Genomic DNA, 288,358 nt, shown 5'->3' on the forward strand with positions numbered 1-288,358 from the left:
AACCCCCAGACATTCGATTGAAGTATACGGTTCCCCTATTTTTTTCATTGATAAAATTTGTGAATGAATAAAAAGAAAGTACCAGATATTTTTGTAGAATGTTATCGAAACTTCGCAATGGAACAGTGTGGAAACTTTTCAAGGATTTATAAATAGCCTCCGCGGCATAAAAAGTCAGTCTCGACTGAGCCTTTGGGCTGAGAGCATTTATTTTGCTCTGTGTGTATTAGCTCTGTTTATTGCGTGGCATTTTGTTGTGTTGTTTTTCGTATTTGGATGTAAATACGTGTGTAACCGTTGAGTTTACGGTGTGGATTGATATTTGCTTAATTGCTGATGATTAATTTAGCAATTGTTAACGGTCTTTCCTGTACACAGTGTAAATTAATGTCCTGTGTTTTTCTCAAGAACTGTGTCGTCCTTTCAAGAAAGTTGGAAGTCGCACCGGATCCGTAACAATATATTTGCATTGATAAAAGATTTCCTAACAACTCCGACACAAGTGTTCAATTTATTTTGCAAACATCTTCATTTAATTTCCTCGTGAAGGCAAATATTCTTAGTAATGGCGTATTTGCCTTTCAATGTCTCGGAGCAAAACTCTGACCTCAATGAAACATATTTCCGATTCAACAATATTCCACATTTTAGGTAATTGACTTCAAGTTAGAAGCTGGAAATCTAGTATTTCAATTAGTTGGAATTCTCACGGACAACGATCGAGAGCACGTCAAATGCAAACGCGTGCATATTTCAGTTTGTTTATTGTCCTAAATTATGCTATTTCAGAATATTTTACGCTTTAATACGCAGTCTTTGAAGTATTCCGTAAGCAATTCATGTTTAGGATCGCAATTTGTAAAATGTATGAGTATTTTCAGTTTAGTCGTCAAAAATGAAACGGAATTGGTTTGCTTATGGCTAAAAGTGTATTTGTATTGTTAAAAAGAAATTAATAATTAAAGAGTTTAGAGTAAGATTAAAAGCAGTTTTTATATTTCGAGGTTTTTTGTGCCACATTGATGTAAAATTTTAAAAACCATTTGTGTTAAACAGCTGAGATCATAGTTTCACTTGATTGTCGCAGGGTAAACACACATCGATCACAGTGGGCAATAGTGGCAAATCAGATTTTTTTTTTCTTCAATTTTTCACAAATAAGAATAAATCAGTTAAACGTATTATTACACGAACTTTATTTTCTCCAATAATTTTCTTCCGATGTGCGACAATTGTCGCCAATAAATGATAGATTTTGACCATAGTTTTTCATTCATTTCGCAAACATTAAATGCAAATGAGTGAAATTTACACTTAGTCGACATATTTCATTTGTGCTTTGAACCATTTAATGGGGTGGTTTTCAAAATTTTAAAAGCATTTTTTTCTCAAAGAGCACACTTAAAAACATAGGATCTGACCATTTTTTAAATAACTTGTTTAAGTTCAATATTTTTAAAAAATTACATAAATCGGTGGGCTTTCATTGTTTAAGCTTTTGCCGATGACATTACAAATGATGAATATGCAATTCAGTGTTGCCATTCACAGAGCAAAATATTAAATTCGCATCTTTACTCACATGTATTGGCAACGATATAGTTGATAGCTAGCGTAGAGCGCAGTTTTAATTCGCTTCTTGATTATCATAACGTGGAAACGCAGTAGAAAGATGCGCCAAAGAGCATCATTTGTGACGTCATCAAGACCACGCCTTGTTTGAAAGATCGGACATTTTAAAAAATTAATCAAAGAATAACTGTTGGGGAAAAATGAAAGTATTTTCTGGGTCCATGTTTTTTTTTTTTTTTTTTTTTTTTTTTTTTTTTGCTTATTCTATCAATTTCAGTGGCAAAAAGACTACTTTTGACTGAAGGAAACAGTCCCATTATGAGCCTCTCACCACCTGAGGGTAATGATTCATGTAAATGTCAGTATAGTTTCATACTTTCTCTATGTAAGTGCAGCATTAGAAAAATTAATCATGATCATCGATTAACTGATAAAATATGACTTTCTGAACATTTAACTTCTCTCTCATTCAGAAAGTCTTTGTCAGTGGTGGCGATTCGGGGGGAGGGGAAACCGCCTTCTACTTTATATGGTTAATTTATTTATTTCATTTTACAATTAAGGAACCAAAACTAGAAATTGTTTTTTTTTTTTTTTTTGAAAAAGCAGAAATGTCAAAATTTTCAGAACATAATTATTTGTTTTACAGTGTGTATAATTTATTACAAGTAATAATTTTTATTTTCGCATTCATTGATCAGATATTGGTAAATCAACTGTTTTACTTAAACAAGTCACATTTGTTTAAATAAATTATTACCATGTGTTTATGACATCTGAAAATATTTCGGGGTAAATAATGTAAGCCTAATTCATATCTAAGTGTACTGTCTGACCACGGATTGTAGGGGAGACCGGGTCTAGTTGATACACTTTTTACTTTGTGATTTTTGTAGTTTTTGTTTTTTGTCGTACTGAAACAAATACAGCATTATGATGCAATATAACTATTTAGCTATCACATTCCATATAAAAAAACCTTCAATGAAAAAGATTTTAGCATAAAAAAAATATTTTCTAAACTTTGCAAGATGTATCAATTTAACCCACCCCGAGTCAAGTTGATACACTAATGGGTCAAGTTGGTACGCATTTCAGTAGAATGGAGAATCATTGGAATAATTAGCAATTCATACATTTAAAAAGAATTTTATTGTTACAAAATTATAAAACAGTAAAAAGTATTTGAATGGGTTGAATTAAGTTTTTAATATTCTTCTAATAAAGTCATAATTTCTTAGCAAATGGTTCCTAAACAGATACATCTAGGGGTTGGAGGCGATGTGAAGTGTGAGGAGAAAAAGATAGCAAAATTATTCCATTGTCTTTACAGAAGTTTAACACTTATATAGACAAGTGGGAATCATGATTGTCTAGCAATAAAAGGCAAGGTTGATGAAGTGTTGACTTTACGTGACTATGAAAGTGTCTAATAAAAGTGAGAAACGATGACCCAGTCATCCAACTGGACCGGTGTGCAGTGCCAATACACCCTTGTGGTCCTTCCTTTATGAAATAGTCTTTAAAGAATACTCTAGGGAAAATAAAAAGTGGCGGGAGAGCATTGCCAATAGCGTTAACAGCAGTTGCAATTGTTACGGTTTGTCCTCGCTCGGCAGAAGTAGCTTTTGCAACTTGACGGACTCCTTTCTCAGCAATAACTTTACCTGGTCGCTGAACTGTCTGCACCCCAGTTTCGTCCGCATTCCACACATCTCTGCTTTGAAATTTGTATTTTTCAAACACTTTTTTCAAGTTTTCAAAAAAGCTCCCAACATTATGCTTATTAAAACTAGTTGCTCGACTTAAGCTTGTCGCTTCTGGCTCTCTTAAAGAAAGAGTGGGGTGTCTTTTTAAAAACTTGTAAAACCACTCTGATGTTGCCATTTTGGCGTTTATCCAGGTATCAGGCATTTCCAATCGATTTGCAAGTCCCAACTCATAAGCCAGTTCTCGAACATTTTTAGGAGTTAATCCATAATAAATTTTAGCACTTGTTAAAATGTATTTACTAAGCTCGTTTTCTAAATCATCATTTAATATTTGACGGTGCTTAGCATATCCCATTTTTACTTCTTTTTCAACAGCGTCAGGTGTTTCAAGCTGTTTTTCCTTTTTATTTTTATATCTGTAAAGTGTCATTTTGTCTATAGAAAATGTTTTTGCTGCTTCCCTGATAGACATCCTTCCATTTTTTATTTCATCATATGCCCTTCCAAACACATCAATAGGTATTTCCCCTCTCTCAGTTTTCTTCTTGTAGTTTCTTGGCATTTCTGAAAATAAAAAACCACATTAAAAACGACTTGTGGGTTGAGTTGATACACGTATCAACTTGACCCAAAAGAAGCGTATCAATTTGACCCAAACGACGCCATTACTTTAAACTTAAATTTATGAGAAACAGGAAGCAGCCGAAATAACGAGTTTAAGTCAATATCCTTACCTGGAAGTGACGAATCCGAAGTACTGTATTTGGTTGATCTACTACCTCACACATTAAATATAAAACAGGTCAAAGTATGAAGCAAAATTTTACTTTTCTCAGTCAAAAACAGTTTTTTCCAAAAAGCACAAAAGGACAAGCAACCTCCTCCTCAGGCACTTGACAGGTTACTGGCTATCGGCCTGCCCCTCCTATACTCTGCTTCCCGCTCCCATACACATTCAAATTTAAAAATTATTGGGATTGTATCAACTTGACCCTGTATCAACTAGACCCGGTCTCCCCTATGAAAAGACAAACATCCGTTTTACAGCCGGAAATGGACGAATCTATTATTTTTTACCCATGTCAGCATTTGCTTAAGCAGAGTCTCATTCAAATGAGCGGAATACGCGCATCAAATTTTTACTTTTCCCCCTCATTGACATAGATTCGTCTTATCTGGACGTTTGAAAATTCCTTGCAATCCGTGGTTGGACTATATCTTCGAGGAAAGTTGTTGTGTTCATAATTCATCAAAATCTTAAGAAAAACGTAAGTTGAATTGTTAGATTTACATCAATTTCAACTTATCTGCTCTCAAAACAAACCCTCACAAAATTATGTACTTTTTACTTTTTTTAATTTTTTTGCTGCCGTTAAAAGCCTCATGACTTTTCGTTGTCGTCTCGCCCCCCCCCCCCCCTCTTATAAGCCCCGCCACTGGTCCTTGTAGGATGTTCTGTGCGGCAAATGTTACGTCTGTTGCGAAGGAAAAGTCCAAAAAAGAAACAAAAACAAGTGAAAAGAACAGAATCCGGTGGATTATAAGTAAACAATAACATTACATGCTCAGCAGCAAAATCATGTAATTAGTTTTATTACTCTTAGTTTAGGAGAATGTTCCTATTGAGTATTACTAGCATTCATTTCTAATGCGAAATATGCTTGAATTTTTTACTTCTGATAGCTGAAGGATTTTTGTAATGCTAAAAACGTTACTAACGTGTGCCAATTACATATATTTAATTCATCAGTTAGTTATGTTACTCCATTTCTTAACTTAGTTCTTTATTTTTATCAACGAATGGTCGTTTTTGACATAAAAAAGATATTGCTTCGACACAAATCCCATTCTCAAACTCAATAGCGATAATGACAAGTACGAAACTACAAGCCTTAGTTCTTTTTCATGAATAAATTATAAATCAAGAAGACAAGAAAACATCTGAAAAGTAAACTGATTATCTCGATGTTGTCATAAAAATGTTTCTCAGAAAAGTTGTATTTAAAGAATCATGAGAAAAATATGCTTCTCATATCTAAGTAATTAATGATCCAATAAGAATAAATGTTTGCAGATGATTATTTCAGTAAGTAAATATGAAATTTCTGTTTATCTTTCCCCATAAAAATCTAATTACTTTTCTGTATCCGATTATGTACGTTATGGGGATTACTTATGCCATGTCAAAATAAATATCCTGAATAAGAGATAAACATTGCCATACAATTAGGGTTATAAAACAAAAAAAAAGAGAATGGAATGTTGAAAAGTCTTACAAATCTGTTACTTTAACTATCGTAATTATGTAAAGTAATACTTAAAAACTTAATATGAATCATAATCCTTTGTGAACGCGTTATGATATATTGTTTCATTTTTGGATAGTTAAAAATAATGATGCAGAGTCCGAGGAAAAATTATCGACTCCGACTCCAACTCTTGAAAATGAAAGCCTTCGACTCCCGACTCCGACTCCACGACTCCGACGCCCTGGTTAAAACCATTTATAAAATGGAGGGAGTGAAGACTTTCTTTCGTGGAGCAAAGACCCTAAGTCACGTTATGAATTTTTAAGCAAAGCGTTGAAGGAAATCAGGTTTCTTTCGCTAGTTTCACACAAAACGTGTCAACCTATCGTCGTTGTTGATTCACGTAACTTTGACGGGTCCTTTCAAAACATAGAGTGAAGAAATATACATAGAGAGGCCCCGTCACGGGTAAAAAGGAGATGAAATTGAAGCCGGAATTATGGGATACAGCGATGCAATGATGGGGGGGGGGGTATGATAACATGATCGCTTCGCGAGAATAGTTTTTACCAATCTCGCAAAGGGACCGTATAAAGTAGCTGGCGGATGAATTTGCATTTTAATTCATGTTTTAATGCAATTTCGAAAACGTGCTTCATAAATAATCTAATTTTAAATTAACATCCAACTAAGATTCAGTAAAGGAATGTTATTTCAAAATGTATCTAAAGATATTTAGCAAGAAGCTAAGGATCTTGGGATACAGCGGTGCAACTTCCGGTTTCAATTCCTTAGTATAGCGGGGCCTATCTATGTAATTTCTTTATTCTATGTTTTAAAAACGCTTTTAAATTGTTGACGTGTATCAAGAACGCCTCCGTTGAAAAGTTTCAAAAGCTCAAATTCCTCGTGTCTATGCTTGCTTAAGTGTAGCGTTGATTTTGGGTTGATTTTTAATTATAGGGCAGATTGTTTGCTATTTTTTGTGCAACTAAAATGAGCTTTGTTAATGGAACAAAAAGAAAAGAACAAGATATTAAAATGTCGTCTGCGAATTGTTGGCAAACGATCGGGAAAATCTCAATGATTCAAAAAAATTTATGCGTTGCAATCTTCTGTTTGTTAATAAAGAAAATTTAATTTTCTTAAATTAAAAGTGATTAATTTAAGCAAGGCTTTTAGAATAAATGTCAATTTCTGCGCTTTGCTTTTGCTAGAATATGTCGATAATTCGGAATTGGCTAGTTTTAACGTGCGTAATTTTATTTTTGTTGGTAATGGTGCTGTGTTGTTTTAACTGGAGTGGGGAGTAGTGAGCCTCTTTTCCTGATTCTATTTTCTAGAAGTAACGGGACTTTTCCATTCGTTATTAGCATTGAAATTCTACTTAAGTCTTAATAATCGAAATGGCGTCAAATATCACAAAAATTGGCGACATTTGGCAAATTTCTCATCAATTTTGACGTCATAAATAAGTCGTCGAAAATTATGCCAACTTGGCGATATTTCTGAAATTTCTAACTGACCCAAAAATCATAACATTGAATGGTGCGTAGCAGGCAAAGTCAACATGCTTGTAAAGTTTCAAGAACTACGGTAATTTTAGGCAAAAATCAATGACATAAATTTAAGTTGTTAGCAATTACTTTAACATTTTCGATTATTTATATTTTCGCAACAATTAAAAGCTCCCCCCCCCCAACCAAAGAGTCAATATAAAAAAGCTTTTATTATATTGACTCTCAGAGGAAATATAATAAAAGCTTTTAGAAAGGCTTTAAAAGTTTTCGATGAATCTTGTCTTTTCAATTCTTTTCAATGGTGTCTTTAACTTCTGCATTTTTTTCTTTTTCTTTTCTTTTTTTTTTTTTTTTTTTTTTGAATAGTACTTACGAACATTTTCTACTTTCTGAGGAAAAAGCAGAAACGTAAAAAATCAACTTCAATGGAGCCTAACACGTTGCTATTTTTAAAATAGAAATTTGTTTTCAGCGGTTTCTGAAGAAGTGCTGTAATTTAAACACATATTTTTACAAAGATTCCTCCTGTATTTCCGCGAAAAATATGTTTAAAAAAAAAAAAAACGCTGTAGGAAAATTGAAAACGTACGGCTGAAAGAAGAACGCTTCCTTTGTTTTCCGTTTATTCTCTTTTTTTTTTTTTTTTTTTTTTTTTTTTTTTTTTTGTCCTAAATATTATAAAACAGAAGTTTTAAAAGATTAAGAATAAAGTTCCGGCACTTTAAAAATTCTTTAACTGTAGTTACTTTTTAGCTTGTTAACGCTTCAAGGACCATAAGCTTTGCGGTATAATAAATGAGCCTATGGTGGTTTCAAAAAAAATAAAAATCGTATCGTTCCACTTATAATCACGTAGGCAGGTGTCAAAAGTGTCATATGAGGTAGTGAGAAGCAAAAGAATATAAATGGACACTTCAAGTGTCGAGTAAACGCGTTAAGTGTCCCTGGCAGACATCGATTTTTTTTCTAAATCATACTGTATATCACAGTGGCACCGACTCCATGGGCCCTCAGGGGGCCCGAGCCCCCTCAAAAATATTTTTGAGGTGGCAGAGCCCCCCCCCCCCCCAAAAAAAAAGAAAGAAAGAAAGAAAATTATTAGTTCTCTTAGGCTTTCTAAACTCATAAATTTATCTTTTATTTTCCTTGTTTGAAAATAGTTTACCTTGTAAAATATATTCAATAATGAGTTAAAACAAATAATTATTACGGTAGTAAGCAGGTTAACTGAAAACGAGTGGTGTGAATAATGATGGGTATACAGTGCAGCAAGCACACTTAGAATTTGTCCCAGTGCGCGAACTTACGGGTTAAGCCGTTAGGCAACGCTGTGGCGAGCTCGTCTAAGCGTTGCTGATCTGAAAAAAGTATATTAGGGCTTGATTTGTATATTAAATGGGAGGCGTAATAGTTTTGAATACTTTTGGGAATTGTATTTAAAAGAAAAACCTTCACAAAATGATGATCCTTCGCTTCCTCGGAATCGACGTATACCATAGAAGTATGAAAACAACGAAGTCAGCTCACACCGCACACTTTCAAAATCTCAAAGGAGTACTACAAGGCACTTTACATTGAGGTTTATGAAATGATGCAATCTAGCATCATTGTGCGGTTTACATCAACTGGACTCCCGCAGATCATTGCAGTTGAACAAGAGTGCTTGCTTTTATTAAACAGAGGTGAAACAATTTTGGAAAAATCAACCGAGTTTTTCAAAAACGACCTGAGAGACTGCGTTTGCACTTGAATATGTTAGCCGATATCACTAATGAAAAAACAACTGATCTTAAAAACATGCATAAATTAAATTACCGTTATACGAAAATATTGTGCGTGTTTGTACTTACTTTTGCCTTTTTTCAAAGCCAAAAAATTTGTGTCAGGCTTCTCGAGTTTTCGGGGCTCTAATGTTGATTATATGACATGTTGGTTATAAGACATGCTAAAAAAGACTTCAAAACTCACTATTTTTCATCTCAAATTTAGAAAATTTCCAGCGGCAAGACCCCCCCTCCCCCGGGCTTGCCCCGCCCCCTTTTTTTTCTTTTAAAGTCTTTGTCTCTGGGAGTGCCCTTCCAATCAAGTCAAGTGTCCTACCTTATATCAATGCCTAGCTACTGCACTGCAAGGCTCCCCATAAAATAGGACAAAACAATTTCTTACTAAGACAAGTGATATGATTTAGTTGAACCAGAAAATTTGTAAACCAATTTTTAGATTGTTTTACTTCGAAAAGGCCATGCCACATACTGTTTGTTTGTTAAGAAGAGGTACTCTTACCATTTTTACTGATTATCTCAAAATTTTGAATTTTGGCACTTAAATACCTTTGCTTCTCGCTGCCTCATATGACCTTTTCTCACTAACTTTTTTTTTCCAAAAAACTGCAGTAGTTACAGCTATGGGATTTATGAAATATCCCACAAGGGTTTTGCTAGAAAAAAAAATGTCTCCAGTTACACTGTCGATTTAAATCGACCATTTTGAAAAGAAAAAATCAGTAAAACACCCGGTGGATGGACACTGTTTCAAAAGCATTTAAACTATTTCAATGATTCTTTTAAATGAATAAGGACGTTTATATTATTTAAACATCTGTTTTGAAAATTTAGCTGCGCGTATTGATTTAAAAAAAAGTATACTACATTGAAAAGTTGCATTTTTACAGATTTTATCTTTTTTTTCACTGTGAAAAAAAAAAACGTTGTTTTTAACTCAACAGAGAAGGAATTCGGAAGTCATTAACAAATTTTGTTGCAATCCTTAGATGCAAACAGCCTACGAGATACAAATTTGAAAAATTTTCAAATTAGCGATTTTTGATATAAGATTACTCGAAAAGCAATTTTTATTTTTTTTAAATCTGAAATTTGTCTCATTTGAACATCTTTTAATTTCAAACAAGCAACTTTACATCAATTCCGCGCTTCTTATAGGAAGATGGTTTTTTTTTAATCCAAAAAGATCTTATTGCCCATGACGTGCAAGTATTTTTTTTTTCAAATTCTGTATACGAATTTCATTAATTAAAATTCTGATATATTCATGCCAAGTAGATACAATATTGCACCTCTTACAGAGTGCCCCCCTAAGAGCATTGATTTACCCCCTCCCGCTCCCCAAAAAAGAAAAATACCCTCAAAAAAAAACCCCTAAAAATTTCAATGGCGCCATTACCCTCCCCCCCCCGTAGGTAGGCACCCCTGCTTATAAGTAACAATTCAAATCTTAATGACTTTTAATAATATTTGTGTTAAGAACCATTTTTGATGACCCAATTGAATTGTCTACTTGTATGACTCTGTCTTGTTGTGGAAGAGAACTAACTGCCTTTAATGACCATCTGATTTCATTATTCATTTAAATTTCTCTATGATCAGGAATTAAATTGCATGGGTGCTTACAGGAGTTCAATTCCTGTACTTTGATGTTCATGTCTCTGACCTTGTCTGAACCGAAATAAAAGGGCTAAGAATATTTTTAAAGCAATGTCTTTCCTTTTTTTTTTTTTTTTTTTGCTAATGGTAAGATTCTGGCGATTCAATAAGATGGAAAATATTATTTAAAAATCATTTTGTATTGGTTATTTTAAACATGTGTTTTATTAAATTTAAAAAAAAGAAAGTATGACAAAGCATAATTATCCAGTCTCAGTTATTAAAGAAAGGGATCCTCAGCCATAACGTCTCAACCCTTCCTTTACGCAACATTTCTGTAGAATGGCTTATTAATAGTAGCATGCTATATTTTAAGCTTTACTGCTACTTCATAAAAATTATATAATAAGAGGCATAAAACCCGAAATGCAAGTTTTTTAATGTCAATGAATGAGATGGCAAACGTGTATCTTTACTTTTGATTATGTGAAAGACTTTTCTGAAATTTATTTTACAGAATTCTGCAACTTAAATCATTTACAACAACAAGTATGTTCGCCTCACCTGGTGGAGGAGTAACAAGTTAGAAACAATGTTTCCTAACGCAAACTTCCAACACGATGTTCAAGGGGCAGTAAATTTTGTTCGTTGTAGCAAGAATTTCGCTGTAACGGAATTCAAGCAATTGTAATGGAAAGTAAAATCGGACTGAACGCTTACTTCACTCAAACTGATAGTTCTTTGCATTGGTATCCGCAGTCATGATACTAAGATTCTGATGTATCATAAACATTTTTAAAAAATATTCTTTATCTTTACTAATAATAAGGCTGAAAGTCTCTCTGTCTGGATGTCTGGACGATGTCTGGATCACTGTGACGCGCATGGCGCCTAGACCGTTCAGCCGATTTTCATGAAATTTGGCACAAAGTTAGTTTGTAGCTGGGGTGTGCACCTCGAAGCGATTTTTCAAAAATTCGATGTGTTTCTTTTTCTATTCCAATTTTAAGAACAAAATAATCATAAGATGGACGAGTAAATTACGAAATTATCATAACGTGAAACCGTAACATGGGCACAAGCCAATTGGCGAGATACGATATTATTATAACGTAGAACCGTAACATGGGTACAAGCCAATTGGGTAGAAAATTCACCATACATTATTTGTAAATATACAGGCGAACCAAAAGACCTTTTAATTTTTCTATTACGGGCAAAGCCGTGCGGGTACCAGTGGTTACTAATAATAAAGCTGAAAGTCTCTCTGTTCGGATCTCTCTCTGTCTGTTAGGATCCCTGTGACGGGCATAGCGCCTAGACTGTGCTGCCGACTTTCATGAAATTTGGCACAAAGTTATTTTGCAGCATGAGGGTGTGCACCTTGAAGCGATTTTTCGAAAATTCGATTTTTTTTCTTTTTCTATTCCAATTTTTAAAAAAAAATTACCGAGCAAATTATCACAACGTGGAATAGTAAATTACGAAATCATCATAACGTGGAACCGTAACATATCGGCAAGCCATTTAACATAGCAAATTAGAGAGAAATTCATCATCCACTATTTGTTAATATACAGGCGAACCAAATGACCTTTTAATTTTCTACTACAGACAAAGCCGTGCGGGTACCACTAGTTAATTTATAAATTGTTTGTATTCAATATTTTTTTCAATAAACTTGAACGTAGGACATAAACATCCCTTAATTTTCCTTAAAGTTTTAAATAAATTTGACACATAAAAGTTCATATATATACATTTAGCATCGCTTTTCGATTGACGAAAACGCTCTCTTCAGCCATAAACCGTATGGCTAAAACGTTCCCGCAGATTCCGAATAAACACTTTAATCATTGATAACCGATGGAGCAGATATAATTAAGGAGGTACGTTTAAACATAATAAACATCTTAACATGGGAATGGTGAGAAATCTAACATAAAATGGTGATTTTATGTGCAGTTTTAGGGTAATAGCATGGAAAGTACCCAATAAACGGATAAAGCAGTTTGAGCGATTTCATGTTACGATCATTCATTGTATTTCTGCGAAGTTTAACAAGAACGAATGCTTTTTCCTCCTATCTGTACATTTTAAATTTTTTACATCGACTGCCAAAAATACAAGCAGAAAATTCCATTTCAAAGTATAACACTATGATAAATACAAAGGGTGTGTGATTGTGAAATAACAACTATGGCATTTGATCTATGCTTTACGCATAAAAATTTCCATTCTTTCAAAAATTTTATCATTTTCATGGGTTAAATACCATTGTTTGGGGTTTTATTATGATTTATACTGTCTGATACAGAGATTCGAATTTATATTTTGACGTGAATTGTACCTGTCTCTCTATTTTTAAAAGAGAGAGAGAGAGAGATAGAATAAAAAACCCGTTTTGCGCGGGGCTGAATGGGAAACAGCCCCGCTAAATTTTTTAATAGTATAGTATGTTTCATGTCATTTTTTCAATAACAATAAAAACTATTTCAATGTTTTTTGATGACGTGAGGATTAAAATAAATATAGATGAAAATGCAGCGAATTCAGAAGCACTAGCACTAAATGCATTTCTGCTTTATTTATTGGCTAAAAAGGGAAGAGAAAATATTTTTCTGAGTCACAGGGTCAGATTATTTCATGGCCGATGGGGTATAGGCTCAGGGAACCTAAATTTGAAGCTCTCTTCTCAGATCTGTAAAGCTAGATTTGTAGTAATTTTATTTTTTACAATAATAAGGTGTAAATAATAAACGTAAAACAAAAATGGCTCCTCAAACGTTTACATGAGGGTGGGAGAACGAAAAAAGTTGTACGCATTACGCAGTATCCTCAAAAATCATAGTCAGACCTAGTTAAGAAATACCGAGTTTTTCTTCTTCAGTGATGTCAAATGTAGAAGGAAGTTTTATTACCTTAACTTTTTCAAGAGACAGACGAAAAACACGATATACGTCGACCCCCGCTGCAACGCGAGTTTTTCACGAGTAGTTAATTTCAGAGCTAACGCGAATTTCTCGCTCGCAACACGAGAATATTTGGCAAAGAATCGTGGTGCTAATTGTCGGCTTCGCCGGCTTTCGACTACTAACTATTGGCTTCGTGGATGTACTTCCACCCTTTTAGCACCACTAACTGCGCAAGTTCCCACATCGCAATAGCCTGAATATCGTTTTGTTAGTGTATAAATAACCTCACTCCACATTTTTCATTTATTCTAAACTAGCTGTACCCTACGCGCGTTGCTGCGCCAACAAAAAAATACATCATTATACTGATTTTCATGACAATCGGTTGAACGGGGCAGAAGTTGCTACTCTGCAGTGCCACCTGGTGGCGAGTGGCTTCAATGAGCATATTATGCACCTTCTCCGTGGAAAAATACATATATATAGCAATTTTCATAATAATCGGTCCAGGTATCAAGTGAAGCCGTGACTATACTCAAATTTTGTACTCACGCAGTTTGCAAGATCAATCAATCGCTAAAAATATCAAATAGAAAAAGTTTTAAATCCCCCCGTTGCATGAAAAGCTATAAAACAATAAAGAAAGAATTTATTTGTTCAAACTCAAGAAAAATGGCAACAGCTAACTTCTTATCAATGAGATCTTTCACGCGAATTAATTTCTGCAGCCGATAATTTTATTTGTATTTATCCAATGGATTGTGACTTAAATTGGAATAAAAAAAGAACTATCGATCGGATTTTTTTTCGAACTGGTCTATAAACATTCCCAGTACCAAAAATAACAAACAGTGAAAGTTTCAGCCAAATCTGCCAGGTAGTTTTTGAGTTCATGGATGACATACAGACAAACATTCATTTTTATATATATAGATATGAAAAGTGATGAAATATTGTGGCACCTATGCACGCTAAAAACGCAAAAGTGTGTCACAATTTAAAGAAAGATAAAGATTTTTGATATGTTTGAGCCTGAATCGAAGGTTGCTCGAAAGTTAGGTATGAGTGTATCTTCCATATATAAACTAAAGTTCAAGAAAAGGCAACCCGGAAAAGTTTAAAACGTTCAACCTTAATATGAAGCTCGCAGAGCAGTATCTAAGCAAAAAGCAAATGGTATGAAATTGGAAGCTTCTCTAGTACTGTGGATTATAGAGACCCTGTAAGAGGGGTGTTACTACAGATGGTAACATTATAAAACGTAAATGTGAAGCAACTGTATTTAAAAATACGACCAAACCTCTTTTTGTGCGGTGAATAGGGACTGCATAAAAAAACCGCCTGAAAGAAGTTCGTTCGTTTTATAAATAACTTCGTCCGTTTTATAAATAACTTCGTCTGTTTTATAAATAACTTCGTCCGTTTTATAAATAACTTCGTCTGTTTTATAAATAAATTTGTCCGTTTCATAAATACTATCGTCAATTGAGTCCCAATCTGATTGAAATTTTCATACACCGCACAAAAAAAGTTCGCATGAAAAAAGTCGCACAAAAAAAATAAAACAGAAAAAGATCGCACGAAAAGAGGTTTGGGTGCATATTAAAATAACGATTCGACAATGCGCAGCATAAACCATTATCTTACATTTTTACTTTCTTCTATATCTAATATATAGAAGAAAGTATTGGATTCGTGCAAATTTTCGAATTTCGAATTTTGACGGATTCGAACGTTTTGAGGTGTGCTGAGTCCATTTCGACTATTTTTGGAAAATGTCTGTCTGTCTGTGTGTGTGTATGTGTGTGTGTGTGTGTGTGTGTGTATGTGTGTCACGTCTGTGTGTGACCAGTTTTTTGTGGCCACTCTACAGCAAAAACTACCGCATGAAATTGAACGAAATTTGGTACACATATGTGCCCCTATGTGAACTTGTGCCCATTGGTTTTTGGCGCGAATTCCTCCAAGGGGGGTGGAGCAATGGGACGTTTTTTTGAGTTACGCGTGCTTGCTATTCCTCAGGAAGTAACCGGCGGAATCAAACAAAATTTGGTTCATATGTTGCCCCTAACAGGAGCAGGTGTTGATTCAATTTTGGTGTCAATAGCTCAAACGGGGGTTGAGTTATAGAACGTTTTTTGTCGTCAATTGTGACTGCAGTATCTCAAGAAATAACGAACGGAATCAAACAAAAATTTTTTGACAAGTAGCCCTTAGTGGGTATAAGAGCTGATTTTATTTTGGTGTCAATAGCTAAAAAGGGGGTAGCGCAATCGCCCGTTCTTTTTTTCCCATTGTGAGTGCCCTATCTCAAGAAGTAATGCTACGTTCTGGTTGAAATTTGGAATATATGTGAATCCATACGTAAACAGGCTTTGGTTCAATTTTGACTCCAATCGCTCCAAGAGGTGTTGATTTTTTTTTTTTTTTTTTTTTTGCGAATAAAATTAGTTTTATTAATGCAACAATAAGAAAGATAAATCGTAATAGATTGTCGTCTGCGTATTTCTCGTGATTTTAATTGTATGGAAATGATCGGAAATATTATCTCAATGATTTAAAATTTTTAACTGTTGCCATCTTATGTTTGTTAATAAATAAAATATTTGTAATTAATTCAAGTAAGGCTTTTAAAGTAACTTTCAATTTTCGCTCTTTGTTTTGTTTTTACAATAATTCAGACATTGGGATGGTCGTCAAGTTTTTGCATGTGTAATTTTGTTTTTGTTAGGAATATTGCTTCCTCGTCAAGCATGGGGAGGGATCAGAAAAAGGAAAAATATAGAAGAAAGTTTCGTGATGGCCACAACATACTAGTTAAGTTATAAATATAACTATTGTATCTACGGTTTATTACTATAATAATGCAACGCTTTATTATTACTACATACCATGCTTTTTTATGTTATGTATCTCCCACTGATCATTGGGTTTGTGCATCGTCACAGTATTTTATGTTGTATAATGCAGCTTCTTTAAACATTCAGCTCTTTATGAAAGAAACGGTAATATATGTATTTAGTTTTAAAAAATATGGCCTGAAAGAGTTGAGGGGTGTTTAAAAATGCCTAAAATAAGTTGAATATTGACTGTATCAGAATGAGCGATATAGAGAAGAAACGCGATAAATAACGAGGGGTTTTACTAAACAAAATTGAAATCCAAGCGCTTTTGGAGCCAAAATGTCGGGCATGGTAGCTTCGTATGCCCAGTTCTAGGTCAGTCAGTTGATTTCAAGTCATTAATTTGCGGCTCCCCCCCCCCTCTCTATGTCTGTGTTTAGGAGACCGGTTTTCCATTTTCCATGCAGGTCACTACTCACAGTAGCAGAGCTCTCCAGAAACGGCACGAGTTAGCTTTATCATATAAAGCTCCTATAAATAGGAATTGAGCTGCTAGACATGTTGATGCTATCACTTGCGCACACAAAAAATAACCTTCTGATGGACGGGGTGGTCATAAGTTTTAACATGGGGGGGGGGGATGCGCCCCCCCCCCCCCTTCCTCCTGTGCGTCCTTTCGCCTTCAAACCTGTGCGACTTTTGTGTGTTTCTTATTTATTTTCCTTCTCCCCCTCAAACGTGTACGCTGTGCAGTTGCGGTTTTTTTTTTTTTTTTTTTGTTCACTCAACATTATTTTATTGTTTTTGTTTCCTTCGTCCTCGCAACGTGCAACTTTTTTTTTTTTTTTGCTTCCGAACGTGTACGGCTTTATTTTTTCATTTCCTTTTGTTCGTTTTTTTGCGCAATCAAACCTGTGTGTCAAGTTTGGCACCCTCTGGACCCATTCCGCCCCGGGCTTTAGGGAAGTTTGAACCTAAGACCCCCGCTGCATCTCTGGTTGCCAGGTGTATTTATTTGGCTTGCACATCTCTCAGAAAACGAAGTAATATAGGAAAAGCAAAAACTGACAGAAAAATAATGTCCTCGGGATTTTTTTATCCTTAAGAAAGCATAAATGAGTCGGACTGTGTTTTATAGTAGTTCTAATGTTAGATTAATAAGCGAGTTACTCCCCCTACACCTTTTTTATGATCATTTTACTGAGCATAGTTTAGGATATCTCTTGAAATTCTGATCACGACGTAGAACATTCATTTTTTTATTCTTTTACTTCACTGGTTTCCTTAAACTCGTAAATTACACCAATAAATAGCGTCTGCAACGAAAAGAGTATTCATTGTCGACAACGCAGGTATTTTTTTTTCTACGCAGTGATTCCGAATTATTACCATTACTACCAAAATTGTTAATTAGCAAAGAAACAGTTAAAATAACTGTTACTTTATACATGGTGTTCCGTTTTAACCTGCAAGACCTTTATTTTCGCAACCGTTAGTCCTAGATGCATACTTCCAATTGCAAAATTGTTCAAAATCAGATGCAGAGTTAAGATATTGAAAGTTCGAATTGAAAATAAAAATTAATCACAAAATACAAAATTTAACTTTTTATACGGGCCCCAGGTCCCCTAATTTATATTCAGAGAAATAATCTCAATTGAAAAATTATTCCAACACAAAAAGTTTGTAATTAGTGCGACCAAAACTCAAGCAGATATTCCAGTTTAAAGTTTTTAAGGGACCATACAGAAGATGATAATGGAACTTATCGCTCTTTCAGAGAATGACAGGTCGTCAAAGTAAGAAAAACAAGGCATTTATATTTTTCATTGCTATTCAAAAAAAAAAAAAAATGTGCAAATGTTATACCGTGATACGCAAAACACACTACAAAACCTCAAATAATTTGAAAAATCACACTCTATGCACACATGTAATTTTAACATCTTGTTAACCACTATATTTTCCCCCAAAAAGTGTTATTGACGGCGATTGAAAATTGGTGTAAGTCACAAAACGCTGCGTTTCATATTTCGGTGAATATTGGTCCTACTAATTTCAAACTTTTTGTGATGGAATTATTTTTTAATGAAGATTATTTCCCTAAACATAAGTTAGGAAACCTGGGGCCAGTATAAAAAGTAAAATTTTGTACTTTTCAACTCATTTTTATTTTCACTTCAAACTTTCAATATCTTAACCCTGCGTCTGATTTTGAACATTTTTGCAATTGAAAGTATGCATCTAGGACAAACGGTTGCGAAAATAAAGGTCTTGCAGGTTAAAAAGGAACACGCTGTATAGTTAAATCGATGAGAGCAAAAACCACTTCAGTCACAAAAATTCGAAAATTCGTTTTTCGTAGAACGCATAGGGACACAAGATGCGTGTTCAGCGCAAAAACCACGACACTCGGATTAGTGGTTCGAAGGATACTGATTTCTTTTGAACGTTCAAAACATTTTGAACGTTTTTGGTACATATTTAGCAACGGTAACTCACTTTTTGTAATATCTTTCCATTGTCGTTGTTAGCCTATATTCCTGAATAATGCGAAGTTTTTTTGAATTCCTGATTTCTTATGATTTCGTAATTTTTTGTAACGATGTATGGTTAAAAATGGTCTATTGAAAAGCTTGATACATTTTTAAATTCCTGAATGTGATTATGGTAAAGCAACCGTTGTTTCTTTTCTGATGAAATCATGAATAAATATAAACTTTGAATATGATGTCTTTAGACTTGGAGAAAAAAGTTAAGTTGAGTGCAAAAACAGCATAAGACCAAATTTCCTTTTAAATTTTCCTGAGCCTGATTTTAATAGAAACTACGTGCGTTTTTCATGACAGCAACACAAATGCATGTTGTGACAGAGGAAAATAAATTGGTTGGTTATTTGCAAATTTGGAGGAGTCAGAAGTAAGGACGTTTTTCCTCTCGCCTAAAAATAATTGAAATTCTTGACTTGAGTAGTTTTTGCACTCACCAATTCAATTGTTACTATATTATTATTATTATAACAAAGCGACAGTTTCAAACTGTCCCAGTCATGAATAAATATAAACTTTGAATGCATGATAACATTTTTCTCCAACTTTTAAGACCAGTTGAGTGCAAGAACAACATAAGTTCAAATTTCATTTTAAATTTTCCTGAGCCCGATTTTAATAGAAACTACGTACGTTTTTCATGACAGCAACACAAATGTATGTTGTGACAGAGGAAAATAAATTGTTTGGTTATTTGAAAATTTGGAGGAGTTAGGATGTTTTTTTCTCTCGCCTGAAAAAAAAAATTGAAATTCTTGACTTAAGTAGTTTTTGCACTCACCAATTCAATTGTTACTATATTATTATTATAACAAAGCGACAGTTTAAAACTGTGAAAAACTCACAACCCCCTCTCACCACCTACCGGTATTGAATAAGTTAACCCTGTTAACAGTTGGAATGTTTTTCCAGTTAGTTAAAATTACACTGTCGGAGATGAAAAAAAGCTCATATCATATGACTCGGATTCTTATTTACATTCCAGTTAACAGCTTGACTGTTCTTCGAGATATTAATAATTACGGCGGATGTCCGGAAAGTAAGTACCGATTTGCCGGAAAACAAAAAAAAAAAATAATAATAATTTGAATTTTGACATTTTGAATTCAAATTATGTATTTCGCAATCACGAGTGTGTGTATGTAGGCGTGTGTGTTTGTGTGGGGGTAAGTGTGTTTGTATGTAGACGGTATGTGTATGTGTGTGTAGGCATGTGTGTTTGTGTCTGTGTGTTGGCATAAGTGTGTGGGTAGTTGTGTGTATGAATGTGTGTGTATGGGGGGTATGTGTATGTGTGTGTATGGGGGGTATGTGTATGTGTGTGTAGGCATATGTGTTTGTGTCTGTGTGGAGGCATGAATGTGTGTACGTGTGCGTGTATGTGTAGGTGTCTGAATGTATATTTATGTGTATGTGTTTGTGTGTGTGTGTTTGTGTATGTGTGCGTAGGTGTCTGTAGGTGTATGTGTGTGTGTAGTTGTGTATGTATGCGCGTGTGTGTAGGACATGGATGCAACCTGGAGACGGCTTTCGGTATAGGTGCAGCATCGTGAGGAGCCGGTCGACGGTGATGTGCGGAGGGTGGCGGTGGGAAAATAAAATGGTAGGACGCCAAAAACAGTCAAATGAAAGCAATAAGCAATTGTGATTGCACAAAAAAATTTTTTTTTTTTAAACAAAATTTAATTTTGCATGAAAAAAACACTTTTGCCGACCCTTGAACATTTCTTTATTCATCGTCACTGTTGTCGAAGTGTGTTCTTTCTAATACAGTGAAACCTGTCTATAACAATTAACCTGTCTGTAACGATATTTCCCTTGGTCCCAGCAAAATTTCAGCATGAATAATCTATATAACGATAACTTGTCTATAATAATATTATTTTAGGTCCCAACAGTGCCGCTTTACAGGTTTTATTGTGCTTCAAGTTCAGCGACAAATCTCAGTCAGAAGATGTGATTATGCTGGTGTCCTTCAAAACTTATTCAAAAATTCGATTGGGAGCTGTTCAATCACTCTCCCTATAAAATACTAATCTCGAACCTTCAGATTTCTATTTGTTTGTTGAGCTTGTAATATGATCTTGCTAGCAATTTTTTTGACAGAGATGACTCTGCCAAAAAACTGGTGTTTAAAAGATGCTGTCATTGCAATTCTAAATTCGTAGGCTTCATTCAGCAAGCCTTTATTTCTAAATTTTATATTCGTGGCCTTCATTCAATAAGCCTTTGTTCGAAAATTTCATATTCGTGACCTTCATTGGCGAAGAAGTCACCTCCGAATTAAAAGGAAAAAGTTTTCGCCTTATCTCTCAAGGTCATCCAATTTTTTTTTAAACAAACGGAAACAGAAAATACAGTGTCTTCTTTGCATAATTCAGCTTCAAATGAACGAGCCCTATAAATTATTATTATTATTTATTTTTTTAAGGTACGGGAGTCGCTATTGTACCTCTTCCTCCCTTCCCCTTCCCCCAAGTTTATTTACTGTGCATAAGGTCAGTTTAGTAAAGATTGCGCAATAAGTGTCGATTGTGAAACCACTTGTGCTCTGCGAAATAATAACTTTACTTCCACTTATCTTAAAACCTCCATCGAACCAAAGCTTTTTATTCAAGAAAATTAGCGAAAATACTGACCGTTCTTGTATCTAAAATTATGAAAGAGTGACATCGAAAATAAGATCGACAAAGTTCTTAATAACATTGAAAGCTTTCCATCTAATTATAGAGATGATAAAGCTAAAACTGAAGCGATTAACAAGTTAATTATTTCTAATATGCCAATTCAAATGCAGGAAGTGAAAACGTTTTCTATTTGCTTTCAATCTAGCCTATAAATCGCATTCTATTTTATTTTCTTATTCTTTTTGAATTTTTGCTTAGCTGGCGGAGCTTTTTTTTTTTTTTTGGTGTGGCCATGACGACGTTTTTAGCTTCCCCCCCCCCCCTTAAATCATTGTAATTATCTCTTAATTTTCCTCCTAGTTAATGATCAATTATGAGTACTAGGAAAACGTTTTATTGCTCTTTCCTGCAACAACTATCGGTGCAGTGAATGAAACTTTAACTCAGACTCTTATGTTTTGTGTTGAGCATTTTTAAACTGGTGAAAGCTCACTCTATATTTCCAAATACAGTAGACCCTCGTTCTACGCGGGGGTTACGTTCCACGGAAATGCCGCGTAAATTGAGGCCTAATAGTAGTGTTAAAATAGAGGTTAGGTTCCGTAGATTAAAAAAATACTTCATTCTATTGATGACTAATTGTATAATAAGTTTAATGTGTACTAATATCAATTTTAATTAGGCTTGCCAGATTTCTGAAATGTTCAACCGGGAAAACCGAATGTCTCTACCTACCCCCCCCCCCCCCTTCCCAGCGTCGCTAGTATTCAAGAGGTTACACACCTGTAGCTGATTTTTGGAGTGTTTTATAGGGTAATTTTTTTTTTCAATGTTATGAAAAAATGGTTACTAATTATGAAATTATGAACTTAAAACAGGGGTAATGAAAAATGACAAAAATCATATAAAATTTGAACACTTCATTTTTTAGATGTAAATTATTTACAATTTATTTTAGTGAAAAAAAGCACTTTGAATGAGGAATAAAAAATTGAACAATATTTACAAAAACTTTTTACTTTACATAGGACTTTTTTAGAATTGTGTTTTGGTTTTAATCTTGTAAAGTCCTCACAAGCTAATCCGGTATTAATTTTACAGGTTAATGTTACAAATGATAACTTAATCATCCAAAATAATCTGTCACGGTTAATTATTTTTAGACCTTTTTGGTCATTTAATCAATTTTTTTTTTCCTGAACGTGAAGTAAACCGGCCGGGACACCGGGATTTTGTCTGAAAACCGGGACGTCTGGCAAAGCCTATAATTTTGATGCACAACATGCATAAAGCAAACATTAATCAATTTCGTGTTCTGTTAATACACAGGAGCTGGCCATGATGTCTTTTGGCAGTCATTAAGAAATTTCCTCTGTAATTATTTGTATTAATGCATCCATGATCACTTACGTCATTTCCATGATAGAATCTTCCTTCACTAACAAATCAGAAAGATCATCTTTATTGTCTAGGAATGGCTCAAAAATTTCAATGTGAGCGTTCTTGGTTTTGTGTCACCGATGTCGGTATCCTCGCTGGTAAAAAGGCCTCCTTTGTCACTCCTAAAAGCTCTTCCTCCAGTGAGTTCTGATCTGTGTGAGTTTAATAACTTTACTTCTGGAAAAAGCTCTGGAACCAATCGCGTAAAATGTCTCCAGTGGCCCAAAGCTCGATTATTAGCATGTCAAAATGTAGCTTATTACGTGTAATCTGCAATCTTTAGGGGTTTGGATTTTGAAAGAGGGGAAAATATTATCTGTTTGCATTATCGCATCTGCGTAAAACCGAAACTCACTCGCGTAAAATAAAAGTGTCAAATCATAAACCGCGCATAATCGAAACCGCGTAAAATAAACCCGCGTAAAACGAGGGTCTACTGTAGTTATTAAATTTTGTTTGACACTTCGTGCTTTCATAACATATTGATTTTCCATTTTATTCATATTTCAGCGCAAAATTTTTTTTATTATTTTTCATAAAGAAGAAAATAGTTTAATGAATTTAGCTAATTTATTTGAACTTCCGTTTCAAAATTCACAAGAAGTTCAATTTATGAAAAATATTGAAAATTTGTTGTATAAATGGTAGTTTAGTAGAACAGGTTCTTTGGCAATAATGAATGATTTTAAAAGCATTGTGTTTAACTTTTATGCCAATTCTTGCATTACAACCTACAAAAATTTTTGAAGTATTTTTTTAAGCTTTAGTTTCTATAAAAATTTATTTTATAGTTACTAAATGTAACTATAAAAACTGCATAACTGTCTTGCCGTTTACCACCAACGACAAATATAAAGAATAATTTGTATGACGAGAACTAAAGAGGGTAGAGGAAAAAAAACCTCTGGTTATTTTTTCAGCATCAATATTGAAACGTAAAGACTTGTGCTTTTTGATTCAAGAAAATTTTAAATTCTAAAATTATTTACCTTAACTTTAACATCTCCAAGTAATTTTATTTTATTATTATATTAAATTTTGTTTTTCATTTATGTATTTATTTTTGATTTTCTTTCATTATTCATTTTTTTCTTTTAACACTTACTTTGTCATTAACACTCCAAAATATTCCTCCAATGTTTTTGAAAAATCCAAATTTGCAATTTCATTCATTAATCTTTTTTTTTTTTTCCGAAAAGCTCTAGAAAGCTTTTAACATAAAAGGTAAATTGAAAAAGTAACGTCATATTAAATAAAATTATATTGGATAAACGTTAATTTATCGAGACGATTCAGGTGTTAAATGAAAAAACTTAATGGCAATATGTGTGGTAAAATATTATGAGTGTATCTAAATCCCTACCGCTTCAAAGTGGGAGTTCCACCTAAATTCATCCACATTTAGAATGTTTTAAAAGGTTTCTTAAGTAGGGAAAGTGCTTTGGTTAAGAAGGTATTACAGTATATATTAGGAAAATACTTTCGCAAAAGTACGAAGAATAAGAATATTATAGCAGGTTAAAGTCTCCTTCTGGGAAATGGTTTAAAAGCTTTTAGTACATTCCAAATACTGTTTCTAAACCTTTAGCGAATCTTATAAAAACTAATGCAAGAAGACATAACTTTTTTTCATGGAATTAATGAAATAAGTGTACATGCTTTAAAATTCCGATATTTTTTAGGACTCCTCAAAGCTAGAACTGTCGTCATAAAAAATTCAAAAGCACTTTGAGGTCCAGCAATGCGTATAAAACAACATTCCGCCTTACGCAGCAGATTAATTGCTCAACGAAAATGTATAAACGTATCCCCGTTTAACCCGCAAAACCTCTATTTTCACAACCATTAGTCCACACTGTAAAAAAAATTCGGAAATGTTTCTGAGTATTATGTGCAGTTGTGGTTCATGAAAGTTTCAAAAACGTTTCTGAGTATTTCGGAATTTTCTTTCTGTAGTTTTCAAAAACGTTTCCGGGTATTTCGGAAACCTCTTTCTATATTTTTCAAAAACGTTTCCGAATACTTCGAAATCCGCTTTCCGAAATTTCCAGAAACGTTTTTCGGTATTACGGAATATTTTTTCTGTAATTTTCAGAAACGTTTTTGAGTATTTCGGAGTTCGCTTTCTGTAATTTAAAAAATTTATCTGAATATTTCGGAATCATCTTTCTGTATTTTTCAAAAACTTTTCCGCGTATTTCGGAATCCTCTTTCCGTAATTTTCAAAAACGTTTCTGAATATTCTGTGCAGCTGTGGTTTATGAAATTTTCAAAAAGGTTTCCGAGTATTTCGGAAAACTTTCTATCGTTTTCAGAAAATTCTTATTAAAATTTTTTTAAAAAATCCTTCCATGGTTTTTTTGATATATATTTGGAAACGTTTTGCCAATTTCGAAAGTATTTTTCAGTCCCTGGCAATCATTTGAATTTCTTGAACTCTTATCATGTTTTCTGCATAAGCACAAATTGCGATAAGTTGTGTTTCTTGTTTCCTAGATGCATATTTCCAATTGCAAAAATGGTAAAAATTCGTTGCAGCGTTAAAGTATTGAAAGTGTGAACCGCGAAAAAGAATATTAGTGAAAAAATGCAAAATCTAACTGTTTTCTCTATTGAAAAATAGTACCGACACAAAAATGCCAATACGGTTGCCTAACGTTTAGCTTGTTGGTAGTGACACAAGCTGTCAGTCACATTAATCATCTACTGTACTACCATGACGCTGAGGTCACATCAAATTTCCTCAATATATTTCCTTATAACAGCGTTATTCCTTTGTTGATCAGTGTGACTTGAGTGGTACTATGATGGCGGCTTAAAATTTAAGATGTTGGTACTGACACAAGTTGATATTTCAGTCACGTTAACTACTGTCCGCCGTTACTCTGAGGTCACATTAAATATCATCATTATATTTCCAATTCGGAGCGTTATTCCTTTGTTGAAACGGGCGTGACTTGAGAGGGGCCCATATGGCTGCTTAACATTCAGGTTGTCGGTACTGACACAAGTTAATATTTCAGTCACGTTAACTACTGTCCACCGTTACTCTGAGGTCACATTAAATATCATCATTACATTTCACTTTCGGAGCGTTATTCCTTTGTTGAAACGGGCGTGACTTGAGAGGGGCCCATATGGCTGCTTAACATTCAGGTTGTCGGTACTGACACAAGTTAATATTTCAGTCACGTTAACTACTGTCCACCGTTACTCTCAGGTCACATCAAATATCATCATTATATTTCACTTTCGGAGCGTTATTCCTTTGTTGAAACGGGCGTGACTTGAGAGGGGCCCATATGGCTGCTTAACATTCAGGTTGTCGGTACTGACACAAGTTAATATTTCAGTCACGTTAACTACTGTCCACCGTTACTCTGAGGTCACATCAAATATCATCATTATATTTCACTTTCGGAGCGTTATTCCTTTGTTGAAACGGACTTGATAGGGGCCAATATGGCTACTTGACCTTCAGGTTGTCAGTACTGACACAAGTTAATATTTCTGTCACTGAGTTACAAACTTGTTTTAAGAATATAAAAATTTTAAAGAGCAAAGCCACCTTATATATGTTAAACACATTATTCTTTAACATTCTGTGCATTTTTTAACTTTTTTTTTCTGGAAAAAAAGCTTTGGAGAGAAGATTAAAATATTCCAATGTGGACAACAGATACACGCTGATAAAAAAAGTATACTTTTAATGCAAATAATTAATACATGCACACACTCATCGATACCGAAAAAAAGTATAGTAAATGAAGAGAACGGTTCTTTCAAGAGTAAAGAAAATTAATGATTTGTTTTATGTCTGAAATCTTAAATCACTACAACGAAAAACAAATGGTAAGTGCAAAAGGATTACAACTTCAGCATGAGAATACCTCAAAGAAAGCAGAAGAACCATTCTACAGAACATAGGCAAAGTACGAAAAAGTTTCTTGATAGAGGCTATACAGCCGTGGGAAAATAAATGGCAGATTTGCAGAAATAAAGCTGACGTACAATAATATAATAAAAATGCAAAAAAAAAAAAGGAAAATGAAAAATTTGCAGTTACTGCCCTTTGCCTGCCCACTGCAGTATAATACGAATTACGTAGTATGGCCACAGAGTATGAATCTTTCGACGCTTTTTGCATGCAAGTGCATCGCTCGTTTCCTTTAAACACTTACAGCAGACGGGGCACCTTGAACAAAAGTTTTCAAGAGAGGAAATTCTCAAATTACCGAAAATATTCCTTCTTTCACCGAACGGTAAAATTTGAACACAGCATGGTGTATATACCACATCTAATAAGAAATATTAGTCATCATTTTTTTTTGAAAATAGCAATAAAACAGTCATAAAATTTGTGGAATATCGGGAAAATGTACTGAATAAGGTGATTTTTGGGAAGTCTCAGTGACCTCCGGTGACCCTTATTCTTCTCGCTTTGCCGATTTATCTATAAAATGCCTAGGAAATGTGTGACAGATGAGTTATTTCATACATTGCTGGCTAGTTTTAGGCACTTTATGCAATGCCTAGGCATTCTACAGAAAGTTGGATTTTAAACTTTTCTGGTAACGTATATACTATTCTATATTTCAAGGGTTCGAAAACTTTTACGATGCGCGGCAGTCTTTAAATATTGCAAATTTCTCACGGCACCCAAGGCTATCACTTAAATGTTCACACATTGACACCGTGGACACTTCATGGCACCCCTTGACTCATCTGCGGCACTTGGGGAGCTCCAGCTATATTTAGTTTTTGCTGAAAGGAACGAACCTTTAGTTCAAATGTAGGCTTGAAAATATTATTGAAACAGTTTAGATTAAAACAAAGAGATGGCAGCACCAACTAATTCATGAGTGATTTAGAATTTTTTTTCCCCTCCCGTCTTCGTCTCATTTTGAGGAATTGGGTTAATCGCACCTTGATGTTAGAGGTAACACATCTTTCTAATTTCTTTTTCGATAAATATTCTCTTTTTTTTTCTTATGCGCAAGGATACATAACAAAGCGTGAAGTTATCAAGAAAAATTTGGCAGATACAATATTCTACTTTTCCTTCTAACCCCTTCCTTCCTTTCAGAATTTAGAATTACGTTTCCGTATCAGTACTATTACAAATGAAAGTTTAAAAAACACAATTTTAACCGCAATTTAATCTGTAATGACATCACGGTGTTGGGATGGTCCAGGGGCTCTCTCCGGAAGTGTTTCGTTCTAGAGAACTGGGGAAAACATAATTATAGGCTGTCTTTGGGGACGTTAGGAGAAGACTTCTGTCACTTCTGTGATTTACTTTTAGACTTATTTTAAAAATTGGAGTCTTTAAAAAGACACGTGACGCAATCTCTGGTGAAGTCACGTTTAGGCGGTCCTCCTTTGGAAATTTTTCGACATTGAACGCGCAATTTTTGGCTATGACTGGTGACGTTTAGGAAGTTGGAAGGATTTGGGGGCCCTCTATGATGGGAATATTTCGTCAGAAAAGTCTGAAAGACGCAATTGTAATATATGTTTGGAGGCGTTTAGAAAACGGATTGATTTGTAGGCTACGCATGAAAATATTTCAACAATTATGACTTCAAAATTTGGCGTTTAGTGGCGTTTGGGAGATGGAAAAAATTCAAGGCTCTCTCTTCGGAAGTTTTTTCAATCTTAAATTCAAAAAAAAATTCAAATGTTTTATTTCTTTGTCGACGTTGAGGGAATGTCCTAGCGTAGCGAAAATAAAATTTAGAGAGCTTTATTCCGGATTTTTTTCAAAATTGAGACCTAAACATGCGACTTTAGGTTTTTGTTTGAGAAAGATAGACTCCCCCTCCCCTTTCCTCTATGCTTCCAACGTTATTTTCTCCCGAAATTTCTTTCGATAAGTCAATTTTAGGTTTTACTTGTATGTGAAGATGAAAGGTTTGAGGATTCTCCCGCTTCGATTTTCCAAAATCGAAATTTAAAGCTATCTGCTGATATTAGAGGGGAGGTGCTCCGGGGGGGGGGGGGGGGACTTCCCTGGAAATTAATCAAAGTTGATATCCTGGAAGCGCAATATTCGGCTGCGTTTAAAGGCATTAAACGTGTAGAAAAATATTCAGGTATCTTCAGCTAAATTTGGAAACTTAAATCATAAAGACACAAATTCATTCCATTTTTGGTAATTCTGTTAGGAAAAGAGTGAGGGCTTCAGAGATTTTTTCCGAAAACGAAGTCCTTAAAACGCATTTTAGGTTCTCTTTGACACTTTGACTATGCTAGAAGAATCGTCAGGGTTGGGGGCGTTCTTCCGAAATTATTGACATCGAAGTTCACAATTATAGATTATATTTTGATTTAATGGGTTGTCTCCCAAGAAAAAGTTTCAAGCTTGAACGCCTAAAAATGTACCTATTTTTAGTCACGTAAAGGGAACGGAGAGTGTTTGGGGACTTGCCCTAAAAATTTTCGACATTAAGGCTCGGACTAGAAAAACAGTATGAGTATTTTTTATGTTAATGTTAGGGGAAGCAGTTGGCGATTCAGGAGTTCTTCTCCCTCCTAAAAACATATTTTAAATCTCACTAAGGCGACGATTAAAATTGATAGGGAAGAAATGTTCCCAGGGCCTGATTATAGCACAGGTCAACTAGGCCTGGGCCTGGGGCCCAATCTTCCGAAGGGGCCTCACATTTCCTAAAGAATTATGCATAATAATTAAAAATAATAACTTATTAATCGCAAAAACCTTCCTTAAAGGAGCATTTTTATTCATTCAGCTATTAGCGAATTTACCATGTCACAACAATGAGGGGCCTGAAGGGATTCATAAATGCACATGGTTAATGATTTACGTGATTCTGGGATAGACAAATAGGCCCCAGAAATGAATTCCAACATTAACCAAACCTGTAACCACCGTATCCCGCTATCCAGCCTCCAGAATATTGTGGGCCTAGGGCCTCACTTTTAGTTCGTCGGGCCCCAGGGCTGGACTAATACTCCGTCAGTCCGTGCCCCTGCACAGAGTAAAAAATTTTAGGGGCGCAAAATTGCCAAATCAAAATGAGAGAAATATTGCGACCGAGCGGCTAGGGGAAAAAAAAGCCTATGTTCTCTGGAAAAAATTCTGGCGCCATCTAGAAATGAAGAGGGCAATCTACGATATCCCCTTATTTATTCTAGAATCATAGTCTGCACATTTTTAGAGTAAAAGGCGTTAGTTCTTGTCTAACTTTAACTAATTACAGAGACTTTAAAATCATTTTAAACGATGGAGAATCATCAGTAGGATCATCACCAGCAGGGGCGCCCCCAACTTAGAATTTTTGGGAGAGGAGAAATTCTCAAATAGCCAAACGGAGCTCCAAATTTTGTCGAATGATAAAATACGGATTTACAAACTTACATCTAGTAAATAGTTACATTTAAGCTTTTAAATATTTCAATTATGTCGATACATTTGCAGAACAGTCAGGCAACATTTGCCGAATTATAAATTTTTTCGGAGATTACAGTGACTTCTCATCGGGGTGCCCCCCGTCAGCAGGAGGGGGAGGAGAGCCGGGTTAACATGTCAGTTTTTCAGAAAACGGGCTGCCAAATTGATTTTAGTAATGTAACGAAGGGAAACCTTTCGCGGCGTTAAAAAATAAATAAATAAATAAACTTTCTTTTGTTCGTTAAAATTCCAGAAGAAAATGCAAGTTTAAAAAAAAAAAATTTTTTTGGTAATCCATCATAAAACATCTAAACCAACTAAGAGCCGCTGAGATGAATGCTTTAAACATTTTTAAACAGGAAAAAAACGCAACTGTAAAAAGATTAATTTTTGCAAGTCGTTAATTTTCGCGAAAATGAAGATAACGGTGATTTCGCGAGCTGAAAAATTCGCAAGTTTTGTATAAACAGAAAGTTTAAAAATCTGACAAAAAAAAAAGATATTTCGCGAGGTTTAAATTTTCGCGATTACGACGTTGTTGCGAAAATCACGAAAATTAAGGCCTTGTGAAAATAAGTGCTTAAAAATCAGTGCATTATAGAAACTCATGGCAAGTCTTAGAATAAAAAAATTATTAATTTATAAATAAACAAGATAGCTTCTGGGGATCGAATGTTTTTTTTTTTTCTGTTTTTCTTATTTTCATTTTTTTCTTACTATGAAAATTCAGAACTAAATGATGGAAAATGTATGAGCCGCCGAAATATGATTTAACAGATGAAAAGTCAAAGTAGAGAGAGAGAGTAAGATTAAAAAACGATTGCAATGAAAAGTTACTACAGAAGTTGTTAAATGGTTGAATTGAAAAAAACGAAGTTATGACTTCAATTTTGAAAAGTTTCCGCGGAAGCGCTTCCGAACCTTCCCACCTCATCATTCAAGATCAAATTTTGTTTAAACGATTTCAGATTCGAAAAATTCCGAGGGGAGAACCACTTAACTCTCCTCATGCTTACATCTCGAAGATCGTGTAAAACTGCAATTTTGAAAATTAAACTTCTGAGAATTTCCATTGGATATTTCTCCAATCCCATTCCTTCTCTTAAGGTAAACAAAGATGACCTACAATTACTTATTTTGGACGAAAAATGTATGGGGATGATCCCAGACTCCATCTCGTTCCCTTACTTTAACAAAGGTTGCCTGCCGACCGAGTGGTGTAGTGGTTAGGCGTTGGCATCATTATTTAGTGGTAGTGGTTAGGCGTTGGCGCCAGAAGACGCAGGTTAAAACCTGGTTCCAATCGGTGGATTTTCAAGATGTAAAAATTAGACAGCGCCCGGGTCATATAATTATGCGGCATGTAAAAGATCCCCCGATTTTTCGTTTGGCTTGAAGTACTCTTGGAAAGATTAAATTCCTAGTTCAGTTTTGCATCGTAAGAGCCCAGGAACCTCTGTCTGATAAGGAAACTGAGTGTCGATATTCTGGTGGCAATGGCATCTGCCGATAGCGGTGCCACATGAAAGAATTGATGCTATATTGCGATATCGCACTAGGTCTACAAAAGGCAAAGCCTCTAACACAGCCCCATTAGAACAAAATAAAAAAAAGACAAAGATTGCTAACAACTGCACGTTTTATTCATTTATTTATTTATTTCTATTCTATTCTAGAGTCACAACTGACTTCAACTGTATTTATGTCGAGGACTGCATACTAAGTGCCTTGCCTCCATTATTTTATATACTGATAGATGGCAGCACCATCACCGGATCGAACAGTTAATGAGAATTTAGAACTAGTCCAAGAGCTAATAGCTACCTGGTACTAGCAGCCCCAGAGGTATCGTTTCACTTGGAGGACATTGAGACCACGAGCATATTTAACGTCGCCCAGTCCCCTTTAATGACGACGGTGGGTCTTCGACCAGCGAGGATCCAACCCGAGTCCCTCCGGCCCCGAGTCCAATGCCTTACCGATCAGGCTACCACGGCCCATTTATTTATTTATTTTGTAACATTTTCCTGTCTAGATCCTTGGATAACCCCTTCTTTCCTTCCCTTTTTTTAAATTTCTTTCAAAGAATCAAAGTTTCGAATTGTTTAAAATTTTGTTTTGAGCCTTCAATTTCGAAAAAATATGAAGTGAAGTCCCCTTAACATTCCTTTTTTTCCTAGTATATCATCAAACCTAAAACAGCGTTTTTAGAACTACAATTTAGGAAATTTTCTAGGGTGAAACCCTTTTACCCCCTATTTATGTTCCAAATATACCCATAAAGCAATGTTTATATTGCCCTTTTTTTTTGGAGCTATCACGAATTGCTTATTGTTTTCACTTGACCGTTGACCGAAGTCCGTCCTTTGATTTTATTTTTTTATGCTTATAATACCGGCGTCCACGTGCCTAGGAATCAAATTATTTATAAACGACCTTCTCGACTGTACACAATCTTTTTCACGCGAAAACAATATCAAAAACACAGCACATCAGATCCAGCATCCAGCCCCTGATGTTCGTTTAAATTTTAATGTCTTGAATTCAAATTATAGTTTCGAGAAAAGCCATTAGTAGAAACAAGAAACCCGACTAGTAGGGTCCTATCGCAATTCGTGATTGCGAAAAACATAACTGATTTCAAGATCACAAAATTTAAACTATTTTATCTATCAATTTATTTTTTTCACATAGAAAAAAGATGAGTAATATGCATGCAACATATAAGTATAATTCTACTAATTCCAGATTCCACATAGATAACACAAGTCTCCTCATTTGTATGCTCATATTCTAGTAAGGACTCCCTCTTAAACAAAACGCTAGATCTGCTCTCTCTCAGTCCGCTGTCTTATGAACGGAGAATTAGCTCTGTAACTGTTTAGCTATTTTTGAAATCAACAGAATTAAATCTGTAAACCGTTTTACAAAATGAAATACTTTTAATGAAAATTATTATTAATATTTACATTAATTATTACCAAGTTATTTTGACACATTTTGTGTGTTTGCTATAAAATTTTAAAAAGAGTATGCATTTATTTATTTGGGGGAGGGAGGTGGGGGTCTTTATACATGCAGTTAAAAAGGGGCGCAATTTTTCACTTTTGCACGGAGCGGTTCAAAAGCTAAAACCGGCCCTGCGGGCCCTGAATGTTCCCCACCGAAGTACCACTTGATTCAATTTTGTCCAAGTTTGGGGTGAAGGGTTAAGTAAATTGGAAAAAAAAGCTACAAAATTTCCTCGAGAAATAATCAAAATTGCAGCGTTAAAAATGCAATTTTAAATAATCTTTGATGACATTAGGTGAAAGCAGGGATTCGAAAATGACTGAGACCTAAACCTGACCTGAACATTTTTTTTTTTAAATTAAACTCCTAAAATAGTTTTAGGCTCTCTTAACACCCGTCAAGGGGGTCATTAACCCCATTTGGATCCGAGTTTTTGCGTAACTTTTTGCCAACACGGTCAAAGTTGCCGCATGACATTTGGGACCCGACTTGCCGTTCCCCCTTTGATCCGGCATTGTATTATCTCCTGCTTAGCTGATGCGTGGAACCAAAACTTATAATTCTCAGAATTATACAGCTTTATTGAAAAATTATTTATTTCATTTAAGGAGGTTTTATGGAGGTAATATCTCCTGTACGATTGATGCACTTTTGAATCCATGATGCACTTATTTTTCTATCTACAGTGAAATAGCAGAAAAGAATTTTTCTTGAAATACGAAACAGGCAAGGCCATGAACAAGAGGAGGTTTTAGGAGTAAAATCCCTCCCATCGGAGAAATTATAATACAACAGGTGGTTCGTGAACCCGAAAATAATATTGTATTGGTGGAGTTTTAACATGCCTGTGTTTCGGATGAAGTCTCACGTTCAAGCGGTTTCAAGCAAATTTTGCTCCTTTCTTATTCATCTGTCTCTCGCACATTCTATACTCTTAGCATGAAAACATTACTTGATGAAAACATAACATGGTGCTTATGCCCGAGCGTCTCAAATACTTTGATGTTTAGTTCCTTTACCATTTGAGCCCGACGAAGAGCTATCCCTCTTCTCTTGTGTTGAGTCCAAAATGCATAGAAGTGAGATCACGCTGTTGTTTGTTGCTATAATATTCACATTACATGGACTAAAATTTACTTCGAGCTTTATTATCGAAAAAGAAAAGCTAGCAACCCAAAAATTAATTACTTGAGAAAATTTTCGTTGATGAAAGTTTGGTAGTGTAAGGTTTACGCAGTAAAAAAAAAACGGGATTAACCATGCAACCTAATTTGCGCTATACGTAAATAAGGATAGTATGAAATCTTAGCAAAAAATTTCTTTTGTAGTAAGTGAGCTTAAAAGTATTTGTGTAGTTAAAAATTACTTTTTGTGTAAAAATTAGAGTAGATGCGTGCATTGAAAAATAGACGCTCCTCATTTTTTTAATATACGCTTTTTACTCCGCACTTATAGCATAATCACAAGAAAATTCTTCAGCAATCAAACGATTAATGTGCGCAGTATATCCTTATCAAGCAGCTAGGCTCGTAGTTCTTTTCAAGAAGACTTAACATAAAGATCTTTCTCATTTTAATGGAAGAAAAAGTTAATTTAATTAATCTGAGACAGTTCCCTGAAAGGTATTTTAAAGATCATTCTTTAATTGACTTCTGATTTAGTGATAGAGCCTTGTGTCGGAAAAATTTCAGTCAAATTTTTGACCCTCTTTGTTCTACAATATCCCATTTTCAAAATTATTTCAAAGTTGATTGAAGCTCAACACAGAATAATCAATGTTTATGTTTTGGTGAATTTGTTTTGCATTCATTTTTTAGTGATAATTTTAGGTCGTAGCAATATTTATAATTCTATGTTTTGCAATTATGTTTTCGTTCTTGTTATAAACTATGGAGCATCAAACTTAAAAAAAAATCTCCCTTTTTTTTTTTTTTTGGTTCTTACTTAATACCAAGCTCTCAAGGGGTTCGCCAACTTCTTTCGGAGTTTAGAATGGGCAAAAGGTTGGGAACCGCAGAATTAAAAAATAGCTTTTTTTTTACTTACGATAAAATTAAAGTTTCTGCAATATATCTTACCCCTTCGCAGATAAATAAAATAAATTAAGCTGGAGAAATTTAACGATGAAAGAACGTTTGAATCGGTCTGGCAAATTTATGCGTCTAAGGTAGTACTTATATTTCTTCTGTAAGGAGGTTTTAAATGAATTTTTGCTTGTCACTACACTGTAGTAGTAGAATGTAGAGGGTATAAAATAGAACAGTATTCTTTTGGTTTACCATTTCCATTTTTAAGGAATTCCTAATTAATTTCCTGAGTGTGATTTTTAATGAATAAACATTAATATGAGCAACGAAAAGACTTTTGTTTCCTTTTCCAGAATACAAAATTGGGTATAATAAAAGGCTTTGTTAAAAGAAAAAATCTAAAATTAGTGCACACTATTGTCATCAAATCGAAGGAAATTAGTTAGGTTTCATAAAACTTTTTAAAAATTTATTTCGTTTAATTTTTTATTTCTGTCTGCTTGTTTATTTATTTATGCTTATTTACTTATTTATCTATGTTTATTTATTTATTACTATTTTTCAAAAGTTCTCGCAGTCACCGGGGATGGAAAATTCTCTGAAATTCTCCCCTTTGGGAAATCCTGGTCACGAAACTGGCAACGGGAATTGGTTGCTCAGCATTTTTTTCCGAAAATATTTTTTTATAAAGTTTAAGTCTCCTTATTCTGACTTAAACTTTAAGGTCAAAAAACGGCAGCCCGTGGAAGATGCCGCTGTTAATACGAGGACTATGCGTATAGGGCCGGGGAAATTTCTCTCGCTAAGCCTAATGTGCAATTTCGGTATGCATGCATAGTTACACATTACATAGTTTACATAACGATGGATAAAATGCTCACTTCAGGTAAAATGAAACCTTTTTTAATTATGTGATTTAAGATATAATTTCAGTCATAACAAAAAATAAATAAAATAATTGATATTTATCAGTAAAAATATAAATGTATGGTAGTTTACTATAGTTAAAATTGTACCTAAATTAAACACTAAAAGCTGATACAAAATATTTAAAAACATTTAAAATGCATCCATTTAAAATTATGAAATGTTTGAAGAAAGTTATAATAATTAATATTTCAAAGACGTATTAAAAAAAATCTCAAAGCACAAAAATCTCAGAGACTGGCATTGTACATTTTACATCTATAGACAGTGTCATGTCTTTTACGGTGCTTAGAGCAAACTACACGTCTCCAATTTTTTTTTTTTTTTTTTTTTTTTTTGCCACCTTTTTCAGCGCACAATTATAGAAAGAAACTCCAATAATTTATAGTTGTTTAACTGTCACCGTCGGAAAGATCCATAGATGGGCCATTCATAACTTTAAATATTTCCTTCTCAGAAAGCTAACGTGATCGTAGCTACACAAATGAATCTTTAAGTAAAACCCATGCTAGAATATCTCCAATCAAATGGAATCGAAACTACAAATAACCACTTCCCTACATGTTTCCCTTTGCAGCTGCTAGAAAGAGTTTATGTTTACATTCACGAAAATCCAATAAGTCACAGACACTTGATGAACCCCATTCTGACGTCAGAGAAAAAAAATGCTAATATGCGAGAGTTATCTTTTGAGTGGAACATGTATAAGTAACGCCATCTGATAGTCAATATTTCGTTCCAAAAGGGCGACTCAAATGAGCGTCAGTCGATCTGCTGAGCAGTATTCACCATAACGCAAGGGATCTGAAGGGCATCTCGCGCGGACGCATATTTGCGTCATTCGTCCCGAACGGGTTAAGAAATCAAATTAAAATAACGTGTCTCAATTTTCACTTGAATGTAACAACGCTATAATTCGTCCCTATTTTCTTTATACAGGGTGTCCCAAAAGGTCGTTTACAAACTTAACATGCTGGTCTGTCATATCATGATGAACAAGATTTACATAGGAACATGTGTTCCCAAACGCAATGCTGGCGCACTACATGCACACAAAGTCAGACACTAACAGATGCACAACATGTCGCATATCTATTACAAAAAGACAGTTTTGCACAACATTTTAATTTTTAAGGAAAGCTTAAAGTAGTTGATAAAATTTCCGTCTTGTCAGCTCTCATAATCACGTTACAACGCCAACGCAGCGATCGGTGAAATCTTGTCCGAATGGATCGTTATTACAACGGTCGGTACTTTGTCGTTGCGACGCGTGTATGACAGCTAAAGGCAGCAAATTTCAACAACAGCAATAAGCCTTCCTTGAAAACTAAAATGTTGCGTAACATCGTCTTTGTGTAATAAATATGCGACATGTTGTGCATCCTTTAGTGTCTGACTTTGTGTATGTAGTGTGTCAGCATTGTATTTTCGAACTTATGTTCCTATGTAAATCTTGTTCATCATGATATGACAGACCAGCATGTTAAGTTTGTAAACGACCTTTTGGGACACCCTGTATTTAACACATTAACGCAAACGAAAAAAAAAAAAAAAGCAAACCAATATTATAAAGAGTTGTATGATACTCATGAGCTGTATGACTAAGGACTTTCGAGAGCATTTCAAATGTCTACAGGGAAGATCAAAGGGTGTATACTCAATGTATGTTATATTGAAAGTGAACAGAAACCATGCCCACACACAGGGAAATACATCGATTTCTTAAAGAGTCAGGTAAGTCATTTTTTCTTACCCCCTAAATGATGGGCCTGGACTTACTTTTTTTTTTCACCTATCACAACATTTAAAAAGTTCAGTTTTTTCTTGAAAGTTTGGAACAAAAGCAATCACTCAAAATGTATAAATTAACGACTGCTTACTTAATACAATAGTATGAATACATCAACCAAAAATTTGCAGGTAATTTTTCTCCTTAGTGGAATTAATTAGATATAAGAGCTTTAGAACAACTATCTCCTTGTATTTTTCTCATTTACTCTTTACTGGAGATTGGAATGGTAGTGGAAAACGGAAACTTTCTGGAAAACACAGATTTTTTTCGCACGAGTTTATATTTCCACACGAGACGAATTGGAAATTGTGAAATTTCATGCACCTTTTTTTTTAATAGCACTTACAGAATAACTTAATTATAGTGACAACTTGCTTATGTGACATCCTTATACGCCTATTAAAAAATCGAGTTAAAAAAAATAATAATAAGTGTTAATGCTCATAAACACGCGTTAGAAGCAAAACCTCTTAAATGTAAAACTTTTTAGATACTTTTAGAATCCCTATAAAAATATAGTATACATACGAAATGGAACTTTAAATGTCAAGAAAAAGGATGTTTTTGATCTGAGGTCAGAGAGGACAAAAACCACATAAAACGTGTTCAAAGAATAAAAGTTTAAAGGTGAGAGAGCCATGGTTAGTGAATTAACTGAAAATTACGAAATTAGAATTCGTAATGAACAATTTGGTCCAATTTTTATCTGATATGAACATGGCACTTTAATTTGCAGTTAATTTTTAATCATTCTGCTACTTGTGAAACAAGTTTATTTGCAGATCATATGATTAATAAATAACGAAACTAGAAGTCATAATGAACAAGATTTTATTCATGTTAGTTACATACATGATGAAAAGAATTTTTTTTTTTTCAAAAATGATGACGATGAAAAAATAAATTAAAAAGTACAAAACAAAAATAGGAGGACAAAACTTGACATTGTATGAAAAGAGAGCCAACGAAAAGAAAAAAAAAATCTATGAACTAAAAACGAAACATAACTCTCTTTAGGTTTGTTGAAATTGTAACGTGTTAATACTTGTAACAACCGCTATAGATTTTGAATAAATTGTAGTAAGTTTGGGTAGTACAGTTGAACAACTTATAGGTGCAGCAGATTCTGAAATTTATTTTTTGACATTAAATTTTGCAAAAGAAGTCAAAAATTTAAAAACTGTACACCTAAAAAAAATTATACTAATTAGTTTGGAAACCTTCGATTGCATTCAAATTTTAAGCAAGAACTAAACCTTTAAAATGAAAGTAAATTTTGTACAAGCTAATATTATTTTTGAAATTAAAAATTTATTTTATATACCTTCTATTCCCGTGTATCTCTACATCGATACTCATAGTAAATAGCGTAAATATAGAATGCACTTACGCTATTAACGCTTACATATCATTTATTTTTACTGCGAAGGTGCGTTTTTTTCATTATTATTATGATTCAGTAAAATTAATTTCTGAAATATTAAGAACTGCATATTTTAGCAAAATACTTTCAACAACTGAAGTTATTTAATGAATCTCGTGAATAGCTCTGCATTGTCTCTTTATAGTAAACTAGGGGGCTCTGCCCCCTGCTCGCTAACGCTCACCAACCCCCGAAGATTGCTTCGCAATCTTATTTGATTCGCACAGATTTAAATCGTCAGTTAAAAAGAAACAGATTAGAAACGCATAATGAGCTCCCTTTGGATCAAAAAGCACCCCTTTTCCGGGTTTCAAAATAACTCGTACCAATTTACAGAGCCGTAAGGGCTAAGGGGCTCCTGAGCATTGCAAAACTGCAGTTTTGTATATTCATGGTCCCAGTAATATAATTATGTTCTTTGGCTTTTGAGGCTTGAATTGAGTTGAGCCTAAGATTTTCCGCTAAACTCGAAACCCTTAAAGCTTATGAATAAGGGAAAGAAACATGCGAATCGAAAAGACGCAACTATGGCAACGCCAAATAAAACATCAATAATTTTAATGGAGATGAGGATTATTCGAACTTAAGATTTTTAACGACTTGTAACTTTTTTCCTTTGGAGATAGAAGCTCAGTTTTTCGACCATAAGTCGAGTTAGATCTGGAGTAAAAAAAAGTCACTCTTTTCATTGGTGTCAAAAAGAAAACTGTGGAACAATTCCTTCGCTTTTTACTGATAGATTTAATGAAGAAAGTAGTGCCTAAATTTTAGCTAAGCCTAAAAAAGTTCGAGCCAAAAACGCAAATAACTCCCGCCGTACTTAAGTTAGCGCATTGAAACAAATTGCGTAGAACGCGGAAAATTCTACCCTTTCCAACAATATATAATATTAATATATTCAAGTAATTTTTCGCCCATTTCATAGGCAATAATAGGCAATTTACGCAAACTTTGAGCTTAAAAAAATAATTACAAAAAACTAATTCGAATTTTAAAAAATAAGACCCCAGGTGCACACCCCCGGAACTCGAAGTAATTTTGTACAAAATTTCTAGGCTGTAGGTGCTATGGGGTCTCCTGGACGCACGTCCGCCGCGGTCTTCCTTCCAGAATTTCTTTGAAACCTTACCTTTTTTTAGTGTGAAAAGAGAAAAAGAGATAAAACCAAAGATTGCGAAGCTATCTTCGGGGGTTGGTGAGCCTTAGCGGCAGGGGGCAGAGCTCCCTAGTAATTATAAAAAGCAACATCTGCTGTTATTGTTCGCTTAACATACTAATGTATGTTTACATACTTATGTTATTTTACAAATAAATGGAAACCTAGTAATTTTTGCTTCACTTCGAAGCTTATAGATACCTTATCTCAGAAAAAAAATCAAAATAAAACGAAACTAGTCATGAAGTAACTTAATATTTAAGAAAAATACGACTTTTTGAAAACGCATCATTTAGAAATTAACGTAGTAAGCATTGGGAGCTACTCTTAGTAATATTTTGGCATTCCGCAAGAAAATGCATTTTATTCTCTGTTAATAATGAATAAACTCACTTGAATCCAACAGTATCAACGGCAAAATATTTTCAAAATTGAGGAATATTTACAAGAAAAATCTTTAACTGCATTGCATACTTTTGCAATACTCACACCTCAAGACAACTACGATCGGTGTTGTGCATATTTAATTGTTTATTTTATTTATAAAAAAGCATATTAAGTAAGAAGATAAAGGCGACTCAATTCTATTAATGATTTTAGAATTTTAAGGAGTAGACGAAAGAGTCAAAGAGAAGGTCATAATGTAACAAAAGTACATCAAACACATTTTTATCGAGTATTAAATACAGGGTTGTTTTAAAATGAATAGCGGGGTTTTAACATGTTATAATATTTATTACACCAAACTTACAGCCACAAGTGATATATCAAATGAAAGAGAAACTCAAACAGTTTCTTGTTGGTTGGCATCAGTGCGCATGCGCGTGGAATGTTTCTGCTGCAATCCGCTAGAAAGCGCTTGTAGCAAAGATGGCGACTAAAGAACAGAAAGCGTTTTGTGTTTTACAGTTTGCAAAGACGGACTCTGCTGTTACTGTGCAACGTGCGTTCCGGATTAAGTTCGGTTGTGATCAACCAGGTGATAACAACATTCGCTGGATTGGCCGTAAGGGACCTAATGACAGGGCTTGTTTCCCATGGCCTCCACGGTCACCCGACCTAACGCCGTGTGATTTCTATCTTTGGGGGTTTATTAAGGACCGTGTGTAAGAACATAGGTAAGTCTGGCCTCCACTGCCAGCCGACCTTCCCGAGTTAAGGAACAGGATTGAAACAGCTGTTGCAGCAATTACTAATGAGACACTCACCAAAGTTTGGTAAAAACTCGCATATCGGCTTGACGTGTGCCGAGTGACGAATGGTGCTCACATTGAACACTTGTAGGCTATTATGTAAAACTGTTTGCGTTTCTCTTTCACTTGATATATCACTTGTGGCTATAAGTTTGGTGTAATAAATATTATAACATGTTAAAACCCCGCTATTAATTTTGAAACACCCTGTATAATATATGAATAAAGAACAGAAAAGTATGTATTTTACTCGTTAGAGAAACGTTTAGCTTGATCTTTATTTCGGTTTAGTAGATTGCAAAGATGACTGTCACTCATTTTGCATGCATACTTGGTTTCTTTTCTTCGAATGTTTTAGAAGAAATATATCATTAAAAGATTCTTGAAGTGTGAATAATGCTGCACTGCACAAAATAACAAGTTTAACAAATAAAAATAATTTGTATGCAGAACTTTTTCCAGCAAATGAAGGATAAAAATGAAATTTCGATATGAAAAAAATGTAATTAATGAACACATTTCAAGCACAAGGAAGTAGAACTGTTTCTCACTGCTTTCATCCCTTTCATTCTGGAAAAGAAATGAAAAGTCATTCTTCAAAAATAGAAACATTTTTGTTTATTTTTGAAGATCAAGAAGAAGTTTCACAGCCACCACAAGTGCACAGAAGAATACAAATCAACAGTATAGCAAATGATGGATAAATTTTTAAAGTACTTACATTTCTTTCAAAAGAACGCATACAATAAATTGCGGGTAACGAAAAGTAATATTGCGAATGCATACATTTTATGTCAATATGGAACATCAGTCAATTTCCATGTCGAAAATTTTATTTATTGTTATGAGAAATGAACAAACAAGAAATCTCTACATTAGAACAAACCTTGATAGGTGAGCGTTGTACATGCAGGTATGTAGCTATAAATTCATAGTTCAAGAAAAAAACTTCTAGACTTAGTATTTGTTAAAGTATTATGTAATAATATCACGGAACTCTTCCCAGCACGTTAAGAAACTGAATTATAAGATTCAACATGGGATTTTTCAACTACACGACGCCTGTAAAAGTTTGGTACAGTAAAATACACAAAGTTCCTTTTTACACCCTAGTGTACATGTGTCTGTTGAATCACTGTAAAAAATTGTGTGCAACCTTACTCCAAAAAATCAGTGGCAGCTTAGCTGCCCTGAGAGAAATGAAGTTTTGAAAAATGAGTACATTAATGCTTTCAAATTTTCATGAAACCTTATTGTTTCAAATATGAGTACCCATGTTTTCAAATAGTGTGCTGAATTATTTCATTCTCAAAAAGGAGTACATGATACTGGGTTTTGAAAATATTCCGTATTCAAAAATGAGCACAAATATCTCAAAAAATGAGCACACGTATTGATTTGAGTGTTTGATGAGTATTTGAATGTTTTAAGTTTGAATACCACGTAGTCGGAGCCATTTTGACTAGCCTTATGTTCAAATTCGAGTACTTTTTCGTCATTTTTGAAATTGTTGTTTTTAGAGTTTGCCTCCACTGCTCTGGGGTAACTCAACTGATATAACTGGTGTAAAGTTACACATCGCTTGTGGAAGGTTACACCACGATAATGTAACTATAGCGTAACGTCTCACTAAAATATGTGTAATTTTACACCTGAATGTTCTGTATGCTTACAGAGAAATTGCTTAAAAGGTTACACATTAGCCAAAAATTAGTTTTCATCTGACTTCCTTGAACGGGTACTCATTTTTAATTGTAGGTAGACTTATACTTCAAACTTTCTATTCGATAGTTTAAAATATCCAGATATTTTAAATGATCAAGCAATAATTTATATCTATACGTTTTAAATTGAAAGTATAAAAACAAATTAGTAGGTTACAATTCTTGAAATGTCCTCTTATACCTGAATATAAAAAACTCATGCTATAAATCCCTTATATTTTGTCTTCCTGACAGCTTTTGCTTTCAGTTATTGCATATTCAATATTTATCAAGTTCACTATTTTTCACCCAACAAATATACACCAATTATTTATTTATTTTAATACACAAATAAGACATATTATTGCACTAAGAGAGGAAATAATGCCCGGTGCCCGAACCCACAATGTATGTCAATGTGTTTTCGTATTGCTAATAAGAATTTACCAGATATCCACCGAAGATGTTCTTTACGCACGCGCTTTGAATTCTACACAAACCAGGGCCGGATTAGTCATAGAGCAGAAGTAGCAAATGCTACGGGCCCCGCGCTATGAATTCCAGAAAAAGACTACTTTCCGCACTTTAATCCGTTTAAAGGTATCTCTATCTTTCTCTTTTTATTTAGATCTAGCTTTTCTAAATACTCAAGCAAATTAAAAATCTAATTTTTTTTCGTTCGATTGCTTCCCAGAAATTTCTCTCAACTGATGTCTTAAAAACGCAATTTTAGTTGATCTTTCTTAGTGGAAGGAGAAAAAGCTCCATTAGGTCAAAAAAGTTTCAAAACTGACCTAAAAATTACTATTTTGGGCAATGTTTTTAGAACGGAGAATTAGATTTCCCCTGGTTTTTTTTTTCTTTTTTTTCAAAACGAAATCAATTTTAAGGTAACTTAAGAAATTTAAAGGAGTTAGGGTCCTAAAACTTTCAGCTATTCAAGGCTTTAAAAAAAGGAAAATTTAGGTTGTTTGATAACAATAGAGGATAGGGGAAGGGGTTTTTTCCTGAAATTGTGTTCAGAACTGAAGTTAATTTTAGACTATCTTTGGGAGGAAAGGCATTGAGGGATCGTCTCATGGTACAGCTGAAAACAAAATTTCAAGCTACGTGGGATTATTAGAAAAAGGGAACTCCCCCAGAAACAATTCTGACGCGGTTTTAGATTATCACTGGAGACGTTTTCAGGGGGGGGGGGGGGATACGGGTTTGCTTCGTAAAATGTTAGAAACTGAATTATTTCAAGACGCAGGCTATCTTTAATTTTAGCTTTAGGTAAAGAGTGGTGGTTTGAAGCCTTTCCCCTCGAATGTTGAGAAGCTGGCAAGTAAATGGGTATTCTCCTTTGGAATTTTTTTGAAATTTTAAAATCGAGATGGTTCAAGGGCTTTCTCCGGAATTTTTCGGGCATTTGGGGTCTAAAAATTTAAGAATTTTTGTTGATAGCCGGAGAAGGAGGATGCTGAAACTCTTAAAACACAAATCCTAAAACCACATTTCAAAGTTCCCCTTGAAGCATCCCCTTGGCGATGTTAGACAAGAGATGGGAAAGGGTTATTACCATCCAGAAATTGTTTGAAAGTAGCTTTCTTCTTGAAGCTTTCGAAATTGGAGTCCTGAAAAGGTAATTATTAGTCATTCTAAATCCTCTTTGGTTACTTAACTTCATGTCAATTTATCACCCTCAAAATACCCACCCCTCTCCCCGCGACACGAGTCCGTAGATCCGGCACTGTAAGCAATAATGAGCAAAATTAAGAGATCATGATAGAAGAAAAGAAAAAGATTCTGAGACTTTACACTTATGTTGAGCGAAATAAATAAATTATTAAGAGAATATTATTTTTTGATGAACTAATATAATTATGTGTAAAAGAAAGACTTTAAATATCGTTTTTAATTTTTTCCTCTGAGTGGGAGGGAACTAAAAAGCTTCCGCGCATGCCCCGAACCTAAACCATTTCTTTTGCATCATCAAAGGTAGCCAAAAATTTTTATTTGAACTTGAAATTCAGAAAAATTCACGAAGAAAATTGTTAAACATAATCGAAAATCCGCTAAAACTGTTTTCTGGAACGTTTTGAAAAATTTCCACGGATGTATTCCCGAGGTCGATCCCGTCCTATAACGTCGTCTAATAAAGTGGCCTACAAGTGCGTATTTTGGACTATAATTTCAAAAAAATTCTGTGGAAGTGTACCCCCTCCATTATTGTTAACGATGGTCTAAAATGTACTTTTTAGATTTCAACTTCGAAAATTTTCCGGTTTGCCTTGGAGAGTGCCTGAACCCCATCCCATACCGAAACGTAACCCGCGATGGCCTACAATCTATCACGTTTTCACAACTTCACTTTCGAGAAATTTCCTGGAGATGGCTTTCGTGAACTCCGCCCCAAAATCACCAAAAAAGGTAAAAAAAAACTTCCCTTTCAAAGAATAAAATTTCGAGATTTTTTGCTTAAAATTGTGTTTTTAGATTAATAATACGTAATAAACTCGAAAATTTTCCAATGGACCTCCTTGAACACTCCTCTTCCCTCTCTCTACAACATCATAAAAGATAATCTACAGTTTTATTTAAGGCTTCAGTTTTAAGAAACTGCCTGGAGAGAGTCGTTGTGAACCCAAATTTTTTCCTTTGATCTTACCATCTTACCGAAGATAGGATGCAATCGCGTTCTTTGACTTCAGTTTCTCCAAATGATGACCTACAAATCTTCTCTTCCTAATATCAGCAGGAGTCGTTATAGAAGTGAGTTTTTAGTATTGAAATATCGAAAATTTTCCGGGGGTAAGACCCCGAACTTTTATATCATCCAAAAATTGCATTTTTTGAATTTAAAGTTTAAAACGTGTAGTAACGGGAAGACAAGGAGCAATATAAGAGGGTCCTAACCGCCGTAAAGCTCTAAAATTATGTCCACATTTATGTATTCATGCGGTTTATAAGTGCACCTCCCATATCCATGAAAAAGAGCTCTATTGTTTACTATATCATGCAAAATCGAGGGCTCCTTGGAAACATTTGCTACGGGCCCCGCGCTGGCTTAAAAAATCAAAAAAAGTGAGTCAAAATAAAGGATCATCGGACTTATTCCCTTCTTGTTAATAGTATTGCCATAGTTTTATCATGTACATAATAGAACTTGTTGTAGTGAAACAAAAAGGGATTGGCCGACATTGATGACGGTCCAAAAATCTTACCTAGGCAAGTTCTTGGAATATTTCCTTGAAAGTATGAATGGAGATTTGTCGGACAAGCGTTGCAAGACGTCTGCCCTGGACGGAGTTGAAAACTGCCGGAAGGACAAGGCACGCACTCGCCCTCCAACTCTCTGGTTCCGCTGGGACATTGAACTGAAAATGAAGAAAAACATTTCAAAAAAAACGAGTTGATGTGTGCATCACATGAGTTCCTTTTACTCCAGTTTTAATATCATTTTCCCATTATTGGATATTTTAATGTGATTCAATAATTTACTCTCACGGTAATTAAATATCACCACCAGTTGCCAAATTGAAAGCAGATTTTTTTAAAAAAAAATCGCCAGATTTGTCGCCAACTTGGTGACAAAACTTGGCGACCAAAAGACTAGCGATATATTGCCAAGTGTCCGCCAAAATATAACACCATTTGAGTATAATACATCGAAATTAACAATGATTTCCCCCAAAAAGGGGCAAAAGACCCCTTTAGAAACACCCGAATGTAACCAAAACGGGAGGTGCACAATTAGATCCCACTAGGAGTCTACTTACCAAATTTCAACTTTCTAGGACATACTTTTCTTGAGTTATGCGACATACATGCGCATATACGCACATACTTACATACACACGGACGTCACGAGAAAAGTCGTTGTAATTAACTTGAGGAATGTCGAAATGGATATTTCGGGTGTTTATACGTATAGGCACTTATCCGGTGGTCGGGTTGAAAAACAACTCAACATTGATTCGGGGGTGAGCAAAAGGGAAATTAGGGCCGAATTTTGAGTGAAAATTTTTTCGCGAATACACTTCTTTTTTGTAAAAGGAAGTGAAAATAGCAAAGTATAGTACTTATACATGAAATATACTGCCAGCTCAGTCGTTCCAGCCGAGGACTGCAGTATTGTGCTTATTAGCACTCATCAGCCCGGCAGAGGAAGGGACTGAGCTGGAGGTAGAAAACCTCTTAAGGAAGCCAAGAGTGCCGAACAAACTGGTAGTTAATATAGAATTGGCACTGACCAGAGGAGTGACCGAAGAAATGGTTCGGTTCAACTAGTTGAACTGAACTATAGTTGAACGCGAAATTTTGTTATGTCAGGGAAATTAAACACTGGACGTTTACACATATTATTCACAAGTTTCGTTACGTATGGATTTTTCCCACTTGTCACTCCCCTCTCTTTCGTTTAACCTGTATGTTTTAGGCGATTTCTAAGTCATACATACTTAAAGTTATTTTAGTTCATAATATTTTTTTAACACCTCCTACGTTATAAAACACGTGTAAAAGGCACAAAATTTCAAATATCACTATGTATTACACTTGACGTATTTTTGTTTTGAATAGTTACCGCATTTATCTGTTCTTTCGTCAGCAGCGTATCCTCGTTCGTGACATGCAAGTCTTATAAAACCTTTACTGAAGGAGTTCTGTAAAAGTTGCAGTTCGAGTTTTGAAATTTCTGATCTGAATTCTTCATCCATCTTTATCGCATCTTTAGTAGTTTTCAAAATAATTTCCAATTGCTTCTCAACTTCAGGCGTTTCGCCGCTAGTTTCGAAGTCTGATGGATTAAATGCAGTCTAAAATTGAAAAAAAAAGACATTGTTATTTTATATAATTTGTAAACGATACCAATAACATGCATAAAATGTCATCCAAAAATTATGCATGAAACAGATTAAGATAGAAATATTTTACTTATATTTTAGAATGAAAAGTATGTATCAAGTGACATGGGTGAAAAGCATGCTCTGTTCCCCTGCAATTGTTAAGTAGAGGCTTGTATTTTTCTCCCCCGCAGTTTGTTCTCCCGAGGGCTTCTACTCATTAAATTTTCGGTCAGATTCTTGCTAGCAGATATCACTATATCGTCGTCTCAAAGCGAGAGTAGGATATCTTACTGTTATTCTTAGGATTAGACATCTTAGGGGCCATTCATTAATTGCGTAAGAGTCCCGAAGGAGAGGAGGTTTTTTTTGGGGGGGGGGATTCAATACGTAATATTCTTACATAATATTTTCCAAGTCTATATTTTATATTAGAATTCACGTGGTCAAGTGGTTTGGCAGGGATACTATTTCATTTGCATCTGGAGCGTAGAAAACGTATTAGGATGAGCTGTTTTTTCCTTGTTTTACAAAGAATGAATAGTGTAAAATATAGTAAAAGAATCGCACTATGTATGGCATGTTTTATTTTAATTAGTAATGCATCATGTACAAAAAATAACTTTTTAGTAACTATTTCTTAACACAAAAAGGTTTACAAATAATTTAATTAATAGTGCATTTAATAACGATTCCAGTAATGTAAGATTCGTTATTTTATTATTTTGAAAAACGAATGGAGGGGGGGGGTGAAAAATCATACGCATCCTTACCAGGCGGTAGGGGAGTCAAAAGTTCCCAAAATCATGCTTACGTAATTAATGAATGACCCCTTACTGCTACTGTGCAGCGAGGATATAAAAGAGAAATATTCGTAGTTACTGCTTTTTACCTGCCCACGGCAGAGTACTAATTTCTTTTGCTGCAATTAAAATTTTCTAACACCTAAACAAAAGATGATTCTGTTACAACCAAATCCAAATGAAGAGGAATGCATACCCCTATGGTCCAAAACACCTGTAAAACATTTTCGTTTTCTTCCTCAGAACAATTTAATGTCAAATTAGTCCTGCAATCAACCAGGTCGCACATCTCCTCGTTGAACGAAATAAGTAGATTTTTTAAATCTTCATACAGGTCAGGCTTTATATCACAGTCCTTGCATAAGGCTTTGAAAGAAATCCAAACTTCAACGGACGTGTTCGGGAGTTGACCTTTAAAAGGAAAATACAGTTTAAAATTAGAAAACATTGTTACGAAGAAAAGGTATCCTTAATTCAATTGCCATGAGAGGATTAGAATTTGTGTAGATTTATATATGAGGCAGTGAGAAGCAAAAGGATGTAAGTGGACTTTTTCAAGTTTTGAATAAAACGCGTTTAAAGATAACATCCTAGGTAGGCTTTCATTATTTTTTTTTCTAAATCATGCTATACAGCAGCACCTACCAGGGCTACTAGTACCATCTCTTGCCCCAAAACAGAAGACAGGTTCACCAAAGGCGGATCCAGAAAATGTTCAAGGAGGGGGCGATTGTTTTTTACTCTTTGCTCCTTAGAACTTCAATTTCTAAAAACTTTCAAAGGAGTGTACTGAATTCCTCACTTACCCTTATGTAATCAAAGGTGTCCTACAGTTGTTTCTTTTAAAAAAATCCATCAAAACATATCCTTAAAACTATCCCGAATGTCATCTAAGATCGTCCAAAATTGAAATTTTGGAATTTTAATTTCGAAAAAATCCTTGTTGAACGTTCCGGCCCCATCCCCAGAGTAATAACAGATTGCGTTTTAAACACTTCAATTCCGGGAAAGAGCTCCCTTTCTTCTAACATCATCGAATATTATGTAAAATTGCGGTTTTTAAACTTTAATATTCAAAATATACATGAAGAAAGTTCCTGTCTCTCGGTTCAAGGGGGGGGGGGGGCATCGCCCCCATCGCCCCTCCCTTGTATCCGTCCTTGAGGTTCACCTACCATGTGTAATGGTTATCTCCAAATTTTTAATTTTGCCACTAGCATACCTTTTGCTTCTCACTGCCCCATATGTGTAGTAAATTTTAGAAATATTGATGGCGCAGCAATGCGAAAATGTCCCTACTAGTGAACTGTAAAAAGAAACCAGGTGTCACTGAACTAGCACTGCGGGAAATGCAAGAATTCGATGTCCTTCACTGCAAAAAAATTTATGTAACCTTACTGCATAAAATCGGTGGCAGCTTTAGCTGCCTCCACTACTCCTGAGTAACTTGGATACTCCTGACTCCTGACTCCACTACTCCTGAGTAACTGATACAACTGGTGTAAAGTTACACATCGCTTGTGGAAGGTTACACCATAGTAATGTAACTACAGTGTAACGTCGCACTCATTTCTAAATAAGATTACACAAGAATTGTATGTATGCTTACAGAGAAACTGCTTGAAAGGTTACAGATTACTAAAAATTAAGCTTTCGTCTGACTTTCTTGAACGATTTATCAACTTCATGCTTTTTAACAACCAATATACACGAATTATTTCAACATACAATATTATTTTATTTTAATACTAGTGGTACCCGCACGGCTTTGCCCGTAATAGAAAATTAAAAGGTCTTTTGGTTCACCTGTATATTTACAAATAATGTATGGTGAATTTTTCCGGCAGTTGGCTTGTACCCATGTTACGGTTCCACGGTATGGTAATTTCGTAATTAACTGGTCCATCTTATGATAATTTTTTTCTTAAAATTGGAATAGAAAAAGAACCACATCGAATTTTCAAAAAATTGCATCGAGGTGCACACCCCCATGCTACAAACTAACTCTGTGCCAAATTTCATGAAAATCGACCGAACGGTCTAGGCGCTATGCGCGTCACAGAGATCCTGACAGACAGAGAGACTTTCAGCTTTATTATTAGTAAAGATAAAAAACAAGAAATTTTTATTGCACTAACAGAGAATATGACCTTAGTGGTATCCGAACACAGAACGTTGATCTCACAGACTCGCAAAGCAAGAGCTTTTACCGTTCGGGTACCTCGATCAGTTTACGTTCCGCTAATAAGAGTTTACCTGCCCTGCGCCGATTCTGATCTTTACGCATGCTCTTTGAATTCTACTGAAACTATAGAGCAAAGTTACTCCAATAATTTGAGTTTTTAAAACAATAATGCTACAACACACTTCAGAATTCGTGTAACGTTACACCCATTAATACTGGTAAACTTACACATTTTTTTACAGTGCTTCCCATTTGATGGGAAGTACGTTTCCCTTCAAATGATGCTGCTTGTAGAATTGTGTAATCACGTAAATAAATTAACAGTCAAATTAAACCCTTTTCACAACCTTTAATCGATCTTGATTTGATAATTTGACGCGGCTAGCTACAACATTTCTTTTCATACAAAGAAACGAAACGTGAGCATAAATAACGTGGTCTCTCAAAAGATCTTTTCGTTTATGCTCTACAGTGAACTCGCGAAAATACAATTTTTTTTTCCGTATTTCGCAATTTATGTTTTCCTTCATGGTCAGAAGCAATCTTATTTCTCAGAAGTTTGCTTGTTTTCCCTGCATTTAACTATCCTGGCAGCAAAACTAGTTTTACAGCTTTCGTTTACTTATTAGAATATTCGCATTTCAGGGGTTTCGCAACAAATTTGGTTCTCAAGTAGGAGACCTTTGCTGACAAATTCTAATACAGAGACCTCACTACTGTTTGACCACGGATTGTATGTAATTTGGCAATCGGTCAAGTAAAGACGATTCCATCTGAATGAATCTGGCAGGGGAGAAGGGGAAATAGCAATGGGATATTGACAAACGTGTTTTATGTCACTAGAGCCCTGTTCATTTATTGCATTCTCTAAAATAAAATGAAGGGAAACAAAAATAGTTATTAATATGGAAACAACAAAAAGAAAATAAAATGTTTTCATTTCGTTCGGGAATGTATAAGCAAAATGGTAAGTTCAAAACTATGCTGTGAATAAATAAATCAATTATATTTTGTAGTGAAAATATAGATCGAATATACTTTAGATTAAAATAATATTGCCGTGAGCAAATTTTCATTTTTGCAAAACTGAGAAAAAATAATAGAAAGGCAAAAGTGCACATCTGTAACAAACCAACTAACATCCCTATAAACTAATAGATACGTCCATTTCCGCCTAAAAACCGGATATTAGCCTTTCCATCTAATCGATGGTCACACAGTAATAAAAGTCATGGTTCTGGAGTAAATGAAACCTTCCAAGAAAACTTAAGATACAGTAATTGAATTTCAAGGACCTTCATCCCGTGGTCAGTTAGTTATTTTTCAATCCTCATATAAATAACAGCCGATGATCGAGTAACCCGCGTATTTCAACAATAAAGCTCGCGCCACGGCATAATAATTTGATAAAATGTTTTCGTTACATTTAACATGAAGGGAAAGGCTTTATCGTGACAAGGCTGAACTCGATCCGGCAACTGAACTGTTTTACTGGTAACACTCATTTTTAAGGGGAATGAAGAAACGAAAAAAGGTCAAAAATGAACGCTACCAACAGGAATTTAGGGTTAAACCACTGGAGTTAGGGTTACAGTTTCAACTTCAGGCAATGACTTCGTTCAAATGGAGAAGCAATTTTTACCAGTCATACCTTGATGGGCGACTTTCTAGTTATGACATACATTTTATGGTTGTATTACCTTTAATTTCAATAAAATTAAAGGTAATATAATAATAATTCAATCATTTTAGTTTAATTTTTATATAATTAAATGACATAAAATTAAATCGAATCTAAGATATTAAAAATTTTTAAAAATCAAATACGACAAAAACTTGCCTGAAACGTTGCGCATATCTTTTAAATAAAAATGGCCTTTAAGCAAAAACTGAATAACATCAAAAGCATTCGATGGTGACTAAAAGCTAGCCAAAAAGAGAGGGTAGGATAAGCCAACTGCTGGCCTCATTACCAACCTTAGATGAAAAGTCGTCAAACCAAATTCAACGGATTCAACTCCAATTAATGAAAACCACGACTTGGAGAAAAGATAGAAATAAATAAATTAAATCTATAAAAAGCACACATAAATAGCATTTTTTGTTAAAAAATAAAATCGTTGGCAACTTCTCCTTTCAGGTAAGAAACAAAATAAAAAAATATCAAAAACAGTCCCCCCCCCCTCTTTTTTTCGTTGCCAGAAATATAGTAGTTAAATTGAGAATTAAATTTCTTTAAATGAGAGTTAAATTTCTTCAGAATGAAAAGAAAATAAAACTCAACAGCCCTTTTTTTTTCAATAATAATATTACTGGTGTTTAGATATGAAGGTTTGTAACTCTCTCGTAGGCATTAAATAGCAATTTTTAATATTATTCATTTTAAATCCAGAAGCACGAGCCTGCACTAAAGTAAAAATGCCATCTACATTGTCTTAAAAACATACGAATCATAAAAAAAAATCATTGATCATGATCATAGACTGGTAAACTTTTAACTGAAATAGAAAAGCACAAAACATAACTTCAAAAAAGGTACGATTTTATGAAAATATTACTAAGTAGAAATTAGAAACTCAAGATCATACCAAGACATTCTGGAAACTTCGATGTATTATAAATTCTCTGAAAATCCCATAATCCATCAGTTCCGTCACACTCTATTCCACGTTGTAAAAGATCTTGGTATTTAGAAGAAAATCCATAACCTTCGTTACATCTTACAGCACAAATTTCCTTGCCTCCGTCGTCAGTGCAATTCAATGCTCCGTTATGTGGCAAAGCTATTGACACACAAGGCTTGACTAAAAACAAAGAAAGAAATTCCTCTGAAATTTCACACATCAAAACTAAATTCTAACGTAAAGGTTGACTTTTGAGTAAAAATATTCAAATTATATTAAATTATGTTAAAAAAAAATTTTAACATATTACGGATCGCTCAAATGAATCTTCCTTTTTTTTTTTTCATTTCATCCACTGGCCCTTAACGAGAATTGCCATATTTTTACATTAATAATATAATAATACACCGCCAGCTCAGTTATTCCACCGAGGACCGCAGTTTCGTGCTTTTCAGCACTCATCAGCCTGGAGTAGGAAGCAAATGAGTTGGGGGCGGAAAACCTCTTAAAGGAGCCAAGAGAACCAAAAAAAAAAAAAAAACTCGTAGCTAATGTAGAATTAGCACACCATACGAGTTAGGTGGGCTACCGGAGGTCAATGGCCGTCCCTCCCACTGAAGAACTACTGTTTTGACATCTCAGTGGGCCTGGTTTTGTTATTGTTTTTTTTTAACTTTGTATTAAGTATACACCCTTTGCCTCTCTCCCCCCGCCCGGGAGAATTCCAAATGACGGACCTGGATACCGTTTTTTATACATATATAATGTTTTAGTGAATTTATTTTCTGTCTTAAACGTTCGTAGCCTTTACTGAAAATTTTCGCGGGAATTTTGATATTAATGTCCATTTACATTTGAGCGGTCCACAATGTGTTACGACACCCAGCTCTGTAAAACCATAGTCAAACGCCCAAACCATCGATCAAAGAATTCAACAACCAAAATCAGGAGGCTTCAATCGGCGATTCCGATGCGTAACTGATCTTCAACTTGAATGAAAAATAAAGCCGTTAAGAACTTGAACAGTCGTATTCCCCAGCAGATTTGAACCTCTCTCAAAATACGCTGACAACCAATTGAAGCCTTCCTTTAACCTATCAAAATGGCTTCATTTTGGGCTTCAAGTGTTTGATGGAGGTTTTTATGATGAAATAAAAGAAATAAAACAGTTAGTTAATGTAAGGTGTGTTAGAAATCCTGTTTCAGTAAATTTTAACTATGAAATTTTTTAAACACATGTTTAACAACTCTTTTCAATAAAGCTTTCTGAAAATCCATTCACCTATTACAGTACGATTTATATATGATTTATAATTCCCCGTTAGCTTCAATGCTAACTTTTTCTAAACTGTTAAAAAAAGGAAACCTTTCAAACTAAAAAATGAAACATGCGAATGAGATGTCTTAACAAATATCATTCGAACAAAATTATTTGTTCCAATCGGACCATTCCTTCAAGAGACAAACGGGAAAACAATCACACCAAGGTCAAACAATCACACGATTCCCCCCCCCCTTCATTTTTTTTTTTGCAAAATATTTCCTTAATTAATTTATGGTAATTTATTATTTATTTTGCTTTTATAAACTTTTCTCAGATATTTAAAACTATTTTTCTTTTCTTTTTTTTAATTAGCTGTTTGTTCAAGTAAGATGACGAAAATTAACTGATACATTACTTTCACAACAGTTACACCTAGTTTAAAACATTTTTCATTCATTCAATTAAAAATTTTGAAAAAAAAAAGAAACATGCAAGCATAACAAAACTGCTTACAAGGCGGAAGTCCATCTTCATCAAGGGCGAGATCATCAACGGTTAATTCATCTTCTTTTTCTTCAAAAACTTCTAAGTTGTATGAACACTCGAAGATTGTTTCCAGCTCCTCATCTGTTGCTTTGCAAGCAATATTATGCTCACCGAAGTTCGTAACAAATTCAGGGTAGCAACTGACTTTGCTTGGTGTGTTTCGCGCTGTCAAGAACGAAGGAACTGGTACCGATATTTCTTTCAAATTTGTGATATTCAGCCTCTGATCAGTACATCCAGGGTTTCCAATAGGTGGAGCCGCTAATGAAAAAATGTATTTTTCTGCAGGTTACGAAAAATGTAAGGTATTTTTAAAACAAAAATCAGAGCAATTAAGTGCATGGAATAAAAAGCAACGTTATAAGCAGTGGCAAATTTGCATGTTTGGAGGTCCATCTCAATACACTATTAACTGCCCCTTGAAGAAAAAAACTACATAAAGTACTTCTCATGAACGTTTTTGAAGCCCTTAGGTCACTATGTCTTGGCGCTCCTCGCAACTGCAATATTTGCTATATGGTAAATCCGCCACTGATTGTAACGTCAAAAAATATTAAACAATTATTATAAATGCAGACACGTGTTTCCCGATTACTGCTAGTATTTCGAACCTCACACAATTTTGCAAAGAAACGGCAGTTGCTTGAATAACACTCAACTTTACCTTCAACACAAGCGTAATTATTAGCTTCACTGTTGAAATCTTAAAAAATAAAAATAAAAAAAAAGCAGATAGAAATTTGATGAAGGGAGATCGGGTGATTGTGATGGTAACGGGACTAAAAAGCAACTTTTCGTTAAAACAACATTTTAACGAAAACCCTACACATTAGGCTGTTGCACTTTGTATCTGCACATCACCAGGTAGAACACTTCACTGTTGCAAAATGGGAATGATGTAGTATGCCAACACTAAATCATTACGAGTATTTACCGCCGCACATATTCGTAAGCATCATGGAGTAAAATATTATCGAAAAATGAAGGTTCAAAACATCGAGTACTACAGTGATTTTTCCACGACCTAACGGAAGTGCGACAACGATCATTACGATTTGAAGTACTTGGGTGTTTTCAGTTCTCTAAATTCAGGTTATTACTCAACGGGAAGTGCATATCTCGTTTGTATATAAAATGGGCAAGAGCTAGATGCTATGGGAAGGAAACTGAATGAAGAACTGATTGGCAAAATTCTATTGTAGTTAGATATTGTTCACTTGTACCATCTGATGAAGCTAAACCTCGTACGTTAGACGGGTAAAAGCAGACTTTTACAGAAAATATTCCAGAAATAGTTGAGACATGAATAACACAGACAGTTCGCAAATACAGTAGCACGTCCTTAATTCGAAAGCCAAAAGTCCTTGACTTCAAGAATCCGAACTACTCCCCTGAAGTTTTAATAAACAGCTCCATAATTGCTAAGGAACGGATTCATTTCGTTAAATAAATAATCATATATACAATGATTTAAGATTGAAACCAAATACATATGTTACAGTGGTGGAGTATTATATTGACTACGCAAAATGGTACGCATCTCACCAAACGGGAAATCGGACTAAATCGGAATGAGAAAAAAATGAAGTTCGACAGAGAAGCAAAAAAAGTTGATTCCCGATGTAAGCATGGAGGATATCAGTTTCTCAGTGAGGAACAGATGAAGTAGTGTATTTTGCAGAAACAGCAAACGCTACTCATTTTCACCTTTTGTTCTGTGATGTAACAATGAGTGTAATTTTTCTCTTTATATTAAAAAAAAGTAAGGTAAAAGAAATTGTGAAAGGAATTCTGTGGCGGGCCTGCGTCCAGGAGACCCTGTGGAGGACTTATTATTTTTGCAGATTCAGTTGAATTTGCATGTAACTTTACTTTATACTTAAAACTTTAGCCACCGAGTGCGTGGCAACAGCAAAACATTTATTTATAAGCGAGTCGCTTTTTCGCTAGATGCGGTCTCCTACTTGCATGCCTGCTGGTGGCAGGATGTACGATGCCTATATTTTTAAATTGTAAATAAAAGAATTTTATTTTATATTCAAGTGTTCTTCATATGTTCTCATGTTCACGGCCAATTGGAGCCGCGATAACCCCTAGCAACTACAGCCTTGAAATTTTGTACAAAATTACTTTGAGCCCCGGTGGTTTGCACCTGGGGTTTGTTTTTTAAATTTCGAATTAGTTTTTCGTAATTATTTTTTTAGCTCAAATTGCCTATTAAAGGGGTGAAAAATTACTTGCACGTATTAATATTATATATCGTTGGAAAGCGTGAAATTTTCCGCGTTCCACGCAATTTGTTTCAATGTTCTAGCTGAATTACGGCGAGAGTTATTCACGTTTTAAGCTCGAATTTTTTAAGGCTTACTAGTTAGAAGTTTAGGCTCTACTTTCTTCATTAAATCCATCAGTAAAAAGTGAAGGAATTGTCCCACAGTTTTCTTTTTGACACCATTGGAAAAAGCGACTTTTTTACTCCAGATCTATCAAGACCAATGGTCGAAAAACTAAGCTTCTATCTCCAAAGAGAGAGAAAAAAGTTACAAGACAATTTAACTCATCTCCATTCAAATTATTGAAGTTTTACTAGGCGTTGCCATAGGTACGTCTTTTAAATTTGTTTGTTCCTTCTTTATTATTCACAAATTTTAAGGGTTTCGATTTTGACGAAAAATCTTAAGCTCAACTTAATTCAAGCCCCGAGCTAAAGAGAAAATATATTACTAGAGACCACGAATATGAAAGCGACTTTTAAAACATACAAAACTCCAGTTCTGCAATGCTCGGGAGCCCCTTAGCCCTTACTACTCTGCAAGTTGGTATACAAGTTATTTTGAAACACGGGGAAAGGGTGCTTTTTGTCCCAAAAGGGAACTGTTGTTTAAAAAAAATCATTTTGCAGCCTTACGTACCGCATTACATGCATATTTAAAAAAATTGATTAAATGGCCTACTTTTTTCCTCAACGGTCTTTTCTTAGTCACTTCCGAAAATCGAACAATTTGAAAATCCTTACTTCCTATGGTCCTCATTAGTTTCAATTTTTGGTGCTCTACTACATTTTCAAAACATTTCCTAAATATTTCATAAACAGTTGCCTCTAAGATAACCGTTTGCAGTTTCAAAAATATTCCCTAAGAAGTCAACACTAGAATAACTATTGCTAATCCCTAAAAATGTACTCCAGAAATAGTCAATACTAGAATAATAACAGTCTAAATATTCTCCAGAAATTAGCACATGCTTACCACTTCCGTTGTCGTCCTGAATTTAGAATTTCAACTCCAAGTAACATTTTACAGGAAGAATCACCTTTCAATAACGAAAAATAGGTGCTGAAGTTTAAAATTTTTGAATTTCATTCACTGCAACCGTAATTGTGGGGTTTTTTTTTTTTTTTTTTTTTTTTGAGCAGTTAATAACGCCTTATTTTAAAATATTACTCAATTCCTTCATGCGATTTGTTTTCTAAGAGCCATATTTTTTCAAGATTTTATTGATTTACTTTTTAATAATGTTTGTGTTTTATACAAAATAACGTAAATGCAGTTTAAAAAAAAGTTAAGTACGCATTTTCCTCACCTTTTTCACAATCAGGAAATTTTGTCACATTCCACTGAGAGTCGAGTGTGCACATGGCAGTAGATAATGCTCTCAAGCTCTTTGGTATTACAAAACCATCATCGCATATAACTCGACAGATTGTTTTTGCCGAAATATGTTCAGCTTCGCTTGAATTGCATCTAACATGCCCGTTTGGTACAATGGGCAATGAAGCACAAGCTATTTCTGTTAACAAAAACGTTTATTATTATTAGCTAAACAATATCAACTAAGCACATAGTTTTACACGTTGATTCATAAAATCATATTGATGAAAAAATCGCTTGCTTCGTTTATACGATTTCAATTAAATTTATCGTTAAAAATGTATCACTAATATGATTTCGGTAATATTTCGTTAATATGATCATGAAGTAGAATTTTTCATTATCTTCTTGAAGATATGTATGTTTGCATTGCTCTCCACATAGTAAAACACAGAGAAATGTGTGAAAGGAATTTACTTCAGTTTTCAAAACTTAGCGTTTTTTACAGTTGAAAACTACAGAGATTTCAATATTTTGGTTGCTGTAAAAGAACTTATTTTTGCTAGCCGTAATTTTAGCAAAAATGAAGCTATTGGAGATTTTGCAAGCTGAAAATTTCGCGATGTCTTTATGATTCCAACTGAAAGTTGATTACAATTCAGAGTTAAAATATTTCGCGAGGCTGAAATTTTCAAGAACATAGCGAAAATTAAAGATTTGCAAAAAAAGAAATGCTTTTATCAGCTTGAGTAAAAACTTTAAGGCCAGTAAAAAAACTGAGAATACGGGAAAATGAAGTTAAAGGGATTTTAATATTGTTGAACTAGTAATCATTTATGTTCGTTTGAAAGAAATAACGCAATATTTAAGTTTTTTAAAGTATGCTTTTTCCAGAAAAGCAGTAGTATATTCAAAGTTAGTATTTTAGCATGAGTAACAACTTTAAGGCCACCAGTATTTTTTAAATACTAAATGTAGATTTACTTTCATAACTATCACAGCAATTAATGAAATTGTGGAAACCCTTCAACTTGCTGTTTTTTCAATAATTCCTTCGAAGTTTTGGTGCTCTTTGTGAAGATGTCGAAAGGTAAGAAGTTAACTGATCGTGAAAGAGGGCAGATTGAAGCTTTTTCTCCAACGGGGATGAGTAGCCGTACTATTGCAAAAAAAATAGGAAGATCAAAGACTGCGGCCAATAATTTATTGAAATTGAAAGACAATTAGATGGTAAAAAAATCCCGGTGGAAGACATAGAACTTTATCCTCGCGTGATGAAAGAAGTGTTTGCAAACTTACATCAACTGGGAAGTACTCAACCAGGAAACTTATTCAGGTGACAGGCTTAAAATGTTTATCAAAAAACGATATATAACAAATTTAGAAGGTGTGAAAGTTCTGCTTACATGGCAAAATTGGATAAGCCACAGTTACTGAATAGGCACAAAATAGAGCATTTGAACTTCAGCCAAAAAGTCATGACCTGGGATAACCAATGGATACAATATTTTTTTTCTGATGAAAAGAAGTGGAACTTGGATGGACCAGATGGATGGAAGTACTATTGGCATGGTTTACGAAGAGAAAAAGAAATATTCTCCAAGCGCCAATTGGGTGGAGGTTCTGTCATGACTTGGGGGTGCTTTTCTTACAATGGTATGGGCTTAATTGCGTTTGTTTCGGGTAAAATGAATTCACAAGCACATCAAAATGTCTTCCCAAGTCATCGTTTACCAAATGCTGAATTTATTTCTGGAGAAAATTGGAAATACCAGCAAGACAATGCACCTACCCATTCGAGTAACAGTACACATAATTCGTTAAAAGTCAACAATGTTGAAACTTTGACATGGCCAGCTAAGTCCCCAAATCTCAACCCAATCGAGTACTTATTTGGCGACTTAGCAAGGAGTGCTTATGCAAATGGGAGACATTTTACTTCATCAATAGAGCTGAAATCTACTATCGAAAATGAATGGTATAAAACAGATCCCAAACTTTGTCAAAAACTAGTTTCATTGATGCAAACAAAAATATTTGAAGTAATTCGAAGAAATGACTCCTGCACAAGATTCTAAATGCTTGTATTTCATTCTTCCTATGCTTTTTTCTATGTTGGCCTTAAAGATTTTACTCAGTTCCTTCAGGCTCAAATATTGATCTGTATTATTTTCGGATGATAAAATAATTACAAATGATTCTTTTGTCGTTTTTTGCTTGTATTTAATGTTAATAATTATCACTCAAATTATGTTTTGATCCCCAGTTAAAGATATGTCCGATTTCTCAAAACAATTTACTGGCCTTAAATTTTTTACTCAGACTGTATTTGTTTAGCAATCTCTACATTTCTGCTAGAAAAAAAGTCTCGCTTTTCCTTTACCTATCACGTTTCAAGAGATATTTGCATAAAATCTGATTTTTGCATCAACTTTTGCAACTTCGAAAAAAGAAAGAATTCTTTTGTAATTTTTGACTTTCGTTATGATTATTTTTTGGAACCTACAGATACATATTTATGATCACACTATCCACATACAACAGATATTTTAAATCACTCCATTGAATACTTTTCTTCTAATTCAAATATTTGCATTGTGCTTAAACGTTTGCGATGCACTATAATTGGATATAGAACAGAGACCCTTAGCGTTTACTTCCAGCATAACTTCTTACTGAACAGACTATAAGAAATTTTTACTTTTTCTTTTTGGGGGTATGAAGTCTTTCTTGTTTAGAATTTATTTTATTCATTTATTATTATTGTTACTTTTCATGTTATTTATTTTATTTTTATTTTTATTTTATTTTATTTATTTTTTTAAGTCTTTTTTTCACACCACACTATTACTGGTTTTGACATTTTGCATATCATCTAACAGGCTGCCGCCCTTTGGAGCTACTGCAAGATTTCAAATGTTTTTTGCACAATTTTGTTTCTGTTTCTGAAATTTTCAAAATGAATCTGTGCAACGAAAGAATCAAAAACATTCTTTCGTCCTTCCTTTAAAAATTCAGAAGAAAAATGTTTATGGCGACATAACTAAGAATATCTCAATTTAATAATCAATAGGTGATGAATAATAAATAAGTTATACAAATATACTTTTCAATAGTCAGTAAATTATATTAATAATCTAAAATACTTGAGAAATCAGCAGAGATACTGAAAAGAACGTTACCTTCACGATCTAATTCTGCAATGTCTGCAGGATTCTGCAAATCAAGTTTGAATGAACATGTGCTCGAAACTCTAAGTTGAGGATCATACGCCGTGCATGATATATTATGCACGTCATAACTGCTTACGTTAGACGGAATGCAGGTGATATCCAGTTTTGCTCCACTTGTAGAATCAAACTCTGGTATCGGAATATCAAATCTTTCCAGATCAGCCTCTAGAATTGTGCGATCTATGCAAGAATCTTGTTTAGGTGTTGGAGGGGTTTTGGCTACAAAAACAAGTAATGAAAGAGATTGTATTTTCTAAAAAAAGTTGCATTTAATGCAAATATTTTACATGCATCTGAGCTACAAGCTTTAGGCATAAACATACAGAATTGCTGAACTGAAAGAAAAATGCATAAGACTTAGACGCCGGGTTTATTTTACGTATATGCAAAGGATTAGCTCTTTAGGTTGTAGATATCATTTTATGTTTCTTTTTGATATGTAATTGAATTTTTTTATGAGTTGCCTCATCTATTTGGCTACGAAAATTTGAAAGTTATAAATTGCTAGCTTTCGCGCATTTCGTACGGTTTGATAGAAAACTTTGTGTGTTATGAGCGAAAAACCTGCTAATAAGATTTGTATTTTTTAAAAGAAATGCTTATATTTTCGTGTGAATATACGTCATACTTTTAGGAAAATCCATAAAACGATTTAAAATAGAAAGCAAACTAATTTCCGAAATTTACAGCTTGTTGCCAACTATATACGACGAAAAGTGATCTCAAAACTTTTGTTTATTCAATTTGTTTCTGGTCTTCTGAAGGGATGAGAAATTTAATTTTTATTGGAAAATGTTAGCTGAAGGCTACTTTTTATGTGACAAAAGTTGCAGCAGAATACTAGTCTCTTATTTCTCGAGAAATTCGTAAAAATGGTAAATTTTGAAATTTCCCAATACTTTTGGTTACATAATATACCTCACTACCATAAATAACACTTTAAAGCAAAGGTTTTTCCAAGTACATAATGGCTATGTAAGGTATACAAATTTTAAATCTTAAAAGATTTTGCTACAACAATTAATTTTCTGTATTGATTTCTACTACTTAAATATCAAAATATTGAAAACAAATAATTTCAAATATACTTACAAACACAAGAAGGATTTATAGTGCTGTTCCAGTGACCATCTAGATGACACATTTTACATGAGAAGGCTAATTGGCTGGTTGTTATGGTATATCCATCGTGACAATCATACCTACAAATACTATTTATTGGCAAAAGTGAGCTTGTCCCAAGTTCGGATGAACAATTCAAAAAACCAAAAGACACAGTTGGTAACGCCTCACATCCTTCCGCTATAAATCAAACCAAAAAAATTAGCAATAACACGTTCACTGGACAAGGAATGCAAACATTTTAAATCATCTGGAATTTATACCCTAAGATGGAAAAAAGTCAATTATTATATGTCGACTCCGACGCACTTTGACGGTGAATTCCAGGGGTATAGCAGGGGAGCTAAACGACAAAAATCAATGGAAAACTGCAAATTATGATAAGAAGATGCCACTTGATAGGAATGTTGTTTATGACTATAAAATGAAATTAAGACCCAGAGGCACTTTCAAAAACCGTTTAAAACCAAGATGGCGGCGTTTTTCAAAATGGCTACCCATATTAGAGTTTTTTTAATATATGTCGTACAAAAGAGATTTTTATATTGAATTATAGGTTTTTCAGGTCACGGATTTCATTTTGTATGTTGAAAATAAGCTAAATGTTCATTTTGGTGCTTTTTTTTAAATATTATTTTATTACTTACAAAACAGATTACGTGCTTTTCAAAGTACCAATATAAAAATAGGAAAAATATTAAATGCAAATATGTACAAAAGTATTAGTACTACGTCGTTAGTCAAACAGTGCTTCATTCTTCGCATTAATTTTAGCATAATAGTGTGCAGGACAGACCAACACTTCTGCAGCTACACTTGTTCTTGCCGATTTTGCAGGTGCACTTTTTGAGCTCAGTGCATGAATCAGAAACATCCGGTAACTCAGACCATTTCAGCTGCCATCCAACCTTATTCACTTGGAGATGGTGCACATATATGTTTGTGAGCTTGTCCCCAAATGTGTCCAGCCTTGAAAGCTCTACGCAATACTTGTTGCTGGCAAACTTTCAAGTGGCCTGTTTTTTTTTTTTTTTTTGTCATAAACCATTTTTTCATTGCATCATTTACAGTGTCGCTATTACTAGTGGAAAAGTACAATAGTACTATAATTTACCTTTCAAAAATGTCAAAAATTTCGCTTGGTATAGAACTTTGAAAATAAAAAAAATAAAAAATGCCACAGTTTCTTCTTTAAGTATCACCCTTGCCTGCCAAGTGGATTTTATGAACTTCCCAGCGAATCTAGGAATGCTGTCACAAAACCTATGAAGGCATGAATTCTTGGTAAAGCCTTTCTTTTCCTTCTCTTTTCCAATAGCTTCATATATGGCAAGCACTGTAATGGATTTGCTGTTGATTCCTGCTCCAAAAGCAATCCAAAGTTTATCTAGACTTAATGTTGACAAGGAAAAAAAGTAAGATATTGCTAAGACTAAGACATCTGCTTCAACAATGCCATGACAATCTTCCTGTAACCGTTTTCTACCATGTTTTGAAGATGCAGTTTCATTCTTGAGCCTGTTTCCTCTGGGCCAGAGCAAGTTATATCAATGAGGGAAGTTTTTGCAGTACTATTTCCTGTAATGTCGTCACCTATAGTCGTTAGAACCTGCACATTTTTTATGGTACTTACAGCTAAGCGTACCTAACAGAGCAAAAACCCTTCTTTGTTATTTGAAATCCTGGCCAATATTTAGGTAAAGTACCGTGTGAAAGCACTTGTCTTCTTATTCCTGCTCCATACTTCTCTCTAGTTTGACTTTTAATCGTTGGTGTAACATATATGTCTCAAATAAAATCAATTCTCTGGCATTGGAAAGTCTCAATATCTTTGCAAACGTAAAGTTTAAATATGTTTTTATAGTAATCAACAAATGTTTTAGAGGTTTGTGGCTTTAAATTATGCACGTCCTTTTTCAATCCGTCTAAAAAGATCTTTATGATGCAGAGATTGAATTACCATCGAGAGTTTAAGATAAGAAAATCTAATAGATTATTCTCAGCAATCTATATTGACCAAGCACACCAACAAAATAATGCAATAGTAAAAGGAGATGGCGGTGCAATAGGATTGATGATGTGATATTAAGCTAAAACATGAAGAAAATAGTCGACTCCATCTTGAGCAGTACCACTCATTTCAAATTAAATGTTTTACTAAGGTTCGAGCTCTTTATAGCACTTTGAAAGAACTTGGAAATCCATTTTTGGAAAATGACCAGAACCTTATCGTGATCGATAGCAGGATTATTTTGAACATTGATGTCAATTCTTTTTTATGTAATTTTTTTTTCATCTTTTGTTGCCGCTGAAAGTCCCATGGCTTTTAGTGTTTTTTTTTTTTTGCCCCTCCCCCTACTCCACTTACAAGCCTCAACCGTTACCACTGTTGTTAGGTACGTTAGCTGCAAGTACCATAACAAATGTACAGGTTCTAACGACTTTCGATGAAGACATTACAGGAAACAGTACTACAAAAACTTCCATCATTGATGTTACTTGCCCTGGCCCAGAAGAAACAAGCTCAAGAATGATAGTGCATCTTCAAGACATGGTAGAAAATCGTATGAGGAATATTGTTGTGTGCATTGTTGATGCAGATGTCTTAGTTTTTGCAATATCTCACTTTTTTTTCCTTGTCAACTTAAGTTTGGATAAACATTGGATTACTTTTGTAACAGGAAACAACAGCAAATGCATTACAGTTCATGCCATATATGAAGCTATTGGAAAAAAGAAGGAAAGGTTTACCCGGATTTCATGCCTTCATAGGTTTTGTGACAGCATTCCTAGCTTTACTGGGAAGTTCAAAAAATCAACTTGGAAGGCATGGATGATATTCAAAGAAGCAACTGTGGCGTTTTTATTTATTTCGCAACCTGAAAGGTACGTAGTAGTACTACTGTACTATTCCACTAGTAATAGCGTAATTGTAAATGAAGCAAGGAAAGAGTTGAATATGACAAAAAATCGGCCACTTGAAAGTTTGCCACCTACAAAGTACTGTGTAGTGCTTTCCAAGCTGAACACATTTTGGGACAAGCTCACAAACATATTATACGTGCACCATCTCCAAGTGAATAGGGTTCGATGGCAGCTGAAATGGTCCGAGTTACTGGAAATTTCTGATTCGTGCACTGAGTTCATTAAGTGCACCTGCAAAATCTGCAAAAACAAGTGTAGCTGCAGAAGTACTGGTCTGTCCTGCACACTACTATGCAAAAATTAATGCGAAGAATGAAGCAGTGTTTGACTAACGACATTGTACTAATATTTTGGTACATATTTGCATTTAATATTTTTCCTATTTTTATATTGGTACTTGGAAAAGCACGTAATCTCTTTTGTAAGTAATAAAATTATACTTAAAAAAAAGAACCAAAATGAAGATTTAGCTTATGTTCAACATAAAAAATGAAATCTGTAACATGAAAAACCTATAATTCGATACAAAAACCTCTTTTGTATGACATATATTAAAAAAACTCTAATATAGGTAGCCATTTTGAAAAACGCTGCCATCTTGGATTTAAACGGTTTTTGAAAATGCCTCTGGGTCTTAATTTTATTTTATAGTCATAAACAACATTCCAACCATGTGGCATCTTCTTATCATAATTTGCAGTTTTCCATCGGTTAGCTCCCCAGCTAGTAACGGAAGGAGAGTTTTTACAAAATAATCGATGCATTTCTGTCTGTGAGCTTATCAAAACACATATTTTTCAAAACCTGATGCATAGACTTTTTTTACACATCATGGTAAATTGCTAAAAAAGCCGAAGCCAAGATTTTTTTGTTAGTAACTTTTTTCTTAAATCAAATTTTTAAAAACGGTAACGGAAGGACCTTTTTGCGACAAAAATGTCCTTCGTTACCGTTTCTAAATTTGATTTTTAAAAAAAGTTACCAACAAAAAATTCTTGGCTTCGACCTTTTTAGCAACTTAACATGATGTGTATAAAAATCTATGCATCAGTTTTTGAAAAATATGTATTTTGATAAGCTCACAGACAGAAATGCATCCTTTTTTTTTTTTTTTTTTTTTGTAAAAAATGTCCTTCCGATACCGCTGGAATTCACCTAATGACAAAACTACGCATTTTTACTCATTTAACTCTTTGAAAAAACTATATGAATTAATTTTCTTACCTGTTATAGTTACATTGTATTTGCAAGATGCTTTCAAACCTAGTTCTTTATCTAATGCTTCGCACACATTGGTATAATTCCCTACTGGTAAAGTATTATTCAAGGAACATTTGACTTTAATTTTGCTCCCTTTCAAGGAGGACTTGAAACGTGGTTGCCTTATTGTAGCCATACTAGTATCTTTGTCAATGAAAAAACTCTGGGAGACACACTCGTTTCTTTTAGGTCTTGGAGGAATAGCTTCTGCAGAGGAAAACAGAATGGATAACGACATTATGTGTTCAATCAATTCATAGGCGATTTGAGAAAATCCTGACTTACTTTTGCAAGATGGTACAGAAGCAGGTTTCCAAGATAGATTCCGATGACATCTTATTGATCGCCTGTTACTTTCTTTCAGGGGAATTGTAAAACCTTCATCGCAAATATATTTGCAGACAGTTTTTGGAGAGTACAGTTCATCAATTTTATTGTCGCATTGAATGACTGCATGAGGAGTAGAAATTGGAGGTGGACAACTTCTTTCTGAAATTAAAAAATCCATCAGCCATATCAATACTAATTACTTAACAAGAAAATGAAGTTCTCTCAAACCTATTAAAATTGGTTCAGATCGTTTCTTGCAGGCTTAAAAGTAAGTGAATAAAATCTGCCTTTTTGGCTTGATGTTTTTCAGAATCTTAAAACAGCAGGGATAACTAATGACATTAAACAGAATAGATCATTAATTAGTGCCAATTTGAATCCTTGTTTAAGCACTAAGCAAATTAAAATCTCCAAAACTGGAAAACATAATAACCGCCCAGATTTATTTATTTATTTATCTTGGTTTGGAGAACGTTCTCAAAAGCAAAAAAATACAATAAATAATTTTTTTCCTCACGTTTTACACCATTTTCAAGCTGAGAAAAACGCATAAAATAAAATTTGGTCGAATCTCACACAATGAAGACAGTTCTTGTAATGAAACTAAATATGAAAATGTATTTAACAATTGAACAAGAAAAATGCAAAAGCAAGTTGTTTAAATGTTAGTGAAAGGAGATTTCTGCTCAAAAATTTTTTTGGTTTCGTTGTTGTTGTTGCTATGAATTTCATAAGTAAATGAAATCCTTGTCCCCTTTGAAGCTATTAAAAGAGGGAATTTTGTCGTTGATCTTTACGTGAGAAAAGGCACAGCATTTTTTTTTTCCACAGAACCTTAGTGGTATAACGGTGGTATAACCTTACGGCTTACGGAACGAAGTTGAAAGATTATTGACAGTGAAGGTTATTTCAACTTGTGTTGGCTGATCTTCGTTTGCGTTGACCAAAATGCTCAGTTCAAATGCGGCAACTACGCATAACTAGATTAACCAGAACAGAAAAATGATTGGTCACGTGACACATTCCGTCCTACAATTAAAATAAAACTGACAAATGAATAAATCAGCTAAGTTCGCAGAGATTTCTTATCGTCTCGCTCTGAAAAATTGTCTTCCTATGTACTGATGTTTAAACAGTTTCATTTGTTAAAGTAGGGGTGAAGAAAGCTGGTTTACGTTGCTGATGACGATTTCTGGCATTGTCCCAATTCAAGAATTTTTCTTTCAACCCAAAAACAAATAAGTTCTTCTAAGGTCAAGCAAATTCTTTCCTGAACCAGATTATATCCTTCAATAAAATGGATAATGTCACCCTGGCATCGAACTTCGGTAATCATTCGACAATGTTGGCTATGGTTATTCTGATCCAAACAAATGGAGATTTTCCAACGGAAGATCCAAAAAAAAAAATTATTTTAAAATAAATGCAGAATTCTACCTCTTATGTTTATCCTATAAGAACAAAATCCTGTTGCGTCCAACTCAGGATCATACGCTGTGCAGTTGTTTTGGTACAGTCCAACGCTCAGTTTTCCAGCATGCGTGCAGTTACCACGGAGGATTCTTTTTGTCCCCCCGTTTTGGAAAACAAACTTTGGTGGCTTCACGTGTAGAATCCCCTTTCTGTTGGCGACTCTATCGATGTCTTTGCAGTCCTTTGGATACACGCGGGGTGAAATCTTTTCTGTAACAAATATAAACCATATTTTTAGCAGCAAAAAAATCAGAATAAGTAATATGCAGGATCCGATAAATTATGGGTGATAAATTCCGGTGACTAAAAAAATTACTTCAACGTGGGTGACGAGCTCTTCTACATCAAGAAATTTTAAAAAGTCATTGTTCAACTGAAATTTTATGAACTCAGAAAAATAGCAATAAAATTTTTTTCCTGGTTTCTAAAAGATTTTATAATTTTTTTCTGACTTTGGCAATGTACACATTATCATGTAGGCATCGTTCAAATGCAGTGGTATATTCAGTAGTCAAGTTAGGCCGAGAGCAACTCATTTTATGTCTGCTTTATATGTTTATTTGTGACACATAAAATCTATCCTATACGCTAAAAATGAGTGAATTTACTGTAGAAAATTTCAGTTCGACAAGGACAGCAGAGATAGAAAAAAAAATTAGTAAATATTGGTTTAGCAGTTTAATGATTTCAGCTATACATACAAAGAAATCGATTAATGTGGAGTTTGATCGCTCATCGTTAGTGAATGAAATTAAAAATAGACACTATATCACCAAAAGTATTAGGACATTTTCAAAGATTCAAATTTTTACTGATTTCTCAAGGATTACCAGACAAAATGCTCTGCAAGGTTTTTCACATAAAAGGTAGGCTCCAGTTGTCATTTTCCAATAAACATTTAATCAACTATTTATTTAAGGGACCAGCAACAAATTGGGAAAACAAAAAAAGGTATTTGACATCATTCATTGTAAGTAGCTGGGGATAAGTCAGAAATAAGTTAAAGCCCCTCTCATCTCGTTTTGTGCACTAGCCGTTTATGCCTTACAGCATACACAGCAATTTTTTTATTTTTTCATTTATTTATTTTTACTTCAAACATTTCACCTACCTTGAACATGAATGTGGTATCTACACGTAGAAGCAACCTCGAATTCATCGTCGTTGGCGTGGCAAAAGTTGTGGTGTACACCTTTGGGCAATCTTTGTCCGTCCAAAGAGCAAGTGGTTTTTAAGTACTTTCCGTCATGGGATATGAATCGGGGGATGTGGTGCGAGGACAGAAGTGCATCTTCTCCCACTTCCACAAATAGAGTTTGATTTCGGCAATCGTCTTTGTGATGTTTTGGATAGATGAATCCTGGAATTGTTTTTGATCCCAATGTCAGTTTTCTTCAGCGACTATTACAGGAACATTATTAGTAATATTATCATTTAATAGTTTAAGAATATTATTGTTCAAATTTCTTATAACCAGGGTCCGAGAAATCCCTGAAGACTAAAAAAAGATACTTTGGTGAGAAGCCATATTACATTTAATTTGCTAGCAAACTCAAAAAAAAAAAAAAAAAAGATTTTCTCTGGCATGTAAAACTTTTCCTTGGCTCCAAAGAATTCATAACTTTTGTCGGTCTCCGCTTATAACAAAATAATAAACCGTGTCATAAATAAATAAAATTAAAATAAGATACATACAAAGGCCCATCCTCATATAAATTATAGCCGATGATAAAGTAACCCGCGTGTTTCAACTATGAAACTCGTGCCACGGCATGATAATTTGATAATGTGTTTTGGTAATGTTTAACATGCAGGGAAAGGTTTTTATTGTGACAAGGCTGAACTCGATCCGGTCGCTTAACTGTGTTGCGTAAGAATCTCCTCCAGCGGAAAGTTACTCCGAAAAGAACACCTAAGCAACTTATTATTACGCGTGAGTGGCAACACTTAAGTAAGGCGCGTAAGACTCACGCACATTTATGTACGACTACGTTGTCGAACGGGCTTCTTTAAGTACGGCAATACGGCATAACAGTACGTTTGACTTTATTTGTGTTCATGTGAATTTGTAAATCATTCATGTACATTTTTGTAAATAAATAGCCTCAATAGTTTTTGCTCCTGGACTTTGAATGTACGACACAACAAACTGTTTTACTGGTAAGACTGTCATTTCACGGAAATGAAGAAATAAAAAAAATCTTCAACAATTTGAATGCTACCTACTGGAGTTTATGGTTAATCCAGTGGTGTTAGGGTTACAATTTCAAATATCAAAATATCACCAAACAGGTAAATGCTTTGTTCAAATGTAAAAGAGTAGAAGCAATTTTCACCCGTCATACCTTGACGGGCGACTTTCTAGTTAAATAATAAAGAGACAAACTGACCTGAAAAAAAAACCTTTTATTTCTACAAAACAAGATTTTTCCTACTGGCCAATAAATCCCAATCAACATCTATGCACTATTCCCAACAGGGTTACTAAATTTTTTATACCAACTGCTCTCTTTGTCTTGGTGACCTCTTTCCAAGACCTCTTTGTCTTAGTGTCGGAGTCAATTTCCCACATATTTCTTGACATGTTCTTTGTCCTGGAACTTCTTCCCACGTAATGCCTTCTTCAAAACACAACTAATTAAAATGGTACTAATTTGGAGCTATAAGGGGGCTGAGGAAGGGCCTCCCCTCCCGCCTTATCCCTCTTATCACCGGTTTCATGAGATAATTGAGCAACGTGAGAACGTGCTTTGTCTTTCTGGAGAATCACACCTTTCCTCTGAGATCCACGATGTTTCTCTCACGGCTGACTTCAACTTCTTCAAAAGTATATCTAGGTTAAATCAGCTGTTAACTGTAAGCTAAGATTCGAGTTTGAAGTGAGGAAAATGAAACCTCAATCGACTGGCCAGAACAATGGCCGTCAGAGTGTCAGACACTGATTCTTAACCATTTTTGAACTGTTCTACGCACTTGTAAAATTTTCCAACGTTCGTAAGACTATCACCGCACATTTAAGTCAATCTAGAGCATAAATTAGTTGGTCAACGTCAGCAATCAAAAAACGAATCACAGAACGTTGTTCAACTAATGTGGAGTTTTCAAGAAGACCCGACATTCAACTTAATTTTAAGGATATATACAGAGCAATGTTGATCAATTAGCTTACTAGAACTCACCCTAGTGTACCAGTTTAAGATCACAAATGTATCAAACTTGTACTACTAACAATCTTTTCATTACACCAATTTGTCTTTTTAAGTATCGAATAACTCTCGTTAAAGCTGGAAACATTTCAGTGACAAATTTTCTTCCCAATCAGTTCCGTCTTAAAAGCAAGTTGACTATGTTAATAATTATCAAACATTAAGTTAATTTGGCAAAGAAACAATCTTACTAAAAATTACCCCCAAGTAGTTTTTTTTTTTTTTCCTAACGCTAGATTTAAGTGCAAAATCTAAAATGACACCGAAAAATACTAAAAAACAATTCTCAAATACAAATTACTCGTGGATTACATTCCAGAGAAAGCAGGAGAATCTTCCATTAAATGAAATTGAATGAGTGTTTTTTCTAAAAATGTTAAGTTTTCTCCCCAAAATGAGAACTGATCTGCAGACATTTTTAAAAATCTGCGACGAACATCGAAGCGTCTTGGTGTTTCCTCACCGAGCAGGAGACTGGGGAAAATCACCCCCTCCTCCTCAGTCTGATTATCCAAATTATATCCAAATTACTGAGGTGGAGACCACTGGTGGTGCCATCTTTCCATGGTTAGTTCAATTATCCATGTTCTGTGTTCGAAATAATGATAGTCGTTTACTAGGAGCTCTTAAACAAATGGTCATCACTTTCGTGACGTTGAAAGGGGCTAATGATCTAAGCATTAACGCTTGGAAAGGCATGGGTTAACAAGTTAAAACAATTTTGTTTTCCATTATGAGCACAACAAAATCGTTTTCTCTTGATAAGTTTTTTTTTTTTTTTTTTTTCACTCATTTTATGAATTTTAAAATATTGTGTGAAAATTTAGTAAATATCAATTTTTAACAGGGACGCTAAAAAAAGGAAAAAGAAGGAAATCTGCTGAAGTTATACTGTCAAATACATGATACATTAAGTGTAATGTGGTAAGAAGAAAATTTTAATTTACATCAACATATACAATCTGACCACAAAATGTATGGAATGGGCAATCGACCAAGTTGAGACGATTCCAACTGAATGAATCTAGCAGGGGAAAAGGGAAAATAGCGATGGGATATTGATGCACGCGTTTTATAGTGTCACTAGTGCTTTCTTAATTTATTGCATTCTCTAAGTTGAAAATGAGGGGAGACGAGCAGAGAATCTGTCAAAACAACAAAGAGAAAAAAGTTTTTACTCGTCTGGAAATGTAAAAACGAGATGTTAAGCTGAAAAATATATTGTAATATACCAATTAATTTTGTCGAAAGAATATAGATCGAATATAGTTTAGGTTTAAAAATATATTGCTGTGAATAAATTGCCATTTTTACAAAAGTGGTCGAAATAATTTAGAGGCAGAAGAACCCATCTGTAACGAACAAACTATAAGAAATGAATATCTCAAAACAAGATCAAAGATTTAATCCCTTAAATTCAGTTTATTTCTTCGTTTAATGTAGAGTCTCTTCGGTTTCCACATTGTGTAACTTCAAATCATAAATGGATACGTCTACATGGCAAACGTTAAATCAAATTTCTAATAAAATAATTTCTGGAAAAACGAGATTTTCATTATGTTAATCTGTGTACAAGACAAATTAATTGCATTCATATGTTTTACATACATTTGCACAACTGCTGTACTCTACTCTAAATAATATTTATATTAAGAGTTGAGTGCATAAATAAAGAGTTTCCCAAGGCACTTCCCAAGCTTTTTTTTTTTTTAATCTTTCCAGATGACAGCTCCTAAACATCCTATCTTCAAAAATTTTCTCTTCTGAATACCTAGTAGATCTCGAAATAATTACAGTAAAACCTGTGAAGTTGACCACCCTTGTAAGTTGACCCCCTGTCTAAATTGACCACTTTTTTCAGGCACGGAATTAGCCCTTATCATATAAATCAACCTCTGTAAGTTGACCACCTGTTTAAGTTGACCACTAAAGTAGGGCACCGCGAGTGGACAACTTACACAGGTTTCACTTACCTGCGTACGCCTCTGTATACAACAATTACTAACATACAACCTATTCTGGGTTGAAAAATGACATTTCTTTCCTGTATAATCGAACAGATGGCAGCACCAGAAGCAGCCAACAACCTTGTTTCGTTCATGCATAGGTAAACAGATGTTAGTGACTACGCTACCGGATCGAAAATGCAATACCGGTATTTGGTGTTTTTAAAAATGTGATACCGAAATACAGGTATTAGGAATTCCCCTCCCCCTCAAAAAAAAAAAAGAAAAATCAGAATAAAATCCTCAAAAACACCATTGTTAAAGCCCTTTATTATTTTTTAAGGAATGCAAATTTGGGGTACTTACGTAAATTTCAGTTTTCAATTGCAATGCTCAGGGCCGTATCCAGAGGGGGGGCCTGACGGGCCCGCCCCCCCCCCCCCCCGAAACCCGAAATGTTTTGTACCGTAAAACAGAAGAAGGTTTTTTTTTTCAAATTCCTATTGTCAGAAAAGGAGAATAACAAAGTTTTTTTTTATTCTTAATTTTGCTACTATTCAAGATTATAATGTTTTGAAGAAATACAGATAAAGCAATTCTATTTCTCATTAGCCGCAAGGCACACTTGAAATTTAGACCTTTAATTAGGACTTCCTGCTCTCTTTCCCAATTCAATTCAGGTTAGTCCAGGGTCAAGGCAGGCCCTTTGTCAGTTTTGGTAAAGTCTGGTTCGGCAGACTTGAAAAGTCTGCCGAACTGACTTCTGTGCACTTTCTCCTCCAGGGGCGTGCACAGAAATATTGGGGCTGTTACAAATACCTTTTTTGGGCTCCCTCCATATTGTTTACCTATATTTTGAACCCTAGGTTTAAAGATATTGGGCCCCCATTTAATTGGGCCCGGACTAACAGGTGTCCCTTCTCCCCTCTGTACACGACACACTGCCCTCCTCCCCCTAAAACTCTTATAAAACTTACACTGTACTGATTTCGAGCCGGGGACTCCCCAAAGGCTGGGCCCCTAGTTTCCAATTAGGCGAGTATCTTGTTACCAAGATGTGCCAAATTCAGCTCCTTGATACATCCTGCGTAAAAAATGCAAAAATCACTATTCTCGCGTTTTTGTAGCATAATTTTCAAGATCATTTTTGTGACTGATATGTTTCATGTCTTGCATTTATTTAATGCCGAATTCAGTATCATGGAAGTTCTTTTGTTATTGCTTGTTTTTTTTTTTTAATTTTTTTTCTTACTTCTACGGCATACTGTTAATACCTTAAGTATGAGAAAAAAAATAACACTTACTCTACTCTTTTTCATTTTCTGCACTACTTGTGATTGAAAAAAAAAGTTTGTTTCGAGAAATATTTCGTTGCATTTATTAACTTAAAACGGGTGTGTTTTACAAAGTTATGAGAGCTTCAAATAATTTCAACTGTTCGAGAGTTTTTGAAAATTATTTAAGTTTTTGAAATTCCTTGAAAAGCTCTTCAATTTTGTATCTCATCAAGAAAATAAAGTATGAATTGTCCAAATGACCAGAATATTACCCTTCCGTTCTTATATTCTGCATGTCTACACTATTTCTTTTAAACTATTTTGTACAATTTTCATACTGTAGGGCAGTTAATGAAAAAAGTGGGGGTACGGGGAGTGATCAAAAACAAACTTCACTAAAAGTCGATATGAGCAGATGACGGGGTGCTTCTCTTTTCTCCTCTCTCGTTTTTCCACTCTGTCCATTAATTTCCATGATTTGTCGAGCAAGCAATTTTTATTTTGTTTGATCTTGATTGGAAAAAGAATGTAAGACTTTTTAAAAACTTTGTTTGCCTATTTTTTTTTTTTTTCATATTTTCGTTGTTTCAATTACCTAATATAAGGCCTCAAAATACAGATTTTTTTTTTTTTTTCAAAAATTTCTCGGGGGGAGAAACTGCCGGACCCCCTGAAATTATGGATGTTCTACATCCGACTTAAAAGGGACACCCTCGTGTTATCCTTACCACTACAAGGTGAATAAGAAAAATAATAAGAAATTAAAATAAAATAACAACAGTCCAAACAGTGGAATCGTTAAAAATCGAGACAAAAAATCTTCTATGTTAACATTTTTATGCGTTTGGTGTGTCTATATATACTATATAGTGTGTGTGTGTGTGTGTGTGTGTTGGGCAATGTGCTAATCCGGGCCCCTCCCGAAAAAAATTTCTGGATACGGCCTTGGCAATGCTAACACATTTCAAGTTCTCAATACGTTTACAGGACAGAAAAGGGGGAAATGAAAAGCTACGGAAAACAATTGCACTACTATCAAAGAAGGAATTATTGCCAATTATTTGATTTGGCGCGTAACAATTTCGTTTTCTCATATAAGTACAAGCGAAGATTCCTCACAAATTACAAAAAAAAAAAAGAAAAAATCCTCTAATTGAAAACCCTAAACAACATACAAAATTCGCAAGCAATACATAAATGAATAGCAAACAAAGTCCACGAGAAATACGAATACACACTCATCGACGCACTATTGCTTTAGTACGGCCCTATTACAGAAAAAAACTGTAGCGTTCAACTTCGGACTGACGTCACAACTCCTCCCTCAAATGGTCTCCGTTTACGAAGTTTTTACTCAGACAGGGCTTGAAGGAGGAGTGATGACATCAGTTCGAAGCTGAATGATTAGTGACGTAAATACGTACTGCAAGATCTCGCAAAACGGGGGAGTCCGGAGTTGGAAATGGTCCTAAAACTTTAAACTTTATCCAATTTCATTAAACACTTCCGTAAATCAAACTAAGTTTGAAATGTCTATGTTGGTTATGGAGAGCCAAAAGTTTGCACTTGTTTGCAATATGAGTAAAGACAGGTCCCGATAAAGAATATCTAGGGCCCTAGGTCAACCACATTTTCGGGGCCCCACGCAGGCAAACATTACACTTTTGGCCATTTTCAAAAACAGTTTTAGCCATTTGGTAGCCCACAAAAAGCAGGGGATCTAGGCTACCTAATTGGCCTATTCAGCCAGACCCTGAGTAGAGAAAAGGGGTCCTCCATGCGTAAAAATTAAACCTTGGCTTAGTGCAATTTTTGCGCATTTTCTCAATAGCTAAACGTACTGAAACTGTAACCTCTTATCTAAATACCAATTCATCTTCAGAAAAATATAATTGTGTTCCTAAAATGGTGAATCCACCGCACACCACATGAGACAACGTTTTCTTGCTCTTCTTGCAGAAATACGAAGAAGGTGATTTGAACTTCAGATGACACCTGTGAAAATATTCGTTGTATGAGCGGCAAAAGTAGGAAAACGTTTGAATGGAAAATCTTTCCGGGAATGGAAATCTTGCGGGATTTTGCTCTCAATCCCTCGGGATTAATCCCGCTAAATATCATGCTGGGGTCGGGATTTCGGGATTGGAAATTCTAAATGCGACAGCCGCAGAAATTTATGATATCATCCCTGAAAATAGACTTTTTTCTGAGATTTTTCACCACACTCTACAACTTACATCCGTTCAACAGTACGTCTTTGTCAAATAACGAAATCATGTTCAAAAAACCAGTAATCCAACGTTATCAAGCACAAAAATTGCAAAATGTTGCAGACACGTGTTCCGGTGTTACAAGGAACACCTTTTTAAACACGTGTCTGCAATATTTTGCAATTTTTGTGCTTTATAACCTTGGATTACTGATTTTTTGAATTGTCAGCACAAAGGTATTTATTCGTAACAAAATCATGTGTTTGGGAATCTAAGTTCGCGAAAGAAGTTTTTAATAATGAAAGAAATTATGGTATATTAATAAACGATTGGAAGCACGAGAAAGTGCTAATGAATTTATATAGAATAAAACCTTCGTCGCCGACCTCTTCGGTGCGGTGGTGTAGTAGAGAGAGACGGCGTCTACCTACTATAGTTGAATTTTACCACACCTTTCTCGACTTAACCTTTTTCCCATTTTTTTAAATTTAAACCATGTATTCCTAATTTTTTTTCAGTTTTTATTATGTTTTACGTTTTTTCTCATTGATTTCTATGACTACACCTTTGCTCTAGTACAAAAAGAAGGAAAAAAAAATTCATTATCCTTAATGCAATCCTTGCAATCACAGAGTTAATGATTAGATCCACCTATCAGGAGCGCCCCGGTGTAAGGTCACGGAAGGTCACCGTGACCTTCAAAAAATTTCTTATTCAGCAAATTTTGTCTGATGGTTCGGCCAGATTTGGAGTTTTATTCTGCAAAACTATCATCATTCGGCGAATTTTGGAGTTCCCATTCGGCAAAATTATCATCATTCGGCAAATGTTGGAGTTCTACCCCGCAAATTGAGAATTTCCCAAAGAATAAAAAATGAATTCGGCGCACCCCTGCCAGCTTCATTAAGATAGACACTCTGAATATATTTTACCCTAAACCTACGCTTACACTCCGGGATAGACGAATCATTCCAATGTGGTGCGTTGCAGACGATGAAACTCTTTGCTTGTTGAGACTTCGGTATTTTGGTGCCGATACCGCATCGGAAGTCACATCGTGTTCCATTTTTGTACTTTGATTTCGAGAGGCCGTCTTTGTTTTCCGAGGGATCACACCGCAGTGTGGAGTCTCTTGGAGACTTTGGCTCCGAACAGTAAGCAGCTGCAAAGATAGTTGAAAGAATTAATGAGAAACAATGATTTAGAACTTTCACCTTACATAGTATTTTAAAGATTTTTTAATTATTTATTTATTTATTTATTTATTTTATTTTTTTGAGCAATCAAGATTGCTTATTGTTCTCATTTGCCTGTCCTTGACGTTACGCTAATTTTATTCCACCTCCCCACCTCCCTCTGTAGCACTCCCGCTCACCTTCCTCCACAGGCGCGGCTCCTCCGATCCTGAGCAATGTCCCCCGAAATCCTCTTCTCCTGATCGGTGGCATCCATGTCCTACACACGGTCATACACATACACACCAATGTGTATACGCAAGTTTATGCACACACAGACCTACACATGCATAAGCACCTACACACACAGAGATCCACACGCCTACGTGTATGCACATGTCTACGCACACACAGGGCTACACATGCATGCGCGCCTACACACACACAACTATACACACGTAACCGCCCAGGAGAAGGGCAGGTTTAGGGGGACAGGAGCAGTTTCTAGAAACAATAACTTCAATGACTAGGGTAATGTCGCAACTCATGATTGCGAAAAACATAATTTGAATTAAAAATATCAGAATTCAAATTAATTTTTTTTTATTTATTTTTTTAAATTTTTTTGGATGCAAGACGACGACATACAGGTACAGGGTGCGATTGAAAAGCAACCAAATTTTTGCTTGAACAACAACTTTAGTAACTTTTTGACGAATGCACTTAATATTCTTCGAAATAACATCCCTTGTGCTTCGATACACCGGCGGTAGCGGTCCTTCCACTGTTCAAAGCATTTTTAAACGCATCTTCCAGGAGGGCATTTAGATTGTCGGTTACACTTTTTTGATTGTCCGCTTTGAACTGGAAACGCCTTTCCTTCAGGTTTCTTTTGATGAGAGGGAACAAAAAGAAGTCCGGGAGAGACATGCCTGGGATTTCAACACTTCACGACCCTTTTGCACACGTGTTTCCTTTTGCTCAGAGGTCAAAACCTTGAGAACCAGTTTCGCGCACACCTTCACATGCTCAATTCTTCGATCACAATTTTATTAACGCTGTAGTAAGTTAGATTTAACTTTTCACTTATCTCCCGGGTGCTTGCCCGACTGTCAAGAATTCACGAACGCTGTCGACTTTTTTGTCAGTTTTTGATGTCGATCGAGGATCTCACTGCGCGTTGTTCGTCTTCGGCGTCCTGACGCCGTCTTTGAACGCCTCGTGCCATTCATAAATTTGTGTCCGGAACATTTCCGAAAATTCCTTAAACAGGCATTGAGTCTAGTTAAAGTTTTTTTTTAGTTTCGCACAAAAATTGATTGCTTAACGCTAAGCAATCTCGTTTGTTGCATTTTCACCACTCGGAAAACGTAACCGTTTGAAAAAAGAACCTTCGCGCGTAGAGCGATATTTACTCAACCGCTACTCGCAGCGCGTTGACTCGTGTAGGGCCTGAAAGAACAAGATCAGACGCACATTTTCTGCCAAAACTCTTTCTTTTTTGACGCCTTTGAAACCACACGACGGTAAAAGTTCGGTTACTTTTCAATCGCACCCTGTATACCTGTATTCAACACAAATTTTGACATAACATCAATTGAGACACTAACAAAAACATAGAGATTTTCTGGTTCTGCAGATTTTTTAACACAATCATGCGGATTATTATTATTTTTAACTTTCAATGTTGATATGGATAAAATAGTAAGTGCACGGTCTAAAGAAAAAGAAGCAAATTAAAGATGCGTATTCAAAACAGAACCTGATAGTGTTACTTCTATTCTAACAGTCAAATGTTATCATTAAAGGAGGTTCATAAGCCAAATTTGCTGATCCTCGTCAATTTTCCTTAGCAATAAATATCATCCTCAACACGTGTTGACATGTTACCACCAAACGAAAATTATCAGCCAAATTTGTAGATCCTCGTTTTCCTTACCAATGAAAATCGTCTACAAGACGTGTTGACATGCTATTACCAAATGAGGTTTACAAGCCAAATTTGTGTTCCGAGGTATTTTTCCTAACTAATGAAAATCGTCCTCAAGGCACGTTGACGATTGTCACAAAGGGCCGACGCGGCATAATATCACCCCTTCATGTTCCTCAAACTACATAGAATATATTTAGTAAGAAAATCAAGCCAACTACACTTGTTCAATCGCTAAAGAACGCACTTTCTGTAACTTAACAACTTTAAATACAAAATAAAACTTACCAACACATGTGAGATCATCATTTGGTGTCCAGTGTCCATTTTTACAGACAGTGAGAGCATTTGAAGTAGATTCCTGCTCAATAAGAAAGCCTGGATAACAGAAAAATTGACAAACGCTTCCATCCGGATACAACTCTTTACCATTGGAATCACAAACTACTGCACCATTTTTTGGTTGTTTAGGTTTCAGGCATGGCAGCTTGGCAACAACAGATTTTGGAGAAGTTTCTATGAGAAGAAAAATCGGAACATTAACTGAATGTGATTGATATCATGCAACCTGACTTTAATTTTCGAAAATACCTACTTTTGCATTGTGGAAACGGTGATGACCAAAAAACTTTTCTCTCATTTCCATCGCAAACAATGGTGCTATCCCCGTGTAGCACAAAACCTGAACGACAGGATAAATGACACTTGCTACCCCAAATCGAACCATTTGTACATTCGAAAGTTCCTCCTTCTGCCATAGGTACATCTTCGCATTTTCTTACTAAAGAGAAACAATGTAAATGAGTACAATATAAAAGGAATAATGATATGGGTGAAGGTAATGTACTGAAATCAAACACATAACTAAAACAGCAGTTAAATATTGCTGAAATCCCATTTCAAATGCTCTAGATCAGTGATACCCAACCTACGGCCCGCGGGTCAGATGTGGCCGACGAAGCCATGTGGTCTGCTGTTACGTTAAATATTACGAATTGACGTACATATTCTGAAACCTTCAAAAAAAACAGGTAGTCTTCATGTGGTATAATGTAAGATTATAGTAAGTTTGAAATCATTTTCTGAAAAACAGATGAAATTTTCGTATCAATAATACAATAAGCATGTGTTCAACAATCATGAACTGCTCATAATATCAACAGTTCTTAGTTTGTTGTTTTTGTTCCTTTTCCGCATTTTTCCATTTATCTATATAAAACGAGCTGATGTGTGCATCACATGACTTCCTTTTACTCCAATTTAATGTCATTTTCTCATTATTGGCAGTCTTAATATGATTCAATAGTTTACTATCTAAATATCACCAACAGTGGCCAAATTAAAACCAGATTTAAAAAAAAAAAAATCGTCAAATTGTCGCCAAGTTGGCGATAAAACTTGGCGACCAAAAGACTGGCGATACATCGCCAAGTGTCCCCCAAATTATCACACCACTTGAGTTTACATCGAAATTAACAAGGCTTTTCCCCCAAAAAGGGGCAAAAGACCCCCTTTAGAGCATCCGAATTCAACCAAAAAAAAAAAAAAAGGTGCACAACTAGACCGTACTAGAAGTCTACGTACCAAATTTCAACTTTCTAGGACATTCCGTTCTTGAGTTATGCGACATACATACACACATACGCACATACAGACGTCACGAGAAAACTCGTTGTAATCAACTCGGGGATCGTCAAAATGGATATTTTTGGTGTCAGTACGTTCCTAGGCACATATCCACGTGTGGTCGGGTTGAAAAAAAAAACTCAACATTCATTTTGGGGTGAGCAAAATGGAAATTAAGGCCGATTTTTGGGTGAAAAATTTTTCGCGAATACAATACTTCCTTTTTTGTAAAAGGAAGTGAAAAGGTGTTTATATTTTAATTTTATGTGCGTTCTGACCTGCGAGATTCATCTTAGTAAGAGGTACGGTCCTCAAGAAAAGAAAAGAGTGGACGCGTCTGCTCCAGAATTAATGTTAATGTGAGTTTTTTCAGAAAAAGAAAAAAAGCTTTTAAAAATCGATTTAAATGACATAAACATGTTTACAAAATCGGATCATTGATCATTAGAATATTAAATCCAACCCCATATTTTTCAGTTTAAAAAATATGTTTCTAGGAGATCTTTTAAAAAAAAATCTAGATAACATGCCCATCTCGTACATATCCTTGTCGTTATTAAACCGTTGCGAGATGTAGCAATGGTTCGGCTCCAAAACTTTGTTAAGGTACCATTCATTTATTAAAGTGAAAAATTTTATAACATTTTATTCGTTTCGTACGTGTTTTTCTTTCGAATTCTCAAGTGTAGAATATTAAAATAATTCAAGCATTGAGCTTCTCATTTTTTTGGCGACATAGCTCCATTTTGACACACTGAAGAATGTAAAGGACAAATATAGCTTTTATGAATAGACATTCAGAATGCATGTTCTCGAAACTTTCTCTCCAATCTTTACGTTAGGTGCACTATGTGTACTCAAGATTGTTAATGAACCAACCTACAAGGTTACCACAAAAGAATGTTCAGATTTTAAATATATATCTATAAATAGCAATAGAACAACAAGCAGAAGAGGTTACAACATAGATAAATGACAGAGATGAACGCAGTACTCTTCAGCAGTGGAAACTTATTCTATGGTCAAAAAAAAAATCCTATGGTCGAAAGACTAAAAAATTTATACTAAAACTAAATGTAGGGTGTCCTGTTCCGAAAAAGCTAACATTCAGGATCATATCCTGCATGTTAGCTTTTTCGGAACAGGACATCCTACATTTGTTTTAGTTTTTTTGTTTAGTAGTTCTTTGGGCTTTCGACCATAGGATGAAGTTTCTACTGCTAAAGAGTACTGGCTTCATCTTGTAATTTATCGATGTTATAACCTTGTCTGCTTAATGTTCTATTGATGTTTATATTTACCTGGCTTATTTGTTTAGTTGATTCGCACATTTTGGGCTTGTGGTTTATGGTATTCTAATTTTTTCCCCTTTAATATGTTTTCTATATATTTTCCAAACTTTTGACCACATTAAAATACTTAATATCAGACGTTAAAAATAAGTGCACAAAGTTTTTATTTTTCTAGTACTAAAAATTCAATGTGTGAGCTTTTTGTAAGGCGACACACATCTACTAATCTGTAATCCCTCGTTCTGATTTCTATTTATGCGGTTCCGTCAAAGCCAGTGTAACAATCACCGGTGCCGAAAGCACTACAAGCACTTCAAAAACGAATTAGTATGGTGTTGGAAATGATTGGCAGATGCATTTTGGCAGAATTACGAATGGTTGACAGAGTGATAATACAAAACATGCGAAATGAACTGGATAAAATTAGAACAGATGATTGTGTTTTGAAAGCCTATTGTATTGAAAATTTGTGCAGTTAAAAAAAAAAAAAGATGCATTTTTACTTCCTTTTAAAAAAAGGAAGTATTGTATTCGCGAAAAAAATTTCACTCAAAAAATGACCTTAATTTCCATTTTACCCACCCCCGAATGAATGTCAAGTTTTCTTTTTTTTTTCGACTTGACCACACGCGTTTAGGTGCCTAAAAACGTATAGACACGCGAAATATCCATTTTGACGATTCCCGAGTTAATTACAACGAGTTTTCTCGTGACGTCGGTATTAACGCATGTATGTGCGGATGTGCGGATGTATGTCGCATAACTCAAGAACGGTATGTCCCAGAAAGTTGAAATTTGGTACGTAGACTCCTAGTGGGGTCTAGTTGTGCACCTCTCCTTTTGGTCGCATTCGGGTGTTTGTAAATGGGTCTTTTGCCCCTTTTTGGGGGGGAAATCATTGTTAATTTCGATGTAAATTTAAGTGGTGTTATAATTTGGCGGAAACTTGCCGATATATCGGCAGTCTTTTGGTCGCCAAGTTTTGTCGGTAACTTGGCGACAAATTTGGCGATTTTTTTTATCTGTTTTGATTTGGCCACTGTTGGTGATATTTAGAGAGTAAACTATTGAATCACATTAAAATTTAAAGTAATGGGGAAGTTACATTAAATTGGAGTAAAAGGAAGTCATGTGATGCACAACATCAGGTCTTTTTTTTTTTTTTTTTTCAAATTTCGGGTTTTAGTATTTAAATAATGCACAACAATTTCGAAAATATCAATTTTTAAAATCGGGTTATTTTTTCGTGTTAAACATGTGTTTACACTGGAATAAAAGTCTCGTCGCTCACCTTGATGAACTGTAAATTTGCATCACCTCTCGCTTGTTTTCAGTTCAACAAAAATTTGCATAATGATTTTACAAAAAAATATGATCAGGACAATATTTGCACAATTATTTTTTCCGAGGTGCAACAAATTGTATGCAAAAAAGATCTTACTGTGCTCAGTGACATCGATTTACTTTTCTGCGCATGCGCGAAACGTCAGAAATGAGTCTCGCAGCAACTTTACAACTCAACAACGAATGATTCTTCTTCTAAAAGCTTTTCGCGCTCTCGAGAGTGTTTGGTTATTTTGAAGAAGTATAAAAGTTGAAAGACATTTTGCAAGTGGTTCCGTTGCATCCCTCCTATCATTAAATATTAAGAATCTTCTGAAAGATAAAGTTTTATACATCTCAAGAGATGCAGGGAGTATGTACTATTATTCTTATACTGCAAAAACAAAACGTGTCAATGAAATATGTTTAGTTCATTGAAAAACGAACTCTGCCAAAAAATATTTTGCGAGCTTTTTAGTGCTCTGGTGAAATAATAAGCAGTTCAGTTTTAAAAACTTTTTAAATATAAATAGCAACGCTAGTTACACAAATTGCAGCTGGCTGCATACACGTGTTTCGGGTTACACACACACGCACGCACAAGGACCTGAATTCATTTATTTTCAATGCAAAATAAGCGATCTAATGGATGAAGGATATTTTTTTCATCCACTGTTAATTTTTTGATTGTTGATTGCCATCAGGAATTAGTGGGTAAAAAATCTGCAAAGAACTGGTGTGAATATGTAAACCGTAATATTTTTGATTTGCTACGACCAACACAATGGCATGTCCACTCTGCAGTGATTTGTATTACGGACCGAGATCTCAACGGTATGTATTAGAGGTGCGACATCGATGGCAAAACATCGATGTTAGAAATTAGAACATCGATGGTATAGATACATCGACCAAAAAATATCGATGTTTCCAAACATCGATCTTTTTATCAATGTATAACATACATTTTTAAATACACTACACTAATTTAAGCAATACAAAAGAATACGTACCGGACTAATATATTGAAAATACTGAACCTCAAATCATGAATATAATTTAATAAGAATAATTTCGCAACATCTTGATACTATAGTAGGACAAAAATTGATAATAAGACAAGCACCTATTAATACAAACTAGTTATAGTAATAAGGAAATATTTTCAAACTAAATGAAACTAAAAGTAAATTTGCATCAAAAAAGAATCTAAGAAAAAATGTATCATAGCACTTACCGTCAGTTGAATGATGAGAAAAAGTTGTGCTAACTATTTTTAAAATACAAAATTAATTCTAACAATTATTTTTAAGAGCAAGAAATATGTGTTGTACTCTTAGTTAATAATTAAACACAAATTGTAAGTAATAGAGAGACGACTTGTCGGGGGAAGTCAATAAGTAACCTGGAATATTGGTGTTGACAGTTTGGAGAGAAAGGAGTTTGTTTACTTTGTCCACGAGAACCGCATTTCTCTTTTCGCAAACTATCCCACCAGTCAGAGAAACATCTCTTTCGGAAGGAACAAAAGTTGCCATAGCTATCAAATACTTCAAAGCAATTTTTAACAACTCTGAATTTTTAAAGTTATAATTTTCACCATAGTAACGTAAAGGATTTTCCTTTAGTTCAAGAACTGGAGCCTTGAAATAGATTGTAAGTTCTGGCACCGGACTACCAGTGTCAGGTTCTTCCAATAGCTTTGACCTCTTCCTTACTCTCTAGTTAATCTTCTATCTTGTAGGCATCTTCTCAAAAATCATCCTCTATACAGAAAAATTGATCTTATAAAATGGGTGCAAAAAAAATGATTTTTTTTTGGGGGGGGGGGCAACTCCATAAGTAAACTGAATTACCTAGCGAGAATTTTGGAGCAAGTTTTATGATAATTTTGAATAAAATGCAAAAACATCGAAAAAACATCGAAACCAAAACATCGATGGTCCAAAAACATCAAAAGTAAAACATGGATGTTAAAAACATCGATGTTTCCAAAACATCGACATCGATGTCGGAATGTATTGGACTAAGTCGTGTGTATTGGACCATCGTATGTATTGGACTAAGATGACCATATGAGTCTCTCTCTCTCTCTGAGTATTACTGGAGTGCAAGGCTGTTAATAGGATAATGACTATTTTTTATATTTTCCTTTTACTGCTAGTTTCAGTATTCCATTTTATTGTATTTTTCATCCATGCCCAATAACCAACCATAGGAAGGGGTTTTTTTTAACAATTTAGTCATAAATTCACACATTTTTCAAAAAAAAAATATGCCATTTCCAGCTTACCTATGAGAGATATTGTGTACTGGCAAGCCGCAAAGTGTCCCTGGCGCTTCCACGCTATTAGTTGAACTGGATATTGTCCTTCTCTTATCCTCAGACCTGGTCGAGGACCTGAAGTCACACCCATGTTAAGTCTTCCGGGTGCTCTGGCTAAGCTTCCAGTACAAGAAAGAAAATACATATAAGTTGATTAAAGTAAAGTTAATTCCTTACGGTATCAATGTGCTATGTAAATTTCGGAACAAAAAAAGGATTGAAGTATTGTCGCCATGAATAACGGAATTTGTCTAACGATCAAATAATTCTTGAAAATGGGCGTTGTATTTCTCCCAATGCATAATTTTCTGCAGTACTAATTACACACCTAATGTGCTGTGCAATTTACTTTTCGTTTTACGACAGTGCAAGACCGATTTTCCATCCCTAATTCTGAATTACATGGTAGGGAAAATAATGCTCAATGATTGCAAAAGTTGCCTGCTGCCTTGACTAGCGATCAGAGAAGTCTGCCTGCTATGGGGAGTTCGCAGGTTTGTATTCCGTCCCGGGCACGGATGCACCTTCCCTCTCCTGTCCTTGTCCTTTCTTTGTGAGAATGTACTGTGAATGGTTGCTTACCCTATAAACAGGTCCTTATGGCATGTATGTGTATACTGTGGATGTTGGACTTTACACCAAATTACGGTACAGTTGGAAAAGTGAAGCACCGCACCCCAAATTGCCGGAGAAGCTGGCACAATACATCAAATATAACAATGCACAAATGTGAATAAATTAAATGTCACCTAATCTCTGAAAGCTTCGGAGAAGATCAACTGACTTGACCAAAAAATTGTTTATTTTATTCCAAGGTAACAGGAGGGACAAAAAAAATTTTTTTTTCCTTAAGACAGAAAAAAAAAATTATTACACATATGAACTAACTTATTAGCGAACGATTTTTTATTTCATTAGTTTTAACTTTTTAATTAGTGGTATTAACTATACACTCTTATTTCAAAACTAATGCGAGAAGGGCTCAAAAGGTATTTCAACCCTCAAACCTCCCCTTATTTGCGCAACCAAATACCGATATTAAAGGGCTTGAGAAGCATCCTCAAGTACATTATAATCGAAATTTAAACCCATATTAATATCAGAACTTGCAGAATTACAGCACTTGAGTTCCGTAAAAGTTTGAAGAAACTGGGCTTTTCTTTCTCTAATCCTCCTTTTAAGTCTGATTACAGTTCCCTCCGCTTTTTTCCCCCTCCCCAAATCTCCCAGAGGAACAAACATGTTCGGTAATCCTTTGAGAGGAAGAAAAATATTCTCGAAAATCCGCTTTCGGCATTTCTGAATAAATATTCTTCCTCTCTAATACATTAAATAAACATCGTCATTCTGAGCAAATAACTGAAGTTTCTGTGAGTGAGAGATAAAAATATTATTTAGCGTTCACATCAAAGGACAAGGTAAAAATTTAAAAATTTATTAAACTTGATTGTTTTTTTTTTTTTTTTGTATAATATTTTAGCAATTTTTCCAGAGTTAAATTCCGTTTGCTACGAGATCTGTTAAAAATTTGGTTACTAGAGACAAAGAACGAAACTGTACATTTATTAGCGTAGGCAATAATCTAAGATTCAGTAGTATCAAGTTCAGTAGCATGATTTATTGAAAATTTAGGTCTTTTAGACATGTTTCTGAGAGTATATTTATATCTATACAATGGACTCTCTTTGCTGGACACTCATGGGACCGAACAAAAGTGTTGAGATTATGTATGGGGGTGTTCACTATAGAGGGAGACTGGATAATGCATATGCACAATCAATTCGCGATACCTCGAATCTAAAGGGACCGACAAAAATCTTCGACTTATCGGAAGTTTTACTTAGAGCTAGTTTCGGTTTTCGACATTTTAATATTAAAAACGATCAAATATTTTAATTAAACATGAAACAGACATATAACAGACAAATTTTGCAGCACTTCAAAGTTATTTTCGCGCAATATGTAGTTTCTCCGTGAAGAGTTCTGAAGACGAAGTTGTCTCTGGTCTTTAACTTCTCTAGCCATCCAGCACTAGCATGGAAATTTTTTATGTTCAGTAATATAGCAAACTTTATTGCTTTCTCACGCAGCAAAGATCCACTTATCGGAATGGCATGGTCTTTTCATAACTTAGGCCTTTGATTAAAGTTACAATCAGCTTTGACAACTTGACAGCTTAAAAGCAGATTCGTAGTCCAGCAACATGTCTAAGTGTAAACTGTACAGTACAACAAAAGAAAAAAAAAGCTAACTCGTTTCCGCAAGTGTAACTCCTTTATCGCACAATAGCTCAACAGGTCTTCTTCTAGGCTTTAGACTTCTAATGTGCAGAAATTGCAAGTGAAGGTGAATGAATTTTTCTCTCATCATTTTCTTCCTTTTTTTCCATTCTTTCAAAATAAATTTCGAGTCATCTTTGAAAAAACTTCGAGTTAAAGGGAGTTAACTTCTTGATATAGAGAATAATTAGCATGGAATTAAAGGGAAAGGAATCGGGACTTGATAAAAACTTCTAGTTATAGTAATATTCGAGTTATCGGACTTCGAGTTATCGCGAATTTATTGTACATGTATTCTATTCATAGACATGGAAACCGGTTCGCTCTCGCTCACATTCTATTGCGTTGGTGAACTATGTTCAGTACTTTGCCCAGTGCAGGGGCGGCATTTCAGCATTTCGTTTGAGGGGTCGAGTTTCTTAAATATGAATTACCTCAGTATGGAACAAAACACATATTGGCTAACAGCAAGTAATCATGATATGGGTTTAGAATTAATAAAAAAAAAATTGTGACAAAATTTATAATTTATTTTATAATATGTTATCATACAAAGTATCTTGATACTACAGTTTTCATCTTTTAATAAAGTTTTGATGCTCGATCTTTAAAATACGAAAGAACAGGAAATCGGGTTACTAATCCATCAATGCCCAATGTCATGCTCTTTTTTCAGTAAGTTTTTTTTTTTCTGTCCCTATTGCACCTCGAAAATAATTCTCTATTTTCCTCAGACACGAAAATGATTTTTTTCTACTAGCTGAACTGATTGGAATAGTTGAAAAATAATTGAAGTAACAAAGTTACGTATGAAAACACACGTTTCACATCTTGCTCGTCAAAATCACCCTGGTAACTTTAAAAATTGTTATGGTCTTCATTTTTCATCATTAAACAGTCTAGTCGCGTCTCTAAACAATTCTTCTTGCTTCATGCTATAAATTCTAGTCATAATTGAAACATTTCATTTTTTGTTTTCAATATCCAATCCAGATAATAGAGAGCTAACAATACAAGAAAATATTTATCATCAAATCTTGTGCTAGTTTTATTAGAAACTGATTCTATTATTTTATACAATATGTTAAATCAATATGCATTTTGGTCACCTCTTCTAAAGTCATTTGAATATTCTTTGCGCTTTTTTAAAAATTATCTTGGAGTAAGAATTTTTTTGAAATGATCCACGCTTGGTTGAAATATACATCTGCGTGAAATTTATTAATTGTAGCTTGAACTGAAGCTTGAACATTCCAAAAATTAAGTTTAGCTGATTGAAGATGTTTTGATAGAGTAAGGCATTGTTCAAAAACTCTCCACAATACAAACAAAGCGAATAAGCATTCAAACGAAGATGTGTTAAAGGACAGTAGCTTTTTCATTATTGAAAGGGTCGTTTTCTAAAATTACTGCTTTGAAATTATCGAGGAGGGTTTTTATGGTATAAAAGACCATCTGGTGTTGTCTCTTGAAGACCCTCTTGTGTCACTTCGAGATTGCATAGTTAAAGAGCCCCCAGGAAAGATATTTGTTGATGTGAGATATTTTTTTCAACAATAGTATGTATTTTTAAGAAGTATAATATGAAATGATACTATGCATTGAGTAGCTGAAATGTGTTTCTGGAAAAAGAAATTGGTGGTGAACACTCATTAAATAGACACACTTAAAATATGAGCGTAACAATGAATGTAAAATTCCAAGGCATTTTCTTGTGAAAATCATGCAGCCACACCACTGCACGGGCCTCATAATCACAATTGCACAGAGCACACAAGAATGAAACATTTAGCCTATATGAGGAAATTACGTCTTTAGTTAAAACTAACCATGATTCTTCATCAGTTTTTCTGTTCTGAAAAGTCCGGTAAAGGATTGATGAATTTCTAATAAATCATTTAAAAAACAGAAAACACTTGTTCATGTTTGGAAACGGGTCAAGTTTCATCAATAATTACGGAGAACCAGTAAGATTCTATTTTCATGAACATTGTTTTGCGATTTACGTAAATTGAAGTTGCCCATTTTTTATCACTCCTCTCAAAAGATTTGGGGGTGCGACCGCCCCCTCTTGACCCCCCTAGGTGCTAACTTTTGGATTGGTGGCTAGTGCAATGTCTAATTCAACTCAGGAGGACCTAAACTCTTGCATTTATTTTTTAATTTAAAAATATTAGGGCAACATTCAATAATAAAATATTACAATAAAGCTATTGGTACAATATCTGGGGAAAAAAAGTTATTTTTAATCTGTTTTTGCATTGTGTATTCTCATGCAAGGTACGTGTTATCGTCCAAGTGAAATGTTTCCGGGTGATTCTCAGCCGCATTTTGCTTTGAAGGTAATCATAATTTAAAGGTCTTGAATGCAACTGATACAATGGTTGGATGCAACTGATACAATGGTTCTTGAAATACATCTTGGTACGTGTTATCGTCCAAGTGAAATGTTTCCGGGTGATTCTCATCCGCATATTGCTTGAAGGTAATCATAATTTAAAGGTCTTAAATGCAACTGACACAATGGTTGGATTCTTGAAATATGCACTGGCAGAAACTTCAGGCTCATATTGCTCAGCTGAAACAGTAATACTTTACTTTTTATGAAACAGTAATATCCAGGAAAATGATTTTTCTTCTTCCTCTCTCCATTTTCTATTTATTACCATTCAATCATTGGGATAAAATCGTGAATGTATTTCAACAAGGTTCGAAAATATCATGATTATTTCGAAAATATCCGATATTTTGATATATATCGGATATTTTGATATATTTCCGGTATTTTCAATTAGCACAAACTCAAGTCTTCAAAATAGTAAATTCGTCCTCAAATCACTGTTTAAGTTCCTAAAATGTTATTACAATATGTAGACTTGAAATTAATGTTTCTTTCACTATTTATTAGCATAAGCTGTTTTACTTCTGATTTTTTCTTCTGTTAGCTACTTTTACAGTTATATGATAATATAATTACAGTTATATGATTTACGAGATAAATAACATGAATTAGTCGGTGCACAGCCATGAGAAATTTTTTTCTGACCATCATTTAATAATTAATTAGGCACTTTTAATATAAATTTAGATTGTTACATTGCTAATAATTTTATGAATATAAAATACAAGTAAAAAGGGAATATTATATTATTTTTTTATATTAATGATGCATTATTATACATCATGAAAATATAGTACATAAGTTTTTGGTTATTTTTAAAAACAAATGAACAATTTTACTATGATAATTATACTTTTTATATTGAAAATACCGTAGTGGAAAAAATACATACCAAAAATATCGAAATATCATAATATTTTCAAAATAAATATTGGATATATGTCACGATATATATTGACTGATATATATCGGCGAACCCTGTATTTCAAGCTTCCCAATTTAATCAATAGGAATTTCCGAGTACCGATTGTGAACATGTTCAGTATATAAAAAGATTATAATTGAACAGGGTTAAAAAACACCGATCATATTATAGGGTGTTCATATTATAGTGTGTTCAGATTAGAGAGGTTAGACAATGTTATGTCTATGGTGTTTCGCCGGAACCATCAAAATGTGTTCAGAGTTCAGAATATCGCGGTGTTCACATTAAAGAGTTCAGATAGAGGGAGTCCACTGTACACAGGGTGTTCCGTTTTAACCTGCAAGACCTTTATTTTCGCAACCGTTTGTCCTAGATGTATACTTACAACTGCAAAAATGTTCAAAATCAGTTGCAGGGTTAAGATATTGAAAGTTTGAAGTGAAAATTAAAAGAAGTCAAAAAATACAAAATTTAACTTTTTATACGGGGCCCAGGTCCCCTAACTTATATTTAGGGAAATAATCTCCATTGAAAACTAATTCCAACACAAAGAGGTTGAAATAAGTACGATCCATATTCACCGAGATATGAAACGCAGCGTTTTGTGACTTACATCACTCTTCAATCGCCGTCAATAACTTTTGGGGGAAATTATAGTGGTTAACAAATGTTCAAAATTATATGTGCGCAAAGAGTAGTTTTTCAAATTGTTCGAGGTTTTGCAGTGCGTTTTTGCGTATCACGGCATAACATTTGCATTGGTTTTTGAATAGCAATAAAAACTTCGTTTTCTTACTTTGACGACCTGTCATTCTTCTGAAAGGGCGATTAGTTCCGATCTTATCTTCTGTATGATCGCTTAAACCTTAAAACTGCAATATCTCCCTGAGTTTTGGTCGCACAAATGTCAAATTTTTTTGTCTCAGTAATAGTTTTCAATGTAGATTATTTCTCGAAATATTTGTTAGAGGACCTAGGGCCCGTATAAAAAGTTAAATTTTGTATTTTTCGACTCGTTTTTATTTTTGCTTCAAACTTTCAATATCTTATATATATATATATATATATATATATATATATATATAACTCTGCATCTGATTTAGAACAATTTTGCAAGTTGAAGTATACATCTAGAACTAACGGTTGCGAAATTAAAGGTCTTGCAGGTTAAAACTGAACACCCTGTACATAAATGGATGTTAATTTGTGTGTGTGTGTGTTTATATGTGCCTTTTGGAATTAGAGAATTTCTGTTCTACGAATGGAAAGGAATCGCAGTAATTCATACGGTAAAAAAAAAAAAAAGAATGTCGTTTTTTTAAGAATTCATTTAGTTGCAGAAGTAATCCGAAGTCAAAATTAATGTTGCTATTGTAAGACGTCGTTTGAGTTCCCTTCGAACAACTGGAAAAATTCCTTTCCGCCATTCTCCGTAAAATCCACTATACAATGTATTTCGGCGTCACACTGCATCAACTGTTCCGAAGCTGCTATTATTGGCGAATAGAAAATGTTATCCACGCTTTGTCAGAAACACAGACTACTATCACATACATCAAGTTTTAAAAATGTTTCGGGAGAAAAAAAATTACCGAGGGCATATGGAAATAGCTGGTACCGGAACTTCCACGCTGTTTTCACCCCGAGGAGCAATCAGGGTTAGATTCGACGAGCATTGCAGACAACCTCTGCTCGCGGGGGTGGAGGCGATGGAATTTTCGTCTAAAAAAAGAACAAAGAAAGAATGCAGAAATGAAAGAGCAGTTTTAAGAATGTTTTCCACATCATTTGGTGCAGAAGTTATAAATATACAATTCTTAATTTATACAGCTGTCTCTTCAGTTTTCCAGAAAGTAAAATGGTTACTTGTTAAGGATCTGTAAAAACAGATAATTAAATCGTTATTAGAAGATCCAATCCACCTAAGATGATTCAAGGACTAAAGATTGCTTATCGTTCGCACACAGATTAACCTCGTAATCCTTTTCGGCTCAGTCAATTTGATATCAGATCGAATCAATTGTACGTGAAGCTCTCGTGGCTGGTCGAAAACGATGAAGTTCGATCGATACAAGAATCGCCCAGTGTGTGTGTGTGTGAGTGTGATCAATTATTTCAATAACTGTCACATTACTTATTTTGTCTTTCTAAAACATTTCCATCTAATCTTAACATACTACAGTCGAATCTCGATAACTCGAAGCTTATAACTCGAACATTCCCTTACCTCAAAGTTTTCATTGTATCCTAAACTCGAGACCGTTGTGGAAACTTCCCATAACTCGAACGTTTTAGCCGGTCCCTTGGGACTTCGAGTTATTGAGAGTTGACGGTAATTCCAAGCTTTTTTAGTTTTTTTTTTAATTGGTATTCTAATATCATATGCAATTGAATTCTATGAAGTTTTAATTTTTATTTCTTTATTATTTCATTTACATTTCGAAAAGATTAACACACACGGAAAATCCCAAAACCTTTCACATTCATCGTTATCTTTAAAAGCGTTGGTCAGTCCGTAAAGAGACATGATAGAAACTTGTAAATAAACTGCACAAATAGATTCTATGCATTTATTTAAGGTATTAGAATAGTGGTGCCCAATATACGACTCGTTGACCAAATGCGACTCGCGAAGTTGATTGATGTAACCCGTACTGTAGTTCAATGCTAAAAATCGAAAACTAGGATTAGTAAAATTTGTTATACAGTTTGAAGCAAGCCAAATATTCAGAAATTGTTTTTTTAACTAGTTGCCAACATTGCATTAATAAAATAAGTATCAGATTACGATAACAACAATTCTTGGTTCTTTTCCTCTTCCATATTTTCCTATGTTGCTTGGAAAACTTTTAAATATTTTAAAATTTTGTATTCGTTCTGACTCGTGATAAATACAGGGTGGTTATAATTAAAGTTACCCTGTTCAGACCCCTCTAGTGACCGTTCTACACAACGGATTTCGATGAAATTCAGAATATAGATTATATAGACCATGGGGAGCAAGGCTATGAAATAAAAAAAATTAGTTCAAAAATCGAAGATAGGGGGCGCTCTACACACCGATAAGGATATTATCAGGGGGCCTACAGCTTGGCCCCCGCGATCACCGGATCTGAATCCATGCGACTTTTGGCTGTGTGGCTTCCTGAAAGATCAGGTCTGTGGTGAAAGGATACGGACGGTGCCTGAATTGAAGGACAACATAAGGCGTCATGTTAATGCTATTGTTAGAGAAACCCTTCGTGCAACTGTGGCTCACGCTATAAGACGTTTTGAACATGTGATTGAATTACATGGAATGAACATCGAACAAATTCTGGAAATAAAATCGATTTTGTGAACATTCTCTGTTTTATTTGATTCACGCGTTCTTTTCTAACCTGGTGGTTGAACTTTTTTTTTTATTGCATATAATCCTGTTCCCCATGGCCTATATAATCTATATTCCTAGTTCTATCGAAATCCGATGTGTAGAGCGGTCACTAGAGGGGTCTGAACAGGGTAACTTTAACTATAACCACCCTGTATTTTAATATGAGTTGCGGTCCTCTGAGTAAAAAAGGTTGGGCACCACGACCACGGCATTAGGAGCACCTATTTTCATAAACTAGTCCTAGCTCAATGTTTCTTCTACAGTGACCAGAAGGTCTTGTGGGTAATAATAAATTATTTAGAAAATTTTTACCAATTTCTTACAATATAGGATTTTTGAGAATTTAATGTATCTTAGTATTTGAGTCAAATCATATTGACTCGTCTCTGTTTCTTTAGTACTGTACTGACGTGGGAAGGTAAAGCATTGTGCCAGTAAAAACCATCTTTTGAGACATTTAAAAAACGTTTTGGGTTTTTGACGTTTTTCCCTGATTTGTTTTCAGAGAAAAGCCAAATAAGAAAGCTTATACAATAAAAATAAAGTACAATAGATGTCAAAAAGGCGAAAAAAATTACAGAAACTGCCCTTTACTTTCCTTCGGCAGTGTAACACTTAGTCACATAATATTTGTAGGCTAGAAGTAATTACTGAAAAGGTTCGGGAAACTCGCGATACCCTTTAAAATTTTTAAGGGACCCAAAAATGATCGAAAGACAGCGATTAAAAACTACAAAATCTGGTTTTAAACACATTTTTTTAAAAAAAAAGCACACTTTATGTCTAATTTTTAAAAAAATAGGAAGAATTTCAAAATGTGAAGATACATTTGGACAAATTTAAACAAATCTGGTCCACAGAAGCACTTCCAGTATTTTCCCCAGCTTTATAACTACGTACTTTAACAACATTTAATTAATTCATTGAAGCGATAAAGCTGCAGCGCTGTTTGAAGTAATAAAATATAGAATATGGAAATACTGTCCATATGCCAGCTGATCGTGTTTTATTACGTTTTCTTGCTAAAGAAATGTAAAAGGGTGCTTAAAAAACGTATTGTTGCAAAGTCTATCAATATTAATTTTTTTGTGATTAATTTGTTGTAATCTAGCTAAATTTGGTTTAATCTTTCATCTAAAATTGTCTTAGTAACGTAACCTGTAAATAGTTTCATGTAATGTACATACAACTCCCAAACATTCGGCTGAAGTATACGGTCCCCTCATTTCTGAATGATAAAATTTGTGAATGGAAGGAAATGAGAAAGTGATAGAACGGTGTAGGATTTTCTGAAATATTTGAGAGGCTCTCTTTCGATGTTTATAAATAGCCGTGACGAGTGATAAAAAGTCAGTCTCGACTGAGCCTTTGCGCTGAGAGTGTATTAGCTCTGATTTACGAAGCCCTTTTTGCGCTGTGTTTTTGTGCATTTTGATGTGAATACGTGTGTTACCGTTGAGTTTACGGTGTTAATCGATATTTGCCTAATTGCTACGGTTAATTTAGCAATTGTTAACGATATTTCTTGTAAATAGTTGTAAATAAATCTCCAGTGTTTTTCTCAAGAACTGTGTCGTCATTTGAAGAAAGTTTGAAGTTGTTTACGAACTCTTAACAGTATAATAGAAAGCACATTTTCGCAAGCAAGATGCTAAACATTCCATAGAACTAAAACATGAGAATAATTTCCTATACAACAATTTTTAATAAACAGACTAGTTTTTCAAAACCCCACAGAACATACACAGGGTAATTCAAAAATAATGGTGAAATTTCAAATTTGTGTAATTCTAAGTATAAAAAAGTAAATTTGACCGGCTGGTGGCGTGATGGTTAGGCGCTGGCCTTCTACGCCTGTGGACCCGGGTTCTGGCCTGCCTGAGGTGGCCAGTCGGTAGATTTTCGAGATGCAGAAAATCATCAGCGCCCATGTCGTATGATTATGTGGCATGTAAAAGACCCCTAGGATATTCGTTTGGCTTAGAATTCCCTACGCAAAATTAAAAATTCCTAGTTCAATTTTGCATCAAAAGAGAGCCCAGGTGCCTCCATTTGGTGGAAACTGGGCGTCAAAAAACCACTGTGTCATGCATCAGCGCCTTAATGGTGACACATGAAAGACTGATTCATTATTGGGGGGGGGGGCGCACTAGAGCTGGTTATGGCCCAGACTCCTCTTGTGGTGGATCTGTTATACAGCCTCATTGGAAAAAAAAAAGTATAAAAGACAACAAACACAATTTTTTACACACTTAAATCATTCTAAAGAATTTCCATGTGTCCTCCTCCTGACGCCTGAAAGATATGACACATGTCCTTCAGTTCCTACTATTGGGGACAGGAGTTTATAAACACAGCATCTTTTCCACATCTCAACAGGGAAAAACACATGGTGTTAGGTCAGGTGCCCTGGAAGGGGTCCATCATGAAGTGCTGAATCACCTTTTCTTTGTTCATTTTTACAGATATACCTAGAGTCAATTGAAACTTTAGATCTCGTTCTTTCATTCAAGTTGCAAGAGAGAGCTATAGGTTCAATATTCCCAACTTGGTATCCTTATGAAATCCCACAATCGTTTTTGAATCACCCTGTACGAGAGGGAACCCAAAAGAAACCGGACTAATGGTGCGATGCCAATCCTAGATGTAGTATAGTGTTCTGCAGCTAGATAGCTCAAGTAGAGACCTTTACAAAACAGCTGTGCAAGTGGCATCAGTGTAGTTGATAACATCTGATCGAAGTGCTGGTTTTCTCAGGTGTTGTTGCTTTCCTTCTGCGAACTCATTGTGGCAGATTTGAAAGAACAAACTGTAAGCTTGGAATTTTACTTTCTGCTTGAAAAGTTGGCAACGGAATTGCTTACCAAATGCTTCAATAAGCTTTCAAGAACGATGCTATAAGCCGTACACAAGTTTTCGAGTGGTTTGGGCGCTTTAAACGTGATAGCATGAGTGTTAAAGATCATGCTCGTTCTGAGCGCCTTTCAACGTCTAGAAATGATCAAAACGTTGAAAAAATCTGCCAAAAAATCAGAGTCATCGTTTTACGATTGATGAAATTTTAGAAGAAAAAAGAGCAAGTTGGAGCTCGCGCGGGAAATCGGAAGAATGGTTCCTTCACCATGATAACGCTCCCGTGCACTCAACCTTCACTATCAACCGTTATTTGGCCTCTCAGGGGTGGCCAGTCGTTCCTCGACCCCCGTATTCGCCAGACCTCGCCCCCTGTGATCTTTTTCTGTTCCCAAGGATGAAAAAAAAATCTGAAAGTGAAGCGTTTTGATGATGTAGATGCTGTAAAAATTGTTTCGCAACGGGTACTGGACATGATCAAAGTTAAAGAGTTCCAGGGAAGCTCCTAACAGTGGAAAAAAAGAATTAACAAGTGCATTGCATCTAAGGGGGAACACTTTAAAGGAGCCTAAAGAAAATTTGTGAATAAACTAATATATAAATACTTTTGAACCAAAATCCGGTTATTTTTGGGTCCCCCCTCGTACATAATCATGCAAGCAAATTAAACACTTTGTTGAATGTGTTTGACGTGCAATTTGAAAATTATTTATTATTTGAAACCGTGTTTTTAATCCCATGACGTCACCTTTAAAAAGAGCGTGTTTTAAAGGTGAGCCTTGCAGGTGAAACAAAGTGACTGATGCGCAAAGCTGCACGTAATCCACTCCAAAACCATGTCGATCCCTTCTGATTGTCCACTATTTTCAGGACCTAAATTTAGCTAGAATTATTACCTTTATGACGCACTGGAATGAGTACCCTCTTCGGAGAGTGCAAAGCTATCCAAGATGCGTTCAAGATGGGATGCAGTTGATTGATGTCGCTGATTTCTTTTAAGCCCAATGAAGCTCCTTGGGGGAAGTTTAAGCTTCTCAAATGAAATTTCGATCCACGCTGCCTCGGGGATTCCAAAACTGCAATGTCTGAGTTCTTGGAAGACGCATCGTTTGAAGGAGCATCATTGGCTGCACCACGGAAATTTGATATTCCATCACGTCTGCGATTTCCATGTCGAGCACGGTGAGGTCGTTGGTCTAAAATAAATAAATAAACGATGTGTTGGATTTCTTTGTACTAACACAATTTATGTCCGCTTTTATTTACAATAAAGATAAATTATGTACATACTAACCACGGACTGTATGGAATTGGCAAACGTCCAGTTAAGACGCGTCTATCTGAATGAGGAGGAAAAGTAAAAATTTGATGCGCGTGTTTCGTTCATTTGATTGAGACTCTGCTTTATTTAGAGGACAACATACATCTACAAAAGCTGACATCCCTAAAACTAATAGATGTGTCCATTTCCGCCTGTAAACCGGATGTTTGCCTTTCCGTACAATCCGTGGTCAGGCAGAACCTCAAAGCCAGACTTACGCAAGTCACACTACCATTACTTTGCATTGCAGAATAACGTAAAAACATTTGTTGGGTGCATATAAAATTTGGGAGTTGCGCTCATAAAAACACTGGTAAATAATTATGAAGGATATATTTTTTATGGAATTGCGTTGCTATGACTCAAAATGGAATAAGATTCTACAGACAATGCAGTAACAACCTGATAATCACCAGTTTCGGACATATAAATAATTTTTAAATAAATTTAAAAAATCAATATTGCGACATTCCAAAAAATTTCTAATCGTAAGCAAAAATTTGCCGATTAAGTTGACACAAGGCTTCTAAATTTTCCATTTTTTAATGAAACTTCTTGAAATTCTATCAAATAGTGTGTCTACTATTATTAAACACACTCAAAAGATTTAATTTCAATACTTCAATAATTTAATTTTTTTAAATTTTATAATTAATATATATATATATATATATATGTTTTGAAACAAAGTACGCGTCTTAATTTTGCATTTGCACCCTAAATTGCAATTTAAAATTATTTTTAAACTTGTACGAACATTCTGTTGAGAATCTTTTATCTTTTTTTTTTTTCGCTTTAAAATATTTCAAATCGAAAAAAATACAACATTACTCTATTTTTTGTAAAAAACGATCCCGTTTAGTACAAAAATGTCTTTGGAAAACGAAGACAATGAAAAAAAATGAAAAAGTGCTCCCAACAAAGTGTTTCAGACATTCATATATGGCTACATTTCAATTTCCAGAAAGGTAGTGTTAAAATTGCAACGCACACCTCAATGTCAGCAAGTGTTTTCTTACGTAATATTAGCTTTTGAGAAAAAAGGGATTTTCAGTTTTACTGTAAAAAACTAACTGAAAAGTAAAACTGCTTGCGTATGTTTGCAAACGTTATAAAATGATAAACTTCAAAAAGTTTTAGTTCATAACAAGACAAAATTTTCATTATTTTGGACACTATTCTTGAAGAAAATTGTAATTTATCATGCCATTTTTGAAAAATCTAATTTTCTATTTTCAAACAATTGATTTGATATTTATGACAAAAACTTTATTTAATTCTAAAAAAATGATCACAACATATGTTTATTATTCTTAATTATTTAAAAAGGTTTTTAATATTTTTAATGCAAACAAAGTCAGGAAATGTAAACAAAAATTACGTGCTCATTTTCAAAAATGGGCATAATTAGCCAATTTTGCACAAATTGACAAAATTGTTTTGACAAATTGCTCAGCAGAATTCTCTTATTTAAATATGTAAAAATCCAAAAACCGATATTTTGATCGATTTTCGCGATTTTGAAAGCCCTGTTTCATCTTAAGTGAATTTTTTTAGGCCACAGTGACCTCCCAACGGGGAGCTCCCGTTCCCTTCATATTTGTTTGCTTTTTAATATAACTATCAACTTGGGAAATTCCTTTCCCTTTGCATGTTTGAATCCATTACTGCATACAACTATAAAAAAAAAAAGCATAGAACGACGAATTTGATCAAAAACAAAGGTAAGAGTTACTCACCCGACGGCAAAAAATAGCTTCTCGTATCTTCATTGAACTCCATGACATTCGATGTGGCTCTAATAAATCCATCCGTCTCCGGTGGGTACTGCCTTGACAGAGGAACTAAAAGCCTTACTTCTGCCTGACTACGGACACGAGACGGACGGACATTGCCTTGACCAACACGACCGTACACAATAGGTATTATAGAACCTTGGATACCAACTCTGTCTTTTGATGAAGTGTCGCTGCTGTCAATAGCACTTGGTTCTCGAACGGGCTCCTTTGTTCTAGAAGATGAGGAGGCATTGTTGTGTAGGCTAAAAGCAAAACGTAAATGAATTATTATTTAGTACTTTTGCCATCTATTATGAAGTATTGGCACTCTCTTTTATAATGAAGTTTTTAAAAAAGCAAAGGATTAACGTTTCTTGAATGGAACTCAATATGCACTGGAATCACTTATGAACGCGAATGCACACTTAACTACTAAGAATCAACTTGAATGTCTCCTCAAATGGAACATAGAATGCTATGCTAGAATAACAATGCCCCCCAAAGAGGGGCAGCGGTGTGCATAGGATTAATACCGGAAAAAGGAGATGCTTAAATGTATCACAAAATTAAAACTTGTTATGCTAAAACAATAATACGGTCAAAAGAGCGCCTAGTCAGCACAGTAAAGTACTGACCTAACTTTATTTTTAGTAATTTTATCTCTAATATGATAATACTAGCAAAAATACCCGGCGTTGCCTGGGTCAGTAATGATTGTGAGAAACAACGCTACTTTCTTCCGTTTTCTGTTTTAACGAAAAGAACTCAAAACACACCGCTTTGATGAGATTCAAAATCGAGCTTCTTCCTTACCCATACAAGTAAAATAGCAATAAGTATAAAGAACGAACGAATGTTCATTTAGAAACGAAAGCACGAATCGAAGCATATAAAAATTTGAAGAATTTCCAAAATATGAATTAACAAAAACAAAGATCACTTTAAAAAAACGTGCGCTTTATTTAATTAAATAGCACACACACACAAAAAGAAAAAAAAAGAAAAAAAGCTCTCTACTATGTTTCCTTAAGTGTGCAAAAAGTAGAGTTCCCAAATGTTTAAATGAGTTTAAACTCAAGTTTACTCTGGAGAAGCCTTGATTCAAAATTTTCATTATTACTTTTAATATTTCTGTTGTATAGCAACGAATTTTCGTAACAATGGGTTTTTTTATATTCAATCATTTAATGGGGAAATTACATGACATTTACTGTTTTCCATCATAACGTTTTTAAACTAAATTTTTTAGAAATAAATTATAGCCTAAGTTGCTACCTATGGAGACAAAATGGTTAAAATCGGTCCAGTAATTTTGAAGATTACTCCGGACATACATACAGAAGTAGCTATTTATGTATAAAGATTAATGTTATTAAACTTATATTATTCAATACATCAATAAAACAGTAATCTAAATGACAAGATAGTACACTTTTAGTAAGATGTTTTTTTTTATTGATACTTTATATGCAGAACATAAAAAGCAGAGAAATAATAACATCAAAATAAGTCACTCAATTTTAACTATTGCCCAAATCATGACTATTAAATAACTAATTCGCATCTTCCGGTTAATTTTTAACACAAACGAATTTGTGTATTCTATCAGAATAATAGAAATTTGAAGTGAAATCTAGGATTAATATGAGTAGAAAAATGAAAAAAAGGAAATACTCATAATAAACCAGAACCTCGTTATAAAAGCTATACATTGCAAAAATTATTTTTCTTAAGGTTTCAGAACAGCAACTTACTCTTAGCAATTCTTTCTAGACCGATCACCGTATTTGCCAGTGTATCTCCGGTTACTAACAATGTCATTGATTTTTTTTTCGGAATATTTGACAATTACGTAGTTCAAGTGGATTTATATTCAACTGAGTTCTTAACGTGGAAAACACATTTCATGTTATCTATTTCTAGCCTTCTTCGAGTTTTGTTCGGGAACCATTTAAAATTGTTTTAATTATCAAATGCATGCATTGGAAAACATAAATGAAGACTCAATGGGGTCGTGTCCAAAATTTTAAAAGTATTTTTTTTTTCTGAAAAAGCATGCTTAAAAACATAGGATCTAACCATTTTTTAATTAATTTAGTTAAGTTTATTATTTTTTAAAAAATACTTAAATCGGTGCGCTTTCATTGTTTACATTTCTTGCCGATGACATCACAAATGATGAAATACCATTCTGTGTTGCCATTCACAGAGCAAATATTTGATTTGCATCTTTATTCACATCTTTACTCACGTGTATTGGCAACGACAGGGTTGATAGCAAGCGTAGAGCACAATTTTAGTTCGTTTATTGCTTATCATAACGTAGAAACGCGGTACAAAGATGCGCCATAGAGCATCACTTGTGACGTCATCAAGACCACGCCTTGTTTGAAAAATCGGACATTTTATAAAATTAATTAAAAAATAATTGTTGGGAAAATAAAGGAATTTTCTGGGTCCATGTTTTTTTTTTTTTTTTTTGCTTATAATATCAATTTTAGTGACTAAAAGTACTACTTTTGACTGAAGGAAACAACCCCTTTAGATTATGTACAAAAGTACACATATTGCTCTTTTGTACATTTAATAAAGTCAATTTTCCAGTTTTTGTCCTTTTCGCTAATTGCTTCATATTTCGCTTCACCAGATTGTTCCAGTTTTTACCGCTACTATTAAAAAAACTACTATTTTGCCGGGAAAATTACCATTACTCGTTGCAAAACGAAACATACAAACTTAACTTTTCAAGCGAAAAAACATTAGTATCTTAGAACTGCAATAATTTATTAACTACCGATTTTTTTTATTGCTTTGAAAAACAATTCGAAACGGAAGTGGTATTCTTAAAAACCCACTCTATATGATAAGTTCATAAAACCAGAAAAATATTTTGATTTCATGTCTTAAAGTAGAGCACTTTGTTAGGTGAAGAATGATAACGACTAGCATGAGTGTTCGCGATAAACTGAATAAATGCCAAGAAAAATTGAAGAGTCAAAAGTGGAAGCACTTGTAGCTTGATGGACGATCAAAGTAAAGTACCAGCATCCTGATTTTTTATTATAAAAATAGCCATTATTAATGGTAATTATGTCATCCGACCAAGCTGTTTTATATTCAAACTAGCGTGCCTGCACGGCTTTGCCCGTAGTAGAAAATTCAAAGGTCATTTGGTTCGCCTGTGGGTCATTCCATGCGAAATCAGCTAAATTCGCAAAAAAGTGGTGGCCGCATGGTAACAGATTTTTATGAAATTTGGTATACAGGTTCCTTTTGTGCCTATATAAAAATATCCAAAATATTTTTGCTTAAAATTTTTTATTTAAATAGTTACATTCGATTGAAAATTGGTCAAATTGAACAGCATTCTCATAAATGCTAAATGTTGCACTTTTGAAGGCTTGTATCTTGTTAACTATTTAATGAAAACATAAAAGTTATATGTTTTTGCAATCTATGGAGTAGGGTAATCAATCTGATATCAGTAAAATTTTCAAAGTTATTATAGTTAACTTTTAACCGAGTCTCAAAAACTGAAAATATTTCAATTTTCTCATAATTAAGCATTTTATTTTTTATTCTCAATCTTTAAGGAATGCATTAGCTTTGATGAAATTAATACCCAATAATGTGCTAAGTATCATAAAAGAAATACCTTACTTTTGAAGTTGTATTTAAACTCATTTGTCTTCAAAATCAGTTTTAAACTTAGTGACATTTTGTAAAATGATGATTTTCCCCTTCACGTACACACAAAAATTCAAATGAGGGAAAATTCAGACAACTTTAAAATTTTTCAAGAATATTGAGCTATGTTTCTACTATTTGCTTGAAGAAACTCTAAATTGGTTTTTGATTTCCAAACGTAAAAGAAAATTCAGAAAAATAGCATTTTCTTTCTGTTTTATGGGTCAATCCATACAGGTTCGACGGATGGTTGCGCTCGACCATTTTTGATTTTTTTGAAATTCATATCCCTAAAAGCTGCATATGAAAGATGTTTAAAACCTCTTTTATTTTTTCTCTCAACTTTGATTTTTTGGAGGCCATCAAAAGTGATTTTCGTAGTCAAAAATGGGACTTTTAGACCTTTGCATTTTGGCCAAAATCTATTTGAATTACATTTATGACAGTTATTTTAACGCTTTGATGTTAAAGTGCATAAGTTGATAGTCTTACATGCTGAGTTACGTAGCTGTACGTTTATAATTAAAATAATGGCAACAGGTTAGTTCAAGACCAAATGTAAAAATTTTACTCATTTCAAAGGGGGATAACTCACGTAGGGGACGGAAACACAGAATGAAATACGGCAAAAACTAATCACTGGAACCATGCTAAAAAGAATGTGTAACTGTTGCTGTGTGTTTGTGTACCCTTTATAGATTATAGCCCCTCAAAATTCGGAAAAATGACAAAAATGACATTTTTAGACCCCTATAAACCAAAAGGGGATTGAATTAAAAATAAAACTTCCGGGCCAATTGAATATTCCATTCAAGTACTATACATGTTATACATATTGTTTTGTGTATTTGGTTTGTAAAAAAGATACAGGTCTTTGAAATTAAGCAATTTCGCTAGTCAATTCACACACTAAAACAGAAATAAAAAGTGTAAAAACTTCATGGCACCTTCTTAAATTACGTATATTGTGCCCTATATAATACATTATACTGAAAAAACATATTGTAATTTTCAAAATAATTATTTTAATTTGATAACTTAGAAATATTTGGACATGAATGAGAAGTTTATACTGTGTGGAACCTGTATGGATTGACCCTTATGTGAAATAACGAGAATTCAAGGAACTTGATAAACGACTAAATGATACAAAAGCAAGTAAAATTGACATTTATTTCAATTTAAAAAAATGTACATTTCAGCATGTACTTCATAAACATGCTTTTGAGAAAATGAAACACGAAAAAAATGGTTAGTTTTGCTAAACTTACAAAATAAAAAGAAATAACTAATGAAATTTTACCTTCGTTCAAGTTACTCTAGTAACAAAAATACGCTGATACCAATGATTAAAATTTAGTAGCATCTAAAAGACACTTCGATATATTATGTAAAAAAAAAATGAGCAAATTTAAAGCATTCCCTCATTTTCAAAAAAAAAACATCTAAAATAGAGGAAAAAATGAAATTTTTGGAAATTTTCGATTTTTTTAAGTACAATTTCGTCATCAAGAAATTCATAAACAGTTACTAAATTAGAGCAGATAGTTACTTATAGATGGTTTTTCAATCTGAATCATTTTTACTGTTATTTTTTCATTAAAAGAGCAGGAAGAGTGATTTAAAATCTGAAGTAAATTGGCAAAATTTCAATCTTTGTTAATATCTCAGATTCAAAAAAAGATCCGAGTAAATTTTACTTTGCTCTTTCTCAATAGAGATTTGTTTATAGAATGCGGAAATATTTATTTTTTAAGTGTACGTTTATAACTTATGGAGTTATTGAGTCACAAACTGGCAGCAATGAACTCTGAAAATTTAGGCTTAGCGTAAGCATCAACTTCTAATTTCAATAACAAAGCTACAAACAGTTTTTAAACTTCCATACTTTGCATTTCCTCATAGATATGCATGGTTTACCTAAATAAAAATTTTCATTGAAATCTGTGACATGTCAGCCACAGCTGATTTGCTCATTTCGCATGGAATGACCCCTGTATATTTACAAATATTGGATGATGAATTTCTCGCTCATTTGCTATGTTCATTGCTCGCCCATGTTACGGTTCCACGTATGATAATTTCGTAATATACTCGTCCGCGTTGTGATAATTTGCTCGGAAAAATTTTCTTAAAATTGGAATGAAAAAAGGACAAAATCGAATTTTTAAAAAACCTCTTCGAAGTGCACACTTCCATGCTATAAACTACTTCGGGCCGATTTTCATGAAATTTGGCACAGAACGGTCTAGGCGCTATGTGCGTCACAGAGATCCTGACAGAGATCCAGACAGAGAGATTTTCAACTTTATTATTAGTAAAGAATATTAAGGGAGTCAGAGTACTTCGTATACACGTAATGTTAAATTGATAACTTTACGTACCTTTTTCTCAAAAAGTTTTAATGATAGAAACATAAAATGTTCACCATATTTTCAAGAGGTTTTCCGAGAGTCGACTAAAGTGAAATTTTGAGGCAACTCTGATAATTTTTAATTTATTAAATTTTTACCAACAGCCCTTTAAGTGAAAAAAAAAACCTTTTTCATCAAAAAAACTACGGTTTAAAAAAAAGTGTGAGACGTAAAGCAAAATTTATCACTTAATTATAATAATGAGAATTTTAATAAAATGTGGTGAAAATTTCAAATTTAAAACTAAAGCTGAAGATGAGTTCTCTATTCAAAACACTGCTCACTTGTTCTGATCTCATATCATGTGCACCTTCTGCTATAAGGAAATTTCTATACTGAATTTTTCAGGAAGGTAAAAACAGAAAAATTACTATAGAACATTTGATCTAAATTGGATACTATTTTACAAAGATATTATTTTTCATCATCTATGATTAGTAAAACATATACACATCGTCAGTATGGTCAGGACATTTAATAAATGCTACATTTAATAGATGTTAGGACAGGGTGGCGATAGGAACTGGAAAAAAAAAGTTCCCTGACTTTTCCCTGATTTCCCTGATTAAGTTCACCAAATTTCCCTGATTTACGCTACCAATGATAATGGTTTCCTTTTTTTGCCCTACCTGAAAAGGCTTGCATATTAGTGTGCAGTGTTTAAAAGGGTTTAAACTGCTAATTAAAAATGTATTTTGAAAAGATGCTCCTTTTTTTTTGGTAAAAATAGTATATTAAATTATCGACAAAGAAATATTGTAGGAAATCTAAAAGAAATACTTCCAGGAACCAGTTAACATAAAAATTCTAAAAAATTATTAAAACCGCTCTTAAAGACATATCTAATCATGATAAAACTAAAAAAAATAAATGGAAGTAATCTTGAACTGAATTTTCAAGCAGTATAATTATTACTGCAAGAATAACAAGTGTTAGTTTATGTAAAGAAGTAGTGTAGTTTTACTTACGTAAATAGTATTGCCGTGTGGAGGTGAACGGCAACATCTGCAGAAAATAGTTTTCAAGATATTTGAAGAAATGTGAGGTGGACTCAGTACTAACAATAGGAAAATGTTGGAATTGGACGTTTATTTTCGCGCCTCTTTTTCAGCGGAAACCAAATAAGCGAGTATGTACAATAAAGATAACGTACAATAGATGACAAAAATGCAAAAAAAGGTAAAATGTACAGTTACTGTCCTTTACCTGCACTCGGAAGAATAGACATATTTATGTTTTAAAAATTGAAATCTTTCAACAACCAGTCATATTGAGCTATTCTCTAATGAAGAACTTTATTTTTAATGATTGAATACAGCATTTTAACTACTAAAAATAATAAAAATATTTACTTATGTACACAACTCAATTTCAAATGATTTCATTAGCTGTCGAAAAAAAATCTTAGACTACTTTAGTAACAAAACACCTTGAAATGCAAAAACAATTACTAATTTCAAAATGCATATGTATATGGTTTTAAAATTAAAGACTGGGGGGGAAAAAAAACCTTCGTGTAATCTGAAGTGACAGCAAATAATACCATGCCAAAAAAATAAATAAGTTTAAGTCAAAATTCAATTTTAGCAATTAAATTAAAAACTCCAAGTGATTACTTTTAAGATTTCTTCAGCATTAATTTACAAAACAAAGATTTTTTCTTGCACTTGTGATAACAGTATGCTAATTACTTCAAGACAATGAGTAAAGGCAAGGGACTAAAGTCATTAATGACGACTTCTTCTTTGCCTGTAGGGTTGTTTATTTTACGTAGCATGGAATGCATGGAACGAAAATTGAAGCTAGGTAAAACAAACAACTTTACATACACAGAAGCAATCTTAGGAAGCTCATCCTAAGATTGAATACTTTGACGTTAAAGAAAAAAAGATACACAAATATGCGGCACTGTATAATCGCACCTCATTAATTTTACTTTTTTAAAACAAACAATTGGTGGAAAATTCGTAGGGAATCAAAGTGCTTCATTTTGCAAGGAAAAAAATCTTTTTTTTTCTTCATTCGATCAATTTTCCCTGAATTTTTGTTATTTTTTTCACAATTCCCTGATATTTCCCTGATTTTTCCCTGAGTGATCAAGTTCCCTGACTTTTCCCTGATCTCCCTGTATTAGGAAAATGTCTGTTTAAGAAGCTGAAAAAGTTAAAATCAGTATTGAACGAATGTTATTAACGGAACTAGCAAGACAAAAAAAAAAACTCTTAACTGAATCAAAGACAAAAAAAAAAAAAATCATCCTCCCAAATTGGTCAAGAAATTCAACAAATAACAATCTTACTGAGAATTTGGGGCTGGTGCGCAGTGTTCCCAGATATACGTTACATAATGAAAAAAAAAAGTATCCAAGGGGTGCAAAAAGGTGGGAATTGGGGGAAAGGTCAAACCTAACTTTCGGTTTTAAAACACATCACCAATCGTAGTTGATATATATCTGTAAGAACTACTGAAACTAATATACTCCCCCCTCCCTTTATCCATCCCAGGAGAAAATTCAGGTCGACCCACTGAATTATCCATTTAAGCAAAGTTTCAATTTTTGGCAAGACGAAATCAAACAGAAATCAAAAGAAAATAAAAGAAAAATCTGTAAAAGCAATTTAAAACTTGAGCAGGGGGAAAAATAACAGGTGCAAATTAGTGAACATACATACATATATTTTTCTGTGTTTACATATTCTGAATGTTTTTAGCATAAATGTGATTCCTTTCAAACTAATATACAAAAGCATCGCTAGACACACAAAGATACATTCTAGATGTAAATTGGATTCATGTTTACTTACTTCCACAAGTTTTCGGAACTGCACACTTCAAACGATATCCTCAGATAAACTGAAATTGCTGAAAAGAATATTGAAATTAGTTTCTCCTTGTGAATCTTTAATAGACAGACATATTTTGCAACTAATATTTTTAAATGTATAAATACAGATTTTACTTAGTATGTCATAATTTATTCACGAATCTTTTGTTAGGTTTAAGTTAGAAACACTGTTTGCGAGACTTTCTGAAATACTTGTTCCAATTATTATAAATATTATGATTTAGTAGGGTAACTGGTTAGTTATGGGGATAGTTAAGATTTTTCTTTCTTTTTTTTTTTTTTTTAAATTTGGATTTTTGTTGAACTGTGGTGTTGCAATTCTAGTTCATGGAAAAAATAATTTTCGTGGTGTTAGAAATTTGAAGTTGCACATTTGTAGCCTTAGAATTTTCATTATAGATAAAGTGGAATACAATGGTTTGACAAGTTATAGTCATACTCGCTTAGTTATGGGCATACTAAAAACTAGTAATGGTCATGTTAGCTAAAGTCAATTATTTTCAGCGACAAAAAGTCAAATTTAAAGTACATTTTCAAACAACATTAAAATTTAAAAAAAATGAATAACTGACAAATCATTTTTGAACAGGGCTGTGGAGTCGGAGTTGGACAAATTTTGGGGTAAAAAAGCCGAAATCGAGGCTTCTAAAATTTTCGAGGTCCGAGTCTGTCTTTCTTCCTCCGATTCCGCAGCCCTGCTTTTGAAAGGCCTGTTTGAAGAATAATAAAAAAAAACTAAAATAGAAATATTCTACTGCTACATTTTTTATTTATCGTGTGCCAAATTTAGCATTTATTTTACAATCAATTCTTAACTATTATTTTAAGTAAGAATGACCAATAGATGAGTTGTGGTCACGTGACCACAGTTAAAATATTAATTTTTAATTGACCAGTTATGGGCACATTAGCCTGAAAGGATCTTAAATACCTAAAATAATGGACAGAAAAAAGGTTGAGAAACGAGTACGTAGCAATAAAATTGCGATCTGGTTAAAAAAAAAAAAAAAAAAACAGCGATGTCTGATCCTTAAAGAAACCCTTAAAAACCCTAAATACAAAGAATATTCACCATTTGTGACTATAAGCATTAAAATAATAAATAACATGCTTAATAAAAACTTGTGTTTGGGAAAAATGTGGTGGGAGTGTTCTTAAAAAATGCTATTTTGAGAATTCACATTTGGTGTTCCTGGAATATCCATTAAATCCTTAATACTGACAATGCAAGACTAACCTATCCGCTACTACTCAGGTGAGCATTTTCATATCATATATAGTTAATAGAATATTGGGACAGAATTATTATGATGCTCTAACCAAGTTATAATAGAATTCGGTTCCGCCAGCTAATGGCAATGTGCGCAAACAGTTGAAAAATGTGCAGAGTAACAATTTAGACTTTTTTTAAAATGAAGACTATTTTTGAAAACATTATGAATAGATTAGGACATGGGCTCCCGAACTAGGAGAGGCGAAGAGTGCCGCGAAGTGTCCATGGTGTCAATATATATGTATAATGAAGATGAGGCTGCGGTGGCCGAGCGGCATTGCTCCTGCTTGAAAACGGACAGGCGCGGGTTCGAATCCCGCCTACTGCTCTGGGTTTTTTTCTGATTTCCATGTATTGTAATAAATATGAATCTTGTTATCTGTCCTATGTGCTTGAACGAAAGTCGAACTTCCACCTAAATGGGGCTCGGTCAAACGGAAGCCGTTTATAGCAGCCTCAAAAACGGATTAACGCACTTTCGTTATCTATCACCTTGGATGCTCCAAGGGGCATCAGAAACAACAACATAACAAAGATATACTAGGGTGCTGCGAAAAAGTTCTAATTTATCAAAGGGTGCCATGAAAAGAAAAAGTTTGGGAATCCCTGGATGATTAGCGTATTTCATTTACATATTTAAAGACTTGCATCTTTGAAAAACATATCTAAAGTTATTAAAAACTTTTTTTTTACAATATAGTACAACAGAGAAATAAAATTATTTAGCAAACTAACGCATTAGTTCACTTTGTTAAGCTTTCAAATAAACAAACCCTACCATCATTTAGGTTAACTGCCCCCTCCCTCCCCTCCCCGAATTTCAGAAACATAATGAAAAAATTTTTTTTCGAATGTTTTTTTTTCTGTATAAAGTGAATTGAAAACAAACACTCCCCCACCTCCCCAGTAACTTTTTGAAATGGCGGGCAAATACTGTAGTTGGAAAAAATGTTTGGGGGAACTCTTTTTGAGGTTTAGGGGAGCGGGAGCTCGCCAAGAGAAAAGGTGATTTTTAAGCTAATTTGCATTACATTAGGATTACTTTAAATCCCCCCCTTCTCCTCTGTAAAATTTCAGCTGGACTTCGACGACAGAAAATTACCGCTTTTTTTCAAATCGAAAAAGTCTCTAAGGGAAGACATCTCCAAAATTTAAATGCCTTCCGACGTTTGAAAACAGAATCTTAGGTTCGGAGATGTTTTCCAACAAATACAAAAAAAAAATGTATGTTGATGTGCCTAAAACTTATCTCAAAAACTAAAAACCATGACCCTCACGGTTGAAAATGTTTGAGAGTCAAAACTACCATTCAACTTCTGAACATCACAACTAACAATAATAGAAAGGAAACTATTAAAATAATTGCTTAATCTCTCAGCAAAATATTTAAATTTCGACTCTTATTTTTTTAAGCGTCTGAGAGCCGCATTGAGAAGACACTATTTTTGATAAATCACGCTTTTCCGTTCTACAAATACTGTATCGTCTGAAGTTCACGTTGCCATTGCAAATTAAATAAAAATTCCTGAAAAACTTGATCGATGTTCCATGAAACGTAACCTCACACGAAGGAACACAAATTGGCTTTCCGTGACTTTTCTTCTTTTTCATTGAAAATGATATAAACATCTTTTATGTTGTCATGATAAATCGTAAAAGCCTAACATATAAATTGTAATTCATCATTTTAATTCAACTCATGGAAAGAGAAACTGCAATTATCTTCATAAAGCCAACCATTTCAAAAAAAGATGTCGCGATTTTTTTATCCGAATATGATGTAGATGAAAAAGATCTTACAGTTTTTGTTCTTCTGTCTCGTAACAAATTTTACTTGTTTCCCCCTCCTACACGAAGGGGGGGGGGAGATAAATGTAAGTATAAAACTTACTCTAATATCATAATACAAGTGTTCCCAATTTTTTTCGATTCACAGCACCTTTTGAAGAAGGAGAATTTTCTAACGAAACCCCTTTGAAACCATGAAACCTTTGAGGCACCCCGGGGTGCCGCGGCAACCACTTTGGGAACTGTAGTACATATTTAGCTAGTGCGATATACATCGATAGATATAGAATATACATAGATCTAAATATACCTGGATACAGGCCAATAGAGAGACATAAAGATATACCTATTGATTGACTTAAATATTGATGAAAGAGAGAGAGAAGGAGAAAAAGAAAAGGAAAAAGAATGTAGATTTATGTATAGAAATAGACAGAGATAGAGCGACAGGTAGGTAATTGTAATGCTGTAAACAGATATACTGCTGTAAACAGATCAACATTAAATTTAATAGGTAATTAGGTACATGAAATACACCGCCAGCTCAGTCATTTCCAGCCGAGGACTGCAGTCCTCGGCTGGAAATGACTGAGCTGGCGGTGTATTTCATGTATTTCTGCTTTAGCCCTGGCTATTGGGCGGTAATTTACCGAAGGTAATTAAATAGTTTAGAAGTTTGGATGAATATTATAAGCTAGTTACCTAGCCATTAGTAAACTTAATATTAAAGCAATAAAACTTTAAAATTGTTTTTAATGTAATGATTTTCCCCCATTTTCTTTATTTCTTTCCATCAGCACTGAAAATTTGCAATTGCTTGTATCTTCAAGCTATATTTCGAACTTTTTTTATTAGGCCTACAGTTTATAGTTCAATCAAAGAACAGTTATACAAGTGAATTATTAATTGGTGTATTAACGGTTTTGATTCCATGGAATTCATAATTTCAAACAATTTTTAATCAAAAAATATACATTCTTCGGGGGGTTTTTCCGCCATAATAAAAGAAAACTTTTAGTTCAAACGAATATCCACTATGAGTAAATTTAGATTCTAAACATCACCAGTTTTAAATGTAAAATTATTTTAGTGCAGCGTGTTCTCCGTTTAACCTTTAAGATCTCTATTTTCTGAACAGTTCGTCCTAGATACAGCTTATAACTGCAAAAATGTCCAAAATGAGGTGCAGACTAGAGATATTGGAAGTTTGAAGCGATAAAATGATTTAGTAAAAAAATACGAAATATATAACGTTTGATATAGCCTCTCGCCTATCAAAAGTTACATTAAGGAAAATCACGAGTATAAAAAGACAATAATAACGAAAATAACCGACAATAGTACGAGCAATTTTCGCCGAGAGATGAAACGCTGAATTTTTAACTTACACCCGTTTACATTCCCTATTTTCAGGGGCAGCGGTTTTATATATTTGCTTTTCTTTCCTCAAGTTGCAGCAACTTTTGTACTTTTGTCTTTTACGTATCAGAGGGTAGCATTTCCCTTTATTTTCCAATAGCAATAAAAGGAAAAATATATACTGTTCTTTTTTATTTTTTAAAAATCATTTACTGCAATCCTTGTTTTTTCTGGTAGGAGGATATATTTTCCTCTCATTTTCAGCATGGTCCTTTAGAATTTTGAACTTTATATTATCTACTTGAATTTTGGTTTAAAATGTGCCTTTTTTTTCCATTTTTAAAATTATTTTCTGTTGCTTGTGTTTTTCTCTAAATGTAACTTTAAGGATCTAGGGGCTATATAATCAGTTAGATTTTTTTATTTTTCCAATATTTTCTTTTTCACTTCATACATTCAATATCTTAACTCTACATCTTATTTTGACAACTTTTGCAATTTTAAGAATGAATCTGTGACTAACGGTTACAAAAATAGTGGTCTTACAGATTGAACTGGGACACGCTATATATATTAGATTATAAAACACACTACAAACCGTTTACGTAAGAAAATAAGTTTTCTAATTTAAAATTAACGCAAAATCTCTTCCCTTCAGTTCAAGTTTACTTTTGAATTATCTATTACTTTTGACCAAAAAGTGAAATGTACAAGAAGTATTCATTTTGGTAAGTCTAATTTTTACTACTTTAAAAGTATTTAATTTAAAAGAACCCTCAAGGTAATCTTCATACACAAGTTCAAATAAAGTCTAAAGAAAACAAACTACAATGAGTTTAGAAAAAAAAATTTCACCTTCAGCCAGAAACAAGAGGAGACTGCAAAGTTTCTCATTTTACTCGGATTATAAACGTGAAACTACCGCCTTCCAAACCACTGGGTGCCGGTAAGCATAATGAAATGAGTCACTGAATATTTCCATACTTAAAAAGAAACCACAAAGATATAGTTTTCGGAAGGCATGTTTTGATTCCTTTTGAATTACTTTAGTACATACAAAAAAATTGGGGAAGAAAAAATTATACGTAAATATTGCCTTATAATATTATCGGTTTGTAATGGTGCGAATAAATATTATTAGTTCTTGCTCAAAAACTAAGCGTGGGCAACTTATCTGTCGTTAAGATTTTCTTTGTTGACAAGTGTGTCGCAATCTACCTTCAAAGTTTTATGCGAGAGAAGCAGGAAAAAGTTTGTTTGTTTTTTTGTTTTTTTTGCTCCACCAGTCCAAGGTGTTTCATTTACATAAACACTAGGGTGATTCAAAAATACATGTTAAAAAAAAGTTTTTCCTAGATACCAGGACACCCCTCAATATTTTTAGACCTGTGGATAGCAATATACTGGAAGAATTTCAGTTTCCTATTTCAACTGAAAGAGGGTGCTCAACCCCCTCCCCCAAACTTCATACGTATGGGGAGGGGGGTTAAAAAATACATCGAACTGAAAAAACAATGCTACATATTATAATATACACGAGTAATATGCACATACATTGCAATAAAATACTTATTTATAAAAAAAAAAAAAAGAAACAGCTGGGAAAATTAAATGTTTCTAAATTTGTGACATTTTCTATTCTACTGCTAATCTTCTTTATCTTTACTAATAATAACGCTGAAAGTCTCTCTGTCCAGAGGATGTCTGTAGGATGTCTGGATCTCTGTGACGCGCATAGCGCCTAGACCGTTCGGCTGATTTTCATGAAATTTGGCACAAAGTTAGTTTGTAGCATGGGGGTGTGCACCTCGAAGCGATGTTTCGAAAATTCGATGTGGTTCTTTTCTTATTCCAATTTTAAGAACGAAAATATCATAGGATGGACGAGTAAATTACGAAATTATCATAACGTGGAACCGTAACAGGGGCACAAGTCAATTGGCGAGATACGAAATTATCATAACGTGGAACTGTAACATGGGTACAAGGCAATTGGCGAGAAAATTCACCATATATTATTTGTAAATATACAGGCGAACCAAAAGACCTTTTAATTTTTCTATTACAGGCACAGCCGTGCGGGTACCACTAGTGTTAAATAAAGGGGTCATTGAGCAACCTCTTAAAATTTGAGTAAGAAGCTAAAACTTTTACAGCATAATACTATTAGTAAGTCGAAAAAAAAAATAGAGGGTGTCCTGGACTCCAGCTGAAAAAAGGTTTTTTTGAACCACCCTAAGAAACACGTTATCACCACTCTCGAAATCTGTATTCAAATATCAATCGAAACTTGTATGTCAGCTCTTCCAAGATATAGATCAAAACTTTTGCACATAATACAGCGAAAATTTAACACCGCAAAACATTTTCTTTCTCCATATCACTGAAAGATTCATCACGAACAACAACTTCCATTTAAATTCCAAGATACTTTATATCATCATCCAGAACGGAAAAAAAGAAATGGCCATTGAAGCAAAGGTTTTATGAATAACGTAAAAACGTTCTATCGATCCTTTCGCAAGAAAAGAAGATTAACCACGTAATGGTCGCTCCCCCACGTGAAAGAAACCAAAAAATCTCTGTACGTAAATGTTTATGGAACCCTTTTTGCGACGAAAAGAAATCGAGAAAGACTATCGGCGAAAACGATAATAGCTTCTTCACACCTTTCATTAGAGAAAGTTAGACGAAATAGGAAAAGAAAGAGAGGAAATAGTTTCATTCCACTCTTTGCATCATAAATTTGGAGCTGTCAAACTCTGTATGAAACGAGTCACTAAATATTCAGAAAGAAAATAAGCTTCACCTGCCGTCTTGATTAAAGTTGTAGTTTCTTTTTGAGGCTAGAATTTATCATGCGCTGACAGTCCAAGAAATATTGTAATATTGTTCATAATTTCAAGCCTTCTTTGAGCAAAATGGTTAATAAAAAATACCAGCACTTGAAAATAAACTTTAATTAAATTAAAACTTATAATTTCAAATTATTTTTACAAATCTGTATTTGTTAACCAGAGTGTATTAATTTCTCATATTTTTCAAAGATACATGATTTTTCAAATTTTTCATCGGTTAAAGATAATAAGAAAAAAAAAACAGTAGAGGTTGAAATTTGTTTAAAACTTTAAAAAATGTTATTAATTTCTTTCTAGTACGTCAAAGCAAAAACAAATATTTTTAGGTGTATCTTCGATTTTGTATTTTTAGACATCGTTATTAGTGACTAAGCAATCAAAATAAAATTTGTAATTAGTTGTTTAAAAAAGACCATATCTTCAAATAGGTCGTTTTTTTTTATTTATATCAATGTAAACAATTCTGAAATGCTATAGAAATGCGAGAACTATTCCTAATACATACTTTGTTAACTTGGACGCACCCAAAGACTGATATCTTCTGCACAAACATGTTTAACTCGCGTGGTGTGTTTTAGTAATCCTAAATGTTTCTACAATTCTTTTATTAGAAATAAATAATTTTTGCACTGGCTTCAGTTAATAGAGTCAAAATAATTTGAAAGAAGTTCAGCAGCAGCCAGGATCAACACAAAAACTAAAATCAGCCTACGTTATATGTTTTAACGTAAAATGCTTATTTTATACCATAGATTTTTACGTAGTAAGGTGTAGGTTTCTAATATTAACAGTTGAAAATCTAATGTGTGCTTAAAGGAGAGACTTTACACCGTCTGAGCTTTTTAAATGAAAGACTAAAAGAGCAAAAACAGTATTTATTATTCGTGTTAGAAATGACAGCTGAAATCTGTACAATAATAATTTACTGACGACAACACAAAGAAACCTATTAGCTGATCAAAGGAAGAATGCTTTTAACATAGCAGCAACTTAAATTGTAAGTTTCGAAGCAAACTGCTTATGTTATTCGGTGACTCATCTAATTAGTAAGGTGTAGGTTTCTAACAATAATAGTTCAAAATTTTATGTGTGCAAAAAGGAGAGACTTTACACCTAAATGAGTTTCTTAAACCTCAAGAAGCGAAAACAGTAGAAATTATTCTTGTTGCAAATGAAAGCTGAAAACTGTTAAATAATAATTTACTGAAGATTACACAAAGAAGTCCATTAGTAGATCAAAGGAAGAACATTATTAGCATACCAGCAGTTTAAATTGTAAGTTTCAAAGTAAAATGCTTATGTCATATGATGGCTTTTCCAATTAGTAAGTTGTTGTAAGTTTCTAACACTATCAGTTCAAAATCTGAAGTGTGCAAAAATCAGAGACTTTACACCTTCTGAGCTTTTTAAGTCAAAGACTCAAGAAGCAAAAACAGTAGATATTATTCTTGTTGCAAGTGAAAGCTGAAAACTGAAATAATAATTTACTGAAGATAACACAAAGAAGCCCATTAGCAGATCAAAAGAAGGATATTATTAGCATAACAGCAACTCGTCAAGTAATTAGTGGGAATACACACTCATTCATTAAAACATTTCACATACTTCCCATTTAACCTAAAAGCTTAATGATTGTAATGATGTATCCACCAGGACTTAACAGCATGGTATCTGTGAAACTCCACCCAATACTTTTTCATTTGCGAAGGGAAGATCAAAAACAAAAAGAACTGCAACAATATATATTAATCATTCATTGTTAGCTTAAAGGCTGCACTTCACAATAATAAATGCTTTGTAAAAGGCTCGTAGAATGGCTATTAATGCACTCAAAATTGCTCTTTTTACACTAAACAGATATTCCCGATTCCTCTTAATATCAGTTGCTTTCCATGCTGTTTTTAAACGAGTATGCAAATAACGCTTTTGGTGAAGAAATGACAAGAAGTTTTTTTCAAGGTAAGTCACCCAAATTTCGTGAAATCTAAAGATTCTTCGAATAAATACAAAATGATGTTTAAATATCTTCAAAAGAGTATTAAAATATACGTTTATGGAAAACGTTAGCAAAAATTACTTTCGATTATTTATTTATTTATTTATTTTGAAACGCAAAACTTGATCACTTCATACTTTTACTGTTCAGCAACTTAAACCCCAACTTTTTTTTTTTTTAATGTTCCAAAATATCCTCATTCTTATTATACATTTCTTTCTTTGCTAAAAAACTTATTTTTACTAATTTATTTTTTTTTCTTTTTCATTTAAAAATGAAATTATAACTGTTGACGGTTGTACAAAACCAGTGCTGTAAATCTTGTTTTTATTTTTATTATATTGAGAAAATAATTTCTTACAAAATAATAGAGCGTTTTCGTTAAATTTCGAATACCAGAAGCTAACAAAAACATCGAAATTCTCTAAATTTCAAAGTACTAAATTCAATATTCAACATATTTTGTACGTCAAAAAATATGAATTAGATTTTTTTCTTCATTTAATAGACACACTACTTTTCCCCTCATTTAAATAACCTACTGAAACAAAAATCATCAGAATATACAAATAAAATCAAATTTTATTGAATATATAGATTTCATGAGAAATGTGTTGATAAAACCAGGGCCGAATTTAGCTCCATGGCAGATTTTAAGGGCAGATTTCCCTAGGCAGATTTTAAGTCTGCCGCCCTCTCCCCCCTAAAAGAAGCAAAAACTCAAAAACACGCAAAAAAGTGTTCCCGAAATTTAAACTGTTAAGTTTATGAAGAAATGATGACGTTTCACATTCAGAGGCGCTCCGATGGGAGGTCACAGCGATCTCCCCAAAAACTCCTCATGTTCACAAAAAATATTTATAATGTAAAAACGAAAATAAACGTCAATCACTTAAGAAACCAGTACTGATTAAACTTAAGTATAGCACCAAAAATCTTAGGTCAACTCCAATCTTGTTGAAACTTCTGAATAAACGCAACGACACTTTCTGAAATCGACAGCAGATTTTCGTCTTCACTTACGCTGATCAATTACCATGATTGAAAAACATTAGATTTTCATAAGATGTGTGAAAGTAATTGTTATTAAATGACAAGAAAAAATTGTCTCTGTGAAAAATGAATGAATGCTAATATTTTACTTTCAAGAATTAAAAAAAAAATCATTTAAAAATGTGTGGTTAAAGCAAAATTTGCCGCTCTAGGCACCTGCCTACTCTGCCTATTGGGAGATTGGGCCCTGGTTAAACTCCGCCCCGAGAAACAAAAGTCTGGATACGGCCCTGATCCCAATCATAAAAAAAAGTCATTCTCCGATAATGATATATTAGGGTTTTAAAAAAATTAAACGACTTTATTGTTTTAATTTCCTTAAATTCATTTTTTACACCAATTCAAATGTGTCTACGTTCATGAAAAAATCCTCCAACAGAGATCGCTAGCTTTAAGTAATTTGTTTGGTTTTCATTAACGGGATACGGCAATGACAGTCAAAAATAAAAGGGGAAAAAACTTGGACATAGTAATAAGAACCATAATCAAGAGAATTACTCCGTCTTTAAACTCTCAAAAAATTAATCTCCTCTAACAAAAACAAAATCAAACATTCAAAATTTCCCTTGCTAATGAATAACAAACGGCCCGAAATCGTTCAATTAAATCAAGACGGTTAAACAACATCGTAGCTCCACGAAACGCTATAAAGCTTTACCAATACCACCACATTAAAGACACTGACACGAAATAACAGGGTGGCCATTATTGCCGTCTTGAAAGCGTGTAATTAAGGTCGTCAGACGGGCGTTCTACCCTACCGCTCGGTCACCCCCCTACTCACCCAAGAAGCCACCCAGTCGAGATTCGAACAGCTTCTTGAAGACAAATGAGATCCTAGAAGAGCAAATAGTGGACAAGGATCCATCTTCATGCCCGATGTTTATTGGATAAATGATTAATCATTTCGCGAGAGGGTTTCTGTACCGTGGATAACAGGTCATACTGGGAGAATCGCGGAGTTAGAGATCGTGATAGAAACAGCACATTAAATTTTATTTGTTCTGTTGAATAATACTTCGTTGTGATATATGTTAAATTTAATGCTTTCCTCAAATGTTGAGTGGAGGTAAGATTTGCTTTGGGAAAAAAATTGCTTGGGGGTAAAAATTGCTCCCAAGCTCTTAAGGTACAGTGAAGCACCGTTTATACCTTTCTCTTTTATACGTTTTTTATCAATTATACGTTTTTAAAATTGGTTTCTACAAAGTCTAATACACATTAACATATACCTATTATACGGTTCTTCGTTTGTACGCTTTTTTCATATAGTCCCTTCAAAAATGTATAAACGGTGCTTCACTGTATCCATTTTCGCGAGCCGCAATTTTCGCGAAAATGGAGACATCAGTGATTTTGCTAGGTGAAAATTTCAGTAATTTAGAATGAACAAAATCGAAAGTTGAAAAATCAACCGCGGAGAAATATTTCGCGAGGTTAAAATTCTATCTGCTCACGAAAATCATGGAAAAATTAAGTCTCGCGAAAATTAGTACTTTTACAATTCATTAAATTATTTTTCAATTCCTATATGAAATTCGATGTCAATGAATGAAGTTGTCCTAATTTAGTTCTAATATTCAAAAGGTGCATGAAAATTTTCCGCATGCATTCCGATACACCAAGACTTACGCCATTGAAATACACATTATGCGCTATATTTCAATGGCATATATCTGAAAAAACTAAACCCCCCGCTATCGGATCCGGCGCCAAATACCAAGTTTCAATTTTTCTCAAAAAAAAAAAAGTCCGTACCACTCCCTTGTTACTGTTTCTCTCAGATACGTGCGCCCGTTGGAGGGTTAACAGCATTTGTAGACAGCCGTTCAAGGAAGACAGTTGTCGTTGTAGCCAGTTGTCAAGGAAGGTCCAATTTACGAAATGATGAAACAACTATTGATTTTAAAAAAAAATAATAATTTGAATTTTGACATCTTGAACTCAAATTATGTTTTTCGCAATCACATGTTTTTTTGCGTGTGTGCAGGCACGTGTGTGTATGTGTGTGAGTGTGTATTGGTTTCTGTGTGCAGCGTGTATGTGGGTATGTGTGTGAGTGTGTGTTTGTGTCTGTATGCAGGCGTGTGTATGTGTAGGTGTGTGTTTGTGTGCAGGCGTGTGTGTGTAGGTGTGTGTTTGTGTGCAGGCGTGTGTGTGTATGTGTAGGCGTGTGTTTGTGTCTGTGTGCAGGCATGAGTTTGTTTGTGTATATGTGTGAGTGTGTGTGTGTGTAGGCATGCGTGTGTGTATGTATGCGTGTAGGATATGGACGCAACCTGGAGACGGTTTTCGCTAGAGCAGCAGCATCGTGAGGCCGGTCGACGGTGGTGCTGGTAGAGGGAGGCGGTGGGAAAATAAAATCATAGCGCGTCAAAAACCGTCAAATAAGAACAATAAGCAATCGTGATTGCTCAAAAAAAAGTTAAAAAGTTCGTTGTAATTTTGGAAAAATCTCAACTGATGTTGGCAAACGCCTCCAAATTTTAAAGCAATGCCCCGGGTAATTAGTTTTACAATTTTGTTTCATCTTGTTCGTTGCATTTGTATCAGTAATACATAGTATTAACCCAATTTCGAAAGTTACCACACCGAAAAAGCTGTTTAAAATCTGCCTCTCGTAATTATTATTTTCTAAAAAGGAATTCATTGAGAATATTCTGTTAAGTTTCGTTAGCAGTTTATTTCGTTTCTGAGTTAATCAGATTTGTGAGGAAGAAGGGAACATTTTATTAGCACCGATTCCAAATCTAAGCAGCTCTGGTTTTGTCGCTCTTTTACTTTTGCTTTTCAAACTTGAAACGCAACGTAAAACTCAATTACTTGCCTTAATACCTTACCTCGGATTCATTAGTGTTTCATGCAAAAAGAAACAAAATTTCACTATTCATTTACGTAACAGAGTATGGCTTTTAAGTAAGATAAGCTATTCTGAGGGGCTGTAGGTTGGGGAAGTGAAGGTATAAAATCGCCGAAGAATGTATAGGGAATCGCTATCTCATTTTAACTGTTAAACACTAACTGGAAAGTAAAAATCCTGTACTAACTTACTAGAGGATAAACACATCTGTTCAATGGTATTCAACAATGCACCAGCTTTTTAAGTTGTATACGTATAACGGGGGCACATACAGTCACCAACTGGCAATTAATTCCCCATCGAACAAGTTAAGCTATTTTCGTAGATTTAGTAGTGTGAAAGAACTGCATGTATAGTTTATTTCCCAATAATAACAATGTGATAGCTATTACGTCTAATGTATCTCCTTTTATCACATTTTGTGCAATATATTCAGTAATAAAAATGTAATGGTGGTAAAGGGTGCTGTTTCATGTCTAGGGGGCTCTAACTATATTAAAAACCTATTTAAATTGTCGTAAGTTTTATGCCCTCTAATTAGGAAAATGTTAGGTTTATAAGTACAGAATCCTACTTTACGGAAATTCAGTTATCGCGGTAGTAAAGTCTAGAACGGATTAACCGCGATAAACGAGGGTTGACTGTATATGTATATACATACACTTAAACGTAGAAATAAAATTAAATGAAAAATTAAACAAGTCGTAGTAAATTCTCTAGAGCATAAACCAGATGTTGTAACTTATGCTGTACTAATACTGATAATTTAGAAGTCAAAAACTCGTTAGTTCCAGAAATCTAAATTGTTGTTACGTAAAATACAAATGGCAAAAGAAATCGAGGTATGGAAAATTTGCATGATATGTTGTGTCACCGTTAAAAAAAAATTGTATTTTTCTCCAATTGACTGAAAAAATTGCAATACAATTGTAACATTCAAACTAACGTTTCATGATCCTTTTTTTTCTGCGCTAAGTTAGATTGAGAAAATAACTGCACGAGCCAACTTTGACTTGAAAAATACAGGAGCGGAGCAAGCCTGGTTTATTTTGATTCTCAGAATGAGGATTTTTTTTATTGATAAAAATGCGTTTAAAAATGTTAAAAACCTTCTAGATTTTATTTATAAGCACAAATCTTTATTTTTCCCCTCATTAAAATAATAATAAATATTTAGGGTCTGAGAATTCTAAATTTTTGTGAACAGGAATTGTTATTTTTGTTTTCCTCTTAAACTATTACTTTAATTAAATTTTTAAAAAAAAAACTGAGTTGTGTTTTCCACCAATTTACTAAAGCCAACAGTTTACTGATTATGACCGTATTACCAATTGTAGCATTCTACTGATCATGATTTTGTTACTGCACCAGTATATTTTTAATCATTCTTATCTTTAATCAAGACCGTTATTGAAAAATATGTTGTTTCTAAAATGTTAACTAACCTTTAATCCTTTTGTAATTAATTCTATTTATCATTTATATTTTTGAAAGTATCATCATTTTCCCTTCAAAATTGTACTTAAAATAAATCGTTTATATGTTTTTCTTGAAATTGCAATCAACCTGAAATATGTACACAAAATGTTGATTTTGTTGGTGCTACTGTATTTTGTCAAAATTTCAATCAAGTCAGCTGTTGTTCCGGGTTTCTTAGTTGAATGGCGTTGGAAAGTCACTCCACATCTCCCACCAAAACCGAGAAGGTCTTGTTACCACTCGGGGGAGAAGTGGAGGAGTTGTCTTCAGTTGTCTCAGAATGAGGCTCGTGAATGCTTATAATTTAATGAGAAGAGTCATTCCGTTTTTTGTAATGTTTTAAGATAGTAAAATCTAAAAAGAATTTTTTTTTTCTTCATGAGTTTGTCTGAACTAGAAAACCACAGCAGCGGATCAGGCTTAGTTTGTACTAGTTTTCAGGAATCAGTCCAAAAAAAGCTGGTAAGTATGTGGACTCCCTTCCACCCTTCAATTGGAGAGGAGCATCAAATTTTGGCTGGAGCTGGAAACCATTTTGACTTGATCTGGCCCTGTGTGGACCGTCCAAAACTGGAGATCAATCTCACAAATATTACAGAGAATTAAAATCAACTGCCAAACATATGCAACTAAACAGACAAAAGAGAAAAGAAAATGAGCCAAGTGCGGGGAAGAAACTAAAGAGTGAAAGTGAAAGCGAAAAAATTGAATGAAATAAATAAAAGTGGCATGCATTTTTTAAACATTTTTCGAACTGCTTGAGCATCTGTTATTTGACGTATCACTTCTTTTCCTGAGTGGGAAGAGATGAGAGAATGACAAACAGTTGATCAAAATGAAGTGCCAAGCTCAAGTATTAGGGAACAAAAACCCAGTGGCGGATAGTAAGAGTGAACAAAGATACACTCTTATTTCGAGAGAAAAAAAATAACGGGTGGAGAAAAGACATTTTATGGCCATTGTCTTTACAAGAACTGAGATAGTAACAGATACAATAATTTTACAAGCAGTTAGGGAACCGTATAATAACAAGTATTTCGCTAGAAAGTTTGGAAAGAGAAATAAATAAATCTCGAATTTCCAATGAAGCCACAAAATTCGTTAATTCGAAAATTGCTTAAAAAAATTAGATACATTTTAGTCTATTGCCCTAATTTTTCCTTAGGGAAAAAAATTACAAATGTTCATTTACTATTAGTCATTAGAAATCGTATCTTTGAAAAATGAGTTTCTTCACTTTTATACTAAAAGATAAGATTTAATGCAATACCCTTTCGTAAACAAAAACGTATTTTGAAAACACGGAGACGCACCCAGGTTGTCCGAAAAGCAATCGACACATTTTAAAAATCCATAGAATAGCAACAAATTACAATGAATATGCGGTTTGCGCCATAATATTTCACAAGCTCAAGAAATTTTCATGAAATTGTAAAGTAAAATAATAAAAGTTGGGAAAAAAAGTAATTCTAAGTAATCACTGTATCGTACCATAAAGAAAAGCAAACGTCATGTGAGGTTTCTTATCATTTTATTAAACAGAAAGTAATACCTTTCATAGCCGTATTCAATGTGTGTACCGTTTAGGGACATAGGATGAACTTGATGAGTACTATCGTTTAGATGTGGTTCGAGCAACATTCGGTGCACACATTGAGCTCTAATGATGAAAGGTGTTGCTTTCTGTTTAATAAAATGAGTAAACACCTCACATGACGGTTTTTTTTTTTTTTTTTCGTACTGTGACGCTACAGCTGTCACAGGAGTTACTTATAATTTCATTTTTTGAGCAATCACGATTGCTAATTGTTTTCATTTGACCGTCCTTGATGCTGTGGTTCCTTTTTCAGCTTGGACTAGGGGCCTCTGCAGCACCACCGCCCATCGGCTTCTGCAGGCGCACCTCCTCTGGTCCTGACTAAAGCCCTGAATTGTAGCTTAAGTAGCGGCACGTCCGCCATCTTGGGGCCAACCGATGCTTTCTTCTGTGTCTGCTATGGTAGAGTAGCGTGTTTTGCTACTTGAATGTGGTGTTTCTTGATTGCGGATTAACATGGAGTTAATAAGAAACCCCAATCAAGAAGCAAAACACGTTACTTCACTCACTATAGCAGACATAGAAGAAAGCATTGGTTGGCCCCAAGATGGCGGACGTGTCGCCACCTAAGCGACGATTCAGGGTTTTGGTCTTGACCATTGTCCCCCGGAATCCGGGGGCGTGCATGTCCTACACACACGCGTGCCTTTACACGCATACACACTGACACACACACACCCGCCTTAACACATACACTCAAGCCTACGTGCATACACGCAAATCTACGCACACACACAAGCCTAGCCTACACATGCACGCACGCACGCCTACACAAACACACAACTATACACACGTCACCCAGGAGGAGGGGCAGGCTTGAGGGGACCGAAGCCATTTCTAGAAACAATAAGCTCCAATGAGTAATGTCCTGCCGAAACTCGTGATTGCGAAAAACATAATTTGAATTCAAATTTTTTTTCTGTTTTCTTTCTTTTTTCCTTTTTTTTATTTTTTTATTATTTATTTTAACAATATCATAAAAAATTCTTGAACCTGTGCAGCATTATGGCGCATTCATTCGACAATTTGTTGCTTCTCCATGAACTTTTAAAATATGTCAAGGACTTTTCGGACACCCAGTACTTTTCTTGCTCGCAACAATCCCCACATCATTTCTTATACCATACAATGGATTATAAACTATTACCTCAACATATCTTCTCCAAAGAAATATAGTTTAAAGTGCTGAGCATCAGAACTCCTCTATCGACCCAGGATGAAAGATTCTAAACTTCCCTTGAAAGATTCTTTTCTCATACTATCCATTAAAGATAACCATTAGTAAATTACTAGAAGCTAACTAATGACTAAGAGAATGTAGACTGATGAGTAAGTAGTTCATCGAACATCAATGTTCGTCGATAATGATCGCACTTTAATGGAACAGAACTTTCCCCTTTCACGGCTGCGAACTGCATTTTACAGCATAATGGTGCACTTAAAGGCAGCGTTTCGCTGTCTGATCTGAATGTGATTTGAGGAACATCAATTTCCTTGCTCATCCCAATGCAATTTAAATATCTTTCTGTCTCTCTGTATGAATTGAACTTTATCAACGCTGCCTTGAAAATCAAATTCTTGATCTGCCTTTTATATATGTAATAATTTATGTTGCTCCATCAAAAGCTAAAAACTGTTGTATCCGTTATACCCTTTAGAAAATAAAAATTTGGTTTTTCGTTCTTTGGAAACGGCTTGTTTTCATTGGCAGTAACTCTTAAATCTTTGATTTTTTTTTTGAAACATTTTAAAACATGCTCTCTGCTTTTAAACTTCTGTTCAAATCATGAGAAGAATACTTAAATCATAGTTTAATTTAGAGATGGTTTATGGTTAAACAATCATTTAGAAACACCGAGATTGTTAAAGCCCGATGCTGGAAAATTATTTGTCGTTTTTTCTGTTAAGAAAAAAAGACATTTTTCCATCAAATGTCCCAAAACATTGAAAAAAAATGAAAATGCCTTACTATTTAAGTAGTATGTAGTAAAACTTATTCGTCAAAGAATTAAAAGAAGTAGGAGTTTTCAATCGCACTAAACTATTTAAAAAAAAGCATACATTTGTACACTCCAAATATATATATATACATATATCTATATATTTGTTTTCCAATTAAAAGTGATTTAATAGCATCTTCAGTGAGCATTTGCTTGGTTATCGGCAACTAAAGAATTTCAATTTGTTCTTATAGTATTTTAGACGACTAACATGGTTATGTTGCTAAATGGCAACACAATGCGTTAAAAAATATCTTACGTTGTCTGTTGGAAAATAAGGTCTATATTCGTGTTCTTAAGGCTCTGTTTTGTAACTGAACTGTATTGCAACATGTTGTACTGAACAAACTTTGGCATCAGCTTTCTTAGAAGTGATTTTTAAAAGTTTATCCTAACCAAATTCGGACACAATGCTGTAACAGAAGAACTTCTTTTGAAATCGTCTGATGATTAAAAAAAAAAATATCCGAACCAAGAGAAACAAAGCTCTAAAACATAACTAATAATTAAACAAGAAAAACCCTGTTAAGAACTGTCTCATACGCACGACGACGTATTTCATGCCATTATAAAAGTATTTCAAACTTTTTAAAAAAGTAAAGAATCATTCTAACACATTTCTTACGTTTTTCCCAACCATTATTATTGCAGAAGAAAAATATTTGAAACAAAAATAATTTCTTACAAAGACGCAAACATAACCAAGGGAAACCGCATTCTGCAGGAGCTGTCACGGCAAATGTGTTAATTATAGAGTCACTAATTGCCGATTGAGCCTCAATTGTAGAGCAAGCCGAGACTTTGAGCATAAATTTCAAGAGGTTTGAGGCATCATTATCACGTTTTTGAAGGCAATTAGCGCTCTCCGAAGGATGATTTACAAGAGGAAGTTTCAACTTGTTCGTGATTAGTTTGATAAAAGGGTGACAAAGGTGTTTCTTTGAAAAAGTAATAGTTTTCTCTTATGGCATGCACACAAAATACATTTTTTAAATAATAGTTTTTTTAATAATTAAAGATGTTTTATTTTTTTCAATGTGTCGTAAAATGCGTCTCCCTTTTAATTAAATCTGCAATTTCAGGCGAATTTCACAATCTAAAACTGTAATTTATATCAATTTTCAAGAAACCTCGGGCCAAAACCTTTCTTGTCTTCAGTCTATTAAAGCCCTAGATCGTAGCTTAAGTAGCTACACGTCCGCCATCTTGGGGCTAAATGCTGCTTTCCTCCTATGTCTGCTATCATCAAGTAGCGTGTTTTGCTTCCTAATTGTGGTTCTCCTTTATTGTAGATTAACATGAAGTTAATAAGAAACCACAATCAAGAAGCAAAGCACGCTACTTCACCAAAGCAAACATAGCATCATTTAGCCCCAAGATGGCGGACGTGCCGCTACTTTTTCTACGGTTCAGGGCTTCAGTGTCTATATGTAACCCAAAATTCAAGAACATCTTTTTATGACGAATAAGATTCAAACTTTAAAAAGACTTTCAAAAGAAACCCTTATACCATCATGAATATAAGTTATATTTTTACGAAAATCCATAACATAATTCTACATAGTATGCAAATTTATTTCTGAAACTTATCGCGTATACCCAGGTAATTTCGATGAAAGATGATCAAAAATCTTTTTTTTTTTTCTGCATTTAAAATTTGTTGCAGGTCCCCTAGATGAATGGATGACTTTATCTTCATTGGAACATGAACGCTGGTATACTTTTTATGTGATGAAAGTTACAGAACAGTTGGGCTCTTATTTCTCGAAAAATCCATAAAAATGAATTTTTCAAAGTGTCCCAATACGTTTGGCTCTTGTTTACCCAATATGTGTCTCAGTAGACGGAAGTGATCAGCTATGAAGCTTTTATATCTGTCATTACGTCAAAAACAAGTTGAATTAAAACTGATTACCTTGGTGCAAAGATTCTTGGTTTTAAATCCTTCAGAAATCACTAAAAAAAGTTGAAAATTCATTTTCAAAGATTTCGCTTTATGTTTAGAATTATGCTCAAATTTGCGTCTATGAAACCAATTTCATGGACATTTTAATAAATATGTTACATAATGAATTAGTTTTTATGTATTGGAACTGCATCTTTCTCGTTTCAAGTTCATGCAGGTTCGCCCCGAATTTAAATTTTCTGGATGTCGGAAATTCTCAATTTGAAGAAGGGAACTCTACATTTTGCCGAGTGGAACTCCAAATTTCGCCGAATGACGATAATTTTGCCAAATATTTATAATGTCACCGAATAAATTTGCCGCCGGATAAGGACATTTTTGGAAGGTCACAGCGACGTTCCATCGGGGCTCTCCTGAGGAGTGCATGTAATAACGCAAATGAATCTATTATTTCAAAAAAGGCGTGTCAAATAAATTTCCAAAGGACTTACGCCCTTTCTGAAATAATCGATTCAAATGAAGTTTGGATTATTAATAGTAATACGAATAACATTTACTTCAAAAAATAAAACAGTGCAAGTCTTGTGACAAAAACACTTTCGCGTATCAGAATCATGCATCGAGTAATTGAGGACCGTTCTTCTCTTAAAATGTAGCTTGTTGCAACTCCTTTCCTTCAATATCCTGTGGAACATTGGTTGAAGATGTCTTGTAAGAATGACACGGAAAAAAAAATTTCTTCAGATTTCTAAACATAAAACAAGCAAAAAGTGCCGCTGTCTCTTTATAAAAGAACGTTTTAATTGTAACATTTATCAGACTAAATGGATTCAAAAACGATTTTCAACGTACAATTTCGACTGCACAATTTAAATCTGCTTTTAATCGTTGTTGTTGTTTGAATCAGTTAGTGTAAGGCAGGGGCGTGCACGGGGAGGGGGGAAAGGATATTTGTTGGCCCAGGCGCCGAGTCTGAAGGGGGTCCGATATTTTTAAAATGAGGGGTGAAATATTTGTAGGGACGTAGGAGTAAATAATATGGAGGGTGCCCGCAAAAGTCAGTTGTGACGGGCCCCTAAATTTCTGTGCACGCCCTGCTGTCAAATATTGTCTATGTCAGTGATGCTCAACTTTTTTTAATCAGCCTGTACCTCGTATCAAAATGATTCTCATGGACAGAACACACAAATCATCAACATATTTGTAAGTTTTCCAAACAAAATAAATCATGAAAAAGGAAAGAAAATTGCAAATTAAGAATTATTATCTTTATTACTTAATGCGTATGTTATTAATTGCATCTGTGTTTCAGAAAGTAATTTCTGACAATTTGCCTCCGAATTTGTGACATTAGCTTAAAGTGGTTTCATAGTGAATTTCAAGCAGGCCAGCTTGGTGGGCCATATGTGGTCCGCGAGCTGTAGGTTGGGCACCGCTGATCTATGGCAGCTCAGCTGGGATTTTACCTTCACAGTCAAGGAAGTTTTTGAACTTAACATACGTTACAATTCAGAAAAAATAGTAAATTAAAGGCAGTTTAGTTTTTCCAAAAAATAATTCCTGGCCCGAGATACAGCTCACCAAAAATTAAAACCTGGATACCATTTATCACTTGCAATTTTCTGCAACAGTTTACGTGACCATCCTTATTATCAAATGCCTGACCGTACTCTGATAAATTTTGAAACAAACGTTATTTTTGCTCAACCTGAGATCTAGATCACCTTCAAGCCTTATTTAAATACTTGCTATCTTATAAAATCTACAATTACCGCATCCAAAAATGTATGACATCATAAATATTCATAGACAAACCAAAAATCTCCTCCCATACGATTAAATGAAGAAACTTAAAAACTAAAATGCGTGCAGAAAAGACTGTCAAAACGTCGGAAGAAAATTAATGAGAATATCAAGGTATGATTAAAACGCAGATTTGAATCAAAATAGCAAAATTATATGACGTAATAGGTATATGAAAACTAATTATAAAAATTATATCGCAAAAGAGTATGACCTTTTGCATAGTAATTCATCTTAATCCTATTGTCTTACAATTCTCAAGGTTGAACATAAGACTATGCCATTACAACGGATTAGTTACGTTCAATATTACACGTTTCTTTTTTCAATACGAAATTGTAATCCTAATTTCCACGTTTTTTCAGAATGAATTTGCGACACTAAATGTTTTAGTAAATGTTTTGCGAATGGTAAGTTTTGTTCAAAGTTGATTCAGAAGAAACGTCAAAAAAAAAAAAAAAGTGAAATTTAAACCAAAATGTAGTGCAATTAACTAGTTGCGTTGCACCAGGATCGTCATTTTGGGGGTCAAGAGAGATAGTTTCACCTCTCTGTCTTTGAGAAATTAATTTATTTCTTAATACAGTAAAACCCCTCCTAACGGACACTCCTCTTATCCGGGCAATTTTTAATTCCCCGAGGTAAATAACATTATTAAACCCCTGTCCTGCGAACACTCTTCTATTGCGGACAATAAAATTCGCCCCGTTAGTGTCCACATTAGAGGAATTTCACTGTATATTGTAGCCGTAGGCAACTGTAAGTTATCTGAGCTTGGGACTACCACTAAGATATCCAACTGTTACTCTGAGACAGGGCCGTGCACGGAAAGGGGGGACGAGTTTGAAGGGGGTCCATAATTTTAAAAATAAGGGGGAAATATATGTAGGGACGTAGGGGTAAACAATATGGAGGGGACCCCGTGGTGATCAGCAGTCATTTCGATTCTTTTTTTCATCATTTTTACGTTTTTTCGCATTCATGAAGGAAGAAGAGCGTTTTATTTTAGACTTTTGTTCATGCCTCATATTTTTCACTTATTTTTTTCCTTTTTGTAAGAATTTTAATGAATTTTTTATCTCTGGTTTCAGTTTTATTTGATGTTTTGTATTTCCTACTATTTATTGCCCAATTGACTTGCGTCTCACTTTCTATGATAATTTCCCGCTCAACAGTGTACTTCCTGTGCTACTACATCTCAGCTACATTGTGACGTCACTTCAAGATATGCACAATGCATTTCTGTGTAACAGCTTGTTAAATCTTTTACAGAGTGTATGTTGTGTTCAGGAGATTCTCCGTTGGGAAGTCATTGTGACCTCCCAAAAATAACTTATTTAGCTATTTTTTTCTGACAATTCGCAAATTTCTAAACAGAATTGTAAAATTGCATTTCAAAAAAACGTAGACATAAACTATGCTATGCTCATATTTTATCTTCGATAAAATTCGGAGTTCCATTCGGCAAATAAAACTCTACCCCTTTTTAAAAATTTTAGTTCGCCCCAGATTATGTTTCAAAAATCGTGAAATGTTTTGGAAAACTTTTCACGAAGTTTTAAAAAGCACATTTTGGAGTTGACGCCAAGCCTCGTTAGCGGGACAAAATTAAAAGTGGCAGGTTTAGAAAATACAAACACATTCCAATCTTAACTTGGCACTATAGACTGAGGCGCATTCATACCCAATTTTGCTTCTTCGAATAGCAAGCAATCCAAGGGAGCAGTTCTTGTCACTGTTAAAATAACATACAAGCGTTCGAAATTTCCGACGCTGTAACCTAATTTCAAATTTGCAATTCAGTCTGGCAGCCGATTGATTCTAATTATATGTTCGGTTATTTCCTTTTCGTTCTTGAGCGATATATGTACATGTAACTTGAAAAAGACTTTCACACACGAATTATATAAATTAAACAGAGGTTAATGTTCCCTCTATAAAAACTTTTTTTTTAAAAATGTCCGAATAAGGGGTGCTTTTCAATTTAATTCTAGGTTCTCAGTTCGAAATATTAGAAATTTCAACAGTCACAAACTCACAGATTATAAGTTAAAAAATATTTTACAGTAAAATATTAAATTAGAAAGTAGTCCAGAGCTGAACAAGTCAACTTGACCTTTTTTTTTCCAATGCCTCTATGTAGTTGCACTTGTATGAAACCTCTAAAATGTGAGAAAAAAAATCCTTGGGGATTTCTGCTTCAGCATGTAGGATTTTTTCGTACACTATGGCCTTTTAGCTCACTTTCCTGTAAGTTTTTTTTTTTTTTTTTTTTTTTAAAAAGAAGGTTTCATACATCGTTGAAAAATCTCTGAAAACAAAACAAAAAATTCATCAGAGTTGTATAAGTACACTGAAAAATCCTCATATGTATAGTAGCGAATTCACAGATGGAGTAACGCTTGCGTCATCAACAATGAAACTCACGCCATAGCTTGATCATTTGATAATATTTTCTGGTAATGCTTGACATGCAGGGAAATGCTTTATTTTGACGAGGCTGAACTGGATCCGGTAGCTTAACTTTTTTACTGGTAAGACTGTCATTTCAAAATGACACAGTGAATTCAATGAAGAAACGAAAAAGTGGTCAACAATGAGCGCTATCTATTGGAGTTCAGGGTTAATCCACTGGAGTTAATATTGAAATTTCAACCGTCGAAATATCACCAAACAAGCAATTGCTTCGTTCAAATGTAGAAGCAATTTTCACCCGTCATACCTTGACGGGCGATTTTCTAGTATAAAATAAGTAAGGTTTTGAAATGGAGAAATGTGTGTTGGTTTGGTGAGATATCGCCTCAATTCTTCCCCAAGACTAATAACTTCTAGACCATAACCAAACTGTCTTTTTAGGGGCTCAAATAAATAAATTATTAGAGCAAACGACAGCTTGAAACATTTTTTTTTTTTTTTTGGCTCTAAAGTCAGTGAATGCTGTGTTCACTATATATCGGTGTTATAGAGGTATTTCTCTGCGTGGTAAGTGGCATTTTTGTGAGCTGCTAAAGCTTCCTATTGTATTTCAGAGGAACTGTGTAACAGGATCCTTGGGAGTAAGTACTTTGGAAGAGTTTGAATTTACTGAAGCATTAATCTTTACGTAACAGTTAGGAAAAGTATATGTCATATTGTTTGAAAAACTAATACCATTCCACATACTTGCATATCCTCCCCCCCCCCCCCCCCCCCCCCCGAGATTTTATCTCCATTTTTTTTTTTTCACTTTTTTGAGGGCTTTTTTTTAAATTGGATTTGTTGTAAAATGTATATTTTAAATTATGTGTAGTCCAAACCAAGTGAGGGACATATTTTCAGCCTAAACCAACTGAACGAGATTTCAACAAATCGTATTTGTGATACGGGAAAGTAGGCTCGTTTAACTCTGGACTAACTTTGTTTATACGCTTTTAAGTGTCTTATCTTTCCATTTCTAGATCACACGAGCATCAAACTTACATAATTAAATTGGTATTTCTTACCTTCAAAATTTATTAGCTGCTAACAATTGTGAAAAAAGGAGCGAGAAGATTTTAAAACGGTCTAAACATAAATCTTTCTTCATTAAGAGGGATTTCAAGTTGAATATCAAAAAAGAGTCGCAATCAAAATAATTTATGGACTCGTTTTACTGCCCCAAGTGAAACAACTATCGTTTGCATACCTATTGAGCTATGTAAAGGCTAGAATTAACACATAAATGTTTTCGCCCCGCCCTTAGGCAAACAGTAGGATTCTGCACAATGACCAAAATGCGACGTTGAATTTATTTGAGGTTGCGTGGGTAGTCAATGTAAAATCGCACAAGCTAAAAGATGCAGTGAACACATATTTCGTCTTCGCAGAGAATGGGACTTTATGTTGTTATTTATTTATTTTTTTGTATTCTCCTAAGATTTTTTATGGAACTCTAAAAGAACGCTAAAAAAAGGGGGAAATAAACTAAAAACTTTGGAAGTTTGCAATCCTGGGATTAAGGATCATTGTCTTGAACCACTTAACGCATTTGGGCCACTCCGCGGATAACGGTCATTTTGTCTCGCACGTGACGCCTCATACATTTCATTAAAAATAATTCTTTAAAATATTAATGAACAAATTGTTTCTGCTTAACAAATTACAAACTTATGTGTGATTTCTCAAGCAAAAAAATTTCATCATTAATAATATTAATATGTATAATAATATATAACGAAAAGTAATATTATTACTTTTCGTAGAAATATATGGACCGTCACATGTGGGACAAAGGATTTACTTTTTTGTGGAATGGCCCATTCAGGACCGTATGTAAGGAAGTATTTTATAGGGTTCAAACCCCCTCCGAAATTTTTCATCCAAAGAAATACTTTTCATTATTTATTTTATTTATTTATTTACATTTTGGTGACAAAAATAATATTGTTGTTATTATTATTATTTCAATTTTATTTGTGAAATGAAATTAGTATGACTAAAACATTGTACAAACTCATTGTGGGTTTATGGTAGTTATTGAGAAATTCATTTATTATGTAATAATACGGCGCTTTGTAAGAACATCCCCTCCCTTCTTTAGATAATCTATTGTAACGAAAATCAATAGAATACACATGAAACTAAATTTGATACACCATGTAAATGTTTCAAAAAATGTGTTTGGTATACCCCCCTCCGAAGCAAAAGTCTGGATACGGCCCTAGGCCCATTTTCCCGTTAAAGTGGTCCTCATATGAGGATTTTTTAAAAAATATGAATTTTAATGGGTCATCCCGTGGTTTTAATCTGGTCATAAAAAAAGAAAAAATAACGATTTTCTGAAAACACAAAGAAAGTTTAACTAATTTGTGTTAGGAAAAACTGATTTAAGCTGCTCATTTTAAGAAATCTTTGATTTTTGACAGAGAGCTTTGAATTTCTTTTGAGTTCTTTCAAACTTCATTAGAGTGCGTTCGGATTTTTGACGTTCCAGATTTTTAACATTCGGATTTTCAAAGTTCTACCGCACCTACTTTTATAGCTACACTCTTCAATCCCAATGACAAAAACCAGGCAAAGCTAAGGACGACCATTAAAGTAAAATCGTACTGCAACTAAAACCAGCAAACAGAATATTTCTTTTACAAAACAAAAGAGAAAAAGCACACGCCAGAAAAGTTCATGTCAAACTTGAAATCATGAACAAGGTTCCGTAAGGTTAACTGATAGCATCACAAACTTTTCGTCAGGGCAAGTCACTTATGTTCCTGTCGACGATGCACCATCACCCGGGTCAAGTGTCACCCATTTTCAACACACCTTGCATTTAACCATCCCACGCGAATGATTAATAGGGAAGCGCCCACAAAATTTTGCCATCTGTTGCAACTCAAGAAGTAAAAGCAAAAATTGAGTGATGAACAGCCCCTTTCCTAGCAAATACTCCTTTCACGTAAATTAGACAATCTTGAACAATTTAATATATGTAATTATGCTATTAAGTTAACTTTAAGCTTCAGGTTTTTTTGGCAATGCTCTCAAAAAAGAAAATGATTGCTTTTTGACCGGACAAGCAGTTTGGATAATTTTAAACAAGTACAGCTCCGTGTTACAGAAGATATCTTTCAAATAAAAGCAATTTATTGAACTGAAACTTTTCATGCGAGGGCTTTGAAATTCAGATGGGCAAACTTTTATGTGACAGAAGTCAGACAAAAGTTCATTAAATATTCGAAGCATTATTCCAGTTGTGGATATGATACGAAAATAATTAAAACTTTATTTACAGCATTCTTGTATTGCAAAGTTATGATCACATCACAACCTTCACTACAGCACTTTGTAACTGCTGGTTATAGATGGAAAATAAAATAATGTACCTTTCTTGATGTTCTGATATGTTTTGGTAAACATTTTAATTCCAAAATTTCAGTTTGAATGAAAATCTATATTACACCATAATTACAATACTGCTGATTGCTCATCACAAAATACTGGTTTCTTTTTGCTAACGTAAAAGTGCGTAGTTTCAAAAATTTGTGTGTCATTTATTTACTTTTTGCTTCATTTTCACCTAATTTTTAACCTATAAGATCGCCTAATCGCCTTGTTGTTTTTTTAATCAATGTTGAATATCTTCGTACCTTGCAACAAGATGGTTCGCATTTTCGAAACAAAATATTTAAAAAAACCTTCCCCGGCAGCATAAAATTCTCTTAATAGGGGGAAAAAAGAGAAAAATAGTGAAAATATTATCTTCTCCATCTGCTGTCTACGCTTGAATTGTCATTAGCATGTGTTCTTAATTCTTACGTCAGATGCCAGCAAACCACAGCCATCTTAACACAAGGCCTGCGCGCTCATTCAACATGGCCGCCTGTGAAGGCGGTTTGTTTACATCTCATAATAGCTCTACCGTGAATAAAAATTTAAGATTTTTTTAAAAATCCATTGAGAAAGTAAATGGTTTTCACATGACGTACTCTGATACATATCTCAATTAAAATTTTATATCGTTTAAGATTTAATATCAACACAAATAGTTCTTAAATAGTAAATTAAATTATACTGTATGCATATGACACATTATACATTATATTACGCAACATATACAGATAAGAAAGGAAAAAGAAAATTTATTCGTGTGGATATGAAGAAAATACTCTTGAAAATAAAATCCTAATGTAAAAGAAAGTACGAAATAAATTTTGCTTAAATTGTAAAATGAGTTAAGATAAACGGGAAGTGCATATTTGTTATTCATAATCTAATAATCATTTTTCCCGCGAATGATTAACAGTAGTATTGATATTCTTTCTTATAAATGTAAACAAATGAAACAATAATATAAAACCTATATTTACATAGACATTTTTCTAACTGTTAAAAATAAAAAAACAACATACATTTTTGAGAAATGAATCGCTATAATACCCAATAATAATTACAAAGCATCTAAACAACTGAAACAAAACAAACAATTGATATATAATGACAATACTGATGCATATATTTCAGAGCAAAAAATGTATAGATTTATCATGAAGTTTTACTGGGAATCTATTTATTGTGAGTTAACTTCTTTATTTTTCTTTTATATATATATATCTACTTTTTCATTACTACTTCTCTTTTTTTTTTTTTTTTTTTTGAAAAGTTAATCAACAGTGTGGTGTTCCCATATAAGGTATACTCGATACACCGTATACTCTCAAACATTTTTTAGACATATAGCGTATACCCTCAAGCTTCATAAATTTTCATATTATGCATTTGATCACATACACAAATTGTGCGTAATGGATTACTGGGAGTAAACCCTCAGAAAAATTGATGGGAACATCACTGTACAACAGTATTTTAAAAATCGTTTGCATTACATTTCGCAAAATCAAGAAAATGTTGTGAGACCAAACTTGTAATGATCATGTACCAGATTTCTAATGCATGGCTCGCCAATATTTGTTAAAAGTTTTAATTAACTTTCATTTGATACGAATTCCTCCTAAAAATTTTCCACATTTTGAAATATATTTATACAAATAGAAGGTGCTTTAAAAGTTAAAACAGTTGGTCCTTTTGAAGAGCCGCGGTCTAATGTATCTTAAACTGCACTCTTCAGGTAATTTATGTAAAAAGTTCCTTGAAACATTAGTTACAAGAAACTAATCATTGCTTAAATTGAAGGCAAAAAAGCTTAATCACTAAAATCGAAAGTAATAAAAATATATAGCATGAAAAAAACCATACATAAAAATGTGTACCTTACAGTAATAGAAGCTGCTTTAAAATATAAAACAGTTGGGTCTTTTTAAAATGCCGCTATCTATTGTATCTACTAAACCGCACTCTTCAGACAATTCATGCTGAAGTTCCTTGAAACAATATTTACAAAATATAATTATTACCCATAGTGGGGCCAAAAAACCTTCGTCACTAATATCGAAAGTAATGAAAATGTATAGCATGAAAAAAACCACACATAAAAATTTGTACCTTACAGGGAAAAAATCATTAAAAAATTATTTAACAAGTATTTACTTTTTATTATCGATTCTACTAAAAAAAATAAGTATTGATAATCAGACTTACCTTCTTAAAAACATGTTTTGGTCAAAAAATGTAGCTTCCAAGCATATTTGGAAATCTTCAACATTTAATACGTTAAACTTTCACTACTAAAGTATCCCAACGGATTCTGCAGCGTTAAACACAATAATACAAAGAAAGAAAAAAAGAACATCATTCCAAGTCTCCATTAACAGACTGCTGATAACGTAAACTGAACATTCACACATACTTATCGAATAATTATTACTTTGCTAACTAATACAAGAGTTGTTTTGCAACGATCAGCTAGTCCACGAACGCTGTTTGAACAAAAGGGAATTTACCGCTCATCGCCTCTACGAGGTCACGTGACATCGATTGCGCAATACAGCACGTAGGCCTGATATATAGAAGGCTGTGAGCAAACAGATAAACAATGGTAACAATGGCGATTATTTTTGTAGCAACAAGCGTAGCTTTGATGTCTATGCTGTGCCACCTCTTAAATTAAAGCACCAATATTCAATCATCTACTGAATAATTATTGAAAAGTTATTCCCCCCCCCCCAAAAAAAAAAATGTTTAAGAAGCCTTTTGACAGCAGAACTAAACACGAATCAGGTCTTAACCCCTAAATCCTCCCCCCCCCCTTAAAGTTTTTTCTTTTGCTTCAAATCCGGTTCAAATCATAGGGAAAATCATAGTTTAATTTAGGTGTGGTATATGGCTAAATAACCACTTGGCAACATCGGACTTTAACTGAAAAATCAACAAATACATTTACCATCAAATGTCTCAAAATATTGATAAAAATTGTAAAAATGCCTTACTAACAACAAAACTGTTGTAACAAAACTTTATTCGGCATAGAATTAAAAGATTTTCATGCGCACTAAACTTTTTTAAAAAGTCCTACACTGTAAAAAAAATTCGGAAACGTTTCTGAGTATATCGTGCAGCTGCGGTTCATGAAATTTTCAAAAACGTTTCTGAGTATTTCGGAATTCTCTATCTATAATGTCCGGAAACGTGTCTGAGTATTTCGGAATCCTCTTTCTGTAATGTCCAGAAACGTGTCTGAGTATTTCGGAATCCTCTTTCTATAATTTCCAGAAATGTTTCTGAGTATTTTGGAATCCTCTTTCTGTAATTTTCAGAAACGTTTCTGAGTATTTCGGAATCCTCTTTCCGTAATTTCCAGAAATGTTTCTGAGTATTCTGTGCAGCTGTGGTTCATGAAAGTTTCGAAAACGTTTCCGAGTATTTCGGAATTCTCCAAACAATTTTCAAAAACGTTTCTGAGAATTTCGGAATCCTTTTTCCGTGATTTTTTCTAAAAAATAATTCTTTACTATAGTATTGCATGCCATATCAGTTTCAATTCTTTCATATCTAAGAGCAATGAAACAAGCAATTTTAGAAACATTCGTGGATTTTTTTTTTCTGAATTTCTAATGACAAATAGCATGGTTAACAGCATAACATATGCACAGTTATAAATTTTTGAAAATTTATGAAACAATATAGTAGTTTCATTCATAATCACAAAATTGTCGGGAGAGGGAAGGGGAGTACTTTCTCAAAAGTGGGATTGTTTGTTAAACAATATTAAACTTCAGTTTTTCTCTCAATACTTTCAAAACAAAATTATCAACATATTGTATTTTTAATGCAGAACTTAAAAACATATCTTGTATCAAACTTGAGCTTTTATTTTCGGATAAAATTTGACAGAACTTACCTACACTTTGCGTTCCGAAATTCGTTCACGTCAAGTCAATTTCTTTGACGAACATAGTGTACCGAAAAGTACCAACAGAGAAATTGATGAATTTAAATATGACACCAAAGTCCCCCTGCTGGAACCATTCGGGTTTATTCTTCTGTTCTTGCCCTTTTCCAGTTTATCACAAATATAGATACTTAATCAAAATAGGTTACTGATTTTATTTTTAGAGTGTGCGCAAAATGCATTATATATTTTATTTATTAAAACATTGAACTCTATTACATGATTATTCCATTTCATATATACGAGAGTCCCCCCCCCCACACCACAAGAGTGATGGTGCATCCATAAAATGATATAAAGCGCCCCCCACCTTAAAAAAAGCAACCCCTTGAAAATGTCAATGGCAGTCTCTCACCATATGTGCATTGCATATTAATAACATAGTATTTAAAAACTGATCACTTTTAAAACGATGACATGAAATAATATTACTTTTTATTTCAGCATGTAAATGCAGCTGTTCCATTTTTGCCACTGACTCATTCCTCCTGACTGTCCTACATTAAACTAGTATATCCACGAAGGAAATGTTATTTTCGGAACTAATGTCAAGGAATTTTTTTTATTGTTAACCACATTTAACAAAATGAATAAGCAGATGAATTAATTTCATAACTATGTTCTTACTAATAGATAACATGGTCATTTTCTAATGGTATAAATATTTTTAAATGAATGAATAAATTATAATAAAAAAAGATAAATTATACCGGCACATTTTTTGTGAAGCATATTACAATACTAGAAAATATTTGCATTACCATATTTCTAATGAATTAAACAATTGATTTTTTTTCTTTTTGAACCAAAATGTATGTACATCCAAGTATTTCGAAATAACTTTTCTGTGATTACTTCTCAAATATAAATCTTACTTCTTTTGCGTAATTAATCAGTTTCAGTTGGTTACAACAAATAGTACACCGCGCATATAGGTATGTAGGATAACTTTAAATTAATTCGATAAACCCAAAAACAGTTACAATTGGAGCCTCATCAAATGCAAATCAACAAAAATATAAATGTATATAACAACATGTTTTAAAATATTCATTAATACTTACAAGTGAACATGAGCGGAAGAAAATCTAAGTACCTCCATTACAACTGAATAAGTAATCCAAAGGGTTTCGTTTCATTAAGTATAAACACGGGTGTTGAAACTATTCACGCTTGAACACACAATATATATCTAATTATGGTCGCATTGGAAATTGTAAAGAAGCAAATGGTTATTAACTAACTTAATAGCTGCGTACATCGTCTAAAAAATCAAGGGCAATCCAAAATGCAAGGGCGTAAAATTAGTTTCGACACATTTTACTACTCTCTAGACATGAAATAACAAGGGATCCAATGCTAAACAATTGCTGACTGCAGCAACCATTGATAAGAAAAAAAGAAGTTCTCGTTATTTCCGACTCATTGGCGCCTGTGTTGGAAGGATGAAATAGGTTTCGAAGCGTTGCGTCATCACTTCCGCTTCTAGATATCTTGAAATAACAAAAAGCTTTCTGAATATTGAGGAGTTCGCTATTGGATGAAGGATTCCTACTATTTCGGAAACGTTTCCGATATATCCAGAAACGTTTCCGAAATTTGTTACAGTGTACAGTTGAGATTGCGGGAAAAAAAATCGTTTTTTGCTTTCCATCAAATTGCTACACTAACAAGTTAAAAATTGATTGGTTAGCATCTTCAGTGAGTATTTTCTTGGTTATTGGTAATAACAGAGCTTCAGTTTGTTGTTGCCAAATGGCAACACGATGCATTTAAGGAATGAAACACGCGACTGTACCACACCAACGATATCTTCCTTAACATCAACTGACAACATCAAGTCCAGAATCATACAAAAAGTTGATGCCTACCACCTACTTATATCACTCCAGAGATATCCACAGGAAATCCTTATTTAAGTGTGGGGCGGTGAATAGACACTAAAGATAACGACTTGGAAAATGGCAAAAAAAGGTTTATAGCTCTAATCTCGGTAGATTCGAAGATAGTTCTTCTCTTGAAAAACACGCCCCGAGACTAATTAGCCATATAGACTATTGAAGAGGCTAAAGAGACGGTGTTTAGAAATGGGTATAAAAATAAAACATCTGGGGTCAAGGAACTTATTGAAACATTTCTCTAAAAAAAGGAACATGAGTGTGGGTAGATAGATTACCAGATGGAAAACGAAAGTCATTTGTGTGGGACGAAACAAAAGGAAATGTTACTTTCACGCTGTAATCGGTTATGGTATTTGTAAATTCTTTACATTCGTTCACGCAGAAAAACATTAAAAGCACTACAAGTATTTTAAAGACAATCTCATCAATTAGGGAAGGTCTAGAAGTAGAAATTTCCCCCTCATGGTGCAAAACACACAATTTTTGTTAACATCCCGCTCAGGCGTCGCGATGGAAGGTCACTGTGCCCTTCCAAAAAATTCCTTTTTCGACTTTTGTCTGGTAATTCTGTAAAATTACCATTATTCGGCTAATTTTGGACTTCTATTCGGCAAAATTATCATCGGCCAAGTTTTTTTTTCTTTTGGCAAAATTATTATCATTGTCATAATTTAGAGTTCCATTCGGCAAAACTATCATCATTCGGCAATTTTTGGAGTTCCAGTTGGCAAATTGAGAATTTCTCCCTTCCCAAAAATTTAAGTTCGGAGCGCCCCTCTAACTGAGTTCCGCTTATCCGAAATTCCGGTAAATCCGAACATATTTCAATTTCGAAAATCATACCTTAAAATATCATTTGAAAATATTTAAATTAAAACTTTAAAAAAATACTTTTTCAGCACGCATAACTTTGTATAGATTGAAAAGGGTAAAACAAGCATTCAAAACTCACATTAAAATTTTTTAAACCGGTTAAAAGAAAACGATTTAGAATTGTTTCACCCAAGCAATCTGAGAAATGAGTCAGATTCTTCTTTTGAAGTGATGTAACTCTAGTCGAAGAAGCAATATTATGTGTATCAATCTTATAAACGTAACTTCTGTTGATATTGCATATTTTTACTCCGCTCTATAATGTGTCTCAGTGCTATAATTCTAGCGCATTTACAACAACCAAGATATATTTCCAAGAGCATTTGAAGTCAAGGTAGATTCATAACCACATTCGAATTATCACAGATGCCCCGAACTTAAATTTTTGGGAGGGGGTGGAGTTTTTAATTTCTGAATGAAACTCCGAATTTTGTAGCAAGATAAAATCTGAAAGTTAGATACCATCGTCTAATGAGAGGAGAAAAAGTCACAATTATTTTTTAAATGGAATTTTGCCTGTCCCCAAATTTACAGGATAAGAAAAATTTCTGGGATGTCACAGCGACCTCCCATCGAGGCTCACAACTTAAATTTAAAAAGAAATCGTCATCGCAAAGCAAATGGAATTTTTAAAAAATACGAAAATGGTTGGAAACAATGCACGATTTTTTTCCCCGAAGAGGAAAAAAATAGGACTTCCAGATTAAAATAAAAAACGACCAGTTTACATTTTCTGACACAATGCTCACGAAGCTGCAAATGCAAGGCCAATTTTTCTTTCTCATTCGACGCACGCACTGTGAAAAAAAAAGATAACTTTCGACATTGTTTCTTCCTTTATCTCAACGTAGGCGTTTGTGGTCACAGGCCATCGAGATAGATTCCGTAGCGTATGTCGACGATGAATGACATGCTGCTCGTAAAATTTGTTTTTCACTCAAATCCGTACCCAATTTGATGCATGACTGTGGTCAATCGAGATCAAAAGTTGAACATGTGACGGAAAACGATTGCCAAAATAGGCTAGCTCAATTGAATCAATGAGTCCTTAATGAAATCATCACCTGGGTTTTATTTACCAAAGGAGATTACTGGCTTTCGGATTCATCAATTCCATTCAAGTATTGATTTTCAACCTCACATACGGGCAATTGCAATTCTAGGAACAATATTTAAACAACTGCTTTTGCTCAGCAAAAGACAGGGGACCCTTGGTAGTTTGAATTTTTAAATTGTTCGGATTTTCAAAAATAGTCAAGAAATCACCGTTTTGGAAATTGTTATGCCATTTAACACGTTGACTACCACGGCAATTTCCCAAAATCGGGCCTAAAATGACAATTTGATTGCATCACAGTGTACAAGTACGAGAAACGTCCCAGAAAAGAACGCAATCTACGAGTTATTTCTTAGTTGGCAGTCAACGTGTTAATAAAATAAAGTAGTTATAATACAAGATGCATGTACATAACATGCACGTGTAATTGCATTTTTAACAAAAATTTACTTTCATTGTGTAATGAGCAATGAAAAATATTTTCAGTGCTTTATTTATTCTGTAAGGAAGAATTAAACAAAGAAAATTGAATAAACTTCTGAAAAATACACGTCTTTCTTTTTTTTCTCTCTCTCGTTTCACTAAAAATGTTCACTATACCCGCGGGTCGATGTACCGTCCCTCCTATACGCCCTCAAGCCTAAACACTTTTTTTTTGCGCGCACAAACCTGTGCGACTTCACTTCGTTTTTTTTTTTTTTCTTATCTTTAAAACTCCTAAACCTGTGTACCATCGGTTTTTTTCCCTCTCTTTTTCATTCCTTTTTTTTTTTTTTTTTTTTTTTGTGTGTGTGTGTGCCCTTAGGAGGCCAAGGTTGGCGCCCTTTTGCGTGTCCATGTCCACCCAAGGTTTCCCTGTCGAACTTTATTTTTTGCTTTCTCCTGTTTCTCATGAAGTGAAATCCGTACCCTTTTCCATAGTACAGTAAAACCTCATTTATCCGGCCCCCGTATATCCGAATCTCTGGTTACTCCGGATCAAATTTGTAGAGTTTACAAAAAGTTTTATGCTCATATAAATAATAAATTAAAATTTTGCCAGCTGAACTATAAGTGTGTTAATTAAGCGCGCATTTTCAGGGGCCATATAGCGGTCTGATATCTTTGCTTTTTTCCGTAAATTGTAGACGTTTTTGTTAGATATTTTTATTTATTTAAGCAAAAATTTTCCTTTTACTTTTAAGTGCAATAACGGGGATAAATACATATTTAATGCTTTTGGCTTCAGTAATTACCATAGTCGGTGTTCTTCTGAGTAGAGCAATGTATTCCCATTTCATTTTCAGCACGGTCCCTTAGAATTTTAAAATTGAATACCACATTGAATTTTGTTATTAAATGCTTTTTTTTATTACATGCTAGTGGTTTTCCAAAATGTAACTTCAGGAATCCGGGAGCCATATAAAAAGTGTTAGATTTCGTATTTTTTCAACATTATTATTTCTTTTTCTCCAACCTTTTCATATCTTTACTCTGCATCTTATTCTGACTAGTTTTGAAGTTGGAAGTACGCATCTTGGACCAACGGATGCGAAAATAGAGGTCTTTGTGGGTTAAACGGATACACCAAAGATCCCCATATGGAGGGGAAGTGGGGCTCAAGCCCCCCCCCCCCCCGAAATTAGTACTTCCTTTTTCTTTGCAAAATATACAAACATTTCTTCTCCAGCCATTAATGAATCATTTATTAAAAATGTCAAACTTTAATAACTCTAATTTGTACTGAAATCGGTTTCTATGGGTAAAATATCAGAGCCCCTCCTTAAAATTTTGCATATGGGCGCCTATGGGGTACACGCAGTATAATATACTGAATATCAGTTTGAAAATTCCAGGCACCAAGCAAAAATAAGTTCTTTGTATACCTGTGTAATCTATAAGTGACTGTGTAATCTGTAAGTGTAACATATATTTATCATTAATTCTAGAAACATACTCTACAGACTCAAGTCCATTCCATGTCATATGAACAACGAAAACATTATCGTTGAAAATCGAGCATTCTGGAAATTAAAAAATGTGCCTCATCAATACGAGACACTGTACCTTCAAGCAAAGTTATTCGATCTTAACGAACACTTTTAAGCGATAACATCGAAGAAAATTTAATTGGTGTTATTTCAATAGAAAACTATAGTTTAATGAAGTGAGAAAAGTTTATTTTAATATCAGATGAAAACACCCTTAGGGCTAAAGTAAGAAGGAAACGGTTGTTTATAATGAAGCAATAAATCCTTAAACAGTGAAATGATAATGAATCGTCCAACTTTTACAAGATAATGATTTCAAAAGAAATTAGCAGAGTTTCGAATATATTCAGGATAATACATTCGAAATTCAGCGATACAATTATACGGGTTAATTTGCCATCTGTATTTGAAGCTAGAAAAGGTAATATATTTTCATTAGCTAGTTTCCAACTGTTTGTATTACAGTAGCCTCTCTTATTTCACGCTTGTCAGAACACAAGAGGCAACAAAAAAGCGAGATGTCTCCCAAAGTGCTATATAACCGAGGTCACAAAGAAGAAGAAGATTACAAAAAACGTGAATTTATTTCTGAAAAAAATTACGTTTCTGCAATCAAGAATTACAGACAGGTCCATGTTTTTTAAAGCTTAAGTTTTATATTCCAGGAGAGAAATTACTCCTTGCCATCTTTTAATGAAGAGAAATTGGTTTTTAAGGAATGAAATAAAACATAAAAACAGTGAACACCATGCTAAAGATCAATTCTGCCACGGACAGGTAAAGAGCAGTAACTACAAATTTTTCACTTTTTATTAACACGCTTTTATTAGTTTCACCTGTATGTATGTATGCATGTATGTATGTATGTATGTATCTTGTAACGGAATCTTGCAGCTCAAATTTCGCCCACTTCCTGCGATCGGATTCTTTTGAAATTTGGCCCGCGACCTCAGACCCGATGACAATGCAATATTCTATAATCAAATTAATTAATTAACTCTTTTAATTGTGAGTTTCCTCCAATTTTAATCAAATTTTGGCATAAATCCAACAATGTAAAAAAGGAAAAATTAAAAAAAATACATTAAAAAATACTCGATTTTCTACTATATAAGACCTTCTAATCATGAGAAAGAAGATGGTCGGAAAAGTAAAGATGTGTGTCCAATACAATTATTTAACATAATTATTTTTTAAAAATTAAAATCCTTCTTATGTAATATTTTTAAGATTCCAAATGCTCATTCGCTATTTTCTACAAGGTAAAATTTTTATTAAAAGTTTTAAGAGTGAAAATATGCTTGACTCAATTTTAGAGACGTATTTTCAGTTTTCAATACGTGAAATACGCTTGAAAAGGTGTTAAAAATGAAAAGCTAAAAGGAAATTATCCAAGATACAGGGTGTTTATAGTCTCGCACTGATTTAGGAAATTTAAAAAAAAACTTCCGATTCAAACATAATGGGGTTGCATCCAACAGTCAAAAGTAGCACTTTTAGTCACTGAAGTTGATAGAATGAGCAAAAAAATAACATGGACGAGGAAAAACTTGTATTCTCAAAACGTTTAATTTTCAATTAATTTTTTTAACTGTCCGATTTTGAAAATAAGGCGTGGTCTTTATGACGTCACAAGGGATGAACTTTGGCGCGCTATTCCATTGACTCGCTGAATGCTTACGCTTACTGTCTACCACGTTTCCAGATTATGATAATTCAAAAGCGAATTAGACATTACTCTCTACGCTTGATATCAACCACATCGTTGCCAGTACATGTGAGTAACGAAGCGAATTGAATATTGCGCTCTGCGCTAATGGCATCAGTGAATGGCATTTCCTCATTTGTGATGTCATGCGCAGATGCGTAAAAAGGGAAATTGAATCTGCGCACCGATTAAAATAACTGTTGAAAAATATTAAACTTGATCAAATTATTTTTTAGATGGTCAGATCCTATGTTTTGAAACATGCTCTTTCAGAAAACATGACAGTATTCGAAGTGCAACAATATGTAAATTACCTAGGTGGCGTAGTTGTTTTTCCACGTATATAAGCATGGACTCTAGAGTTGGAAAAGTGCTCAGTTGATTTGATGGTCAAATTGACGAAAGGTCGGGTCAAATGTATAAGTTAGATTAATTTATAAGCTCAGTGAGCGTATTTTTATTTTTGAATGTAACATAAACCAATTTAATTTTTTTTTTTTTTTTTTTTTTTTGTCGTGTCCAATTTACTTGTCCATCTTAAGATAATTTTGCTCCGGCAAACATTCTTAAAATTGAAATAGAAAAAGAACAAAATCGAATTTTGAAAAATCGCTTCGAGGTGCACACCCCCATGCTACAAACTAACTTGGTGCCAAATTTCCTGAAAATCGGCCGAACGGTCTTGGCGCTATGCGCGTCACAAACATCCTACAGACATCCATACATCCTCCGGACAGAGAGACTTTCAGCTTTATTATTAGTAAAGAAGATAATGATTTTTTAAAAATTAAAATTCTTCATATGTAATATTTTTAAGATTCCAAATGCTCATTTGCTATTTTCTACAAGGTAAATATTTTATTAAAAGTTTTAAGAGTGAAAATATGCTTGACTCAATTTTAGAGACGTATTCTCAGTTTTCAATACGTGAAATACGCTTGAAAGGGTGTTAAAAATGAAAAGCTAAAAGGAAATTATCCAAGATACAGGGTGTTTATAGTCTCGCACTGATTTAGAAAATTTTAAAAAAAAAAACTTCAGATCCAAACATAATGTTGTTGCATCCAACAGTCAAAAGTAGCACTTTTAGTCACTGAAGTTGATAGAATGAGCAAAAAAATAACATGGACGAAGAAAAACTTGTATTCTCAAACCGTTTAATTTTTAATTAATTTTTTTAACTGTCCAATTTTGAAAATAAGGCGTGGTCTTTATGACGTCACAAGGAATGAACTTTGACGCGCTATTCCATTGGATCGCTGAATGCTTACGCTTACTGTCTACCACGTTTCCAGATTATGATAATTCAAAAGCGAATTAGACATTACTCTCTACGCTTGATATCAACCACATCGTTGCCAGTACATGTGAGTAACGAAGCGAATTGAATATTGCGCTCTGCGCTTGATATCAACCACATCGTTGCCAGTACATGTGAGTAACGAAGCGAATTGAATATTGCGCTCTGCGCTAATGGCATCAGTGAATGGCATTTCCTCATTTGTGATGCCATGTGCAGAAGCGTAAAAAGGGAAGTTGAATCTGCGCACCGATTAAAATAACTGTTAAAAAATATTAAAATCGGTCAAATTATTTTTTAAATGGTCAGATCCTATGTTTTAAAGCATGCTCTTTCAGAAGAAATACCGTTTAAAATTTCGAAAACGACCCCATTCCTTTTTTTCGAGCAATCACGATTGCTTATTGCTTTCACTTGACTGTTTTTGGCGTCCTATCATTTTATTTTCCCACCGCCACCCTTCGCATCATCACCGTCGACCAGCTCCTCACAATGGTGCTCCTATAGTGAAAACCGTCTCCAATTTGCATCCATGTCCTACACACACGCGCATACATACACAACTACACACACGCGCATACATACACAACTACACACACGCGCATACATACACAACTACACACACGCGCATACATACACAACTACACACACGCGCATACATACACAACTACACACAAATACATACACAAACACACACACACAAATACATACACAAACACATACACACACAAACACATACACACACTCAAACACATAGATACACAGCCACAAACACACATGCCTACATGCACACACACACTCGTGATTGCGAAAAACATAATTTGAATTCCAGATGTCAAAATTCAAATTAATTTTTAATTTTTTTTTTTTTTTTTTTACTTTGATCCGTATATCAAAAAAAAATTTTCACACCATTAATACATTTCTACGTGTACACGTGCACCTTTCGTAGTTCTGAGAAAATTTAGACGATTTTTAAAAGAGCGTTCGGCACTAGAGCAGCCTTAATTTACTTTCTCGAGGGTGAGGCTTTGGTCAGAACAATCCTTATATGGATATAAACTGTCATATTAGAATTGACAATATGTGTTACCAAAGATTCTTTGAGGTTAACCCTCAAAATTCCTTTTTGTGCCCCCTGGGATCCTTTTCCTTCATATTCAATCATTTCCAAGTTTTCGACGCCAGCGCAACTTACATGAGCTTAGCTAATACCATACCAATAGGGAAAAAATAGAGATAAGAATCAAAGTTAAAATAAAATATGTTTTAATCTTGAATACTTCTCTGTAAGAATTTGTCTTTATCAGTGCAAAACTTTATAAGTACATACTCCCCCCCCCCCCCCCCCTGTTTTTCCTTATATTAAATGTTAGCTCCACCTATATGACCTTAGCTAATACCATACTAATAGGGGAAAAATTTGATGATACAAGGATCAAAATGAAAAAGAATTATGTATAAATCTTGAATAGTTCTCTTTAAAAAAATATCTGTGCAAGATTTTATAAGCCTTTTGTATTACCCTGTATTTGATGTTAGCATCACTTACATGCCCTTAAGTTATACTGTACCAATAAGGGAAAAACTTGATGAGATAAGGATCAAAATAAAAAAGAATTGTGCATAAATCGTGAATAATTTTATTTATCAGCGCTAGACTTTATAAACACCTTGTATTACATTACACTGTATTTGATGTTAGCTCCACCTTCGCCAATATTGTACTAATAGGGGGGAAAATTGATGTAAGGATCAAAATGAAAAATAATTACGTATAAATCTTAAATAGTTCCCTCCAAATAAATTTTCATTGCAATACTTTATAAGCATCCTGTATTTGATGTTAGCTCCTTCCACATGGCCTTAACTAATACTGTACCAATAGGGCGGAAAATTGATGAAAGGATCAAAATGAAAAATAAATATGTATAAATCTTAAATAGTTCCCTTCAAATATATTTTCATTGCAATACTTTATAAGCACCCTGTATTTGATGTTAGCTCCATCCACATAGCCTTAGCTAATACTGTACCAATAGGGGGGGAAATTGATGAAAGGATCAAAATGAAAAATAATTATGTATAAATCTTAAATAGTTCCCTTTAAATAAATTTTCAATGCAATACTTTATAAACACCCTGTATTTGATGTTAGCTCTATCCACATGGCCTTAGCTAATACTGTACCAATAGGGGGAAACTTGAGCAGATAAAGATTAAAAAAGAAGAATTATGTATAAATCTTAAATAGTTCCCTTTAAATAAATTTTGAATGCAATACTTTATAAGCACCCTGTATTTGATGTTAGCTCCATCCACATAGCCTTAGCTAATACTGTACCAATAGGGGGGAAAATTGATGAAAGGATCAAAATGAAAAATAATTATGTATAAATCTTAAATAGTTCCCTTTAAATAAATTTTCAATGCAATACTTTATAAGCACCCTGTATTAGATGTTAGCTCCATCCACATAGCCTTAGCTAATACTGTATCAATAGGGGGAAACTTGAGCAGATAAGGATTAAAAAAAGAATTATGTATAAATCTTGAATAGTTTTCTTCAAATAAATTTTCTTTATCAGTGCAAGACTTTGTAAGCATCCTGTATTACCCTGTATTTGACGTTAGCGCCACCTACATGGTCTTAGGAAATACTGTACCAATAGGGAAAAAACTTGATGGGGTAAGGATCAAAATAATAATTAAAAAATACGTTGATGTACCGACTAAGTTTAATTAAATAAATATTCTCTATCAGTGTAAGACTTAATAAGCACCCTGTATTAACCTCAATTTGATGTTAGCGCCACCTACACGCCCTCAGCTAATACTGTACCAATAGGGAAAAAACTTGATGACATACGGATAAAAATAAAAAAAGAATTATGAATAAATCTTGAAATATTTTCTTCAAATAAATCTTCTTTATCAATGCAAGACCTTATAAGCACCCTGTATTACCTTTTTCGTATTCTTAAAAACTAATGCAAGAACGATAATGATATTGTCAATCGTAATGCTGCCTTGATGAGTCCTAATTCTATTTTTTATCACGTAGGCATGGCTCCCCATTGTCGACATTTCAGAAACTAAACTCGTGGGTGGTAATTGAGGGCAAGGCACGAGCAGAGACTCAGGGAAAACCTTCGTACCATTATTAACCAGATCTTGAGCAATTCAAAACAGCCGAGATGATGACGAAGCGTCTTCGCTGGGGAACTTCATGGCCATGGCAAAGTAAACAGTTAAGCGCTCTTAAATCAAATTGAATGAAGGTAAATTTCATGTAGCTAGCGCTTTTGATGTCTTGTGATCGCAAATAAAAACGCGAGGCTTTTTTCTTGCTTTGCTCCTTCACTTTAATTGATGAGTCAGTCTGTGATTTAAGGAGAAAAATGTTTTATAAACAGATGTATCTAATGATAAAATAAGAAACGGCAGCTTTAAGTGTACAAAAATGAAATAACTCAGACTAGTAGTTTACCCAGTTAACTCTGCAGTTCAGATTACCGCAGAATTAACGGTTGCTTGAAATTAATGAATCTGTGATTCCTTATAATAACGTCGGCAAACAAATTTAGTGTGAGTTTAAAGCCCACACACAGTTGAAATAATCTAAAGTTTTATACTTCTCATTAAATACAAGGGCGCTCCGATGGGTGGTCCCGGTGACCTCCCGAAAATTCCTTATTCAGCAACTTTTATTGATGATACGGCAAATTTGGAAACAAAATTGCAACATTGAGATTTTTCCTTTTATTTTATAAAAATTATATAGTCTTTAATTACGGCCATTTTTACTTCTTGTAAGTAAAATTCGCCGTACTTTTATTACGTGTGATATGAGTGCACTATGTATGCTCGTACTTTATCCATTTATCCATCGGTAAAATTCAGAATTTCATTTAGCAATTGAAAATTATCCCACTCCAAAAATTTTAATTCGGGGCCACTTGTTCCGATACAGTGTGAATGTCTTGTAAGGAAATCCTGATGAATTGTTTCAAATCATATTATTGGGAGTTTTTCAAACGATTTAGTAGCTGCATATTAATTTATTTAGTTATATTAAATGTCCAGTATATTTTTTGATATCATACGTGACGGGGTATAATCCTTGTTTCACATCAACAAAAAACTTTCAAGATTATTACTATTATTTATTTATTTATTTATTTATTTATTGAGCAATCACGATTGCTTATTGCTTTCATTTGACTGTTTTTGATGTCATATCATTTTTCCCACCGCCACCCTCCACAGCATCACCGTCGACCAGGTCCTCACGATGTTGCACCTCTAGCGAAAACCATCTCCAGGTTTCGTCAATATCCTACACTTACACTAATACATACACGCACCTACACACATATACATATATACACCTACACACATACACAAACACACACACACTCACATACACACAACTACCCACACACTCATGCCTGCACACAGACACAAACACATATGCCTACACACACATACACATCACCCCACACACACATACACACAACTACCCACACACTCATGCCTGCACACAAACACACATGCCTACACACACACACATACCCTCCACACACAAACACACACGCTTACATATACACACACTCGTGATTGCGAAAAACATAATTTGAATTCAAGATGACAAAATTCAATTTTTTTTTTTTTTTTTTTTTTTTATTTTAAGAACGAATCAATCATATTACAATACTATTTCCAAAATGTCCAAATCCTCAGAGTAAATTTGCCGAATACGGAACATTTTTGAAAAAGTCACCATGGCTGCGTTCACAACACACTTTTCGAGCCCGTAAATCCCCGCGCTGGCTCCACAAAAAACCGATTGAACAATTCCCCGTTTCCATGTAAAAAGAGGTTTCCCATTGTACCAGAGAAAGCGGTTTTTATCCAGCATCCTTAGCGGCTACATCCAGCAAGTAGAAGAACTAGTTTCGCGTAATGCATTCTGGGTAAAAATCCACTTTCACTCCAGAAGGAAGCAGGAGGAAAAAAATTCCACCTATAACCCGCAAATAACCAGAATGCGGTGAAAAGCAGGTTTTTTCAGGGGGTCGAAAGTGTCCATGGAAACGGCCTTAGTGACTCCCTGTGGTTCCATGGGCGTAAGCGGTCCTTAATAGTATACCATCCTTGCCGGCCTCCAAAAAATGTCGACGATGTAAAAACGCAATTTCCCGCAAAAAATTTATTTGAAGATTTTAGAACTGCTTTTCTAATTTCATAACGGGACGAAAAATTTAGAGTATATTCTAATTCTACCAATCTAACCAATTATCGAATATATCTTTTCAAAAACCAACTCAAAACAATGCCAACGCATAAACAAAAATTATCGAAATTTCTATTTAAATGCGTATATTGAGATGTTTGGAAATTCAGTCAAAACAACTTGACTAAATCCACAACTGAATCTAAGACCCATAAACGAAGTAAAACTAATTATATCACCAGCAAACATTTACATCATCTTCCTTCACAAGCCATCTTATTGTTACTTATTGCAGAGTAAATATGAAAACTCTCCTAGAAAAATTTATTTTCCGTAACTAAAGAAAACAGTGATGTAGTTTGTCATCCTTACACCCCGTTTGCACTGCGAGCTAAGCGCGCTCAACCCATCAATGCACTTACGAGCGAAGCGCACTTACTTTAAAAGTCGTTTGCACTAGAGAACGCACTTAAAGTTTAACTGCAAACCTGGTCTTGTTGAGCGGCTTCCCAGTGTCGCTCAACTGAAGCGGCTTTGAGATGCGCTAAGTGAATGCGCAGTAGGTTAGCTGAAAACTAAGCGGCTTAATTCCGCCAGTGCAAACGGGGTGTAACACGGAAGTGAGCAGTAAATCAAAATCTAGTTGATGAAGTAGGTCTTAGCTAAATGTTCAGATTTAGATCTTAGTATATGAAATGGTGACATTTCTTCGGAAATTCACAGAAAATGTATGATGACACGTGCAGATAAAAAATTTTGTGCTCATGACTTTCTTGATCTGATTTCATCCCGAGATGTTTCTTTATTTATTTTTACTTTTCAATTGTAGTAGTTTCCTAAGTTTGCATGTTTTACAAAAAGAAAAGAAAAAAAAAAGCAAATACAGTGGAGTTTTGACTTACACGAGGGATTCAAAATTTCACTCTGAAAAAGAGAGCGTAAACGGCTTTTTGATCCAACTACACTATTCTTTTAGACCAGTGGTTCCCAAACTTTTTGGGTCCATTATCCCCCTCTAGATGTTAACTGATACATGTTGCCAGCCCTTCTTCTTCCTTGAGAACACCATAAGTTGGCGCGAGTGAGCAAAAATATAAAAGATTAATTGAAATTTTTAGTAAAATGTATTAAAAAAGTAATTTTATTCAATTACTCTTTAGCAAAAAAAAAAAAAATAACAATAATAATTAATTAAAAGTACTTTCTTCTACGTTTTTTCCAATTTTTTTTTTTTTTTTTTTTCCAACATGAACTGATGTAAATACTTAACCAAGGTCATTGGCGTACTTATACTTTACAAAAACAAAAATACATTTTAATGAAATTTTTTTTAATTTGAATTTAGGGGAACTAAAAGCACAGACACTTTAAAATAAAACGAGCTGATGTGTGCATCACATGACTTCCTTTTACCCCAATTTAATGTCATTTCCTTATTACTGGCAATTTTAATGTGATTCAATAGTTTACTCTCTAAATATCACCAACAATAGCCAAATTTAAACTAGATTTTTTAAAAAAAATTAAAAAATCGGCAAATTTGTCGCCAAGTAGGCGACAAATCTTGGCGACCAAAATACTTGTCATATATCGCCAAGTGTCCGCCAAATTATAACGTCACTTGAGTTTACATCGAAATTAACAATGATTTCTTTCCAAAAAGGGGCAAAAGACCCCTTTCGAAACACCCGAATGCAACCAAAAGGGGAGGCGCACAACTAGACCGCACTAGGAGTCTACGTACCGAATTTCAACTTTCTGGGACATACAGTTATTGAATTATGCGACATACGCACATACGTATATACAGACGTCACGAGAAAACTCGTTGTAATTATCTCGGAAATCGTTAAAATGGATATTTCGCGTGTCTATACTTTTTTTAGGCACTTATCCACGTGTGGTCGAGTAACTCATCAATCATTCGGGGGTGGGTAAAATGGAAATTAAGGTCGATTTTTGAGTGAAATTTTTTTTGCAAATACAATACTTCCTTTTTTGTAAAAAGAAGTAAAAATTAACATTTTAAAATTCATAAACTTGGGGATGAATGATGAAATAATTCCTTAAGGTTCAGCAAAGCTGTGAGAAGGAAACTCCTAACTTTATTAATTTTGTTTTAAACTTTAATTCTTAATTTGTGATTTCTTGTCTGAACTCTTATCAGTTTCAATATTCACCGCCTTTTTATAGCAATTATTTTGTCTTAATTACTCATCGCCCATTATTGCCCCTTTACGAATTTATCGCTTTCTTTAGAAGCCAAATTGCCCCCTTCAGGGCGATCACCCCTAGGGTGGGAACCACTGTTTTAGACACTTGTAAACATCCGTTAAATTGTTTTAAATCACTACTGTGAACTATTTATTACCCTTTCCTACATAAAACGCTAAATTGATAGAGTATTTGAAAAAAGCTGTGTTATCCAACATTAATACTGCTTTTCTCGTCTCCTTTACATGTTCACTAGCTTTAGATGAAGTGGTGCTTAGGTGCCCTTATATTAAATTACATTTCACACTGGCTTTGAGAAATTCATTTATTTACATATATCTTATATGTAAGTGTGGTTCTGTTGTTTTCAGAGACAATTTCCATCCCTTTACCCCCCCCCCCCTCCAGAAACAAATTTGAAATGACGGGCGTACGACTTAAGAACCTACTACTTTTCAACTAAAGAAAATTTACAAATTAATTGAAAAATTTTGTAATTGATTGGTCGTGATTAAAATTTGAATAAATATTCGGCAACAAAAAGAAATCTTATTATTGATGACATATTTAAAGTGCAGTGAAACCTGTGTAAGTTGACCACTTGCGGTGCACTACTTTAGTGGTCAACTTAAGCATGTGGTCAACTTATAGAGGTTGAATTATATGATAAGATCTAATTCTATGCCTGAAAATAGCGGTCAACTTAGGCGGTCAACTTATAAATGTGGTCAACTTTACAGGTTTTACTGTACAAGAAATTTGGTACCAGCAGGCTTCTCTTTTTGTAAGTTTGAACTAATGCTTCAATAGAAACATGATCATACATATTTGAGAAATACTTGCTTTTTCAATATATTTTGTCTGCACACATTTCAAACTTCGAGTTATGAATTCATTTATGTATGATAAAATACAGCCAAAAATCAGAATAGTTTAGAGGAATACATTTGATTAAAAAGCGATTTAATAGAGAAAAACTTCAAAAGCACAAAAAATTGAGTAAAATCTCACTACAGCAACAACCAATGAAATAAAATATCCTTTTCAACGAAATAAATACTGAGCTCTGTTCTAATTACCATTACATTGCTTGAATTCCGATACAACGATCTTCCCGTTACAAGAAATAAAATTAGCAGTCCGTTGAAATTTATTTCAATATTCAAGGAGTATATTGGAAATTTCAGTACCAGTACAAAAGAACTATCAGTTTCAACGAAATAAATGGGCAGTACTGTTTTAACTGCCATTACATTGCTTGAATTCCGTTACAACGAACAAACTTTACAGACCCTTGAAGTTCATTTAAATATTCAAGGAGTAAAGTAGAAATTTCAATACCAATGCAACGAACTTTAACAACAAAATAAATGTTCAGTCCCTTTTTAATTACCATTACATTGCTTGAATTTCACTACAATGATACTCTCGCTGCAACGAACAAAATTTGCAGTCACTTGAAGTTCATTTAAATATTCAAGCAGTAAATGTAATTGTACTTATTTCGAATATAATAACAAGACGGTTACTTTAAGAAAAGATTTATCAAATGACTCTCGGTCGTAATAAAAAAATAAAGACTTCTAGCAATAACTTTTGGCATCTTAAGCGTCTTAAAATTGATAAAGAAGTTCGGGAAAAAAATTTAAAAAGCAGCGAAAATTCCCGCAACAGAACAAATAAACCACTTTTCTCTCAGCACCATAAAATGCTTTTCTTCAGCCGTTTTGGCAACACTCGGGCGTCTCCTAAATAGATCAGGGGAACAATTGGTGAGACATTTCAAATGGAAACCGACGAGGCGAACGACAGGCAGACACACATATCAGAAATTTAATCTTCTTTTTTCCAAACCCTTTTAACCTCCCTCCTCTCTCTCCGTCACTGAGAAAACTCAAAGAAACGGCAAAATTGGTTTAAAAAAAAAAGCCTGGCCTGAATAAAATACATGAAAATAAAAAAAATTTCATAAGTAAAAGCGGAATATTTTCTAATGCCCCCCCCCACCCCCACGTACGTGTGGGAGACTGAAAAAACTTATAAGTGAGTGTAAAGGTGTCGGCAAAGAATTGGTCGAGTAATTTTTAATAACCTTTCATTGTTTGACATTTTGTGCGATTCAACAACTATAATGGTGCAGTACAACCTTGATTATTCGGACTAACTGGGACCAAAGGCAGTGTGGAAACACGAAAAAGTAAGTGATGAAGATGAATAATAACAAATTGCATGTGATGCATATCCAAACTGATTGCAGATGGAAAAATAATAACATAAATCTTACGAAGACATTAAGAATGCAGAATGGGGTGGTTTCCTTCAGTCAAAAGTACAACTTTTAGTCATTGAAATGGGTAGAATGAGCCAAAAAAATTACATGGACCCAGAAAATACTTTCATTTTCCCAACGGTTTTTTTTTTAATTAATTTTTTTGAATGCCCGATTTTTCAAACAAGGCGTGGTCTTTACGACGTCACAAATGATGCAATTTGGCGCATTTTTCTACTACGTTTCCACGTTATGATAATCAAGCAGCGAATTAAAATTGCGCTCTACGCTTGCTATCCACCATATCGTTGCCAATACACGTGAGTAAAGATGCGAATTAAATATTTTGTTCTGTGAATGGCAACATTGAATGGCATTTCATCATTTGTGATGTCACACGACAGAAGTGTAAACAATGAAAGCGCAACAATTTAAGTATTTTTTTTTAAATATTAAACTTAAATAAATTATTTAAAAAACGGTCAGATCCTATGTTTTTAAGTATGCTCTTTCGGAAAAAAATACTTTTAAAATTTTGGAAACGACCCCATTCTTTCGTAATTACTGGAATAATTAATTTTGTAAGTACAATACTGTGCTGTAAGTTTTGCATTAAATTTTCTTTAAATTTTTTCACTCATACCCTATAAGAGTAATGAAAATGAAACGACCCACTACTAGATCATACATGGTCGAGCACCGGATTTCTGTGGGCTCATACATGGCCGAGCACCGGATTTCTATGGGCTCATACATGGCCGAGCACCGGATTTCTATATGGCCGACTTCTGAAGCATTTTCTCGTATGAACAGTAGGTTAGTTTATAAAATAAAAATGTATTTATTTCTGAATCAATTAAGTGAACCATCATCAGAAAGGCATTGCCTAAAGTTTTGCAATGTTTTTGTTGTTGTATTAATTTGCTGAAATTTATAGGTTGATAAAAATCAGCAATCGATCTCTTAAATGGCCGACTACTGGAGCTCTTACCCTATTACAATTCTAATAACGTAAAGTAATAGTAACTATTTAATTGTTTTTCTTTTCTAATATTTTTCTTAAAAGTATTGAAAGATAATTTCAACCTCACATTTAACTATGACCCTGATAAAAATATTTTTTGTCCTTTCCTTTGCTTTGAGCTAAAATGCCAATTGAACAGTTCAAAACATTTCAAAGGCAAACCAAATACAAGTAAATAAACTAATTTCTGAAATAATATATTTATTGAAATAAGTTAGTTCTAAATAACTTCTTGCTTGAACAACTTAAAATTATATGTTAATTAAAACTACATCCGTATTTAATGTGCAAACATATTTACAACTAGGAAAACTAAAATTTTCGATTATTTTCAACAAATGTTTATGTTGAACTACATACAAGCTATTTTACAAAAGATAATTTGAGTTATTTTAAACAGTGAAACTCAGTAAATATTTCTTCTTACCATTAGCTATCTTTTTTTAAAGCATTGCAGTGATAACAGCAAAGTTTCAGTCGTCAAAAACAACAAATATAAATGTTTTACATCTTTATTTTTTTATTTAAGTTATTTACGGTTTCAAAAAGTTAAAGTTCAAAAATTTTCTCGCATATGAAATTTATTTACTTTTTCGCAAATAAAATTAAAAAAAAAAGAATAGAGGAAACCTTTACTAGTTAGATGGGGATTTTTTTCTTTCCTTCTTTCTTTTTACTTCCTTTTACAAAAAAAGGAAGTATTGTATTCGCGTAAAAAGTTTCACTCAAAATTCGGCCTTAATTTCCATTTTGCTCACTCCCGAATTAATGTTGAGTTTTTTCTCAACCCGACAACACGCGGATAAGTGCCTAAGAACGTATAAACGCCCGAAATATCCATTTTGACATTCTCCGAGTTAATTACAACGACTTTTCTCGTGACGTCCGTATCTACGTATGTATGTGCGTATGTGCAGATGTATGTCGCATAACTCAAGAACGGTATGTCCTGTAAAGTTGAAATTTTGTACATAGACTCCTAGTAAGATCTAGTTGTGCACCTCCCCTTTTGGTTGCATTCGGGTGTTTCTAAAGGGGTCTTTTGCCCCTTTTTGTGGGGAAATCATTGTTAATTTAGATGTATACTCAAGTGGTGTTAAAATTTGGCGGATACTTGGCGACATATCGTCAGTCTTTTGGTCACCAAGTTTTGTCGCCAATTTGGCGGTTTTTTTTTTTTTTTTTTTAAATCTGGTTTCAATGTGGCCACTGTTGTTGCACTAGCTCGTCATGTTGCAGTCCAGCATGTGTGACACTTTCCAACAAAGTTTTTTTGAAGCAAATTCGTCTTCACACACACACAAGTTCGGGCTTTATATTTGCCTTTAATTTCCTTGTAGGCACTTTTGTTTAAAAAAAATTAACCGTTCAATACTGAACGAAAAATTGTTCAAATCAAAAAGTTAAGTATGGGAATGAGGTGTCCTCGCCGAACTCTTTCGAAGAAAAAAAAAGTTTATTCGAATCGAACTTTATTCCATCATAAGTCATTAGTGGAGAATCAGACAGGCAAACAGACCCACATTTTCTCCATTTGAATACATAACTTTCCAATTTTAAATATTTATTTATTTACTTCACAAATTTTTGACTTTTTACTTTAACGATATTTTTAAGATACCTAAGCCCTCCTTCATGTTTTTTTCTTCTTTCTTTTATTTATACGGGAAAGTAATCTAAACGAGCTGATGTGTGCATCACATGACTTCCTTTTACTCCAAATTAATGTCATTTTCTCATTATTAGCAGTCTTAATGTGATTCAATAGTTTCTATATATCACCAACAGTGGCCAAATTGAAACCATATTTTTAAAAAATAATAATAAAATAAAATAAAATAAATAATAAAAATCACCAAATTTGCTGCCAAGTTGGCGACAAAACTTGGCGACCAAAGGACTGGCGATACATCGCCAAGTGTCCGCCAAATTATAACACCACTTGAGTTTACATCGAAATTAACAATGATTTTCCCCAAAAAAAGGGCAAAAGATCCCCTTTGGAGCATCCGAATGCAACCAAAACGGGAGGTGCACAACTGACCCCACTAGGAGTCTAAGTACCTAATTTCAACTTTCTAGGACATTCCGTTCTTGAGTTATGCGACATACATACGCACATACATACGTACATACAGACGTCACGAGAAAACTCGTTCTAATTAACTCGGGGATCGTCAAAATGGATATTTCGGGTGTCTGTACGTTCTTAGGCGATCCACGTGTTGTAAGGTTGAAAAAAAAACTCAACATTCATTCGGGGGTGAGCAAATTGGAAATTAAGGCCGATTTTTGAGAGAAAATTTTTTCGCGAAAACAATACTTCCTTTTTTGTAAAAGGAAGTGAAAATGGACAAGTTTCGCTTACATTAGTTACTTTTTCATTTTAGAATGTTGTATTTTAATATAAAAACTCAAGAAAGTTATCAAATATGTTAGTTATTAACTAGATTTTATAAACAAAATTCCAAACAAAAAGTTGCCATTTTTCCCAGTGTTTTTTCCATGTTTTCAAAATTTTGTAGAAGAAAAACATCGTGGGAAGAAGCGCATCTTGATCCTCTTTTGGATGCGAGCAGAACATTCTTCACTTTTGATAATAGATCTGCTGAACAATTGTAGAGACATTTCCAAAGCAAACCGACAAAGCGTCGACAAGCAGACGCTCATATCAGAAACGCCATCTTATTTATTCCACCTTTCAAGCAGCAAGAGCATCTTTCAAGCTGCACCTGCACACAGGCAAAACCATCAAAAACAGACTTGTTTGCAGAAACCGCCATCCAACCCCTCCTAGCATTCGATTAACTTTCGCCGCCGTGATCTCTTTATGTACCTGGATTTGCGATTCTTCGCGAGAGGAGGATAAGTTCATTAACATGCATTAATGCTTTTGTATACGTGACGCAATCTTTTTTGAACAAACGCGGGAAAAAAATAAGACCGTAATAAATAGAGTGCTTTTTCTTAGATGGAAAGTTTTTTCGCTCTTTTTTTTCCCTCTTCAGAGAGTAATGTTTATTTTTACTTCCTTTTACAAAAAAGGAAGTATTGCATTCGCGAAAAAATTTTCACTCAAAAACCAACCTTAATTTCCATTTTGCTCACGCCCGAATGAATGTTGAGTTTTTTTTATTTTTTTTCCGACCCGATCACACGTGTATATATGCCTAGGAACGTACAGACACCCAAAATATCCATTTTGTCTGTCCCTGAAATAATTACAACGAGTGTTCTCGTTACGTAGTATGTACTTATGTATTTGCGTATGTGTGTATGTACGTATGTATCTCGCATAACATAAAACGGTATGTCCTAAAAAGTTGAAATTTAGTACGTAGACTCCTAGTGGGATCTAGTTGTGCAACTTCCCTTTTGGTTGCATTCGGATGTTCTTAAGGGGGTCTTTTGCCCCTTTTTGGGGGGGAAATTATTGTTAATCTCCATGTAAACTCAAGTTGTATTATAATTTGTCGGACACTTGGCGATATATCGCCAGTCTTTTGGTCGCCAAGTTTTGTCGCCAACTTTTCAACAAACTTGGCGATTTATTTATTTATTTATTTTTTTTTTTAAATTTGGTTTCAATTAGGCCACTGTTGGTGATATTTAGAGAGCAAACAATTGCATCACATTAAAATTGCCAATAATGGGGAAATGACATTACATTTGAGTAAAAGGAAGTCATGTGATGCACACATTAGCTCTTTGTTTCAAAACATCACTCTCCGAAGCATCAACTCTTAAAGATATGCCTCAGGATGGTTAATAAAATTTGACACATTAACAATCCACCATACACTTAATTCCAAACAAGTTATATACGGGATTCACTAAAAAAAAAAAAAGATTGAAGTTAAAGAAAAATTCATGTTTTCATAAACTATTACACTAATTAAAAAGTTGGTACAAGACGTTAAATAGCATTACACAGTAGAATGTCAAAAATCCAAACGCACTCCTATTTAGAATTTTAAACCTCTCTCCGCCGAAAATCAGTGATTTTTACTTTCTTCTATACAAAAACTAATACTAGCTACGTCACCCGGCCTTGCCCGGTCTACCTCGAAAATAATGTTCAATACACTTACAATTCATAACACATGTTCAATATTCCGGTTTAAATGAAAGGAAGAAGGTGCAACATTTCCCGTCAGAGAAATGACAACAGTCCCTAAAAGTGACACTTTAAATTTAGATATTAGTCTCTAAAAATGCCCTTTTGAATGAGAAAACTTCGTAAATAAAGTTCACCATCCACTAAATATTCCAACACCCGAATGAATAAGACGAAATTTTTCTAAAAGAGTTATAAAAATTGAGGCAACAGTCTCACAATAGTGTCAGCAGATCCTACAAATCCTCATTTGAATTAGGAGAACAGTCCTCTAAAATCCCCAGTAGAACCTCGGCATTAGTCCCTAGAAAATCCTTACTTGAGTAAGCACAACAGTCTGTGAAATTCCCATCAGAGTAAGACCAACAGTTCCCCAAACTCTCAATAAGAAAAACATTCCCCAAAATTCCCTATTAGGATAAGGGTATATAAGTTTTTAAAAATCCTTGTAAGAATAAGGGTTACCATTTTCAAATAACATCAACAGCTTCTCTAAAAATATCTATCTGGATAAGGAAAGTGCCAGTGAGAAAATGTTCAAAATTATACGATTATTCCTTTTTTTAACCCCAGCCGAATTAGAGCAATAGCTTCAAAAAGTATCTTTTCTCCAAAAATTTCTTCTAAAGTATTTAGATTAACAGGTCGTCATTTCTCAAATAGCATACTCTATTACACGTAAGTATGTTCCATATCTTAAACATTCCTTTTTTGATTTATTTTTGAAATCATCAACAGAATTTCGAAAGTACAGTACAACTTCATGTGTCCGGACTTATTAAGGGCTGTTCACACTACGACCGTCCGTTCCGTCCATTACGTTTTTTGACATGACGGACTGCGAACGAAAACAGAGTAGCATTCACATACGGTCGCCGCACATCAACCACGTGGCTGAAATCACTCACCAGGGAGAAGAGCGCGCTGCTTGGCGGGAACCAATGAAATGCTGTCCTACTTTTGACGGCCGTCATATATCAAGGTTCTTCTGATCGAAACCGGTCCCGTCCAAGATGGCTTGCTGTCATGGCAACCAGCAAAACAAAAACCTGTTTCGGGTGGAAAAACTCGGGACGGACGGCCGAAGGCAATCCGGATTAACGAAGATTCGAAAAATCCGGTAAATATGGATAGTAAGAAAAATAAATTCCTAAACAAGCACCTTTCTTTTATTACGGCAAAAAACAATCCTTTGTAGCAAAATTACATAGGATCCTTCACTGCAAGCACTTAATCATTTACAGTTCAGTTGCAGTGGTGTTAGACTGACGCACTAAGTACGCCATGTATGTTAGATTACTGTAATTCTGTTTGATGTATTTTTAGTACGTTATTTAGATGAATATGAAACTTTAAAAAAAAATCTACAACTATTATCCGTATCCGAATAAATGGGAACCGGATAAACGAGCTTCTATTGTATTTTGAAAACTTGTTCGGCTTTTTAAAAAGATAGCGTACTTTGCGTCCCCCCCCCCCCCCTCTTCTCTTGCTTTAAAAATTCTTCAAGCCTCTAACTATAGACCGGATGGTCTGTAACTAAAAAACTAAACACTCACTTATTGCATGACCTTATTTAAATTTTTTCAGTTAAGTGTAACTACTTTCTCGAAATGACAGTTTTTAGGAATCCTTATAAGGTATGAGGCTAAAAAGTCAATTTCCGTGTTTTAGTCATAACAAAACCGCAACCGTAATTACTGGTGTAGTAGGCACTAGGGGCGGGGGGAGAGGGTAGTGGTTCTTGAATTGGTTTAGAGACTTTTATTTCTTTCCTGAGCTTCTAACTCTTTGAGGACAAGCAAAATGGTATATTTCAAACAACTTAACAGCAACATATATTTAACTACCCAAATTTTTTAACTACCCGAAATGTTTAAGTTAATTACGATGCAAGAACCACTGTCTCAACGATCTTGTTACACAATGTTAGAGCGAAGGACAATGGGCAATAAAATCGTCCTTGATGTTTTATATTTTGCTCGTAAATGGAGAAGTTTCCTTCTAATGGCGAGTTATGTTTGTTCCATTACGCATACTAAGTACACATTTCTAAACGTTTTTGACAAAAACTGAATCGACTTAAGCTTGTGATGCAATGTAAATAATATGTTGTTGAAGTAATAAAAATATCGGATGTCTTTTAAAGAGCATAGTTCTTATGTTAAACATTTAACGTGTAATGATTCTCATTCATTCAAGTCGATTGATAAAAAAAAATACTTATTATATCTAAAACTAATGATTTTATTGAAGTCGTCTCAACTGGAAAAACCTCTTAAAGAAATTAAGGTTGGGACAATATTTGTTGCACGCCAACGACGAAATATTCAATTTGAACGAAATAATATAGATCTTTGAAATTACATTTTCAATTCAGTTTTCATTCCTTGACTTAATTACTGAAGCAGTGCTACTTATCACACGTTGGCTGCGGTAGTAAACTGGAAAAAAAAAAAAAAAAGAGGAGTTTCACCAACTAATAAGAGCATGCGCGGAGCTTTACTTACATTAACTCGTTTTACAATTCACCTAGAGCCAACCCTCTGTGGCGTAAACTGCTGTTAAGGGGGTTCATCCCCACACGGAAAAGGGATATGCTTTTTTATTAAAGAAAGGGAAGTTCCGGAACTGGCCGACATAAGCTAAACTTTTATTGAATAAAATAAGCTTAAAAAATTGAAGGTATACCGAAACAACAAATCGAACAAGAGAGATTCAGTTGATCCAGTTAAATTTATCTATTCAACATTATAAGCTTATGCTATTCAATAAAAGCATAGCTTCTGCCAGTCAGTCCCGTGACTGCTTTTTTTTTTTTTTTTTGTATAAGGTTTCCTTATTTTATTGTTTTTTTTAAATTTATTTTTGAGCAATCACGATTGCTTATTGCTTTCATTTGACTGTTTTTGGCATCCTATCATTTTATTTTCCCACCGCCACCCTCCGCACCATCACCCGTCGACCGGCTCCTCACGATGCTGCTCCTATACGCGAAAGCCGTCTCCGGGTTGCATCCATGTCCTACACACACGTGCATACATACACAAATACACACACACACGCACGCACACATACACACACAAACACATACACACACACACCTACACACACAAAAACATACACACACACACATACAGGCAACTACCCACACATTCATGCCTGCACACAGACACAAACACATATGCCTACACACACACATACACATACCCTCCCCCCGACACATTCATACACACAACTACCCAGACACTCATGCCAGCACACAGACACAAAACACATGCCTACACACACATACACATCCCCCTACACACAAACACACATACCCCCCACACACAAACACACACGCCTACATACACACACTCGTGATTGCGAAAAACATAATTTGTATTCAAGATGTTAAAATTCAAATTAATTTTTAATTTTATTTTAATTTTCAGTGTTTTTTTAATTCCTATTAGGAATAGTAAAAGTGTTTTTCATGATATCCAATACAACTTCACCGAACAATTTTAACGGAATATTAAAGATACTTCTGTTTTTGGCTAATCTTTCTAAGGTTTTATCTCACGAGGAGTTCGTGAGACGAGCGCCACGTATGGCAGGGTTCGAGCTAATCTCTCTTATGAAAAACTATTTGCTTAGTTTTTTCCCCCCTATAAAGCTCTGTAACAAACTTTAAACTTTAATGGTTGTGATAATAAATTTTAAAAAATAATTGAAATGATTAGCTCTAGTCCTTAAATTTTCATTAATATAGATATTTGCATCATTTATATTTCTAAGGACCGTGTTCTCTTATTTCCCGTGGCTAAAATGCTTTTTGATGCTATCCATATAGTATTTCACACTTAAACACTTTTTTAGCATTTTGAGCCCCTCATTGTCACAAATTGTCACACTTCATCTGATCCCCCCCCCCCTCCCCTTGTCACATTCCCGCTTCAAAACATTCTTTTTTCCAAAAATGCATGATGTCACACTAAGTGTTGCACTTTCCTCTCCCTTTTCACAAACTCTTTCAACCTCACGAACCCTACCCCCCTCAAAGAGTGGCATCATTTGTGGATAGCCCCTATGTATTATTACCCAATTGTAATTGTATATGAGGGAAATGAGAGACTGAAATAAAATTAATCTTAAAACATTAAAGCTTTTTTTTAAATACATCAATATCAATTCAAATACATACAAAGTGTGGAAAAATATGACTTCCCTGCATTTGAAACAAAAACTATGAAAGTCTTTGCAAATTAGGATAAAAAGAAGTGTAAACTGGTTTTATTTACAACATTCGGAATAAGTTTCGGAAAAGCTTATTTAGCGTTGCCAATATAGAAATTAATAAATTAATGAAAAGCCAAGAAATCGGGAGAACGTGATCTCCACCTAAAAAAGGCTCAAAACAAAATTTCTTTTTATGATTCGATGCATCTTATTATTTCTGTCACTCAGTATCCCCCTCTTTCGTCTAATTAAACCAAATCCAGATATTGAAAATAACTTTTTTAAAAAATCGAAAGGTGAAACCAAAACAATAAGAAAAACGCTATAAGTTTTTCTTTTCGTTCTGTTGCCTCAATTTTCAAATTAATTAGAACAAGGCTAGAACGTCCTACAGTCTCAAAGAGTGGGTTTTCGTAACCCAAAAGTGTTCAACAAGAAAAGCTTTAGAGTATGTGTATCAATCATACTCAAGAGAAAAATGAATGAATTAAAACTCGCACTTTGTGTGCCCACTTCTGGACAAAATTATATAGATTCCATCCTTTTTTATTTTGTTTTGCATATGATCAAACTTATTTTGATTTTGCTTCATTAAAATTAAGATGAATAATTGAAATATAGTACTAAATTCAAAATAACTCAAATTTTAAAAAAAGGTAACGTAATTAAAATATGTGCAATATTAATATTTTATCATTACGTGAAATCTCTACATAGTGTAAAATGAAGTCTCCAAAAAGCGTCTGTGTGTTTGAACTCGCAAAACTAGAGAATTACCCGGCCGATTTCGCTGAAATTTTCACAATTTCTTCCTTTAAGCTCTGAGAAGGTTTGCAAGTCAGTTCGAAAAAAATTCGATGAATAGTTCTTTTTTTATTCCAATTAAGGCCCAATTTTTATGTAAATTCCCGAATATGGGGGTGAAAAATTACTTGCATATATTAATATTACATATCGTTGGAAAAAGTAAAATTTCCTGCGTTCTACGCAATTTGTCTCAATGCTATAACTAACTTACGGCGGGAGTTATTTGCTTTTTCAGCTCGAATTTTTTTAGGCTTAGCTGAAATTTAGGCACTGCTTTCTTCATTGAATCTATCAATAAAAAGCGAAGGAACTGTCCCACAGTTTTCTTTTTGACACCATTCGAAAGAGCTGCTTTTTTTACTCCAGATCTAACTCGACGGGAAATTTTGCATGATGGTTTTTTTATGCTTTTTTATTTATGCCTGATTGTTGAATATACGTCACTTGACACAATTTTTTTTTTCAAAGTAGACCAGGCAAAGCCGGGCAACGCAGCTAGTCTGAACTAAAGTATAAACTCAATGATATGAATTAATTGATTACAGTAAGATTTTGTTCCAACCAGACCATTAAAAGCTGTAACATGAATCAATGTTGCTGTTAGTGAACCTTAGTTTCTTTACCTTTCAAATTTACAAACAAACAATAAAAATAGGAAATAAAAATGAAAATTATTCAGCTATGAAGTTTTAAATTTTTGGTTGAAAATTGAAACATTTTCAACATTTCCCTATGTTAGTATTGAATCTAAAACCCGTTTCTTAAAATATCTTGAAAACTTATTTCTGCTGATACAGCCGTTTACCTGTCCACGGCAGCATGCTCTAAATGATTTGAGATTGTTAAATGCATGTTTTCTATTTTACTGCGGTTTTAAATACCATTATTCTTGCACTGAATGTCAAAGGATTTTGAAGCTCTTAGAGTTTCAACTCTTAAGAGCTAGTGGTCAAAATTATGGCCTTCTACAGCTGATGGGAAAAAAATGTTAAATTGCTAGCAAAACGCAAATTCTGTACGTTTTTTACCACTCCTTGAGAACAATTTAACACAAGCAGCAATTTGGCTTCGAGTTTTTTCTGCATCTGTAAAAGGTCATAATTTTTGACCACTTGTTGTTGTTAGCGCTGTAGTTAGCAAAAAAAAGCTTGAGGGAACCACCTTGGGTTTTGGGAAAGGGAGTTTAAAAATAATTTACATTACTTTCACATTATTTTTGTAAGAAAAAAAACAAATATGTAGGAGGACGGCTGGCAATAAAATTTTGTCATATTAATGCAAATAATACGCAAGCAAATTTCAATAAAAACCAAAAAGTAAGACCCCATTAAAAATTACATTAACAGCTGCATTAAAATATAAAATAATCCGCCAACTCCATTATTTATCGCCAATATCTACAGGAAATCCCGTTGCAGTAAAATCCCAGCCACCCAGCCTCGTCCATAATTAATTCATGCATTCAAAGTATCGCAACTTTGAAGAATCCAAATTTTTTAAGTAACTGCAGTACAAATTGAAATACTTTTTAAAAACTTGGATGAGTGATACAAATTTCACAAATTTTTTGAGTTAATATGTATTTTTAGGTGGTTTTATGGTGGAAAGGTATTACGGAAGGCGAAAGTTAACCTCTCATATACAGATCACGTTGGTTGTTTGTGTATACAATGCTTGAAGTACTGGCAGAAAAAATTTGATCAAATGATTTTACGCTGCAGAACATCGTTAAGTATTCTGCTTTGGGGCCCGTGAAGTTCTTGACAGAATTTTAAACTATTTGTATTAAAAAATAGGACTGAATTCCCGATGATATGAAAACAAATCTGCTCAAGAAATTTTTTTCTTGAATTTCTCAAAAAATATCGCCAGACGGAACAAGTGGTTGCTGAAGTCAAAGCTTTGGTCGAAGCGAGATCATAAAGTTGACGTTTTTAACCGACTTCAAAGAAGGAGGTTATGATTTCGTCTTGCGGCTTTTTATGTATGTTTTCGTATTTCTCCAAGAATACTGGACCGATTTGAAAAATTCTTTTCTGTTTGGAAAGGTATACTTTCCAGATGGTCCCATGTTAATTTTGTCTGGATCCGATGAGGGGTCTCGGAGAAATCTAAGAAATTTTAAATTTCATACGTTGTGGCTACATAGACTAGCTTTCATCACATAACAGATCACGTGGTTTTGGCGTGAACGGTGCATTTTTTTTTCAACGGAAGAAATTATTTTGAATGAGTAAAATTTATTTTATTTTAAACAAGACCAAATTACAAAAGTGCAAAAGTATAGTGATCACAGGAATATGTAAAAATTATAAATTAACTAACTTTAACAAAGATGAGAAAATACATCTCAGTATTCACTTTGAAATAAATAAAATAAAAATAGATAAGCTAAATTTAAAAAAAAAAAAACTAAAAATAAATTAATTTAAAAACATAGTAGAAAAAATTCTTAGTGATTTACATGCGGGTGTGTACCCTTCTACATGGGCGAGATTCAGAATTTTTATTACACACCAGTGGCACAAATAGAAAATAATTCATGAGGAGGGGGGAACAGTAGGGAAAAATATCTTCAATTTGACTGATTTGATTTGCTCATAATCAAATCTCTCAATTTTGAAAATTGTAGATTTAATAACGCAATTTTAGATGGTCTTTGGTGATGTATGTGGAAAGAAAGGTACAGGAGACTCCGCGGAAAGTTTTAGAGGTTGAAGCCTTAAAACACCGTTATAGGCCATATTTATTGACGTTAGGGCAAGGGATGGTGCTCCGGGACTCTCCTCGATCGTTTTTTTTTTTTTCTTTTTTTGAAAAATAAATAAAAATAAATTCCTCCTCCCCCTTCCAATTTTTTGAAATTGCAGTTCCAAAAACGTAATTGTAGACAAACTTTGAAGATTTTTACGGGAAGGGCTTTTGGACCACTCTTCTGGATTTTTTTCTCAAAATTGAAGTCCTAAAAGCTCAAGCACAATATTTTATGATATTATAATAAGGGGTTCAGATACTATTCCACTTGAATTTTTCATAAGTGATTGTTTAAAAAACCTATTTTTTGATGATATTAACGGAAGGCGGTTCGAGGGCCCTTGCCCGAACATTTTCTGATAATGAAATCTTGAAAACACGATTGTAAGACCATATTTGGTATCATAAGGGACAGCAATCTTTCGAAATTGAAGCTTCAAAAAGCAATTTTAAGCGATTTTCGAACGCAATTTTAAGCGATGTTGTAAGGTATTCGGAGACTTTACCTGGAAATTTTGTGAAATTGAAGATCTTCAAATGAAAGTTGAGATGTTCCGTAACGTTTTTGGAAGAATGCGGGGAGTGGGCGGGGGGCATCTAGCTGACCAATTAGCTGTAACTATTGAACATTTTTAATTTAAAGATTTTTTTTAAACAGATTTACCCTAACATCATTATTTTTTTCGAATTAAAATCTCTTCTGCCCCATTGTATTTCTCAGATAAGTTTTAATTTAACATACAAGTTTAGCAACTAAATTAAAACTGTGAAGAAGTAATAATTTTTACGTCAAAACTATTAAAAAAAATCTAAAAAAATTATGATTTCTGCTCCAAATTGTCATTATAGACAAAGAGTCAAGAAAGGAACAAACGGTCAAATCTTGTGCAAATGAAAGCTTTTTTTACTGTATGCTCTTTATTTTACATAGCCTGAATCGCATAGGAAGAACATACAAGTATGTAAAATAAACAACATACAGGCAGGATAACTGTCTCTGCGAAACCTGTTGCAAATATCTTAGATCAATGGTCTAAAGCGAATATTAAGGCTCAATGCGTTGGTGTAGAGGGGGGGGGAGGAAACCATAGATAATCCGCACCTCATATTTTTTTAAAAACTTGTTTAGCAGATAATCCCCAAGACATTATAGTACAATCCATTTTTTTTTTAATTTCAAAGCAGGTACACACACACACACAAAAGGAAAATAAATAAATAAAAAGTTATAAATTATTTTCTCAAAAAAGTGAGGAGGCCCGGGCCCCCTCTGGCCCCTGCCACGAGCCGCCACTGGTCCCCAGTAAACTCAAACACGCATAGACCAATATGTAAAATTCTTTTTTTTTTTTTTTTCTCGTTTGAAAAGGTGAATACTTTCGAAGTGATCTCGTAGTCAGTATCTGAAGATAGGATCCTTGAAAAATCAAGAAAACTCTTCAAATTATATGGACAAAGTTAAAGCGATTTCTGTTGTTTTTTAGTGACTAGTGAATTTATTTTGAAAAGCATACTTTGATAAAGTCAAACTGATGATGAAGACAATTTTCTTGGTAAATTATTGCGCATTTGAAAAAGCCTTTTTTCAGTCTTCGGAAGTCTCCGAGACGCTGTGCTCTATTTCTTTCTCTATTTTGCTCATCTTAGCTATTTTCAGACTTCTGTGCAGACTCTTTCTCACTCGAGATGTACGTAAGGGTGTACCACATACTCTACCCTATGTACTTATTTTATATTAACACCATTAAAAAGCAAAAAAAAAAATTATTTTCAAATAAAAAAGAACCGACTTCAAAAAACGAAGAGGAACTAAAAAGTAAAAATTAATTGGTCATATTTACATACGATTTCCTACCCAAACGTATAAATAAAATTTATTTTGCAATTCCAGTACAAAAATCAACTAAACACCCAATTATAAAATAAACACTGAATTTGATTACTGTACGATGAATTAGTTTAATACCTAAATAATTATATACCGTCTCTTAATTTTTAATAATCATTTGATGTCGGGACCTTCTATAAATTACTACCTAACGTAACTGACAACCCACCAAATCCTGAGTTAAACACTAATTTAACAAAACGCGAAAGTCTTTAAAACTAAACCTACTTAGTTACGTTAGGTAGTAGTTTATAGGAGGCCCCGACTTCAAATGGTTATTAAAAATTAAGAGATCGTGTACAATTATTTGGGTATTAAAATAATTCATCGTATAGTAATTGAAATCAGTGTTTATTTTATAAGTGGGTGTTTAGTTTAGTTGACTTTGTGCTGGAATTTTAAAATAAATTTGATTTCTACGTTTGGGTATATCGTGTAAGTATGACCAATTATTTTTTACTTTTTAGTTCCTCTTTGTTTTTTAAAGTCGGTTCTTTTTTTATTTGAAAATAACTTATCAACTGTTTGCTCGGTTTCTTTTCACTAGCATAGTGTTTAAAAAATGCTCTTTGAATTTTTCAAATTTTCAGGTTTCGAGAAATTGAACCAACTTACGTCCATAACTCAAATTATGTTTTATTTCTATCAAATTTTTCATCTCTTTGTACAATAAAACGAGATACTTTAGTTCTGAAAATGTTCCTATTCGATACTTCCACACTTCTATTGAACTACTTTTATTTACAGTCTAGACATTTTAGGAAAGTTTCGTTTTATATGTAACAGTATATTATATTCAGAAAATAGTAGATAGATCACTACTTTATATATATATATATATATATATATATATATATATATATATATATATATATATATATATATATATATATATATATATATATATATATATATATATATATTAGTTCCTGAAATACTATACTTTGCGACACAAACAGCTATATGAGTATTTTGGAAACAGAGATTTCGAAAAAGTCTTTTAATCGCAATTGTAACTGTGTTTTTCACAACAGTAACTGCACACATAACGATTCTGTTACAATACTATCATTTCAAAAATTGGAAAACAAATTATTTAACGAAAATAGATTAAATGAAAGAACAACATAAACATAAGAAAGGCCAAATTTACATCAAAACTATATTTTTAGGACAATTTGATTTAAGTTCTAGTTTTCTTAAAAACTTGTTTTACTTAGTTTCATCTATAGAAGCATTTTCAAACTTTTTTTTTGCCTGCCTACAGAATGAGAAAATGTGTAAAAAAAAGAAGAAAAAAACTTGACTGGTCAGAAGGTTTTTAAAAAAATTTTATTTGGTATAAGGAACCTCTACGCAAGTTAATTGCAATTTTTAACTTCATTTGCTTGAAATTATTTTTAAATGGAAATTATTCCTGAAAACCTGTATAAAAAAATCACAAAATGCAGTCCAGCTTTAAAAAATGCGAGACGCAACAAGCAACAAATGAAATCCCATTTTAGCAGGACTATGGAGTAGGAGGTAAAATGACAGACTCCGACTCCGAGAATTTTTGAGCCTGTGACTCCGATTCCTTTATCCCAAAATCAGTGCGACTCCGACTCCGCAAAACATTGGTATAGTTTCGGACTTAAAGGGAAAATGACCGAATCCGACTTTTGAAATTTTAATTCTTCCGACTCCCAACTACGACTCCTTTACCCCAAAAACAGACCGACTTCGAAGCTCCGTATTGTAGTGCTAATGATTTTCAGTAACGAAATAAGGGATTGTAAATCCTAAAATTATACCGTACAAAATGTTACTTTTTTTTGAGCAATCATGATTACTTATTGTTCTCACTTGACTGTTTTGATGTCCTATGACTTTATTTTCCCCCCGCCTCCCTCTGCAGCAACACCGTCGACCGGCCGCCTCACGATGCTGCTCCTCTAGCGAAAACAGTCTCCGGGTTGCGTCACTTGCCTACACACACACACACACACACGCACGCATACATACACACACCTATACGCACACACCTACACACACATACACGCATACTAACACGTACACACACCAACACACAACTACCCACATACACATACCCCCCACACACACAAACACGCACGCCTACATACACACACACGCTCGTGATTGCGAAAAACATAATTTGAATTCAAGATGTCTAAGTTCAAATTAATTTTTATTCTTTTTTTTTTTGCATTAAACTTTATTTTTTAGCACACGTTTATTAGCTTCACCTGTATGTATAATGTAACGGCATCTTATTGCTCAATTTTCACCCACTTCATGTGATTGGATTCTTTTGAAATTTGCCATGCGACCTCGAGACTCGATGACAATGCAATATTCTTTAATCAAATTAACTAGTTAAATGTTAATTAAAAGTCTAGCCTAATTTTAATCTACATTTTTGCATAATCAATTAGCATAAGGACGAAATATGCTGGCACAAATTAGAATTAAATATGGGTAGAAGTCCCTGATTTTTCTGTATCAGACAAAATTTGTTTCATTGTTCTCAGGAAATTAGAACATTCCAGTTCTAATTTCCTGAGAGCAACGAAACAAATTTTTTCAAACTAATTTCATGCCAAAATGTAGGTAAGTCTTCAAATAAAAATTCATTGTTGATCACGGACATTGTTGACGATTTTATTATACTGACAATGATTTTATTAAATGTATCTTAAAAAATTTCTCAAAATTCAATTAAATGTATCTTTGTGTGGGGGGGGATATCACGAAAAAAGAAAATTTTAATGTGTTAAAATAAATATGTTTTCGAAAAAAAGTAAAATTTAAAAAAAAAGAAGAAAATGGATTAATAGTTTTAAAAACTAAAAAAATACGCTTTTGTAGCAATATGAGCTAAAAAGTAAAAAATAATCTTCGGATGTTAATTACGATAAAGTAATTGATCAATTAACTTATTTGTAAAAAAAGCGTGAGTGGCTTCATACCAGTTGTCTTAAATTTCTTACATTTGCTGTCCTTGCAAAAATGAAAATAGAAAGCACCCCATGGTTTTTTTTAAGTTAATTGTTTGGTTAATCATTTTATCATACTAAACATAAAGTTTTTTTTTTTTTTTTTTTTTTAACATTTTAGCTCATATTGCTACAAAAGCGTGTTCTTTTAGTTTTTTTTAACTAAAGTAATAAAGTAATAAAGTTTTAAACAAAAGTTAAAATCAGTATTTTTTTCTTAAAGAAGAAATATTTTATAATAAGGTAACTCCCCTGCCAGCACATACACCTAAAATCATGTTCTCAAAAATGCATGTCAATGACTTGGTGCGTGATATAACGGTCATTCATACAGTCACGTTTTCAAATACCTAATCGCATATTTTGTATACATGTTTGAAAACTTTCGGAAAACGTGATATCACACTTGCACACGTTTAAAACTCTTTAACAAGTTTCTGAAGAACGTGATATTATGTTCATGCCTATTAAAGGAGTTTAAATATGGTGTACGCATTGTCGATCTTTTTTAATGAAAACTTCGATAATGTTTCTTCTACTAGGGATGTGTCGTTCATGAACGAAAGGGTCAAAGCGACAGACTACGTAAAATCAACGATGCATAACGATCTCCTAAAAAATGAACTGTCGTCCTTATGAACGATGATTATTCTCGGTCTCATTTGATTTCTTAATTTATTTTATTATATATCCCTTGATATTACTTTCATTTTACACATTCAAAATCATCTTCTGCTTTATATTCCCTTTCAAAATGTTTTATATGACGGTATTCGACGATTTATTGATTTATTTATTTTTAAAGATTAATTTTACAATTTTTTGACAGTGTCAATTTTATTTTTTATTTGTTAAAAAAATTTAACTATTTAATTTTTTAGCATGCAGGAATCGAACCTGTGACTTTGGAGTAACATGTATGCGCAACTCCAGAGCTCGAGTAAGCTACCATGCGGTGATTAACACTACTACCGAAAAGGGTAAAACATTTCATTCTATGTATTTTCTTTGTGGTAAATTGCAGGCTCCAGACAGTTTATGGTGTAATATAATTTCAGAAGTATAGAAAAGAAAGCTTCCCACAAACACGATAAAAAATTACTCCCATTCACTAAGCGTCAAAGCAAGTTATAAATTACGTCACTTGTTTGCTTTACCTTTTTCATCCGCCATTAGGCAGTAGCTGCCGTGCCCCTATAGTTTATTGCAATTGCGAATTACTACTTGGTTACCGAGAAACAGCTTACAAAATGAGCTGCAATTGCTTTTTTATAGTACATCTAAATCTAAATAAAATATTTCTTGTTTAAATCTTTATTGGCATATTTTCCAAGTGTTAAGTAGTTGTAGTTGCTTTTCTTTAAAAGAATGAAACTAACCCAACGAAACATTTTCAATATACATAAGTACGTCTCGTAGATAAATCACTTTTTTTTTAATGAACGAGTTCAGTGTACGAGTCAAAAACACGAGCGATCCTCTGAATGAACGGATCATTAAAATAAACGACTTTTCCCCTCTTCCCTTCGACATGAAACTCATACGTGCAATATAGTTTATCCACTGCTATATTGAAAAATAACACCCAAAATGTATAATGTTATGCACTAAAAATGTTAACTATTTGTTCGAAGAACACGAGCAGCATTCCTGCAACTCAGAACACCTACGTTGATATGCTCGGGACATTTATTTCATTAAATTTCATTAACTTGGAATGGCAGCAGCTTCGAGACGCATATTAATTTTCATAAGCCAGCAGTGGAATATGCGAAAGTAATTTCACAGTGTTAAAAGTTAAGATGCAAAATTTTGGTACATTTAGTGAAAGTATAACTGGAGTAGTATTTGGTTTAATGCATTTAGTTTTAATTATGCTCGTTTATATTTTTTGATACTTATTTCGGCTGTAACATGACAAATGTTAAGTCTTAACTTTGTTACTTGAAACATATCCTGGTGAACGATAAAACTTAATTTCCTTATAAAAATTATTTTTATAAAATTCATATCCCTCCTTCCCAATAATTTCAAAAACAAATGTATCTTATTTTTACGATCCAATGTTCCTTCGAGTAGTCAAATTCTTACAGTAGAACATTTTTACATTACTTTGAATAAATCTCATATATTTGTTTCTCAATTTTACAAAACTATGGAAAAATTTGAAAACTGCTAAAAGTAAGCTCGTAGTTTAAAATTATAATGAAAAACTCAAAAAAAAAATGTTCATTTTAAAATTGTTAATAAATTAGAAAAAAGCAAAACTGGATACACTTTTTTTTTTCACTACACTCAAAACAAAAATAAAATTTGCTGTTGGAAAAAAAAAACTTACTTTACGATTGCAGTACGAAAGGATGGCTTTCGTATTTCAAGGTCAGCGAAGTCATTTTATTGACATTCTTACAAAGAATCTGTGCGCAAGACATTTAACTCCAGCTCTTAAAGTTTTCTTTCCCCCTACCAAGAATACAATATTTAAGTTTCTAAATTTTGTGTGCTGAAGCATTAGTTTGCCGATTGTGACCCACATATGGTTTGCATTTATGCAAAAGACATTTGCAATATTATGTCTTTTGAATGTCATAAACGCGTCGTTACAATGTTCAAAAAAGATTTTTAACAGCCGTGGGTAAGTATAATTACGAACATAAATCCTGTTAACAACTCCTTCATTCTTTTATAGGTAGGGAACACTCTAAGTAAATTGTCGGTCTGGACATGGGCGCCGGCAGAATCATATGCATGGGAGTGAACCGATATGTAAATAACTTTTTTGAGGTTTTGCTAGGTAAGATCTCCTCATAATCTGAATTTTTGGGACGTTTTCGATTTTTGAGGAGCCCAACAGACAACTTTGTTATCACAAACCACGAAAGGAACACGATAAATTAAAAAAAAAAAAATTACTTGTTCTAAATCATTGATTCTCAACTTTTAGTTCTTAGCCTACTAGTGGTCCGCGAATAATTTTCAAGTAGTCCGTGAACCGCTAGTGAAAATAAGCCTTTATTATTTTCACTAGTGGTACCCGCACGGCTTTGCCCGTAATAGAAAAATTAAAAGGTCTTTTAGTTCGCCTGTATATTTACGAATAATGGTCAATTTTCTCGTCAACTGGCTTGTGCCCATGTTACGGTTCCACGTTATGATAATTTCGTATCTCGCCAATTGGCTTTTGCCCATGTTACGATTCCACGTTATGATAATTTCGTAATTTACTCGTCCATCTTATGATAGTTTTGTTCTTAAAATTGGAATAGAAAAAGAACCACATCGAATTTTCGAAAAATCGCTTCGAGGTGCACACCCCCATGCTACAAACTAACTTTGTGCCAAATTTCATGAAAATCGGCCGAACGGTCTAGGAGCAGTGCGCGTCACAGAGATCCTGACAGACAGAGGGACATTCAGCTTTATTATTAGTAAAGATAAAGACAATTGTAAATTGTAGTTAAATTTGGATGATCTGGATCAAAAAACAAAGCAGGCCCCATCCAACCGGTTAAACAACGTGTGGCAGGAATAGGAGTCCCTGGAATGTGGAGGCCAAAAAAATTCAGTTTTGATTACCTATGCCTGCTTCTGATAATAATAATAACACATTAATAAATGATTCAAATGTGCTTTGGAAAGAATTTACATTAATTTGCGTTATTTTTTTTCGAAAATGAACAAAATATTTTAGGTAATACATTCTCCCTCCCCCCAACTACAACTTAGATATGTCCTAAGAAACAGATCACTAAGCTCATTCTTCTGTAATGGAAACACATAATCTTCAGTTGTCGCACCTACTTTCCACTATGAAAGTTCTATGCTTCATACCACGACTTTGCAACCTACAGAAGCCAAATGAGATTAACGTGTTATTAATAACCGAATCATTCGGATGCCAAAATGATGAATTTCCACAAAAAAAAAAAAATTAAGAAGTTGATTCCGTCTATGGCGCTAACTGAGCACTCCTGTTACATTTTCTACAATCAATAAGATTCGAATTGCGCTAATCACAAACTTTATTGCAGATTCACATTACTACACAATAATAAAGCACTTATGGAACTAAACAAGATTTTGTTTTTAATAAATGTTATATTATTTTAGCCTGATAAACGAGCCATTCAAATCAATATGATTTATGAACGGCTCATTTATCAACCTAAACCCTTGAACCTGAACCAAGCTCGTCATTGAGACAGGGTCTTAACTATTTCTTACTGGTGTTCCGGTACTGGAAAATTGACGACCACCCCTATTTTATATTCTCAAAAAAAGAAAAATGCGGTTCAAGTCACGTACAGAATTTTTTATAATTATCTAGCTTTCAATTATAAATTTGGGTGTTGAATTATGCATTTTTTCTTAACGGGAAAGTTTGGTTTCAAAAGCCGCACTTTTCTTCGTATGAGGTGTCATTTTTTTGGAATAATTGAAAACTACAGAAGTACTGAAACTGTCCTTTCTGACCCAGAAAAGTTATTTTTTCCTTTTGAGTGTATAATGAAAAGTGCTTATTATTTTTTTAAAAATTCTGTTATTTAATTTTTTTTAGTGTAAATGTATTTCAGAAATAGAATAATGTTACCATCACGAAATTTCACCGTATTTTTTTCACATAAATGCTCCATACTAAAAGAAAACGAATCTTATATACGTGTCTAAAACTTTAAACAATTGGCCTTAAAAATTTATCCTTGTTCCTCTCTAAGATTTATTTGTGTGCTAAATTAATTAGAACCATTTAAATATTAAAATATTTCGCCAAACTATTTTATGTTTCAAAGCGTGCAAGTTACTAGCGATAAACATCTTATTATGTCTCTTGGATGAGGATAAAAATCCTAAGAAAGCAATGATATTGAATAAATTTCATGCTTTCTCCAGAGAAGCCTTGATTCAAAATTTTCATTGATTGCTATTAACATTACTGTTGCAAGCCAACAAAATTTGCAACAATGGGTTTTATATTTAAACATTTAATGGGTAAATTAAATGAAATTTGCTATTTTCCATCCTAACCGAAATATAATAATTTTATTCAGAATATTAATTTTTCAGCGTTAAGTTGTACCTTAAGATTAAGCAAATCATTTAGTGAAGTCCAGAAGTCTATAAGTGATCTAGTTGCTGAAATATAAGCAAAAGCAAGGCTCAGATTACTCCGTGACAAACAGGTCAAGTATAATAAAAGTGCTTAAAAAATGTCACGTAAAAGCGTCAGACGATTCATTATTTGGTACTGCAGTGTACATGTGTATTTCATTTTATACTAATTATTTATTTTATTCGGGAAGCCATGTGAAACTCGCAGCAAGCGAAAACAATTGGAGGCAAAAAACAAAACAAATACCTTAAAATCTAAGGACAAATGTCCCAAAAAGTGAATCGGTTACCACTTTTTTTAAGCGTTATTTTTCATGTAAAACAAAACTAAGAAACTTAATTTAAAATTCAATGCTTTCTTTTTTTTTTTTGCCAGGGGTGACGATACCCTACAGGCGATAGCGCTTTCCTTAAATAAATCCCATGGCGCGGTCTGCGCAATGAGCCCCCCCCCCCCCTCCTTCTCGTGGTTAACCTAATAAAGCTAATCGTGCCCCTCCTCCCCCCCTAGCATAATCAACTTTTGAACCGAAACAAAGTTCAACTTTGTATTTCATCCATGAAGTAAGTAATTCTTTTCTGACTGTTTCTACAAAAACTTCAAAATTACCTTTCCTTACATTAAAATACAAAAAGTTCTTTAAAAAGAAATACTATTCGACTGGAGTAATTATGTATAGTGTGTGTACCACCCCCCCCCCCTCCCCATCGCAAAACAACTAAAATTATTTTACCGCAAAAATACAGGGCGTACTGAAATAAAACACTTAAATTGTTACGCATCCCCTGAAGCACATGTGTCTTCAAAATACGCTATATGAATAGCTGTAAAAACAGTATTAGTCACACATCCTTAATAGAATTAATTAGCCCAGGTTTACTTTGAGTCAATATCAAATATTTTGGCATGAGTCATAGCTAGTTACTGATGAGCATTCACTCCACCACACCAGGTCCGTCATTTAAAAGTGTTACAGGGGGAGGGGGGAAAAGGGTATATAATTGATGCATTTTATTTAAAAAAGCACTTGTGAAATGAATAATTACATTCTGTTTTTCAAATTCAGGAAGGTTCATTTGACCGCCTCCCTCCCCCTGATCCCCCAAATGACGGGCCTAACTCACAAACATAAAAAAAATCTAGTGTTGTTAAATTACAACACATTTTCTATTTACAATTGACACATTTTTTAAAATTTTCACCAAATGTAAGAAAATAATCTTCAATAGAGAGAGAGAGAGCATTATGTTTTTTGGAAGTTCAAGCAATAAAATGGTTTTTAGATTCAGCATTCGGGGGCAGATTAAGGGGTAACACGTGGATTTCATGAAAATATAAATCTCGCAGCATCGATTTAAAAGATACAAGAGCAATTAATCAAAACTTAATTAAAAATCGGTTTCCCAAGTTTGTTTACACTACTGGAAATGTGAGCGCCGTTCCCCGTATTTCAAAAACAAATTTTTAATCAAACGAAAATAGAACTTACCGACAAGCGCGAAGTTTCTCCGGGAGAATCGTTCCACAAGCATCATGTCTGTTCGGCACCGAGTCGCACGACTCGTGGATTCTACAAGTGGCCGTCAGGAGCGCTGCAGCTTCGTTTCCCGCCCAAAGAAAAGAATTAGAAGCTGTCAAGGATGGATGATGGGTTTCCAAAGGAGGCGGCTTGAGAGAAAGAGTTTCCGTTCGATTTATGCGAAATTTAATTACATTGTAGTAAACTAGCTTTGATTTTTTTTTTTTTTTTTTTTTTCGCGGAGAAAATGGCAACTGCTGCTCTTGATGAAACACGCGCCGTTGTCTTTAAAAAAAAGAACTAATTCCACAGATATTTTTTCCCCTTTAGCAAAACCGATATATTTTTTTGCAATTTCTGAAGTAAAGAACAATTTGACAGGGGTGCCCACCTACGGGGGGGGGGGGGGCATGGCATAGACTGTGCCAATGAAATTTTTAGAGGGGTTGTTTTGAGGGGTAATTTTCACTTTTTGGGGGGCTCTTCGCGATATTTCGGGGGGTTGCGCCCTTGCTCTTAGGGGAGAAACCAATTCGGCAATTTGAGAAAAGTAACTCTGCTACAAATGCAAAACAATTAGCGCTAGCCAAGCAAGGCAAAGAAATGTCATCTTCTTTTGATAATAATTCTTAATGTCATGTAATTAAATTATCTAGCATTAATTGTTATTCTTTTCAGTCTTATGGCCACACTGAAAATGTAGTTCCATCAAGAATTGATAAATATCGAATTTAACATCGTGGAAATGGCTGCTTAGAACTACGAACTACGTAATTTGCATTAATTTATGACGTTTAGTAATGTTTCTTGAATTCTCATTTCTTTCTACGTGGGCCAGAATGTCCACAAGACCTCAAAAAATAAATTTAAAAAGGATAAAACAAAAACTGCATTTGAAAAAAATATATGTGTTCGTGCTAATGTGAGGGAATGGGAAGACACTGTGACCTTCTAAAAAATTCCGTATTTAGCAAATTTTGTCTGATGATTCGGCAAAATTATCACCTTTCGGAAAAATTGGGAGCTCCATTCTGCAGAATTATCATCATTCGGCAAAATTTAGAGTTCCATTCGATAAAATTATAATCTTTCGGCAAAATTTTGAGTTTCATTCGGCAAATTAAGAATTTCCGCCCTCCCAAAAATTCAAGTTCGGGGCGCCCCTGGGGCCAATGTTGTCACTTTTAAGTCGTGATCACAGTATCCATACTCCAACACCACTACAGGGGCGTGCACATGGAAGAAGGGAAAAGGGACAAGGCCATTTCACAGTATTTTGTCCAAACCAAACGTACATTTCGCAACATAACAGTTTTTTTGCCCTAACTATTTAATTTACAGTTTTATTAGCACAAAATTTTATTTTGAGTTAGACCAATCAACACATAAACTCAAAATAAAACAATGTGCTAATCAAACAGTAAATTAAATTGCTATGGCAAAAGTTCGCACAGGCCCGAGCCAAAGGGGGTCCGAGATTTTTGAAATGAGGGGTGAATATATTTAGGGTAAACAATATGAAGGGCGGGGGGTGCATAAGTTATTTGTTAGGGGCCTCAAAATTTCTGTGCCCTCCCCTGTACCCTGTACCATTATACCGAATGCCGAGCTCTTTTGTTCAATTTGTTTCGTAGTTGTCAGCTACAGAGCAACAAAGCTGAAGCTTTTTTGAAGAATTTTAAAGGTAGCTTTATTCCTAACGAAAAAAATTGGCTAAAAAAATATATAATGTGTATTCCATTTCTTAAGGAAGTTTTTAAAATAGCTTTATATTTCATGTTTCAATAAAATGAATTTTCGTAAATCGTAGGTATTTTTTTAGTTAATTATAGACTGGTACTATTAGAATTTAAATACAAAAAAGTATGATATGAGACTGAGAGTGCAGTCGAACTCGCTTATAACAAACACTGATTTCACGAGGAAACCAGAACTACTTGGTTTGGTTGGTGCAATGTTAAATCCATCAGAGTAAAGTTCGTTTTTAGCTGCAAACCCTGCTTAAAGCGAGCAATATTTTTCGATTCATAATCTTTTTAAGTCGGGGATCCCGACCTACGCGAGGGATGCATTCCTAGACTCCTCGCGTAAGTTGAAATTTCGCGCTGTGGAAAAGTGTTGTGTATATAATTTTTTTTTTTTAACATACCCAATCATTTTAGACATTTTTAAATACCTTTTAAACTGTTTTATAGACCATTTTGTAACTATATATTTCCTTTTTTACATAAAGAGCTGAATTTTTACCGTATTTTTAAAAAAAGCTGCAGTATTCAACGAAAATACTGTTAAGATGCACAAAATCAGTGATCAATGGGAAAGAGAAACATAAAAATAAAACAGTACGATACGTAAAGTATGTAATAATAATAAAGCACTGCACTGTAGAGTACTTTTTCAGTAGAAACAATAAGTTACATTTATAACTTAAAAATTAAAGATGATGATTTATGCTGCGCAGTCTGATCTTCATTCTAATATATTTTTTAATACAGTAGCCTCGCATTCACTTTTATAACATTTACATCTATGGTAACACCCCTCTTTCAGGGTCTCTATAATCTACAATATAAAAGCACATTCCAATTTCATATTGTTTGCATTTTGCTTAAACACTACTCTGCGAGCTTCATATTAAAACTTAAGGTCTAGACTGATACGGATTGCCATCTCTTGATTTTTATTTATCCGTATGAGGGATTCACCGAGACCCACGGATTCACTCATTGCTAATTGTCGTGATACCTTCGACTTATTTTCTAGTTGTTCAAGCATATCAAGAATATTTACCTTTCCTTAAATTGTCACAAACTTTCGCTTTTTGTTTCCATCTTCAAACTTTAGATGAAACGGCGTGTCTAGGTGCCACAATATTTCATCAGCTTTCATATTTAGAATAAATACATGAAAAATGAGGAATGGTGATACACTAATAAAGCTATGTTTCGCGGTGTGTTGCAACTTGCGCAGTCAGTGATACTGAAAGGATGATAGTACATTCACGAAGTCAATGTTTAGTAGTCAATAACAAAGCCGATACTTAGCATCACGATTCCTTTCCAAATATTTTTGTGTTGAGTGTTGAGAGCGAGAAATTCGCTTTAGCTCTAAAATTCGTTGCTCCTGAAAAACTCGCGTTATACCCATTTCGCAAGTCGGATCGCGGTGTAGCGGGAGTCGACTGTATTTCTTTTTAATTCAGCTTTGAAAGTTGTTGATGAGTCATAAATCCTAAAAACAAGAAATGATCGCTTTTTTTTTTTTTTTTTTTTTTGAGCAATCACGATTGCTCATTGTTTCTCTTGAACGTATTTGATGTTCCTTTGATTTTATCTTTCTATGCTTATAATGCAAACTCCTGTGGTTCACGAACCTCCGCCGGCATGTCCCTTCTCCAGTAGCGTCCATGTCCCCAAAATCGACTTTGTTTATACTCGACCCTCTCGACTTAACGCAATCCTTTTCAGATAGAAACGGCATTAATTTGAATTTTGACGCATTGACTTCAAATAGCACCAGCCTTTCTGAAATATCATTTTTAATCAAAAATTCAAGTGTTATTTATTACGAGAAAATTCTCCAGTAATCGGCGGTAAAAATTCAGTGCTCGACCATGTACGAATTCAGTGGTAAGCTATTTCATTTTAATTTCACTTCTGGGATACGATCGAATACATTTTAACAAAATTTAATCCGTAACTTTTACACATCATAAAACTTACAAAATTAATTGTTGTAGTGTTTAACAAAAATAAATATGCATTTTTGAAATCTTAAACTGGTAAGTTGTAAATTTTATTTTTACACTTAAGAACCCAATGAATCAAATATACTCAACAAGAGGCATTAATAAGAAGTAGTATTGGGAGTAGTATACGGAGTTGGAGGGAAAATGGCCGACACTGATAATTTTAGAATCTGCGACTCCAAACTCGACTCCTTTACCCAAAAATCACTTCACCTTGCACAAATACTGGCATATTTGCAGACTTTGAGGAAAAATGGCCAACCCGAGTTTTAAACCTTCGACTCAGACTTCTTTATCCAAAATCTGTCCAACGCCGACTCCACAAGTACTGGCACAGTTGCGGACTCTTATGGAAAACGACCACCTCTCGAAGAGTCGGTAACTGTCTGAGTCTCTTTCCAACTTTTGGAATTTTAAACCTCCGGCTCTGACTCCGACGCCCCGCTAAAAAGATCAGAATGAAAACCTAAATTATTGACTCATCTGCTCACTGCATTTGCAGAATTTGTTTCAGAAATTTCTGAATTACAATCAAAATAATACGTGAGTATATATGAGCAAGTGTTAGTGGGTTTTTCTGAAATCTACCCCAGTACAAAAAAAAAAATTCTCGCTTACAGTGCTGTATAAATTCAGTACACAGTCCAGCATTCTTCACACGTCTTAACTCTTGGCAGATAGGGACATAATATGATTCAGGGAGAATTAAAACAGTTGATTGTTCAGTGACTTTTCTGCTTTGCGAAGACATTCCAACGAAGACAAAAATCTCTTCTTGATGTTGGAAATCCTTTTGAACATTTAAACTTCTTTTTTGAAAACAGAGCTCGACGGCAAAAGAGTTTAAAAGAGACTTTTTATCTCAGTTTGAAGTCTCTGTACGCTGAGATAAAAGCAGAAATTGGGATTCTGCCAATATAGCGGAAGAGAAAATCCTTTCTTCTCTGTCACAGAAATTTTTTGATCATTTAGAATGTCAACAAACTCCAGTTCTAAGACAATAGTTGCTGAGAAAGTTTAGCAAAGAATTGACATATTTTGAGAAAGGATATGATATTCTTTTACAAAATATCAACCTTCTATTCGAGATTTTAAAAGATACGTGAAATGTACATTCTTCAAGGAAGAGGAACAATTTAAACATTAAGGGCTAAAATTTTTATCAAATTGCAATTTGATAAATTAGATTGCTTTGTGATTGTTGGATTTTTCTAATTCTTTGCTGCTTTTTTTAAATATATTTATTTTATTTTATTTTATTTATTTATTTTTTAATCTTACTGTATGAAATATGTATCCCTATGGGGGGAATAACCCTATATCCCTATGGGGGGAAATTAGCTGGCAAAGGAGTGTTTTGCCAGCTAATCCGTGAAACAGAATGTTTAATAGCAATGAACGAATTTTTTAAATTTAAAAGAATCCAAAGAGGTCTAAATTTGAATTTTTTGTCATTGAATTGTTTTTTCTACACATTGACGGGAAATTTTACTATCTTTCTTTTTTCCAAACCCTAAGCTTGATTGGTGAACATGCGTGACTTGACATGTCTTTATATTTCGAGGCAGGCCGTGTAACGCTGGGCAAAGTAGCTAGTACATATTATATGCAATTTTTGTTGATAGTTACGTTATAAGTAAATTTTGTCCATAATGCTCTTCGTGCCTTTGATTTGTTCATATTATTTCTTTGTTGAGAAGTCAAGAATGGTTTAATGTTTTCTTTGCATCGCAGGTAACGTAACACCGTTTTCTTTTTATTTTTTCCCCAAAATTATCCTTTAAACAAAAATATGACAGGTTCATTTGAATGTCATGTTATCATCTTCAGGGGGACGGAGGTTAGGAGGTAAGTTAGGTACTAAAACATTCAAATTTTTCCAAGAAACCCATTTTATTACATCTTATTCCTGTGGGATAATCCTTAGTGAAGATGCGAGTTAACACATCATTTCTTAGAAATGGAATTTTTTTTAAATAAAAACGAAATTTGACTCTCGAAAATTGAAACTAAAAATTGACGAAATTTTTACGCTCTCATTTTGAAATTTAAATAGATCCAAAAAGCTTAATTAGAATAATTTACTATATCAGAACTTCTCAAACGAAGTTACAAGTTAAATATAGTGAATCCGACCATGCAAACCACCCTTAGAGAAGCACTCTTTTTTAGAATAATTTTTTTTCACTAAGCAATGAGCAGAAAGGAACCGACCCTTAAAGCCGCGGCTGATATCGACAGCCCGGTTACAATTCCAGAGTGATGAGTCCATAACAAGGACGAAACTGCAGTCCCTGGATTGTCATAACCGGGTTGTGGGTATTTTATACATGTAACTTAATATCAGGTCATTTATTTTTTTCAAACGGTTTTTTCGAAGGTTTTTTATTTTAATTTTATTTTACGAATTAAAATTCGTGAAAACATTTTAGTTTTTCTGAGAGACCTAACTTTTTTAAAGAGCTACTGGTGCATTATTGTACAGATGTAGCTCAATTTCAAAGAAATGTTAACAGTAAACAAACAGCATACAGGTTTCTCTTTTTTTTTTTTTTTTCAGCAAGGAGATAAAACAGGAACAACTGGCTAATCTTTGAAAGACTTAATTTAAAAAAAAAAATTGAAAAAGGTAGCCACTATCTTCTGGATAACTCAAACAATCGTGCTTTTAGTAGAAAAGACGTTTTAAGGGAATTCGAACTGAATTCAAGAGAAAAGAAATTTTGCTTAAAGAAGCATTAGAGTTAAAACTGCCTTTCAAGAACAGTGGTTTCATTAACAGCAATGATAACGAAGTTGTTATTTGTCCCTCTCTGTAAAGATATTTTTATGCAGGGTTGTTAGAGTTTCGGCCAGTGGTGGTTTTAACCATGTATAAAACCGGTTAAAACCGGCCGGGATAAAATCAGTTTTATCCAGTTTTGGCCACTTAGATAATAGGGAAGTTTTCGATTTTTCAATTTTATTTTTATATGATAGAGTAACATGTATGAACATCATAGGTGAAAAAATTTTTGCGATACGATAAGTAGTTTTTTTAATTTTTTTTTTAAGTTCAAGCGCTTGTGACGTCAAATGGCATAGGAAGTGACGTCATGCGCTCTTCCGATAGGGGAGAAACAGAAGGACGTGCATTCGACTTCGAAGACGAAACGTAAAAGGCTTATCTCCTCGCATTTAACTCCTCGCGTTTCTGGAACATTAAACCTCTCATCCTCTCGGAAATATTCGAATATCATCATTGATGTTACTTGAGGAAGATTATTCAGATTGTGCTTTAACGAATCCGGCCTCCATAGTGTGTTCAAAAGGATTATTGAATTTCTAAAAAATAAAAATATCAGCGCGCTCAAAATGTCCTTAGCGAAAACAAGGGATCTTCGGCGGAAGGCTGCCCATTAGTACCCTGTGACGTAGGCTCGTGACGTTTCAGAAGAGCGCACTTTTGCGCGTGCATTTTTAAAAATTCATTAAAAATCAATCACGGTGTTTTAAAATTCGGCGATGGTGAATTTTTTAGTTTTGAGGGTCAATTAACAATATCCAATAGCCAAAATATGAACATTTAATAGGTTGCAACTTCCCTATTATCAAATTTTAAATGAAAACCAAATAATAAATTATTAAAACGAAATGTAAAACAAAACATAATCAGTCACCTTGCATTATTCATCTAAATAGCATGTTTTATACTTTGTAGAAATTAGAGCATGTTTAGAAGATAAGACGTACATGAAAATATGCAGTAACATTAAAAAAAAATAAAATTCTCACACACAAATGTACAAAGTATTTCAAGTAATTTTGAAGAATAAATAAGAGAAAAAAAAAGAACTTCTTTTAGAAACATATAAAAACGAAAGGTACAGGGGAAAAACACTTTTGAAAATTAAAGGCAACACTACTGTAAAGTTACTATATTTATGTTACAGGCTGTTTTGTATTACATATGTCTTTTGTTTTAGTTGATATATTTTTCTGACAAAGTTTTGACGATGGAATTTTTGTTACAAATCAATAAATCAATTTCACTTCTGCTTAAACGATTGTTATCCACCTAATAATTGCGGTCAAACCTTTAAATAGTAAACCCTGAACTAGAATGTAAGGTAGCTTTCCTGATACATTGTCTAATCCGTCACACAGCTGTCTGATAGGAGTTTTCCAAGCTTCATCTTGTTCAGTTCGTAAATGCAAGACATGCAGGGAGGCATCTTTCCCTTATTCTCTACGAAAGGGGTGGAGAATTTCGGCAATTATTTGCTTAATTTGGCGAGAAATAATTGCCTTAAATTTGTTTTAACTATTTATTTATTTATTTATTTATTTTATCTATTTGTATATTTTAAGTATTAATTAATGTTTCAACTCTTTTGTTCCAAGAAACATCCCTACAGCTCTATGGCAATCATATTAACAATTTCATTCCATGCAGAAGTGGATTGGGTCCCCCCAGATGGCGCACACAGGTTCTAGGGTTAAAAAAAAAATAAATAAATAAATTTGAATTCTGAAATTTTGAATTCAAATTATGTTTTTCGCAATCACGAACTGAGACAGGACCCTACTCATTGGAGTTATTGTTTCTAGAAACAGCTCCTGTCCCCCCCCCCCCCAAGCCTGCCTCTCCTCCTGGGCGGTTACGTGTGCATAGTTGTGTGTGTAAGTGTGTAGGCTTGTGTGTGTGCGTAGACCTGTGTATATGCACGTAGGTGTGTGTGTGTATGTGTGTCAGTGTGTGAGCGTGCGTGTGTGTAGGACATGGACGCCTCCGATCAGGAGAAGCGGATAGCTCAGGACCGGTGCAGCCGCGCCGCGCCGCCTGCAGAGTACGGTGGGCGGTGGTGCTGCAGAGGCTTCTCGTCCAAGCTGAAAAAGGCACGGAACATCAAAAACGGTCAAATGAGAACAATAAGCAATCGTGATTGCTCAAAAAAAAAAAACACAGACGAACAACAAAAAAACAAAGGCGCACACGTTCGATGGCGCAAAAAAAAAAAAAAAAAAAAAAAAGTCGCACAGGATCATAAGCGTAAAAAAAGAGGGAGGGGGCGAATGCTCACAAGTTTCAGAAAGTAAAAGGGAAAACAAAGTCGCACAAGTTCGTAGGCGGGGGAAAAAAGAAAATAAAAAGAAAACGAAGGCGCACTTGTTCGAGGGCGCAGAATAAAAAACGAAGGCGTACCGGCTAATGCCGACCATGCCGATGGGCCAGCTGGCCAGTCCGCCCTTCGTTCCATGTACAGTAGACCCTCGTTTTACGCGATTTATTTTGTTTTACGTGGTTTCGATTATACGCTGTTTAAGATTTGACACCTTTATTTTTTTTCAAGTAGATCAGTTTCGGTTTTACGTGGATAAAGCAATGCAAACAGATAAATTTTCCCCTCTTTCAAATCCTAACTCCTAAAGATTGCAGATTACTCGTAATCAACTGCATTTTGGCGTGATAATAATCGAGCTTGGGCCACTGGAGACATTTTATGCGATTGGTTACAGAGCTCTTTCCAGAAGTAAAGTTATTAATCTCACACAGTTCAGAACTCACTGGAAGAACAGCTTTTAGGAGTGACAAAGGAGGCCAAAACCAACGAGGATACCGAAGTCGGTGACGCAAAACCAAAAACGTTCACATTGAAATTTTGGAGCCATTCCTAGACAATAGAAATGACCTTTCTGATTTGTTAGTGAAGGAAGACTCTATCATGGAAATGACGCAAGTGATCATGGATGCGCTTACTGCTCTGCAAAGAATGACATAAAAAAAATTCTTAATGACTACCAAAAGACTATCATAGCCAGCTCCTCCTTATAAACAGGACATGAAATTAATTTATGTTTTCTTTATGCATGTTGTGCATAAAAGTCGATATAAGTGCACATTAAACTTATTATTCAATTAGTCATCACTAGAATAAAGTATTTTGTTATCTAGGGAACCAAACCCCTGTTTTAACACTAGTATTAGGGCTCAATTTACGCGGTTTTGATTTACGAGGCATTTCCGTGAAACGTAACCCCAGCGTAAAACGAGGGTCTATAACTGTATTAAGAAACCTGCAATTCATATCAAGTTACTTTTAAGCAACATCAGGTTACATTTCCTGGAATTAGTTTTACCTTTAGTTAAAGATTTAACTCTTTCTATACTTTTGTGAGAAATGACTTCTCCAATAAAAATCTTTTTAAAAAATATATATAAGTAGTAAAAATACTAAAGAATTCTAGTACTTCATTTTCTTCATCCGACGAAAATTCTTCTTCGTGTTGCAGAGGCTTCTAAAGGATTACGTTTAAGAAAAATCATCATCTGCAGAAGTAAGATAACATGCAATCTTTTTCAAATTTTGAAAAAAAAATTTAAGCAAAAAGCCGAGTCTTAGAAAAATGAGACATTTGGATTTTCCCCAGTCATGAAGAAACTCGAAGAAAAATATATGTTAAAGTATCAAAATATCTAGCTTATTTTCGGTCTCTTCCTCCCTCACTGTTTTCCCTCACTTTTTTATTATTACTATTTCCCACTTTTTTTTTCACTTTTTGCAACTCAGTTCGCTGCTTCATTAAGTGTATAAAAAAGTTGACATCTGGACTGGAAAAAGAGAGGAAACATTAGGCCACATCAGTTAGATAAAGCTATCTGACGATAAAGCTGCAACATCAATAACGAGGGTTTAGCCTTGACACCCGGCCGAGTTCGGTTCCATTTATATTCGCTAATATGGGGACAGAGTATCTGATGGATACATCCCAAGGTGACAAATAAAACGAAAAAATTCTCTTAAACACCCATTTAGAAAATCTAGATTTTTTTTTAAACAAACGTGTTTTAGTTAGCTTGTAACATAGGTATTAGTTCGAACAGAGTCCAACTGAAATGTTTATTATGGCCCGTCTTTTTGAAGTTTTCCAGAAAGGAGGGGGGGGGGTAAAAAGCGTATACTCATTGCCAATTTTATCGAAAAAAAACACGCCCGCTTATTTGTAAAAAAATTAATTTTTCATAGCCAGGGGAAGCCATTGACCCCCCCCCCTTTAATAATGGCTCTAAGTTTATTTATTGAAGAACAAAACAATTCATAACGAAACTAGTCTAAACTAAAAAACTTGGAAGTCGAACATTTAAATTTCTTTTCCACCTTTCGGGGGCTCTGTTCATCTTAATATATAAAAATCAATGTCCTGAGATAACATACATATATATATATATATATATATATATATATATATATATATATATATATATATATATATATATATATATATATATATATATATATCAACGCACAGCCGAAACCGCTGAAGCTTCAGACTTGAAATTTGGTAGGCATGTCCGCATGATTACAAAAGTAACCACTAAGAAAGGATTTTTCGAAATCTCAATTAGTTCGGGAGAAATTAATTAAAACCCCTTAATTTCTGCGAAATTAAAAACCTGTCATTGAAATTCAAATCCCTTATTTTCGAAGGCTTTCCTCCATTCAAATCATTATTCAGTACTTCATATCAACTTTTGGTCGATAGCGAACTATAAATTTGATATTGTTTTTGTTTCTCACGTGATTCTTCGAGGCTTTTCTCAAGTCAAATCATAATGTTTCTGTCTTTTGCTTTTATTTTTTCAAAACTAGAAACGAAGTTTTTAAGAACATCATCACAGGCGGACTATCTTTTTGAATTTAGAAGAGGGCAGTTTCCTGTTAAAGTTTGCTTTGCAATAACCATTAATAAGTCACAAGGACAGACATTAAAAGTAGCAGGGATCGATTTAAGAGAAGACTTTTTTTCACACGACCAATGTTATGTAGCTTGCTCCAAAGCCAGTTCATCAAGCAGTTTAATAATTTTAGCACCAGAAAAATAAAAACTAAAAATGTTTTATACAAAGAAGTTCTAGCTTAAACATAGGTATAACAATAAAATGTGAATGACCTGTGTTTGCAAAGATAATCAATACTTTAAAAGGATCAGGATAACAGTTAAAGATCGGTTAAGGACAAAGGCATATATGTAAGGAGTCCATCAGGGGCCCCGTGATCCTCCCCAAATTAGAAAAAGTTATAGGTAATAAGTAATTATTATAGGGGATTTTCGAAACTAGGTACACCAAGCACTGTTAACCCCTGCTAATTCCATTACCCGAGCAATGCCGGGTACGGGAATGCTAGTCTCTTATATAATTAAAAACTGAGCGTATCTATGTATGTCCAAGCTTCTTCTTCCGAACGACAGTGAACTAACTGACCATCGAACCAGGTATCGATGGATTCGTCATCTTCCCATCTTCATGTTTGGCTATTTAACATAATCCTCCGATAATAATTAGCGGAGATATCAATTAAAAACTATTAATTATGAAGCTTGGATTTCGACATAATATCCCTATTTTTTCGAAGGCTTTCCTCCATTCAAATTATTATTTAGTGCTTCATCTCAACTTTCCGCAACAACGCTTTTTTTATATAGCGTGAAGAAAATCATTGAGATGAAAGATCTGTTGCCATTTTTTTTTCTCGAATATGAACAGGTAAAATTCTTGCTTTTGTTTTGAGGCTTTTCCTGAGATTTAAAATGTTTACTTTTTGGGGTTTTTCCGCAATCTGCCGCAAAATTTCACTGACTTTTTTTTTTTTTTTTGGTTCAAGCATGAGTGTTGAACTCGCGTCACTTCACGTAACTTTTATTTTCGAGGTGGACCGTGCAAAGCCAAAAGACGCAGCTAGTATTAGTATATTCTGTGATTTTACAACCATAATAATATCGATGCGGAACATTAAATACAGACGCCGAAAGTAAAGAAGTTATGAGCATTAAGGGGCTAATGATATTATGCTTTGGGGAGGGGAGTTGTTTCGTGAAATATTGACTGAATGTGACTAGGAGCGAGGAAGGGGTTATCAAAATGGTGGCATTATGCAGCTTTTTAATAACGATTTCCTCATGAAAAGCAGCGTAATATGTGACAAGGGGAGGTTAGGTGAGTGCGACATTGCGACAACAAAAGTAGGAGGTTAAATTTGTTGGAAAACAGTGAGACATCTCTTATAAAGACAACTTCTTAGGGGCTGTTTACAAATGATCTCACGCTTTGAGGGGGAGAGGGGTTCGTAAAATTGTGACAGTGTGTGACAAGGGAGAGGAGGTCACAAGAAGTGTGACATCACGCATTTTGAAAAGAAAACTTTTTTACGCACGCGTCTCTCTCACTAATGCGAGTTTTTCTGTTGGGCCCTTGGTCTGCCGCATGGCAAAAGTGAGAGTACAGTAGCCCCTCGTTTTACGCGATTTCAGATTTGACACCTTTATTTAATTTTACGCGGATGAGTTTCAGTTTTACGCGGAAATGGGAACAGATAAAATTTTTCCCTCTTTCAAAATCCAAGCTCCTAAAGATTGCAGATTACGCGTAATCAACTGCATTTTGACGTGCTAATAATCGAGCTGGGGCCACTGGAGATATTTTATGCGATTGATTCCAGGGCTCTTTCCAGAAGCACTGTTATTAAACTCACACAGTTCAGAACTCACTGGAAAAAGAGCTTTTAGGAGTGACAAAGGAAGCCAAAACCAACGAGGAAACCGACGTCGGTGACGCACAACCAAAAACGTTCACATTGAAAATTTTTTGCCATTCCCAGACATTAGAAATGATCTTTCTGATTAGTGAAGGAAGATTCTATCATGGAAATGACGCAAGTGATCATGGATGCGTTTACTGCTCTGCAAAGAATGACAGAAAAAAAATTCTTAATGACTGTCAAAAGACTATCATAGCCAGCTCCTCCTTATATACAGGACACGAAATTAATTTATGTTTCCTTTATGCATGTTGTGCAGAAAAGTCAATATTATAAGTACACATTAAACTTATTATACGATTAGTCATCACTAGAATGAAGTATTTTGTTATCTACGGAACCAAAACCACTAATTTAACACTAGTATTAGGTCTCAATTTACACGGTTTCGATTTACGCGGCATTTCAGTGGAAATAAATCCCCACGTAAAACGAGGGTCTACTGATTTCATATCTGGAGAGCAAGATCTCTAATTACGCGAAAAAGCGCATTAATAGGGTCGTAAATAAGTTTTCTACACGCTTAGTTGGAAAACATTCAATAGAAATTCCTGCTTCGCAGAAATTCACTTATGGCATTTAGTTGCATTGTTTAAGAGGTGCTGCTACTTTATTTGTTCACATTTACTTATTTTTTTAACCCCCGACACAAAAAGGAAGGGTTGTTAATAAGGTTGACGTGTCTGTGTATCTGTCTGTGGCACTCTAGAATTTCAAAATCTGTCCATCCGTATAGGATTGACAGATTTTGAAATTCTTTTTTTTTTTTCTTTGTTCGAAAAGAGAGTTGATAGAGAGTGTTTTTAGCTAGGTTATGTCTTTGGATGCGATTAATTAACGAAGATATTAGTTAAAAACCTCTAAAAGGTTTCTCGTGATTTTTGCAGTGAAAACATTTAAAAACTTTGTACCAAAATAAAGAGATTTTTTTTTTCTGCGTCTGATAGAATGTGTTAGGGACTTCCATGTTACATATAATTCGAACTATAACGTTTTTAAAAGCAGATTTTAAATACGGCTAAGCCTTCATTCACGTGATTGGTAACCGAATTCGCAACTCCAATAAACTATAGGGTGCGCTGCAGCCTCTGTCTAATGGCGGATGCAAAAGGTAAAACAAACAAATGCTGTAACTTATAACTTGCTTTGACGCTTAGAGAATGACAGTAATTTTTCATCGTGTTTGTGGGAAGCTTTCTTTTTTATTCTTCCGAAATACATTACATCATAAACTGTCTGAAGCCTATAATTTACCCCAAAGAAAAAAATTGGAATGGAATGTTTTACTTTTTTCTTTAGTATTGTTAATCTCCGCAAGATCGCGTGTTCGAGCTCTGGAGTTACGAATACTTTGTTGGCCGACAAGGAAAGGAAATTTAAAATTTTTATCTGTTGCCAGTTTCTATTTGTTAACAAATAAAATACTTGTAATTGATTTTTTATAGTTCTAAGCTTTTAAAAGGGTTTTAAATTTTCCCTCTTAATGCCACATTTGCGACTCAATCTTTTTTTTTTTTAATTTTTAATTTTTAATTTTAGTTTCGTGTTTGATTTCATCAGATGAGAGAGGTATATTTTGTTTTTAGAAATCAGCTTAAAATGTGAAAAAGGTGTGTTTGACGTTGACATCACATCAGTCTCAGCTTTTTGAGAGGACATTGATCAAATACATGTCCGTACACAGAAAAGTAGGCTCCTTTAGTTCTGAACAAACTTCTTCCTATTTGTAGTGCTGCCACCTATGCGCTGTAGTTCGTACTGAAGTTTCATAATAATAATCCGTTCCATCGTTGGCAGTCAGACTAACTTCACTAACATATCAAGTTGCTAACACTACATACAGAATTTGATCAGTTTTTAAAGTTACAGAAAAAAAAGAAAACATACAAGTTCATCTTCTCTTCCTTTTTCATTTTTTTAACGAATTGACAATCCAATCTGTCTCGTGAGCCAAAAGTATCCCGTTTACTTGTTCGAGCATAGCTTGTTTTTATTTTTGTTGAATTAATTTCTGTTTAATTATATTTTATTATTTTTTTTTTGGGGGGGGAGATTGTTCCATCCCAGGGGTGCCCACCTAGGGGGGGGGGGTCATGGCGCAAACTGCACCATTGAAAATTTTAGAGGGAGGTGTCTTTAGCGGTATTTTCCTCCTTTTTTTTTGGGGGGGGGGACTTGTTCTGGGGGAGGGCCTTCGCAATATTTATAGGGGAACGCCCTTGCTCTTAGGAGGGTGGGCATCCCTCCCTTTTCCATAACAAAACTATGTAAAACCTTGATCACACGTGCACTATATTGTACCCCTTTGGTCGTTGGCCCTCACAATTGCGATATGGTAAATTCACCACTTCCAAATGAAGATTTAAAACAAAATTTTACTATAGTGCTCAGTACAACGTCAAAAATCCGAAAGCACTCCTAATAACAGGCCCGTCATTTCAATCTTTTCCAGGGGGGAGCGAAGGGTACGTACAACGTTCTCAATGCAGTTTTAGGAAAAGACATTAAAATACAGTCGAGCCCGCTTATTAGAATATCGGTTAAAAGAATATCCCGCATAATCTAATAGATTTTCAATGTGCCAATTCAATGTAATGTGTTATTTTAATCTCGGTTAATGGAATATCCCGCTTATTAGAATATTTTTTTCGTGGCAAAATGGCTATTCCATTAAGCGGGTTCGACTGTATATGCAAAAATGTATAATTACCATTATGTTTTTAAAATCCAAATGTCAATTGCCCCTCCCCTTTCTCTCCCCCCCCCCCCCCCCCCCGCCATTCCCTGATTGCCCAAATAACGAGCATGTGTATGAAGTTTTAACACATCAGTAATTTTTTTATCCGTGAATTTGGGAGGGATTTGTGTTCACGTTTTGGGGGGTCTCCGTTCTTGGGGGAGCTACGTATCAATTGAGGCGGTTGGAACCCTCCTCGAATGGACATTCGTCAATTAGTGGATGCCTCAATTTCTTCGTGCGATAAATTATTTTTTATGTGTATAAGCGCTTCCATGAAATCGTGCCTAGCCATGGTGAAATACATTATTCACTAGACTAAGAAATATCAAACCATGGCCACACTTGATGCGCTTACGCTTCAAAAAAGTGCTACGCGTAAAGCGTCAGCTCCATCTAGTGAGACCATGATCAAATAAGAGGGGAATGTCATAACGTGTTACATGCCAAATTGGCGAAAAAAATCCTATTGACAAAATATATGCTGCCATTTTTGCTCCTCATACTCTAAATTTACACAGTAACTGAACTTTTCATGTACGTTAATGGCCTTTTTTTTTTTAATTTGTAGAATTATTTTGTAGTTGAATGGCTGAATTTAATGACTTGGTGGATTAAACAAAAAATTTAGCATAACTTTTAGTCATGTTTAATGGATTTTTTTTAAAATCTAACATTAAATTTTAAATTTCAGAAATATTGATTTTGGCAATGTTTCACGAGCAGATAAGCATTTTGTTTTGACTATTTAGCAAAAATTGTTTAAACGTGTCAAATGTTTCACGTTACGATCAAATTCCCTTTTGTAAACACAAACATTATGAATTGATTTTGAAGGTTTAATGGTTTAAATTTTTCCAAATTTTTTATGAAGGAGTGGAAATTTAGGAATGGATCTTGAAGCCAGGTGATAATTAAATTTCATAATGTTGTTTTACTCAAAGATTTCTTAAGTTTCAGAGAGCTGCAGAAGAGTTTTAGATACATAGTAGATCTTTGCGCGATTTAAAAAAGAATTTTCGTCAAAAGGAAAATAATTTCAATAGACGTGGCGAAATCCCGCCAAACATATATTTCACGATATGGCGACAAACATACGAATAAGCGAACTCATTAGACGTTGGAATCAAAGATTATTTTGTAAAATCGTTAATCATTGATAACAAAATTGGCGTAGGCATATCCCAGTTGACGAAACGTTCCAAATAAAGTCTTCTAGAATGTATTTTCAAAATTACATCCTGCAAAGATCCACAAAAGTGAAAAAGTAAATTTATTTCAAACGTAAACTTGAAGGATTATTTCAAATCCTGAACCCACTAAATATTTGGTCTAGTCCGACTGCGAACAAATGACCCTTGTCAAACATTTGATAAAACGAATCAATTCTTTAAAATAGGTAGAGAAGGATGAAAGGACGCGTGCCAGATTTTCGAGTTTAGCAACATTGTGGCGACATGAAAACAAAATGTACTGTGATTATTTAGACCTGAAATTTTTACGTTGCAGTAATAACTGCATTGAGTTGGCGAGAAAGTAAAAATGACAAGCTTTGCAATCTTTACGGCAAACCAGCTCGCGGCAATTTTCAATGGAAGTTAATTACAGGAGGCGTTGTTGTCTCTAACCAATGGCTTTTGAAAGAAGTAAAACCAGGACCCACTCACTTACGTAGGATGTGACCTGTCCAATGAGACATCTGTCTCGGCCGCATAAAATTAAAATGTTTTACCTCTTTCTCTAATTTCTGAAATTCCAAGTTGACGTATTCAGCTCTAGAACCAAAAACACTCTTGCAAATTCCGATCTTCAACTGTCCTTTCCGTATCGCCCCTCCACAAAAATGGACAATTCTAAAACAAGGTGGAGCTGTTTCTCTACTCTTCGCGGTCATACTTTAGTATTGTTTCGTTTTGTTTGTACCATTCTTATTTTTAAGCAAATAACTTCTTACAAAATGCCAACAAATGTCAACTCTATTGAATAAAGTGATTAATATATTTTTTTTAAACATTAGCACTTTTCCGTTATCCTACGTCAGTGCGTCTTTTTAATCTTCTGGATTTCTTTTTTTTTTTCATTCATTTACTGTCACCAAGTTTGGTGTAAGTTACATAGAAGCGATTTTTTTGGCTATACATTACATTATTTTGTCTTTTTGATGAACTGAAACAAAAGAAACCTTCGAGCAAGACTTAAATTTACTACCAGTTTGTTGGCACTCTCAGCTTCAATAAGATGACATCTGCCTCCAGCTCGGTGAATTCCAGATTGCGAAGTTCTAATATGAACGAAATTGCAGTCTCTGGATGTAGGTTCCCCGGGATGCCTGGTATATAGCATTTAATACCTACCGCACCTAAGCCTTAGCCCTGGCTTAGGGGCCTAGCACCTAACTAATTAAAATAATTCGCCAAGTCAACTTTAAATGCTCCAGTAACTTGTAAGTATGATCAGTTAAGTAAATCAATCGAGTCATAAATAAACATTAGTCTATTAAAATGCATTACCAGAAAAAGAGGAGTAAACGCAGTGGCAATGACAAACTATTTTTTAATTTTCACCAAAGTAGAAATAAAGAAGGTGCCAGAAACTTATAAGTTTGCTTATACTAATATTTTACTTTTCAATTTTTTAAAAATAATTTTTTGGTGTCTCTCTAGCCGAAAAACGGTACTACAATGTTGGGAAGAGGCAAAGGACTATTTTTCTGAAGATGAACAAGAGCCAATCAAAAATCCACAGAAGGTACTTGAGAAAGCTCTTCAAGTTCTAAAAAAGAACGAAATTTCACGAAAAAACTGGTAAATATTCATACATATTTATCAAAGTTATTCTTTAAATAATTACTGTTCACGCATAAAAAAAAGTAGCTGCGCAGGGGAGGTCACCGTGACTTCCCAAAAAATTTACTTAAGCGGCTAATTTTTTCTAAAAATTCGCTATGTTCCTCTGTGCTAAAAGGGAGCAGCACCAATTTTTGTCGGTTTTGTGTTTTTAAAGTGATATGAAGAAAAATAACCAATATTTCACAAAATATTTTAAGAAAGAAAGCGTACAGACTACGGAGAAAGCAGAGGAAAACTTTGCCAATTGTTTTATATTATTCTGAAACTAAAGGGTTTTATCACAAGCCTAGTATTACTTATTTGTTAGAGCCATATATCATTTGAAATGTTAGTAAAAATGCAAAATTTACTTGACCGTCTTTGTACTAGGTGCTTCAAAAGTAACTCCCAACGCATACGAAACCCTAGCGCAGTGGTTCCCAACCTTTTTTGGTCCATCGCCCCTTACGGAAGTTAAATTACACTTATCGCCCCCCCCCCCCACGTTCTTCCCTTAAAAACAAAAATTAGATGGCGCTGATTTTAGTGAAGATTAATGTTACTGAACGCCTAATTTTAGTTTAAAGCTTCAAAAAGTGCATGATAAAGCAATAATTAGCTCTAAAACTGAATTTTTTTATTCTTAACCCCTTCCCCTCCCCCCCCCAAAAAAAAGAAAAGCATGAAAAACGTAATTTGAAGTGCTTTAATTAACCAACGTCATTTACATACTTAGCAAAAATAAGAATACTACATTTTCCAGTAACATGCATTTTTTAAAAATTGAATTCGAAAAAAAAATTGAAAATTTTAACTGTTAAGATTTGTTTTTTTTAACCTTTTTAATGGCTACCTTGTGCTTGATGGAACTCCATTAAAGCTTTGATGTCTGGCTTTATATTAGTGAGATTTAATCTGAGGTCCCCTTTGAGTAGAACTCCAATCTATTTCTTTGCTTCGTGAGAAGCTGCACTACAGAGCTAAATCCTCTTTCAACTAAATATGTTAAGGGGAATGAGATGAGGAGCTGTTCAACTTTTTTCAAAGTTGTGGGTAAGTACCCATAAGCTTCACCCAGGCAAGGTCGTAACCGTATTGCTTGAAAGTAATTTTTGACTCACAATCAAATTTCAAATCCATAAACTCTGTCTGCAAAGAGTTTTCCAGTTCATTCACATCTTCAAAACTAAATGGGTCTAAAATCCAGTCAGGAATTGGTAAGTTGATCAAATCTGCGAACTTTGGTTCCATGTTCTTTTTTAACTGATCAAGGTGATCAATAAAAATTAAAAATTTTTCTTCAGGAAGTTCATCATCCACGATTAAACTTTTTTTTAGAGTCGGAAACAGGATAAATTCTTTACGGCCAATATTTGCCTTGTGGGTTTCGAATTTGGCAATGAATGCAGAAATTATGCTTTTGGCCTTGATGAGGTTCATCTTGTTTCCTTGAAGCTTAATGTTGACTTCGTTCATTTTTTCAAAAATAGCTGTAAGATACGCAAGTTCCAATTTGCGCTGTTTCAAATTCTCACTTGAAGCAGGATCATGCAAGTCGAGAAACTCAGGTACAGAGTCAAATAATTCAAAGAAACGGCGCAAACAGTTTCCTTTGGAAAGCCATCTCACAGACGTATGTAAAAGCAAGCGTTCGAATTTTTCATCATTTTCATGGCAAAGCTCTCGAAACAGGCGATCATTGAGAGAATTAGCTTTGATCTTGTTAAAACCAGTAATGACTAATTGTTAGGTTTCATGTAAAACACCACTCAATTTTTTTGCAGCCGAGTGTTGACGATGAATGAAACAATGGATAGTAATCACTTCTGGCACTTCTTTTTTAAGGTGTGCAAGAAACCCAATATGACGACCCGCCATGGCAGGGGCACCATCTGCTGCGCAAGCACTTACATTTGTCAATGGAATTTCTTTTTTTTTTTTTTTTTTTTTCAAAATAATCCTTCACCACTTAAAAAATCGACGATCCCTTTGTATCAGTAATCAAAGTTCTGGCGAACAACATTTCCTCAGTTATCTTTTTCAGTTCATTAATAAACCTCACGTAAGTTAATAAAATAGCTCTGTTATCTGTCACAGTTGATTCATCAATCTGTAGTGCGAATTTACTTTGTTTCAAAACATTTATGAGCTTGCACTCAACGTCAGCAGCCATTTCATCTATTCTCCTGGAAACTGTGTTGTTACTCAGGGGGAGAGATTGATTTATCTTTTTACTGGAGCCCTCACCAAGCAAAATTTCAACTATTTTTTGGCAGCCGGTAGAATAAGAGATTCGCCAATCGTATGAGGTTTACCACATTTTGCTATCAAAAAAGACACTTCGTAAGAAGCAAGAAGCCCTTTGTCAAGATCTGTTTGCTTGTACTCTAAGTAATTCACCCACCTTTGTCCGTTTATCCGCTTCTGTTTTGAGGGCTTGAAAATAACTAAGAGGTTTATTTACTTTGTCACCATGTACTCTTGACAAATGCTCTTTCATTCGCGAGGGCTTCATCGCTTCATTGCTAGAAAATGTTTTATCGCACAAAAGACAATGCGGAAACTGCACATTTTGCGGTGACGTGATAAAGCCAAATTTTAAATACTCTGCTGAATACTGCCGGTACTTCTTTTTCGAATTCATATCGAACTTCCACACTATGAAACATGCACAATTAAACAGAAATTCACTAAATTAAATCAAACAATAGAAAATACGTAAGGAGATTTATGCGCTGATTGCAAGATTCTGAATGACAACTGATAAGTAAATGCAAAAATCCATTCCTACACATATCCATCCACTTTTCAGTCGTTAAATATATGCTGGCGCCAACGGTCAGACAGTGCTTACAAGATTTTTTTTCTTCCTCGTGAAAACGGCAATAAAATAAAAGATATTATTTTTCGCTTTTGGGTTTTTTTTTTTCCCGAACAGATTTGATTGAGCTGTAAATCATACATGCCTTATTTTCTGGGAACGACTTTCACTGATTTGACGTGCCATATGCTTGGTTCGGTATTACACAACATAGGTATTCTGAAAGATATTTCTGAATTGTGTACCGATTTGTTTTAATAAATATAATTTTTGAAAGGTCAAGAACTTCCCGTTAGGAGGTATCCGAATACCGGTCGCCCCCCAGAAATTTATCGCCCCCTAGAAGAGTTCGATCGCCCCCAGGTTGGGAATCACTGCCCCTCGCGGTTAAGGTTGCAGTGAGCGAATCTCAAAAATTTCGAATGACAACAGCCTTTCTTTATTTTTTTGCGCAAATTGATCAGCGCATTGAAAAACCACAAACGGCGTCATGACGGTAATTCAGGAAAAATAAAATTACAGAGGAAAGAATTTTTAGGTTTTACGCTGGGCGTGCACAGAAATTTTGGGGCACGTCACAAATGACTTTTACGGGGCCCCTTCCACATTGTTTACCCCTACGTCCCTACATATATTTCACCCCTCATTTTAAAAAACTCGAGTTTTGAGATTCTTTCACTGTAACCGCGAGCACTGCGGTTTTTAAAATTATCACAATCTCGAGAGCATATCCATGTCTCAATTTCGGCTCGATTGGTTAGTATCTAGTTCTCTAGTGCTTCGTATCTAGGGGACGTTACTTTTGGACCACACGTGTATTTGTTGCAAGAGCTAAGGTCCCTATATATATACGAACAGGCGCATCAGCTTAAGATCAGCCTTTTTGCATCGAAGCGCGTGTTTGAGTGGTTGTCTTTTCTGGCGAGTACCGAGCATAGACTAATAATAAGAGTAGACCGAGCTTTCTCATTCTTGCTGATAAAGAAAATTGGTTCATAGATGTATCATGTGACTAGTGGAAGGGCTTGGCGAAGACTTTGGCAGCATGGTTGCTAGATGGCAGCATTATCTATAGTTTGGCACTCGACATGTATTTTAAGACAATGTGTTTTCATTAAAAAAAACTTCCAGGTGCAGAGATTGAACTGTTTTTCTTTTAGTTATGCATTATTTTGACATTAGTAATAGTTTTTTATCAGTTTTCGGTAACTTTTATTTCATTTGGAGCTGTCAGCGTTGGCGTGAACGAAATGGCGTAAACGTTTTGCATTAACGCAAAAATGTACTAATCGGTATCCTAAATTGAAACTGTAGGTAAAAATTTTGCCGTTTGCTGATTCCTCTTGGTCGCTTGCATCTTTTATTGCTTAGAGAGTTATTGAAATTGACTAAAGAAAATGCACAATATTATCTAAACGAAAAACTCACTATATTAACAAAATATTTACAACTTAAAATAACAAATTTACAAATCGGACTCCATAAAAGATCATTCTTCCGTGTTCCATCAATTCTATTTATTTTATTTCGCGCTGGCGTTGATCGTCTGCTACGATTAACGCCCGCTGTTGCTAGGATATCCACCAGTCACATGGTTTGGTTTATGAGCAGCAAAAGGGTTGCCATAGCTCGGTCTACTCTTATTATTAGTCTATGGTACCGAGTAATCGCGTTTGGTGATTGTTGGTATTAGCAGCACGTGAATTGTTTATTAAATAAAGTATTATTTCCAGCAAATTTGGCGAAACCCGAAAGTTTGGTGTGGTAACCCTAGCAGCGCAACAATGAAAAACCCGATCCAAAATGGCTAAACTTAAGCTGATGCGTCGGCCTGTCTATATAGGGCTCTAGCAAGAGCGGAACAACTCCAATACGTAACAATTGATTATACATAGTAGAAAAGTTATCATTATATTTATTAAAATGCCAGTGAAATTAGTTTCATAGACCAAATACTAATATACTCTCATATAAATACTAGCCGATGATCGAGTAACCAGTGTGTTTCAACAATGAAACTCGCGCCACGGCTTGATAATTTGATAATATGTTTTGGTAATGTTTAGCATGCAGGGAAAGGCTTTATCGTGACAAGGCTGAAAGCGATTCGGTCACTTAACTGTTATACTTACTGGTAAGACTGTCATTTCAGGGGAATGAAGAAACGAAAAAGTAGTCAACAATGAACGTTACCTACTGGAGTTTAAGGGTTAATCCACTGGAGTTAGGGTTACAATTTTAACTATGAAAATATTACCAGACAGGCCATGGCTTCGTTCAAATGTAGAAGCAAATTTTCACCCGCCATACCTTGAAGGGCGACTTTCTAGTCTTTAATAAAGACAAAGTCTTTAAAAATAAATTTAAAAACTCTTTATTCTTATTTTCTTTTTTGTGATTCCTGAAATTCATCAAAAAGCGCCAATGTGTCTTCTTACACAGAAGCCTTCAAGCTCATCACTATAATAACACTCATTTAAAACGATTACGTCTCTTTTAGGAAAGAACGGAATAAAGGCATCACTAAAATAAAACGATTGGCTCAACAGCATCCTGATGTTTTGAAACAGAAGCAATTTGAGGTCGTCCAAGCGATCTGCCATCATATTCAAAATTACGTTCTTTTAATTCGGACATGTCTTGGTGCTTTGAAAGAAGTTATCCTCGCTGGCAAATATTTTTCCGATCAGGTAAATCTCTAAAAAAAATCTCATTTGTACGATTAATATAATTTTTTCTTTGGACAAAGAGCAATAAAAAATGATCCTGGATAAAATCGTTCTTTATTTCAGCACTAACAATAGACATGTTTGTTTCAAATCAGAAAAAATGAACATTGCAGATTTTTTTTTAAAATTTTTAAGGTTAATTAAATCTTTGTTCACCGGTCTGAAGCATTTGTACGGTGTAAAGCCCCAGATCGTAGCTTAAGTAGCGACACGTCCGCCATCTTGGAGCTAAATGCCGCTTTCTTCCTATGTATACTATAATGAAGTAGTGTGATTCGCTTCTTGATTGTGGTGTTTCTTAATTGTGGATTAATATAGAGGATATAAGAAACCACAATCAAGATGCAAAACGCGTTACTTCACCATAGCAGGCATAGGGAGAAAGCATCGTTTAGACCCAAGATGGCGGACATGCCGCTACTTCATTCAACGATTCCGGGCTTTGGCACGGTATACTGTCGGAAGTACCAAACTCAACAACTCGCGTACTGATTGAGACAATGATTGATATTAATAATATTTCGTGGTTGTGTGTACTTAATGGGCGTATGAAGTTTCAAGAAGTTATCTGTAATATTTAAAGACTTATTATTTTTTTCCATTTTAGGTATTCAACTGGGAAACAAGAAAATCCTAACATAAAAGTTATTAAACGATTAAAAATTAACCAATAGAGATATCAATATGAAACATAGCCCTAAGTATACGAATATGAAACCATTGAGGCTGCTCGTAATAAAACAGTTGATAACATAGTAGATTTTTTTTTTTAAACTAATAAACTTTGCAGTGGCGATATTGGTTTTACTGTTTTTGCTTCTTCCTAGATGACAGCACAGCTTAACTACGACAACGGGAATTCAAAAATCCATTTAGAGTGTAATTTTTTCAAAAAATAGCCAAAATGTCAACTGTTTATTTTTTGCCGAGAGTGATGAAAAAAAATTTCTGAAATGATGTTGAAGTTTTGGTTTACACACATATACAAAAAAAACTAGTATGTTGTGGCCATCACGAAACTTTCTTCTATATTTTTCCTTTTTCTGATCCCTCCCTATGCTTGACGAGGAAGCAATATTCCTAACAAAAACAAAATTACACATGCAAAAACTTGACGACCATCCCAATGTCTGAATTATTGTAAAAACAAAACAAAGAGCGAAAATTGAAAGTTACTTTAAAAGCCTTACTTGAATTAATTACAAATATTTTATTTATTAACAAACATAAGATGGCAACAGTTAAAAATTTAAAATCATTGAGATAATATTTCCGATCATTTCCATACAATTAAAATCACGAGAAATACGCAGACGACAATCTATTACGATTTATCTTTCTTATTGTTGCATTAATAAAACTATTTTTATTCGCAAAAGAAAAAAAAAATCAACACCTCTTGGAGCGATTGGAGTCAATATTGAACCAAAGCCTGTTTACGTATGGATTCACATATATTCCAAATTTCAACCAGAACGTAGCATTACTTCTTGAGATAGGACACTCACAATGGAAAAAAAAGAACGGGCGATTGCGCTACCCCCATTTTAGCTGTTGACACCAAAATAAAATCAGCTCTTATACCCACTAAGGGCTACTTGTCAAAAAATTTTTGTTTGATTCCGTTCGTTATTTCTTGAGATACAGCAGTCACAATTGACGACAAAAAACGTTCTATAACTCAACCCCCGTTTGAGCTATTGACACCAAAATTGAATCAGCACCTGCTCCTGTTAGGGGCAACATATGGATTAAATTTTGTTTGATTCCGCCAGTTACTTCCTGAGGAATAGCAAGAACGCGTAACTCAAAAAACGTCCCATTGCTCCACCCCCCTTGGAGGAATTCGCGCCAAAAACCAATGGGCACAAGTTCACATAGGGGCACATATGTGTACCAAATTTCGTTCAATTTCATGCGGTAGTTTTTGCTGTAGAGCGGCCACAAAAAACTGGTCACACACAGACGTGACACACATACACACACACAGACATTTTCCAAAAATAGTCGAAATGGACTCAGCACACCTCAAAACGTTCGAATCCGTCAAAATTCGAAGTTCGAAAATTTGCACGAATCCAATACTTTCTTCTATATACAGTGAAACGCCTCCTAACGGACACCCCTTTAATGCGGACACCCCTCTTATGCGGACAGTTTTTAATTCCCCGGCAGAGAGACATTAAACCTAATGTATAAGGAACCTCTCTCGTACGGACACCCTCAAATACGGACACGGACACCCTTTTCGAAGTCATTTACATTGATATATCCTTTTTTGCGGACAGTATTTAAAACTTGAGAATTAAATAGCTACTCCATTGAAAGGCTTCATTTAATGCAAAGTCGACCAGCTTATACGGAGATAAAAAAAATATTTCTTTGCAATTTTACTTTGCATCTACTGCGTAGCAAAAAATTTTCAGCTTGACACCGAAATGCATTTTTCATTCCAAAAAACATCATCAAATCGTCAAAAATAAAAGAAAAGAAAAGAGAAAATGATTATTCTGCAAGTTTCTGTCTGTATACCCCCACCCTCCCCCGTTGCCTTGTTCCTTTTCAGATGACTAACAAGCAGGCGTGTTGTGTCTAAGTGGAGCCGAGTTGACGCGCCATCTAACAAAAATATTTTATAGAGAGTAAAAGTAAAGCCAATGCAATATCATAAAGTAAACTTAAGGGTAAAAGCATTCAGTTGTTTCATCGTTCTCATTGAAATGGCTCTGAATACTCATCGTCAGCGTCGTACTCTTTCTCTTAAAGAAAAAATTGAAGTTATAGATTTCGCAGAAAAAAATAAAATTGGAATACGGAACATTGCTGAAAAGTTTGGTGTGGGACGCACACAAATTTGCTGTATATTAAAAGGAAAAGAGAAGTTTAAGAAAGAATGGTTCATAAATGGAAACCAAGAGAAGAAAAAAGATTTTCCTAAAAGTAATGCCCTTGCAGTGGATGAAATTGTGTTTAAATGGTTTGTGTCCGCAAGAAGCAAAAATATTCCGATTTCTGGCCCTATTTTACAAGAAAAGGCGAAAGAAGCAGCTACTGAAATGGGTATAGAAAATTTCAAAGCTTCCAATGGATGGTTAGATCGTTTTCGAACGAGACATGATATCGTTTTTAAAAAAATATGTGGTGAATCCATGGATGTGGATGCTGACGTTTGCGAGAAATGGTTTGAGAAAGTGCCTAGTTTGATTGAAAATTACGAGCCATGTGACATTTATAACATTGATGAGACCGGTTTGTTTTATAGAGCTCTGCCAGATAAAACCTTAACTTTACGGAAAGAAAACTGCTCTGGTGGCAAAATCTCCAAAGAACGCTTAACAGTTTTGTTGGGTGCCAGCATGGATGGTACAAAATTAAAACCAGTTGTCATCGGAAAAACCAGTGTTTTAAAGGACTGGATATAAAAAAATTACCTGTAGACTGGTATTCAAATAGAAGAGCGTGGATGACAACCAGTGTCATATCTGATTGGCTTGTAACTTTTGATAAGAAGTTGGGGAGAGAAAAAAGGCATATTGTTATTTTTATGGACAACGCGCCTCCCATCCCAAAGACTTTCACTTGAAAAATATAGAAATAGTCTTCTTGCCAGCAAACACAACATCGAAATGCCAACCTATGGATGCTGGGATAATTCAAGCATTTAAAATTCAATACAGACAACTAGTTATGAAGCATTTAATCAATAAAATGGAAGAAACTAAAACAAGTAGCGAATTGTCCAAAACAATTGATGTGTTAGATGCAATCAGCTGGGTTAAGCACGCATGGAAGGAAGTTAAAAAAGAAACAATAGTAAGTTGCTTTAATCGCGTTGGATTCAAAAAAGGATCTGCCACAGAGGAAATTGACAACGAAGTTGATTGTGACAATGATGGATCCGATTTGCAGTCGTTAATGCAACAAGCAGGGTTCACAAATGTGACCGCTGAAGACTATGCTCCCATCGACGACCAAGTTTTCACTGAAGAAAGCGAAACAGAAATTGCAAGCATAGTGCGCGAAATTAACGAAGATCATACAGTTGAGGATGACGATGAACTGTCCGTAAAGGAAGACGTTAAAACAATTAAAAATGTTAACGAAGCTTTAAGCGTATTAGATGGACTCAGGGAATTTTCAATTAAACACAACGATCCTAAAGGACTAGACTTGGTACAAGAACTTAAGATACATTTCGAAAATGAAAGACTTTCATCGGATCAAAACATATCAACAGACATCAATCGAACAATTTTTTAAAAGTACAAATTAGGTATGTAATTTTTATGCGAACCTGTTATTTAAATCTCTTTGAGTGTGCAAAACTGTAATATTTGAATTTAACCTGATAAAATGATTGTTTATTATGTATATGTTGGTAAAAACTAGTAAATTAAAAAAAATCTATGCATATGAAAGAGTAGAATTCACACATATTTCATTTAAGATTTCAAAAAACATAAACAAATAACTAAAGTTAATTAAATTAAAAAAACCTCTGTAAAGCGGACACCCCTCTCTTACGGACAAAAAAGTTTGTCCCGTTAGTGTCCGTAATAGAGGGGTTTCACTGTATTAGATATAGAAGAAAGTAAAAATCTGTTGGTAAAATGGTTGAATATGAACAAGCAAAATCTGTACATTATTGAACATATGAACGTGTTTAATTCATTGAGATTTGATAAGGCTTGAAATATTGTTTCACATTGAAAAAATTTTTAATAGGAAGCGGAGCTCATATTCCTCATCCTGCAAACGAAATATGGGAACTCTTCCCGGGATATCATGAAGTTAATAGGAGAAATTCTAGAAACCTTGATGGATAAACTCGCGCTAGAAAACTCAGCGTTGTTACTGGTAAAAACAAGCAAAAAGTAAGTTGAACGTTTTTGGTCACTATTTCTGAAACACAGTAGCACTACAGTCTATGTAACGAAACTCGGCGTTTAAAGGTCAAATAACTTTCCCCTTCCGACACTTTTCCCCTTCTGGTTGTCATGGTTACTGTACTATGAACTTTTCCGCTTCTGCACATGTTGTGTTACAGACGCAACGTAGGGGAAACGTTCATAGTGCTGTACTGCAACCATGATAACCAAAGAGTGACAGGGGAACGAGTGGGAAAGTCATTTGGCCTTAACAAGCCGATTCTTGATACATAGATTGTAATTTTCTACATCAGGGTTGGTTGTAACTTTTTTTGAAGTTTGATTACTTTGGAAAGTAGAATTAAAGATCTCAGTGCAAGCAATTTTTTGACTTTTCAGGAATTACATAAATTGTTTGAACAATGGACCCTATTCACCTGAAGTCACTGCGGGTGTGATACGTCAGTGCAGTGCATTGCGGGAATCGTAGCCGACGAAAATCCGGTACTACAGCGTATAATAACACTTGCTTTTATGCAGCTTATAAATCCTCCTTGCTATTGAAAAAGAGAGCTTTTGGAAGTTTTTAACTAAGAAACGCGTTGTAAAAGAATGGTGAATGATTCATTTAATACGAAATACTCTCTTTATAACCGAATTTTCATGGTTTTAAACCTCTTTGGTTCCGCATCGAAACATGGTGAAAACTCAAATTCTCTTTTTATTTTTCCCTTTTCTCAGCATTTTTTTTTTTTTTTTTTTTTTGCAGTCCTAAGTCTGTATAAGCAGGCCCGGACTGGCCAGGTCGGCTAGTCGGCGATCGCCGAGGGCCCCCAAATGAAGCGAAAAAAAATTTGTAGCAAAAAATGATTTTACAATTTGATTTCCTAGTAACTATTTCAATCTGTTTCCTTATACGTTTTGCCAGGATCAGGGCCTGATTACTTAATGTACCAACTAGGCTGTGGTCTAGGGCCCTTGCTTTTTAGGGGCCCTTCAATGGCTAAAGTTATTTTAGCTAATGACTAAAAGTAAGATTTAACTGCATAGTGGCTCCAAAAAATATTTGCTTAGAACCTTCCTATATCTTAATCAGGCCCTGTCTGGGATGCTTTTGATCTCTAGTTTTATACAAATAGCACACTGGACCCAATTAAAGCCAGGTAGGGCCCCGGGGCAAACATTATTTTTAGGTTAGGGGCCCGTAGGGCTTTAAATTCTCTGAATTTGTCCCGTAAACAGGGCCGGATTAACAAATAGGCAACTTAGGAATCGCCTAAGGGTCCCCAACAGAAATGTTCAGCCTCCCTGCAAAAAATCATCTGGGCCCCTAACCGCCCACTGAATTGCCCTTCGCCCCCCCCCCCGCTCAAAAAAAAAAAAAAATTAAAAGAGTGGTTGTTGTTTGTGTTTGTATGCTTCAATATTTCTAGGTTCAAGTTTTGGGGAGCCCTGTAGTGAAACTCTATACATTGGCTAAAACAATTTTAGCCGCAAACTAAAGTAGTTTCAGCCATTTGAGGGCCCCTAAATATCCAGGGTCCTAGGCTACGGCCTAGTTGGCCTATTCAGTAATCAGATCCTGGAGGTGTTTAGGTGTTCGATTTATTTTTAAAAAGATTCTTTGGTTTCTCGGGCCATGGGCCCCTAAGAGGTGTGTCCTCCCCCTCCTCGCATTACAGAGTCTGCGAGTACGCAGATCTCCAGAGTAATCCTAAAGTTGAAAAAAGTTATCTTTTGAAAATTCCAACAAATAAAATTTAACCAACAACTTTTCTTTCCTTCCTTCTTTCTCCAAGTGTACTACCGAGGCCTCCGGGAGTGTTGGCGGTACTACACAGGAGTTCTGTCTTTGTCAATTTGGTTCCACGCATGGTTAAGTTACTCCGGTGACAGGAGTAAATTAGGACCCCTTGGAGAGTGATGTCAGCTTTTGTGATCCAGGCCGCTAAAGGTGCGTTTCTCCACGTTTCTGCAAGTTCTTGTAGAATCAAAAAGATGAGATAAGACAAGAACTTAGAATTTGGGTATGGATGATGACCGTGTGAAAAAAACTCAAACAAAAGAGAAATGCAGGTGAAATAAAAATAGGAGTAAATAAAAACTTCATGAATCGTTCAAGACTCAATGGGTTCATGTTGATTGCTTTAGTGCCCCATCTCCTTTTGCTTTTAAACCAGTAAATAAATGGGAAAATTGAATGCATATGGAAATCTTTCCGATAGGGTCCGACCGGATATTGGCTATAAAACTATTCCACGTGGGGTTTTTGTCTTCTGCAATCTGCATTATAGTAAGATAATTGAAGGTTTGTATTTTACTTGCGTGCAAGCCAACTATAATTTTTATTATGGAAATTAAAAGATAGATACATTGGGACAAAATAGTGACAAGATGAAACAAAAAAGGTATGATAATTTTCTACTATTAAGGCATTGCTTTAAGCTTAAAATAGTGTGTGATAAAAAAAATCTCAGCCCCTTCCAACAGTGGCTCACCCACGGAGAGGATAAGAGGCTCCCTCTTAGAGACTAAGCTACCCCTCCCCCCCCCATTAGGCCTAAAAATGGAGAATTTTACATCTGATTTTCAAAAACTGTTTTGAATTTATATTTTTAATAATCAAATCAGTTTTCCCGTGAGGGAAAAACAATAGTATTTCCCAGGACGGTAAATACCGGTTGTGGGAAAAATCTTTCCAACCCTGGCCCTGCATCACAATCCTTCTCCACATAGTCTCCGCTTACAAGGTAAATAAAATTTTAAAAAAATAATAATAATAAAGAAAAAAAACATTCAATTCAGAAATAATCTATACATATAATAAAACAAGATGTTTGTGTGTGTGTGTGTGTTTGTGGCGCGCATCCTGGGAAAACGGTAAGACCTAGAAAGATGAAATTTGGTACACAGGTGCAGTTTTTGCTGAAAATGTGCACCTCGGGCTTCGATTTTTGATATTTTAATTTTAAAAAAAGTTATTTAATGTTTTATGTTATTTTTAGCACTTTTTAGTACTTTTGACCTCACAAATCCCGAACCAATCGCGCCAGACGGATATTTTTTGTACTATTGTGTAGGAAATTTAATTTTAAATATGATGAATGAAAAAATTTTGAAGATAGAGCAATTTTTGTATTTTTTATAGATTTTTGAAAAAACCTTTATTTTACATTTTTTTCTGGGTTTAGTTTTTTTCGAAACCCATCCTGCGACAAGTATTGAACCTTCAATTCTAAAATTTTAGTTGGTAATAGTAAAAACATTTCGCCCCATTCAGAAGAAAAAAGTTTTGAAAAATACGCAATAGGTTTTTTTATACAATTTTTTTAATGGCAGAACACAACGCGAGCTGTTCGCTTGCCAGCTGAGTTCCGAGCTTACCTCATCACGTGATCCAACTGAAATCGTTTGCCTTCTCTTTGCCTTTTTTTTTTTTTTTTTTTTTTTGCAAGCGCTACTTCTTGAACACTACGGGGAACATAGAGCCTTTATTTTTGAGGGCTATTTTGATTTAATTAATAAATCCCGCGATTTTTTGCATGATCTTCGTTTCTGTTACGAATTGGCGGTTAGGTTAGGTAGATACAGAGATAGATAGAGGTTGAGTGGACAAAAAATTCTTTTGTTTTCGAATTAATACTTATATAAATAAAAAAAGATTGTACTGTCAGGAGGTAGATATGCGCAGATCGTATAGATTGATAGATAGACAAATATAGAGTTCGATATAGCAGATGGACAGCAAGAAAGAGGCATGCATGCCCGTCATTTAAGGAATTTCAACGGGGTGTCAGTGCCCCCCCCCCACACACACCATGATTTTGAAAAAACAATGCTTTCACATAAAAGTGGAAGTGCTGTTTGTTTATTTTTTGACAAAATTTGGATGAAGAGTACGTCGTTTGTGTCTCCCCTTCCTTTAAAAATATTCCAAACGACGGAACTGGAGATAGATCTAGAAAATATTTTATTCAAACTGCTAATGATATACATAGATATAGATTGATTGATACCGCCACGAAATTTGTTTAAGCAGCCGCCGAAGGCGGCAACATCGGTGTAAAAAGGCGAATGATAATATTGAGAAAAAAGAGAAAAACAATGATTAATACCGTCGCTAAATTGCCTAAGCAGCCGCCGAAGGCGGCAACTCTGGCGCAAAAAGGCGAATGGCGGAAAAAGGCGGACCAGCTGGTCGCCGCAGGCGGCTAGTGATAAATAAAATAACGCACCTTCAATAGATTTTGTAAAAATGGTATGAAATTTCCTTCTGCTAAAGGGTAAGTCAAGTAAAACTTCAAACACATGTTTTTTTATACATAAATTTAACTTTAGTTTTATTATTTAACATGTCCAAAAAGAAAAAGCAATTTTTGAAACAATAACTTTCTCACATTTTCGCAGGAAAGGGCCCCAGGAACCTCCGTACCAGGAGGCCGGGGCCCCTTGCTAGCACCTAGCCGACCACCCCAGAAGGAGCCAGTAAGCCCTAAGCATGTTCATGATGAGTATGAAGTCCAGTAATACTTAAATAAAACAAGTTTTTTTTAGCAATACAAACACTGCGTAGTTGGTCAAAATACCCACAGACCAACAGCTGAAGGGACCGTTGCCAAACCGTGAATAGGGTCCATTCATTTAAAAAGATTTTTGTCTTTAAATTTTTTACAAGGTGATTCGAAAAGGAAGTTGTGGTTTCAAACGTATTTATTTCTAACAGTAAAAATGGTACAAAAACGAAATTTTTTTACATACTTAAAACATACTGAAGACATTCTGCGTGTGAATTATGAGGCAACTTTCGACCCTCATGAACTGAATATAAATAGCTTTTCATTAACCTGAGGCAAAAAGTCCTTATTAGAATGAATAATAATGTTAAGAAATTGTAAGTAGTAGTTATAAGTATATACAAAAGTATGTATCAATTGCATTAAGCTAATTTTACTTCTCAACTAGATTAACATTCAAGAGATCCAAAGAACTCAACGCAAAGTTGCTGAAAAAGACTGTGATAGAATTAGGTCCGCACAATATACTTACCGAAAGGGGTTCAATTGCATCAAAAATATTGTTTACTAGTGCAGCTTTGCTGCTAGTTCCTTCACCTGTCACAAAGTAAGACTTTTTACCAAAAGCTAGTTGTATTATAAAAGTTTTATATTTATTTATTTTTTTTCGGAAGGAGGTATTATGCTTTACTATGGCAAACTCCAAAGTAAATAGTCGTTGTATATTACCAAATATGTTATCTTTCCTATTCAGAGAAATTAAATATTTTTTAGCTGAAGCAATGCGCTACTTTCACTAAACATTACAGCCAATTTTAGCCCCGAGTGGATGTCAATTATTATGTCAGAAAAAAAAAAAAAACTCTTCTTTTCACTAGTTTGAGCGGTAATTTTGTCTACCGTTCGGAAGTCTGGATTCCTTATTTTCATTTTTTGGGTAAGAAAATTAAAATGCTACAAACAACAAATACTACAAAAACATACGGTATTACTAAAAGCGGTCGCGCAGAGTTCAAATTAAAGTCCACCCCCCCCCACCCCCTACCTAACATGGAAATTTTATACTGCAATTCTACGGTTAGTTGTTGAATGTGATTTATAGCCTCACAGAATCGATATAAAGTACATTGTAAAAAAGTAAAGCCAAATTTCACATTTGAGGCAGTGAGAAGCAAAGGGATGTAAGTGGACATTTTCAAGTTTTGAGTAAAATGCGTTTAAAGATAACACCCTAGGTAGGCTCTCATTGAATGTTTTTTCCAACTCATGCTGTACAGGGCTACTAGTACCATCTCTAGCCCCAAGACAGAGGAGAGGTTCACCTACCATGTGTACTGGTTATCTCCAAATTTTTAATTTTGCTACTTACATCCCTTTGCTTTTCAATGCTTCATTTTTAGATAGTTTGAAGGGTGTGAACCACATTTTATAAAAATTTGTACCCATTTGTCGAATGTCCCCATTCCAAAAAAAAATTTATCGAACTTGTGTAATGTGTACATTATCGAATATATCTTCATTTAAAAGCAGAAATTGAAACTTTTTATCATTTTTTTTTGATCAGCTTGAGCCCCCTGAAAATTTCGAGGGGGAGCTCAAGCTTCCGATGCCTTTTGAGTAATCTGGCCCTGCACGTAGTAGTACGTTTTGGTTGCGCTAGTGCCTCGTATACAAAGTTTAAAATCGTTTAAATCTTCTCAGAACTATGAAAAATGCCCTTGAATTAAGATAGTGAAAAAAAAAAAAAACTTTTCGAGATAAAGATTTAAAAATGAAAAGAAATATGTTTAAATCTGAAAGTTGTTTTTAATGTATTTTCTTTATCAGAGCAAGATTTTATAAGCTGTACATCTTGCCCTGTACATCTTGTTACACGCATATTGAGTAGACATAGAGAATTTTTTTTATGCATCGGAAATTAAGTTACTTTTAAGCGCGGGGAAAGTCTTTAATCTAAATGACCAATACATGATCTGGAGTTTGGCGTAAATCGAGTATGATTGATTCCGATGCATTATAAAATCACAAAGCTAAAAAAAGTAAAAATCTTCGAAATCAAGATTTTATTTTTCGACTCACCAAAAAGTTTTCAATCAATATATTTTTATCACCCATCAGTAGGTACATTATAAATATTCATTCAACCAGTGCCCCTTCTGAGATAGTTGTTTTCATTTTAATAGATATTATGCCAAGAAAATATTTCGTGTCCTTATGGTGTCTTGTGCACTTGAGCACTTCCTGAAGAAACACCTACCACCAAACCTTCAAAGCACAGCGGAAAAAGTGATCAAGGTGCTCAAGACTAAGGTGATTTTTTCCCCTTGTTTTGAAGTCGATAAATCTAAGTTCAGTAATTTTGTTATTTCTTTGCTTTTTGTATTATCAATTTCTTTCGGATTGGATAGTTACAAATTATTTAACTTTAAGCGCTTCGCTACGATGTCTTTGAATTATTTTAAACCTGTTTAATTTGGATGCTTTTTTCTGTGGAAGAAAGAGTTTGACGGACAGTTGTCATCATTATATCAGGATTTTTTGTAAATTACTTCATGGAATATGCTTGGAGCTGAGGTAAAATTATGTGTGCTCCTTTTAATTGGCGAAACAGAATCTTTCTTTTTATTTCGCAGAGGGAAGAAAAAATTGCATTTGCTCAAAGGAGCTTTTTTTAAAACTTTATAGCACGAGCAGACGTGTGGGTTCACTGTAGAGCTAGATAATAATAAGATAAGAATTTGTTACTTAATAATTATGACTTGTACACTATTTTGAACTAAAACAAGTCAGCAAGTTTTTTTTTTTTTTTTTTTTGTTATTTACTCTGCTTTCTTACCCTCTGCATTCGTAGCATTAATAAAGCCTTTTGCTGAGACAGTATAACTTAAATGCTGATTTAAGTTATACTTAAGTTATACAAGTTTAAAAGCAAAAACATCATTAGGCCAGAATTGAATTTAAACTCGCTACATCTGACCCCGGGAAAAAAACACATCCAGTTTTATCACCTTGGCAAAAATACATTTGGGACAGGATGGTTTTTACCCCCCCCCCCCCCCCTCACTATGACAAAAAATTTGCCCAACTCTAGTCTTTACTGTACTTCAACATTGTCGAGAGCGCAAATGAGAACTATTGTTTCTATAAGCGGCGCGTTTGGGGGGAGGGCAGAGGGTCAACTACCCCTTCTTTTTGAAAGTAAAGGGCCTTTATCCCTCCACTTTTCTAAGTTCAAAATTAACAGTCGATCAAAAAAGACAAAAGGGTAATGCTGATGGATTCACGTGTTTAAAAAAAAAAAAAAAAAAAAAGAAGAATCGACTAAATGAGTGGGTGTTTTAACTTTCCTCATGTTATTATTTGATGAAAATTAAATTGGAGCTTTGAACTGGAAGGAGGGAGTCTACAAATGCCATCTGTCTCGATTTTTGAGGTCTTGTCCCAAACTCTGTAGAGAACGTCATTTAATTGAGAATAACGTTAAAATTTAACTCTCCATTGTTTTGGAAAGAGTTAGCTTCAAAAGGCTGCCCCCCCCCCCAACTTTTTTTTTGTTGCACCAGTCCCCATGACTGTTCCTTTACTTTTCAGTAAAGACACATTGAAACTTTTTTCTGAAACTCTGTCACATGAAACTTGAGTTTTGTATTTCTGATTACATGTGTAACTTATAATCTTATTTTACAGGGCATTGGGGAGAAACCAACTCAACTGAACTTTGAGAAACGTGAAAGCAAACACAGGCCTTCTAGTCCAAGTAAATTGCTTTAAGAGCACAGAAAATGTTAACACCCATGCTTATTCTGAATACTAATTTCAATAAAACTGAAACATCATTATTCTACAATTTATTTCGTCTTTTTATTCTTTCAAAATATTTTTAGCTTACACTTTAAGTTCAGTAGAATCTCATTAATCCAAAACCGTTTCAACTGAACAAGGCTCAATTCAACCTTGTTTAACTGAAGTCGGTTTCATCTTTTTTTATTATAATTGCAGTAAATAAATAAATGTCACAAGGTCATAGAGGGACAACAAGTCCTGCTGCAGACACCGTGTTATCCATACATTTCTATTTTTTCCCCACACCAACCAGTAAAACTTTGGAACAGTGCAAATGATTCCAGCTTTAAATTCAAATGCAGTTGGATCGGAAAGTAAAGTTTTGCATTATTATTTTTTTAACTATGTTTGTATGGTAAAACTAATGGTATTTTTAATAACTAGTTGAACCCGACATGTCAAAAACTAGTCGAAAATTGTCAAACACTCATTATTCTCAAATGCAGTCATTAGTGATATTTTCATATAAACTAGAGACGTACCGAGTACTCGGTAACTACCTGGTACTCGGCCAATTTGCCGAGTACTCGGTACTCGGCCAAATTCTGATCAGATACTCGGCCAATACCGAGTAGTTGCAAAAAATTGAATATTGTCCAAGACAGACACTAAAATTTATAAAAAAAAAGAGCAAGCATTATATTCTGCAATCATTTACAATGAAAATTTATAAGTCAAATTTAAATTTTGAGAATAATGAAGTTTGTAATGCTTCAATGGAATAAATCTTTATTTTGATGTCCCCAAAGTAAATAAAACTTATTTATTAAAAATTATGCAAAAAAGGTAACTATAGAAAATATGGAATTTTTATATTAAAAATGGATTTTTGCTACAAACAAAAATTAGTTATAAAAAATATAAAAATACCTTTGCTTAAAAAATAAAAGGAAATAAAACAACTTTAAAAGCACAGTGCAGGAACACTGCAGACACGTGTTTTGGCGTTATGAGGAATTCCTTTTTCAATGCACAAATTGGGAGCTCGTGGATTTAAAGGCATCCGACAAAAGTCGTATTTCTTTATCGAATTTGAATGTCTTTACATTCTTTAGCTCACATGTTATATGCACTGAAAAAGACGTTCCTTGTAACGGGGTGGGGGGGGGGGGAAGAAACACGTGTCTGCAGTGTTCCTGCACATTTGTTTTATCTGCTCTTAAAAATTATTTATGTTTGGCGGACTAGAACTATAATTGATTGGTATACAGTGAAACCCTCCAAACAGACACCCTTCAAAGGCGGACACCCCTCTTATGTGGACAATTTTTAATTCCACAGTTCCAATGCAAATAACATTATTAAACCTTTGTCCTGCGGACACCTCTTTATTGCGGACAAAAAAATTGTCCTGTTAGAGCCCACATTAGAGGGATTTTACTGTAATTTGTTTTAATTCCAACTTGATTAATCATAATTCTTATTTATTTATTTTTAATTTTAAAAATAATTTTTTTGTAAAATTTTTGACACAAACAAAATTGTTTATTCAATGCGTAATTAAATTTCAGCAGGAATTTAGTTTTAAAAACTATTATATGGACAAAGAGGTTTATACTACTATTCCAATAAGTTCAAAATTCATCACATGTGTGCTGGTGGTTTTTAAAACATAATTGGTGCTGGTAACTAGGCAGAGTAGTGAAAGGCTGAATACTCGGTAACTCAGTAAAAGGCCAAGTACTCCTCCGCCGAGTAGTGAAAGGCCGAGTACTCGGTACACGACAAAAGTGCTACTCGGTACGTCTCTAATATAAACACACAAGAGTTCCTTACGCTGGAAAATTATTTATTTGCAATTTACAGTTTGTATCATCAACAATCAACTTAATAAAAATTCATATTAATAAGTTTACAAACTTTCTTTTAAATTAATTAATTTGGTTTGTGGTAAAATAGTAACAAACATTAAAATTTAAATCTAGTTTTCAAACTAGTTCTGAATATTTTTTGTAACTAGAGCTATTACAGTAAAAACTCAATAAGTAGTAAACGGGATATTGGTCACTCTGTTTGAGTCGTAGTTTTCCTTTGGTCCTAACAGGGTCTCATTCACAGTAATGTAAAAAAAATCCTCCTTTGATGGTCACAAAATTTAATTTTACCCTAATTAACGAGTCATTCAAAAATTGTTTTCTAAAACTTTCTTATCAGATCTTAGAAAATACTGTCAGACTTAGGTGAAATGCTGTGTGATAGTCATCTTTCCTTTGAAAATTGGCTTCTCACTTCTGGTCATTCAAAGCATACTTCTTGCGGCAACTCTGCCATAGTGTCAGTGTCGAGAATATGAATCTACTCTACCCAGCAAGACAGACAGAATCTAATACCTGGAGAAAGTTATTCAGTATTTAACATCCGCATTTGAGTTACAACAGAAGCAGAATTTAAAGCTTGAAATATGTTAGTAGAGAGAGTTATTTTCAGTAATCTATAACTTCACCAGTCAATGTTGATATGATAGATTGTTTTTATGTACCAGAAGTACATTAAAATAAGCTGTTATAATATTATGTAATGTATCAGGAAGAGAAAAGAAAACATGGTAACCCTAATGAGTACTCCCCCCCCCCCATCAATTTTTCTGAGGGTATACTCCAAGTAATCCATTATGCACAATTTGTGTATGTGATCATAAACATAGTATGTCATAATATGAAAATTTATGAAGCTTGAGGGCATACACTATATGTCTAAACATATTTTGAGAGAATATGGTGTATATGGAGTATACCCTATGGGCAAACCACTGCCCTCCCCCCCCCCCCCCTTTTTTTAAAAATTCGTTTTTAAGTTTCAACTTAAACAATATTGATCTCACAAGCTCACTTAATTCTACAGCTATTCATTAAATAATTTGTAAAGCTTCCCCCCCCCCTTCCTTACTTTCCTACTCCACAAAAGTAACCACTTCACATAAGTGGTCAAAAATTTTTGGTCCCATGCATCTCTCCTTTTTCTTTTGAGTTAAAAGTAAAACTAAGTTAGTTAGAGCACCATGATTAATTATTTGATGACACTATTTTTTTTTTCTTTTGTAATAAATGTTTTCTGTAAACTAATAAAAAATCCTCTGTTCATAAAAGAGCAAATATTTTTTTGTTGAAATAATAATAAAATTCATTAAAGCTTTTAATAGTTTTGAAGTTCCTGGAAGTTACATCTCAGTTCAGGATGTGAAAGAGAGAGTATGGTAGAAAGGTTATAGAAAAATCTCATGTATTTCAGCATTGATTGAGAGAATGTTTTCCAGCTTTGGATCGATTCATTCCAATGTTTCAAATCAACTTGGTGAAGAAAACAGCTATTTTGTTACCACATGCTTCTCGGTGACCATAACGACCACTTTGGATCATTAACTTTCAACTGCAATCAATAATTTTCAAGGGTTCCTGTTCTTTATTTAGCTTCTGTGTAGGTAAAAAAGGTTTTGATTATTACATTGCTTAGATGCTTAGAAAAATCGCAGAGACTTTTAACATAGAAGATTGACCTTGAATGCACTTTTAAAGCTTAACTGGCCATGCATTAACTATCTATATATTTTAGATAAATTTTAAAATTTACCTACATAAAAATTTATCTACCTTATGAAAAAAAAGTTCATGACAAGATTTATAAGTTTATGTTTTTACATAAAAAAAGTTAAACCAAAATGTGCAAATTGTTTCATTCATGAAAAGATGCAATGCACAATTTAACAACTACCTTAAAAAGTTGAACAACACTTTTCTGAAGAAATAGATAAAAATCAGAATTTTGGAAAATTGTTTGATGAGATCAAGCTGCTGTAGGAAAAACCTTTGGCAGAATAGACTCTTTTTTTAGGGTCTTGGTTGAAGAATTTTTGGTCAGCTTAAATTACTTTGTGGTTTGAATTTAAAATAGACTTTTATTTCTTTTTTCAAAATACTCTTCTGTTAAAGTTATCTGCTTCATTCAGCACATTTTTATTTCTGATGATTTTAATTTAATTATCGCTATTGCAAACTAAAAATTGTGCAGTTGGAAATATCCAACAATTTTAATTTCTTAATCTCTAGGCTAGCCATATATTTGTAGGTATTGTCAAACCAAATGACGTACAGCATAACCTCGATTTAACAATTGTCAAGGGACTAGAAAAAGTTATTGTTAAATCACGGAGCATAGACATTCAATGCAGTCAAATCTGGACCAGTAGCATTCGATTGAGGAAGCCAATGAGTGGGGTATTATTAAATCAAAGTTATACTGTATACATCTAACCAAAAAGTTATTACTAGAGCACTGGAAGAGATGGAATCAATTGCTCACAAACAATGTAATTATTGAAAACAACAACAGGAATACAACTTATATGAAGAATAAGTGAGAACAAACCTACAGTTTGTTAAAAATAAAACATAGAAATGAAATAAATGAGCAAAGATGAATTATTTGCAGATTTAATACTTACACTTTACAAGAACAAAAATCTAAGAATGCACGGGATACATTAAAAAGAAAACGACTAACATTGCTGTTCATTTTCAGCGGTTTTGTTTCTTATACTCACATATTTGCAGTCTCTAATATAAAATCTTAACGGCTTATTCGCCCACTCATCACCACATGAGTCAATACCTATCCTTTTGCAACAGATGATTTTAAACTCATGGGCGATCAAATCTCTTTCAATCCATAAATCGTCTGACCGAGTCAGATCAGTTTTGTTCAGAAGAGCTTTTTCAATGCTCAATGCCTGGCACAACTTTGATGGCCCATTGCACAAGTCTTTGTCTTTCAGAGCCGAATTATTTCGTTTGATGGATCTTAACTCCCTCATGGTAGACAAACCTTCAATTGGTTCAAGAGCTCGGATCAAAACGGCGGATCCATCTTCCAAACTAGAAATATTAAAACAATAATACATACCATATATCGAATAAACATACGCTGTACCAGGAGATAAGAACATTGCTTCATTCCTTTTTGTTTCTTTGCCTTGATATGAATGACTTGCTTTATCGTCATTGCCTAAATAACTCTCGGTTTCTACAATTCTACCTCTCAATATCTCACCGGTTGGTAGTTTTCTGACCAAAATTTTCCCCAACAAAGCTTTTGCTAACACAATACAAGGCTGGAAGAAAAACTTTTCATCAACTTTAGAAGTTGCATTACCTATGGGTTTCTGAGAGCATTCTATTAACAAATCACAATTATCAGCACAGCTTGATTTCATAGATAACTCATTGATAGCTACGTTTTGCCTCTTCTGTTTTATTTCCGAAAGTCTTAGTGAGAGCCTGGATGATATAGGTCTTTTTTTGTGGTCTATACTGCAATTCATAATAAAAATAAGCAAAATAAAACCTACATTACGAGATTATTAATACTGGACTACAGAAACATGAGCAAGACAATGCTTTCTGTTTCGTAATTTTTGTTTTTTAAACCAAACCAAGGAAAGAAGATTGGAAGGCATAAAAATGTAAATCGAGACTTTCACGGATCCCGATTTCTGCCAAAATGTAAACAATGTCAAATCCGTAATGCAATTGCCAGATTCTGGAAGTAAATTCAAGAAATTGTACTTCTTCTTTCACAAATTACTTTTAATATTATCTGAAAAATTAAAAATTTGTCTTCGTCAAGTTTCAAAAATTAAGCTTTATTGCATGGTGCAGTAGTATTTCACTTGTATACTTCAAGATTTTTTCTTCCTGTGATTTTAGAGAAATGAAGTGAAATGCTGTACTGCAATTTTCCGTCTCCTTGATTTTTTATCTCCATTCCATGCTGTCGCTGTCGCCGTTTCATGTAAACGGCGTCGAAATTTGGATTGTTTAATTGACTATTTTTGTAATTTCGTATCGGAAATCGCTAGTAAAAGTGTGTCAAGATGGTGAAACTTACTGCCGAATTGATACAAATGAGCGCACAGTTCATTAATCCAGTTCGGGATCGTCAGTTAGATTTGAGAGGTATTTGTTTTGTTGCCAAGCAGTTTTTCGATATTCTTTACCTTTTTGTGTCATATTGGATGTTTATTTTTCCTTTCTTTCGAATATGCTTACTATTTCATGTGACATTTCATATCAAAACATAAAGTTAGGCTAACTTCTAGTGCTTTAGGTTTTTTCTTACAGTACAAGAATATTGAGGGATATTGTGCACATAAACAGTTAAACAAACAAGCTAATCATAAACAGGGCCTGAGAGGGACAATTGCATAGGGGCCCGGAAAATTGAATCTTCTTTAATACCCATTCAATTGCTTAAATTTTTCGAGATATCCAGTTTTTATTTATTTTCTGTACAAAATTTGCTTTTCACAGCTGTACTAACTAAATTTTTGGAACATTTTGTTCAAAATTACTTTAAAATAGTTTTGTTCTAGTTAGCATTTGAAGAGGCTAAAATGAACGGTGGGATGGCAGAGTATCTGCCTAAATATCTCGTCCTCCCTTTTAAAAGTGTTTCATATGTGCTACTCCCATGTCTAGCACAATCGACATCAAAGAGAGCAATCAATAAGAAGGGTTAGGAATAAGCTGTCGTTACATTTTGAGACAAAAAATATTGATTTGACGCCAAGATTTCCAAACCTATGCACCAAATTTGACATCTCAAGTTTTGTTCAATCGAAAATTTTCCTTTTCCAACTCGCATTTATTGTAATCGAGACCTGCCAATCAATTTAATAGAGAAGTAGAGAGATTTAAGAAGAATTAATTTAAAATTGTTAAAAAGTCTGTTTAATCTTTCTTGTGGAGCTCAAATATAGTATTCTTTTTTCAAATTTTTAAAAAGTGTTGAAAGAGTGAATTATTTTTCTTCATTTTGTTTTAGGTACTCAATCATATTGTTCTAAAAGATTCAAATTCATTTTTAAATGCATAAACACGTTTTTTTCCTACCATAGGTGGGGGGCTTCAAAGAATGGGAACACCAACCCCTCAAAAAAAAAAAAAAAAAAACTGACAAATCCATGTTGGCAGATTTTCTGCAGAAATTTCACAGAAACCTTTAGAATTTCTGTAGAAAATTTGTTTTCCAAAGTTTTCCTCACATTTAAACAGAATTGTTCTGCAGCTCAGACATTCTGTTCTGCTACTTATGTCGCAAATTTAGTAGTATTCTGCATTGAGGATGATATATATGTTATGTTGTCTAATTATTACAGTCATTGCATGTAACTTTCATTAACTTGGCATGTTACCAGGGGTGCCGATATCCCTCATGATATCCCTCCATCCTCCCCAATGGTGCATAGTTCCCTTCCCCCCTCCCCAATTTTCTAAACCCTCTTTCCCTTTTTTGATTTTAGTTCTTTTTTATTTAATTAATTTTTAAAAAATATTTTCAATCAATTTATTTTCAAAAAAATACTTATTTTTTAATTTTATTTATTTATTTATTTTTAATTATTATTTTATTAGAAAGTTCTGTGCTGCACCAATAACATGCACGCACACACACACAGCAACTAATAAATAAATGAAATGTAAAATGAACAGAATAAAATCAAATAAATAATTTGATTTAAAAGTAAATCAATAAATAAATTTTTAAAAAATTAAAATTCTCCCCCCCCCCCCAAAAAAAAAATTCTGATGGTGCGACTTGCGCCATAATCCCCCCCCCCCCCCTGTGGGGACCCCTGCATGTTACAAAATTTTACCATCAAGGAAGGGTAACAACCCCAGTGGCACTTTAAGAGTTTGTCCTTAAACTTACCTGTTTTCATTTCTTAGAGAAGAAATATTTACTTCTAAATATTTTTGTATCAAAGAATGCACAACTGTGCATCTATTCATTTCACTAAAAGCAAAAATATTTGAATAGATACAGTCAAACCTCCATATATCGAACTTCCACATATCAAAATTTTCTATATATTGAAATCCCAGCAAATTTCTATATTGTTTCTATATATCGAAAAAATCTCTACATATCAAATTTTTCTCGAAACATCCGAACATTTTTTTTTTCCACTTTATACTGTTTGTCTCATGAAAAATGAAGGTTAGGGGAGAAAATTATGTTCACTAAAGGTTGCTATGAAACTCATAAGGAATCTGAGGTTGAGGGATGTGTAGATTAGTCGTTGTTTCGTTCTTTAGTTCTTAAATTCCCTCAAGTTTATTTCAAATCTTAGTTGTAACCAGCAACTTCAATCAGTTTCAAGTTATCTCTTTTGTCTGTTGATTATCATTCCTATTCTTTAGCTGCAGAAAAAATCATTCAAGTTAAGCAGATTGATTTTTTACTTTTCTCTCGATCACATTGTGAAAACGAGATCCCCAAATGTTGCGGATCAAGTTGAATTGCCGAGGAATGAAGATGCATAAAGGAGCAAAAATGTAATTTCTGTTATTTTTTTAATTATTAACTTTCATTTAATCTGATGCTCATATAAACTAGAAATTAGGTTTCATACACGAAAATTAGCTTTAATTTTAATGTGTTAGGATGTTTTTAGGATAAAATAAAATCGTTTCTGTATATCGAATTTTTTTCCGGCAATTTGCTACTTCGATGTATGGAGGTCCGACTGAATTTTTATAAAAATTTATGTATAAAAATTTACCAAAATCGCCAGTAATTGGCACCTGATACCCCAGTGTATGACGCTTGGTGATCCAGTAATAGGCACATGTTAATAAAACTGGAAAATCACTTTATTTTTCCCTTTTTGATTACATGCAAATTTCATCATCATTCAAAACATAATTAATGTTAATTTAAAGTGGGTAATTTTGCATCAATTAATGGTAAATCATACATTTTGACACATTAAAAACATATTTTAGAGAGATAAAAATTTGGAATGTTACATGGGAAAATGTATTAGGAATATTGCTGTATCATCGGTTGGCATACAGTTTTGATTATACGAATTATAGCTGTTTTCAGATAAAAAGGGACATTAACCGGGTAATTCAAAGGGACCATAAAAAAATGAAATAGTTCTCTGCAGTTGCACTATTCGACTGTGATGGCCAAACATATTTTTTTTTACTGTTTTTTTTCTTTTTTTTTAAATTTAACAGTAGATTCCGGAGGATTCAAATGAATAGTAGAACCCATATTATATTGTTGATACAAAAGTATCAAAAACTACACTAGTGACACATTGAACAAACACATTAGGGACTATAAGCACATGTGCCAATTATTGGGAACTTTCAAAACTGAAGCACCACTAAATGGCATCCATCATTTCTTCAAAAACCAAAAAGAGCAAAAATTTACTTCTACCTACTCAAAGTAACACCTTTCAACTAAACAAAACTTTTGACAACAAAAATTTAAAAAAAATTTTTAAGTTTTATTTTAATGAATTGATGGGTATGCTTCCCTTAAGCCAGAGAAGAAGCTTTTGCAACAAAAATGGCTGATTCGACACAAGCCACAATTGTTTCTCTTTCCTATGCACTGCTACCATTAAGTAACATAAATTGAAGTTATAATCTTTAAAGTAAATGTACATTCAGTTGATACACTTAGCCTTCTACTTTTAAAACATGTGATATAAATCTTATTTTATGACATTTTTGTTGGAAATGCCAATTAGTACTGGTGACCTGCCAATTACTAGGCGTGTTACCCTATGTGTTTAAAATAACTATTCGCATAAGTTTTCATCACTAAGAAAAGTAGTCTTGCAAATTTTTAAACCTGTAACAAAGTACACAATATCCCCCCTCCCTTCCCCCTCTTTAATTAGAGTTTTGGTTTAAATATTAGCTCCAAAATTCAGGGCCATAACCAGAAAATGATTTCAGGGAGGGTTTAAAAACTTTCATGCGGAGCTTTCCAGAAGGTAGTACATTTTTGAAAACCAGCCTTGACTCACTATAAGTTTTTTATGCAATTAATATACGTATATGAAATGACATTTGAGTTTTGGAACAATATTTTTTGGAAATTTTTAATTATAAACAAATATTTAAATGTCAAACTGAACTTTTTTTTGGGGGGGGGGGGGTGTGTGTGCACTTTAAGACCCCTCCCCCTCTTGTGTACAGCCCTGCAAAAATTGTTTTCCTAATCTATCAAATGATGAACACAATGCCTATTTATTTATCTGTTTTAATACTTGTACTTGTCATACCTTACGATTCATGATCTTAAAAAAATACTTTAGACAGGTTAAAAAATAATTCATCATTAAAATGTTTTGAGCAGTTTTTTTTTTTTTCTTAATCATAGATTATGACTAATTATTTGAAATTTAGTATATTTTATTCCTATTTAGCTGTTTTTCTCTTAGCTCTTTGACTGTTACTGAAAGAGTTTTCTTTGTAGATTCTTGGAGTTAAGAGATGGCCATGTTTGTACCGAAGAGTTTTCTTTCTTTTCTGTTTTTTCTTTTTGAAAATATTTATTGTATGTTATCAGTTTTTAAACTGGTCTGATCAGATATTATTACATATAAAAGCTTATTGTATTTCATACACATTGGTCGTGAAGCGATAAAAAATAAATTAAATACAATTTCTCAAGTTTAATTTAATAAAAACCTACAGGATCTTCAGAGCTCACCTGAAAAGTTTCTGCCATTCACAGGTATGTATGTAAGTACTGTAAATAAAGCTGTTTTTAAAATAATACTAGTATTTAAAATTTGAGAAAAAGTTTTGATAATATATTTGATAGAGCTGTTACTCTCTATTAGTTTGACTACAAGTTTACCAATTTATTTATTTTTATGTGTTAAAAAAATATGTTAAAAAAATATGTTACTTTTTCATTGTTTAGATGTTACTAACTTCTAAATTTACATTTCAGTACACGGATAAAAATAATGCTTTACAATATGCTTGATAGGACTGCTGGTACATTTTAAGTTTTATCAAACATAATTGAATGTACAATACCATATCATTAACATTAATTCTATGTTTGAAGTATACATTTCATTTGCTAGAAACGATTGTTTAGGTGGTGAAATGTAACGATATTTTTTTTAAAAATCTTTTGTAACATTTATTAGTTAATTGTGAGCAGTGCTATGAGGTCTAAGGACTCTTAAAATTTTAATGAGACACAAAAAAGCCCAGTATACTTTCGAAATCACAAAATCGAAAGAATGGTAAATAAAAATCTCATATATCAAGTTTTCAAGATAACAAGGTCATAATCTTGTTAAATATTATAAAAATTAGTCACAATCATTAAAAATAAGTGGAAAGATGCCACAAAGCAGAATACTTTAGGATGTCCTGTAACGTAAAATCATTTGACCAAAATTGTTCTGCAAGTATTTCAAGCATTATACGCAAAAAAACATGACATTTCCCACAAATTGGATGCCAAAAATCAAAATTGTTTCACATGGGAGTTTTTTTTTTTAAACTGGACTGTTGCTATTTATTTCTGTGGAAATGAGATATTTCCGGAAACATCACAGCTTTCAACCAAATGACTAATTGAAGAGCACTGGATTTGAAAAATTAGTTGATCATGAAAACTATAAAATCAAAAAAACTTTTAACAAGGTGTCAAGCCAAAATTGATGGAGATTCTCCAAAAATAGTTTATTTACTTTCTAAAATGCACAGAAAGAGCAAAGATACAAAATTTTATAAAAATCCAAACTCAGGTGGCAAACCACATTTTTTGGTTAATTTTACACGTCATGAAGGAGTAACTAAAATAAAGGTTCTAAATAAATAAATTATTAAAATAATAAATAAAATGAGTCCAGTTTGGGTTGCATATAATAAAACACTTCAAAACTTTTTAATAATAGAAATATTTTCTGGATGCAAAGGGATTGAAATCTCAATCAAGACACGCAATTTCCGGCGATGGACGTGTTTTCAATGTTGGCAAGTTTCTAAGACATACGTGTATGGCCAAAATTGCAGTTGATAAGGATGGATTAGGAAAGTCCTACAGAGGACTTATCGAATTCAACATCACGAGCTTTCTGCCAAATTATCCTAATTTGCGAGAATTTTAGATTTTCTTCTAAATTTTTGCAAAATTCTATCTTGAGTTAGAAAATATTTGTAGAAAATTTGCAGTTTCTACAGGTTTTCTGCACTGCAGTTTCTGTAGATTTTCAGCACTGCGGTTTTTGCAGATTTTCGGCACTGCGGTTTCTGCAGAAATTTCACTGAAATTTGCAGAATTTCTACAGAAAATATATGTTTTCCTTTCACATTTGAACAGAAATGTTCTGCAGCTCAGGCATCTGTTCTGCGACGTACGTCGCAAATTCAGTAGTATTCTGCTTTGGGGGAAGCATGTAATGAAAGTTCAAAAGAAGTCTTAATATAATAACAAAAATTATTATTTTCAAAATGAGCCAAAAATAATAGAGGAAAAAAAACGTTCTTGTGAAGTAGCAAAATGTCGTGATTTACCACGACTAAACTTATCAAAGATTTGGATTATCAGAAAGTTGCCGAACATTTTCAAACGAGTTTAGAGAGCCTCGAAACTAAAGAAGTTGAAGGATTGCACCTTCTCAGTGTCTCTAAACGTGTTTTCTGTTCATTTCCCCTTTTTAGAGCTAGAAATAGGCAAAAGGTCCAATGAAATGGCGTGAAAAAGGGGGGGGGGGAATCTCCAAATTATTCCTAAGCCCTCTCTCATTTCTCTTAGAGAAATAATGTAGGGTGTGAGGAATTTTTGGAAACATTCATCGAGTTGCTTCAAGACAATAAACTGCGGTTTTTCTGGAAAAATTATATTTGACTAAAATGTTCAACATAACAAGGTTTTGATTAAAAAAATCTTTGACATAAAAATGCAAAGTAACATTAGATAAATAGGCAAAACCAAGGAGAGAAATAATTTTCTTTATATCAAAGTTTACGAGATTTAGAGTATAGTGTAATTATATTTCTATATAAGATATATTTAAACTTTTAGTTTTAAATGAAAACTAAAAATCTCACAAATAATACATTCTGTAACATAGATTTAAATGGTACAATTTCGTGATGGAAAAAAAAATATTGTAAAAGTTACTGCTTTCTCATGTTTAAAAAATAGCAAGCACTCTCTCTTGCTTGAAAACGCATGCATAATCCCAATATTAATTTTTAAGTACTGTCATTTTCCTTCCTCAAGGCTTAATCTCAAAGTTTTTTTTTAAACTTAAAGAATAACGATCTTGACCGAAATTCTCAAAAAAAAAAATAATAATAACTGCATTAAACCACAATACTAAGGTATACATGAGGTTAATTAAAAAATAATAATGTTGTTCTTTGATTTTAACAAATAATATGAAGAGTAAAGATTGTATCTCGGAAGGATCTTTAAAGATTTTGTGGATTAAATAAATAAGTATACAGGCTTGGATTAACGTCTCCTTTTTCACAAGGACTGTCAATGTCAAGCTTAAAAAGTTTCTATTTTCTAAAAAAAATATTTACACATAATTTAATTCTGAATAATTTGATACTTTTTGTATTACCATACGCGAAAAACATTTTGAATTATCTTAGAAAAATGTAAATTATTCCCAATGAGATTAATGTCAACAATATATAACTGCATAAACCTCTTTTTCTCAGAAGTCTTTCTTTTTTTCTTTTTTTTTCTTTTTTTTTCTCGAAAAGTTTTTTATATATTTTCATACAACTTTTTTTGTAAATTTGTCTGGTTCATTTCTATAAACCTAAACCTCAATTTAACTTGAAAATCAAGCTTCAAAATCTCTTGCTCGAAAACACATTTTTTTCCCTCTCTCTTGAGTTACCTGCATCAGAAAAAACATAGAAGTATATTTTTGTGTGAAATGTACATATTAAAATTTTACATAATTTGAAATTTGCATGGTATTTGAAGAAGACAGGAAATAATTAAGATATATAGATGTAATAACTTTGCGTGGTTTTAATTTTAAATCATGTGCAAAATAATATATTTAGAACATTTCAATTATTGATTCTTACTTTTCTCATTCATATATTATTGAAAGCAAGGGTTTCCTAGATAGATATCAACTAGTCGATTGATTCTAAAAATTACCTTTTAAAAGTGTTTTAAGTTCAGTACCTTGTTGTTTCAAGTTTGTACATTGTTTTAAATACTTGAGTTCTATACATTGTTTCCCTAATTGATTACTTGTTTTTCTCCGACAGGTTACAAAATTGGAGTTATTGAAAATTTGGGTGCAACATTGGTAAGAGTAAAATTACTACTAAATTTAATTATCATATTCTAAAATTGTAATACATAACTAATTTGAATGTTTTTTCAAGATTGTTATACATCTGATTAATATTATATATTTTATTAGATATGCCTTCGTAGAATTTCTGATTTAAAACTGTTTGTTGCTCCTGTCATAGCAATAATATATGCAATATAACATTGTAGGTGAAACATTTTTGATCGTTCCATTAAAAATAAAAATCAATTATTGCTGAATTGAATATGAAACACTGGAAAGTTGTATTAATTGTTTTTTAGTTATTAAATTAGTAGGTCAGCAAATTGCATTTTTGCTTCAATATAAGTTTTTTAAAACATATGCGCAGAACAAAACTCAATTGTGATTTTATTTTCACAAAATATTAACTCATACAATTTTTATGAAAAATATGTTTTTTTACTAAAAAATTTGCATCCCCTAAGCCATGGAAATTTATGAGCAGAAGTCATGGATTTGAAAACTCGAAATGTAGCAGATGTACTGTAAATATAATAAATAAAAATAATAGATGTGAAATACATGCACAATAAAATTAGCTGAGATGGCTCAGAATATGAGAAACTAGCATAAGAATTCAGTGATGAGTCTTCAATAAAGAGACTAAAAAATAGCTAAAATTTCCGCATTGATTCATACATCTGGTAATTATCAGCTTATGAGAATATTTACTGGATTTACTTTTATTTGTTTTTCAATACCTTGCTTTTTGATATTAAGGTTTAAATTATGTTTTTCCTTTGCTGCAATGTGATAATCAAATTGATGAGTTATTTTTTATTTATTATTTATTTATTTATTTTTTCAGGATCAGTTTGACTGCATTGATCTGTCAGATAATGATATTCGAAAATTGGATGGTTTTCCCCAGTTGAAGAGAATAAAATGTTTATTGCTGAATAATAATAGAGTTTGGTATGGTTTCTGTTGAAGTTTTGTTTTGTTTTTCTTTTTATTCTTTGTAACCTTTTCATGTTTCAGACTTTAATGGTTTTAATATAAAACATCGAATTCATATCACATTATAAAGTCTTCCTGGTCATATTATTTGAATAATAAGTGTAAATTAATATATTGTATGTAGATACACAGCATATTATCTTGATCTTAAGTGACTTCAGAGGTCCTCTGTTTTAAAATTTAGCTGTGATATTATCACCAGGCATGTAACTTTTTCTGTGTTTTCTCGGAAATAAGCTTTCTGAGAGTTATTTTTGATATTGATCTAAATCCAGTGAAAATCATGACTGAAAATAGGGAGAAGAGGTCACTCTTAAAAGGTTTCTATAGTTTAAATCAGGGGTGCAGAAAATGTTTTTATTGCCAACATTTCCCCCAATCTATATGAAAATTTCCCCCAAAATTTTACAATATATATGTTTGAGATAAAAATTCATTCCTCTTACTATAGGTATAGATAATTTTGAAAAAATAATTGCATCTTTAAAACTAATAGAATGAACTGGTAACTTGTAGAACTAGGTATCTAAAAAGTAAATTAAGTAAATACATGTAAGTTTTAGTTAAAATATCCTATCTATTATTTATTATTAAATGTAAATTATTTTCCTACGAATAGTTAATCAAAATATAAAGAGTGGTGATGCAAAAGAAAATGCATTCAAAAGACTTACAAAATAATCGGAACATTAAAAATAAAAAAAAAATGAATCTGCAAAATTTCTCTAGATGGTTCGCACATATTCTGCACCCGTGGTATAAATAAGTTTTCATTATTTCAAATATGTATAGTTAGAAAATAGGTTTCTATTAGAAACATGACAGCACTTGCATCGCCAAAAATGGCACGCCATATTGGAGATTTTGTGCCTTTTGCATTTTGCAAATATTTCATTTCTTCTGTAAGTTTGAAGTTGTTTTAGCATTTCCTGCCTTTAATCTGCTGATTTTTATATATTTTTTGCTATTATTAAATCTTGGGTAGTTTTTAATTTCTTATTAATGAATTTTATTATGCATTTTAACATGCAATGCATTTAATAAAATCCTGATTTATGTATAACTTAACTGTGCTGGTTCTAATAGAGGTTATTTTCAATCCTTGTGAAGTTTGGCTTTTTTTTTTGCAAACTGGCATTTTTATGCCTGTATCTCATGCTACTTGCAGATCACTTTAGATACTAGCAAATGTATATATATATTGCAGCAGAGTTTCTTTCAGAGATATGAGGATTTCTAGAAAAGAGTATTTAGGATTGTTGGAATTTCTGACGAGATTCGTGACCTTTGTTATTGAATTAAGTGAAAAGGGTTTAAGAAAGGGTAGCAAGTTATTCAACTGAAGCTGAATCTTCATTCTAAGCTCTTTGAATGAATGCCAAAGGATAAAGCAGTAAATACTTCTAAAGTTATTATGTTGGAGAAGGAAATCTTCTGAATTCTCCTTATAAAGTACGAGCTGTACCCGCACGGCGATGCCCTTGCTAAGCATTTAAAGGAAGTCCGTTGAATAAAAAAAATCCACTCCCCTCCTCCCTGTTTTTGCGCCAAGTTTGACGCCCACTGCGATAAGCAATTGCGATTAAAAATCACGGTATATCTAGGACAAAATGGAAATCCCGTATCCCATACGAAAAAGGATTCAACTCCCCAGCAGAAAAACAACACAATTAAAAAAACTGGGTACATCTAGGACAAAAAGGAAGTCCCGCACCCCGTATGAAAAATTTATGTATAGAAAAGCTGTCGTTTGAGAAAAGAAAAAAAAACTGTAGAATTTTAAAAAAAATCAAGGTGCAGACCCCCGGGGTATGTTTGAATTTTGTGCCAAGTTTCAGGGCTGTAGTGCTATGGGGTCTTCTGGCCATCGGGTACAAACAAAGAAAGAAACACCGTCACCTTTATATATATATATATATATATATATATATATATATATAATAAAAGTGAAAAATATTGAAATGACCACACCAAGAGCCCATAGATGCGCAACGCAGCAAAACTAATATATATATAATATATATATACTATAATATGTACTATATATGTATAAAGAGAGAGAGGGGGGGATATTTGAATGTATAACTTGATTTTATCTCAGTTTTAGAGCTATTGGATTAAGGTGCATTTTTTAGTTTTGAAAATTTTTAGGAAGCACCTTGCTCAAAATTTGATCAGAGCAATTAATGAAAGCTATGATTTTTGTCTTGCTCTTACAAATGTTATTGAACACATTCATAAAAGCTAAAACAGAGACACTTCTCTCGAGAGTGTTACTTAGCTTCTTGATGATTCACCTTTTGAATCAAAAGACATTCAGCTCTTTTATTATGAGTAACTTTTAAACTATAAAAATGTGCATTAGAAGAGTCTGGTACAGTTGCTGTTAGGCATAGCTTTGTTTCTACTTCCTTAAATCAATGATTTCTGATTTTATTTCTGAAGTTTGGAGTATTGTTGAAAATTAAAAGGATCAAGTGATATTTCAATTAAATTTGTAAAGAGCAATTCTTTATATTGTATTTGAGCTGTTGCATTTGCAATGCCTGATCTTTCATTACCAAGAGTCAAATTTCCGTGTAATCATCTGTATAGATAGTTCATGTATTTCCTACTTTTCTCTTTGTTGGATTTTTATTGTAAATGCCTTTAATAACTGTCAGACAACATAAAATTATTTGAGAATTTGTGAGTAGGTTTTTTTTTTCATGTTGGAATTCTATTGTGGGGAAATATGTAAGTTTTTGCTTCCCTTCCACCTCCAGGGATGAAAGTTTCCCATGTTAAAAAAAAAAAAAAACTGTTACTCATTGCCTAATGATAAAAAATAAATTATTTTTAAATAAAGAGAATATCTTCAGTTAACCAACAAAATCAGGGTGACGACAGATCAAGGAAATCAGGGAGATCAGGGAAAAGTCAGGGAACTTTATTAATCAGGGAGAAATCAGGGGAATATCAGGGAATTTCGAAAAAATAACCAAAAATTCAGGGAAAATTGATTAAATGAAGAAAAAAAAATTTTTTTTTTACTTTGCAAAATTAAGTACCCTAATTTCCTACGAGTCTTCTGCCAATTATCTGTTGAGAAAAAGTAAAATTAATGAGGTGCGATTATACACTGCCACATACTTGTGCATGTTTTTTTTCTCAACGTCAAAGTATTGAATCTTAACTTATTAAACGGAGGATGAACTTCCCATGATTGCTTCTGTGTCTGTAGAGTTGTTTATTTTATGTAGCTCAAATTTACCTTTCACGAGTTCCAAGCTACGTAACATAAACAACCTGCAGGCAAAGAGGGAGCCGTCATTAATTCATTAGCTCCCTTGCCTTTACTCATTGTCTTGAAGTAATTAGCATACTGTAATCATGATTTCAAGAAAAAATCTTTCTTTTTTAAATTAATACAGATAAAAGCTTAAAAATTATTACTTTATCGCATTTTTAATTTAATTGCTAAAATTGAATGTTGAATGAGAACTTCGTTTTTGGCCATCGTATTATTCGCTGTCGCCTCAGATTACACAAAGGTTTTTTTTTTTCCAGACTATAAAATTCCTTTATTTTAAAATCAAGTTATATATACATATAAATATATTTTGAAATTAATTGATTGTTTCTTTTTGCATTTAAAGGTTGTTTGTTACAAAAGTAATGTAAGATTTTTTCCCCCAACAAATAAGAAAACCATTTGAAATTGAGTTACTTTGTGTACATAAGTATTTTTTTTAGTTATTCTTGCAGCAATAATTATACTGCTTAAAAATGTTTTTCAAAATTATTTCTATATAAACTTTTTAGTTTTATCATAATTAGATATATCTTTCTGGGTGTTTGTAATATTTTTTTAGAATTCTAATGTTAACTAGTTACTGAAAGTAAAGTATAATTGTTTTAGATTTCCTATAACATTTTCTTGTAGCTAATTTAATGTACTATTTTTAGTAAAAAAGGAGCATCTTTTCAAAATATATTTTTAATTAACAGCTTAAAATGTTTTAAACACTGCATTTTATTTAATATGCAATGGTTTTCAAGTAGGCCAAAGCAAGGAAACTATTATCATTGGCAACGTAAATCAGGGAAATTTGGTGAACTTAGTCAGGGAACTTTTTTTCACAGTTACTGTCGCCACCCTGAAAATAGATTTTTATTTTTAAGTTTAACATTTTCCTTCTATTTAAGAGCTTTTATTTAAGAGCTAAATTTGAGACATACCATCTTTGTATTTGAAAAATTTCAATCTTGATAGTTTTTGCAACTGCCCCCCCCCCCCCCCCTCCCATTTTATTAGGGGTAAATTCCATAAACTTTTCTCATGTATATTTTAATACTCCAACTTCAAACCTTATATGTTATACCATTTGACTTATGCACAAGTATTAAAGAATAATAAGCAGTTTGTTATAAAATCCGTCATTTTTCATATAGCTTTTGCAATAAACTATTCATAGTAATGATTTTATTCAAATATTTTAGCCGAATTGGTGAAAATTTACAAGAATGTTTGCCACAGCTTGATACTCTGGTTTTAACAAATAATCACATTCAAGAACTTGGTGATATAGATCCTTTAAGCACTATTGAAACCTTAACCACACTTAGGTAAGTTGTTTCTAATTTATGTATACAGTAGACCCTCATTTTATTGGATTTGATTTTACAGTTTAGCATTTGTTGTCTTTATTTTGTTTTGCATGGATGCGACACAGCAAACAGATAAAATTTCCCCCTTTTTCAAAATTCTAACTTTTGAGGTTGCAGATAACATGCAATTAACTGCGTTTCGCTGTGCAAAATTAGCTGGAGACATTTTTTGCAAATTGTTCCGGAGCTCTTTCTTATAAGTAATATTATTTAACTCACTCAATTCAAAACTTACTGGAAGAAATGCTTTTAGAAGTTACAAAGAATTACTAAACGAATCAGGATACGGACATTGATGACATGCAACTATAAATTTCACATTGCAAGCTTCGAGCCATTCCTTGGCAATGGCAAATGATCTTTCTGATTTGTTAGTGAATCAAGATTCCGTCATGGAAGTGATGTAAATGATCATGGATGCGTTAATGCCCTACAAGTAACTAAAGAGAAAAATTATATGAGCGGCAAGTTTAGTCAAGTTCTTTCTACATATTGTAAATATGTATTGAAATTACATTTAACTCACAATATATTTATCTATCGTTACAATGAAGTAGGAACCTAACCCAATTTTAACACTATACTATTAATTAAGTCTTTATTTATGTTTCCTTGTTGTGCAATGTGACCCCTACGCAAAAACAAGGGTCTACTGCTGCATTCCGTTTTCAGTCAACTGCGACAACATTCTAGACCATGTAAAAAACGTTTGTCACAGAAGGGGGACAGGGCTTAATTAAGGTAATATTGTAAATTTTCGTTTTCTGGAAAGATTTGCTTGTTTCTTCCATATTTCGTGAAAACGGAAAAGTATAAGAGTAGAGAATTGGGGTTATGTAATGAGGGAGTGTGAATATGACGATTATTATTTTAAAAAAAATATCGGAAACTGGCTTATTCACAAGCAGCTAACAATATTTGGTATCCAGTTGAAAAATTGGGTGCTCATTAACTCGAAAACTCTATCTCTTTTTTTTTTTTTTTTTATCTTCCTGAGAGATCTGAGACATTGAATATGAGCTATATGTTAAACAATATTGAAAATTATGTAAAAATAAAACTGCACAACTTTAATAGACAACTTTTGAAGTGATGTATAAGGAGTTGTATAGAAATTGATGCCACACTTTTTCCAACAAATGCTTACCCTACCCCTCTTTCTTTGTCACATGTCACACTTTTTCATCAGCATTTTCTTATTTCAAAAAAATAATGTGACACTTGTTAGACCAGAGGAGACTGCCATCCACGAGAAGAACGCCACCCAATCAGGAACCGGCATCCACCAGCAGCTTTGGAACGCCATCCAATCAGGAATCAGCACTCACCAGCGGTTTACTTAAATACCAAAGTGATCGAAGTAGTCCATCAGTCACACCTAACTCATTCACTGATGATGTCAGCCGCAGAGCTTGACGAAACGTCTGGATTTTCTTTAGACCGCGGTCAATAAGCCCGGAAATGTTATTTCTTCCTGTCCTTCTCCTTGTTTGCAAACAATTTCATGAGTCCCTCTCCACCCTTAAAATGTGACATGATTTGTGGATAATCCTAACTAGGTACTAATAATAATGAAATTTTCATAATTTCGGAAGACCGTTCCTTTCCTTAAAAATATTTTTTGGAAAACTATCTTGCAACTTCTACATTTGTAACAACCTTGTGCATTGATGTCTATTCTTAATTTCTTCAATGTTCCCCCCCCCCCCCCCAAAAAAAAAAAGAAAAATTAATTGCGATGTTTATAATGATAATGAAATTTTGTTTTAAAAATTATTTTTAGCTGGTAAAGCTAGATTTATTCATTTGAAAGTGGTTCTCTAATCAACACCTCAGGAGCAACCTAGGAACATTAATTAAAAACTGGTAATTTATAATTGCTATAACTTTGAAGCAGTGTATAAAATATTGTAATAATCAAACAAATTTACCAAGCAGCATTATTAAATATTTTTTAGCCATTCTTATCTTTCCACCATGAATATTTTTTGCTATCGGATGTAGGTCATTTTATTTGTGTATCACACTTATATATTCAGTAAAAAAAAGTCAATACTCAAACTCGTTTTCCTGAACTCTTACTGTTTTTGTGTCTGTCATTTTTAAGGCTGGCTAAACAACTGAATGTCTTTCATTTTGAATCATACATCTTTTCTGCATATTTATATTTTGTTTCATACTATATCTTAAAATGCTTGCAAAGTTGAAGATTGTTATAAGCAATAATAATAGTGTTGGTTGTTATCATACATGAGTTTCTTAACTGCCCATATTTTAGAGAGTCCACAGAATTTTAAGTTAAAATTAAAGTACATCGTCCCTAGTGCATAACTGCAGTGGGATATAACAGTGATAAATCTCAAAATATACATTATGAGAGATTTATTTGTACATAAATAATATATCTGTGTATTGATGTGAGTATTAATGTATGTAATTATGTTTTATGTATGTATGTGAGTTTATAAGATGCCTAAGTACTTGTCAACTTTCTTTACAGCTTAATGAAAAATCCTGTGGCTTCTAAGAGGTACTATCGGTATTATGTCATTCATAAACTTCCTCAGCTTCGCCTTCTAGATTTTCGCAAAATCCGAATGAAGGTAAGACTGATATTCTTTTTCATATTAAAGAAACATTAATGTTAACCTTTAAATTGCGTCAATCTGTATTTATGTTACTGCGGTATATTTTCTCATTTTTACAACTTTTTAAAAACTTCTGTGCCTTGCTTTAAATTATAGAAAAAAATATATTTCTTTTTGAGTATTTAAACCAAGAAGTTATGTTATTTAGTTAATTTTTTTATGTATTGGTATATTTGAGGAGGAGAAAAAGTATATAGTATTGCAACCTTTCATTTATTCTCCTAAAAATTTATATTTGATGTGATGTTTTTTCCCCCACAACTTAATCCAAATTCGTAACAATTGCTTACATTTTATTTCTTTTTTAAATAAGTGCGCAAATGTTTCTGAATTCAAATAAAATCAGCCCTATCAATGAGGCATGTTCACATCAGTGGTAATCACTCAGTCTCTTGTCTTTGATTTATATTCTGCCAGTAGAAGTATCTAGTCTGGTTGGCTACTTTAAAGCATGGGAAATCAAGGATCTGATAATTTTCGGCGGGTGTCCTGCTATTTCACCCTGAATTTAAAAACTGCTTTTTAAAATGTTATTTTTTTGGGTGCTCTTAATTAATTTTTGAACAAATGGTTGGAGATTCATAATTGAAAAAGTTAAAAACTTCATTTAGAATTAACTTTGCAATTCAGCAGCTTCATTGGCCAAAGCTCGAAAAATGTTGAAATGTTGGCATGGCAATCAGCATATTGGCCTGTAAAATGCATGCCCAAACAAAATTTTTGCCTGCCCAAACATTTTTTTTTTTTGGTAGCAAATTTGTAAAAACTTTTTTTTCCAAATAATATACCAATTTATTTTTTGAAAAAGTTCCTTGATTCAATTATTCTGTGCGAGCAAAAATGAAAATATGTACTCGTTTTATATTTCTGCTTGCCCCGCACCAGTCAGGCAATGTAATTTTTGAGTTCAAATGTAGCTTCACCAATCTTACAATTTAACTACAGAAGTTGTAATTTTTGAAGTTCATGTTTATAGACGTAGAAGATGTAATTTCTCTCCCTTTTTTTTCTTTTCTACATTTTTAGTAGACTTAATAATTGAAAAGTAATGGTGTAGTTTATCCAAATGCAGGGGTTGTCCATGTCCAGAAATGTGATAATTTGTTTTTAAATTCCTCAAAACATAGGAGTTATGTTTTTTTTTAAAGATTTTCGCAAATGACAGTTTTATTTACAACTAGTGGCACCTGCACGGCTTCGCCCGTAATAGAAAAATTAAAGGTCTTTTGGTTCGTTTGTATATTTACAAATAATGTATGGTGAATGTTCTCGCCAATTGGCTTGTACCGACGTTACAGTTCCACGTTATGATAATTTCGTATCTCGCCAATTGGCTTGTGCCCATGTTACGGTTCCACGCTATGATAATTTCGTAATTTATGATAGTTTTTTTCTTAAAATTGGAATAAAAAAAGAACCACATCGAATTTTCGAAAAATCGCTTCGAGGTGCACACCCCCATGCTACATACTCACTTCGTGCCAAATTTCATGAAAATCGACCGAACGGTTTAGGCGCTATGAGCGTCACAGACATCCAGACATCCTCTAGACAGAGAGACTTTCAGCTTTATTATTAGTAAAGATGTATCAAATGAACTATGAAGTCATAGAATTGTTATGAAAAATTCCCTTGCACTTATATTTAAGTTCCTATGATCATATCCGTAATTATTAATGTTGTTCTTTGTAGCGTTACTGAAAGTTTTTTCTTCACCATTTGAATTAATGAATTAATAACCTTTTTTTTCCTCTCACAATTTTTCATTTTGTTGTTGGTCTTCATAAAATCTCTGAAGCAAATTTATTTTTTGTGCAATTATCCTGTAAAATGGTAATATTCGTTATCTCTACAAACTTTTTCTTTTTTTTAGTGGTTAAACAAATATTCAAAAACTTTTGTTTTTGAACATTTTGTAAAGACATGCCTATTAGATCACATTTATGAAATTAATGCTAGTCATGATAAAGATTTTGGTTATATCTATTTTTCCCCTTTGAGTTAGTAGGGGAGAGTGTTCAACCTTGGGACACTGCTAATTTCTAAGAATCTATTTTTAGCAGTCATGTTTTTGTAATCTCTAATAGTGACCTTCACCACTAAATGGTGCCCTGGTAAAAATTTGCATCAAGTGAGTAAAATTAACGATTTTTGGAAGAAAGAAAGTTTCATGACTCAAAAGTACGGTGGAATATGTTTAACACAAAACTGAGGGGACCGAGATATTTTTTCGTGTTAAAAGATTTCTTATTTAAAAAAAAAAACAATACTTGCGAATATTTTCAATGCCATCAAATTTTGTTTCGAATTCCATTCCAGGGGTCGATCCAGCGCCAAATTGGGACCGCTTTGCGGCCCCTTCACAAAATTCCGCATGGCAAAAGCGGCCCCATTCACAAAATTCCCCATCGCAAAAGCGGCCCCATTCACAAAATTCCGCGTCGTAAAAGCAGCCCCTTCACAAAAATTTATATAAAGGCAGCCTTTTCACAATATTTTTTAACCGCAAATGTGTACGCATCTACGCGGGAGCCTCTTCCACCTTCCCCCATCTTATCTTTTTGCTTGCTGCGTGAGGTGTTTTTGCTTCAGAGCGTCAGAGGGGGGACGGGAGAGGGACACTTGTGATTGGTAGCTTGTTTTCAGGAAAATCCTAAATTTTACTTTGATTACGCAATATATATTTAGTATTAATTTGTGTTGAGTTTCAAAATCCAATTCTAAAATAACTTTTCTTAAAATAAAAATGTTTTACATGCTGTTTTTATATTTTTATTTCTTTTGAAGATCTTGATTTCCTTACATCCGCCATAGTAAACGAATTTTTCGCATTTTTGATGTTTACTGTACCTTGTTAAGAGGCAAACAAATAAAATTTCTTATATATTTATTAACATCATTAAATTGCAAAGTTTTAAACGAAATACCTACTCTGCAAGAACGTCAAAAGTCAAAAAATTAAACGCTGAATGCTGGTGCAGTATTATTTTGGGTTTTAATTACTTTTAAGTTTTTCAAACACATACATGGAATCTTTAATGAGTATTTCACTTCTGTGTTAAGAAATATGTGATATCTTTGAGTCTGTTCATTTTGTATTTATTAGGAGTTATCATTACGTTCAGCAGCATGTGCAATTTTCATTGCTCTTAAAGTATTTGAGAGGGGCAAACAGGAAATCTGTTGTGAGACTTTCACCTTAAGAAAGTGTGCCTTGCATATGTATATTTGTAAAAAGCAATAAATGTAATGTATGTGTCAAATTACGAATAAAATGTTAAGGGTCTTACTTCCCCCCTCCCCCAGCGCATTTTCTCTTGACAGCTTTCAGGTATTCTTCAAGAACTTGCAATCACCCCTGAAACCTGTCTAGGGCTTTTCTATAACGATACGACAGCTAAAAATGCTTTAATGTAATCTTTTCCAAGAAAAAAATCACGAGAAGGTCTTTTTTACAAAAATAAAGAAAAATCACAAAAATATTTTGCTTTTTCACAAAAATAACGAAATTTCACAAAAATATTTTGCCTTTTCACAAAATGGGGACCCAAAAAATAAAACCTGGATCGACCCCTGCATTCAAACAACTAGTAGTTGACATCCGTTGGAATAAAATGCAAGTCAAAAATTATTGTGTTTTAGGGAACATGTTAGTTGTCTTTTTTTGAATTGTCTATTTCAACGCCATATTCTCCACAAATTGCTCGTGATCGTCCATTGCTTTAGTCATCTCTCCATTTGAATGCACATCTAAAATCTGTGACCTAGCTTGCTTGGACCAAATCAGCAAAGCTTTTTCCAGATCTTCGTGTTTTGCAGTCCTCATCCGTTTTCTCTCCGGCTCAAACATAGACGAAATTTGATCCCTGTTATTTATTATTGTTAGAGTAGAATAGGCTATGCCAAACTTTTTTCAAATGTCTGTTTTAGTCCTGCGTTTTTCATCCACTGCATTAATCAAGTCCATCTTCAATTTTAAAGAAAAAGCCGTTTGCTTCTGTTTCTCAGCCATTATGCCCACAAAACAGGAGAAAAAAAAAAAGAGTTCAAACAAGAACCACAGAGTTTAGATCTTTGCCAAAATTGATGCGAAATTCAACATTTTCAACAACCAACCTAACAAACGAACAGGGAATTTCTTATCCCCTAACACTTGACATTTCTTTCTCTGTAGAGGAAAAAGATTCTATTCATTAGAGAGGGAGTGGAAGATCCCTGTTGAATGGAGACAAAAGCATGGACAAAAAAGGGGCTGTGAATGAAGAGGAACCGGTTCCCAGAAGTTTCACGAAACTGTTACATAAAAAAACTTTTCAGTGACTTGTAGCAAACTGGCCACTGAAGATTGAAAATAAAAAAAATATTTCGTGTTAAGCGAATTTTGTTTCGTGTTTAAAAAAAAATGTATTAAACTGCTATGTACACTGTCTGGACCGGGATATCATTTCGTGTTAACTGATTTTTCATGTTACGCATTTTCGTGTTAAAAGTATTTCACTGTAAATATTTTTTCCATTTTTATGTCGTTTTCTGTCTCTGCAATTGTAAATTCAATCATCTGAATTTAATTTTGTTATAAAAGAGAAGTTACTTTAAATAATTTGCTTATGAAAAAAATAATGATAGTGCATCTAGATTGACCATTATTTTGTTTTTTCAACCACGTGGTGGTACCTTGCTGCTGCCAAACATTTTGTACCTTAGGACACCTTCCAAGTTACAATATATGCATGATTCTTAATAATTAAGATATGTTTAGTAGCACGGAACACTGTTCTAATCTTATGTAGTCTTTTAAATTCATTTGATGTTAAATAATTCATTATTAATTATTCATAATTTAATTCACTACCATGAACAATATTTTTTTTGTTTTCTGGTGCAAAATTGGTTCAAGTATATGATTTGTTCGTGAATCATGAAGACTTTCCCATAGTACGACAGAATGTGTCCCAAGGCAGGGTTGGCAAAAACCCGGGTTTTTTTTATAAAGCCCATGGACCCAGGGTTTTTTTTAAATAAAACCCGAAAAAACCCAACTAAATCTGGGTTTTTAAAAGAAATGTGGGTTTTTTGTCTTTTTTTAGGGAAAATGGGGGGTGCAAGTAGCATATTGTAGCATAAGTATATGGACAAAGCACAAGAATTCTCTTATGGTAAAAAAAGCAGGAAATTCAGCGTTTTCTGAAGAAAAGTAAAAAAGACGACAGAACCAAAGAATGGTGAAGTTTCAGATTTTTTAGTTTCCATGATTACCAACAGTTAAGGCAAAGTTACTTCTCGAGTGATAAAATCTATTGTTTGTTTGTTTGTTTTTAATTACTACATTTTTTTCTGCATTTTACTTTATTGTATTTCATTTTGTCTTGCAAAACTACTGTAGAACCTCAAGTAGTTTAAATCCCTTTTTACTGAATTTCAGCTTAATCAAGATATTTCTTTGAATTTTATGTTGCCTGTTTTTCTATTTCTGTGTACAGAGTAAGAAATATTAATCTTTTTCGTAAGATAATAAAAGTATTGTACATCCTATTCTGTTTTCTCTCCGACCGTTTGTAAAACCTGTTAATTTATGTAACACCGAAACACGTGCCTGTTGTTATTGGCAATTTGTGCTTTTTTGAACGTTGTTTTTCCTTACTTTACTGTTCAGCACAAAGGTATTTATTTATCTCATACCTTGTTTATTCGAGATTTGTGACGTGTTGGTTTGCAGAAAATAATTCATATGAAAGCCTTTTAGCTAGAGTAGTTTCCTCTGTACAATCTACAAATATTGAGAAAATCAGACGTGACATGACTTAGTCAAAATAATTTGAGTTATTTATTGACCAGTTAAAGAAGAAAGTTAAATATATTTATTTAAAATCTTGGAAGCTTTTTTTCAATGCTGTTAAGAGTTAAGAAACTCTATTAAAGTTCAGAATTCATTTTTAAAAGTATTTAAATTAATTATTTTTTAAAATCTTCAACAAAAATTTTTATAAACCCAAAAGTGGGCTAAATAATGAGTTTTTTTAAATGGTTTTTTTTTTTTTTTTTCAAAAAAAAAACCCCATTGGGTACAACCCAATTGGGTTCAATCCGGCTAACCCTGTACCCAAGGTACAATAAGATGTCGTACCTTGGGACAACTTGGAACTTTTACTTTAAATGGCTGGCAACATTTTATTTTCAAACTGTCTGAATTAAAAAAAAATATATTGCATAGACGTATTTTTAAGTATTTTAATGTGACTTCTAGATTTGAAATTTGGTTCAAATAATTGACGTTAAAAATTAAAATATGAAAAGTGTCCCAAGGTACAACACTCTCCTCTACTGTTAGTTATTATTAAGGGAGTTACACCAACTGTTCCCTATTAATACCGAAGAAATTCTTTCCTTGTTTGATTATGTAAGATATTTTTGTAGATTTTTAAGTTCTGAGAATTATTGAACATTTTGTATGATATTTCAGGAAAAAGAAGAATCCGCAAAATTATTTAAAGGAAAGAGAGGAAAACAACTAGAAAAAGAAATTGGAAAAAGAAGTAAAACTTTTGTTCCTGGTGCTAATCTACCTAGCACATCTACTGCAGAAAAATCTACTGGTCCAACTGCTGCAGATGTAGAAGCAATTCGGGTGAGTTGTGAAATGTTATGTCTAGGGCCTTCCAAATCCAGAGCGACTAGTTCAGAAGCCATGTTGCATTAAATTTTCCTATTATGTCTAAAAATTATATGGCTGGCCTCTAAATAAAATTTCCTGGCTCCATCCTAAGATTTAAAAGATTTTGTTAGTCTCTGGCAGGGTTACCAGATTTAAGAACAGTAAATAGGGGACAGGCGAGTGAAAAGGGGGGGGGGTGATATTTTTGAGGTTGAGGGCAGTTACTGCATATGGTGTATTTTTAGGATGTGCTTTTCTACGTAGAACGTCTCTTCATGATAAATCAGAAAAATGCAATCGTAACTGAGCATTAAACTTTACAAAATGTCGCCAATCAAAGTATAAAAATATTTTTCATTGCGATTGACGACGTATGCACAAAGATATACTTTTATTTACATTTGTCAATGCACCAAGAGGAAGTAATTATTTGGCTTCTCATAGTCTGCCGCCAAAACAAAACCAAATTAAAAAAAAAATAATTTTTGCGTTTGCTGCCACATGCTTTTCTTATTGCTCTTTATTCCACAAATAATGTCTCGTTTTGTAAAATATTGTTTTTAGCTAGAATATGGGATTTTATCTGTCCCGTATGGAAGTTCCCCGCGACAAGGGACAATTTTTCAAAATATGGGACTGTCCCTTGAAATCCGGGACGTCTGGCAACCCTGGTCTCTGGTTATAGTGAAGAGCATGTGGTTAGAAATCTGTTGACCTGCAGTTCAGTGCTAAAATTATGAAACTGTGTAGGGTACATTTAGTTATTTGTGCTCCTATTTTATAGCTTTGTGTATCATGTTTCATGCCTTTTGCTGTTTTAATTATGTGCTTCAAGATGCACAAATTGAAATATTTAAATTTTTTTAAAATTATATATTGTGTGTGTATGAAATATACGTGTAGGCTACGTCAAGTGGGGGACTTTTCTGATAGCAGTGGTTGGATGTGGCATAACTGTAAGACAAATACTGTTTTTATGATGGACGGTATTAATTGTTCTTCATCTTTTCAACCCAATTTAACATATTGATGTTGGTACAAAAGATGTCACACAATCTTGCCTTATGCTGGTATAAAGTTACCCCCTTTAATGGTACATAAGTACACTTTTCCTTTTCTCAATGAGTTACAAAGGCACTGTACTGCCTGTGAGTTACAAATGTGTGTACAATTATTATTTTTCAAGTATTCAGCTCACCATTAAATGTATTTATAGTACAAGGTTCGTACGGGTCGTGGAAATCCTGGAAAGTCATGGGGAAAAAAATAATGAAGTTTCAGACCTGGAAAAGTCATGGAAAATTAAATTTTTTATTAAAAGTCATGGAAAGTTCTTTAAAGTCATGGAAAAATGTTTTGGGTAGTAAGAAAGTAACACTAGCTAAAAGAGTGCTAGAAATACTGAATGGTTTAGTATTATTGCATGTAACTTGAACAATCTCAAAAACAAATCAGAGTTTTGGAGTCCAATTTCATCCGCTTCTGTAACAGCCGCTCACCTTTTTTTTTTTTTTTTGTAATGTGATTTTACTACTGGGGCATCACTAATTTTGAATTCACCATTATTTTCAGCACTTTTTATATTTTATATTCTGTAGTAGCGGACTTGCACATTTTTTATTTTTGCCACGCCCCCTCAAAAAGTGTAATTCAATCGCACCGGAGTTCGTTTAAACTACTTGCAAAAAATTCATTATTAAATTTGTCAGTTTTTTGTTCAAGTCTTTAGAAAATGAAGACTTAAGGCAGACAATAGAACATAGAAATAGGGAAACTCTAATACACTTAAAACAGTGGTGCCCAACATATAGCTCGTAAAACTGATCCCTTGTGGCCAGCTGAAATATCTGGTTTAGAAAAATGAATACTGAAAAAGGTGGCTTTACTTTAATGAACAAATATATACTGTCAAGTTACATTGGTAATTAGATGCACTAATGGCACCAAAGGGCAATGATTTTATGGAGTAAATTTATTATTGGAAACTTAGTAATGACTCATTCAATTTTTGTCCCATTCATTACTATTCTGCTTTTTTTCTTAAATGTTTGTTTGACATTTAAACATCAGTATTTTGCATTCACTATATTTTTACTTTCCTTGAATTTAAATAATAAAGACAAATAATAATAATTTATTAGTTTCTGCAGTGTGCACTGATGTTTTTTCAATCACAAGTAAGTGCTCCAATGAGGTAGTGACACTTATGTAAAAGTCTTTCTAATGCCCATTTCCGAAAATTGGCAAGTTTGGCATTAAACAGTATTATTCTCTTCATGTAACAAAATCATGAAAAAGTCTCGGAAAAGTCATGTAAATTTTTTATCCAAATTGAGTATGAAGCCTGGGTCATTCCATGTCAGTTCAACCACACCCCAACACCCACCATCTCAGATTTCAATGAAACTTTGTATACTTCTATGGTTCATAGGCCTAAGTAACCTCCTAAAGTATTTCTTCTCTATTAAGAATAGTTTTTATTTTATGACCCTTCAAAGTTTTGAGATTTTGCGTTAGTTGTCATTCACAGTTCTCTCAGAATGAACTGCAGCTGTTTGCAAAAAAAATTATTTCTCAACAACTAAAGATAAAAAGTTTTTGAAAATTTTCACATTATACATTAAGACTTCAAGCATTTTAGAAAAAACTATATCAAAAACCTAAATTTATGTTCAGCAATTAAAAAAAATTAACAAACAGAAAATTAAAAAAAAATTTCAATAAAAAAATGATTTTCAAAATTTTAATTTTTTGGCATGAATGTCTAAATTAAAATAATTTATATATTTTTTTAAATGATCAGTAACATGTGTGCTAACATATAAAATGAAAATCTTTAGGGGACTTTGAGGGATTCTGCCCCCTTGCCCCCCTTATTTTGATAAAAGAAAAAAATCGATAACAATCTTACAAACTTAGCTAATTACTAATAGCATCAAAGAAAATTTGAATAATGACATACATTGGTGTTTGAACCCAAATTTAAACATTTTAATACTCAAGATTTTTTTGAATTGAAAGTAGTTAATTAAATAAATTAATAATAGACAATAAAAACAGGTTATCGCAAAATTCGAAATTTTCCTACAACAATTTATGCATACTAAAAATTATTGTCTAGTATGCATTAAGACAACATAGAAATTTTAAAAAAAAATCATCTAATTCTAATTTATAACTAGGTAATTAATGCAAAGTATTACAAATCCTATAAATACCAGCTCATAGTTCTTGAATTCCTTCTACCTTATGTCTGTTTTCCTACTAAGAAGATTAGAAAAAACGTATGTCATTCTAATTGTTGTGTTATGTGTAATCAGATCTAGGCCAAATACAAGTAAAAATTTGATATCTGTCCAGTAATGATTTCTCTAACCAACTGGGCAAAGAACGGACTAAAAGACAAATTCGAAGCTAGACACTTCTAGTTCTCAGAGATTTTAACTTGTTTCATTAATCTAATATCAAACTGAAACATGGATTTGTTTTCCGTTTATCAAACAGATTACCCCAGAAAAGTTCAATTTCCCGTGCCTTCTCCAAAAGATTTTTCTGTATTCGCCCCTGAAGGGCAGTATGTTGTTTAAAGCCACTTTTTATTTTAAACAAATGATTTATAAACATTCTACTCTAAATATTCCTGTTTAAATACAGTGAAACTTCAGTAACTGGACACACTGATAACCCCTGTAACTGGACATTTATTTTTCTTAAGGTTGGCCCAGTACCAAATTCAATGGCTGAAAATCTATCTAACTTGAGACACATTTGCGAGAACCCCCTATCAGTCTGCACCCAATTGCTATTTTATTTCAATTTTAGCTACCAACATTCTTTCATATTAACTTTTTCTCAGAGTTTTAAGAAATCTCTTTTAGAGAATTCTATCTTTTATCCAGGGGAGTAAGCAACCACTCTGTGCTGTTAGTGCAATTCTAAAAGGATAGGATAAAATATACCAAACTGTAGAGAAAGAAGGCACCATTATACCTGTATTTTAAACAAGTGTGAGCAGGACTTTTTATCTTTAACAGACATGACTAACAAGAACTTTTATCTCTTTTCAACAATTATGTATTTGTTCTTCACAATATATTCAAATATATTATTGATTTTACTATATACTTTTCAAAGAAAGAAAACGAAAAGAATAGAAAATTCCTTTACTAAAATTAGTTTTCATAATGTGAATATTAAGCATCAGTAAGTAAGTGACACACACAGAAACTCTGTAGGAAATAAAATTTTGGAACCCCAGTAAGTCGACATCCACTTAAGTCTAAATTTTTTCATGTTTCCTTGGTTTGTCGAGTTATGGAGGTTCCGTTGTAGTTTGAATTAGCACATTTTATACCAATTTCTTTTCTCTATTCTATTTATTGCACTTAATTGCATTGCACTAGTGTACACCCCCAAAAGCAGTTGAGGAAAAAATGCAAGTTATGTTGGGGGGGGAGGGGGGGGGGATCCGGACAAATATTGTTTTTTTTCCTTGCAAATACTAATTTGGTTTCTTATTCTCATTAAAAAATATATAAAAATCCATTGAATATGAGAGATACAATTTATTTCCTCATTTGCTATGAAGGGAGGGGGGAAGGTAATTTACTTTATTTAGAACATATTATTACTAAGCAATCAGGCTATTAACTTTTAAGGGGTGTTAACTGTAATTTCAAGAAATGAAAAGGATGAATTTGTTGCTGTACAGCAGTAACACTAAAATAAAAAACAATTCCACTGGAACAATTTTTCTCAAACATAAGGGTGGCGGTGGGAGGGGGGGGGATCCTGAAAGTGCTAGAAACTGCATGATTATGAATTGGTGTTAAGACTTAATTTTTATTTTCTGTTGTCTTAACTAAAATGCAGTAATCTGTATGCAGATATTGTTGTCTGTAACTTTTAAATTTCATGATATCTTATTTTCAGAATGTCCGTATTTTAAACAATTTTCAACTATTTCAAATTTAAAAAAAGCTTGAATATTAAATTTATATGTCTGACTTCAATATTAAACACACTTTATATTAAAATTTTTTTTTAAAGTAATTTTTGGGAACTCTGTTTTCAAAGACATAGAAGAGCTTTTCTCTATGATGCTTTCATTTTTTTCTGAAGTGGGGAGGGGGCAGAATCCCTAAAAGACCCATAACTTTTTTCATAAGGGAAGTTAGGACACATACTCATGATCATTTTTCATTGTTAAACATGATTTTTAAAACTGACGCTGATGTTAAAAATTTGACAATGGCTTTTTTCACCAAAAAAAAAAAAAAATCAAAATTTTTCTTCTTTCAGTTTTTTAAAAATTCTTAGTATAAACCAAGATTATTACAATATTTTTAATAAAAATATTCAAAATCTTAGCATTTTTTTATGAAAATTTCCAAAAAGGTAAATTTATTAGTTGCTAAGAAACAATTTTTTCCCATTAAACAGTTCAATTTAAAAATGACAAAAAATGCAAAATCAAAAAATTTGATAAGTCTATAATATCAAAATACATTGAGATTGAAAGAAAAAAAACTAAGGGGTTGCTTTTTACCACAAAATAAGGAAGTATACCAAGTTTCATCAAAATCTGAGATGGTACGTGTTAAAATTCCATTTTTACGGTAAATTTGAGGTGGAACTACCCCATATTTTAAGTTATTTCAAATGAAAAAGAAGCTAAGATTTTTTTTTTACATTTGAGTTCAATGTTCAACACACTGTATATTTGAATTTTTATCGTAATTGCTGACAATTCTGTTTTTAAGAATATGGAAGAGATTGTATGATGTTTCCTGCTTTTTTTTTTCAGAATGGGGGGGGGGGGCAGAATCCCTCAAAGTCCCCTAATGTTTTTCGTTGGATAAGTTAGAATACATATTCATGATCATTTTTTTAAAAAATTATGATTTTTAAAGCTGACCCTCTTGTTGAAATTCAGAATTATGTCAGCACCTTTTTTTGACAAAAAAAATTTAAAATTTTCACTTTCCTAATTTTTTAAAAATTTCTTATGTAAACTAAAACTATTAAGATATTTTGTATCAACATGTTCAAAGGCTTTAAATTGTGTGCAAAAAATTTCAAAACGATTATAGCATTAGTTACCAAGAAACAATTTTTTTAGTAAACAACATCTTCTCAGTTTGAGTGTTTCAAAAATGATAAAAAATGCAAAATCGCCAGATTTCAAAAGGCTATAAAATCAAAATGAATCGATATTGAAAGAAAAAAAATTAGGGGGTTGCTTGTAACCATAAAGGGATGAAGTATACCAAGTTTTATCAAATTCCGAGACGGTGGGTGTTAAAATCCCATTTTTGTGGTTGATTTGACGTGGAATGACCCGCCTGATAATAGTCATAAAAATATTAATCCAAACTAAACTGTACTGAAAATATTATATTCATAAAATTTTTCTAATGTTTATAACTTACACATTATAAGAAGCACTAAACACATTTTGATCACATTTTTAATTCTCAAAATGATAGTCATACACCAAAATGATGCAAGCGTGTGCAAGAAAAAAGTATCTATAATTGAATTTAATTTAGCGAATTTTTTCAACAGTGAAGCTTGCAATATGAAATAGTAGCTAAGAAGAAAGTACTTTCATTTCTAAATTGTTCATGAAGTAATAACCTGCATATTCATGCAGAATCTTTAGAATCAAGAGAATCTCCTATTTGAGGCATAGAATTAAGGAATCAAAACTTGAGCTTTGTACAGCAGCCCTTCATTGCATTGCGCCTCGTTATATCACTTGATTGAAATATATCTTCCTTTATCTTTGTCTCCCAAAAAGTAAAAGTAACTAAAAACGTGTTTAAATTTGAAGCCACTGAAATAAAATCTTTGCATTTTCAAAGAAAGGCCATTTCTTTTTTGAATAAATGAACCAAACTGGTGTTTTCCATTCACCTGAATTGGATGCAGTTAGCTGCCACTTGAGATTCTTGTTTCTTCAAAGACAATAGAGATATATAAAATTAATTTTTCTTTATCTTAAAAAAACAATTATAAACTAATATTTGTTAAAACTTAGTATTAAGAACTCTTCCTAATATGATAATAAACATTTTTATCGTTGCTCATAATTTCTTAAAGTTAAGTAAATAGGCACTTTTCATGACCTCAATTCAAAATGCACTGTATTGATGTCATACACCGAAATGATATGATATGTATGATAATATAGTTAGTACATAGTGAACCTTATCTGAGTTTATTTTTTGATAGCTTCTAAACTGTTTTATATTTTGTAGGATGCAATAAAAAATGCAACTACGTTAGAAGAAGTCGAAAGACTGAAGCAAATGTTGAAATCTGGACAAATACCTAAAAAAGATGCTGGTTCTTCTAGGACAGGTTAGATTGAATTCCGGATGATTTTTTATTATTTAGAAATATTTGCTCTCTGACAAAAAATCAATTACAAATTTTTATTTTAGTATCTAATCATTGTATTGTGCCAAAGATAATAAAATGCTTGGTATAAACGGTAATGATATAGGGTAAAAGCTCTAGTAGTCAGCCATTTAAGAGAGAAATTGTTGTTTTTTTGTTAACCTATAAATTTCAGTAATCAATACAAAAACAATGTAAGACTTCAGGCTATACCTTTCTGATAATGATTCACTAAATTGTTTCAGATATTAAAACATTTTTATTCTAAAAACTAACCTATTAATACAAGAAAATGCTCCAGTAGGCGGCCATAGAAATCCAGTGCTCGCCCATGTATGAGCCTAGTAGTTGGCCGTTTCAGTTTCATTACCTTTATGGGGTATGAGTGAAAAAATTTAATGCAAAACTTACAGCACAGCATTGTGCTTACAAAATTAATTATTCCAATAATTGCGAAAGAATTCTGCATTCTCGATATCTTCGTAACACCTATATTTATATTTTTCAATTTATAACCAGTTTGGATCTGCATCACATGCTATATATTTTTTTATTATTTATCTTCTACATCACTTATTAAAGTAATATCTTACACAGTGCGAAAATAGAAATTAAAGAATGGAAAAGACTCGGGGTTTTTTGGGAAAGGAGTTTTGAAAACATGGGAACGTAGTTGCTCCCCCCCCCCCCCCTTTACAAAAAGTTTCTTCATTAACTGTGTATGCTGAAAAAAGAGTGAATTAATTATCGATATGATCGACTCTTGACTGGTCCATATTCATTAGACTGAAACTTCAACATACGGAACATAGAATAAAAATTGTAGTTTTGGAAACAATTTTACCTCAAAACAAAACAAGTAAAAAGCCGTTAGAAAAGCACTTAAAAGATTGGCAATCGTAAGTACATCTAAAACAAAATTTTTTATTAAAAAGTGTACTTTTGTTGTGAACAAACTGGAGTAAGATAAATTACGTTGGTGGGTCTTTATTTTCAGAGTTTTTCTGAGGAGGGGTGGGGGGCAAGAGTATGAATTCAATGCATTTTATAGAAAATACCCATGAAAATACAAAAATGCATTCTTAAAAAATGTTTTGAAAATACAGAGGGTCCTTTGCCGCCTCCCCCCCCCCCCACACACTCATTGTCCAAATGACAGATCAGTATATGGGTAAATTGAAATTGCGATATAGAAGATAGCATGAAGATAATCTTACAGCTGCAAATGAGAAAATTAGTAAACAATGAATAAACTAAAATGGAGTGGGTAGAACGTAATGAAAATTTGAATCCATGTTATTTTAAAACAAATTCAGCATACTTTTAAACAAGAAGTAAATTTTGATTTCCTTGTGAATAAAACCCATTGAATTAAATATTTGATTAGAAGCAGTAATAAGAAGTGGTACCAACATTTGGAATAATTAGTCTTAGAATAGTCTTAGTAATAGATTTCTTGAACCTTTGGTGAAGCAAATAGTTCAGCAAAATGAGCAATAGATAGAATAATCACAGGTTTAACACTCATTGAAATAATTTGAGCTAACAATTGAAGTATTACTTCTTAATTCCTTACAATAGGAATGTTTGTTTATTGCTGATTAAACACTAATTGCAATCAGATCCTTTGTGTTAACAATTTCATCAACGTAGAGTAAAACCCGTGTGTAACAATACTGTCTATAACAATAAACCTGTCTATAATTATATTTTCCTTGGTCCCAGTAAAATGTCAGCATAAATAATCAAAGTGTCTATAAAGATAACCTATCTATAACAATAATTTTTTAGGCCCCAACAGTATCGTTTTCGACATGTTTTACTGTATCATGATTTGATTTTAAAAAACGCGATAAATAACAATTCGGTAATGACAAATTGAGTATTAGAACTTATATTCTAAACGCAATAATCGACTGAATTTACAACCTATTTTCAACCCTGTTTTTGAGAATTCCAAACTAAATTCAACATTAGAAGCAGTAAAATGCTGAAATGACTCTTTTTGTCAAAAAAAAAAAGTTAAGGTACAAAATTTAAACATTTTCTATTGAAGAAATAATGTTAGACAGCGAACTTTTACTCAAAACAGCTAAATTGCCACTGTGTCAATACTTTATCTTAATTACTCTTTGATGAACATTAGAAAATACAAATTAAGTACATAGTCGGCTACTGGATACATGAACCTAACAGTATAAAACCAGTGGACAATCTGCCATGGCCGACTATTGGAAATGAATAAGAATTCAGTACCCAGTGGTCGGCCATCCATCTAAAAATAATAAAAATAATAGAGTCCAAGAAGGAGTTTATTTTTTATTTGAATCATTATGTTACACAATCCATTAAAACATAAATTAAAGCAAATTTACCGTAGAACTAAAAAAGGAAAGGAACTTAACATATAAAAATGTCTTCTTAAGAAAAAAATAAGCAGAATCGCAATTAAGATGATAAGCACACCATTTAAAATAAAATGACTCATCACTACTTAATAAATAGTTTTTACAACTTCACTGTTATTCAATGATGATTGGGGATAGGTAAAGGAATGTGGGAATGCATCATATACGATTTTGAGTAATACATATTCTATTTATAAGCAGTTTTATGTCCTTGTGGCGAACTACTAGAGCATTTACTGTAGTTTTTAATGACTATGTATAATACCACAAGTTTGCTTCATAAGTATTACATTTATTAAAAGATCATTGATTAAACTTTTTACTTTATAAACTGATAAAAAAAACTTTTATATTTTTAATGAAAAGTAATGGGATTGTGAACGGTTTGATATTTTTTACATATTAAAGCTTGTCTTTTAATGATCTCTTTTAAGTACTTAATACTTGAAATTTTTAAAATTTGTTGAACTTTAATTATTTTATTTATTTATTTTGAGATTTTATTTGTCAGTGAAAAGGGGACCTATTAATTCAAGTATTGAAAGTAAAAACAAAGATATTTATGTATGATGAAAATTTTTAACAACGTCTATAAGTTCAGTTGTGTGTTATAGCATAACTTATTAATGTAATGATTTCTTAAGTATATTCATGACCATGTTTGTGAAAACATTTATTTCTTCCAAATAAAGAAAATTTAATCGCAACAAGATTCAAGTTACCCTAGGATTTTCAGTAGCATTGGCATTAGTATACTTAATTTTGTTGAATTGTTTTCTTGAATGACAGTTGCATGTTGGTTCTTTCCTACAATTATTACATTTAAAATTTTGCTTTTCTTAATTAAAGCTTTGAAGACTGTTGAAAATGAGTGAAATGCGAAAAAGGTTTAAGTAGTTCTAAATACAAGTAGTCAGTTAGATAAAAACCAAAAACAAGAACTCATCTTAAAATGACTTTGAAACCTGATACATACTTCAAAAATGGACAGTTTTTAAAAGCAAAAACTTTCAAAACTTCGGAATATAATTAAGTTAAAAATGAAATTGGCAGAAAAGTGAGAAATTGATGGAAATTAACACATGTGAACTCAAGCAATGAAGACATTCAAACCAAAGATGGAGAAAGAAAATAAATGACAGTGTAAAAGTACTCATAAAAACAGCAGCTATGATAAAATTGGCAATGCACAAAACATTTAAGTTCAGTGGTGAACAAAAATCCTGCTTTCTGGGTTGAGGTGATAAATAACGGAACTAAAGATTTGATTTCAAGACAGTTTTGGTCAGAATTACACCAATAATTTCAAAAGAAGTTAGAGATTTTTTTCAGATTGCAATTGTATCTTTCTTTTTAATCAAAATGTCTGCTTTTGGAGAGACATATGAAAAAATGAGAAACAACTGAAAGAAGTTGGCTGTATTATTCTGAAAGTAAAGATGCTGTCTTTGGTTGCATCATGCTGAGCATTCGGAAAAATCTTGTCTGTTTTCTCATTTTATATCAATAAATTTTTCCCATATAGACAGTATGGCCTACTTTGTATTGAAACTCATTGGAGCTACACTCCTGCACTTATTTTGGATTTTCAGTGGATGATTGCGTCTTAGATGGGAATTCAGATTATTTACACAAATAAAGAGGTTATGAAGATGATATAGGGCTTCAACACTTCATTTTTCAGAGATAAGGCTTTGTATTTTAAGTCAAGCTATTTTTTAGCATATTTTTTACAATTCTTCTCCCGTGTCATATAGGTTAATTTTTTGGTCTTCAGGGAATAAAAGAAAACTAACTTCGAGAATACTGCAGGGTTTTGAGAAACCAACATTCACAACCTCTTAAACGATGTATATAAATATGCGTTGTATGCAGTAGCAGAAGGGGAGAGAGGGGTGGGGACGAGAAGGCGCTCCATTTCAGGGTTTATGAAAAGGAGTTTATACATGTACCTGAATTTCGAAAATTGTAGCCAATTTCTCGTAAGTTATATTTAATCTGTCTAACTGATGTAAATTGCAACTAAATTAGAGCACAATATTGTGTAAAGGGAGGGGTTACATATATCTCCAAGGCAAATTTTACATAGAATGCAATGCATTCATACTTTATGTTTGTCTTTTAATTTAAAGCTTTGTTTCAGCACGCAAACATAAAAATATTGCTGCTGAAAATTGTAAGAACTTCACTTTTGCTTAAATAACAAATTGGAAAAAACGCTTTAAAAAAATTTCGGCCCAGGAAGGAGTAATGACACCACAAATTACCCTCCCCCCCTTCCGCACACACACTAAAAATGCCATCAATTGTATGTATTATTTAAAATGGTCTTAATTAAATCTTTTTATAAGTTACTCTGGGCAAAATGCAATTAGACCTGATCATTTTTTCAGAAGCTTATATATTCTTTTAATTTTGTTACCATTATTTCCGATTTCAAAAGGCTTTAAAAGAGATTTTAAACCCAAGTTGTTGACTTTTTATTTTAAGAGCGGGAGGGGCAGCAAATTTTAAGTCCGTCTCGTCTCGGAGCACCATGGAGCTAAATTTGGCTCTAGACAAAGGGGTTCCTTGAAACCGTGAAACAAGTGTGTGCAATGAATTGCTTATTTCTGCTTTGTCATTTTCGTTTACGAGTTTCACTTTGTTGCGCAAAGGTATTTATTTTGTATTACCTCCTCGGCTAAAAAGTAGATTTTACATTAATTAGTTCTAATATACTTGAAAAATTGGCTTTGTAAGAAACACGAAAATACAAATTTGCTGCTGACGAGGTTGACTTTTTTATTTTTAAATTAATTAAAATTATACTTAAGATTTACATTTACAAATTTATTATCCTGGCAATGATGCCTTCTAGAAATGGCACATGATTTAAAAATATATTTGCATCAGATTTTGAAAGTTTATTTTTAGATATGAATACAGTGAAGCTCAACTTACTGATTCTTTTTTTTTTCTTCTTAATTCAGATGAAGAGATGGAAACAGACTCTGCTGATGTTAATGGAAAATAAATTCATTGTAAGTTGTTTCGGCACACATATGTGCATTATTATATATACGTGCATGTAATTATATATATATGGGAGTGTGTGGCAAAGCAAAATTGTGAAATATTTACTCTATTTTTAGAGCGAGTTATTTAGAAATATTTTATCAACGTAGTAAAACGTATTATCTTTCTAAGTCAGGAAAAAGTTATCTCTGAAGATCAAAAAATATGATAATAAAAGCAATTCTCCAAAATTGATATTCATTTTCCAATATTTTGTTGTAAATCAAAAAAAAAAAATGTTACTATAAAATGATGAAGTTCTTGTTATTAACATTTTATGTTTATATTGAAGCCTACTAATATTAGGTGCTGTATTTATATTTTTAATATTGAACTTCTTTTTATTTTTAATGTTTTTTACAATTAGTCAATTCCATGTGGAGCAAAATGAAATAGTTCTTTTTTTTTAAACTTATACATTATTATTACTTACTTCTTCATTCATGTAGAGATAAATTCATGTGTTTAAAAAATAATTCACTTATTTATTCATTCATTCACCTATTTTTGTACTCACTTACTATTTTATTTGCTCATTTATTTTTCCTCATGTATTAATTTAAATCAATAAATAATTCATTAATTTATCTATTCATATAATCTTTCATTATATATTTATTTACTTATTAAATCTTTGATTTACTCATTCCTCTGATCAAAAATATTTTTAATAATCAAGCAGAAAGCATTTCATTAGAAAAACATTTTATTTTTCATTTTGCTCCAAGGAAAAAAAAGGTGAATATTTTCCTTTTTTTTAAGGTACAATTGACAGCCAGAAATAAAAAGATGCCTCACTGAAAGTTTTTATTTATTTTTTATAAAATACATTGTTTTTTTTATGTACTGTAATTTTTAAAACAAATTTCCTATTTGCTCATTTTGATAAAGGTAAATTATCTTAACTATTTCACTTTGCCCCACATTCCGTTAGTATTTTAAAAAGTTTTGTAAAATGGGAACTAATTTTTTTATTGTTTGGTTTTAACTTGATATGAAACTTCTTGGAAACTTGTAAATTTTAAATATTCACAAGCAACGACAGGTTGTTGTATATTGTGCAGTTTTTGCAATAAATTTGGCAAACTGTCTCTGAAGTGCAAAATTCAATGATCTGTTCCATTTCCCATTTCACTAAGTGTAAAACTTTAAAAATAACAGAAATTAAAAATCTAATATCCAAGGGTTTTTTTTTTTTACTGTCTATTTTCCATAAAATATTAGCAGTTAGTTTTAAGTAGTAATAATAACTGACTTTATATAAAAAGTGAAACTTGATATAATGAGGTTTTTTCTGGTCACTGTCATATTTAAATGAGTTCTATTGACAATGTTTTTATAAGTGATTACTGTTTTACTAACCCAACGTGGTAGGGCGGGGGGCTTCAAGATATAATGCAATGTTTTCCTAACCCCAAGTTAAAAATTTATGTTCTTAATTTTAATGTACTGACTTTTTTTTTCCGTTTATCAAGGTTTCTTATGCATCAGTACATAACCAGTGGATATTACAAGGCCATTCTTCATCAAGATTCTTGCTTCATTTTACATTTTGCTTATCACTATTGTATATAATTAATAAAAATGTTATCTTCTTAGTTATGTTTTACTTTTTTTGTTTGCTTACTTTAAGCATAAAAATCTGAGAGTACAAGATGCCTGTCATTTGATGATTTCTTTTCATCTGATGTTAACTGATTTTGGTACTAATACAAACAATTAAGTTGTTGCACTACTTTCATTTGTTACTCTAAACCACTTCCATTGAACAGTGTTTGCTTTTGCGAAAAAAAATTCTCATTGTGTTATTTTTCTCCCAAAATATGAGTTCAGTTGCAAAATAAATAAATAACTTTGATTTTATCAAATGAACAGCAAAAAGAATATTATAGAATGAAATAATTGTTTTAAGGAAATAAACTTGACCTTACCAATTCAAATGGGTGATTTACGAAAAAATAAAACCTTAAAGATTAATTATTTTAGAAAAGCCATATTGCCCTAAATTTTCCTATATACTCTGAGAAATAAGTTATCTACTACCATTTTGACTCTTGCCCCTTAGGTTTTAGAACTTGTGTTGGTGTCTGGTAGTAATGCCTCTTTAGCTATAACTTCTGCATTTGCAAAAATTACTCATTTTGACTCTATGATCCCTTTTGTTAACTAACTTTAAATAAAATGAAGTATACTAAAATAAAGTATTTTGTGCTCAAATAAACTTTCATCAGCGAATAAAATCTTATTACAGAAAATTAACATTTTAATTATTACAGCTCTGTTCTCAGGGTTGCAACTCCCCCCCCCCCCTTTTTTTTTCTATATTTTTAATACCTACTTGCATGTTTTCCTTATTTTCCCGCTATATCGTGAGCCATCAGGATTTCTTCCTAGCACGTATGTTTTTAAAAAATATCAAACGTGGATTTCGCGGACAAGAGCATACCTTATTTGAGCTGTTTTAATAGTTGAAAGGCTTTTCGACACAAGCCACCTTACCTTGCTTAATCTATTCTTAATAATTCTAATAATTTAATTCTTAACTTAGTTTTAGTTAAGTAGTAAGTTACCGCCTTTAAGCCAGGACTTAGGCAGACCTGGACAGTTTATCTGTAGCAAGGACAAAACTGCAGTCTCTGGATGGCATGACAGGCTGCCGGTTAGTTGCATTTATTTTAGTTGGTTCATTCTATGTCAAATCGACGAAAAAAAAAAGATTTGACACCTATACCCTCGGATTTTGAAAAAAGTTGTCATGTTTACTCTTTTTTTTAAGAATGCATACGAAATATTTATGGTAAAACGAACGGTTCAGGTTTCACAGAATAATAAACTTTTTAGGATTTTATGATTGAATGATTAAATTGAAACGTGTTCTTTCAAAGAGAATGAATTAGGGATGGTGAGGGGAAGTTGTCCCTCCCCCCATCCAAGTGGTTGTTATCCTTTTTTTACACTGAACACATTTATTGGGTTTACACAGTTATTGGGTTTTGGATACATTTGGGCTTCGTGGAACCTTTTTCTAGGTCATAGAACTTATTTCAAAGCTTTTTTTTTCTGAAAAATATTTTTATAGAGTTGAACAACATTTTTTAAAGAAATATTTCCATAGTAGTATTATGTAGCTCTAATGTTGAAAGCTGATGATGCAAAGAAACTGCTGAATTTGTAAGAACGAATAGAAGGGACACTTTTTATTGGCTAATGAATATGATATTGGAATTATTGTTAAGAATGAAGTGATAATAGTTCACCCTTAGGCAACTTTAAATAGATGCAGCCATTTATTGTTTCCAATTTCTTTTTCAACTTATGATTTTAACTAACTTACTAAAATTGTTCTTATTCACCTGTACTACGTTTATTCAACGCACCTATGTAAAAGTAAAATATATACTTATAGGCTTTCAATAAATTTCACATGTGTAATTGTTTTGTTTTATAATTGTCTGTCATACAGATAGAAATGACAGTAAATATCTCTTAAATGGATGTATTGACAAAATATTTTCAATTTAAAAGGGGTCAAATATGTTGAAAAAAAGTACAACATCATTTAATGATAGCCCATTAGTACTCCTTCAAAACCTCCTTTTACTCCTTCAGAACTCCTCCAAAACTCCTTCATTTTATTTCTGAAATTGAGTATGAACCCTGGCTAGAGTCTGTGAGCTCCAGACCTACGTCATAGTGTAAAGACTTTTAATTTTTTCCACATAAGCACATCACTGCAGGTAAGAAAGATTTACTATTATTTAAATTGAGTCACGCTGGCTTTGGCACAAGACAGGTAGCAAAAGGTGCGTCAAAAACTAAACATCATTATTCCATGTCAAGTGACCACATTGTCTCCATCCGACCATTTTCGATTTGAATGAAATGTTATAGAGGTGCACAGAGACGTGCCTTTGAAATTCACCTATACAAATATTCAGCTTCCAAGACCCAAATCCTGAGGATCTAGAATCAATAATGATAATAATAAACAAAAAAGGCGAATCAGCTTTGTAAACGAATTGCCATATTTAGGCTGATTTGCCAATGGAGGCCATTTTAGAGCAGACTTTTTTTTTTTCTTCTTTTTTGAGGTGTCTAGGATCCTCATGATTTGCATTTTAAAAACTGAAAATTTGAATGGGTTAGTTTCAAAAGCATGTCTGCACAATTTTCAAATTTGTAGACTTAAAAATTAATTTTAGCTTCATATTTTTCAAAAATTTGCGATTACATTTTGGGTGTCACCCCCAGATGGGTGTAACACGGGGCAGACACCCCACCCTTCCCCGTAGTGACGCCACTGACTTAGAGTACTATGTTTTGAGAACAAAAGGTGCCCTATATTAACATAATTAACATAAAAAAAAAACTACTTGAGTAAAATTTCGCAGCAATATAACTGGTAAATGAGAGCCACTTTTTCATTCAATTTTTGGGAATCCCCCCCACACGCACACCCAGTATTAGTGTGATTTCTTTTATTATGTTCTTTTGAAAAGGAAAATTTTCAACACATCATTATACGTAAAAAAAAATTGTGTTCCCCGTCTTTCTTTCATTCCTCCCCTTTTTTACTCAGTAGTTTGCTGTAAATTTAGAACTTTCAAAATGCTTCTCCCCGCTGCCCCCTCCTTTTGACATCATGGCAGAGTATCTAAATTCTCGTGTTTAGGGTTTCAATTTCTAAAAAATTCTGAAGGAGACCTTCAGGATACTTCAGTCTCGAAAAACATTAGAGATTATTATAAAATGCGTTTTTAGAGCTTCCATTTCCAAAAATTGTGGGTTGTGGAGCCCTTAACATTTTTTAAAGATTCCATTTTTAAATCCTCAATTTCGAAAAATTTTCAATAGATGTCCCCGGAATCTCTCCTCCGCTTAACATCGCCAAAGAACTGAAATTACGTTTAGTCCTTGCACTTAAAAAAACCCCTTGAAACCTGCCTTTAATCATTGAACGATAATTCATTTAGAAAATGAAATAAATAATGGTACGCTTGGTCATATTGCTCCCTTCCCCGCTCCCTTTACCACTTTTTAAATATTCGCCACTGCTGTTTTGTCTCTCATCCCTATTGCATAGGACATATTGTCTGTTTCTGAGAAAATAATTTAAATAGGAGCTAAAAGAATGCACCCCTCCTGAAACCTTTTGAGAAATTAAAATTGTGTACCAAAAGGGTGCTTTGCCTAAAGCTATCGCATGTTGGAAACTAGGGGCTCGTCCCTTGAGATTAGATTTAATGTAAATTTGACAACTTTTATGTGGGGAGGTGGGCCCGACAATCAAACTGACTAGGGGCAGAGCCGGCCTTCGGCCGATTAGAGCAAAAGGATCCAATCGGGCCCGGCGCCAAAAGGGAAAAAAAATCATTTTTTCCTTCAAATGAACAAAAGAAAAAATGTATGAAAACAAAAAGTACAAATTTAATACTTAACTGATGCTTAACGTAGGAATGTGCGTTCAATCAATGGGATAAAGGAGGTTCCTGAAGCTTTTAGGTAATTTTAAATTCGTTAAAATGAATGAAATGCTTCTCTGAATGAAAAATTCCATACGAAAAGAAATCTACATCAACATGGCAGTCAAATATTATTACTTATGATTCTCTATAATACCAGTGGTGTCCCGCGGACCGAACCTCATATTAATAGTTCTCGGGGCCAGAACACATTCAAAAATGTAAAAATATCCCCCCCCCCCCCAGATTAAATAAAAGCATATAAAAGGAACTAAATTTACGAACTGAGAATCGGTCCTAAAGTTGTTAAGGCGAAGAGAATCTGCTTTATAGATACTAATTTCTGAACATTTGGCTCCAAATTCGTAGCATTGTGACTAATCGCAGTTTTCGTTTTGTAACCTTGAAGAAAACAGCGGGCCACATGGGTCAGCTTCGCGGGTCGTATTTTGAGCACTACTGCTCTAAACATTGAATGGTGCAACATATAAGAATTATGTGTTGAGTGCTCGTTTATTGCTTTATTTTTATAACAAGTAGTACCCGCACCGCGATGCCCGTGCTAAAAATTTAATGGAAGTCCGTTGAATAAAAAAAATTGACGCCCCCTCCCCCTCCAGTGTGAAATGATCATTTTTCTTTGCATAAAATACGTACACACCTTTTCAAAAAAAAAAAAAAACTATTTAAGTTTCTTTGGAATTTAAAACTTTTCGTCAAATTATTAAATTAGATTTACAGTTACTTTAAAACTCTATTTAGCGAGTGAAGCGGTTTTTACTGCAATTTAAGATATTTTGCCAAATACAAAAAACATCAAATATTATCTTTCATATGTAAAAATAATTCTGCAACTGTATTGTTTATCGCAAAACTTGCCCAGCAACCACGCTATCATAATCGATCCGTCTAACGAAAAAAAAAAAAAGAAAATTAATTTGAATTCTGAAATTTTAAATCCAAATTATGTTTTTCGCAATCACGAACTGAGACAGGACCCTACTCATTGGAGTTATTGTTTCTAGAAACGGCTCCTGGCCCCCCCCCCCCCCCAAGCCTGCCTCTCCTCCTGGGCGGTTATGTGTGCATAGTTGTATGTGTGCGTAGACCTGTGTGTATGCACGTAGGCGTGTGCGAGTGTATGTGTGTGAAGTCTTGTGTGTGTATGTGTGTGAACGTGCGTGTGTGTAGGACATGGACGCCTCCGACCAGGAGAAGCGGGTAGCTCAAAACCGGAGCAGCCGCGCCGCGCCGCCAGCAGAGGGCGGTGGCGCTGCAAAGGCTTCTGGTCCAGGTTGAAAAAGGCACGGACACAAAAAACGGTCAAATGAGAACAATAAGCAATCGTGATTGCTCAAAAAAAAAAAATCCCGTGGAACATTCAAAAATCGTCGTCAGAAAAAAAAAAATGTCACACTTTTCACTCGGATAAAAACAAATCAAAAGTTTCTTTTCTTTCAAAACAAATCACCAAAACAATGAATTACATTAACGGTTGCCTTAAAACAATAATCCTAGACTGAACTGCTCAGCGCCAAGCGACCACGCTACCGGAACCCATCCCTTTTGCGAGTGAAGCGGTTGTTTTTTATTTGGCAATAATAAATGTTTCGCCAAACAAACAAAAAGGTATAAAATCACATTAACAGTAGCTTTCAAATCCTTATGTATTTAGAGCTGCGTTGCCCGGCTTTGCCCAGTCTACCTTGAGAATAAAAATTGTGTCAAGTGACATATATTCAACAATCAGAATTAAATAAAAGAAAAAAAAAAACACCATGCAAAATTACCCTTCCAAACAATGACGACATATATTAATATACTTTTAAGAAATCAAAATGCGAAAGATGGATTTTAAAAGGGTAACCATGAAAACATGAAATAAAATAAATTTGAGAAATTAAATGCAAAATAAGGAAATAAACAATGGATTCAAAAAACATAACCGTGGCACGCGAAAATAAAATGGTTAACAACTTGAATCAAAATGACATATTTCGAAATTGATTTTAAAACACTTGTAACTTTTTTTCCTTTGAAGATAGAAGCTAATTTTTTCGACCTAAGGTCGAGAGCTGGAGTAAAAAATGTCGCTTTTTTCCAATGGTGTCAAAAAGAAAACGGTGGGACAATTCCTTCACTTTTTATTGATAGATTTAATGAAGAAAGTAGTGCCTAAATTTCAGCTAAGCCTAAAAAAGTTCGAGCTAAAAATGCAAATTACTCCCGCCGTAATTAAGTTAGAACATTGAAACAAATTGTTTAGAACGCGGAAAATTCTACCCTTTTCGACGATACATAATATTAATAAGTGCAAGTAATTTTTCACCCCTTTAATAGCCAATAATAGGCAATTTACGAGAAATTCGGGCCTAAATTGGAATAAAAAAAGAACTATTTATCGGATTTTTTTTTTCGAATTATAGCCTATGTTACTCAGTAAGAAAGCACCTTTCATGAAGTGAAGGAATTTTTCAAATAGGTGCAGTGGTTCCGGAGATTACCTCGAACATACAAACACACAAAAATCCGCCCTCTCTCTCTTCATAATATTAGTATAGATAATAGCCTTAAAATAATAAGCTTCACAATATGATAGGAATAAAAGTTTTGTGAGACCAATGTAAGAATTAATTTCTTTAGCTGAGCATTAATCTTATAAGTGACTGAGTGAGGACTACTCGAAGTCTTAGCATGGATGCAAGACCTTCCGTCTCAGGACGGATTTCCCTCCTGGATAAAATTTCCGAGACGGAGGTCGGGACGGTAAGAAATTCGATGACTTTCTTTCAGTTTTTACTTAAAAAGAAAATTTGAATGTTTGAAAAATATGCTTTAATTAGGACCGTTCCATAACCACGAATTTACATCGTCATTCTCTCGATTTTCCGCCATGGGCTTGTTTTCTTTGCAACGTGCTTTTGAAGGAGTGGCTTTTCGACTCTTTTTAGGTATAGCTCTGTTTTTTCCAACTCACTGCATTGCAGACCGAGGAGTTGCTCGCTGTTCTCCCTGATTTTTCGAAATAATCGGCTCTAATTGAAAATTTAGCCTTTACTCATGCTATTTTCGATCATCCTTTCGTTTTTTTTCATTTGCAGGTTTTTTTTTTTTTTTCAAATTTTACACGCATAAATGAAAATTATGTACGCTCTTAAAATGTCTTAAGAATTGAATCTGAATCACCGAATGAGAGTGATTGCTGACAAGATGAAATGTTTTCGCCACAGCAAAGGGCGTCCACATACCAGGTAAAACAAACTATCAGGGATTTTGAAGATTTCAATGAAAATGGGAATTTTGGAAATAATCGAGGGGCAATTTCAAACTGGTTAGAAACACCAAGGGCAACCGTTCCTGCATTTTTTTTACAAAGACTTGAGGAATCACTAAATTCCAATGTCATTGAATCTAACACTCGCTAGAATGGAAATATGGGAGGGGGAGAGAGAGAAAGGAAAGAAGAAAAATAACGGCAGCACGAGTTTGCGAAAAAAACGCTGCTCTTGCGAAGAGGGTACAGTCCGCAAATTAACCCACGATGAGGTCTTAAAACTTTGATATCTTGGACAATGTAGGGGGGGGGGGGGGGTACTCAAGGGTTCCGGTATAAAATATCGAAAAACTGAATTAAAAGCCATTTTTGAGGCTAGGAGTGGTTCGATATTTCTCCTCTGCAAACTCTTAAAAATTTAAAAGTCAAAGCGTTTTAGGCTGTCTTTAATAATGTGAAAGTGGGGAGAGTGAGTTAAGAGTTAGGGAATTCAGGGGCCTTTCTTGAAACATTTTCGAAATTGAAGTCTTAAAACTTTCTGTTGTCTTTGGCGATGTGGGGGGGGGGGGGGGTTGCTCTCTCAATAGAAAAATAAATCTTAAACAAAAACTTACACTGCGTTTAGTAAACACAATGAATGGGGGGGGGGGGGGTATTCCGCACCCCAGCCCGAAATATTATTCTGAAATTTTAAGAGCTTTGTTTTGGGCTATCTTTGGATGACTTAAAGGGGAAGGGTGTAGGAAGGTTCTTTCAAAAAGTTTCCAAAATTAAAGTATTAAAACTTTTAGGCTGTCATAAGTCATGTTTATAGGCAAGAGGGGTACTATTCCTGCAAAACAATTTAGACTAAAGCCTTAAAAATTGAAATTTAGGACATTTGTGGTGAACTCAGAGGAAGGGTTTCCGGAGTTCTCTTCGGAAAATGTTTTGATGCTGAAAATTTAAAGCGCGACTTTAGGCTGTATTTGAGTGCCTTAAGAGGGATGCGATTCGGGAACCTTGCCTGGGGTTAAGATTCATTTCCCCTATTTCTTTTTTTAATTAATGAATATTGGAAACGATACCCTGTTTAAAAAATATATCTACTTCACTGAAGCGATGTTTAATTGCTAATTTCACCACCTGCTATCTTATAAAAGAATTCTTTTTCAAATGAAGACTGCGTGGGGGAATGGTGCCAGTTCATTATCATTAGTCGACCATACCCTTCCCCCACCTTTCCTTCTTTTCTGTTTTGTTGGCGCTATCTTATGTAGACATTCCGATCAGAACTGATTTATGTTGTAAAAGTGAAAACCTTATGTCCTAAGCGATTTTATTGCTACAATAAAAATGTTTACGAATCGGCAAAAACTAATGGTGGGGCGCTGCGAACGCTTTTACCTCTAACATTATCCAACATCGTCTAAAATTGCGTTTTTGGAACTTCAATTTCAAAATATTGCCGAAGGAGGGTCCTGAACTCCATCCCTTCCACAGTGCATTCAGTAAACGTTATGAAAGATTGAAAGATGGAGTACAATTTCGTTTTTAAAACTTCGATTTCCGGGAGAGCCTAGAGCGCCTCCCCCTCCCTACCTTTCTCTAATATTTTTGAAGGCTGCCCAAAATTGTGATTTTGGGACTATCAGTTTAAAATAATTGATGTAAGAGTCCCTGAACCCCTCCTTTCCCAGAACTTTACCAAAATGACCTACCATAGCGTTTTTTGGACTTTAACTTGAAAATGTTTCTGGTGGCGAACCCCCAGACCCCCCTCTCGCCACTTACTTCCGGATTTTACATTTTTTGGAATTATGATGTCAAAACGCTTAAACATTACAATTTAAAGGCTTAAAACTTAAATCAAACACAAATTCCAAAACTGGCATTGTAAAAATCTACAACATTTATACACATAAATTTTTCTTTGAGCCTGTATGCGGGCGGAGGGCGGGGGAGGCTGAAAATATTTTCCGTCTTGAACACATCACCAAACTTGCACCCATGAGTCTTAGTCGTGGGGCACCACATCTCAAAGATTCGGATCTACTGTCCCATCCCTCTCGTCAATGTCTTTTTTTTTTGTCTCAAATGAAATGCAATTATTCCGTAAAGGGCCCCGCCAGAGTTTTGCAATCGGGCCCCGCATTCGTTAAGGCCGGCTCTGAGGGGCCAGCCTTTGCTCTCGGTGCCTCTGATTAGAATTGAATTACTGCCCAGTAACAATAGCCAGAGAATTGTGTCATTGTCCCTCACTAAGTTTTATTCAAATTGACAGGAGCTCCAAAAGAAAATTAGGAGCCTTGTAATTGTTGACATCTGGAAAAGCGAAAAAGTTAAACTAGTATAAAATATTCTTCACCAAAAAAAAAAGTTAAAAAAAATGCCGATTGACATTTTGAATCAAGAACATTCGTATTTGATAAAAAAAAAAATATGGCAAATGAAATTGATCAATGCCCATGCCAAAAAAACGTGGTACAGTGGATGCGGGTTAATTGAATCAGTGGTTTATTGAATCAGCCGCTTTAATGAATCAAATAGTCATAAACAGAACAAGATCTCGCTTTACTGAATTTTCCGCTTTATTGAATCAGCCACAAAATGGAATCAAAACTTTTTTGGACAAGCGTGATTCATATAAGCGGCGGGCACTGTACTCCGTGAGCAGCTTTCGGGCTGATTTTGGGAGACCTAAAATTTGAATTTTACAACAATGATTTAAGTTAGGCTTCATTCTCTGGCTGATTGGTTCCAGGGACACAGAGCGAGCATTATTTTCTCTAAGGAAAAGAAATTAAACTGGAAAAAATAAATAAATAAAGGCCCATTAGTACAAAGAGTTCAGTCCGCAAATCTCTCCATCAGATCTAAGACAGCAATCCCTAAAAGATCTACATTAGAAACGGACAATAGTTCTCAAAGGTCAACAATACCAAAAAATTTCATAAAGTTATTATACACACAAGTTGAAATAAGGAGAAATATTTAAATCGAGTCAAATCAAAAGCATGATCCCTAAAAATCAAAATGAAATGGTGCATTTATAAATTATCTGTAAGAAGAAAAGATAACATTATCGAAAAAAGTGAAACACGAAATGTTTAAATGTGAAATAAAGAAAATTCATTTAAAAAATGGCGTCATGAGTTTTTTACGCACGAACTTTATTTTCTTAGTTCAAACGTATAAAATTTTTTGAACAGAATAATTAGCTTTTCTTTTCGCGTGAAATGTCAAGTCTTTTGAAATACTCTATTTTCCGCTTCCGCAGAACTTGCTTTAACTGTTAATCTGTTCAATAAAAACAGCAGAACCAATAATCGATGCTAATTGTTAAAAAAGAAGGAAAGTATAGGTACGCTTCTTCTGGTTTACAATTCTTAGGTTACAGCATTTCAAGAATTAAATTTCTGCCCAAAATTTGTTCTTATCTAGTCTTCTGTGTTCTTTCTAATTATGTTACAATGTTGCTTATTCTGTTTACACCTGTGTTAATCATTGGAAAAGCATTTTAAAACCACTAAAGACTAAAGGGAGAGAAAAAGATCGCATGACAAAAACATTCTTGTAACCAGCAAGAGATCTTGTTTTAACGGAGGAATTCCTGTTGAGAAACTGCAATTTTTCTATTGGACACATGTTGGACAATGAAGTAAGTGCAATTATTTTAACACGGAACTTATCTCGCTACAAATGTCAAAGCCCACATAAACGCGAAAAAAATATGTTATTTCAATTTGAAGCAGTGACTAATATATAAATTGCATAGAAAAAACTTGTTCGTCGTGTTAGCTTAGTTCTTGCAGGTGCTCGCACGAGAGGTGAGCCTTGAAAACATGTAACCCAAAAACCCTTTCATGACGCTTACTGCGCTATTGAAAATTTTTGGGACTCTTTTTCTTTTCTTTTTTTTTTTTTTTTTTGAGAGATAGCCACCCCCGAACTCTGGATTTGTTATACTGAGCCATTTTATTAAATTCATCTCTAAAGCCAACAGTACCTAAATCGTTATCACGTTAAAAAACAGGAACTGAACAAATCTTCGATTGCCAAACATTGTTGGGACACAGGGCATCCTTTTGCTTTTTCGGAGGCCAAGATTCTTTGCAGACCTACAAATATAGGGGAATTAGATTTTCTGGAAGCCTTTTATGTTCACAAAAATTTAAGTAATCTTTGCATTGAGTCTTTGGCGGTTCCGCATATCTCTCCTATCTTAATCGATGGGTTCAAATGTACATATTTTGATACGTCAAATCATGCCTCAGCACTCGCTGAGATTTGATTGGTCCCCTTTTGTATTTAAACTCTCCCATGACCGTGTTCCATCCCATTTGCTTGCTTTGCACTGAGAAAGGAAGCTATTGCCTCTGAAATATGCTTGCATTTTAAACTTTTCAATCTTTTATTTGTGCTTTTAAACGTTGTTTCCGACTTTTATCCAGTACCTAAATTTCCAAATAAATCATTACATTCCAAAAATGGTTTTAAATTAAATGCGGATTTTTTAAGAAGTGTTTTTGGTGCTATGAAGATACATTTTCAACAATGAAGAGGAAGTGACATCAAATACATTGGCGAAAGCGTGGCAATATTTCGTCGAAAATAGCGTGCCAAAATCTAGTGTCAGCTTCACGCTAATAGCGATATTTGAAGTGGTCCAGGTAGAACCTTCGGTCAAACCACTGGAGATTTTTTATGGACAAAACTAACAGTTGCAGTGATCTCTTAGATAAGATATTTCTAATAGCAAGGGTACCCAACCCCCCTAAGAGCAAAGGCGCACCCTCCTAAAGAATGCAAAGACCCTCCACCCAAAAAAAAGGAAAAGAAAAAAAAACCCTCAAAACCTTCCCCCCCTAAAAATTTCAATGGCGCTCCATAACACCCCCCCCCCCCTAGGTGGCCACCCCTGCTAATAGAATGCCATAAAATTATGTTTTACGCTACGCTCAGTAGGTTACGGCCCATGTGAAAGAGTCATGAGTATATGTGGCCTGAATTTAATGAAGACACGTCTACACCTCAGTACTGCAGTCCATTACCATTCATATGCATTGTTTAATAACAAAAAGATGTGCGATTGTACCTCTAGAGATTTTTCTTCAACTATACTACGGGTTCCCAACTTGGCGCCGCGACATTCTGGGGCTCCATGGAATGAGGCGAGGTGTTTATTTTCCCTTATAATAGATAGAGTTGGGTACCGTGAGGAAATAGCAACAAAGAGTGCAGCGAATCCAAAATTTTTGAAACCCCTGAACTATACAATTCAAATGAGCCCCGTAGATGTGTCGAACCTACTCTAACAAACTTCTAAATTGGTCCCTGAACTTAATTTTAAAATCTGTTACCGCCCCCTCCCCTTTTTCGTAAGACCACTTCACGGGTAAAAGATTTTCAATCTATGAAAAATCAAAGAAAATGAATGGAAAGAAGAAATATAAATTTTCGGTTTTGTTGACTTATCCTGATGACAACATAGGCGTTTTCAGAAAAATATTTCGGGGAGAATAATGTTAGTTAAGGACCGGTGAACGTATAAAAGATTTTACCGACCTGCTAATTTCAGAGAGAGGGGAGCCCCCTTATATATGCCCATGGCTGACAATGACAGTTAATTAGAAGCTTAACATTCCTTCGTTCGCAAGGTATATTTAATGCCAGACGATTGGAATTGATGTCTGCGAGCCCCTGAACAAGAAGCAAAGAATTCTAACTACGTTGCCCTAGATACTCTCCAACACAACCACAAATAAAAACAAATTTCCCTGGAGGTTGCCGCAAAGAAGAAGATAAGAACCGGATGCTAAATTTGTTTGTAGGGGAGGTTATAACCTGAGGGACCTCTCCAGACGCATCTTGTTTGTAAACTCAAGGGGATCTGACCTACATTGGCAGCCCCTCCTCGAGTAGAATTCTTATTTCTATCTTGCTAGATCCGGGTGTGACAAACTTTCAAGCACGTTTGTCATTCATAAATCTGAGTGGTGTCAATTTTGTTTGGTCGGTTCTGAACATAATCGGATTACGTAGTCGCAAAAATTCTCTTAAAAAATGTTTTTCCGATTATATTACATGAGCATGAGCATATGAACTCTAATCTAAACGGACTTCCTGATACAAATTTAGTACTTCATGAGCAGTGGCACCCCGTTGGGAGGTCACCGTAACCTTCCAAACATTTCCTTTTTCGGCTAATTTTGACTGCCGATTCGACAAAATTATCAATATCATTATTCGGAAACAAATGAAGTTTTATTCGGCAAAATTATTATCATTCGGCCAAACTTGGAGTTCCATTCAGCGAATTGAGAATTTTCGCTCTCTCAAAAATTTAAGTTAGGAGAGCAGCTGTTCATGAGTATAGTGTAACATTGTAAATGGAAAGCGGGGTCATAACAGTTCCTACATACGCATAAATAGGATTGGCACTATGTGTTAAGACCAAGAGCTCTTTGCACCCTATCCCCGTTCGCTGCGCTTCTGGGGAGCAGGGTCGCAGTAGATGCCAGAACCCATGTTTTATGTTAGACGGCTAATCCTAGTTTAGTAATTTATATTCTATTAACCTTTTTTTCCGTCAAGGGGAAAACCTTGATTGCGCTAGTGAAGGAGGCACGGGTTTTTAGGTGATTCTCCAGGGCCGGGCAATCCCGGAGACCGCCCTGGTCACCACCTCGCCGTTGGCTTTCTAGTGACGATCTGTATTTAAAACTAGTTCCTGTAAAAAAAAAAAAAATAACTTTTCGCCATTTGTGCGTCTAAAGAGAGCAAGTTTGATCTAGTTCAACAAACAGCCTATCGCGCACGGGGCCCCTTATAAACGTGAGGTGCATTTTTTTCCAGGAATGATACATTGATTGAGAACTAATTTTTAGCATACTTGGTTTTCAAGTGGCTTCAATTAGGTATCAAAATTTCGAGAGGGGTGAGGATGTCCCGAAATCCTACCCCTCAATAATCCCCTTGTGCGATTCCTAGGTTGTCTCGTTTTGCAAGAGTCGAGTAGGCTGCGGAACAAAAGTAAATGTATATGGGCTTTCCAAAAAGAATTTATACAAGTAATCTGCATGTTGTGAGAAAATCACGCAAAGCAAAAAGAATTTTTTTTTTTTTTTTTTTTTGTGTGTGTGTTTCAAATTACGTATAAATGTGTATGTATAGCTCATTTATTTACAAGTTCTATCAGTTGAGCATAAAATGCTAACATACTTCTCCGAACTCTGACTCTTCTCCTAACGTCATCAAAGATAGTCTAAACATGTGTTTTTAGGACTTCAGTTTCTAAAACGACCTCCAAACACTCCTCTCACCTTACGCTTCCAAAAACAAAAAAAGCCTGAAATTTGGTTTTTGAAACTTATTAATTTTCAGAGAAGTACCCACTAATTCCCAACTTTAATGACGAAAGATAACTTAAAATTTGTTTTTTAGTAATTACCGCAATAGAGACCTCGACCCCTTCCCTCCTGAATATAACTTAGAATTGACTTTATTTTCGAAAACGATTTCAGGATGAAACCCTGCTTTCTTTTATCGTTACTGAAAAAAACATGAGGTCCCTGTTTTTGCAACTTCTGTGACAAAATATTTTCGTAGGAGAGACGCCGGAATTCTAGTAATGTCACCAATGGTAATAATCTGGAATTATGTCTTAAAGACTTCCAAGTTTGAAAAATTCTCAAAGAAGAGCACCAAATCCTTCATCCTCATCTAATGTAAAATAGAATAGCCTGCAATTAGCGTTTTTCAGAGTTCAATGTCGAATTATTCCTGAAGAGATGTGAAGAACCTGCCAAATTTCCTCAACGTTACCAAAGGTAGCGAATAAAAAAAATTGCGTTTTTAAAACTTCAATTTCAGAAAAATTCTAGAAACTCTTGACGTACTCCTAACTTCACCGACGATAATTTTTGGAAATCAATTTTGGAAAAAAATCGTGAGGGGTTCCCATCCCCTTCTTTTGGTCTAAAATTGCACGTTTGATTTTCATTTCTTTGGAGAGAGGGTGGGAGATGATCGTCTTCGAAACTTCCCGCAACTGTATCCCAAATAGCCTGCGCTTCTAAAAATTTCCGGGGAAATTTACCGATCCAGTTCCCTCGGCCTTTTCTTGACGGCACCAGACACTACCAAAATTGTGCCTTTGGGACTGGCACATTTTGGAATCTTATTTTTCTTCAAAGCGAAGAATTGCACACAAAGAATTTCTCTGTATTTAACATATCTTAGGTTTTAAAAGTCACTCAAATTCTGTTTCTATTATTAAAACTTAAATTAAAACGATATAAGTACTTGAAAAAAGATGGATAAAGAAGACTTTGTTGCTTGTCCCACTTCCAGAAAAATGGAAAATCTTGTATTTTGCATGAATTTATATATGTTCTTATAAGTGATGAATTACTTCATCATACCTAAACATAAAAGATCAAATTTCTTACTCAGTTTTTAAATACGAGTTTCTTCTATTTTTCTTTTAAAAAAACAGTAATACATTTCTCTCAGAAACCAATACGATTAAATCCATTTTTCTATAATGTCTGGTTTTTGTAAATTTCAGTGGAATGCATAGCAATTAATAAACTATCACAAAAAAGTATATAAAAAATTGTTATATGCCTTTCCAATCGAAATCTAAAGTTTATTAAGTTAGTTTTAAAAATATTCATTCACTTTCTCTTTTCCCCCTGGAAATAAACGGTATTGTCTTCTCTGAAAAACTTGTATAATAATGAGTATTTATGAGTTATAGGTAGGAAAAAATGTTGTTTAAATTATTTTATCATATCATAAATATAATTAAACTGCTTTAATTTGTTTTGTTTTTTTCCAAAGAACATTCATTTTATTTATCATTAATACATTTAGCAGTAACTTCGCTGACATTTTTCTTTCACAGAAAGTTGTCCTGCAAAAACTAGGACCTCCACAGGTTGGACTGAAGAAAATACAAAAATAATTTAATGTTTGGAAATATGGAATTCATTCTGCAAAGTCTGACGAGAAAAATTATCAAATAATTATAATAACTTCAGTTTAAATAAATATTTCATTAAGCTATTATCTGCGAAAGTTCTTTTCTGCTTCTACGATTTTTCTGATCGAAAAAAAAAAGAAAAAAAAAGAATTTTGAAAAGAGAAACTGCACTCAATTTCTTGGGTGTGATTTTCAGTAGAACCTCGTTTATACGGATTAAAAGTGTAGATTAAAAAAAAAAAAAATACATTCACTAAAATAATAATTCTAAAATTATGATAGAAAGAACGGAACTATTCGCAACTCCAGCGCTCGAATACGCTACCTTGTGGTGATTTACATAACTGCCGAAAAAACTAAAACATTGCGTTCCATGTGTGTCTGTTGACGTAAACATAGGCAGTTTGGTATGAGTATTTATTAACGTATTCGATGTGTGTTGGATTGCTTTCAGCAATAGAAAGTGTTTTGTCCCTTAATGGTATTTTCGAGCTGCTCAAAATAATGTTAGTCTTTATTATTTCCCTCTAAAAAGTGAGTTAACTGTCGTAAATGGCGTGAAATCCTAAATACAAGAAAACTCTGAATTAACAAACTTCGCATTTGCAAGTTTATTCGAAACATTTTTTTTTTTTTTTTGGAAGAGGAACATTTTTTGTATGTGAAACTGTTTAGCTTCTAAATAAATAAGAAGGAACATAAGCTCTCACGATGCGAAATAGTACTAGGAACTTAGCCGAGAGTACCTAAACCAAATATACTCTTAAAAGATCTCCAAGACGCCGCATAATCTTGTAACAATATTTTGTGCTGTCGATTTCTTGCATTTTGGAAATTCTGGTATCGGGTTTGAACCAGGGTTGCTTATGGTCCGAAATTTCTGAAAATTTTAGGTTGCTTTTCCCGAAAATTATATGCTAACAACACATTCAAAAACTGAAAAATAATTTAAATTTTTTTTCTATAATTTCAGTGAATTTTGTATGCATATTTAAAGGGTTGTCAGAGGAGGGGTGGGGTGGGGGGGATTCCCATAGTCTCTGAAAATTTCACACTGTCTTTAGAAAGTTTTACTTGAGTCCACAATCACCCCTGTTTTGAAACCACGACCTTGCGCGTAAAAAGCCTAAGGCTAACTACTCCGTCGCCTTGCCAGCCGTAAACACGATAGATAATGCGCTTTGTCAGTGCAAAAAATATCAGTGGTATTTAAATTTAAAAGCTTGACATTGCTTCTAAAGCTAAATAGAGCATTAGAGACACTTTAACATGGCAAAAATAGAAAAAAAAATACAGAAAGAAAATCTCGTATCTTCATCACGATCTCATGATGAGTTTTGCATTGGTCATTAAAAGTGAATCGCTTTTGTCCATTCATGCACACAAACATTTTATGGTGGAACCATTTAGTGCAGTGGGTCAGGAGAACCACAACAGCAAATTATTTTTGCAAACACGGACTCTGTCAAAGTTATCATTAAAGACAGTCTAATAACTACGCGCCGGTTCCGTGTGCAATAAAAGATCGACTTCATGGAACATTTATTACAGCCATGGAGATTATTTCGTTTTTATGCATACCGAATAAAACATCTTCCGTGAGTTTTGTGGAAGAACTAAAAAAAGATAGCGCCATGCATGATTTCGCTTAATGGGACGGGTACCTCGTAGTTAGATTCGCCTTCGCTTTATTTTTGCTTCGCTAATTGAGATTTAATTGTTGCTCCCAAGGGTCCTATCTCCCGAGGTGATGATTTTACGATGCTTCAGCTATAGATGTATTGCTTCCATCATTTAAGGCGGGACTTTAAATACTATCTTACGGATCATTAATGGGTTCTGCGAAAATTATACTTCAACTAGCTGCGTTGCACCAGGTTGCACTGTCACTGTCTATCTCGAAAATAAAAATTGCGTCAAATGAGGCATGTTGAACAATCAGGCCTAAACAAAAGAAAAAAAGAATAGTATAAAGTTTCCCGTCAACGTAGAAAACAGCAATTTTATGACTCAAAATTTAAATGTAGCCCTCTTTGGATTTTTTTTAATTCAGAAAATTCAATCATCCTCATACATATAATAGCCAATGATCGAGTAACGATCCTGCCATCGTTAACAATAAAACTCGCGCCACGGCATGATAATTTGATACAGTGAAACCTGTGAAACTTGCTGTGAACTACTTTAGTGTTTAGTGGTCAACTTATAGAGGTTGAATTATATGATATAGATCTAATTCTGTTTCTGAAAATAGCGGTGAACTTAGACAAGGGATCAACTTACAAGGGTGATCAACTTCAAAGGTTTTACTGTAATATGTTTTGGGAATGTTTAACATGCAGGGAAAGGCTTTATTGTGACAAGGCTGAACTGTTTCACTGGTAAGGCAACGTCATTTCAAAGGAATGAAACGAAAAAGTAGTCTACTGGAGTTTAGGGTTAATCCACTGGAGTTAGGGTTAAAATTTCAACTATCAGAATATCAGCTAACAGGTCATTGCTTCGTTTAAATGTAGAAGCAATTTTCCCCCGTCATACCTTGACGAGCGATTTTGTAGTTGTTATTAACAGGTGTAAATATTCCGTATCACGGACTTTCTGGCAGGCGCTCATATGAAGTCCTGAGCTTAAAAGAACCAGGCTGCCAAACTTGAATTAGATCCGACGTAAACTATGGATTTGTATAAAGAAATAGGGAGTGAAAGAGCACCTTCCTTCATTCTCTCATAGACATAAACAAGGCAATTATAGTCTTCGTGATTTAATTTGCAGTTTAAATCTTTTGTTGTGGTCTTTTGAGTAAAATTAATATACATTCGGATCCCGCTACAACGCGATCCGACTTGAGCGAAATGGCTATAACGCGAGTTTTTCATGAGTAATGGATTTTTTTATTGCTGTCGCAAATTACAAGCTTGCAACATGAAATTTTTTGGAAAGGAGCAGCGGAGCATTAAAATGGGCTTCGTTGACACTAAATATTGGTTTCGTGAATAGACTTTCATCCCTTTAGCATCACTGACAACGGAAGTTCACACATTGTATTAGTCTAAACAACGCTTTGCTTTAGTTAATAAAAATTACCTCTCTGATTCTGAACGGTTTGTTTTCCTTCTTATGAACGTTGATAAAACAGAATGGTTCCCAAACAAGGACTTTCATCTCAAGTTAGCAAAAGTGGAAAGAAAAACAGAAAGTTTCTGACAATGCAAGAAAAGGTAAAGATTCTCGATGCTTAAACAATTATAAAGTGCCTCGAAGGTAGCACGACAATTAGGTATGAGTTAATCTTCGATACGTACAATTAAAGTTCAAGAAAAGGAAATCCGCAAAAGTTCATTACTTAGTTTTAATAATGAAGCTCGCAGAGTAGTGTTTGAGCAAAATACAAACATCATGAAAATAGAAGCCAGGCCAGAAATAATGGTGTTCGCACACTGCATAAACTACATAAATTTTAAAATTATAATTAAAATTACGATATCTACTGTTCAGTGCTATTATAGTGCAGTAATGTTTTTTCAGAAGTACCCTACTGTTAAAGTACATGTATCTTATTGATCATTGATTTTGTGCTTCATAACAGAGTAATCATGTTAAATAGTAACGTTTTTTCTAAAATACAGTAAAAAGTCAGTTCTTTATAAAACTTAAGGTAATATATAGCGAAGAAATTGTTTGAAACAATTTGAGGGGTGTTAAAACACATGTCTGAAATAATTGGGTATGCTTATAAAAAATTTCTAAACATACGTTGTTCCACAACGCGAAATTCCGACTTACGCGAGGGGTCTTGGAACGCATCCCTCGCGTAAGTCGGGATCCGACTGTAATTTTATTCTGAAAAATAATAATATTGAAAAAAACAAATTAATTAATATATTTTTTTTAAATTTAAGCTAATTTTATTGTTAAAAGCCCGGGGGTGAAAGTACACCGTGCACCTCATATTACCTCTACCCCTCTTACCGTCAAATCAGACCTACTCTTACCGTCAAATATGAACATAAGATTAATACTGTTCGCGACGGATTTTGCAGTTTATGAAATATTTTGTAGTTCGTCATTTTTTAATTAATTAAAATTCATTTTAAAAGCTGTGGGAGGGGAGCGAAATTACTCCCCCGAACCGTTGCTCTTGAACTTAAACATGTGATTTATAATATTTTGAAAAGTGTTTCGTAGTTTTAAAGTACTACCTGCACGGAGCATCTTTGTCCGTTCAGGTCCATACTTAACTGCTGAGTATTACTCTTCCATTTAAGTCATGGAAAAATTACTAAGTGGAGCAAAAATTTGTACTACATAATACTTGAAGATCACACGTTGAGCACTAAAATGGCGCTTTGTATTCACAAGTAGTTATACTGCTGAGCATTCTACCTTATTAGTCTTTAGAAAAGACTACTAAGTGGAGTGAAAATTCGCGATGCATAATGCTCGAGGATCAGATATGGAGCACTAAAATGTCGTTTTGTATTCATAGGGGGTTACATTGCAGAG

The 288,358-nt window shown here is 33.8% G+C and overlaps 3 protein-coding genes across 3 annotated transcripts; 1 reads left to right on the forward strand and 2 right to left on the reverse strand.

The window, feature by feature from the left end:
- Window positions 1-42,316: 42,316 nt before the first annotated feature.
- LOC129226343 (uncharacterized) lies at window positions 42,317-186,642 on the reverse strand. The gene is made up of 21 exons (XM_054860944.1): window positions 186,531-186,642; window positions 111,782-111,839; window positions 102,838-103,139; window positions 100,674-100,790; window positions 95,144-95,273; window positions 87,914-88,065; window positions 81,948-82,160; window positions 81,668-81,895; window positions 79,218-79,436; window positions 70,747-70,995; window positions 69,600-69,845; window positions 68,118-68,321; window positions 67,797-68,039; window positions 63,618-63,827; window positions 62,475-62,744; window positions 59,285-59,491; window positions 55,670-55,963; window positions 53,857-54,072; window positions 49,280-49,494; window positions 48,022-48,253; window positions 42,317-42,321 (listed from the first exon to the last, which is right to left on the reverse strand). The coding sequence occupies exons 1-21, from the start codon at window positions 186,574-186,576 to the stop codon at window positions 42,317-42,319; spliced, it is 4,056 nt and encodes a 1,351-aa protein (XP_054716919.1). The 5' UTR covers window positions 186,577-186,642.
- Window positions 186,643-228,703: 42,061 nt separating this feature from the next.
- LOC129226543 (uncharacterized) lies at window positions 228,704-229,576 on the reverse strand. The gene has a single exon (XM_054861153.1). The coding sequence runs from the start codon at window positions 229,538-229,540 to the stop codon at window positions 228,719-228,721; it is 822 nt and encodes a 273-aa protein (XP_054717128.1). The 5' UTR covers window positions 229,541-229,576; the 3' UTR covers window positions 228,704-228,718.
- A 427-nt stretch (window positions 229,577-230,003) lies between these two features.
- LOC129225750 (U2 small nuclear ribonucleoprotein A'-like) lies at window positions 230,004-267,749 on the forward strand. The gene is made up of 9 exons (XM_054860248.1): window positions 230,004-230,174; window positions 238,302-238,342; window positions 239,181-239,287; window positions 243,815-243,940; window positions 246,483-246,585; window positions 253,091-253,255; window positions 260,545-260,647; window positions 266,067-266,117; window positions 267,627-267,749. The coding sequence occupies exons 1-8, from the start codon at window positions 230,093-230,095 to the stop codon at window positions 266,108-266,110; spliced, it is 771 nt and encodes a 256-aa protein (XP_054716223.1). The 5' UTR covers window positions 230,004-230,092; the 3' UTR covers window positions 266,111-266,117; window positions 267,627-267,749.
- The last annotated feature ends 20,609 nt before the right edge of the window (window positions 267,750-288,358 follow it).

This window comes from Uloborus diversus, chromosome 7, assembly GCF_026930045.1.
Source record: "Uloborus diversus isolate 005 chromosome 7, Udiv.v.3.1, whole genome shotgun sequence".
Lineage (NCBI taxonomy): Eukaryota > Metazoa > Arthropoda > Arachnida > Araneae > Uloboridae > Uloborus > Uloborus diversus.

Bases quoted from the DNA above. Each gene is read 5' to 3' on its own strand.
- LOC129225750 (XM_054860248.1), top strand. From the start codon at position 230,093: ATGGTGAAACTTACTGCCGAATTGATACAAATGAGCGCACAGTTCATT. The intron at 230,175-238,301 runs GTATTTGTTTTG...TTTCTCCGACAG, and splicing joins TCGTCAGTTAGATTTGAGAG to GTTACAAAATTGGAGTTATT. The intron at 246,586-253,090 runs GTAAGACTGATA...ATGATATTTCAG, and splicing joins TTCGCAAAATCCGAATGAAG to GAAAAAGAAGAATCCGCAAA.
- LOC129226343 (XM_054860944.1), bottom strand. From the start codon at position 186,576: ATGATGCTTGTGGAACGATTCTCCCGGAGAAACTTCGCGCTTGTCG. The intron at 88,066-95,143 runs GTAATTTTTTTT...TTGTACTGGAAG, and splicing joins GCTATTTCCATATGCCCTCG to CTTAGCCAGAGCACCCGGAA. The intron at 69,846-70,746 runs GTAGGTGAAATG...TATTTGTTACAG, and splicing joins ATACCACATTCATGTTCAAG to AAAAGATTTCACCCCGCGTG.
- LOC129226543 (XM_054861153.1), bottom strand. From the start codon at position 229,540: ATGAATTGCAGTATAGACCACAAAAAAAGACCTATATCATCCAGGCTC.